At 39.5% G+C, this 288358-nt stretch overlaps 1 non-coding gene across 1 annotated transcript; it reads left to right on the top strand.

The window, feature by feature from the left end:
- Positions 1-43337: 43337 nt before the first annotated feature.
- On the top strand, positions 43338-43464 carry LOC123460494. The gene has a single exon (XR_006637044.1). It is a non-coding gene; the product is annotated as a small nucleolar RNA SNORD22 (small nucleolar RNA).
- The last annotated feature ends 244894 nt before the right edge of the window (positions 43465-288358 follow it).

Genomic DNA, 288358 nt, shown 5'->3' with positions numbered 1-288358 from the left:
GAGAGGTATGGGAAAGGTCTGTCAGTGGAGCAGGTGGGATGTTATCATTGGGCAGAAGGAATTGTCTCTGGGGCTCTCTTCACAGCAACATGAATATAACCTCTAACAATCAGCATACAGTTTATATCAAGTTCCAAGAGGAGAATTTCTCTATACTCATCATAAAGGAATTATCAAAGTTTAAGGTCACAGGTAGAGTGTACATAGGTACAGATAGTCTTGATCACTTCCCAGTGTGTACAGGAATCAGATCCTCACATTTTATCTTATGAATATTATGAATAATGAAAACTTAAAACTTCTAAAACTTCATGGAATTATGATGAAATCAACCAACTTGGAGTAAAAATAGATTATGTGTATATCATTTTTTATATTCATGTGATTTTTAAAAGATTTGCTAGGGCTGGAGGCATGGTTTAGCAGTTAAGGCATTGTTTGCCTGTGAAGTCAAAAGACCCAGGTTCGATTCCCCAGAACCCACATTAGCCAAATGCACAAGGGAGCACTTGCGTCTGGAGTTTGTTTGCCATGCCTGGATGCCCTGGCGCACCCAATTCTCTCACTCTCTCTCCCTCTTTCTCTGTCAAATAAATGAATAAATAAAAACATTTTAAAAAATTTCCTAAAACTTTATTTTTTTAAAGAAGTTCCAGATTCATAGAAAAATGGAATCAATGTGGCACTTTTCTATAAATTCTCTTTCTTCAACAATGTATGCTATTGACAGTAGCCTATATTGCTGTGATACTTGCCTTCCATTTGATAGTTAATTTCTGATAGATTATCATTTAAAATCCACCATTCATATCAAGGTGCTTATTTTGTATTTTATGTGTTTTGACAAATACGTAATGCCATGAATCCCATTACAGTATCTTGGAGAACGGTTTTGCTGCTCCGTAAGGCTCATGGGCTCTACCTACTCATTATCTTTCCAGAAATTCAGGCAACCACCCATCTTTCTCCTATGTCTATAGTTTTGACTCTCACAGAATGTTAAATCATTGAAGTAATACAGTGTTTGGGCTTTTGCATTGCCCTCTTTTATATAATCACGGGCATTGACAGTGTGACAGAACATTTCTAGTTAACTGTGAATAGTATTCTGTGGTGCAGTATGTTTACCCTTCCACCATTGAAAGGAGTTTGTTTCTAAGTTTTGGAAATTGTAAATAAAGCTATTGTAAAAATTCATGTACAGATTTTGTGTGGGCATAAATTTTCAATTCATTTGTGTAAAATACAAAGAATTGCAACTGGTTCAGCATATGGTGAAAAGTATATTTCATACTGTTAAGATGCTGCCAAACTATCTTCTAAGCCAGATGTGTCTTTACACCTTCCCACGAGCATCGTAGTTTCTGTTACACTTCATCCATGTCAGTATTTGGTGTTGTCAGTGTTTTTAATTTTAGATGGTTTATAGGCAGTGCCATAGTATCTCACTATTTTAATTTTTAATTCCTTAAAGACTTTTTATATGCACTTTATATAATTAGTTTCAGTGTGTATGTTTTGGTAAGGTGTAATCTTTCAGATCTTTTGCCTATTATTAACTGGGTTTGTTTTTTTGATTGTCAAGTTTAACAATTGATTTTATATCATTGTCTTAATAAATATGTGTTTCACAAAAATTTATGATTTGTGAGTTACTATGTATTTGCAACATTTTTATTTTTAAAAAAAATTTTTATTGTGCATGTACATGGTACCTGATACTATGTTACATAGGACATTTACACACAAATATATAAGGAGGATTAATATTTCAGTAAATATTTTGAGAATTTTTTTCTTTTAAGCATTTTTTTTCTTCGAGAGCAGTTCAAATTCAAAGGTAAATTGAGCAGGAGGTACAAAGAGTTTCCATAACTCCCTAAACCCATCATCATCCTCTAATTGCACCAACACCCTCTACCAGAGTGGTGCTTTGTTATAATTGCCAGTCTACATTGGCACATCATTTTTACCTAAACACCATATGCACTAGCACTGACTCCGTGTTTTCTTCATACATGTGTGTATGGCATCACGTCCATATGTGCATGGGCACACACGTGTGTGGGGCCATTGCTTGAGTCATGCATGTCTTCATCAGTCACTTTCCACATTACTTTTTTCTGTTGCTTTTTATTTACTTGAGAGAGAGAAACATGCAGAGGGAAAGAGACACAAAAAGAGAGAAAATCAGGGCCTCCAGCCACTTCAAACAAACTCCGGACGCATGCATCACCTTGTGCATCTGGCTTATGTGGGTTCTAGAGAATCAAACCTGGATCCTTAGGTTTCTTAATCATGCACCTTAACTGATAAGTCATTTCTCCAGCCCTCTACTTTATTTTATTTGAAAAGGGTCTTCCAGAAAGGATCCACATAAGTATCTCACAAGGATTCTGGAGAGCCAAACTGTGCTTGTGACATAAGCACCTCACTGACTGCAGCATCTCCCCAGCCCAACATTTAACTCTTGAAATTTCATGTTTATGGGTCTGGACAAGCTTAGAGTGATGTGTGCATGATATTATAGTACCATACAAGGTCATTTCATTGTCCTGACAGTCCCTTGTCATCTTCTTTTAATCACGTCCTTCCTCCTAGTCCTTCATTTGAATCTTTTAAAACCAGTTTACTGGCACAGTTTGAAAATGTTTGGAGGATGTAAAGTACTGGCATAAATGACAATAAATATTATTAATTAGTGGAAATAGCAATAGATATTTGCTAAATCTGATGATGATATTCTGTTTTCATACAATATGACCAATATAAATAATAATTCTTCACTTTGAAATAACAAGTAAGAATTCTGTTCTTTTATAGTTGTGAAAGATGTAACATATTTGAGATTGCAAAATTTCTAGAAATGAATGACAAGAGCACACCATACCAGAACTTATGGGACACAATGAAGGCAGTCCTCAGGGGAAAATTCATAGCATTAAATGCTTTCATTAAAAAAAAAAAATGGAGAGACCCCAAATCAATAACCTAACCATCCATTTAAAGGCACTGGAAAAAACAAGGAGAATCCAATCCCAAAAGCTCCACACAGAAAGAAATAATTAGGATCAGAGAAGAAATTAATGAATTGGAAACTAAGAAAATAATTAAGAGAATTAATGAAACAAAGAGATGGTTCTTTGAAAAAAGAAACAAGATTGATAAACCACTGGCCAATTTGATCAAGTGAGAAAAAGAGATGCTTCAAATTAACAAAATTAGAAATGAAAAAGGAGAAATTGCAACAAACATAAGTAAAATTGGGAGACTCATCAGGACATATTTCAAAAACCTCTACTCCACAAAACTGGATAATATGGAGGAATTGGATGAATTCCTGGACACAAACCATCTACCAAATCTAAACTCAGAGCAGATTAATCTCCTAAACAAACCTATCACACCCATTGAGATTGAAAAGGTAATCAAAAGATTCCCCCAAAAGAAGAGTCCAGGACCAGATGACTTCTCAGCTGAATTCTATCAAACTATCATGAAAGAACTGAAACTATTTTTCTCAAACTGCGCCACACAATCAGAGAACAGGTAAAGCTCCCCAATCCCTCCTATGAAGCTACTATCACCCTAACACCAAAACCAGGCAGAGATGCCACAAGAAAAGAAAACTGTTGGCCTATTTTCACTGATGAACTTAGATGCAAAGATCCTAAAGAAAAATCTTGCAAACTGATTTCAACAACATATCAAAAGCATTATCCACCTTGATGAAGTAGGTTTCATCCCAGGAACATAGGGGTGGTTCAACATATGGAAATCTGTCAATGTAATATACCACACAAATAAGCTTAAACACACAAAAAAAAACCCACATGATCATTTCTATAGATGCAGAAAAGGCCTTCAACAAGATACATTACTTCATGTTCAAAACATTGGAGATAATAGGCATAGATGGTTTACATCTCAACATAAAAAAAGGCTATATATAAAACTCCTAATGCCCAAATAATACTTAATGGGAAAGACTGAAGAAATCCCATTGAGTTCAGAAACCAGACAGGTGTGTCCAATCTCACCTCTGCTCTTCAGCATAGTACTGGAAGTCCTAGCTAAAGCAGTAAGACAGAAGAAAGAAATAAAAGGGAGCAACAGTTAACTGTGGATGCTAACCACATCCCAGTACTGGGAGTTACAGGCCAGCTTCAAGGGAAAAGAAGGAAGAAAAAGATATGTAATATAAAAGAGAAAGAGAGAAGAGGGAGAGAGGGAGGGAGGGAGGAAAAGAGGAAAGAGGGAGGGAGGGAGGGAGGGAGGGAGAGAGAGAGAGAGAGAGAGAGAGAGAGAGAGAGAGAGAGAGAGAGAGAGAGAGAGAGGCAGCAGCAGAAAGGTAAGGTTATTCTTCATCATGACCCCTCCAGGGCCCTGTGATTCTGATGTTCCCTCTAAAGACCTTTTGAAGGTTCAACCTTTTTGTATCTTTCCGAATATAGGATTTTATGGTACCATTTAGAATTGGGTCTAGTTTTGTGTGTCCCCCCTGCCAACCCTTACCCAAAATAAGACAGATTTCTCTCAGAGTACTTGATGACCTACCAAAGGTAAGACCCTACTGCTGAAGACACCATATGCTGTTGTACAGAACATGGAGCAACCTGGCTGGAATCTGGAAGAGAGTCAGGCCCTAGACAGTTTGCTTGTCCAGTGCCAAAAAGGTGTTTCATAAGCAACTGGGGGTAAATGACTAATATATGTTCCAGCAACTCATGGTCTAAGCTATGCAGCAGCAAACAACCTGACATGATGCTCATCTAAGTGCAATATTGGCACACAGCCATGGTGGGTAACCAACTGCTCTTGAGTTGGCTAATGGATCTACTCAGTGGAACAGATCTCATAGCTGGAACTGGGAAACAGGTCAGAACCATATCCAAAAATGAGCCTGCTCTCCATTATGAAGCTTCTACCAATCATGGGCTGCAAGAGGCTCTATACCTATTAAGTTTGCTCTAAAATAATGAATGGTTATCCCATTATTTGGTGCTGACTTCATTCTCCATTGGAGAATTTGCTTCTTTTTGTCTGCTGGACGTAGGACCCAAGGAGGGAATGAGCCCATCATACTTCACCAGGCCCCAGCTGAATCCATAGAGTAATTGGGGAAATGAGCAAGAGTGCTGCTGCTTTGGTGAACTTGGTATCAGCACAAGGGTGAAGCAGAAAGACACAGAGAACATTCAACTCCTACCAAAAGAGAGATCCAGAGACACAGAGGCTCCCAAGACCTCATATTAAAATAGACCTAAAACAAACCCAACATGGTTCAGGGAAATTCATGGAGGGGGTTGTGGATATTGTTAGAGCCACAAGTTGGGACATTATGTAGAGTGACATTGCCTCTTCCCCACAAATTATGGCTAACCCCACAATGCACAACCAACATTCCCCAATGAGGAGGGTCCCTTCAGAGGAGGAAGGACAGGGAAGAGGCTAATGATGGCTGTATACACACAGAGGGGATATGATGGAGAGTGGGGTTTCAATGAGGAAAGTGGGGGAAGGGAGGGAATTAACATGGGATGTTTTTTACAATCATGGAAGTTGCCAATTATTAAAAAAATTAAAAATAAAAATAATCAAAATAAAATAAAATATAAAAGAATGCACAGACAAATACAGTATACATGCACACATACCAACAATAACGGGACAGCAAACTGTTTGTGACCATTCTTATATGCTCTTTGAAGACTTGTAGACCTCCCTTAAAGGCCAGAAGTTCAATAGTAATTAGACCCCAAAGTCAGCAGTAAGAAAAGTTTAGAAACAAGAAGGAAAGAAGTGGTGATAATATGAGATTCTATTCATGTATTTTTACTTTCATATATTCAAGGAAGAAATATAAACTTCCTGGCAATATCATATAACAGACTATCATTTAAATTCTGAGTTAAAAAAAACTCCCATTATCCCAATATAAAATTATTTTTGGAGGACTATTATGAAATAGAACATACATAAACTATATAAACTTTATTAGGTGAATATATCAGACAAAACAATTGCAAAAGATCATTCACAGAAAAGATTATATAGACAATTTTAAAATCAAGATTAATGAGAATTATTTATCTTTCAGTATCTCCTGTCTATTACACCTACTAATTGCTCCTCTTCTTTCTATCCAGAACTATACCCTAATCTTTTTCTGATGTAACAGTTAATCTCTAATGCTGACTTGACTGGATGTAGAATAATTTAGGAAGTAAATTCCTGGGCATGTCCGTAAGAATGTTTCTAATTTGGGTTAAGTGAAGAAAGAAGAACCTTCCTAATTGTGAGAGATGCTATTTCAGTGACTTATACCATGGACCTGTTTATTGTGCCAAACAATCTTAAGTTGGTAAAGACTATGGGAACCTTTGAAACTGGACTGAATACAATTTACATTGTAAGATAGTCATGAGTCTATTGGGAGCTGGTGGGGGAATGTTGTAGTTTAAATGTATGTCTCCCAATAGACTCATGTTTTATTTAAGCTTGTAACATGGATTTCCAGGCAATTGACTGAAAAAGGTGTCACTGGTGGAGTACCCTAAGGTCCAGTCTAGTGGTATGCAGAGTACTCTGAGCATTGTCTAGGTCGCTGCTGCTGGCTGTTTGGTCTCTCTTCTTGGGTATGTGAAAGGGGGCCCACTTCTGCCAGCAATGGAACTTCCCCCAGATCTGTAAAATTCAAACAAATCCCTTTTTCCCATAAACTATGTCTGGATGGTAGACCTGTCATAACTGGGGGTGGCACCATTCTATGGGCGGGCGTCCTGAGCTTAACAAAAAGGACTAAGTGAGCTGAATGCGAACATTCATCTCTCCGCACCAAGGCTTTGTATTGCAAATGACCAGTAGCTTCATGCCGCTGCTACCATGTCTTCCCCACCTTTGTGGACTTTATTTCCTTCACTTGGAGGCTGAGATGAACTCTTCCATCTTTAAGTTGATTCTTGGCAGGTGTTTTGTCATATTCCTAAGGAAAGTAACTAATACAACATGATTCCATGTTTAGAAGTATGTCATTAATTATGGACTATACAATATAATGATAGCCCAAACATTAGGGTTAACTATAGGCATGAAACAGGTTGTTATGGATTCAGGAAGACCTTGAACCCCAAATCCTGGGTTCACATTTACATTTAACCAAAGAACTAGGCAGATCAAACTGAGAAGAATAATTATTAAATTATTATATCCACGGAGGAAAGAACCGAGTGAAGTAAATGAATAGAACAACATGGTCTGAAAGCCCACATGGTAGGCTGGGGTAAACCATAAAAATAAAGTTAGAGAGGAAATAAAAGAAAGCGGAAGGAGCTATTGCCATGTGAAGCTCAGGAGAAGATAAACAGTCTGTGTGGAAGTAGGGGTCAGGGGGATCTCCCCTCATCTCAGCCCATCTGGGAAACTCACTCTAACCTGTAGGTTCAGGAGTAGTCAGGCAGCCCAGAGAGCTTGCCCTCTCCTCATAAACTTAAGTATAACCATATGGTGGTGGGCCCTACCTGCCAGCTCAGGTGAGTCACAGAGAATGACAACTGGTCTGGGCGAGGGGCTGTGTCAGGAAGAGGCTAGCCACGATGCCAAGTTCAGGGGCTGATGTTGACCAGCCACAGTGTTAGGACTAGGTTTAAATGGCCAGAAAGACTTCCCTCCCAGGAGGGGCCCAGATTGTTTGCGGGGGAAAACAGATCTATGCAAGAGTTAGGAAGTCAGATCAAACGTTGATCGTTAGCAAGGTGGAGACTGCAAGGAAACTTTCATTACCACTCATCCTAGCTGCTTAACAAAGCTACCAGCTACTTGACTCTCTCAGGGAGCACACACAATAGTGTGTGTGTGTGTGTGTGTGTGTGTGTGTGTGTGTTTATAGTACAACAAAGCTTTATTAGGTTGGCTTATATGATGCCAGATTGGTAGTCCAACAATGGCTACTTGCATCCTGGAGGGGCTGGATGCTTCCGTGGTGCCAATCTTGTGCTAAAGGACCCCGATATTCCTGGAGACCCCAAGGTGTTAAGTCCACTTTGAAAGGCTAAAGAATCTGGGATTGAAGGCCAGCAAAGTATCAACATGGCAAATAAAACAGCAAAGAGAAAAAGGGGGCAGGCCAGAGCAGCGCTTCTTTTTCCTGGGCCCTTTACACGTTGGCTGCTGCCAGGAGGACGCTCCTCTCAGGAGGGCTTCCCTTCTTCAGTTCGTTCTTGTTGAAATGCCCTCACAGCCGGGCTCAGAGGTGTGTGTCTCTTAGTTGATTTTTTGTACAAGCCATCACAATATAAAATAAATATCACAGGCCAAATGCAGCACACATTGGATTATATTTGAGGTAGGAGTGTCAAAATGAACTTTGTCTCTATTTAACAATATTGTGAATGTTTCATGCACCTTTTCTTTTCTTTTCTTTTTTTTTTCCGAGGTAGTGTCTCACTCTAACTCAGGCTGACCTGGAATTCACTCTGTAGTCTCAGGCCGGCCTCAAACTCTCAGTGATCCTTCTACCTCTACCTCATGAGTGCTGGGATTAAAGGCATACACCGCCATGCCTGGCCCCATCCACCTATTTTTAATCTTTTCTGAACCTTAATTTAGTTCTCCAAGCCATGTTCAAATTAGAAATTTAGACATATGTGTGAAGCATTTTTTTTTTAATTCACAAGTTCTAAGATCAAATTCTGGGCTATTATGCTTTTCATATATTAAATACTGCCAACAGTTGCTGTGAAATGAATGGTAAAAATTAATGGCTACAAATAACTATTGTCAAAGTATCTTTCTTTTTATTAGCTTTTATTAACTGAAAAATATAGAGAAATGATATAGTTAGTAGGAGAATTTCTTTAGCGTGTGTAAAATCAATATATTATGGCTGGTATTTTGACTATAATAGAATTCATACCGAATCTTATAGAAAATTTCACATTTCTGGGAGAAACAAACTTAACTTAAAATTGTTACCTTCATGAAATCCTGCCTAACTTCCATACTTCTCTGTTCTGCATAACATTAAACTTTATTTTAAGCCATCATCCATTGTTCTTCCCTTAATGCCTCATTTACACTAAAAACACAGGTAAGAGATGACCCTACTGTGTTCCATCAGTATCACCAGGACATCATTACACCCAGGACGATAAGAAAATGAAAGCTGAAAAATTTGCAGGTTGATGAGTATGCAAAAGACACTGCTTGGCTAGTGGGTGGGTTTATACAATGCATTTTTGATGCTTTATCAAAGTCTTTTACTAGATTCCATTTGGTTATCTATGTCCTTGTTTTTTCACACATTTCTTTGCATTTGTTTCTTGGTTGGATTGTATTTTTTTTTTAATTTTATTTATTTATTTGAGAGTGACAGACACAGAGAGAAAGACAGATAGAGGGAGAGAGAGAGAATGGGCGCGCCAGGGCTTCCAGCCTCTGCAAACGAACTCCAGACGCATGCGCCCCCTTGTGCATCTGGCTAACGTGGGACCTGGGGAACCGAGCCTCGAACCGGGGTCTTTAGGCTTCACAGGCAAGCGCTTAACCGCTAAGCCATCTCTCCAGCCCAGTATTTTTAAGTGTCTAATTGTAGGGCCACCTGTTGTGGATGGTGATTTCTGTCTGCTATCATTGGCATTGAAATTCTGTCTGTTCCATTCCATTCTGGTATCATGCAATTTTACAGTCTTAATATTTTTATTTCCCACTGACAAATTAGTCTTTCATATACAGTAAAATGTATGCTATATCATACTTAAAAATCTCTGGGACTGGAGAGATGGCTCAGCTGTTAAGGTGATTGCTTGCAAAGCCTAATAACCTGAGTTTAATTCCCCAGTGCTCACATAAGCCAGATGCCCAGAGCGGTGCATGTGTCTGTAGCTTGTTTACGGTGGGTGGATGGAGAACCTGGTGCACCCATGCACTCTCGCCCACTCTCTTTCTCTCCATCTCTCTGCTTACAAACAATTTAATATAATATTGTTAAAATTTCTGGAAATAATAGCATGCAGTAATACAATGTTTTAGAAAAGAAAACTTGTATTTTTTTGTAGAAAGATATTAAGCCATGCTGACAGTTGATGCTCTCAGAATCTGCCTCATCTATTCATCTTGTTTGCCCTCATATTGCCCTCTAAATGGCAGTGCAAGCCCCCTCACCAAGTGCAGTATCTCTCATTATTTTTTGTCCATTTCTTCCTTTCTTTGCTTTAGGCAGTTTTAAATCCAGTCATCATTTCTTCACTTCCCTGACTACAGTTCACCACTAATATATGATGATTCTTTGGTGGCAGGATTAACACAGGAGTTGTAATAAATCAAGTACTTCTTTCATATCAACCTAGAGGAGAGATGTGTCATTGGTGCCATCACTCCTTCCCCCGTCAAGCCTGAATTACTCTCTATTCAGAGTATAAACTGCTTATTTACTCATTTTTAAAAACATTTTGTTTCTACTATGTCCTCATCTCTCTGTTATGTCTTAGGGATATGATAGGAAGGAAAAAGTAAGAATAATTCCTCACTCTCTTTAAGTATGACAATATAGTTTAAGAAAATGCACATCAAAAAAGAAGCATTCTCATACAAATGAAATTGCCCTATGGTAAGTTCTCCAGGGAGTATGGAATACTCTGAAGTGGCATAAACAGGCAGTATGAACCCTGTCCTAAAAATATAGTGGGAAGTGGCCATTGATCTGAATTGAAATTAGACTTGGAATTAGCAAAGCCGGAAGAGAGAAACAAGTAGAAAATACTGAAAAAATATCCACTCATAAAAAGTAAATTATCATGAACCTATGGAACTGTAGAATATGGTCTGTTTGGAAAATAGGATCTTTGTAAATATAACCAACAAAGGAAGAAGGCTCAATGTGTAGGAGAGAAACCTAATCAAAAATTGATGCCTTCATAAGGATAGGGAAATTGAAACACAAGAGTTACACAGAATATAACTCCTAGATATTAAGGGATAATGCTATGAGTAGTTTGAGACAGAGACTGGGATGATGTGTCAAGAAAAAACAATAACAATGACAGGAGGCAAACACCAGGGCCTGGCTATAAGGTATGGACTGCTTCTCCATCGGACCATCCAAAGGAATGGGCTCCGCTAGCTTCTTGTTTGCAGATGGCTAACCTCCAGCCCTGTGGGTTAATACATTAGTGTGGTTTCCAGCTACCAGTTTGTTGTACTTTACAATGGCATTGTTAAAGAACAACTGCAAGATAAGAAAGAATTAACTAAAAAAGAAAAGAAAAATAGCCACCAGGTTGATGGCCACTTGCCATCAATCCCAGCACTCTGGGAGCAGAGATGGAATGGCAGTGAGCTTGAGACCAGCCTGGGACTATGCTGTGGACAGCTCCACATTACAGAGATGAGCACCCAACCAAAGGCTACTGGAGGAACGGGTTTGTTTCAGCTTGCAAAGTCCAGGGGACTTGGGCGAGGGCAGAAGAAGCTGCTTATATCATCCATCCAGGCATCTAGCTTTACGTGGGTATTGATTGATTGAATTGATCCTGGGCCATCAGGCTTGCAGGAAAGCTCCTTGAACCACTGAGTCATATCTCTAACCCCCTCACAGATTTTATATAATTGCAGAAGTTGATCTTAATTGAACAAAATTTGAAAAAAAAAAAACTACTGTATTCATCACTTTTTTATCATTGATATGATAGAGTATTTCACAAAAGCAACTTAAGGGAGGAAGGATATATTTTGACCAGTGGTTTTAGGCAATCTCAGTATATCATAGCTAGGAAAACATGGCGGCAGCCTTGACTCTGTCCATTGTATTGGGAATATGTCACTGCTGCTTCTGGCTTGTGGCTGACCAAGAGGAGGGTATGACAGGACGAGACCAGGGATAATAAACTCCCAACCATTCACTCACGGTATTTCACTCAGGTTCCCATGGGTGGTGAAAAAACCATCCAACCAAGAGCAGCTTGTGGGGAAAAGAGGTTCATTTTGGCTTACAGGATCGAGGGGAAATCTCCATGATATCAGGGGAAATGATGGCATAAGCAGGGTGTGGACATCACCCCCTGGCCAACATCAGGTGGACCATAGTGACAGGAGAGTGTGCTAAACACTGGCAAGTGGAAACTGGCTGTAACACCCATAAGCCTGCCCTCACCGATAAACACATTCCAGGAGGCATTAATTCCCAAATCTACATCAGCTGGGAATCCAGCAGCCAGAAGCCCTAAGTTTATGGGGGACACCTGAATTAAACTCCCACACACAGTGACCTATGTCCTTCAACGAGATCCCACCTTCTCAGAGTTCCACAAGCTCCCAAAATAGCACCATCCATAAGATGGGCCAAAGCCTTCAAAACATGAACTTATGGGGATACTTTAAATTTTGAACAGATCAGACCCTGATAAATTTAAAGAATAGGGCGGGGGGGGGGGCTGGAGAGATGCCTTAGCAGTTATGGAGCATGCCTCAGAAGCCTAAGGAACCAGATTTGATTCCCTAGGACCCACAAAAGCCAGATGCACAAGATGGCACTTGCATCTGGAGTTTGTTTACAGTGGCTGGAGGCCCTGGCATGCCCATTCTCTTCCTCTTTTTCTCTCTCTCTTGCTTTCTGTCAAATATATATATTTGGTTTTTTGAGGTAGGGTCTCACTCTAGCTCAGGCTGACCTGGAAAATAATTTTTTTAAAGTTTTAAATAGCTTCTCCTAATCCTTTGATATTCAAGTCATTTTGTTTTGAAATGTAAGCCATATCCTTTTTCTTTATTTCCAGCTAACTTCTATCACCTCAAGGCATGAAAAGAAATGCATCCTTGACTTCAGATTTCCTGGAGTCCAGCTCATCCAACTTTGACATAAATGACAGACACAAATAAACAAATGTGAAATATATTTTTGTTTACAAGTGGGGATGAGCTACCATAAATTTATTGGCAGAACTAAATAGGTGTATATTTATAATAGAGTCTAACACACAGTGTACAGTCAGAGAATAAGCCTACTACCATAGTGCCATTTGACTATATTTTGTCCAAAATTTCAGGGCATCAAATTCCACGTTCTTGGTTTTTCTGAAACCATGCATTTATTGTAAACATTACACTTTCATTTTGCAAATCAATTGTATATTCTGTATAATTGTACTTTGTATGCTCAAGGTAAACAACTAGAAAGGCAGATAAATGAGAAATAACATGTAGATAAATGTTTATGCACATTAGCAAGAAATTTATTCCAATGTTGAGAAATTGGCATAATTGATCTAATCGGTGAGAATAAATTCTATGTTAAACAAATAGGAATGCCTGAGTGGGGACTAATTGACTAAGCAGCAGTTAATTTAGTGAATATTTTATGTATAACTATGTTTATAGGCTTTCCAATAAGGATTTATGGAAAATAGAATCACAGTTACATAATGTAAGACAGGTGGTAAAACAGGTCTTCCAGACCCAAGCTGGAGTTTTCTTTTCAGTTGACTTAGTTTATCTCAGTTACTGAATTGAAAAATGACTATTTTAGAATATGAAAATATTTTCATGTTTAAAGTTGGCCAAAAGTTCATAGAAACAACATATAATCAGATAAGCTGTTTTTTGGTTTTTTTGTTGATCATTATCATAAATACTGGTGAACACAACACAAAAATATTTTATGAAATTGCATGTAAAAATTTGTGTCTTAGAGAATTTCTCTTTTCCTCTCCATTCTCTCTCTACCTTTCTTCCTTTCTTTTCCTTGCTTTTACTATGTAATGCTGACAATAGGAAGAAAATTGAAAATTTCTCCCCATTTCTTGTAGCAGAATGACTAAAGGCCTTTCTATGTTTTAGAAAGTTATCCTTGGACTGAAAACATGGTTTAGCTGTTAAAGCACTTAACTGAGAAGTCTAAGGACCCAGGTTAAATTCTCCAGGACTCACATGACCCAGATGCATGAGGTTGCACAAATGTCTGGAGTTTGTTTGCAGTGGCTAGAGGCTCTGGCTTGTCCATTCTCTCTCGTTCTCTTAAATAAATAAATATATAAATAAGTTTTTTTTTCTTTTTTAAAGAAAGGCATCCTTGCCTTTCCATCTCTATCAAACACTCATTTTCCATAACAGAATCCTTGAAAGGATTTGCTATTCATTATGCTGTCTCTCTTACCACAGGGCCTTTGCGTATGCTAGTTTTTCCACATAGGTTACATATGTGATCTATTCCATAGATTTCCCACTCCCACCCTTGCATACAACTCTCATTAAATTCATACATTCAACTTACATGTAGTCTGGGCAGAGTTTCTGATAATCAAAAAAAAAAATTAGTACTGTCATAGAACAGGATGGTTCTTAATCATTACTGCGGGTATTTTATAAAAGCAGAAAATACATCTTCATTGTCACTGCCAATCTACAAGTACTTAGTAGAGTTCTAACCATCATATGGTCAGTGCTCAAAACATATTTATCATATAAAGAAACATTTTATATAGGTTAATTAATAGGCCTCACAGTCAATGAATCTAGTTACATTTTATGCAATTGTGAGTGTATTTCCAAAGAGCCAATAGCTTGCATAAAATAGATGCCAACTTCTTTGCCTCATGAGTGAGAACAATAATAATTCAGAAGTCATGATTCTTTTCGGTTATTGGGTCAATAAGCAGAAAAGATGTTCAACCAGTCTTTCAGCTTCCAACTGCAAGATTTAATCTATTATATTACCCTGCATATTTTTTAACATTTATTCAATACCAACATTTAAATAAATCATTGCATATACTATGCACAGTCCTAGGTTCTACAGATACTGGGAGAAAAGACACATATCATTGCCAGATATTAATCAAAGAGTGTTTACAAGGAATAAAGAATGCAATCCTTGTATACAAACTGTTACATAGAAAAATAGAAAATTTCTAGCTATAAATTGAGCAGCAATAGGGTTGGAGAAATATATCAGTAGTTAAGGTGCTTGTTTACAAAGCCCAGCAACCTGAATTTTATTTCCTTACCCATGTAAATCCAGATGCACAAGGGGGCACATGCATCTAGAGTTCATTTGCAGTGGCTGGAGGCCCTGGTACACTCATTCTCTGTGTCTCTTTTGTCTCCCTCTGCTTGCAAATAAATAAATGAAATATTTTCAAAAATTCACAGCCATAGAAAAATAAAATCATTTATATTTTCACACAGAACCATAGAATGGTATTTGAATGTTTTCCACCTTGTGAGTGGCTTATATAGTCTTATTTCCCTTACTTTTAAATAAGAAAACTGAAACATTAGTAAACTATTAAAAATTAAAAGTCTGCTTAAGACAAAGAGGAACTGTGATCAGAACTGCACCCTCTGGTACAGTCTGAAGGTGGGATCTCTTAGTAAAATTAACTCCATTAAAGTATTTATGTTTTATGATAATAAAAAAATTCAAGCTTCCAAACTGCTGAACTAAGGATATGTTTTTCATTATAGTAAAAAATAAATATAATGACCATGACATTATATACTTTATAATTACAAAGAATGCCCTTTCGAATTCAATAATGTAGGAACTATGGTGTTAATAGTGCATTTTAATAACAATGTGACTGAGTAATGGTGGCGTGTTCACATGTTTTCAATTACAGGTACTGGTTATAGAGAAAAAAATTGGACATATATTGAAAAGCTGTCAATTTTAAATAGGTAATAAAGATACTATCTGCATTTTTCTTAGAGAAGAAAAAGGAAAGGAGGAGGGAGAGACCATGAGGGAAAGGAATGAACAAATGGAAGGAACAAATGTAGGGAGAAAGAGAGGGAAGGAAAATGCCCCATCTTAGAATTAATGTAGATTACTATGATACTTGGTTCAAGTCATGTGATAATTCCTGGCTGAATCAAATTTGAAGCTCAGAATATACTCCTTTGTATTAATCCCTTGTCTATTGAAATTTCACATGCTTTTAAATTCTGGTCCAACTCTTTCTGTCTTTGATTCATATTGAGTGAAGTAATGCAGATCCATTCAGATTTGTTTCACCTCAAATTCCTTTCAGTATTTCTCAGTGAATTTTGGTTTATTTTAATATAGGAATTAAGTGACAGCATCATAGATCATCTATTCCCTAGGTATGCAAATCTTTTGTAAGGTTTAAAATTGGTTGTCACCCTGACAAGATCTAGAATCACCTATGGGACAAACCACTGGGCATGTCTGTGAGAGCATTTCTAGATTATGTCAATTAAGATGGGCAGACTCAGGATAGAGAGATGGTTTAGTGATTAAGGTGCTTGCCTGTGATACCTAAGGACACATGTTCGACTATACAGATCCCATGTAATCAGATGCACACAGGTGAGGCAAGTGCAAGGGTTGCACATGCCCAGTAGGTGGTGCAAGCATCTGGAGTTTGAAGGCAGTGGCGAGGCCCTGGCATGACAAATTTCTCTCCTCTTCTCTCCTCCTCCTCCTTCTTCTATTCTCTCTCTCTCTCTCTCTCTCTCTCTCTCTCTCTCTTTCTTGCTCTCTCTAAAACAAACAAACAAACAAATAAATAAATAAGGGAAGACTCACCCTGTGGGTAAAATCATTTCATGGGCTGTGGTCTTAGACTAAATAATAAAGAAGGATAAAAAGAAGAAAAGGCTGAGGACTGCATGTATCTTTCTCTGTTTCTTGATGTGACCAGTTGGCTCAAGATCTTGCTGCCATCCTTCCTTGCAATGATGTACTATACTCTCAAAGTGTGATCCAAAGTAAGTATTTCGTTCCTTATGCTTCATCTGTTAGACATTTTTATTCACTTAGAACAATAAATAATAAAATCAGAAGCAAGTGACCATAGATGTGAAAAGCCTTACTATGTGGTTCTTAGTCCTTTGAAATGGTTTGGGGGAAGAATGTGCAAGAGTTTCAAATTCTGTGGTAGCAAAACACTAACGTGCTTTTACTGGGACATTCTGATAAGAAACGGGGCTACCAGAATACTAAAAAAAAAAAAAAAAATGCAAACACTGTATGTCTGGCCCATGAGGGTTCAGAGGGGAGCAAGGATTCTATACAGAATGAGGAGAGGAAATTTTTTTAATTTAAATTTTATTTATTCATTAGAGATGGAGAGAAGGAGAGAGAGACAGAGAGAGAATGGGCACACCAGGGTCTTTAGCCACTGCAAACAAACTCCAGAAGCATGTTCTACCATGTACATCTGGCTTACAGGACACCTGTAGAATAGAACCTGGGTCCTTAGGCTTCGCAGGCATGTGCCTTAACCACTAAACCATCTCTCCAGACTGAGGAGAGGAAATTTTTGAGCAGTAATAGAATTATATAGATTATGGAGGCTTTTGAACATGGACATATTGCATTTTACATTATAAAATGGCCATGAGACTATGGGGACAAGATATTAAAAAGCTACATGTTAATGATTTTTGGTGTCAACTTGACAACGTGGTAGTTTATCTTGATTATCAGCTTGATGGGATTTCTGTTTGTCATGAACAAAAAAATTGGGGGGCATGTCTGTGAGCAAGTTACTAGATTAGATTAATTAAGATGAGAAGACCCATCCTAAATGTGGATGGCACCATTGCCTAGCCTGAGATATGGACTGACTGAAAAGGAGAAAGTGATCTGAGCACCAGTGTTTATCAGACTCTGCTTCTTCCTAACTGTGGCTGAAATGAGGCCAGCAGCTTCAAACTCTTGCCACATGACCATAAATATAAAAATTAGAAAATTATAAGTTATTTTACATTTTAAAATATGTATTTATTTATTTAAGATAGAAAGGAAGAGAGAGAAAAAGAGATGGTGGGGGAGAATAGGCTGCAAACCAACTCCAGATGCATGCACCCATCTTGTGCACCTGATTTACCTTGTTTCTGCAGAATCAAACCTGAGTCCTTCGGCTTTGCAGGCAAGTGCCTTAACCACTAAGCAATCTCTCCAGCCTAAGTTATTCTAACTTAAATAAATTAGAATCAATTCAAGTATGTGCTTAAATTATTTACCCATGACTTTAATGCATCAATGGTTTCTTATCATAGGTATCTTTTTTATGACAAGTAAAAAGTTTGGTTCAAATACTAGCTCTCTATCTTACTGTTGTGTGAATGTGGACGAGGCTCAGTTACCTTATTTTGGAAGATATCTTATTGTGAAACATAGAATAGATAATCTTTAAACCCAGATTGTCCTCATTTCTTTTTCCCCATATTCTCAGCTATTTTTAAGTCAAAACTCTATTTAATAATTATTTATTTATGTCATTATAGAAAGTAACAAGTAGGTCATATTGTCAGTTATATTCCTACTGTGGCCTGTTTCTATGCCTTGTCTTTTATCAGTTAGCTTTAGCTTGCTGTTTGATGGAAATATAATACTGTCATTAAATTTCAAGTAGAAACATACTGACTTTTCTATTAGAAAAAAAAATTCTAAACAAATATCCTCTGATGTTTCTTGACAGTTGTTTGAAGTGTTGTGCCATTTTTCTCTTTGAAGCAGTATCAGAAATTAAGGAAAAACACAAAATCTGGTAGAAATAATTTAGTCACCAAAGCTGTTCAATGCAAAAATCAGCTACCATTATTGTTTATTTTATTTGTAATTTTTTATCCTAGACTTAAGCATTAAATTTGAGTAAAACTAGCATAGAAAATGAGGGCACCTGAGCAAAGCTTCAGAGAAATTGATCAATTTAACCTACAAAGGTAATGATTCATTAGTTTTTTTCGGGAAAGAGGACAAAGGAAGCATCTTACTATATCAGTTATGAGAAATGGAAATTATTAAAGAGCTAAGACACCATATGGATGCAATTATGAGAATGGGAAAACCTACTGTATCAATAACTAGCCTTAATAAAATGGAAGCTGTGAAAGAGAGATTAAGAAGATTGGCTGACACTTGAACACCTGGAGAACACCTAATCTTTAAATCTAGCTAAGATCAAGATGGTCTACCACACTTCCCAGGAATGTATCAGCTGAGAGCAGAAGAAGGGAAGGGGAAGGAGAAAGGAACCGTGTAATTCAGGCTACATAAAGTCATTATGAATGTCTTGGAGAATTCATCTTTAATCAGTCTGTTTCAACAGGTAACTGTTAATTCTTCCTAGTACTATCTTTCCCTTAATCCATCTGTCCACAATGAAGTGCTGTTTTTCAGCACTCTATTGAATGGCTATAGTTTTTGCTAGATTCATTTAATCAAAATCACAGTAATGGCTTCAATTGTCTCACATATACCCACACGTACACACATATACACACATATTTTATATGTATGCAAAACACAGGTAAAGTCTGTAAATATTACACTTGGTATTTCTAGCAGTGAGCAATGGATAACTGTTTTGAAATGGTGTGACAATAAGTCCTTAACAGAAACACCCACTTCAGGAATGGTTGTACAGACATAGAGTAGAGACAAGTGATGGGTTAATTTAGTTGTATTAGCAACTGAAAGAAAAAAGACATAAAGCACAGAGCAAGTGCATGGATTGAGGGACTTTGCTGAAATACTTGTAGCGGGTAGGCAAGATGCCTCTGTGGTTAAGATTATTGCCGTGCAACCATGAAGACTCGAGTTTGATCTCCAGAACCCATGTAAAATACGGGTCAAGCCGGGCCATGCAACAAGACCAGCCACCCCAGCACTGAGGGAACGCTGAGACAGGAGTATTGCCAGAGTGTTCTGTTCACCCAGGATGGGCAAAGAATGGAAAACTGTAGGTGCAGTGAGTGACATTCTCTCAAGGAAATAAGGCACAAAAGATAGGACTCTGGTGTCCTGTATCTTCCAAATGCATGTACAGGACACCATACATCTATACACACACACACACACACACACATACACACACACACACTACATATATTACATATGCAACAGAAAGAGAAAGAGAGAGGATAGAATAGATCTTTAATTTTGGTAACAGTTATTGTAAGTTTTTTAAAATATATTTTTATTATTTATTTATTTGTTGGGGAGGGAGTTAGAGAGAGAAAGAGAAACAGAGAGAGACGATAGATATTCGCCAGGGCTTCCAGCCAGTGCAAACAAACTCAGATGCATGCACCATCATGTGCATCTGGCTTACGTGGGTCCTGGAGAACTAAACCTGGGTTCTTTGGCTCCACAGGCAAGCACTTTAACTGCTAAGCCATCTCTCCAGCCCATAAGTTAAGTTTTTAATCCAACCTCTAAACTCCTTTCTACTATGAAAAAAGACTGCAACAAAATCATCAGTCTTAATTGACTATATTATTCACTTCTAAAATTATTTTCTACTGTAACTCATAAAAAGTGGAGAGGACAATATAGTTTTAATTTTCCAATCTAACAGAAGAATAAACAGTACTTTCATTTCCTCTGTCTACATTAACAAAAAGGAATAAAGGTTATGATAATGGTATTTTGATTACTAGAATCTCTGCTAGTAAAAAGGAAACATTTGCCCCCGTAAAGTAAAAAAAAAAAAAAAAAAAAAATGAGGTGGAAAAGTACGAGAAAATTAGATGTTATTGCATCATACCAAGACAAGCCCTTTATAATGCAGGACCAAAGAGTTAAATCTATGGATAAGGTTGTAAGTAGCTTTCATGGAAAGATGTATTTCATAAATCCAAGAATGAAGATTGTCTAAAATATCTTACCCAGTCTGTTTTTTTTTTTTTTTTTAATCCTAACTATTAGTTTTAAAAGCCAGAACCTGGAGGCCTGGAATAAAACAGGCTTAGCGTTAGAATAGAAAGACCATGAAAACCCTCCTCTCTCAAGTCATCACACTGCATGATATATTTGTTATTTTCTGAAGAAACAGAATTGTGTAATGTACTAGCCTCCTTGTAACGTGACATTTCCTGAAGCCCTAGAAAGATTTGAATGACATTAAGAAACAAGAATCACAAAACTCACCAAAGCTATCGCAAATGTTCTTTGCTGGAGCTGAAAATGGGGTTTTTCATGGATTTCTTTTGAAGCTGTGTGAACAAAATTTTCAAAGTATGTGTTTAGCAAATATCCTGTTTAGTCTTTTAAAACTAGTGGAACAATGGGTTCATAAAATAGACGGAATTTCTCCATCTTCCACCAGTTCTAGGTGGAAGACCTTGTTTTTAAGTGATACTATATCCTCAGTTTTATGGATCTGTTAACATTTCTCTGCAAAATTAGAGATATGTTGATCCTAGGAAATCATTTCTTGTGTTCAGAAATGTGATGATTTCCTTTTGTTTCTTTCAGGAATATTGATTTGGCTGGTCGGGCCGACATTTAGATTTTGGATGTTACTAATTTCAACTTGAGTGTTAAAAATGACATACAACATCACCTATCTTGCCTGTGGCTTGTTTGTGATTTATTCATCAGTGGCCATGAACTCTAAAGGAATAATGGGTTATTATTTTTACTGTCTCCTGAGGTATCTACAATATTTCATCTTCATCCATCATTAACTGTTTACCAAATAATTGCCAACTGTCTCTTTCACATTACACAAATGCTCATCATTCAATTTATAGAAACACTGGCATTATTTCATTAGTGAAATTATTCTGTGTCATTACATCTCAAGAATGTTGAGGGGAAAAAAATCTCAAATGAAAAAAATCACTTATTTTAAAATAATTACTTATTGTCTAAAGTGAGTCACAGAATATTCTTTTAATTCCTTGGAAATTAAAAGGTAGAAATTCAGTCAATTTAGTTAATTACCACCAGTTTTGCCTGAGACAAGTGCTATAAACAGTCTTATTATTCAGCTCGCATGTTACCATTATATCAAGAAGCATTTATGATGCTGGAAAAAAAAAATGGAGAACACCGTGGCTGTCACAAAGACCTTAACAAGGCCAATTACTTATTGATTGAAAATTACAAGATGTTTAAAAATGAGATCCATTGTCTGGTGACAAACATGACTTCAGTCACTTAATGTGCTTTACACCCGTAATTAAATGCTTCCTGTCCTAATAAAGTCTGAAGATGGGATCAGATAATAAACATTTATTTGTGGGTTTATATGCATGTGAAGACCATTACAGGTGTGCTGCAAAAATAGAATCAAACAGAAAATCATGTTATGGTATGTATAGCTACAGGCATGTTCCTCATCCTCCCCTTCCCCACATACTCTGCTTCCCTCGTCAGGTCCCCCACTACACCATCCATCTGGGACAGCTGCCAGGTTGTTGGTGAAAGGGTTGTACAAGTCTGTAGTTTCCACCAGGGCCTACTCCTCGTGTTGTAGAGTCACAGGTGTGAACAGGAGCACCATGCTGTCTTCAACGCTGTCGTTATCAGACACTGACTGCCCTCAAATTTTTCTGTGATCAATCCATGAAATCTCTTCATAGCTCCCTCCAACCCTTGGAAATCTCAGCACTTTGTCTTCTCCATAGTTTTGTCTTCTCCAGAATATTGTATAGCTGCAACTAAACAGGTGGTAGCCATTCCACAAGGCTTTGTCTGTGTGTTAATTAACATGCAGTCAAGCTTCCTGCACGTCTTTTCATGACAACAGCTCATTTGTTTTTAGTGCTGAAAACCAACTAATTTATGGTTGCTGCACAGTTTATCCATTCACATACAAAGAACATCTTATTTTTGGAAGTATCTTATCTATTTATTTATGAGGAAGAGACAGAGAGAGAGAGAAAATGGGCATGCCAGGGCCTCCAACCATTGCAAATGAACTCCAGACACATGCATCACCTTGTACATCTGGCTTACATGGGTACTGGGTAATCAAATCTGGGTCCTTAGGCTTTGCAAACAAACAAATGCTGAGCTACCTCTCCAGCCCACAAAGAACATCTTAAAAATACTAGAAAAGCGGCTGCATATATTATTGTGCAGACTTTCATGTAAAGTAAAACAATAAGTCCTTGGGTAAATACTGAGAAGCACAGTTGCTGTTTAGTTTTTTAAGAAGACTTCGAAATACCTTTGAAAATGATTGCTACCTGTTGCATTCCCACCAGAAATGAAGGAGAGTTCCTGTGGCTCCACACTCTCATTACATTTATATCTCACTGTGAAATCAGGTGTTAGGTGTTTAGGAATATTTTTGAACCCCAAACCCTAGTTTGGTGTCTAGTGCTAACCGAAGGATTAGACAAAATAAGATTGAGGACAATTATTAAATTATTATATTTATCGAGAGAAGAACAGAACCAGGGGAAAGAAAATGAACACGTCCACGTGGTCTGAGAGCCCACATGGTGGGCCTGAAAGAAATAAAAAGAGAGTTAGTGAGGAAAGAAAGGAAAGTACAAAGAGCTTCTCCATGTGGACACGAGGAGGTAAAGGGCTTTGTTGGCTCAGGAAGAGGCTGAACTTGACCAACCATAAAGTCAGGATAAGTTTTAAATTCTAAGGGTACTTGTCTCTCAGTGAGAGGCCAGGTTATTTGTGGAAAAACAGATCTCCTTTAGGCAAGAGATAAGGAGTCAGATCATTCTTTGATCTCTGGCAAGTCCAGGTTGAAGAGGGCAGACATTTCTGCCTTTACTTTCAAAAGCCCAGTCACCCTAACTGCCTAGCAAAGCTACCGCACTCCCTCTCAATCAGGCCTTTGTTGATTTGCTTTTTCCTGAGGGAACATGATGTGAAGCAACTTTTATTATGCCTATTTTCCATCTGCATTCCTTATCTGATGAGCCACTTGCAAAGAAGTCTTTGGCCTATTTTTTTTAACCGACCTATTTTTCTTATTGTTGAGTTTTAAAAGTTATTTGTATATTTTAGATAAAAAGAGGAGCTAGGGAGATGAGTCAGTGGCCAAAGGCAGTTGCTTGCAAAGCCTGCCAGTCTGTGTTCAATTCACCAGTATCCACATAAAGTCAGATGAAATATGTGGTGAGTGCCACTGTCTGCAATGGCAAGAGGCTCTTACATAAGTAAAGGAATACTAAATAAATTATTTGATATGTTTGAAAACAAATCTAGTTCTATGGCTTATCACTAGCTTTGAGAATATAAAATGTTCTTACAAAGGAAAAGCAAGTGTGAGGAAAGCAATAACTTATTTTATGCAAACTCTCAACTGTGAGATAATTATTTTTCTCTGAACTATAGATAATTTGACTTTTACTGCTTAGGTGGCAATAATGTTTGACTAAGACTTCTTGGATTGTGAGAAGAAGCAATCTTTGTATTACTTTTTTTTTTTACTTTTCTGGTTTGATATTAACCAGAGAATGCCAAATTCTCACTATGTGAAATATGGAATTAAAATGTTATAGACAATCAAATATAGACTATTAAAAGATGCATTGTCACAGCTCAATCAAATTTAGCATAGATAATTTACTCATTTTATCGTACTTTTTCTAGGTCTTGTGACTATACTTTGGGGGATTATTTTAGAGATAACATCATTAAAATTAGGTAGGATATTATGGTTTCTAAGGTACTCTTTGTACCTGAGATACTTTAAACTTAAGAATAGCTATTTCCTAACAATGGCTTTTTTCCCCTAGTTAAAATGTCTGTCAAATATCAAATACTTTATTGATTTGAGAATCAAGAATAGTTTATAGCTTGAAATGCAATAATTTGAATTTCACTATTAATATTAAATTTTGCTAAAATTTGTTTTCTGGTTTCCAGAAATTGTTCACAATGAATGCTTTTAATGCTTTTTTCTGTACCATAGCAACAATATTTCAGAATAAGTTGTTCCCACCACAAGCCGGAGGTAAACTCTGAAAATTTACTTTTAATGCATTTTATGCATGATGATCACTAATGAAATTCTTTATGTCCATAAATGTAAGATACATCACAAGAAAAGAGAAAAATGTACATGAAATAGGAAAAGTCAGAATTCTTCATCTGGAAGGACACATTTGCCAAAATAATTCAATAATAATTAAGTAGAATCTTAACTTAGGAAACGAGTTGGGTTATTTTTAAATTCACTTATGTATTTACTTATTTGAAAGAAAGTGAGAGTGGGGGAGAGAGAAAGAATATGAGGAGGGGCATGCCAGGGCCTCTACGACTATAAATGAACTCCAGATACATGTACATTTGGCTTTATGAGAGTACTGGGAACTGAACCCAGGTCTTTAGGCTTTGCAGGCAAGTGCCTTAACTGATAAGCCATCTCTCCAGCCCTGAATTGAGTTTTGGCACCAATGTTAAGAAATTTGTAGTATTAACCCTGGCCATCACAATGACAATGGTGTCTTTTCCTTAAATAACTCTGGCAACAGACTGGTTAGATGGCTCAGTGGTGAAAGGCACCTTTCCACAAGCCAGCCAGCCGAAAGCCAGATCTCCAGCACCAGAGTCAAGCCAGATGCAAAGTGGTACACAAGTCTGCAATCCCAAATGCCTGCAACAGTGGGAGAAAGTACAAGGAGAATCGTCCCACATGAACTACCCTGGCCTTCCCAGGAACAAAACAGTGGGAGAGGCGCTGGCTGAAATAACATAGAAGGAGAAGGCCAACACATGGGCCCGTGTATACAGATATATATTGTCATACAAACACATGCACATGTATACACACCTAAAATTAAGAAAGAAAGGAACTTGGGCAAATAGATTCCATGGGTTGAAATACAATTTTAGTTCTGACCTTTTCCAGTTTTGAGATGACTTATGTTTAGAATTTCACTCACTTAAAAAGTATAAGCTAACATATGTCAGAATGACTTTGGGGTGTACAGTTAGGTATAGTTTAACATTTGTGGAGGTTCTTGTAACCACTGTAACGCAGAATACATACCAGTTCCAAAACCCCACAATTTCCCTTCACTGTGATTTGTAGTTATCCCTTCTCATTAACAGCCACCAGACCCACCACCATTGTTACAGTTTGGTGTTTTGATGAACGGTAAGTGACTAGGATAAGGTATTATGTAAGCATTCGGCAAGGCAAGCTGCTTTTGCACAGTATACTGTCTTTAAGAATTTCTTGGGCTGGAGGGATGGCTTAGTGGTTAAGGCGTTTGCCTGCAAAACCAAATGACCCAGGTTCAATTCCCCAGGACCCACGTTAGCCAGATGCACAAGATGGAGCACACATCTGGAGTTTGTTTGCAGTGGCTGGAGGCCCTGGGACACCCATTCTTTCATTTTCTCTCTCTCTTTCCCTCCTTGTCTCTGTCAAATAAATCAGTAAAAATAAAATATCTTTAAAAAATAATTTAAAAAAAGTGTTTCTTGTATTTCATGCCTCAGTTTCTCTATGGATTGACTCTAGTAATCCATTAAATTAATCCAAGGACCCTGGAATGTTTTTGGTTTTTATCAGTAAAGGCAAAATACACATGCATGTGCAGGATTTCTGTGGCCACAAGTCCCATTCCCTTAGTGTCAGTTTCTAGGGTTACTTAATGTTTTAATTGGTCTATGCTATGCTTTATAAGAAATTTCCATATACTTTCCTGAGTGGCCCTAACATCCTCATTCACAGACAGGTCCATTCGGGTGGTGTAAGGTCCTCAGCACCACTTCATACTGTGTGCTGGTTTGTGTTGTTTTTTTCATCCTAACAAGTATGCACCACTGTCAGGCTGGATTTCCACTTCACATACCTCTGGTGAGTAAAGCAGTGGAGCATTTTCTTTTCCGTTCCCATGTACTCCATAGTAAGAATCTGCACACATACACAAACATACGCACACACACATACACACACACATATACACACGCACATGCACACACACATACACATACACACATATACACATACATACATGCACATATACACACACATACACACACATATACACACACACACTTCATAGCTCCTGTCTCAATACCCTGGGCTTTGAAAAGCCCAGTGATTAAGAGTTATAATTTTAAATGAAGTCAACTTCATAAATGACGGTGTGAAAACTTACATGGACCCATTCTTCAGCCAGACCTGTGTAAAGTATAGAAAGAAAAGAGTTACATCAAGCACTTAAATGTCTAGGAGTTCTTCTATGAACATATCACCAATAAATGTATGCCTATTCAAGAAACTACTAAAATTCAATAATAAATTTGGTCAATTATGTTCAAGGTAGGGTTTCACTCTAGCCCAGACTGACCTGTCATTCACTATTACTCTCAGGCTGGCTTCAAACTCATAGGGATCCTCCCACTTCTGCCTCCCCAGTGCTGGGATTAAAAGTGTGCACCACAACTCCTTGCTAATTTGGTCAATTTCAAGTTCTTTATGCATTCTAGATATCAATCTTCCATCAGATATGTAGCTGGTAAGGATTTTCTTCCATTCTGCATTCTACTAAATATTTATTTTGCTATGTAGAAGTGGTGTGACTTCATACAACAGCATTTTCTAATTCTTGAAATTATTTGCTGAACTATTAGGATCCTTTTCAGAAATCCTTTGCTTAAAACTATATCTTGAAGTGTTTTCCATGTGTAATTTAAAGTGACACTTCTTTCTTCCCTCTGTAATATTAAGTCTCTATGACAGATTGCAAGGTCAAGTACAGTGTTCCTTTCCTCCCAGCCCCCAATCAGATGATTATATTTGAAAAATTGGCAGGAAAAAAAATTGCATTTTCATCTTGCCTCCAACTAAAATAGCTCATGTAAGGGCTGAAGAGATGGCTTAGCAGTTAGGCTCTTGCCTGCAAAGTCAAAGTACCCAGGTCTGATTCCCCAGGACCCACGTAAACCAGATGCACAAGGGAGCACACACATCTGAAGTTCATTTGCAGTGGCTACAGGCCCTGATATGCCCATTTCCCCCCCCCCTTCCTATTTCTGTATCAAATAAATAAATAAAAATAAATTATTTTTGAAAAGACCTCATGTAAATTCCAAAGTGCTTCATCTGAGCCCTGGTGGGGGTGGAGAGAATGAGACACACACACACACACACACACACACACACAGAGAGAGAGAGAGAGAGAGAGAGAGAGAGAGAGAGAGAGAGAGAAAATGGGCACGCCAGGACCTCCAGCCACTGCAAACAAAGTCTAGACACATGTACCCCCTTGTGCATCTGGCTAATGTGGGTCCTGGGGAATCAAACCTGGGTCCTTTGGCTTTGCAGGCAAATGCCTTAACTGCTAATCCATCCCTCCAGCCCCACCTTCACTTTTAAAATGAGGAGTGCACTTTGAGAGAGAGAGACCATTGTCCCAGCATCACCAAGTCATCATCCAGAGATTTTTGCTGGGCATCGGAGAAGACCAGCCTTGAATCAGAGTTCCGGTCTCTTCTTGAATAAACCAGTGTTCCTTTGAACAGCATATGGATAAATCCAAACTCAGAGAAGTCCTCACTAGCGGTGGAAATTTTGACACTCAGGGGCAGAAGCAGACTGACAGACTGTGGTTACAAGCCAAATTTTAATCTCATCTGTTTGCTTGAGAGCCAATAGGCTGAGATTAAATACAAAATGTCGATGAATTCCAGAGCTCTCTCTTCAAAGGAAAACATATTTGGTTGGTTAGTTTGTAAAGCCACTCATGCTTCCAGGACATTTCTTTGCATAGTAGAGGAAGAGTCAGCCAATCAGAGAAGATTTACAGTTGAGTCTGATCAAGAAAATTTGACATCAAATAAAATTTTTCTAAAACTACATTCTAGCCAGAGTGACTGTGTGCTGAGCTAAATGAAGCTGTGCCTCATGGGAAGCAAAACCAGTAGATTAACATATTGAGAAGTGTGTGTCTGTGAGGGTGGGTAAGAAATAAACCACAACAATGCAGTCAACGACAAAAACATGAACAGGCACATAACAGTAACAAGACCCAAAATTGGGAGGACAACACCTAGAGTTACTACCATATGCTATCAAAATTGTCTAGCAGCCAACAAAAATCTATTAGGCAGCCAAAGAATTAAGAAAATATAAGCCACCCACTAGGATAAAGAGATGTCAAAATAACCATTATAACTAGAGAAATTGGTGATTAAGAAGATGTGATAGCAATACCAATAGAAAATAACGGTAAAAAAAAAGAAACTATAAAGAAAAATTAAAATTGTAGAAATAAAAGTATAATAATTTAAAGAAATACATGGGAGGCACTGGTATGTTTGGGCTAGAAAAAAAAAACTGTGAAGTTGTAGACAGGATGGCAGAGATTATACAATTCAAAGAGCACACACGTGTGAATGCACACGTACGCAAATGCACAGACACACACAAGGAGGAAGGAAACCAATAGGCTCCAAGACAGTGGGACACTTTTAACCATCATAGCATATGTGTAACGGGAGTAGCCAAAAAAAGCAATAATTAAAGAACAAATGTAAGAAAACCAAGCTACACATCCAGAGAAGTCAACAAATTCCGAGGATATTTCCTAAGAGATGCTCCAGTTGTGCATAATTACAAAAAATATTAAAATCCAATATTAAGGAGAAAATTCGCCCTTATGTTAAATTCCCAGAAGAGGCAAGGCAGGAGAGAGATTAGAGTGGAATAATAGTTCCGTGTAGAGATGAAACCACAGTCGATGGAACAGGTTTCCTTTTTCAGAAGTGATTATTACAATTGTTTTCCCATCGCTGGGAGAAAATACCTGACCAGAAGCAGCTTATGGAAGCAAAGCATATATTTCAGCTTAAACTGCTACAGGGGAAGCTTCATGATGATGGGGGAAATGTGGAAATAGAGGAAACTCACTCACATTGTCAAATATGAGCCAGAAGGATGTGTCAAGGGTGAGCACACTATCAGCACCCAGTGGTCAGGTGTGACGAACCTCCAGGTCCTCAGTGACACACCTCCTCCAGCAAGGCTCCCCCACAAACCTCCACAGCTGGGGACTGAGCACGAAGCTCTTCCACAAACACATGAGGCTATGGGGGCATTTCACAATCAAACCACCACAGTGACGACATGTTCCGCAATGGCATATGATTTCACATATCTGTGAAGATCCTATATGCTACTGAATTATACATTTACACTGGGTAAATTGAGCATATTGTGAATTGTATCAGTAAATATCAGTAAAGTAATTAAATGAATGTATGTGTGCGCACACACACACACATATGTCATTACTCTTGAAAAGTGGAAACAACCTAGATAGTCTTTAATGGGTGAAAACATAAGCAGACTGTACTTCATTCATAAAATTGAACTGCTCTGCACACACAATAATATGGACAAATTTTATTTTATTTTTTGTGGTTTTTTTTTTTTTTTTTCTTTTTCAAAGTAGGGTCTCACTCTAGCCCAGGCTGACCTGGAATTCACTATGGAGTCTCAGGGTGGCCTCAAACTCACGTCGATCCTCCTACCTCTGCCTCCCGAGTGCTGGGATTAAAGGTGTGCGCCACCATGCCCAGCAATATGGACAAATTTTAAAGGTGTGTCATTAAGAGAAAGAAATCAAAGGGATATAGTATTACATTCTATTCTATAATATTCTTTTTTTTAAATTATTTATTTATTTATTTGAGAGCGACAGACACAGAGAGAAAGACAGATAGAGGGAGAGAGAGAGAATGGGCGCGCCAGGGCTTCCAGCCTCTGCAAACGAACTCCAGACGCGTGCGCCCCCCTGTGCATCTGGCTAACGTGGGACCTGGGGAACCGAGCCTCGAACCAGGGTCCTTAGGCTTCACAGGCAAGCACTTAACTGCTAAGCCATCTCTCCAGCCCTATTCTATAATATTCTTTACAATGCAAACTTACATGGACACAGCGCAGATCAGTGGTTCCAGGAGCTGGGAAGAGGCTCCAGTTGAATACAAAGAGGCCATGCAAGGGAGGTTGTAGGTGATGGGCTGACTGTGCAAGGCACTAGATTGGTGGAAACATGATTCTATAAATTTGTCAAAACCCATTTATGCATATTTAATTGTATGCATATTTGCATATTATGTGTATGTTGGGAAATATGAAGTTGAAATACAAAATATAACATATAAATTAAACCTCGTTGTTAAAGGGGCAGGATTAAAAAGGGGCTGGCTAATTTTCAAAGCTTTTTTGATGTGAGAATGTAAAGCTATAATTAGAAATAGTTATATGTAAGCACCAGATATCAATAGTTTTTCTTTCATAGAGATTACATATCAGCAATTCTGAAACTAATTTGCATGCATACTTCAGTGGTTCAACCAGTAATAAATCAAATAATATCAAACAGAAAATTTATCACAATGCGTTTTAGAGTTCTTATAGTCAGAATAAATTCTCATGTAAGATAAATAAATATATCTAAGCAGCATGATCCTATTTGAGTTGCCCAGGAATAAATAGTTCAAAAAAATAAAAAACAAATTAACTTTACTTAATACCGATTAACATTTTGGAAAAATAAATAGCAGTTGAGAATATTATCCTGGCTTCTGAGCCATAAGGTAAAGCCTGAACAGAAAAATATGAGCTAGTCTGGTGATACAGAAACTAGACTGAATGACAAAAAAGTGGTATCTGCAGCTGACTAACGTTATTACTCATCTTCAAAGACTTCTATTATGAAGTGAAAACACCCTGCACTCTTCAGTAGAGAATCCTGAAGGAACAGAAGTCCCTATGGACATGAACAAGGGAGTGGGCAGTGCAATTGTGAGGCACCAGTGGGCCACTTACCCTTTATGGAACTGTCAGCTCACACTAGAGACAGCTCTCTGACATGCTCCACTAGACATTAGAGTGTCTTGGAGATGCTGCCATGGCTCTTTTCCTCTCCAGGAGACCCCCTCAGAGAGGAGTAAAAGGTGTTTTAGTGCTGTCGCACCATGCAAGGAGTTCCAGAAGCTTTAGCCAAAGAGAGCTGGGCAGCCAGCACACTGTTCTGATCACACCAAGCAGTGGGAGGCTGCTCCTGCCTGTCAGAGGCCACCCTTGAGGGAAGTGCATTGTTAATCAAGTGGCCACCTGTTCGGATCAGTGAGTCATCATAAGGACATACTTGTGGATGAAAACATGTTAATTTTATAAGTGCTCATTGAAATTTACTAAGACATTTGCATCCTCCTGTGAACTAGCACAGTGTCTCTTGAAGTTGAAGGGCAAAGCAACCAGTTCATAACAGAAGGAAAGCAAAGCGCACTTACAAACCAGCGCTCCACATTCAAAGCACCGTAGTTCAATCCCCTCTTTCAGCCTAATTCTTGTGGAATTACAGATCTCTTGTGAGTATTAAAAGGACCATTCACTGTCTTTGAGGAGACATGGGCTTTGAGGAGAAAAAAAGCCCTAAGCCCTACACTTAGGGACAAAAATCAAAGCCTGTGGTGATTCAGCTTTTCCATCAAGAAACTAGAAATGGGTGCAAGAAGGGTCATCTATCAGTCTTATATGGAAAGTATAAAATTATTTGTCCATTCTGGACGAAATTACACACATTAGTGTATAAAGCAAAGGAAGACTAAGTACCCAGTTAGTGACCTATCCAGAACATAACCAATTTCATTAGCCTGAGTTAAATAAAACACTCTTGGAAGTTATTATGGGAGATCCAGAGCACATGTTACCAGGGTTTAAACACAAGTTTGTATAGTTAGATATTCAAAAAGACAGAATTTATTTCTATAAGCCCAGAGAGGTCAGGAAATGAATTTCATAGATGCTACCTAAACGGTTTTTTTTTTTTTTTTTTTTTGTACTTTCTAAATGCTATTGAACAACAACAACAAAAAACTCTCACTACACTTACACTGAGTGGTGGTGGGACTTTTCTAATGTCCAGACTATGACGATACATGTCACTAAAAGCTGTTTCTGGAATCCATCGCCCCAGAGGTAGAAGGCACAAAACAGACAAGACGGAAGAAGACAGGTCTAATAGTAGCAATCGTGAGCTTTGTGTCTCATGCCTGAAGCAGAGATTGTTGCTGATTATTGTAAGTGGCAGAGGTGTCTTTGGAAATGAATATGCACTGGCCCCAGCACAGAGGAGAAATCACCAGTGCCAGCAATGGGCAGTGTTAGACAGAAAGCATATTGAATGAACCCCTTGTGTAACAGCAGGTAAGACAGCAGCTGGGAAAAGCCTTGCTGGCACTGGACTATAACTGTATCTGAAATCAAGGAATCAAAGGGTACGAGGATGATATCAATCTGTCTGGGGAAACAGTTCCTGTTGCTTATTGGAGAATGGGGCCAGGTTGCGCACCAAGGGTCATCTTCCCAGCAAAAGGATTAGGATAAAAGAATGAGAGTACAATTTCTAAAGGACTTTGCCAGCCCCTTTCACAATGTACGCAAGCATGGAAAGAGGCCATCAGTCATGGCCAGTCCTGCCAGAAACGAAAGATCCAGGATTTCATGTGAAGCAGGACGGAGTCCCATTACTTGTCGTCCTAAATGGTTCTGTGAGTCTACTGTGTGGCTGTGTTACAAACAGAACCTCACATCTATTTGGGGCATTTGATTGTATGAAAAACACCTGTCAGATGGTGCCCTAGATAACAGAAATATGAAGGCTGATTATGGCGACATATAGAGCCTTGGCTGACAAGCACATTTATAACCAAGTACTCAGGAAAATTCAGAGCCTAAAGTAGAGCACTAAAGAATAGATGGTGTGGAATGCCATTTCTTACCGATCTATAACAAGTCTTTCTCCTTTGCCCCAGATACATCTCAAGTCTCTCAGTTCTTGTTTCTCCAATTTTCATTTAATTTTACTCCCTCGGCTGACCCAAATTGAAATCTTTGCATTATTTTTTTTATATTAGAATTTTATCCAATTGTACGGAACAACAGTGGCTTCACCAATTCTGATTTTACTTTGAAATCTGAAGGTAAACCCTGGTAGAGATGAGGAGCACTTCCATGTCCATGGTCTCAAAACTGCTCCAACCAGCTTCAGATTTCCCTTGTGTCATCCGTAGCAAAATGGCAGTCATCCTCATACCTCCAAAACAGCTGCTGTTTAGTATATCCATACATTACAGGGTGAGGGAGTGGTCTCCGAAGGAGCTGAGGGAGAGGAGAAATGAAAGAAATTTGCCAGAACAACTTGACAGCAGCTCACATCTCTTTACATGCATCAGCTGAAAATGGTTTGCGTAGCATCCGTGTGTGACGGCGCTGAGCGTTACTGGAATTCTTAGTAACGAGGAATTTATTTGGACCAAATTATGTTTAGCATACCTGCAAGTTAATATTTTCTTCCTTTTTAGTTATAATTGTACTGTTAATGTGTTGTATGTTTAACTTTGTTCATTGACTTCTATAGCCTATTTTCAAAAAAACCTTACCCTATGTAATTCTCACATAATCTTACAGAGATTTTTTCAAAATTTATCATGCATTGGGTATACAAAAGGCTTGTTAAAGCACAGATTTTAAAGATCTGTAACTCATTCCCAGAGGGTCTTGTCCAGGAAGTCTCGGATAAGTGGGTCTAAGAACTTGCATAAACAACAATTCTTAGATGACCTGACTTTGCTGGTCTCTGAACCATATCATAAAGGAAGCAGTTCTTGAAGTTTCTAAGCAAGATTGTAGGGCGCATGGCTAGATTCCCAATGACAATCTTTGGTGGGTCACACTTTCCACATCTGTACAGGTAATCATGTGTTAATTGCCTATTAAAAGATGATAGAAAAATTCCAAGTGGTACTTTTAAAAATATATTTAACAGGGGCTGGAGAAGTGGCTCAGCAGTTAAAGGCACTTGCTTATAAAGACTGTTAGCTTGAGTTTGATTCCCTAGTACCCAAGTAAAGCCAAATACACAAAGGGATGCAAACATCTAGAGTTTGTTTGCAGAGGTAAGAAGCCTTGGTGCACCAATTTCCTCTCTGCATCAAATAAAGAAATAAATATTAAATATATGTACAGATGCATATATTTAACAATAACTAGTCAATAAAGATGAAAAATAAGCAGTAAACAGTTGTCCTTGGTGCAAGTATTGACAAAAGCACAGAGAAAGCTGCCCAGTTGACTCCTTATCCAGGCCCTGTCCCACAGGCCTTGGCGTGGGGGAAGCCTTCATGGTGTTACTCCCATTTCTTTCCTATTTGAAAAACCAGGTGGGTTTTGTCCCCTCCCTTCTTATTCCCACCCAGAACCTTTTTGTTTTGCTTTGTTGGTTTTGAAGTTTGGGAGTGACTTATACATTTTTATATTAATTCTTACCACATACATGATTTGCAATTATTGCATCTTATTCTGTAGACTGCCTTCCCATTTGGTTCCTTTGATCTCCGCATGCTTTTAGTCTGATGGGCGCGTAGGGCTCTTTCTCCCTGGCTGGGAAGAGGGTGGAAATGTCTTGTTCGCTAAAGCATTTTTTGTGCTTGCTTTCTATGCTTATTTTTTTGTCTCTGGATGCATTTTTGTGTGATCTTTAAGCCGGGCCCTCCACTCTCCCTTTCACAGTCTTTTCTGACCCTCTGTGTGAGCGTGAAGGGCGTCAGTGCTTGCGTCCACGCGTGCACGTGCCCAGACATTTTCTCTGGAGATACGTGTGCGCAGAAGATTCACGCCATTCTCCCCTCCTCCTCGGCAGGCAGGAACAGGGGAAGTTCCTTCTGGGTTTGTGGCTTGAGTCTTTCAGTTATCTTTCCCTCATGGATCCTAATTCTCCCTAAAGTAAATATAATTCAGAACTTACCCATCTGGAGTGTGTTTTTCAATTCTTTGCTAATTTGGACAAGGACCCGAAAGTTGGGGTCTACAGGCCTAGGAGCTCCTGCATCTTCGTGGAATTTAATGCCTCCCTGGACCCCAAAATCTTGCATCCAAACTAATTACATAGTTGTCTCATTCATTTGTACTTATAGCTATTTAAATTTTTTGTGGTTTAGTCTACCTAACAATGTGTCGATTTTGTCTGTTCTTTCCTAATACACAACCTTACTTTTGTCAGTATTTTCTGTTGTCTCTCTAGTCTCTATTTCATTTTTTTTATTCCTACCTATTTTTTCTGCTATACTCTTTAATATGTCTTTCTTATAACTTTGGGCTGGTTTTTATTGTCCTTGAGTTTTTACAGTTATGAAGTTCCATTGATAATTTGAGTTCTTTTTATCCTTAATGTACATATTTATTAAAGTTTATTGCAATTCAGGAGTGTGTTCTTAATTTTCACACATTTATAATTTTTTAAAAATTCCTCCTGTATTGACTTTTAGTTTTTATACATTGTGGTTGGAAAAAAAATCAATATTATTTCAATGTTCTTAAATTTGTTAAGATTTGTTTTGTGTTATTTGACTTGTACTAAAAACTATTCTGTATAAGCTAGAGAAGAATGTATTATGCTCTTATCAATTGCATTCTTCTCTGTGTGTGTGTTAAGTCTATTTGATGTATAGTATCATTAATCTATTGATCGCTGATTCATTATAAGGTACCCTTCTTTTCAAATGACATATTATGACTGAAGTCTGTTTCATCTATTATGACCATGCGTATTCATTTTTCATTACTAGCGATGTGGAATATCACCATTCTCAACTTTCAGCCTTGGTTGTGTGCCCTCCAGGATAAGGTGAGTTATTTGGAGGCAATGTTGGATTTGGCCATTCTCTGCCTTTCCCTTGGAGAATTTAATCTGCTCAAGTTGAGACAGTGATTATTGACATTGGTTGTTTCCTGAGTATGTTATATTCTTAGTGCTTTCTTACTCTACAAATCCATTCCTTCCTAAATTGCCGGGGGGGGCTGGTGGTTTCTGTGTGTTTTATAATGCCTATTTCCCTTTTTCCCTATAATGGGGTCAATATCAGTGACTTATACATAGATACATTCCACTATAATCTGATGAGAGACTAACTGCAATGGCTATTTCAGTGCACATTTTCCTAAATTTGCTATGTTCTTTAGCTAAGTTATGCTTTGGGCTCTGGGGTCTTTTCTCAATGGTCATCTATTTTCCTCTGTCTCTTCTGGAATAGGCATTAGAAATATCCTTAGGGATGTGAACTAAAATGGTTCATTTTAATTTTTAATCACTATGAACTCTTTTAGTCCAGGTTAATGGAATTTTAATAGTACAAGAGTTCTAGTGCTTAGGTTTTTTTTTTTTAAGCCATTTGATTGCAGTCAGTCATGTGTCAGTAGCAAACCTACAGTTGTTAAGTGTTATGATTTCTTTCATTTATGCTTCCTTTTATCTTCTGTTCTCTTCCCTTCCCTTCTTTCTCTTCTCCTCTCTCCTCCTCCCCTCTGTTATCTTTCCTTTTCCTTCCCTTCATTTTCCTTCTCCTTCCTAGTTCCCTTCTTTCCATTCCTCTTCCTTTCCCTTTTATCTCTTCCCTCTCCTCCTTCCTTTCTGTTTGCTTCCTGTTCTTTCTCTTCACTTCATCCCCCTCTTTTCCTCTCCTTTCTATCTATTCTTCATCATAGACAACTTGGGATGTGACGTGTCCTTTCTAGAGCTCATCTGTTCAATGCGAATCTTTTCTGTAAAAGCTCATGTTTAGTTAAACACTTAATCACTGATACCATCAGGCATATGCAACCCACAGCCCTGGAACATATCTAGCCTAGGATAGCTATGAACATAGCCACAAGCCAGATAATAAACTTGCTTAAAACATGAGGTTGTTTTTTTTTTTCAAACAACTCAATTAAGCAGATGTGGAGTGTGATTTGAATAAAGAGAAATGACACATCTGTGCCACTCAACAATTTAAGTAAGTTGAGTTGCTTTTGTTATGAGAAACTACTATGGTTTGGCAGGTTTTGAGTTTCAATCAGGGTTCCATTGCGATTACAGAGTAACGTTATTTGGTGGTTGTGGAACTTTTCTGGGATATAAATGGAAATCCTTATGTCATTGGCAGAAGGGCCTCAGAAAGTAGCTCTAGTGGGGATTCTTAGCAGTTCAAATGAAAGGATTGTCATAGAAGCCTAGTTTGCTCCCCACTTGGTTCTTTCTGCTTGGCTCAAGATGTGGCCACTTGCTTCAATATTCACTCTTTCCATTATTATCCACATGCCTTCCAAGGTGACCCTCACCTATCCTGGGCCTTGTTCAGTTATTTCATTATGCTGAGCCAAAGATGATGAGCAAAAAGTCATTTTAATGTTTGGTAATCGATACTGACAATTTTTATCCTGACTCTTTCATTTCTAAATGCAAATCAGTTAACGCTTTCAGAGATCACATCTTTCCTACGATGACATTCCAACACATGGCATGAATCATGTCTTATAGATGTTTCTACCTGGGTTATAAGTTTATTAGTCACAGAAACTGGCTTTCAAATCTCTGTTGGCAATGCTTTACAAAATGGGTTTTCACTGTACAATTGTGTGATGGTTAAGTTTGTGTCCACTTGATTTGTGTAGGAATCCAGAGACATTCCTCATAAGTGGTTCTCTGAGGTGGCTTCCAGGAAGGATTAACTAAAGGAGGGATCTTTCCCCCAGAAAGAGCCCTTCCCCCACGGTAGGCGGCCCCTCTTGGACGGGAGGCTTTATCAAAAGAAGCTATGGGAAGGAAGGTATTCACCTCCCCTCCCAGCTGGCTGCCAGTGTTGCTTGTTGCTTTCCAGTGTGGACCGAAGACCAGGGAGGAGCAGCGTCTCTTCAGGATGCCTCCAGGCCTCCAGTGCCCGATGGGGACTGCTGAGGCATCCAGCCTCGTGGACTGAGCAGCTGCCAGGTTCCTTGACTCTCAGGCCTGTAATCTGCTGTTGTTGGACTGTCGTAAACTAATCCATTAAACTCCCCTTTAATGCAATTCATCCTATAGGTTCTGTTCCTCTAGAGAACCCTGACTAATACAAATTGTGTTTTCATTTATTCAGCTTACCATAGTGCTTTTGTTGTGTTGCTTACTGGCCAACTAGTCATTGAATCAGCAGCAGAAGCTAAGGTACTGGGAGTGAGGCATATGTTCAAGGAAGCACAGCTAGCTGGGGTTTAATATTGAACTAAAACTATAGGCCAACATTAGCCACAATGCTGAATCACTATATTTAAATTGCATTCCACACAGACATTTTATTCATTATTATTAATCCAGATCATGTACTGAGAAGCACAATCCTCCCTCCTGTTCATTGTTAAATGATAGTTCACACTTTTTCACACACTTCAAAACATACCCATGCCTCTAAACACTATCTTCTTTCCTTTATAAATCTGAACTTTACATTTTTATCAGCTTCATATTTATAAAGTAATTAAAAATACAGAACAAATAGCTCCTGAATCCTGTCTCCATAAAGTCTACATTTTATGACATCTTTGGCTATTTCCTAACATTCCCTTTAAGCTTCATGATCCTATAGAGGACATCACATTCCTTCCCCCCCCCCCCCACTTTTTGTTGTTTCTCCTTTTGGATATGAAAGATACTAAAAATTAGCATGTTTAAGGATCCAACATAATTTTGAGGCATATTATTCAGATGTTCACTGGGTATTTCCCTGTTGGTAGTTGTTTGATATTATTCTTGGGACTAGATGGGGGCTATGGATTTAGAGAGTAAGGCCATACAGTTACAAGTGGTATTTTTTTTAAATATTGATTTATTTGAGACAGAGAGAGAGAGAGAGAGAACGGGTGTTCCAGGGCTCCATCCACTGCAAACAAACTCCAGACATATGCACCACCTTGTGCATCTTGCTTACATGGGTCCTGCAGTATGGAAACTGGGTCCTTAGGGTTCACAGGCAAGTGCCTTAAACCCTAAGCCATAACTCCAGCCCTCAAGTGGTATTTTGAATCACATATTATATCTAGCATGAAGCCCATCCACATGAGATATCACCGCTGATATGAGTCTTAATCACCTGAATGAAGTCGTGGTATTCATGGTACAACAAATCCTCACTCTCCTCTTACCACACGCTGCCTTTGGGAAGGAAATCAGCATGCTTACCCAGCACTGAAAGACTAGGAAGATGGGAGGCATGTTCCATTTCTTGAGGGAAAAGTAAATATACTAACTATACAAGGCCTTGTAAATGAACAGAAATAGTGACTATTTTCTTATGTGCCCAATACGTTTAAGATATACAAAATATAATTTCCCCTCCTTTGTAACATAAATTTAACCTGTAGTCATTGAGAGGATTTATGAGTCATGAACTTCATGGAATAAAAATGCTTACAGCATGAGGTTTGGAGAGGGGAATGATGAATGAGCTGCACTCATCACCCATATTTATAGTCCTGGGTAGAGAACATTTCATGTTCACTTAGCAACATCTGAAGATAAATTATTTCAATAGGTGAATATTAAGACCAATAGATAGCAAGATGCATATTTTTAAAATCTCAAAATTTGAAAAAAAGTACGCTAATGATTTTCTTTCCTTGTCTAACTTGTATTTGGTTAAATAGCTAATAATAAATCTAGTATTTTTCTTTCCATGCGATAATGATGGCATAAAAGCAATGCATTAGATATCCTGCTCCAGAGGGTCTGCTCTTGGAGTGTGTAGACCAGAACTCCAGATTCCTTTCCCACCTCCCAGTACCCTGGTCCCATTACCCCTGCTGCTGGCTTGGGGTTTCCTGGATCCTGCTGGCTACTTGGGAAGCAGGCCCCTTGCTCCACCTTCCTGATTGAATGGACCCTGAGTCCCCAAATCCCAAATTCCCTGGTCCAGAGGGTTTGTGTTCAGAGTAGATAGGCCAGAGCTCCCCATTCCTTTCCCACTTCCCAGTTCCCTGGTCCTGGTGCCCCTGCTGCTGTCTTGGGGTGGCCTGGTCCTTGTGTGCAAACTGTTGGAAGCAGGCTTTTTGCTCGGGATTCCCTGGAGCCACAGGGTACAAGGACCACTGTGGGAACTGGCTCCCCAGCTTCCGGGCTCCTGGTTTCCCAACCCCTGGTTCCATGGTGCTGTAGAGTGTATGAAAGTGGAGTGAGTAGTCAGTCCAGAGCTCCCGTTTCCCCAAATCCCATTTCTCCAGGTACCTTTGATGTACTTGAAATCTCCACAATCTGTGCATCTTCAGTTATAACCCCATCCTACACAACCCAGTTCCCATTTAAAACAGAACACCCACCGAAGATCCTAAAAGGACAATACTTGCTTCCTTTTCAAAAAAGTAAGACTTTTCCCCAAGATAGGTAGACCACAATGCAAAAAAAAAAAAAAAAGAAAGTTAGAAAACAGAAAGATCACCAACCAGGATGCCAACTCCCACAATGGAAGCCTCCAGTTGAAATCAAAGAGAAAACAACAGAAATTGAATCCCAAAATGAAAAGACAGCAAGTTATAGGACCCTGCTCAAAAAAAAAAAAAAAATTGCTGAACTGGAAGCAAGGGATCAAAAACCAGCAATCACAGATATGAAATTGAACAATATTGTCTCTTAGAGCAAACAGCTTTTTATCACTAGGCTTAACTTAGATGAAGAAAACAGGAGAAACCTCAACAAGATATAAATTAATTGAAGGTAAGGCAACAAGTAGTGGATCTCAATTACCACCTAATTAAGCTTATTGAAGATATGATCAAATGCAAGAATGAATTCAAGGAAGCATCAAGAAAATCACACCTTAAACTAAAATTGTACCTCAAGGAACAGATAAATATGATGAAACTCTGAAAGCCAGAAGAATTCTCAGTGGATACAATGAAAGACATAGGGGCCTGGAGTGGAAAACTTCAAAGTCTAAAAAACTATGGCTTCCAACCCAAACTACTGTACCTTCTGGAAGTATCCCTCATAATAGTTGGCAAAAGGACAAAGGTTATTGGTAAGACCCTACTGCTGAGGACAACATATGCTCTTGGTACAGAACATGGAGAGAACTGGATGGAATCTGGAAGAGATCCAGTCCCTAGCCAATTAGCTCATCTAGTGCCAGAAGGTGCTACATGAGCAACTAGGGGAAAATGAGCAACATCTGTCCAAGCAACCTGTGGTCTAAGCTACTCAGCAGCAAATAACCCAAGGTGATGCTCACCCAAGTACAATAGTAGCACACAGCCATGGTGGGTAACCAACTGCTCTTGAGTTGGTAGTGGATATGTTCGGTGGAACAGAATTGATAGCTGGAACTGGAAAACCAGTCAGAATCATATCCAGAAAACAAGACCACTCTCCATTGTCAACCTCCCACCAATCTTGGGCTACAAGAGGACCTACACCTATTAAGTTATCTCTAAAATAATAATGGTTATCCCATTTATCTGGAGCTGATTTCACTCTCCATTGGAGAATCTGCTTCTCTTTTTCAGATGGACACAGAAACTGAGGAGATAATCAGCCCACTGCACCTCACCAGGGCCCCAGATGAAACCATAGAGGAATTAGAGAAATGAGCAAGAGTGCTGCTTTCTTGGTGATCCTGGTACCAGCACAAGGGTGAAGGAGACAGACACAGAGAACACTCAACTCCTACTGAACCAGATATCCAAAGACACAGAGGCTCCCAAGACCTCATCCCTGAAGTAGACCCAAAATGAACCCAGCAAGGCTCAGGGAAATTTGTGGAAGAGGGGGCAGAAAGATTGTTAGAGCCATACATTGGGACATGATGCATACAGACATTGCCTCTCCCCATAACTGATGGCTAACCCCAAAATGCATGACCCATATTCCCCAGTGAGGAGAGTCCCTGCAGAGGGAGAAGGACAGGGAGGAGGCTAACAATGGTACCCACATGACAGTATACACATTGAGTATGTACATAACTAATAAAGAAAAAATGGTTGTGAAAGGAACAATTTCATGAAAAACATAAGCTCTGTGATTATATGAACACAAACAAAACCTACAGAGAATATTTCAGGAACTATTCCACACAGAGGAGTCAAACAACCAATCTCAAGAGCCTACTAGAAGCAGCTCACAATAAATAAAACTGGAGCAGGCTCAAAATCACAATGCCCATAAAAGCACCTGTTGCAGTCAGGTTTGCATTCCTGGCAGAAATCACCCAACCAAGAGCAGCTTGTGGAAAAAAAGAGGTTTGATTTGGCTTACAGGCTTGAGGGGAAGCTCCACGATGGCAGGGGAAAACGATGGCATGAGCAGAGGGTGGACATCACCCCCTGGCCCACATCAGGTGAACAATAGCAACAGGAAAGTATGCCAAACACTGGCATGGGGAAACTGGCTATAACACCCATAAGCCTGCCCCCAACAATACACTGCCTCCAGGAAATGGTAGTTCCCAAATCCCCATCAGCTGGGAACCTAGCATTCAGAACACCTGAGTTTATGGGTGACACCTGAATCAAACCACCACAGCACCAAATTCCATAAAGCATCTCATAATGGCAGGGATTAAAGGAACCTCAAAGTTATAACCTTAAACATCAGCAGTCTTAACTCACTCATCAAAAGCTAACAGGGTGGCTCAGAAAAATGGACTCTCCTATTGGCTATCTTCAAGAGATCCAACTCACCACTACAGACAGATACTTCCTCAGGGTGAAAGGATAGAAAATGATATTCCAAGAAAATGGAAATAAGAAACAGGTGTTGCTATATTAATATCTGACAAAATAGACTTCAAACAAAAAGTAATCAACAAGGATTCCCAATGAAGAAACATCCACATGTCTTACTTCCTGTCCTAGTTCCAGAGCCTGAAAAGGTGAACCCACTGGAACTGGCTGGGGGAAAAGAGGAAAATTTTGTTCCAAAATGGACTGTCTGAGGGATAAACAGGGGGTTTTGTACAGAGCAAAGAAATTTACCACTTTAACAAAAGTGGCTGTTTGTCTTTTCTCCAGATCTGAGGCAAGAACAATATGCATGTAGATGGTACCATACTACTTGATAATCAACCAAATTAAGGTAATGGTTTAAAGGGAACTCCCTTTTTTAAGTTTTTAAACTCTCAAATGTTAAATTTCTCCTTTATGATAACTAATAACTCAACCTTACCTTTGTAGGAGTCAAATCATCCCAGCAAACAAAACAGGAATTTTGAGATGCTGCAACTAAGATATAGTGGTCATTTACTTTCCTAATAAAGTTACTGCTCTTTCTTAAAAAAAAAAAAAAAAAAAGTAATCAACAAGGATAAAGTAGACCACTTCTCACTCAGGGAATGACTCAATGTGAGGACAACACAATCACAAATCCGTATGCACCAAACACAGCTGCACCACAGTTTATAAAACAAAACCTACTTGACAACAAAACAGAAATAAACACCAACACCATCATAGTTAGTGACTTCATTACTCCACTATCATCCAAACAGAAAATCAACAGGGAAATAATAGAGCTCAACACCACAGATCAACTAGACCTAATGGACATCTATAGAACATTCCACCCCGATTCTACAGAATACTCATTCTTTTCAGCAGCCCACAGAGCCTTCTCCAAAATAGATCATTTATTAAGTCATAAAGCCTGCCTCCATAAAGTCAGGCAAAAGATCAAAACAAAAAATAATTCCATTCCATATCTGTGTTGTCATGAGTGAACCAGATGGAATCAGCAGGTAATGTGTGACTTTTCCAAGGGACACTGAATAAATGTCTATCCACCCCACATAGGGTACTGTTGATAGAACACAGAAACGATTCCACCCAAGACTAACTTTCTTGCAAGGGCATGGGGAACTCAAAGGTAGCTGGGTCATCACAAAGCACATCCCAGTATGAATGGTAACTCACAAGTTTTGCACCCCTAGATCTTCCTGCCTAACTGGGATAATTTTTATTTGATTTCCCTCATAAACTCAGGTTTTGAATGCTTGGTCCCCATCTGATGGAAGGTTTGGAGGGGGAGCCTTGCTGGAGGAGGTGTGCTATTGGTGGTGAGTTCAATTTTGTTATACCCAACACCCCTGCAAGAGTTCAGCTCACTCTCCTGCTGCAGTTTTCCATCTGCTGTGGCATAGGTGATGTACAGCTTCTATTGAGGCCATACTTTTTCACTGCCCCCATGAAGGTCCCCCTTGAGAGTATAAGGCAAAATAAAAATAAATAAAGTAATTAAATTTAAAAATAAGACAACTTTCCTTCTAACAGCTGCTTTTAGTCAGGTGCTTTATATCAGCAACAAAAGGTCACTATGGTTACTCATGAGCAGCTCCCACTGAAGGGTCTGTTTACTGTTTATATTTCTTTGGTGGGGGGCCAGGGACTCTTATCACATTGGGCTTCCTGAGCATGACACCTGTGTGAGTCTTGTGATCGTCCCTGCTCCCTCTGGGAGGGAGGAAAGAGCTGCACAGCCTTCAACCGCTTCTTCCAGCTCTTAGGTTACTTCTGTGGTATTTTATGCAATATTCATTAAACCTTGGAGGGAGTGGCATAAATCGTTTATCATAAACAGCCTTTTCTTGCATGGCTGAATGTTGGTCCATTGTACCACGATAGTCACTTGTCATGGGAGCTTGACTGCTTATGAGCCTCTGAAATAAACATTGCATATGCTAATAAAAAAAAGTAGTTTTCCTCCGTGAATTACCAACTGAGACTGTTACTAGCAGTTATTCTTGGGCATGAACATAATTTTTAGAAGGTATTATGACATCCTTCCAAGAGAACAATAACCTTTGCTTCTCTCCCAGGGCCTATGACTTTCCCAGCCACAGGCTTTTGTCTTGGCTTAGAGGAACAAATTATGAGTTAGCTTCTTGATGAGTGGTTGTTGAAGTTACCTTCTGATTTCTGGGACAAAATACCCAGCCACAAGCAGTATATGGAAGGAAAGGATTTATCATGGCTTACAGTTTGGAGGGGAGGTTGCATCATGGGAAGGAAAACATGGCAGGATCAGAAATCTGTCTCATCTGGTTCCACATCTGGGAAGAAGTAGAATAAAGCAGCCCAGAGGCAGAATCTTCCCTGACTGCCATGGCCCGGGTCTCCTTAACCAGACCCTCATCAAAACCACCACTTACATACTGAGTGGTGCCTTTCCCCCCCTCTATTAAATGTCAGGCACAAGAAGTATAGTCTATCTCTTTCACCCGTCTCTTTTTCTCGTAAGCCCACTTTGCTGACTGAAGCAGAGGCTAACGTGGCGGATGCTTGCCGAATGTCCTTTCCCCTTTGTAATTCCCTTTTTATACCAAGCGAGTTCCAGCCCGGCAGCACCGGTTCCTCCGCAGGCTGAGACGCAGTTTCTCTCTAAAGATTCTGGGAGCGTTTGCGTAACGCTGGCATCCCCAGTAGAGGAGGGATGCGCGAGGGATGGGCCCTTTTATGATGCTGCATAGCTTGTTGACTTGACGCTCTCCATGCTCCACATCAAGATGATTAAAGGATGATGCTATAAAAAATTTGCGATCCTTCTACATCAGAGTCAGCGCCTACTTTGTTTACCAGAGGGCTTGTGCGATGCTTCTCCGTATTAATGACGACAGAGTAGTAAAATTTCGACATTGAATATGAAACCCATTCTATTCAGGTTACAGTGTGGGGACATTTTCTTACCTGAATGATGACTTAACACTCTGTTCACCACTATTGAAACTATGTAATAAAACGTAGTCTCTATAAAGGAACTGTTCCGAGAGTTAGTTTCTTTCTTTCTCTCTTTCTCTCTCTCTCTCTCTCTTTCTCTCTCTCTCTCTCTCTTTCTTTCTTTCTTTCTTTCTTTCTTTCTTTCTTTCTTTCTTTCTTTCTTTCTTTCTCTCTGTCTCTCTCTCTCTCTCTCTCTCTCTCTCTCTCTCTCTCTCTCTCTTCCTTCCTTCCTTCCTTCCTTCCTTCCCTCCCTCCCTTCCTCCCTCCCTCCCTCCCTCCCTCCTTCCCTTCTTTCTTTCTTCCTTTCTTTCTTTCTTTCTTTCTTTCTTTCTTTCTTTCTTTCTTTCTTTCTTTCTTTCTTTCTTTCTTTCTCATTACAAAGCTGTTTTTGCTCTGAGAGTATCTTTGACCCTCTTTGGCTCTGTGTCCCTAATATTCTATGGTAAGGACATTCTGATCCAATTGTCTGCCTTAGGGGGAGATTTTGATTTGGGGCACTTACTCAATTTTTATACCACCCTACAGTTTTCAGTAGACTGTACCAATTAATTCATCCAGAAGATTTACTGCAATAAAACTATGAAATAGCACCTTTTGTTTACTTAGGAACTTTGAGTAGCCTTTGGGTTGATTTTTGGATAACTTAATCTACATTGGGGTTAGGCATTTGATGAGGAAGGGTGACAATGAAGGGATTCAAATTATTTTGACAAGAAAGGAAGTTTCTTAAATCAGAGTCTCAGCTGAGTCTGGGTTGACTTTTTGGCTACAGACATTTCTCACAGCAGCGCAGGAGAACACTTGTGTTTGTTTCATAAGTGCTCTGTCTTTTGATCTCAGTAAGCATACAGAGCAGAGATAAATTCTTACACAATCGTGTCCATATGCTGTTGTTATGACCAGACACCACAACGTCAGGCCCACCAAGAGCACGAAGCCACTGATCATATGATTTTCACCTAACAAAGTATTCACTGTGCTCATTCAAACTATCCAGGCATCTTCTCAGTCCCTTCATTCTTACCTAGAGAGATCAAAGAATTAACTGTGGAAAACAATACTCTAAAATTTGACAGAGTTCCTGATATATGGCTTATAGGCTTCTGTAACAAATAGGATATCAAAAGATGCAGAACTTTTTTTGTGTGTGTGTGTGTGTGGTATAGACATATCAAGATCTGAGGTTGGAGTATAGAAAAGCAACACAAATAAAATTCAAGTAACTGTAAAAAAAAAATGTAAGGTTCTACTGACAGTGAAAAAAAAAAAAGAAAAACAAGCAATTGTGATGGCTTCTGGTAAGTAGTTTGTTCAAAATCACTTTTTATTTGCCAATGAAACCCTAAAATATGACATGCAGCTCTGAAAGTATAGCCTTGAAACTCATTTTCAAGTGCATAATATACTGCCACAAAATCACATCATCTGTGGAATTTTATTATGTTTCACTCTAATATCCCTATCTCTGAGACTTCTCCAGCGCCTCACCTTTCCCTTACGTCCAGCTGTGGTGAACCATTATTGTTATATAAACATAATGTGTCGTATTCATTTTTTAACATATCTCTAACAATGTGATGTAATACACTTGCTGGAGGCAGGAATTCTTTTTTAACTTATCTTTTAAATCTTAATACTTAGCATAGAATGTGCCAGAGCATATTGGGATAGATGAAACGATTTCTTTTCCAGACATATTAAATATTACATTGTGGGCTGGAGAGATGGCTTAGCGGTTAAGCGCTTGCCTGTGAAGCCTAAGGACCCCGGTTCGAGGCTCGGTTCCCCAGGTCCCACGTTAGCCAGATGCACAAGGGGACGCACGCGTCTGGAGTTCGTTGGCAGAGGCTGGAAGCCCTGGCACACCCATTCTCTCTCTCTCCCTCTATCTGTCTTTCTCTGTCTGTCGCTCTCAAATAAATAAATAAATAAATAAATAAATAAATAATGCTTTAAATATTACATTGTGGTTCACAAATATCAATTGTGTTGGTCATAATTAAGTGCATACATTATTGTGCTCAGCTTAATGACAACATCTTGTTAAGAATTTAATGTGGGGGCTGGAGAGATGGCTTAGTGGTTAAGTGCTTGCCTGTGAAGCCTAAGGACCCTGGTTCAAGGCTCGATTCTCCAGGACCCATGTTAGCCAGATGCACAAGGGGGCGCACGCATCTGGAGTTCGTTTGCAGTGGCTGGAGGCCCTGGCGCTCCCATTCTCTCTCTCTCTCTATGTGCCTCTTTCTCTCTCTGTTGCTCACAAAATAAACGAGAAAAAAAAAATTTAAAAAAAGAATTTAATGTGGAACTGGATGTGGTGGGCACGCCTTTAATCCTAGCACTTGGGAGGCAGAGGTAGGTAGATCTCTGTGAGTTCCAGGTCAGCCTGGATTAGAATGAGACTCTACCTCAAAAAAACCAAAACAATTTTTTTTTATAGGAATGACTGAAATGCCTCCCATATTATGTTTTGTCTTAAAATGACTCTCACAGGTATTAGTCCTACAAACCCAAATTGATTCTGTGTATCCTTATTAGATTGTGTCTTGGAAAATACCTTCCTTTCCAGAGGCCACGTGCTTATTTGATCCCATGCATGAGAGTTCCAAATGGTGGAGCACACTCTGTCAGTGCTGCTGGCCCAGAACCTACTCCCTCTCCTCTCTCTTTCAATTGAGACAGCATTCTCCTAGAATGAACACTGGTCCTAGAGATCATCTTAGGAACATTTATGAAACTATAATAATTAAAGTAGTGTGGCAAGTCTGTTACAGGAAATAAGAGTATAGTAGGCTGCATATATATGCATTTGCTATTTAATAAAGGAGTCATCACAAACCAAAGGGAAAATTTTAAAAATTTAATAAATTAAGATATTAATTATGTACAAAACAAGTTAAGTATAGATCCCCATATCATATACTTATATGATACATTCCAAATTTATTAAAGAAATGGTCAAAGAAGCATTAACTAGAATTATAGAACTTTTATATGTAAAATGTTGAAACTACCCCTTTAATATTTGAAGTACAAATCAATGAATAATTTCAAAAATTGACTATATAGAGACATAGTTCCTGCTCAACACCAATATAAGGGGTGAATCTGAAATACAAAACCTAAAAGTACAAATCTAGGAAGTTATCTACCTGAAAACTACCCTAAGAAAAGTATTTATCTCTGTGATTTTAAAAGCACACTACTACATAGCATCTGATAATTCTCCTCTCTCCCAGGGCCCCATAAAATGGAGACACACAGATGTCTATGTACAGCACCCTCAATGTAGTTAGTGTAAAATTAATGTAGACTGTTTGGATAGTGACGGTCATTTACTGACACAGATTACTGCTGCTGTTACTCGATGAGAGTCCTAGAGAAAACAGGGGACACAAACATACTGTTTATAAAAGAATGTGTGAGAAAGACTAATGGGAGCATAAAACTATGATCTCAAGGGAGCATTTCATCACATAAGCAAAGATGAAAAATATAGTATTCAATTAAAAAATGAATAACATGGAAATCACATTATATAACAGTAAGTTCAAAGTTTATAGATTTTTTTTGAAGTGACTGTCTGCTGCCCTCCTCAACCCCAAAGTAATACCTAATATATAATGGATAATATGAATAATTAACATATAATGGATAAGTAATTTATAATGGATAATATGGACAAATAACATAATGGATAATATGGATAACTAACATATCATGGATAATATGAATAACTCACATATAATGAATAATATGGATAACTAACATATAATGGACAATATAGGTAACTAACATATAATGGATAATATGGATAACTAAGATATAATGGATAATATGGAAAATTAACATACAATGGATAATACGGATAACTAGCATTTAATAGATAATATGGGTAACTCACATATAATGAATAATATGGATAACTAAGATATAATGGATAATATGGAAAATTAACAAATAATGGATAATATGGATAAGTAGCATTTAATAGATAATATGGGTAACTCGCATATAATGAATAATATGGATAGCTAGCATACAATGGAAAATACAGATGACTAACATGGAATGGATAATTACTGGGAGGGGGAGATTTGTGGGTGTCAGTGCATTTAGGGAAACTGTGTGTATGGTGTCCACAGTGACGCTATTTCTCTGACAAGGGGAAAAACACTGTCTTTTTCCAACTCCCTGAGCACGGAAGGAAGACCACCACCTGCCCGCCAGGACAAGAGCCACTGCTGCAACCACAGTGGTCAGGCTCTTCGCCTCTGGCTGCCCAGTGTGCACAGCTGTGAAAAGTAAATGTCTTGTGTTGGAGCCAGCCAGTGTCAGCACTCGGTTACAGACTAAGAGGCATGCTTTTCTAGGAAAGACTTTCACATGAGGTTGTGTAAAGTTTTAAGCCATTAGTTCCTTTCAATGACTCTGTGAAATATATCCTAAAGATAGATCTTTTTCTTTTTTTTTAAGTGTGAGTGCATGTATGTATGCATATGTAAATACATATATGTGTATATCACCGCATTATCCTTTTAAGGACTACTCTCATCTATATGATTGTATTTAGAATAACCTTTTAAAAGTTAGAAACAAGGACACCATTTCAGAATGGCTGTCACACAGATATTTGTATTTTCTATTAATGTTTTCATTAAGCACATATTTACTATGGATACGTTACATGCTGGTACCATTTCCGTCCGTACTGCCCTCCTAAGTGGGGTTGGTGGTATTCCCCATGGGGTTGTGGTGAATGCATTGTGGGAACAGCAGTCAGTTATGGGGTGGGGGTGCAATGCCTCTGGGCATGTTGTCCCAACTTGTGGCTCTTGCAATCTTTCTATCACCTCTTCTTCAAAATTCCCTGAGGTAGAGTGGGTGTGTTTTAAGTCTGCTTCAGTGATGAACTCTCAGGAGCCTCTGGATCTCTACTTTGGTAAGTGTTGAGTGCCCTCAGCATCTGTCTCCTTCACTCTGAACTGATTGCTAGGTTCACCATGGAAGCAGCGCTCTTGCTCATCCCCCCAACTCCTCTGTGGTTTTGCCTGGGCCCTGACTAAGATGCGAGGGGTGGTTTCTCTCCTCAGGTCTAGCTAAGTTCTGAAAAAGAAAACCATCCTCCAATGGAGAGTGAAGTCAGCATAGGTTAAATGGGATCAGAATTATTTATTTAGGAAGAGTTTGATGGTTGTAACCCCTCTTTTAGCCAAAGACTGGTGGGGGCTTGTCATTAGAGACCATTATCTTGGCATCCATAAGATCCTGACCTGGTTTCAAGTCTCAGTTATGGGTTTCTTTCCACTGAGATCTCTTAGCCAATCAGAAAGCCATTGGTTAACCCGCCAGCGCTGTGTGTCACCATTGCGCTAATGTGTACATCTTGTCAGGCTGGTTGCTTCTGAGTAGCTTAGACCCCTGCTTGCTCACACTACTTATCATACAGATATTAATCAACCATAAAGGATGAAAATTTGTAAATGTAATAATTATGTGGGTAAATACCAGTGATAAGTATTATTTTAAATCAAAAGGCATCTTATGCCTACACAGTATACTATTTCATTGTATATATTCATCACATTTCCTTAATCCATTCACCTACTGATGGACTCTGGGTGTTTCCATTTTGTGGCCATTGTAAACAGCGCTGCGCTGAAGAAGGGGTTGAAAGGTCTCTTTGACCTACAGAAATTATTTCAGTTCTTAGGTGTATATATTCAATAGTGGCATTTCCAAACATACTTCTTTTGAGGAAACTGTACCTTTTTCCATAATCGTTATAGCAATTTAAGTTCTTAGTCTGTTTTGATGTACTGTAACAAAACCTGCAGGGCTAAGTATTTTCAAAGTGGAGTGTTGTTCAGCCCCCTGGAAACTCAAAGTCCAAGATGGTCCCATCTGTCTAGCCTTGGGTGAGGTCTTTCTAAGTACATTACAATGTGAATGACATCATTCTTTGGAGTAAGAAGTCACATTGTAAGGAAAGATGAAGGCCGTGGAGAGGGGCAAGATTACTCTTCCACAGCCACTCATGTTCACATAAGTGCGTCCTGCTCAGTGGGATCATCAGCACCTTCTCAGGACGCTGTTGCTATGGTGCAGTCACTCCTTAAGTTCATCACAGGGAGGCCAAGCTTCTAGCACTCAAATCACCTCCAAAGCTTATTATCATCTCTCCACATTTCCATTAATCACACATTCGTTACTATCTTAGTGTGACAGCCATCCGAATGCACATGAAAGATACCCGACCGTGGGCTTACTTTCTGTTCCTCTGACGATTAATGATGCTGTATACCTGCCTGTCATTATATTCATCTTCTTTAGAAAATTGTCTATCCCCGTCCCTTGACCATTTCTTTAATTGAGCCATTTTGTTGCTGTTTGGGGAGTTTCTTATATATTTGGACATTAGCTTCTATTCATCTCTGTTTCCTATTTTTGTGTCCCAGTCTGTAACATGCTTCTCACTTAAGATTGTACACCCCACCCCCCATGCACAGGCATTTTTAATCTTATGTCGTTTCGCTTTATTTTTACTTGTTTATATGTATGTAAGTGACGTGTTGTGTGTGTGTGTGTGTGTGTGTGTGTGTGTGTGTGTGTGTGTGTGCATGCATATGCGCAAGACCCCGCCATCACCGTGGGGCTCCCCATGCATTTGCCTGTGGTGGGGGAGACTCACCTGCATGGCCAGGGCAGAAAGGAAGGCGTCCCACACTCTACTGCTCTTCCAGTCCTTCTTGTCTGAGCAGAAGTCTCTTACGGAGACTAAAGTTCACTTCTTTTCCAGAGCCCGGGCGACTCCCTGGTCTCGCTTCCCCTTTGCAAGACTGGGGTCATGTGTGTGTGAGTGTGTGTGTGTGTGTGTGTGTGTGTGTGTGTGTGTGTGTGTGTGTGTTCCCAGCTGTTTATTCAGGTTCTGGAGATTCAAACTTAGATGGTTTCAGGACGCACTGAGGTCTCATGCTTGCACAGTAAGTGCATTTAACTGCTGAGCGATCTGTCCAGCCTCATACCTCGCCCCCCACCAACTTGGCTTTTTTTTAGTTTTTTTTATATATACGTTTTGTGTCATATGTTGGCAAAATGTCATTACCAAAACCACCAATGTCAACAATAGCTATTTTTTTAAATTCTGAATCTGACACTTAGTCCTTTAATCATGTTTATTTTCTCATGTTGATTTGTTTGTGTGTCATGAAGCAGAGTCCGGTTGTACTGTTTTGCCTGGCTATTACTCACTTCCAAAGCTCCTCACATTTTCTGCTGATTCATCTGTAAGGCTTGCAACAGTAGATTCCACTCCAGGATCCTGCAATGACTGTAAAGGGTTGGTCAGAGGGGCCAGAGGAAGAGAGAGGAGAGGGCCTTGTTATTTTGCTGGAGGGAATTAGCTATGTAGCCATGTAGTCCATAGACTCCTTGGATTTATGATTGTTCTCCTTCTGCCTCCTGAGCTCTGGGGTTATGGACATATGTTACCATGCCCAGTTTCATTTGAGTATTGTGAATTAAAGTGATATAAAATGCCAGGGAATTTTCCAAAGTATGAAAATGTGATGGCTGTGCAATTATAGCAGGAACTCTGAAATACAAAGTAATTTACAATAACACAATAAACATGCATTCATGATGATCAAGAGGAAGGAATAATTCTTCTTGATCTTATAATAATTATATTACAGTATAAGCAAAAATGATAGGTAGGTGGTAGGAATCATGCAAATACTTGACAATGCACATGTAATTATTGTAGAAAATAAAATAATTGATTTCAATAGACATTTCAGCATAGCAATAGTACTTATATGTGGTCAACAGGGTGATTTATAAGCTTTAGACTAATCTGACTAGAAATCCCATATTTGTTATTTCTATATTCATGCTCCACTTTTATAAATTTCATTTCTTTATTTCTTTATTTAAGAGAGAGAGAGAGAGAAAATATAGATGTGCTAGGGCTTTCAGGCATTGCAAATGAACTCCAGACACATGCACCACCTTGTGCATCTGGCTTACATGGGTCCTGGAGAATCGAACCTGAGTCCTTTGGCTTTGCAGGCAAGCACCCTAATCGTTAATCTATCTGTCCAGCCCTTATGTCTCATTCTTTAGACAACTCTTCCTACACTTCCATGTAGTTAGTTGTTAGAGATACATTTCCTGCTCTATTGTATCTAAAGCATCAGTCACCGAGATATGTCCTAACCTCGAAGTAATAGGACAATATAAAGTACCACTCTTTCCCGTGAGATTAGTGGCCCTGTCATTTATTATGGTATTTGGGTTATTTTGGCAGAACACTACCAAACCTGGAAGGAATACAATATGCAAATGGAGGAATTGACCCAGGTAGAGACTTACATCTTTTTTTTATTAATGATTTAATTAATTTTTATTAATTAATTAATTTTTATTAATAATTTAATTAATTTATTTGACAGAGAGATAGAGGGAGATAGGGAGAGAGAATGGGTGTGCCAGGGCCTCTATCCACTGCAAATGAACTCCAGATGCCTGCACCTCTTTGTGCATACAGCTAACATGGGTCCTGGGGAATTGAACCTGGGTCCTTTGGCTTTGCAGCCAAACGCCTTAACTGCTAAGCCATCCCTCCAGCCTGAGACTTACATCTTTGATCTTCACTGAAACCCACCAGTCTTCAGCACTCTTGGTCACCTGCCCACATCTTCCATGTAGACTACCCTCTGCCCTCCAGTGTTATCGAGTGACCCAGACAAGGCCAGCACGTGGTGCTTGTACCGTTTATTTTCTGGGGAATTCTTTCCTTTCATGTTTCCACGTGACAATTTGTGAGACGCAACCTACCTCTGCACACTTAATTTGCTGTAGTCTGAGATCAAAACAGTTTGGGAAGCTCTGCTTATTTCCTGCCCATAGGGAAATGCCACTTCTACAAGTCTTTCTGTGGCACTCATATACCCCAGCTTTGCCTCTCTCTGTAGTGGTTTTGCGTTTCCACTTGAAACTATGTCGTGCTTTCATAATTCCCTTTTGATGTGTGCGCTGGGGGGAGAGGTAAGTAAACAAAGGTAAAGGTGTTATGCATATTAAAAAGCACTAGAAAAGCTAAAGGATCTTGCTGTTCAGAGATCATTTGTTTAGTTTACATTTCATTATTATTCTAAGTATTTGCTATTTGTAGAGTCTAATCTCTTGTAAAACTTTTGGTACCTTAAAACCTAAATATTTTAAATTTAAAAAAAATCCAAAGGACGTAATTTACTACACTACTCCTACTTGGCAAATATCTTTTTTTTTTAATATGACTGCTTGATGGTGGGTACTCTGACAGGGAAAGAATTTGAAACCTTGTTCCACCAGAAACACTGGAACTAGCTTAGATAATCAATAACCAGCTTATACAGCAAAGCTACATGTAAATTTTGGGCTCACTTCCAAATAATTAAAAATCAGATAAATGCAATTATGCAACATGTTCTGATATACACTTTAAAATATAATTTTATAGTTCTTAATTTTGAGTTCAAGCACAGACTACCTAATTAAAAATTCAACTGTCAAAACCATGGAATGAAAATGCTGCTCTACCAAATGCAATAACGTGCAGTTTTAAGCTTACAAAAACTGTTTTAAAATATTGTTTGAATAAATAAGGATGTATATTCACAGTTGTATATTGTGCAACTGATTATAAAAAAGTCTTTGCAATTGTATCATATAATATAGCAGATATAAAACTAAAGTGAGCAAAGATGGAGGGCAGAATTATGGGAAACTGTCCTTTGTGTAGGAAGAGAGAAGCGACGCCGTGAATGAGACAGCGTTAGAACTTTGTGAATGTGAATTGTTTAAGTAGCTCAGTTTGAAAGATCTGTCACTTACATGATCATGCAATTGCACAATGATAAGAAGGAGATCTTTAAAAACTGAAAGCCAAACAAATCTGAATCTGTACATAGCTAATGGCTTGTCAGTACAGAAAAAGTCTATTACAAATGAATCAAAAGGAAATTGTAATTTGACTTACCTATCTCTAGTAAATGATAGCATAAGCATAAAAGAATATGAAGATGCTTATAATAGTTACATCATAGATTGGCATGAAATTAAGGGTATTTTTTTAAAGTTTTTATTTATTTATTTATTTGAGAGCGACAGACACAGAGAGAAAGACAGATAGAGGGAGAGAGAGAGAATGGGCGCGCCAGGGCTTCCAGCCTCTGCAAACGAACTCCAGACGCGTGCGCGCCCTTGTGCATCTGGCTAACGTGGGACCTGGGGAACCGAGCCTTGAACCGGGGTCCTTAGGCTTCACAGGCAAGCGCTTAACCGCTAAGCCATCTCTCCAGCCCGAAATTAAGGGTATTTTTTGATAGTGTTGCGGGCAATATAGTATTTCCCTGGTACACACCAGGGAAATCACCTTAATGTGAGTAGCAATACTGATAATAGGATTCATGCATACATGTTAATAAAATATTATTTTAAACGATCTTAGTGTTTCCCATATATATTACTTACCTTACCCATTGCCATCCATAGTAATGACAAGAGGCAGGTTAAGGAAAGATTTAGTTCAGCCTACATTTCCAAGGGACATATTCAGCATGGCTGAGAAGGCATGCAGGCACAAGCTGGCTGGTCACATTGCATCCTGAAGCAGGAAACAGAGAACAAACAGGAAGTAGGGCCAGGCTATGAAACCCTAAGGTTTGCCCCCAGAGATCTACTTTCTTCAGCAACCCTGTGCGGCCTAACATTTCACAACCCTCTCAAAGAGCACCATCAGCTTAGCATAAAGGGCTTAATCACATGAGCCTATGAGAGACATTTCACTTTCAGTACACACCAGAAAAAGAAGTTATTAAAAAATCATACTATTTTTAATTATTTCTTTTTTAAAACATTTATTTATTTGGCCAGAGAGAAAGAGGCAAAGAGAGAGAGAGGGAGAGAGGGCAAGCAGGGGCACGCCAGGGCCTCCTGCCACTACCAACAAACTGCAGATGCATATGCCGCTTTGTGCATCTGGCTTTATTTGGGTACTGGGAAGTAAACTCAGGTTTCCAGGCTTTGCAAGCAAGTAACTTAACTGTTGAGCCATCTCTCCAGCCTCATACTATTTTTCAGACAATTACTAAGGAAACCTTTAGCCTTTCCTCCATGTGTTGATGAATTTGCCACTGCAAAGGAAAGAATTTCTCTATTTATAAATACTTAAGCCAATATTATAACTATTTTCAGAATCAGAACTTTACTATTTTCCCCATTTTTAGTTTCACATTAAGTTAATTAATTAATTAAAGTGAATAGTTAACATAGATAGATAGATAGATAGATAGATAGATAGATAGATAGATAGATAGATGATAGATATATAGATAGATTTTGTTCCTTAATGAAGCACAAATATTACCTGTGAGGCATTCTTGCTAAAAAATTGAGTCTAAGCTGGGTGTGGTGACACATGCCTTCAATCTGATCACTCAGGAAGCTGAGGTAGGAGGATCGTTGTGACTTCAAAGCCAGCATAAGCATGCATAGTGAATTCCAGGTCAGCCTAGGCTAGAGTGAGAGCCTCCTCATGAAACCAAAAAGAATTTAAAATCAGCTAAAAGATGTACATCCAATTTAAGGGAAATAGAGACACTGATAAAACACATTATTGCAAAACACAATTGTTAAGGCAAAATATATTTATGTTATATTTGTTTCATTGTTTCATGTATATGAAATAATTGTATATTTAATGATGTTATAACTATTCAAAATTAAAATGGGCTGGAGATATGACTCAGCAGATAAGGCACTTGCCAGCAAAGCCTAAGGACCCAGGTTCAATTCCCCAGTACTCATGGAAGGCCAGATGCACAAGGTGGCACATGTGTCTGGAGTCATTTGCTGTGGCTAGAGGCCCTGGTGCACTCTCTCTCTCTCTCTCTCTTTCCTTGCAAATAAATAAATAAAATATCTTAAGAAACTAAAACATAAATAACATTAAGTATTTTATTATCATTGTACCTGAAACCAAACTAAGCATTTTCTTTTGAAATAGAAAAGAATATTTATATACAGTTTTACACACATTTTTTTTCTGGAAAATGCTCAAAGTAACATGCACAAGAATAAATAATAAACTATAGATAATTTTGGTGAGATTGGATGATGGGTATATGGAGATGCATCATATCATTATGTTATTTTGTTTATTTCTATATGTTACAAGTTTGAATCATAAACTAATGTTTCCTAAAATTGACACAAATTTTAAACTCTAAAAATGTAGGAATGCTAGCATCTATCAAGTGTTTTTTTTTTTTAATTTTTATTTATTTATTTGAGAGCAACAGACACAGAGAGAAAGACAGATAGAGGGAGAGAGAGAGAGAATGGGCGCGCCAGGGCTTCCAGCCTCTGCAAACGAACTCCAGACGCGTGCGCCCCTTGTGCATCTGGCTAACGTGGGACCTGGGGAACCGAGCCTCGAACCGGGGTCCTTAGGCTTCATAGGCAAGCGCTTAACCGCTAAACCATCTCTCCAGCCCTCAAGTGGTTTTTGTAATACAAGATTCCGCTCTTTTTTTCCTAGTGATATGTAGAATCAGACTATATAGTTTTTTAAACCTACTTTTCATAGGAAAGGGTGCTGAATTTATTATCTTAGAATTCATCATTATAAACTTATATCTTTTCTAGATTATTTGCTTAAATATTTGTTCAAAAATACTTTGTTTTAAAATGTACAGACCTGGGCTGGAGAGATGGCTTAGCGGTTAAGCGCTTGCCTGTGAAGCCTAAGGACCCCGGTTCAAGGCTCGGTTCCCCAGATCCCACGTTAGCCAGATGCACAAGGGGGCACCCGCGTCTGGAGTTCGTTGGCAGAGGCTGGAAGCCCTGGTGTGCCCATTCTCTCTCTCCCTCTATCTGTCTTTCTCTCTGTGTCTGTTGCTCTCAAATAAATTAAAAAAAAATTAAAATGTACAGACCAAATAAATTTGTTAATTTTATTTCTAAGCATTTTAATGATATAACACTATTATAAAGCCTTTCCTATTTTCAAACTTTTTCTCTGTAAAATATGAAAGGAAGCATTAATTCTAGTCTTGAACCTGTGCATCTCACTAAACTTTCTCAACATTTATAATAATATCCTAATCAGCTTTGCTTTTCCCCATTCAATAAACATGTTATCTTTAAATAACATTTTTTTTTCTTATTTACTAGTGCATGCCTCCTAATTTCTCTCTCCCTCCTTATTAAGGCACTCAGGCCTCCCCCTGCGATTCAAGGCAAAGCTTGTCATGATCACTACGCAGATGAGCCTGTTAAAGTTTTGAAGACAATTATCTACTTTCATATGGCCAGGTTCGGACAGACAACCCCTGACTGTAACTTGGGACTTTGGGAATGGCCATGGAAAATGCCTTTTATTAAGGTTTTGAGGAATTCCTGAGTGAGGGATATCAGTGGTACCCCTGAGAATCTCAGTGGCACATCACCTCTAGAGGCTCAACTTGACAGCAGCAGATGCTGCCATAGAATTGGATGCTCTAGTGGCAATAGGATGAAAAGATTTCACAGCAGCAGAAGCCTGGCTATAACGACCTTGTCAGGCACGCGTTAATGAGGCCATCTTGGCCACAGGGGCCTATGACAAAGGCTCTTAACCTTGGTGTTTCTCAGGCAAAACAGCCGATAACAACCTGTGCACACTTTACCTTTTATAATCAGAAAAAAAAAAAAAAGAATGAGAAGGAGTGGTGGGCAGAAGGCTGTCAGCTCCTCAAGAGCAAAAGTTCTGTCTGAAACTTCAGAAAAGACCAATATTGATTCTTTGCCCTATTCATGAGCAAGTACTGCTTTAGCCATTTAAAACCCAATTGATTGGTAAGCATTCTGCCTGGGATCCCATACCTAAATCCAAGAGACAGTACACTCTCCTCAAAGTCCACAGTGGCCAACAACAGGCTGCTAGAGCAGTTGTGTGTGCATGAATAAATTCCACACTTACCAAAACAGAATTAGAGCCATGTGCTTCCCCTGTCAGCTCTTCCTGATGGAGGAATGGCTTGGTTCATGTTTACATGTGTGTGCACAACGGGAGCAGGGAGGTTTTGCATATGCAGCAATGACAAAAGTCGAATCCCTCACTCAGTTTCCTAATATGCAATGTCCGTCATATACGGGGCTTATCAATGCAGGGAAGGAAAAGTCCTCTTAAGTGGGGACTTTGCAATGCCATCACAAGTTTATATGATTCATTTTCTCCAACAATGCCCCCAAAGAATGTTGAGCCATTTACTAGAATAGGTGGACATTGTAAAACAAAATATCTACATTCAGATCTATCAAGATCATCAATTACAGTTGGATTCAGGAAAATCATTCTAAATTGAGTCTTAGTCCAAATCTCCTTCCCAATCAATTGAGGGGGTTCATGGATGCACAGCAGCCATTTTTTTTTTTTTTTTTTTGGTCTTCTTGGACTTTTGGAGTGAGTCGTTATTATAGAAAATGCTTTGTGAGATTCTGGCCTCATGGAACATAATCACTATCAATATCATGCCATAGACACAGATTGGTATCCTTCCAAGAGAAAGCATGCACAGGTTAACATTCCCGGTTCCAAATATCTGCAATATTTTCTTTAAAATTAAAAAAAAAAAACTTAGAGCAAAATAAGTCAAGGTAAACTATAAACTTAATGAGTAGTGGAATCAATTGCAGTATCTATGAAATGTGATGGTTTTACTGGAGCCCATCAACACAACTCAGAAACGGTGTGTAGCTCCTGAAAGGGCAAATAAATACATCCTTCCCAATAATGGTAATTAAAAAGGAATGAAGGACTTTAATTTTATCAGGGAAAAAGTAGTTTAAGATTCACTTCCATGACCCAAGGTGCTGTCAGCTGTCTCCTCTGTGACACGTGACCTTCCTGGATTTCAGTTGACCTGCCACAGTGCAGAATATCACATTGGCCCATCACCTCAACTGCATGTTGACGCCACTTCAGGAACACAGGGTAGCAAGCATTTTGGATGCCCTAAAAAGATGTTACATGACAGATGGTTGAAAAAAAAAATCTAATGTGCAGTATCTGGCATACCAGTAAAATTTTAAGGTCTAAGGATCTTGAAGGATATCTATTTCAGGAAGCAGATTTTATTACAAAGTATAGCAGCTGCAACAAAAGCAGCAGCTATCGGGGTATACCCTGCTCTATTTTAAAGGTAGGATATGTTACTCCTGTGACCAGTGTTCTGCCCCTTTGATTTAGTGTGGTAGAGGATCATGCTTTTTGGTGGCAGCTAGAGCATGAAAAAGCTCTCCATTAAGTTCAGGTTTTGGTGGGGACTACATCACTGTGCAGGCTGTCCAATCCAGCAGAACTTACAGAGCTAGTTACACTGGTAGTTAGAGATGTCTTATGGAGTGCCTGCAGAAATCCAGCAGATTTGCAGAATAGATTCTAGGAATTTTGCTATAATTTTGTTTCTTTTATCACTGCTTGAAAATCAAGTAACAGAACTTGCTCTTAACAACAAAGTGCTTTTTGGACTTAGTGGAGCCTAAGTGCTAGACTGAGACATCAAATGACTGTGAACCTGGAGGTGTCTGTCCTACACTGATATTGTCACTTCTTTGAAATCATACTGAGGGCCAGGAGTAACATCGATTTATCACAGACTTAGAAATGAGACATTTGGCATGTGTAGCAGACAGCTTTGGGTTCGTTGGGATGAACTTCCAGACCAGGCACAGTTACGGAGGAAGGGATAATTATTGAAGCTTACAGATCCAGGGGAAGTTCCATAAAGGCAGAAGAAACTGGCCTGCATTCACAGGCCCAAGCAGAGAGAGAGAAGTACAAGCCTAAAGGCCAAAAGCCACAGCACACTTTAGGAACCCCAGCTAGGCACACTTTGCATATCTTTAGATCGAAATCTGGAACCCACCACCATAACTTAAAATCCACCCAGTGACATTGCCTCCAGCCAGATGGCTGCAGATGCAAACTACAAACAAACATCTGAATATATTGGGGGCCACCTATTCTATTCAAACCACCACAGCATGGAGCCTGTGTAGGTTCAGAAACCCAAAGCAAAATACATAAATAGCCCAGACCTGCTATGGCATCCACATGTGATGTAGCAGAAGCTGTCCTCAGCTCATGCCTAAAATGTAAAGGGATTGTAGGAAAGCATCTTCAGTCAATTGACAAAGAAAATTCTGAGCTGGTGTGGTGGCACACGCCTTTAATCCCAATACTTGGGAAGCAGAGGTAGAAGGATCATCGTGAGTTTGAGGCCAACCTGAGAATTCAGTGTGAATTCCAGGCCAGCCTAGACTAGAGTGAAACCGTACCTTGAACAAACAAACAAAAATAATAATAATAAAGAATAGAACGAAAGAATGAATGAATGAATTCTGGGATGGTTGTGAAATGCATTGTCTTTGTATGATGGTGTGTTAGACGTGTATTGCTGTGTCACTAAGCTTCGCTTGTGGAGATCACTTTGAGAGGAACCAAAAGGAAGCCTTCTCTCAGGCAGTGCTGAGAAGCACACCTTGTGATTTTTCAAACTTTTTACAGACAGACATAACCTTGAAGAAAAATCCTTTTTATCTAATCATATACATACACACATACACACACACATACACATACTCGATGCATCTTGATGGATAGATGATAGATGGATGGATGGATATATGTACAGATAGATAGATAGATGATAGAAAAATGATAGATGATACATGAATAAATAGATAGATAGATAGATAGATAGATAGATAGATAGATAGATAGATAGATAGATAAATAGACAAGATGATTGATGACAGGTAGACAGATACTATGTTTTGCATGAAAAGATTTTCTTTGGGGTCATGCAAAGACACATCTATTCACCTGATAGGGCACAAACAACAAATGAGAGCATGATAACACCAAAATCTAACCTGCTGAACCAATGAGTTTATTGAGGCTACATTCAGAGCACTGATGAGGGTTACTTCCGGATGCATGGATCACTCCAAAGGAACTGCATCATTCCCCATGCTGACTGTGCATGGAGACCTCAAGGGAGTTGCACCTCTGGTGACCTGTGCAACTTGTACGCAGCTGGCTGGTCAGTCTGTCCCCTAGCAGTTGTTTACTGATTCTGTAACCTTGCGGATGGGGTCTTGTGACCTTCTAAGTTTCACCATTCCCAAGTTGGTTTACCTCCTTGGTCTCCTGAACTTTCTCCCTCTCTGTCTCTCTCTTCTCTCCCAGAGAGGTTTTAGTTCAGAGAAAATTGCTACACAACACTGAGCGATTTGACTCAGACTGACAAATAGCAAGACTGGATGATTAAAAGCAAGATGGGGCCAAGAGTAAGATAGCTCAGTCCATAAAGTGTATCCTTTGAAAGCACAAGGACCTGAGTTTTACCCCAAGAACCCCAAGCAAAAGGTAGAATGGTGGTATGTGCCTGTAATCCCGGCATCAAGGAGATGGCGACAGAAGAACTCCTGGAGCCTGCTTGTCATCCAGTCTCGTTTATGTGGTGAGCTCTAGGACAGTGAGGAATACGTCTCAAAGGAGGTGGACTGTGCTCCTGAGGGTGTGAGCTGAGAGAGGTTGCCTTCCACAGTCAGCCCTGTGTGTTAATGACAGTAAAATTGTAATACTGTTTCACTTTGCATCACTTCCAGAGATAGACACATAGTAGAACAGTACGATTGCTTGTCAATTTTACATAAAGTACAAACATGCCCATATTAATATACACCCACATCAGAAAACAACAATTTCACATGTGGAAAAGGGCAAAATAAAATACCTCTTTTAGTCTTAGTACAGTAACTAGAAGAGAACTCACTGGACAAAGATTTCAACAGCCAGAAGGAGACAATCACTTGGCTGTAGATAGCCGCTGGCCTACCTTGTCCTGCCCTGGTTCAAGGAGCCCAAGCACATGCTAGCCCTATGGCCAGAAATAATCTAGACATGAACATAAATGGAATGGGACTCCTGTCACTGAGACCAGTCAATCCAGAACTAATAAATACCTTACCCGTTAGCAATAGAGTCACTGACCTTACAATATGGTGCAAACCAGCCAATCACTTGTTGACATGTCAGTAATATCAAACCTTTTCTATCCTAAAGGAAATCATATTTTTGTTCTTACTGGGACTGACTTCAATTCCAAAAAGGAATTTGTGCTTGAGACATCTTTGTCACCATGACCCAAGAATTTATGCAGTGTTGGAAAAGCCAACTCTGAGATTCCATACAATATAACCCACCGAGGCATTTGTTCTGTGATAGAAGAGCTGTGTGAATTATCAAAAGACCCATTGTTCCTGTTAAACCCTTATTATGTTATCTAGGAGAAGAGTATTTGATAAAATGTTAGAATGCAATTATAAAGGTCTGCCTGTGGATAGGCTAAGGTCTTCACTGATTAAAGTTTTCCACTGAGTGTAAGGCTGCAACTGTTATCTAACCATTGAGGTTACCCAGGCCAGTGGACAGTGGGCAAAGAAGTTAATATTGTTATGACCTCTTTATAGTCAAGGAAGAGTGTCTCTAGAAAGCAGTGAATTCATTCATGTGGTCTTTGGTGTTCTTTTGTTTCATAGAAATAAATAAGTTATTGGATTAATCACGTATTATAAGATCAAAGTAGTCAAAGATCAGCTCCATGGGGCAGAGGGTGGAGACTGGGCATCATAACCAGCTGACATGCTGGCCCTGTAAGGAGAAGAGAGGTGGGAAAGAATGACATGGTCAGTATAAAAATGTTAGTATGGGAATGGAGAGATGGCTCCGTGGTTGTGTGGCCTCCAGCAATGCCTAACGACCCAGGCACAGTTCCCCAGTCCCCACATACAGCCAGATGCACAGACATGGGGCATGCATCTGGAGTTTGTTGGCAGAAGCTGGGAACCCTGGCATGCCCATACTTTCTGTCTTTCTTCTCTCTCTGTATCTCTCTCTCTCTTCTTGCAAATAAATAAAAATATTTATAAAAATATTTTAGTTTGTCTCAAAAATTCTTTGACTTTTAGTCATTTTTTTTTTTGGTGACTATCAACCAAAATGACATATAGACATCTGATGTGACTGAGAGTTGACATTTACACACAGGCAAGAGATGCCACACACATCAGTATTGCCAACCAGATTTCGGCACAGGATTCGGTCATGGCCAGCATTGCACAGCAACGGTACAGATGCAGTGTGTAATACAATAATGTAATTCATTCATATTCTATTTCATACACACACACACACACACACACACACACACCTTATTTTGGAAACCCAGAGGTCCCTTAGGTAGACAAAGTCTTATCCAGAGGTTCAGACCAATCACAAGTAAACACTCAACAATGTTATCTTATTACTGGTATATTTTCAAAACAGAAATGGTTGAAACTGTAATACTATGTGAATTTTTGGGTTTCACAGATGGATTAGCAGTCAAGACACTTACCTGTGAAGTCTAAGGACCCAGGTTCAATTTCCCAGTAAGCATGTAAGTCAAATGCACATGGGGGCACATGCATCTGGACTATATTAGCAATGGCTATAGGCCCTGGCATGCCCATTTTCTCCCTATATCTGCCTCTCTCTCTCTCAAATAAATAAATAAATAAAAGCATTTATGTGAATTTTTATTACCATACGACACATTACTTTTCTTTTGGAACTTTTCATGTATTTCGAAAATAAACCAGTGTAATATCACTGAACTGTAGCTTCTCAAATACTAAGATAACATTTTTATATTAGAAAAAAATCAGAATATAGTACACACTATAGATAATTCTAGTCATCAAAGCAAGGAGAGGGTAAAATGTTTTTTCTTTTTTTTTTTCAAAATATTTCCAGTTTGCTTCTTGATGTATTTTTTGTTAATATGTTCTCCTCTGTTTCATTTTTAGGTAATATCTTTTCTCAGATATGTTTTGCAGAGGTGAAGAGCCAGTGTTAGAAACCACTACTCAGAGTGAGGCTTTCCTTTGATCTGCTTCGTCTCTTGAGGATGGTATGAAGCATCCTGCAGAAGATCCCACCAAGAGTATTTGCAGAAATCCTCATTTAGCCACCCAGGTGGGGCCCTAAGTGCCAATATCTGGCTGCCACTCTGCATTACATTTTGTGGTGTTGAATTTTAACGTTTCTTTTGCATTGTTTGTTGACATAATGCTAGACATTAGCGTCTTAGCATTAGCCTTCACATATTATCATTATTAGCTGGCTGTGGTGGTGACCCTAGAATCTGGGAGATGGAAGCAGGAAGACCAGAGTCCATGGCTATCCTCTGGCTACAAAGCAAGATTAAGGGGCTGGAGAGGTGGCTTAGCGGTTAAGCGCTTGCCTGTGAAGCCTAAGGACCCCGGTTCGAGGCTCGGTTCCCCAGGTCCCACGTTAGCCAGATGCACAAGGGGGCGCGTGTGTCTGGAGTTCATTTGCAGTGGCTGGAAGCCCTGGCATGCCCATTCTCTCTCTCCCTCTATCTGTCTTTCTCTCTGTGTCTATCGCTCTCAAATAAATAAATAAAAAAGAACAAAAAAAATTAAAAAAAAAAAAGATTAAGGCCAGCTAAGGCTACATGGAACCTTACCTAAAAAAAAAAAAAAAAAAGAGAGAGAATTAAATTAAATTAAATTAAAAGAGAATTTAAAAAGATTTAAAAAAAAAAGAGAATTATTGTATTGTGAACATTTGGGAGCCTTATGTGAAAAACCTCACAGAAGTTTAATGTGTTATCTTTGAAATTACAGACATATTACAGATATTAAATACTTTTTGTTATAGTCAAGGAAGACTAGAGATGACCCACTGTGCACACCTACATAGATTGCGGAACCAAATTGCCTGAAGGCATATCATATGAAGAGTGGATGACCTAACCCACACATTCTTGGAGCAAGTTTGAAAAAACTTAAAGTGGAAGACTAAAGCTGAGTCCATAATTATTCATCCTCTCTTTTTCTGCCTATCTCCTCTCATTTTTAATTTTGGGAGCACTTAAGCAGCTGACAGTGTAAATGAGGGCTTCATGTGAAGTGTTTCTCCTTAGATGTAGTTAATGATGTCCGTTACTGCTGATAGTGTTTCTACATTCTAAGAAGAGCACCATGAAAATTGGCTTCTTCCAATTTTATTATTGGCTAAAGTAAAGCTGGTAGTTTATAGTTTAGGTATAAAATAAAATCAACTGTCTTTTATTTAGTGACTCTGAATTTCTGAAATTTATATTAATGAATTTAAACACAAGAAATTGGGCTGGAGGGATGGCTTAGCAGTTAAAGCAATTGCCTGGAAAGCCAAAGGATCCAGGTTCACTTCTCTAGGACCCACGTTAGCCAGATGCACAAGGGGCACACACATCTGGCATTTGTTCGCAGAGGCTGGAGGCCCTGGCATGCCCATTCTCTCTCTCTCTCTCTCCCTCTTTCTCTGTCAAATAAATAAATTAATTAAATTAAAGAGAGTATTTCAATTTGGAGGAATCTGCTACATACCATTACACAGCTTTGAGCAAATGGCTTTATGTGGGTACCGGAGACCTGAACCCAGGCTGCAAGTCTTTGCAAGCAAGAACCTTAACCTCTGACCCATCTCTCCAACTCCTATTTTATTTGTAAATAATTTTATTTGTGAAAAGTAGAATGAGATTGCTGATTAAACATTAGCCCACTTAAACATATGTTGAGGGATTGGGGAGATGACTCAGGTTAAAAGAGCTTGCTTGAAAAGCTTGCCAACCTGAGTTCAGTTCCCCAGCACTCACATAAAGCAGGATGCAGAACGGCACAGGCATCTGTGGTCCCAGTGCAATTGAGACAACGTGAGTCAGAGCCAGGGCAATCCAACGATCACGCACCAGCTAGTCTTCTGCTCTTTTGCAGTAAGCTCCTTTGCAGTGGCAAGAGACCCTTTCTCAAGGTGGCACCCAAACACCTCAGGGTTGTCCTCTAAACTCCATACGTGAATGGTGGCATGTGCCTAAGTAAATGACTGCATAAAGACAGAAAATTTTGAGCTTGTTGTGGTGGTGCATGCCTTTAATCTCAGTACTCAAGAGGCAGAGGTAGGAGGGTTGCTATGAGTTCAAGGCCCGCCTGAGACTACGTATTGAGTTCCAGGTCAGCTTGGGCTAGCATGAGACCATACCTCCACAAACAAAACAAAACAAAAATAAAATAAAATAAAATTTTAAATGAAAGTAAGTTTATGAGGCTAAAGTAAAAACAAAAGGCAGAGGTAGAAGGATCTCCATGAGCTGAAGGCCATCCTGAGGCTACATATTGAATTCCAGGTCAGCCTGAGCTAGACTGAGATTCTACCTTGAAAAAAAAAAAAAAAGGTAGGACTGTTTTTGCTATATATGTATATAAATATATACATGTATACGTTTTATATATGCATATATATTATACACATATCATATATACCTACATATATAATATGCACCTATATAATTTGTACATAATGTATATAAAATAATATATATAAGTAATATATATATATATTTGTATGATATATATACATACATTGGTTGTTATTATATTAAAAGGTGGACAGAGTAAGGGAGTGGTAGTTTGAATATGAAGCGCAGCCTCATGAGTTTGTAATAAAGCCTCATGCTCAATTCCCAGCTGGTGGAGCCTTTGGGAGGTGGAGTCTTGCTGGAGGACGTGTGTTTCCGGGTGGCAGGCCTTGAGTCAGTCCAGGCTCACTTGCCAGGGCTACCATCTCATCCTTCCTACTTCTTTCCTGCTGTCGATATGGAGACATGCATTTGCCTTGCCATGCTTTCTCCACCATGGTGAAAGTTCTCTTTGAAACTGCAAGCTGAAACCAACCCTCCCTGGAAAATCAGCTGCTTCCTATTTGGTGTTTGTTCCAGCAATGATCAGGTAATGGCTGCAATGTGAAATAAAATCGATTCAAATGACCTATTTCTGGTCTCATTCCAAATATTCATGTCAGCAACTTTTTTGGGCAGTTTGGGCAATAAATCTGTGAATTCTTTATTTCCCTTTTCATTACATTACAAAGATAAAGTATTTCTGAATAATAATTTGCTTTAAGTAATTTTCATCACCATTGTAGAAATTCTTACATCATCTTGACAGCCAATGTATGGTAAAGACTGAGATATTTACAATTACTTTTTTCAAAAATTAAAAGCAATCACTGCTCATAGCTTTAAAATATGCATTTGATAATTATTGCCTGTCACACAGTAGAGGCACAATCTTGAATAAAGTGTCCAGTATCGTCCACTAATATGTCTGTTCTTATTGTTTCGTACAGCCTTCCAAATCACTTTAACTAAAGGCTGATACTGCAGTGTGACCTGCTAAGATCAAGCAACACTAATACTTGCAAAGATTTACCCATACTAATTTTAAAAATTGCATGAAACCAAACCTAAATACAGAGATAATTAGGTCAAGGCTAAAATGTTCACTGCGTGTGGTAGCATGGGAGCCTGAACTAGTGTTACTCAGGTGTGCTGATCCTTTGAGCATGTTTTCAACAGTACAGACCTAAAAATACCCAAGTATGGGTGTAGCTCTATGCTTACCTAATAATTGCAAAGCCTTTGGTTTGATCACACTATCACAAATTAATTAAAGAATTAATATAAAATCCAAGCACAGATAACTCTATCGCAATAAGGAAGTTGAGAGATTGAGTTGGCTTTTGGACAACTGCATTGTGTGGAGTGACAAGTCCTTTGAAGTGTTCATAAAGCATGACCCTGGGTTCCAGCTTAATCCCTGCTGATTATGCAGTGCACAACACTGCAAGTGCTGAAGTCCAGGGAGAGGAGGGAGACACTAAGAAATCCTTTCCAAGTACAGGCACAGGGCTGGAGAGATGGCTTAGTGGTTAAGGCACTTGCCTGCAAAGCCAAAGGACCTTGGTTCAATGCGCCAGGACCCACATAGGCCAGATGCACAAGGTGGCACGTGCATCTGGAGTTTGTTTGCAGTGGCTGGAGGCCTTGGAGCTCCCAGTCTTTCTCTCTCTGTCTTCCTCTGCTTTGTTCTCTCCCTCAAATAAATAAATAAAAATTTTTAAAAATATATAAAACACAAAGTAAAATGCCACAATGACTATGCTCCCAATATGACAGTTGATTTACATGTCAACTGAATTAATTTTATGCAACAACCTGTGAATGGGCCACAATAATACTTAGACATTTCATCAGATGTTTCTGGACTTTTATACAGCAGTATTTTATATTTTTGTGGGAGGGGGTGAGATTGACAGTGGTCTGTGTATACAAAAGACTGCCTTCTATAATGTGGATAAATGTAACCCACTCAAGCTTGCTGAGAACAATGCACTGGCCTCCATCTACCAGAAGGAAATCCTCCCACAGATGTCCTTCAGACATGAACCAAAGTTCCCTGGTCTTTAGCATACAAAGGTACCCTGCAGATTATGGATTTTCTAGCCTTCATAATTACATAATCTGTTTTCCTTAATAAATCTCTATACCAACATATACATCCTATATATTACATTTCTCTGGAGAGCTAATTGAAGAATTTGACTAGTTAAAACTTTCATTTCTAAGATGCAGAATAATTGAGCATGACTTCAAGGCATTAAATCACCCAGTTCACTTATTAGAAAAACATATGTCAATAAAAAAAAATAGACAGGGAAAGTAGACATTCATCAGCAGAAAGGGATAATTCATGCTGTTAATTGAGGGGTCAGACATTCTCCATGTTAACTAGTCAAATTCTTCAATTGGCTCCCCAGAGAAATGGAATATATACATATCATTTATGGTTCATATTAAGTACAGTATTTTTTTTTTCCTATTCCCCTGGTATCATTGATTCTTTTTACAGACATTTTAATCTATTGAAGTACTAGTTGATGGTAAAGAATGATAAGCACTTAATCCCAGCACTCGGGACGCAGAGGTAGGAAGAATATCATGAGTTTGAGGTCGTGCTGAGACTATATAATGAATTCCAGGTCAGCCTGGGCTAAAGTGAGACCCTACCTCAAAAAAAAAAAAAAAAAAAGGAAAGAAAGATAAATATTGTCAATTAAAAATCTAAAATTTGAGTGCCCATGTGTAATTTGAAGAAAGGTTATTCAGGAATGTTTTAACAGTCAAATTAATCCTTTAGACACTAACAGCTTGGTTCTTCAGGAATTCTAATGGTGGAACATTGAGTTAAGAAGCTTTAGCACAACCTCAGCACCTGAGCCCTCTGTGGTACATCTTGTTTATCTGAGCTGACAAATCACCACACTGTGGAAATCCATAACACCATAAAATCCAGTCCCTTTTCCCATTAATGCTCTTTTAATCTACACACACACACACACACACACACACACACACACACACCATACATATACATATTCTTTATTTTCAGGTGTCCAAATATTGAAAACAATCTGAAAAGTGTAAGGTGATATCAGGCAGCCCCCCCCCTTTTTTTTTTCCAGAGTTTCATTCTCTAAAGTTTTCTTTCATTCCTTCGGGATGGTGAGTTTTTTTCTCCCATGTAGCTTTTATAAGAATATAAGTCTATGTGTTTTTCTCTGATAGTAAAACATTAATTTGTTTGTAATATTGAGCAAGATGAAGAATACAAAACATTTGTTATTGTAACTTTGGATTTTGGTTAAGTTTCTCTGACAGGGAGGAGTGATAGATACATGACAAAATGCAGGAGAAAGGAAGGTACTGCTGAGAAATACGATTCACGGCAGTTCACACACAGAGGGCGTCTTTCTGCAAACTTGATTTTGAGAACAAATTTTGTCTAGTTAGAATCAGTTGCAAAATACCAAGAAGGTCAGTATCCTGTAGATACTTTTTGTTCAAAAGATAATGACTGCAATTGTATTTAATTGTAAATAAGTGTTACATCTGTTCTATAACCCAATTCACAATGAAACCATGCCACCTCCTTAAAGAGTGCCACCCCTTTTAAAATAAGCATGTGGGTCTTGTAAGTTTTCATTGTTAATGGGTTTGAATCCACCAACCCAAGTTAATTATACATGAGGAAATAGAATTAGAAATTCAATTAGACTATGTCTTTATATTACTTTGCTTGCTTGATCAGGGGTAAGCCTTATTTTGTTGTATTTATCCTGTGTGTTCATATTCTATATATCAAGTGTATTCATTTTCTTTGATACAAATATAACTAGACAGTAGCTGCAGCAGTCAAAAATAATGGTCGCCTTCATTTTTTTTCAACTGTGATTGAGTTGTCTCTACATTTACAAAAGAAGAGGAGATAAACGAGCAGATTACAGGCTACAGAATTACAGCAACATCCTGGAAAGCCCTCTGGGAACAACTAAACAAGCAGGAGAACATCTTCCCTCTTGTCCCTGCTAGACAGCCGTTCAATATCATATATACACGCCTGCAACATTTATGAAACAAGCTGCACTCCACCAATATGCAACAGATTGTCCCAAAAGTGATATGATCCAAAAAATAAATATGATCCATAAAAAGTTAGTGAGTTGAAAAATAAAAGGATACATTTGTTCTCTCTCCAAAGCTAATCTCTCTAATATAATCACGACTTTACCAGCTACATTATGTTAATCACATAAAAAACCAACAGCTGGGCACATTTAAGGAATAGAGAGGGAATAATGTTTAATGGGATTATTCAGGGGAAAACCATATCAAATTCTAAAGGTAATAACTTCAAGAGACAAGAGACAGGTGTGAGTAGTCAAAAAAAAAAAACAAACTGGTATTTCTATATTTATCCAATGGGACATTTATCCAATGGGACATCCATCCTACAAATAAAATTTTTCCCTTCTTTTCATTTATATGCTTTATAGTAAACAACTATGACTTTGCTTACTTTATAGATTAAATCACAATATCAATAGCTGGGAATAAATGAATATACACAAGGCATGAGGAAAGTTTTTGAATGCATAGGATAGCAACAATAATAACAACATAGTACCTTTCACACTTTCCCTCACCAACGAAAAATATTGCTTAGCGATTTTAAAATCAAAACAATAAAAGCTCAAGCTTCATTATCCATCTTTATGTAATGTGGTGAAATAGTTACAAGAGTAAGTTGGATTAAAAAGTACAGCTGACAGGCTGGAGAGATGGCTTTGTGGTTAAGACACTTGCCTACAAAGCCTAAGGACCCAGGTTCTATTCCCCAGTACCCACATAAGCCAGGTGCACAAGGTGGTACATGCATCTGGAGTTTCTTTGCATAGGCTAGAGGCCCTGGTGCACCTGTTCTCTCTCTCTATTTCTATCTCTTAAGTTACATAAATACATAAAATATGATTTTTTGTGTAGAGCTGCTTGTTGACCTAGAACTCACAGATTCAGTTAGACCAGCTAGCCAGTGAGCCCGAGGAATTTTGTCTCAGCTTCTCCAGTGCTGGGATTACAGGCTTGTTCCATAACACCTGGCATTTTATGTTTCGAGTTTGGAGTCCTCATCCATAACAAGGAGTCCTCACACATAACAAGCACTTTACAAACCTAGCCACATACCCAGCCTACCGCAACCAACATACCTATAATCTCCTCTGCTGAAGATAAGGAGGAAAATAATGTAGAACTGAACAATGGGCACTGTGCATCTCAGCTATGGAAGTAACACCTGGCAGAAGTTTTGCAAACCCAGAGCCCGCTCCGGCGTCTCACTGGCACTGCGCCGTCACACCAATGCTGACACTAAATGACAAGGGAGACCAGGGGACAAAATCACACTTCACGAACACAGTGTGCAAATTTTGACAGATATGTAAGTAGTTATAAATATTTTTATTTAAGTCATAAATGTAAAAATGACCATATTATCTGAAATTTTATTATTTTTGTGTTAATTGGGAAGTTGACAGAATGAAAGTGAGATTGGTATAGAGAAATCTTTCATAGAGGAGAGAACGGTGACGTGATTTGAAAGGAGGGGAAGATGCTCATGGTGATGTGTTTGAAGAACATTCTGGAAATGAAAGATTCAGTAGTGGGAAGAAGAAGGAAATAGAAGGAGGAAGGGAGACAAAAGAAAGAGGAAGAAAGCATGATAAGTAAAGGAACAAATGAATAAATAAAGGAGGAAAGAATAATCAGATGGGGATTAAACCGAATGATTAATTGAAAAAGAACAAAAAGTGAAAAAGAATAGAAATTAATATTTGCTGCATTCCTATCCTGTTCTAAAAATTATATGTGATCCCCTGTGTTATACAGTTTACTACAAAATTTTTAAGGTATAATTATTCCCCATTACGGTGAAGATAATTGTACAACAGTGAATTACTTAATATCCTCATTTTGCAGATAGAAAGCCAGTTTAGAGAATGGTCTTGTCTGACAGGAATTTTAAAAATGTATATACAATTATAGGATAAAACTAAAAAATTTAGAAACTTAATAATTGCAGTATTGGTTTTCTATGACTTTGTAACTATCACAAAATTGGTGATTTGAACAAAAGACACTTATATTTGCTATGTGTTGGGTGCCTAGGCACATCTTAACTGAACTTTCTACTTAAGGTCACACCCACTGAATATGAGGTTATCTGGTAGATTTCTGGTTTGGAATTTCAGTTGGGGCCCATCACTTTTGTGGTCAGAGATGTTGTTAGTGTTCAGGCACCTGCAGTGTTAGGGGCGGGTCCCAGATGACCTTTTTGATTGCTAGTGGAAGTCGCACACACCAGTTAACAGAAAAAGAGTCCCACCAGTTCTTGGCCATGTGAGCAGCCTTATTATGACTGCTTTCTTCATCAGGCACAAAGAAGATCCCTGAATGTCACGCCATCTCCTTACGATGTCCTGGGAGCAAGAGCCTATCCACTCTTCGTGAACAGTACTAATGCAGTAATGACTATTCCCGAGTCATTTGCCAATAAGGGGTACTCAGGAGCTGTCTACGGAATGCCTACTCTGATGTGAAGGATCAACTCTGCCTCCACCAGATGCATCCCAATGAGAATAAAAACCAAGGTTAAGCAAGAAAAGCAACAAGAGAAAATAGCAAGCTCTCTTGAGAGACTCCTGATTGTTAAGATGTGTGGTGCCTTGGGAATTTTGCATTGTTTGAATTTTGCACAGTGACTCTGCCTGCAAATTGGTCTGTAGGGTCAACCATACCACAAAGAAAATAACTTGCAGCAAAAATGACATAAAATCTAGGCAGGGAACAATGAGAAATAAAGTCTATGACTGGGGTCCCCAAGCAAGAGAATAAAGTGCTAGACTTTCCCAGAGGAAGACGCAGAGTGAAACCAGCCAAGGAACTGATTAACCTAATCATAAACCAACCATGTGGCAACTATGCTGATAATTGCACCCTAGTGAGTCACTCATGATGCCATTACACTGCACATTAGTCACCCTCCTGCCCTGCATGTCCAAAATGTACTGAAGAGTACCAGTGTAACAGCTGTTCTCCGCTTCACATGGGTTATAAATGTTGTGAAAACAAAGAAAAGTATATAGCTTCCTGCATCTGCCAGCCTGACTGGCAGGGGAACTGCAACATTCCTTCTGACAAATAAGTAAATATAAGGTCCATGGACAGCCTCATCAGTTTTATGGCAGCCTGGGATAGTCTTCACAGTGTTCCAAACACTATTATATGATTTTGGTTTCTGTTACCTAGTGTCAAAAAGTATTGCTATAATAACAGAAGTAGCTCCTTAATTTGGATCTTCTTGGGCATTAAAAAAGCCCTTTGAGGGGAAGATACTTCTTGGAGAAGTTGTTTCGTGAAAACAAGACAAGGATCTAGATTCCTCTGAATCATGATAGTGAGGCATATATGGTTTCACAGGAGGGTTTTAATAATTAGAAAAACGTAGTCTCCATTAGCAATGAAAAAAATAATTAATGTATTTAACAAATATGTCTTGTGGACACATCACAGTGTGGTAATACAAGTGGTAGTATGGGATGAAGTAAACATTGTGCTAAAAATTCGAACGATAATTCTAAGCATGCAAGTAAATAATGAAAAAATAATGATGCCTCAATGCAATGTGGTGTCATTGTTATCAGCAGCCTTGTTTTCCTTGATGTCACTCTTTTACTTTTCCTTTGATCTTCTTCATACTCACATTGCTAAAGTAACTTCTTAAACTAGAAAATATTCTTATTCCTACATAAATCAAAGCTAAGATAGAACTTAAAATACAGGCAACATAAATTTGCTTATAGTGATGGACAAAAAAACACCAGAAAGCTCAAACAGCTCTTTTCAAAAGTTTGGGGGAAACCATGAAGCCTACTCTAAGGCATTTACTCTAACAGCGAACCATTTTTCTGTTTTTGTTGTTAATATAACAGTCTTCATAACAGCATTTCGGGATCCATAGTATAATCATTATATTAGAAACAAAGTTTTTCAGATCACAACAGTTTAAACTAGCACCTCAACGATAGCTTTTCAGAGTCACAAGGTCCTTTCACATACACCATGCCACTTCAGTGCTGAGTCAAGCACAGAATGCACCAGATCTTCAGTTTTCAAAGGCTACAAATGGCATATTCTGGAAAGTTACTTGAAATCACATGTATAGAAGCATGAGGGCAGAACTTTTTCTGTCCTGCTCATACTTCCTTCAGAAACCTGGTTGGAAATGAAGACGCATCTCAGCCACGGCACAAGGTGAGCTGGAAACACCCCCTTATCTTCCAGTACAGCACGGCCCTGCAAGGTCATGTATTGGCCTTAGTCCTTCTCAGCGTCAGCGTGTTCTTACGACAAGGGAGCATGCCCGGCCTGGTGCTTCTGAATCTCTGGAATTTTGGATATCTCTCCTGAGCCAGCATTAACATTATACTCCTCAGAATAGCACAAGACAGCTTCTGAGTTAATCTTTCAAAGCCGAGCGTGTGCCTCTCAGTGGGTTGCCGCATCTTGCCCTCGAGTGCCTGTGGCCTGAGTTTAAATGCGATGGTTAAAGTCGGTTGCTCAGATGGCTGAGAGTCTACTTCCAACAGAACAAGCTGCAGCCTCTGGTTTGACGTCCTTCTTCCCGGCTTAGGGAATGACTTGCATGAACAAAGACCCCGTTGTCCAGAAGCTGCCAAGAACTGTTTCTCAAACAGTAAGTGCACTGGAATCACCTGGGCATCTCTGAAAGCAGGTTCTAGACCAGTCAGTCCGAGGCTGGGTGTTCCAGTCTGAACTGGGGATACCCTCTGCTGGCCCAGAGGTGATGCTTCCAAAGCAAGGTCCTCGCACTGGCAGAGAGAGAGTGCAGATCCGTGGCCACAGTGAGTTCATCGTAGCCTTGCTCGTGGTCTGTGCTCTGCATTCAGACGTCTGAGTGGAGGAGTAAGAAGAAACAAGCGGATGAAGGAAGAGAGTGGAGAATAGGAAGGGTGCTTCCAAAGCAACACCCCTGGGCACCGTGGGACTTTCTCAGGCCTGAGCAATCCAGAGAGCTGGGAGCACACTGTGCCCCACCGATATGGCACAGCCCAGGACAGTGACCCTGACCCTCTGCCATGCGTGCTGCTTGAGTGGCTGGGAGCCTGCTCAGCTGGCGAATCTCCTTCATTCCCTCTCGTCCACTTATGTTTTTAAGGAACACAGCCACCACAGGCGCCTGTCGCAAGTGAGCTGTTTATATTCCTTACCTAATAGTAGACTCACTCCGTTAGTTTTTATGCCCAAGGCAGAAACTTTGCTGCTTTTAAACTCCATTATGCAGAGGCTGGGATGCTTCTATTATTATTTTTTATTTATTTATTTGGCATGCCAGGGCCTCCGGCTGCAGCAAAAGAATTCCAGATACATGTGTCACCTTTGCATCTAGCTTATGTGGGTGGGTCCTGGGGAACCAAACCTGGGTCCTTTGGCTTTACAGGCAAGCACCTTAACTGCTAAGCCATTCCCCATCTCATTTCTATTATTAATTAAACATGTGGCCAGAATTTAATTTATTATGTAGAAAACTGGTTTACAACCAGTTCTCATGCATTCCCAAATAGTAATAATTTAGTGGCTGATAAATACTGGCATCTTATCACTGATATCATTCGGTAAAGGTTATATGAGCAGCCTTCATGTAGCTGCTACTGTGTCAAATGGGAAGTTGTGCCCTGTGAGGATGGTTTCATGTTTTGTTTTTGATTTTGGAATTACTCCACATGTGCAAAAGATTTTTGACCATCTTATAAAAATTTTTGGTTTTCCACATGTGTGAATCCAACTGACCACAAATCAAAGCTATTTGGGGAAAAAATAATTTGTATTGAATAATGCATAAGCTGTTTCCTTATTGATAACTTCATACATATAGCATTTACATTGTACTAAGTATAAGTAATTTAGATAATTCATTTAACTATATAAAATGGTATGGAGGTTATATACAAATATTATGACATTTGTGTAAAAGACTTGCACTTCTTCCAATTTTGATATTTGTGGGAGGTCTTGGAATTATTTAAAGACACTGTGGAATGACTGTACTTCGCAGGAAAGTAGAAATCCTTTAAGTGAATACTCTGCCCATGGGACATTCATTCTTAAGAAGATATCAATAGGACTTACTGTAAATGGATAGGCTTTTAATCCAGAATAAACTAGATATATCAGTAAATGTAACAACCTGAAAACAGTCTTCCATATTGACTCACCGTCCTGGTGCCTTCAAAAAATGTTTGCATTCAATATGGTCATTGCTGTCAGTATATTATTCTCTTCATACTAGACAGTCAAACTGAAACCATTCAAATACATTGAGAAAACATATTGGAACATCTTTGCTTGAATATGATTTTCTTTATTTATCTTAATAAAAATAAGTAAAGTAAACAAGTAGACAAGAAGAGCATAGAACGACAATGGCATTTCAGGTACAATAATGGCTATATTGCTATATTAGGAACTCTAGTCCCATACAATCCCTTTGTGTTTCTGCAATGACTTTTCACATGTCTCTCGTCATTTGTTAGGTGTTGGTATTTTACTATGACTTTCAGAGGACAAATTATTCTTTCAAGGTCAATCCTATTCTCTCGTTGGCAAATGCTTCCTGAGGGATTAGAATTAGGATCTGTTTAGTCACTAACGTTCACTGAGTCCCTTCTCTGTACCACTCACTGTCTCAGGTTTACATGTACTTTCCACTCACTGTCTCAGGTTTACATGTACTTTCCACTCACTGTCTCAGGTTTACATGTACTTTCCACTCACTGTCTCAGGTTTACATGTACTTTCCACTCACTGTCTCAGGTTTACATGTACTTTCCACTCACTGTCTCAGGTTTACATGTACTTTCCACTCACTGTCTCAGGTTTACATGTACTTTACTTTCCACTCACTGTCTCAGGTTTACATGTACTTTACTTTCCACTCACTGTCTCAGGTTTACATGTACTTTCCACTCACTGTCTCAGGTTTACATGTACTTTCCTTGTTTATGAGTCACTACAGGCTGATGCAGCCCCGACATGCACACCACTCAGACCTCAATTGTATATCCATACTGATGTGTCTATCTCTACAAGATATCTCACAGTATGTAGTGCCCCACAGGTTAGTCAGCTTAGAAAACTCAGTTATAAGTGTTATAAAGAATGATTTTACTACCCCTTAGTGACCCATAGATCACAATGACTTCATTCTCCTTCACTAAGTCTGAATGTGATTAATTCATCAACAAATTCCAAAGATTGTACTTATCAAAAAGGTCCTCCCACCTGTCCTTCAATCAGTCCCTGACTGTCTGTGGTGGTTTGATTCAGGTGTCCTCCATAAACTTAGGTGTTATGAATGCTAGCTCCCCAGCTGATGGATATTTGGGAATTAATGCCTCCTGGAGGGAGTGTATTGTTGGAGGCGGGCTTATGGGCTTTATAGCCAGTTTCCCCATGCCAGTGTTTGGCACACACTCCTGTTGCTGTGGTCCACCTTATGTTGGCCAGGGGGTGATGTCCACCCTCTGCTCATGCCATCGTTTTTCCCTGCCATCGTGGATCTTCCCCTTGAGCCTGTAAGCCAAAATAAATCTCTTTTTCCCAGAAGCAGCTCTTGGTTGGGTGATTTCTAACAGCAACCGGACTGCAACAGTAAAGTGGTACCGAGGAGTGGGGTTGCTGCTAGACATCTGACCATGTGGCTTTGGCCTTTTGGAGCTGATTTTCAAGAGGAAAGTAGAAGAAGTTGAAACCTTGGCCTAAGAGATGCCTTTCAGTGCTGTAAGTACAGCTTGATGGACTAATCTGGTCAGAGCTGAAAGACCCAAAGGCAGTAAGAACTATGGACTGTGAGGATTGGTTTATGAGGGTGAGAAAGAGCTGTGCTTGGACTGGGCTAGCAGTCTGTGTGAGAAGCTTGCTCTTATGCCCGTGTCCTGAGAAGCTGTGCAGGGTTGCTTTGCATAGAAATGAACTGGTGTGTGCAGAGGGATATGGCACAGAAAGAAAAATCTTTGGGTGAACTGCTGCCTGTTCAGCTGCAACTGAGAGATTACAACCTTTGAGACTGGGCCAGCTGACCTGCGCGGGGGCAACAAGAAGAATGTCAACTCTTTTGAAGGGGCCTGAGCGCTCAAGGAGTGTCCTGTTCTTCAAAGTCTGCTTTATTCCCCCCTGGATTAACAAATTGGCACCTACCTGGTATCGTGGAGTATAAGAAATGATGGAAAGAGGGTCATTGAGTTTGCAACATGGTCTTGAGTTTTGGAAATGGCCATGGGCAGTGTGAAGCGGGTTTGCTGGTTGCCTGCATAGAGACCCCATGGGGCCATGAGGATGAACCGTGCATTGTAGTGGAGACCCAGTGGAGATACCGGGACCACGAGATGGCTGTTGAGGAGCTGCCGGCCCCGATGAAGTTCCCAGGACTGTGAGTAGCCTAGCTGAAGGGGCGGAATTGGAATGCCAGAGACTTGTTGCTAGTTAGAATTATCGGACTTGAAGATTTGTCACTGGTTAGAGTTGCTGGACTTGAAGCTACAGAATTTGATATTTGCCCTGGTTGTTTTAAATCTTGCATTGGTTCAATGTTTCTTTGCTATGCCCAATGCCATCCATTGCAGTGTGAATATTTGTTCTGTGCCAATATGGGTTTTTTGAGGTTATTTTTTGGTATTATGGCTCAGTTAAAAGATCTTGGACTATGGGGCTGGAGAGATGGCTTAGCGGTTAAGCACTTGCCTGTGAAGCCTAAGGACCCCGGTTCGAGGCTCGGTTCCCCAGGTCCCACGTTAGCCAGATGCACAAGGGGGCACACGCGTCTGGAGTTCGTTTGCAGAGGCTGGAAGCCCTGGCGCGCCCATTCCCTCTCTCTCCCTCTATCTGTCTTTCTGTGTCTGTCGCTCTCAAATAAATAAATAAAAAATTTAAAAAAAATTTTTAAAAAAGATCGGACTATGGGGATGTATGAACATCATTGGGATTGATAAAAACTATGGGGACTTTTAAAGTCAGACTGAATGCATTGTATTTTACATCATGTATGGATATCAGTTTATGGGAGCCAGGGGCGGAATGTGGTGGTTTGATTCAGGTGTCCCCCATAAACGTAGGTGTTGTGAATGCTAGCTCCCCAGCTGATGGATATTTGGGAATTAATGCCTCCTGGAGGGAGTGTATTGTTGGGGGGGGAGGGCTTATGGGCTTTATAGCCAGTTTCCCCATGCCAGTGTTTGGCACACCCTCCTGTTGCTGTGGTCCACCTTATGTTGGCCAGGGGGTGATGTCCACCCTCTGCTCATGCCATCGTTTTCCCCTGCCATCATGGATCTTCCCCTCGAGCCTGTAAGCCAAAATAAATCTCTTTTTCCCAGAAGCTGCTCTTGGTTGGGTGATTCCTACCAGCAATGTGAACCGGACTGCAACACTATCATATTCATTTATTCAATCTGTGAAAGTTTCCTGAGTCCCATGGACTCCTTTCATAGACAGGTGTGTCACTCTGGCTTAAAAAGGTTTCATGGTTCTCCAATAGTATTATTTAGGCACTGAAAATACTAGCTGTATGTGAGGGTGTGTGTCAGCCTATGTCCGCCTGATGTTTCCAAGCATATGCAACTTGATTGGTTTGGTAAAAATATAGACAGTGCTGACAGATTGCCCTCCAATGCATACACAAAGGCTCTCCACCTCCTGTAGAATACAACAGGCTTCTGAAACAAGGAAATATCAACGACCTAGATGGGGCAGCCCAGCGAGTGACTCTCAGCTCCTACTGAAGGAAGACTAGAGTTACATTTGTTCACGTTTACTACACTTCGATCCTCTTTCAGAGTAGCGTGGATGTAGCAGAGATGTGGGTGGAAATCACAGTCTAGTATTTTACCTCACTCTAGTATTTTCCTTGATGACCCATCTCTCTCAAATTCTGGTCATCTAATCATTCTGCATGCTTTTTAACAACTGTTCTCCTGTTGTCAGCATGTAACTTCCCTGCACCATTTGAAGTTGAAATAAAATTTACTTTGGAAGCTACCTGAGCTCATGAGACAGAGAAGTTGAGATTATAAAACAAAGCACATGTTGTTTTCCTAATATGTAATAGGTAATGTATATGTAACTATAGATTAGGGTTAAGGAGTTGAGGGGAGCAAAACAAATGGATCTCAGTTTGGAATCAGCTTAGGTATATAAAGATGCTCTACTTGTTAGTTAGGAAGCAGGACCACAAATGAAATTGAGAACAATGTACTGTGGACTGGATACTAAGTAGATGTGTAATCCTTATGAATGACATATACTTTTATTTTCTCAATCATCATTGGGAGAATGGGGCTAGGATGTAGGGTGGAAATGCTGTAGAGTTTGCACCTGTTGGAGATGTTTGAGGTTGGGTAAACTAGTCGAGTAAAGAAAGGATATAAGGAAAGCATAAATGAGAATGGCTAACCTGGTTCCAATTCTAGAATGTGAAAGAAAATGGTCCATTTTTATCAAGTGAGATTAATTGTACCAATTGCTCATCAAAACATTTGTATTATTATCAGTGTTCCTTAATTAATAGTTTGCCAATGTTACCCAGTTGGGGCAATATCTGAAAACTGTCTTCTGTACTTGTGTTCCTAAATATAGAGCATAAATTTAAGCAAATACATGTACATTTAATAGCTTTTGCATTGTGCCTCAAGTATATGTGTACAGAGTATTACTAGAACCCATTTGTGACTTCCTTCATTGTCCAAACATCTGATAATTTTGATTCTTACTAAAACTGCTATAGTTATAACTCATAAAATGTTTATTAGTGATTGTAATAAACTATCAGTTAAATGTTTGCATGTATACTTCCATTTTTATCTTCACACAAACTCACTGGGGAGGATAAGCATTTTGTTTCCCTTTTACAGGAAAAGATCTGACATTAGGAAAGATAAATGACTCAGATATAGTTTTCCTGGCCAAATAGAAGCTTTGATAATACAATCAGTGACAATGACATAGCAGTAGTGTAGATTGTTTTGGAATTATAAAAGTAGAATATGAGCCAGTCTTTGAGTTTATAGCTGTGAGAGCTAGGTCAATAAAATAAAACCTGTGAAGCCAAGTTTTATTGACTGTAAAAGACAGATAAAAATAACTGCCTTGCAGAAATATTATAAATGTAGAAATAATATATGGCAGAGCAAACAGCAGGGGATTGACACCTACTAGGTGACGAATAAATTGTGGTCCATATAACTTTCACCTTTCTTTCCATACAACATATCATGTGTCATGTCTTGACGTTCAAAAAATATATTTATCAGCCTTCTCAAGATAGAAGTCATTTCTTCTCAATGCCGACAGTTTAGTCAGATTAGCTGTATTAGGCAGACTGTCTATTACAGTGACAGATATCAGACATAAACTTAACAACTGAGTAGATTTTGGGAAGGAGGTTCATGGTTTGGGAGACTTCAGTCTACCATGGCAGGACCACATGATGATGGCCAGGAAACATAGAGGAAAAATATCTGTGCAAACTGGCTTTTCAGTTTTCAACTTTTACTCCATGCATGCTCAAGACTGGAGTATGATTCAGCCTACGTTTAATGTGTTTATTCTGCCTTCATTAATCCTCTCTGAAAACCTCCTCACAGAAACATTTAGAGATATCTTCTAGGCACATGTCGACCCAATAAATTGAGAAAATCAAGATGTACCATCACAAGTTAATGCTCTGCAAACTTAACACTAAAGCAATCCCTTTAAAACATTTGATTCTACCCTCAAAAGATTTTGCCCTCAAAAGATCAATAGCAATTTTATGATAAAAATTCACTTAGTCTATTTCCAGAAGTTTGCATCCCCTAACAGTCACAATGCTGTTCAAAAGTCCAAATACAAAGATGCCACAAAGACTTAAGGCAAGCTTATCTGTGTTTTTGAAAGGTAAATAAATAAATTACCCATATCTCATAATGGCACAGAGTAAACTTACCTATTCAAAAAATGGAGGAATGATGGCATGCAGAGAAAGAATGGGACAAAAGTGCAACAAAAACCCAGCAGGGAAAGCATTATTATTCGTTAATCTGCATATTCCATATTCAGCTCCCAGAACCTGTGGTGGCATGATGTGAACTCCAAAGTAATTGGGCAACTAAATTCATCTTGCCTTGCAGATTGGAGCCCATGTTCCCCTGCTCTTGGGCTGGCTCTGTGTCCTGCTGATAGCTTACATGGGCAGGCATGAACTACTCCTGAGCTCCACACTGCACATCAGCCCCACTCTCAAAAGTGCCCGCCTCACCTTCTCATGGCCTGTAGTGCTGCCTCCCTTCCCAGACCATCCTGGAGAATCCTGGTGCAAGCCTTCATCACGCCGAAACTCTTGCATGGCCTCACCTCCTGCAAAGGCCACATCATATGGCCAACGCCAAAGTCTCCTGCCAACACAAGCTATAGCTGTCGTACCTGGATGGTGCTGAGCCCTGTGCATGCAGTGTAACCTGCCGCTGCTCGTTTCTCAAAGGAATCCTTCGGTGGATTGATGCCTTGATGTCACTGAGCCTGCCATGGGCTGTGGGAGATTTCTGAGTTCCCTTCAAGTCAGCTCTTCTATTATCCTGATACAAAGTACTTGGATCATTTTTAGTGGAGCTAGTCAGAAACTTAAAACAGCTTTAGTATTCCTAACGAAATATTAACTGCATTCTTGAGTTTATTTCCTTTCAGTAAATCCCAGTAGATATTTGTCCAAAATATTACAGAAGTGAGATATTTCCTTCTCCCTTGGCTTCTGAAAGAAGGAGTTTCACACGTTTCTGAAACTGATGGGGAAGTAACATGAAAACAATGGATTTGTTATTTTAATTCATCAAGTGATATTAAAAATTGAGCAAACAAGAAAAGTTGAAGTAAACAAAAACATGTGAAGACAAGGGAAAGAGCTATTAGTGAATCATACCACGTAAGTACAGTAAAAAATTCACACAGTCACAGCCCAGATAGTCACCCCAAACAGCAAAGCAATAATTCCAAAGCAGTATTGTTTAGATATTATGAAGTTTCCCAAGTAGAACTGGTAACCTTAGGATTAAAAACATTGGATCAGTTTTCTAAGACCTTAGGTTGCATTTAATTATTCTCAAAAGAAACAAAAATATGGGCTGGAGAGATGGCTTAGAGGTTAAGGTGCTTGCCTACAAAGCCAAAAGACCTAAATTCAGTTCTCCAGGATCCACCACATAAGCCAGATGCACAAGGTGGTGCATGCATCTAGAGTACCTTTGCAGTGGCTAGAAGCCCTGGTGTGCCCATTCTTTTTTTTTTTTTAATTTTTTGTTTATTTATTTGAGAGCGACAGACACAGAGAGAAAGACAGATAGAGGGAGAGAGAGAATGGGCGCGCCAGGGCTTCCAGCCTCTGCAAACGAACTCCAGATGCGTGCGCCCCCTTGTGCATCTGGCTAACGTGGGACCTGGGGAACCGAGCCTCGAACCAGGGTCCTTAGGCTTCACAGGCAAGCGCTTAACCGCTAAGCCATCTCTCCAGCCCTGGTGTGCCCATTCTATCTATCTCTCTCTCTCAATCCTTTCATGCTCTCAAATAAATAAATAAATATAAAATATTAAAAAAATAAACAAAAACACAAAAATAATGTACAAATCTAACTTTATTTCTCTATAGCATCATATTTCCTCATATATTCCCTATCTCTGGATACTCATAAGGTATTACCCTCTTATTATTCATTTGAGCATTGGGTCTCCTTTATATCTTCATTGGTATATTATCTTGTACCATTATTTAATTAAAGGATAATTATAGGACATTGACATAATCAAATATTCAGATGAATGGGCAATTCACATTCAGGTGAAAAACATTTGGACTCAGCTGTGCAGAGGAAGGTAATCTCTTTCAATAAAAGCACCAAAGCTTGTGGAACGATAGCGATCTTTAGAAATGACATAAACTTGTTTGACTTTGAAAGGTTAGAAACACTCATAACCTCTTTCTCATCTTATAGAAGGGCAAAAATTTCCAATTATAAAGATAATTTAGATATTCCCTGTTGACCTGGATAATAACATGTTTAAGCTCTTTTACATGTTTCAGGATGAGAAGCAGCCAATAGAAGTAGAAAACTAAAATTATGGAGAGAAATGTTCTGATTTAAGAATTATGCTGTCAGTACACATTTACTAGTTGTGGTGGTTTGATTCAGGTGTGTCCCATAAACTTAGGTGTTCTGGATGTTAGGCTCCCCAGCTCATGGCAGTTGGGAATTCAAGCCTCCTGGAAGTGGTGTATTGTTGGGGGTGGGCTTATGGGTTATAAGCCAGTTTCCTCTGGCCAGTGTTTGGCACACTCTCCCCTTGCTGTTGCCCACCTGATGTGGGGCAGGGGGTGATGTCCACCCTCTGCTCATGCCATCGTGTTCCCCTACTATCATGGAGCTTCCCCTTGAGCCTGTAAGCCAAAATAAACCTTTTTGTTCCACAAGCTTCTCTTAGCTGGGTGATTTCTAGCAGCAATGCAAACCTGACTGCAACATTAGTGATCAAAGATTTCCATTGGCTTCTTTGTTTACAAAGGTTGACAATTTTTATATCAGAATCAGATTTCATTTCAATGAGAGGGGCATTTTAAAAAGTATTAAATCATATTATACACCCTTCAAGTTTAAAGTAATACTATGTCTTTGGGATTGAAGATATAATGTTTTAAGGACATTACAAGCAAGGTTATCTCAGGACTTAAGTTGATTGTATTCTTTTTTTTAAATATATATATATTTTAAAGTTTTTATTTATTTATTTGAGAGCGACAGACACAGAGAGAAAGACAGGTAGAGGGAGAGAGAGAGAATGGGCGCGCCAGGGCTTCCAGCCTCTGCAAACGAACTCCAGACGTGTGCGCCCCCTTGTGCATCTGGCTAACGTGGGACCTGGGGAACCGAGCCTCGAACTGGGGTCCTTAGGCTTCACAGGCAAGCGCTTAACCGCTAAGCCATCTCTCCAGCCCTGATTGTATTCTTTGATGTTAATTAGGTGTTGTGTTAATTCCTCAAATTTTATGTGAAGTAGATCTTTTTTTAAAAAAAGATTTTTTTTTATTTATTTATTTGATTATTTGAGAGTGACAGAGAGAGAAAGAGGCAGATAGAGAGTGAGAGAGAGAATGGGCACGCCAGGGCTTCCAGCCACTGCAAATGAACTCCAGACACGAGTGCCCCCTTGTGCATCTGGCTAACGTGGGACCTGGGGAGCTGAGCCTCGAACCGGGGTCCATAGGCTTCACAGGCAAGCGCTTAACCGCTATGCCATCTCTCCAGCCCTGAAATAGATCTTTTTAAAGTTAAGTTGTAAATGGTCCCTCCATTCATTTCCTGTTGCTATAACAAAATGCTCAAAGCTATGTACTCTATAATACTATGTACTCTACAATAGAGAGGGATTTATTTGACTCACAGTTCTGAAAATTTAAGAACTTCACACCATTATCTGCTCAGCTCTAGCAAGAACTTTTTGACAAATAGCATCAAAATCACAATCCCTTTCCCACTTTCCTTGGAAGGCTTCCCACATGGGACTTTATGCCTCCTACCCTCTGCATGACTGGAGCTCTCTGTACTTTCTCCTCTCTTAATCCAAAAAAGTCTCTCTAAACCCTACAGTCTAGTCTGTGGGTTTTATTTCTTTAAAATTCATAGACAAGGATCTGGAGACACCCCGAATTTTTTGATTCGTTTGTGTATATTATTAATATATTGGCAAGGAACCCCAAGACTCCCCCATGATATAATGATATATTGGCCAGGAATAAAACCCTGAGTCAACTTCTTGGAAGGAAGCTAATGGTCACCACCATGCCATCTATGGAACAGTTCTCCCCAGGTACAGAGGCCTGTGATTGAAGAGTCTCAGATTTCTGAAATGGTCTCGGGCAGTCTGTCCCATGTTCCTGATACACAGCATTGGGCTCCACTTGCCTATGCGGATCTATATAATCCTCGGTTATGTGAGTTAGTCCTGGTTCTTTTCCTTGCCAGGCTGAGAATTATACAATTGTGGGGTTTGTTTGCCCTTTTTCTTCCCTTCTATTTAATAACTTCTACCTTTATTCTGTTCCTTTTTCCCCTGACTGATGTATAAGTAGCAGCCTTCTAAATGGTTTCCGGTCCAAAAATGTCTTCCATCAGTTTTTTCACTATTTCAGAATTTGGCCTCCTATCCAGCCCCAGGGCAGAAACGCAGTGCCACTGACGTCCGTGCAGTGACATGAGCAGGGTGGCCTTCCCTCCACTCTCTCGCAGGACAGTCCTCATTTCCCTCCGAGGCTGCATCCGGGCGGTTAGCTGTCTTCATGTCATTACCATTTAGCTCAGCACGGCTTTGCGACTCACTAGCAGTTCTAGCAGGTCCTCTTAGAAGTCCTGTCCTTCCAGGAATGCCCTGCCTCACAGTACTCTGAGTCTTGACCAGCGTGTTCCTGACAACTTTCTGGATTCTGGTCCTCTACAGTTCTAAAACAACGTCCACATCTTTAACATATCTCACTCCTCTCTATCAACTTCCTAAGTATATTTGCATTGCTATAATAAAATACTTGACACTGATAATCTATAGAGTAAGGAGGTTTATCGGATATGTTCTTTGGAGCCCTGGAGAGTCCCAAACACGGTAGTGACGGTGTAGGTCCCAAAGCTGTGTGAAAACAGGGCAGAGAAATAAAAGGGGACTGGCTGAGTGTAAAAAGGGTGCAATGGTATAGAGCTTCCTTTTTCTACAACAATACACTCTCGCAGAAACTGATCTTATTCCACAACACTTAACCCATGACAAAAGAGAGCATTAATTCATTAAGGGAAATGAATTGCTCATGTTCCAATAGGTTTCTCCTAGTCCCTGTCTCTCAAACCATCTCAATAACATGAACTTCTGAGAGATGAATCACGTTCAAGCCAGAGCCTATTATTTCTAAATACTTTTAAGATAAACTGTATGTTAAAATTCAATATGATCATAAATATGACAATGATTAATAATATTTTTGTAATACAACTGAATTTCTATGATGAGAAACTTATGATTTCCATGAAATGAATGTACCCAAAAGATCATATCCTGTAATAGGATTCAGGTAGAATAGTAGTGGTTTAACTAGCTATGGGTTAAAGCTATGAAACTTGTCTTTTGATTATTTCTAAGTAGACCTATCTGATTTCTATTATTAAACTAATGTGGAATAAATACTATATATATATATATATATATATATATATATATATATATATATATATATACATATATATATATGTATGTATGTATGTATGTGTGTGTTTAATATCAACTCCATCTTGATGTAGACTAAAATTTATGAGAGCATTTCATCAAACAAAACATAGTCACAGATAGAAAATTCTTTCATCTTCACTTAGGAACAAATTGCAAATGTTGAAATTAAAGTTTACCTGCCTTCAGCATATCTCAATTTATGCTTATTAAGTGTAAGCAATTATGGACAACCTGATTGACTGACACCCAGGTTGGGATGTCATCACTGTTGTAGTAACTTTAAGGAGATGTGGTTAGAAGGAATGGGTGGCCATAATATTGATAACCTTTAAAAGGTTTTGCTACAAGGATGAACAGTGCAGAATGCTCTTGTGACCAAGATGATTGTGTTTAAGAATTTATCAATATTGGTGGGTCTAAATGGTGACAGAAATGGCCTAAGAGAATCTTGTTGATATGGGAGAGATAAGGGAAACTGTTAGAGTAACATCACTGAGAGGGATTCCTTATGCACCTATCTGATTAAGAGAGGTTTTCAACATACCGAAGGTGTTTTGATTACTTGAATATTCCTGGCACTTCTGGAAGAGTATGCCTTGATAGTAATGTATAATGAAACATTTTGGGTTTTCTTATTATACATACCACAGTGTGTCAATGAGTTTGTTAATACACATGTTCCTTTAGGTCACTGTCTCCAGCTTCACTCCTCTTAGAATCTTCCTAAGTTACATGAATGCATTAGCTCATGGCAAATATACAATTTGGAAATCTTGCAACAGAGATGCCCAGGAATTCTGCAACTTAGCCCTAGGCTAAGAAACCCTTCAGTATCAGACTCTGTGTTTATTTTAACTGTAGTTATTGCCAACAGGGGTCCGAACTAGGGTGCCTAGCAATAGTTGCTGAAAGTAAGTGCCAAAAAGAAAGCAGAATGGCCTGGAGAGATGGCTCTGTGGTTAAAGCACTTGTCCACAGATCTAACAACCTGGGTTTAGTTCCCCAGTACATACATAAAGCCAAATACACAGTGGTACATGCAACTGGACTTCATTTGCAACTGCTGGAGGCCCTGATGCAGCCATTCTCATTCTCTCTTTATCTCTGTCTCTCTCTTCTCCCTGTCTTTTTTTTGCTTGCAAATAACTAAATAATTAAAATTTTAATGAAAGAAGAAAAATAACATTAGCAACACAGTATAACTCAAGAGGAAATGTTTCTTCAAAAAGACTTGCTCTTTCACTCCCCGCATTGTTCAAATTGGCAGAAATATCAGAAAATGATGTGATCTGCAATAAACCATGTACTGGGTAATTTATCACTTGTTTTTGTTGGTTTTTTTTTTTTTTTTTTTTTTTGGTGTTTCAAAGTAGGGTCTCACTCTGCCCTAGGCTGACCGGGAATTCACTATGGAGTCTCAGAGTGGCTTCAAAACTCACAGCGATCCTCCTACCTCTGCCTCCCGAGCGCTGGGATTAAAGGAGTGCGCCACCATGCCTGGCTCAATTTATCACATTTTTAACTGGATGGGATAACTTCCTCTCATACCAGAAGTCATTGCAACCAATAATGAAAATGATACGATTTTTAGCACCACTCAAGAAGTGAGAAAACAACTATTCTAAATTATTTCAAAGGCAAATGTAGTCATGAATTAATCAGAAATAACAGATAGAAATTAGTTTCCTTTATTTTTATAAAGGTTTTACTTACTGAGTAATTAACATACAGTGTGCAGGTTTTATCTTCAATTTAGGAAAAGTATGTCATTGGATTTTTTTTTTTTTTTGCTTGGCTTTTGTTTTTGGTTTTTTGGTTTTCTGAGGTGGGGTCTCACTCTAGCCCAGGCTGATCTGAAATTCATTATGTAGTCTCAGGGTGGCCTTAAAGTCATAGCGATCCTTCTATACTTACCTCCCAAATGCTGGGATTAAGGGTTGTGTGCCACCATGCCAGGCTTAAAAAGTATATTTTCTAAGATCTAGAATAGCCACTGTCTTAAAGAGAAGATTGAAATGTGTTCTACTGTGCATACTTTCTTTTCTTAATGTTCCTTAATATTTTGGGGGTGAAGGCTATTACCTGTATCCAAGACTCCTGCCACAACTCACCACTGCGCTCCATTTCTGCTAACACTTCTACCCAGGGAGAAAGTAGAGGTGCATTCCCATCACTGATAGCACACTGAAGTACCATTCACATTACACTTCTATCTGTGCCATTCATTACGCGTTACTAATAATTAATGGCCTAATAGAAGAAAAATGGGAAGTGCTTTTTATTCCAATGCTGTTCATTTTTGCCAGTTTTTTTTTAACTTGATTGCTGCACATAGATGTATATTTCTGGATATAAAATAACTATTAAATATGCTATTTATAATTGAAATGATTATTAATGAACAGAAAGGAGGAATTGGATTAACATTGGCATTGTACTCATCTTTAACTTTATAGTACTGACATATTTTATGTTCAAATATATAATAGGTAAAATTGAAATTCAGGTGGCATTTAAAAGAAATTTTATACTGCATGATTAAAGCAAATGAAGAAAAGTTTTCATAAATTTCCATAAAATCCCAATGAATCATGAAGATATTTTTTAAGAAAATGTTTTAAACATTTGCACTGAGACTTTTTAAGTTAAGCTAAGTCAAAGATAAGGATTGTAAGTACGTAATTTAAAGAATTTTAATTCTATTCTATTCAATACCAATCTTTCTCTATATTTTCCCTCATCTTGAAAACTTTGTCATTATTTCAACGTGCCATATCAATATATGGTTCTGCAGTCCAGGGCAAATTTTTCTTTGTCATGTTCTCCTTTCCGAGGCACTGACTGATTATGGTAGACATTTTATTATGCCTGTTGACTCTTAGCTTCTAGAAGGATTTAATCAAAAGAATAAATCCCAGGACTCAGGAGGCAGAGTTAAGAAGATCACCATGAGTTCAAGACCAGCCTGAGACTACATAATGAATTCCAGGTCAGCCTGGGCTAGAGTGAGAGCCTACATTGAAAAACCAAAAAGAAAAAGAAAAAAGAAAAGTGTAAATACAATGTCTTCAGTAGATCTCTTGGGAAGGATATGAGTAACATGGTGGTGAATCGGAAGCCTCGGACACTCCACTTATGAGTGCACAAAACACGCTTTCACATTGGGTTGATTCTCAGAGATAGAAAGTGAAAGACAAGCTAAAAGACTCCTTCCCATCAAGAAACTGAGAAAACCACATCAAATGGGTTGAAAGACTGACCACACGCAGGTAGGGCCCACTGTGGTAGCAGTGAGCTGTAAATCCAGAAAGGAGACCCCAGCATTCAGCTTCTCCCTGTGGAGGGAAGGGCTGACCCCTCGCATGTAGTGTGTGAACTCTAAGGTCCCCCCCCCCCCCCCGTGTGGTTTAGTTCACTGCTTCTGCACTAGGGGCGATCAGACGCATGGGAATCTGTAGACCAAAGTGATAAAGTGCCACCTGACGCTTTATCCCCTAGGAGCTGTGTAGGGACGGGGCATGAAAAACACAGATCCCTCAGGCTGCAGACATGGCTCAGCTGTTAAGGAACTCACCTTCAAAGCCTAAGAATTCACGTTTGGTTCCCCAGTACCCACATAAAGCCAGATGCACAAAGTGGTGCACACATCTGGAGTTTGTTTTCTCTCTCTCGCTCACTCCCTCTCCTTGAAAAACACACACAAACCCTTGTGTCTCCAAGGAGAAGGTTTATGATATGCTCTTCCTAAGGCTACTTGGTTGGCCTTCTTTCTCGCTCATTTGTGTCATGTGGTTGGAGGAGCAGATGGGCACTTCTCCTGCCTGAACCTATGGATTGGGATTGCTATGGAGAGGACTTGTCGTCAACGCCGTGAGGAGTGCAGCTTTCATTGCCTTCACCAGAGAAAGTGAACCCTACACCTCTCATATTCTGGGAGCAGAAGGAACAAGGTACAAGCAAGTCTGTCTGTCTAGACCATTGAAAAGAAGTCGTCTCTGTGTGGTAAGCCTTTCAGAGGTCTCAGCCTGCCTGGGTAGTGGAGAAAAAAAGGCCTTGAAATGTAGCATTAGGTGCTGAAGGTAGATAATGGCTAAGTAACATCATCTGGCACTTAGAGGTAATTTCCTCACAGATGGACCAAGTTGGAGAGCTATTTATATAGGTATCAAACATGACATTTTATAAAGTGAATACATAAAATTATTGTGAGTTAAACAAAAACTTCAGAACCCTCAAATTTTCTCTTGACATATCCTATCTAATCCTTCTAAATGTCCTTTATAAAGCAAGTATATTTTAATATATTGTAACCTTCACAGTTCTTTTATTCATCTTTAGCATTTCATAACTTTCCTGTTCAATTTTTTTTCTTGACAAACTATTCCCTTGTTTGACTTTCTGCCCCAAATTTAGTGATGGAAGGTACAGAGTGTCTTCAGCATGTCATCCCAATCTCTTAGTCATTTCTGTTCCTATGTTTTTCATGTAGGTTTTATGTTCTTGCTGTTGTCTTATGTTCCTTGTTCATAATCCTAACTTGATGCACAGCAGAAGTTACATGTTGAACTCATCAATCAACAAGACATCATAGCAGGTTCCTTATATTTATTGTGTAACATTATTTCATAATATATGTGACCTAAACAATAAAGATCATGGTTACTTGGGTGGGAAATGTCAATTTCAAACAGGTGATTTAAGTTATCATTTAATTAGTCAGTAGAAGGTAGTTCAGATCTAAGTTTCATGCTTGTCAGGTTGGCTTGTCTCCCTGTCACTCTTGTACCATCTGACCCTTCCCTGCCCTGTGAATTCCGCTGGGATCTCCCCTTGTAAGCATTGCTATTGCCAGACAACGGAGGTTTCCAGCCTCCAACTGACAAAGACTGGCCATATTTGGTCCAGTGGCAAACAAATGTTTCTCTCCATGTCATTTTACCTTCCTAAATGGATATGAAAACAATGAAACTCATTTTAAAACATATTATTTATTACAGACAGGGCCAGGGGGTGGGGAGAAAGAGAGAGAGAGAGAGAGAGTGTGTGTGTGTGTGAACAGGCATGCCAGGGCCTCTAGCCACTGCAAACAAATTCCAAATGCTTGCACCACCATGTACATCTGGCTTATGTGGGACCTGGAGAATTGAACTGGTATCCTTAGGTTTTGCAGGCATGTGCCTTAACTGCTAAGCCAACTCTCTAGCCCCCTAAAACAGATTTTATAATGAAACTTTTAGCGACTAAGACACATAGAGAGCTGGGCTTCAAAACAATTCTACTACACTGGAAACAGATTTGTAGGAGTCATGTTTGCTCGTGGGGTCCCCTCTTCTAACAGTACATTTTCACCTAACAGACATGCAGAGAGCTTGTGTTTCAAATAATACATGTATCTGGTGTCTCAATTAGAAGAAAGATGTTGATAACTTGTTAAGCAATATTCTATAATAACAATAGCTTTAAATCATAAGCTAGGGGCTATGGTTCTTAGCTATGTTGAATTTCTAATATTTGGTACATTTAGGAACAGGTCGTGTGTACTGAAACATGTTTTTCTTCTTGTTTTGCATGTGCATGTATATGAGAGAGTCAGCAAACAGGCCCTGGGATGCCAAGGGATTTACCCAGAGATTGCAGGCTTGCAAACAAGCTTGAGGCACAGGCTGCCTAGATATAACCAACCAGCTTCCCCTTCTACCTTAGGCAATGAAAAGCTGCTTGCTGACTGGCCACCCCAGAAAACTACAATAACTATCCAGACAGCTTGTGGCTTCTGTGTTCAGGTAGGAAGTGCATGTCTCTGTGTGGCATCTGTGAAGGCTAGAGGACAACCTAGGGTGTCTTTCCTCAGAAAAGTTATTCACCATTTTATTTTTATTTTTAGAGAGAGCAAGACAGAGAGAGAGAGAGAGAGAATGACAGAGGGAGAGAGAGAGAATTGGCGCACCGGGGCCTCAGCCACTGCAGTTGAACTTCAGAAGCTAGCGCCACCTAGTGGGCATGTGCGACCTTGCACTTGCCTCACCTTTGTGCCTCTGGCTTACGTGGGATCTGGAGAGTTGAACATGGGTCCTTAGGCTTCACAGGCAAGTGCCTTAACTGCTAAGCAGCCTCTTCTGCCCTATTCACCACGACCATCTTTACAAGTAGGCTAGAGTAACTGGTCAGCAAGACCCAGAGATCCTCCTCTCCTGCCCGTCACTGCCCATCACTGAAATTGCACGGACTCGGGCCCTCCTGCTCATAAGGCAAGTGCACCACTGACTTGCTATTTCTGTAGCCCCTTTAATACATCCCTAAGAGCCTTCAACCAGGGGCAATTCAGGAATAACTCCAGACACGTTCTGTGTAAGATATGCATGTTCTTCATTCTGAGGAAGAGATGTAGAAAGACCTTAAAATTACCTCAGGAAAAGACAAGTTTAAAGTGATCAATCAAATGTTAAAATGGTATGCAAGGAAGCCATAAAGGTGAGGCAATATGTGTGCCAACTAGCTTTAAGTATTAGGAAATATACATTTTTCTTTCTTAATTCATGATTCTAATTTCTGACAATGACACAGTGATTTATCTCTGCCCTAATCAAAGAGCAATTATGTCATCCTGTGCAGAAAATTGATTGCCATTATGAATAATATGCCATGTGGCATATTATCTATAAAGCTCAAGTTTAAGAATCATCAACATAATTAATAGAACTAATTTTTAAAACATTTTATTGGTTACCTTGAAAGAGAAAGAGGGGAATAAAAACAGGCATAAAGAGAGAGAAAGAGGGGGAGAGAATGGGCAGACACTGCAAAAGAACTACAGGTACATGTGCGACTTTGTGCATCTGGATTTGTATGGGTATGGGGAAAGAAACTGGGGCCACCAGGCTTTGCAAGCAACAGATTTTAACCTCTGAGCCATCTCTGTAGCCCCCAATAAAACTAATTCAAGTACAAATGTGAGTAAATAGATGTAACAATGGTTGGCAGCTGAGAGATCATGGGAGCAAAATACTACTTTTTTAAGTATTGTGACATTCATTATTTTCAATTTGGTATCTTCAAAAACTATAAATCATATAATTGGATATTGCATTTCTCTATACTTTTTTCATAGTTTCCTGCAAAGAAGGACTTTACATTCTGTTTGCAAATGAAAGGACATAGAGCCATTTAGAAGAAATTGGATATACCACTCTACACAGAGAATTAATTGTAACTGGCAGGAGAGATGGATAGATTGTATATGTTCAAAGAATTTAAAATATAACACTGTGCTAACATTGTGAAGTATTTCTCAGACATCTTCAGGCAACTGTTCAAGCAGCATCTTGTGAAATATGCCTCCTTGAAAATGATGCATCAGCATGACATCAAAATTAAAAGAAAGACTGATTGAGATTGGGAGGAGGTATGATGGAGAATGGAGTTTCAAAGAGGAAACTGGGGGGAAGGGAGGGTATTATCATGAGATATTTTCTTATAATTATGGAAGTTGTTAATAAAAATATGGAAGAAAAAAAAGAAAATGGTGCATCAGGCTTATGTTAGGAATGATTGCAACTACCTGGGACTATGAAGGAACAACTATTAAGACAGAGGAATTAACAAATAATGAAGATGAGACCAATACCAAGTAAAAACTTTGTTCATTAATTTTCATGATGAATTATTTTGGTAAATACAGAGCCATATAATTGTTCAAGTTGAAATCTTGAATTTTCCTTTATTCTTAAATGTGATTTAATGCTCTTCTCCATTTCTGTACATCAAACCACCAAGATTTTGCTGCTTAGGCTCTCATTTCAGAGGCTATAGAGAACGCACAGACTACCATTTCATCTCCTCTTCATGTGTCTGTATGCATAAGTGTAATATGATACACACATCAACATATAATGCAATATGTTTCATCAAAGACAACACCCTGATTAAAAATTGGCATAATTTCACAATGTACATAGTAAAAATAAAAGCTACAAAAATAGCTGCATAGCCTGAATGTATCATGTGAAACAACAAGCTTGTTCAAAAATGTAAATTTACATTCAATTTCCCTGGTCTTGTCATACCACGTTTGAACCATTTACATTGGCAAAACCCTAAGGTACTGCTGGAAAGAGAGCATGTTTGCTTGTTCTTGGGTGTTCTGCAAACAAATAGCAGAGCCCAAAGCAAAAGCCTGCTCCAGTGACGCCTCCTCTGCCATTGTACACCAAAGAATTGACTCTTCTGGGGGGAGTGGGGGTTGACATGTCAGGTTTCATGACAGTCATCTGGACCTCAGAGTACAGGGTGAGAACCAGAAGCTCCATTTAAGAAATCCACCATTCAAGTGAAATAGGAAAGCTGGAACAATAGGCAGGTCTGTAACCTGGGAACAAGGAGCTGGTTCAGACCCGTAAAGCTACAAGGGACTGAGTCGGGCGAGGGAAGAACAGCAGTCAGGTACTAACGTGTTACAGGCACCTAGTTTGGAAACACACCCCACTACCTTACGTCAGTGTGAAGGTGATACTAATTGACTTTTCTGTTTTGTTTTTGATTTTTTTTTCAAGGTACGGTCTCACTCTAGCCCAGGCTGACCTGGAATTCACTCTGTATTCTCAGGGTGGCCGCGAACTGATGGCCATCCTCCTACTCCCTAGTGCTGGGATCAATGGTGTGTGCTAAACCTTTGGTCCTTCAATGTCCATTCGGTATACTTTTCTGTTGCTACAACTGGGCACATCCTGTACACTTCGTTCATGGCCACCACCTTGAACATACCATGACCTTGCACCACAGCTAGGATCAAGACCGAATTACAGCCCAGTTGTCAAGCATAAGCTTCAGGTTCTCAAGGTGACTTTTGGATCCATCATGGTTGAGTCGACAATGCCAGAAACTGTGTCCCATCGCATTTCAGCCTTCCCTTCCTGCCCTCCCATGATTTCTTGCCTGAGAGGTGCTTTTGTTATTTATTTATTTAGTTAGTTAGTTAGTTAGTTAGTTATGTACGAGTGACAGGCAGAGAGAGAAAGAGGCACATAGAAGGAGAGAATGGGTGCGCCAGGGCCTCCAGCCACAGCAAGTGAACTCCAGACGTGTGCAGCCCCTTGTGCATCTGGTTAATGTGGGTCCTGGGGAATCAGGCCTCAAACTGGGGTCCTTAGGCTTTACAGGCAAGCATTTAACCATTAAGCCATCTCTTCAGCCCAGAGAGGCACTTTTAATTCCCACATTTGAAGCTGATGCTCCAACCCCACCAGGGGCTTATAATTACATGCACAGTCATACATATCTTGTCTGTCATTCCTACGAACAATCTTGAAGTTCATTTAAAAAATCAGAATATTCACATAATCTCATGCCATCCAACACAAGGAATCATAATCACAGCCCTTTACCAAAAATAAAACCAAACAAAATAAAATAGTCTTTAGGGCTTTTTTTGTTGTTCTTTTTGCTTCCACTTAAATTGCATATTTTCATTTTCCTAATCCCTATTTTGAGTCCTTCTTTACCTCATTTTTCCCCTATATTCAACAATATTATTGTTACTATTTTTGCAACATTGTCATATTCTGTATCTTCCCAACCCCACTATCATCACCCAGATTCAAATCCTGGTACCCCTAACCTGTGTTTCTACGGTGCCCTCTTCCCTAGTCATCTTGTAAAATGAATTTTATAGATGAATTTTAGATACAAAATCCAAATTTTACACCGTAATGAAGGTGCCATGTAATGTGTTCGTGACTGAATACACTATAATGCATGCATACACATATATACGACCTCCCGGCTTCAGTGTTTTCCCCCAGACATGCCACGCTTCTCCTACTGCAGGGATAGCTGGACAAAACTCCTCCTTAAAGTCCCACTTCACATACTGTTGTCTACCCAGAGGATCTTCAGCCATCACACATCGTTCTTATCTGCTCGTCACTCCCACTTCTCTCCCGCATACATATTTGTTAGTATATATTGGTCTCATTTTCCTTAATATTTCATATACCCACTGAGGTGGTTTGATTCAGGTGTCCCCCATAAACTTAGGTGTTCTGAACGCTAGTCTCCCAGCTCATGGAGATTTGGGAATTAACATCTCCTGGAGGCGGTGTATTGTTGGGATTTGGATTTATGGGTGTTACAGCCAGCTTCCCCTTACCAGTATGTGGCACACTCTCCTGTTCCTGTTGTCCACCTTATGTGGGCCAGGGTGTGATGTCCACCCTCTGCTCATGCCATCATTTTCCCCTGCCATTGTGGAGCTTCCCTTCAAGCCTGTAAGCCAAAATAAACCTCTCTTTTCCCCACAAGCTGCTCTTGGTTGGTAGTTTCTACCAGTAATGCGAACCTGACTGTAATACCCACATACATTACATCCCAAATATCCATTATCTATTACCATTTTATTTATCACTTTCTATGTGTTCTATCTTAGTCCTTAAAATAGAAACTGTCTTCTTATTTATGACCATATTCTAAAACTGACTTAAACATAATTCTAGGTATTACGGGTGTGGTGTACCTTTTGTTGACTGCATGTTTCTGTGGATGTCTCAAAATCTCAAATTCTTTGAAAGAGAGATATGATATTGAAATATTAGAACTCATTAGGATCCTAACAAAAATGTTAGATAACTGCTGAGTCAAATACCATATGGTTGCTTATTGGGTTAATATAAAGTGGCATGTATCAGTTATTCTCTCATTGCTAAGCATATGCACCTTACCAGAGGCAGCCTGTGGAAGAAAAAAGGTTCGTTTCTGGCTTACAGTTTCATCACGGTAGGGAAAGATGACAGAAGCAGATAGCAGAATATCACATCTTCGCACCAGCATGAAGGAAACTAGGTGTGTTTAGGTGGACTACAACACCCCAAGCCTTTCCTCCAGGGACACACTTACTTCTGACAGTGGGGATCTGCTTTGCTGTCTCCACAACCTTCCTAAACAGTGTTACCAGCTGGGGAGTAGGTATTCAAATAAAGGAGGCTATGAGAGACATTTCACATTTAAACCACCACAAGATGTAACATCATGCTAAGCCAAGTCACCATGAGCTACTTAATGTTTGTTGGGAGGTATAGAAAGATTCAGTTGCAATTGAAATTTGAAATATCACCTTGTGAATTCACAGCTGTATGTGATGGAAGTGGAGAAAGATAATGGTGACCAGGGAGAAATCAAGAGTAGCCAGACCTCTACTAGGGAGACAGGTTTAGAAGTTCTTGACTCCACCAGATGGAGGAACAGAAGAAAGGGCATTCCATCACCTTGTGATCTAAGGAAATAAGAAATACTAGCTATACAGAATAATTTATTCCTCAGCTACTTAAACTCCACTATGTGTTAATTATTATTCTATAATTTACATGTGGCTCATACCACAAGATACCATTCTTGCGAAGAATGACTGAACAGATTTGCTAGTATTTAATCTATGTTCCCTTTTCTCAAATGGCAAGTAACTATAGAGAAGACATCAAGATCTGTAAGAAATACACTATGCCATTTATCAATAGAAAAGCTTGTTTTCAACAAAAGAAAATTACAAATAATTTTTTACATATGCACACAAGGTTTAATGTAAGATTTGTATATGTTTTATTTGGGGCCTTCATTATTATATAGTTCTCCCTGGCTCATTTCTAAATTACAAACCATAATAATCAAGATGTACGTGAGCATGCATTATGTACCCATACAAAAAAATTGCTCATAGTAAGAAAAAATTGCTCTTGTCATTCTTGAGAAATATGAACTAGAACATAAAGAAGATTGAAGGCTTTTATGTCTCCCTTTCTGAGGTACTGTCCAAGCCCCCCACTTCTTAAAAAAAAAAGAAAATGAAAACAAAGAAAAGGAAAAAATCAAAATAAAACCCTCCCCTCTCGATATGTACTCTTGTACCTATGCACGTATTTCTGTAACCCGGTATTCTTGACATTCTTCAGGACTGGTGGTAATTTTGGTAAGGTGCTCTCGTTCAGAACACTTGCTCAGCAACTTAACCTCTAACATTGAACTGCTACCAATGCTTGCTTCAGATCTCCAAGACCAGTGAACTTTAATCCATTTTATAAATGTCTCCCTTTGGTCTTTGACAGCCTCTGCTTACCTCACCATCTCTGAACATGCCAGTGCTTGGTCACAGCATCCATGCTCCCCTTGAAATGTCTGAATGGTTCCAAGTAAACAGCATTAGTCTTTGGAGACTCTCTGTGTGTTACTGACGCAGACATAGAATTATTTGCCTTTCAGTTGGTCAGAATCAAAGAGAAAGAGAGAGTAAAAGGGAGAAAATTGATAGGTAGTTAAGGAAGGGACCTTGAGAGTCAGCACCCTTGCCCTATGCCCTTGGCAGCAGTTTTGCCTTGTGTCCTTTCCTTGAGAATGTAACAGTTAAAAAAGATGAATGTTAGGATGAAAGCAGTATGGTCAGAAACACAGAGTGTCAGTCACTTTTTCATTGCTGTGAAATAACCTGACCCAAAGCAGTTTAATGAAGGAGTTTACTTCACGTTATAATTCCATAGAATAGAGTCCATCAAGGCAGGGGATGTATGGCAGGACAGAATAAGAAGTCTGTCATATGATCACATCAGCAGAGAGAAGGACAAAGAGGAGCAACAGGAGAGGGACAGTAAGACAAGGCTTTCCCATAGTGACACACAGCCCCCACTGGGTCCCCACCGCTTAAAGGGCCTACAAACTCCCCGAACAGCACCCCCAACTGATGACTCAGGCATAGGAATCCACGGGGGATGTTTTGCATTTAAATCGTCGTCCTAGGGAAGAAGAGTGAGAGAGCTAGCAGCTGGGTATGAGATGACCAAGTTGAAGGGATGAGGGAAAGGATGGCGCTCTGGGAAAGGAAAACAGAGCCAGTTTCAGCAGGCCGTGGCTCACACTCAGAAACCTCACTTAAGAATTTAGCTTAAGCAATAAAGTTTATCCCAATGTGATGCTAAATTTCCACGCAGGAAAAGAAACAGCCTCATCCTCAGTCCATAAAAACCTCCATCCAGAGGGCTACGTGGCCAGCTGTTCAGGTCCCCCCTCCACTGATAAGGAGAACCTTGCTCTTTCATTCTCCCGTCTTCAGTAAGAGTTCACCTGCTTACCTGGCTTCTACTGTCCTCATTCATTATGCTTTGGAATCATGAAACAATGAACTTTAAAAAGCAGAACACAAGGGCAATCAAAACCAGCAAATGTCAAGTAAAAACACAAAAACAAAAACAAAAACAGACATTCTTTGGCCACCCAAATAGGTCAAGGCAATACTTCAGCACTCTGAATGTGCAAGCAGGTTACCAAGGAATCTTACTGAAATGCAGACTCCAGAGCTGAGTGTGGCGGGTCGTGCTTCTGACCTCAGCACTGGGAAGGCTGAGACAGGAGAAAATTGCTGTGAGCTTGGGGTGGGCCTGGACTACAGAGTGAGTTCCACAACAGCCTGGGATAACATGAGACCCAGCTTCAAAATAAAAAAAATACATAAATTAAAATAAAATTTTAAAAAAAAACAGGGGCTGGAAAAATGGCTCAGCAGCAGTTAAGGCATTTGTTCTGCTGATCTGGTAGTCATTTGCTTGCAATAGCAAGAGACCCCAGATCACCAACACACACACACACACACACACACACACACACACACACGTTTTCTAAAAAAGATGCCAATTCAGTATGTCTCAACTGAGCTCTAAGATTGACTTGGTTATAAGCTGGAAGATCATATCAGTGTTGCTGATTCAGGTATGGTATTTGGGTTACTAATAACTGATTTGAAAAACTGAGAAGTGTAAAAGTAGAATTTTTTTTTTGTTAATCTAAATAAAGGGGTTGGTACATCATTGAAAATGCAGTAAGACAGACTATAGGACAAAATGAATCAATAGGTGAATACACAATGGTGCAACAAAAATTTATCCACAACCTAAAGTTTTTGGAAATTAATCTTGTAAATTATTCAGGTGATTTCCTTGTAGGCACCATACCTTATATTTCTGTTTACATATGGACAGGTGGGTCATGAGTACAGAGGAAGAAAGCACCATGGTGATTCCAGCCAGCAAGGAGCTCCAGTCACAGTTCTTACTGAAGAGCTTCCTACAGAACTGAGGAACCATCCACTCTACCACACAGGTTAGTACATGTGGACATTCAGTTTTCCTACAAAGAAGGTTGGGAGAAAAGATCCTATTTGGTGTCAAATCTCCTGTGGTAGTGTAGAAAGGCCTGAGTGTTCCTATAGCAGTCTAAGAAATCAACCAGTGGGGAAGTTGGAGGCTTTTTTTTTTTTTTTTTTTACAGTAAGGAAATCTATTTCTATGAAATCATTGGGGGAAGTTTTTCTATCCGGAGTCAGTAACTGTTGCTACCTGTTGAACTGAAGCATAGAAAGATGGATATTCCTGAGACATGGGGAATGCTTTTATTCGATTTTGGAAGCAGCACGCGTACTGTGCTCTGAATGAACTCTGTCCATGCACTACAAAGCTAACTTCATTTAAAACGTTATTTGGCAGGGGATTCCTGTCTCTTGATTCTGTGTTTCTCTAGGATAATGATTTTCCTCCTTAGACATGGCAGCTCAGGAGATTCTGAATAAAATTAGGCACTTAGTAAAAACGTCTATCCCATGAAGGGCTTTTTTTCCATGTTCTCTAAACATCATTCTTGAATTCTAGCATTTCTCTTTTGTTAATGTTACTGAAAGAGAAAAGACCTTACAGGCATCTATGAGCTTACAGGTGCTATCATAGCATGAAGCCATTCAGTGTGCTTACTAAAGTGTTCAATTTGGTGATTTTACTTCTAATCCCTCGTATCAAAGATAAGAATTCTGAGCAGAAAATCCATACCTTTAGCTTCCATTATTTCATTTAGTATTTGATAAGACGAGATGTGGGGATATTATTGGTCCAGTTTACTAAGTTCAAGTGTTTTCAGACTCTTTTTCTTACCTAGTAAAGATTTTATTTCTAGTGGCCCAAAAGCAGAGCATACATCTTTTTGCTTTGCTTTGTTTTGTTTTCCAGCAAACCGAAAGGCTTCTTCATACTTAATTCAATGACTAAAAGACATACCTTCTTTCTTATAATGTAAAATGTCACTATGTCTTAACGATACATTTTCAGATTCCTATAATGCAAAACAATAATCGTGACAAGGACAATAATAATAGTGATAAGTATTAATAATAAAAGGGGTGATCTTACCTTGAGCAATGAGGGTCAAAGATAGTGAATTGCCAGAGGCTGCAGGAATGTGACAAAGCAGTGTAGGTATTCTTGGGGGCTGGAGAGATGGCTCAGCAGTTAAATGCCCGCTCTTGCTTGCAACACTCAAAGAGGCGCACGCATTAGGAGTTCGGTTGCAGGGGCAGGAGGCCCTCATGCTCTCGCCTGCTCTTTCTCTCTCTGCCTTTGCAAACAAGTAGTAAATAAGTAAGTAAAACATTTCATAAAGAACTAACCTTAAAAATGAATATTGCTTAGATTATTTGTAAACGGACTTGAACCCAGTCCATGCCTTGGTAGTCTTTTACATTTATCTGAGTCTCACTTAGGATGAAATTTATTTCCTGTATATCATTAGAGACTGGTATAGGAGATTCTGTGCCTCAGGCTGTCTCCTGCAGACTTTTCTTTCAGAAAGTCTTTCTCTCCATGTGAACTTTCATCTTAATCCACAGATTTATATATAGATTTAAGGGAATTGACTCTTTCTCACTATTTTCCCCCTCTAGTCATTGCAAGTCAGGGCTGTTAGGCTGTAATGGATTAGATGTGACTTTTTAAAAGATGGTATTTTAGCACTCAGTGGACCTTACCGCCCGGACTGGATACAGCTAGTAACTTATTCCTATGGGAATGCCTTATGTAAATTTTAATGTGAATTCTGTTGTCGATTAGATAGACTTGAGTGTCAAATTTCTAAAAATCAATTCAATTGAGTGATGAAATTCAACCCACAACTTGTTCTGAGATTCTGTTATGCCTAGGATACAATATCAAGATGTTAAGTTAGATCAGGTTTCTAGGTTTTCAAAATAACACAGAATTAAATACGAGCAAATTGCTTGAGCTGTTTACTACACTAGGAAATACTTATTTTGATTAAAATGCGGAGTGCTGTTGGGAAAAGAAAAATGTGGATCATGGTTCTGATAAAATATTTTCTACTGATCAGTTTAAGGAATTGTCAAAATGCATTAAACTTTTTAAATTGTTAAATTACATTTAGGTGCACAGAAATATTCCAAAAAATACCACAGAGAGTCTCTATACCACCTCTGTTGGTTATTTTACTCATTGTTAAGACCAAATGCCTGACAAGAGGCAATTTCAGGAAGGGCAGGACTCTGTTAGTTTCTAGCGGGAGGTGAAAGCCCATCATGGCTGGGCCGGCATGCTCATGGGAGCCTGGCCAACAGGGAGGAAGCAGACAGATGTGAATGTTCATGCTCATCGTGCTCTCTGCTAATCAATACAGCTGTCCGGCAATGGAGTGGTAACACCCGCAGCCAATGAAGGTGGGTCTTCCAATCTTAATTAACCCAATGACCATAATCCTTCCCAGGCATGCTCAAAGGCTAATCTGATTTAGATAGCCCCTTGCAGGATTGTTTCCTGAGTGAGTCTACATCCTGTCAAGTTTACAATCAAAATAAATCACCATACTTCCCAAGCCGGAAAGTTATGGGGAGGGGAAGCTATAGTATATAGGAAGGGTATTTGTTAAAAGGTAAAATGACACTTATAGTCAGTCAGGTAGCAAACTTTCAGCACATATGTACAATGTTGCTTATAGAAAACGCTCTCATGGGCAGTGAGAATGCTGCATGAGTGGTAAGCAGGCATTGGAGGATGAGGATGAGTTGATTATGTAGCCAGTTTACAAACTACATGCATCTTGATTTCAAAAGTGAATCTCTTATTTACTAATAATATGGGTAAAATTCAATGTTAGCTCTCACCCTGACAAAGCTGAGCACTTATTTAACCACCTAGTCCACTCAGTTTTCATAAAACCTTGAAATGAATACCACACTGTTGAGTACTTTTCCTCAGAGAGAGGAGTTTCTCAGAGGTACGCTACTTATACACAGAAAAGCTGATACTGACTGGAGTCAATCAACCTCCAGTGGCTTCTCATGGTTAGAATCATTACAGACAGACTTATTCACCAAGAAGGTGGATACCTGGGATTTGTCTAATCATGGCCATCCAAATTTATGAGTTTTTAAGCTTATTATATATTTTTTTTATCTTTAGGGTGATTGAGAGAAAATGATGAAAAATCAAGCATTTGTAATGTGATAAATGAAGAAATTAATTTTTTATGTTACAAAAAAATTACATCTGCAAATTTAGAATCGGAATCTTCCTTCAGCCTCACTGATTTGCACTGAGACAGGCTGATTCCGACTTAGCTGCTGAATTCTTTTTTTTTTTTAAATTTTATTTATTTATTTATTTATTTGAGAGTGACAGACACAGAGAGAAAGACAGATAGAGGGAGAGAAAGAGAGAATGGGTGCGCCAGGGCTTCCAGCCTCTGCAAACAAACTCCAGACGCGTGTGCCCCCTTGTGCATCTGGCTAACGTGGGACCTGGGGAACCGAGCCTCGAACCAGGGTCCTTAGGCTTCACAGGCAAGCGCTTAACCGCTAAGCCATCTCTCCAGCCCAGTTGCTGAATTCTTAGGAAGAACTCAGAGGAAAATTATTAAATTACATAATGATAATAAGTAGAGGCTAACCCAGTCATGAAAGGTTTATGCAATTTCCAAAACCACGAATTTACAGTTGCTTAAAATATCTTCTTTCTAGGAACTGTTCTTGTGGTTTAAAACAAAAGCAAAAATGACCAATTTCACAAGTCAGTAATCTCAAATTCAGAACATTCAAGGGGTTCTTGTTTATATTCATTGTTCAAAAGTCATGTCCGGGGTTGGAGAAAGGGCTTAGTGGTTAAGGCACTTGCCTGTGAAGCCTAAGGACCCATGTTCAACTTGGCAGATCCCATGTAAGCCAGACGCACAAAGGTGAGGCAAGTGCAAGGTCGCACATGCCCACTAGGTGGCCAAGTGTCTGGAGATCAATTGCAGTGGCTGAGGCCCTGGTGTGACAATTCTCTCTCTACCTCATTTTCTCTCTCTCGCTCCAAAGAAGAAAAAGTCAAGTCTGAAGCTGTGAAGGAGAAAGCCTTGAAGAGGTCTGAAATATGTCTATCTGATATACTACAGAAGGAATTGAGAATACCACATGGAACTGTTTTTTAATCAATGCCTACTTCAAGTGCTATGAGATAAAAAGCATCTTATTGAATATAGTCATCCAAGACTTAGTTTATTCATCTCATAGCATGAAGCTAAGATCCATCTGAGATGTGATGTTGAATTACAGGCCATGTTTAATTGTTGTAAGGTATTCTGTTTTATAAAAATTCAAAGAAACAGTTTATTCTTCCTCCTGTTTAAAGATGAATTCCATCATATATGTTTTCCACTACATATATGCTATAATTTCTCCAGGCTATGTATTCAGGAATTCTCTACTTTATAAGACAACACCAATTGTTTTCCAAAAATGGTTATATCATTTCATGTCCTCATTGGCAATGTATAAAAGATCCATGAGCTCTTCAAAACACAGTTCTACTAAAAGGTTGCTGCAGTTGGACTCATGAGTGGTAGAAAATGGTATCAATTACATATTCTTTACACTTGTAAAATTGGCTCAATTTTAATATGTTTATTGGCCATAGGTTTCTGGTAATGTATATAGTCATATTTTGCCTATTTGCCTATTTTATTGTTAATTTCCTGTCATTTTTATTCACAAGATTTCTTTATGTATATTTGATTATACTGTTTGCCTGACCGTAAGAGTTACAGCTGACTTCTGACACTCCATGCTCTTTAAAATGTCTCATTAGGAACAAATTGTTTCTAAATTTTACATCATCTAAGTGTTAGTTTTTAATTTTGCATTTTAAAAGTATTTTAATTAATCACTTTATTTATAATCACAAAGAGAGAGAAAGTGACAGGAAGAGAGGGAGGGAGGGAGGGAATGAAGGAGAGAGGATGCAAGACAGAGAGGGATAAAATAGGCAAAGCAGGGCCACTTGCTAGTGCAAATGAACTCCAGACACATGTGCTGTTTTGTGCATCTGGCTTATGTGGTGGGTACTGGGGAATTGAACGTGGGCTGTCAGGCTTTGTAAGAACGTGCCTTTAACCACTAAGCCATCTCTCCATCTCTGACTCAAGTTTGGAAAAACGTTTAAGTCCATTTTCTTCTAAAAGTTTCCAAGTTCAGCTTTAGCTTCTCAATGTCATTGATCCCCATAAAAGTGACTTTTAGAATTTCATATTTTGTGAAGTAGAAACCCAATATATTTTCATTATCAGTGATCAACATTTGTTCTACTTAGTAATACTTACCCTTTACTTTAGAGGTTTGTTTAGATACTCCAATCCCACACCAAATTTCTAAGCAAGCAGGAATCTTTCCTGTTTCTCTACTTTCTTCTTAGTGGATTTGGCCCTTTCCTTGAAGCAGTATCCCGTTGTGTTCCTATAAGCACAGCTACAGAATATGGTGTGTGTGTGGGGGGATTGTAGGAGAGGTTTAGCCTTTGTTCTGCCTGAGGGGAAGGATGAAGACACATGACAGAGGGTAGCAGGACAATCTGGAAGCAGAAAGAAACAAAGGGAAGGATGGGGACAAGTTACACCCTTCTGAAGCAAACACCCAGTGTCCCATTGTTCCAACCAGTTTCACCCATCTCCCAATAATGGCGCCATGTTATGAATCCATCAGTGGATGGATTGGTTACTTAGGTCGGAGCCCTCATGATCCCATCACTTTCCAAAGCCACACCCCCACCTTGGAACACTACACTGTGGGCCGAACTTTTGACAGACCAGTTTTAAGGGGAAATTTCACATCCAAAACCATAAAATGTCTTCATGAAAATGGGGCATGGGGCAACTTTTCCTTACCACCTAATCCTTTTTGATTTTTCATTTATTTTTTAAAATTTTTTTGTTTTATCTTTATTTATTTATTTGAGAGTGACAGAGAGAGAATGACAGAGAGGGAGAGAGAGAGAGAGAGAGAGAGAGAGAGGGAGAGAATGGGTGCACCAGGGCCTCCAGCCACTGCAAATGAACTCCAGATGTGTGCACCCTCTTATGCATCTGGCTAACGTGGGTCCTGGGGAATTGAGCCTCGAACCGGGGTCCTTAGGCTTCACAGGCAAGCGCTTAACCACTAAGCCATCTCTCCAGGCCCCCTTTTGATTTTTATTTATTTATTTTTTGCACTTAGCAGATAAGAATCTATTTTGCTCCAGGTATGTTCCACCCCATTTGTAAATATTTACTCGTGTAACGCTCAAAATGAATGTGTAAAGTAGTTCCTTTATATATCTCAATGTGTGGGGGAAGAAACTGAGGCATTCAGAGAAAGACTCAGTGACATTGGCAGGGATGGGCATTGAAGGGCGCAGGTGGGCTTGTAACTTGGGCAGCCTGGCTCCAGCAAGAGCCTGTGCTGTTTCTTTGTCTCCAGAAGTGATTTCGCTACCTTGGCTTTTGACTTCCGTATAAATTTATAATTTGCATGAATTATATATTTTGCTATTTATAATTTATAAACACTGTCCTAAGTGCTAAGAACAGTCCTTTTGTAATTTTTACTGAAGTTTTATTACCTACAAACAATAATTCGGGAATAATTCGGCACACTAATACTCCTGCCATTAATGTATGCCTGGGATATCACTGGCATCCCTGGGCGAGCTCACAATTGCAAATTACTTCCCACTAATTTAGCTTCAGTTTTGCTGTTGAATAAGTTTTGGAGCCAAACTGATGAAAAATCTGTTCAAATGGTTTTGAAATTTTAGAGTCATGTATTGTGTTTTCACTCAAACAAACACCTCCAAAGTTAAATAGAGGGAGGTAAATGGCATCATTAGTTGATGGACTGTCTGTCACTTGCTTTATCTCTTTTGTTAAAAACAATGTGCATTTTCAAGGAGAGGGAAAGAGTGAGAATGGATGTGCAGGGCCTCCTGATACTGCAAACCAATTCCAGACACATGAGCCATTTTGTGCACCAGGCTTTATGTGGGTACTGGGAAATCAAACCCAGGCAACCAGGTTTTGCAAGCAAGCACCCTTAACCACTGAGCCCTGCTTTAGCTCTTTTTAAAGAAAGGCTGTTCATTTTATATGAAATTTAAATTTAACAGTTCATGACTAATTTACCAGGCTGACTAGCCCTGCTCTGGCTGGTAATCTCTTCTTTTGTATTCATCTTTGTATCTACAAATTTTCTGCCAGCTATTCTGTCTGAAGCTGATGAAGCAAAATAATATAGCTGATAAATAATCTAATGATGAAAATCAACGTGAATCCTGCCTCCAGGAAATGAATTGACTAGATTTCACAGCTACTTTCAGGATGTTATTTTAAGCTACACTTAAAATTCTAGATTTTGTTGAGTTTTATTTTAGATATATAGCTTAACTTTCATATGTTAACATTTCCAAATACTTGTATTTTTTCCAGTGTAATTTTTTGCTTTTTATTTCATTTCCTGTCTTCTAATGCAATAGATTGTGTCAAATTATTAAAATATTGTCACATTTTAAGGTGATGAAGTAATAACTTATTTTTCTATTAAGTGCACTTTCTAGTTTCTTTCAGTATGTAAACTGCTGTGAGTTGCTATGTATTTTTCTAGTGCCAGATCTACAGTAGGTCTCAGAAAAAATGAACAAGATAAAATACCCTTTTACAGTTTCACTTCCCATCACTTCCAAATGGAAGTTTAATTTAATAACAGCTTGAGGATTACATATTTAAGATCTCAAAGAAAAGCAATAAATTCAAAGACTTGTTCTCCTGAAGCAGGCTGAAATATAGTTATGTTCTCATTGAACTTTAAATGAAATCCTACATACAAATTATGCAAGGACAGAAGTATGATGGGCCCAGCATAAGATTTATTTAAATTAATATTCAGAAGCATTTAACTTAAAAACCTTTAGCATCCATCCATAAAATTTCTATAACTGTAACCAATAAAGCTTAAGTATAATTATTACCATTTAGTTAGTTCTTGCTTATATCTTCTCATTTCAGTAATAAATTTGTGTCCCTTGCACCCATGTCTGATTGCAGTACTCAATGTAATGTAGCATATGGCCAATTACATCACCAGTGTCCAAACCATGCTGTATTTGGAGGAAAAAAAAAAAAAGTGAATTCCAAAGCCTTAAAACTGACTTATTGTAGCACAATTTTTGGGTATGGGGCCTTGTTCTCTGTAATTTCTGAAATGATTCCTATCTAGGTAAGAGGACATTGAGAAAAAAAAAAAAAAAACATAAGTAGATCTTTTTTGAAACTCATATTTGCAGCACCAGTGGTACCAGACCTCTGGGACCCTATTACATCCATCCCTCTTTTGTCATCTGACGTTATTTAACCTTCAGTGTCACGGTAAGCAAGACAAGCTCTCTACCTCTCCCTGTTGTATTTTCGTGAAGTCACAGCCTGTCCACGAGTCCCAAAGAGGTGCCTCCATACTTGCTTGCACATGCGTGACTGATAGCGACTCGCTCAGCTCTGCGGCAGGCAGGCAGGCAGGCAGCGGCCCCTTCTCTGAAACACCCCACGCTGTTTGGGCTGGAGCTGGCACCGGTCACCATAAGCAGAGAACACCCTGCGCCCTGAACTCAGTCCACTTTCCCTGTGATGGTTTTTAAATCCTGGAGCCATTGTTGCAATTAGAGAACAGATGTTCAAAATTGATAGAAACCACTGGGGAATTAAAAGAAAAAAGATTCAGATTGAAAGATACTTTCATTATACCCTTTCTTCTTATGATAGATCCATTTCATACAACGGTGACATTGAGTTGCTGAAATTACTGCCTTATATGATAAAAATGTATGTGACTGTTTGATGATAATCTCAGATATTCTCACTTAAGGTGCTCAAACAGATATTTATATTCTAAGATTGAGACATTCAGCATATGTACTCTGGGATTTGTAGGCATGCATGTGTGGCAATCATATGTCCCATCCGTTACACTGCATATGCTTAAAAATAATTCCTGCATTACCACTTACTAAGCCTTTTCACGTCTGTTACCATCAGCAATAAACATTACAACTGTGTTTGTGCAGGCATGCTTGAGCAGACAGGCAAAACGGGGATCGCTATTCCCATTTTATGTACAAGCAAAATGAGTCACAAGACTTGTGGTTTGCTTGCAGTCTTTGTGAAGGAAGAAACAAACCAATCAGTTAACTTTTATAATCTCCTTCTCCACTTACTAACTTCCTTCCAACTGTGATGATGCAGATTCACATGTGGATTCCTCTCTCTCCTCTTCAAATGCATAATGGTATTTTCTCAAAGCAACACATTCTCTTGGCTGTGTCTACCTTCCCTCAAACGCAGATGTTAACATTTAGACCTTTGTTAATTCCCTGTTCTCCTTTGCAGAGAATATGGCAAAGCCCCAGAGTGTCAGTGGGTTACTTGAAAATGTGATGTCAGTGGCATTAAGGAAGAAAGAATAAAGAAAACTTGGACGGAACAAGATGAGTTTAGTCATTGTTAAAAGAAAAAAAGTTATCTGTTAAGAAGCAGGAATCCTGGCTTTTTAATGGGAAAACTAAATGAAAATTTAGATTTTAATTATAGACTTCTTCAAAGTTCACCCTTTGTGTTAAGCCAATAGGAAACAGCCTTTTGTAGATACCAATTTATCCACTCTCTTCAACACTGCCCATTTAACAATCACTTTATGGATTTGTTTTTTTACTAAAGGAGGTTTTCTATTGAGCTGCTATGATCATAAATAAGGTAAAGTGTTAATTAAATTGATAGTTAAAGGACAATCTACCCCCGCCATTCAGAATTCCAGGGATGTAGCTGAATGAGAATAATGAGCGCCATGGTGATTTGGGGAAATAAAGGAAAGGGGGTGGGTAACCATGGAGTGCACACCACCGGCATTCCATTTGTCATGACCAGGTAGTGGGTATGTAATGGTTTGGAAGCTATCTACCCAGGTTCCACTCCCAGTCTTGCAAATCATAGTGTGACCTTTTCAGAGGCATGCTTTCCTCTGAGCCTTGGCTTTCCCCTCCTTAAAGTGAAAATTGATCTGCATGCACTCAAAGATTCCTGCAGTGTTAATATTCTATGATCTCAAATACCTAAAGCACAGAACAATGCCACAGAGGCTGGATGGGAGCACTCAATCTCATGAGAAGACATATATATCTATATTTCCTCTGGAGTAATGTGCTTCTTTTAAAGTGATATTTTTCAGACTCAAGGCATAATGTTACTTTGATTAAATGTGTGTAATGCTGCTACAAGCTGCAATGTTCTTTGCTCCTGATGTGATTGTTGGGATTTGGCTTCATTTTTTTCCTTATAGAAAAGTGTATCATGGGCTGGAGAGATTACTTAGTGGTTAAAGCACTTGCCTGTGAGGCCTAAGGACCCAGGTTCAATTCTCCAGGTCCCACATAAGCCAGATGTACAAGGTGCAGCACGTGGGCATGCGTCTGGAGTTTGTTTGCAGTGGTTACAGACCGTGGTGGATTCTCTCTCTCTCTCTCTCTCTCTCTCTCTCTCTCTCTCTCTCTCTCTCTCTCTGTGTGTGTGTGTGTGTGTGTGTATCAAATTAAAAAATAAAAAATAAGCCGGGCATGGTAGCACACACCTTTTATCCCAGCACTCGGGAGGCAGAAGTAGGATGTTCAAAGCCACCCTGAGACTACATAGTGAATTCCAGGTCAGCCTGGGCTAGAGTGAGACTCTACCTTGGAAAACAAAATTATATAAATAAATAAAAGAAAAGTGTATCATGATTGTATTTTAAAAGTTTTTTTTTTTTTTTGACAAACCACAGACATCTTATTTTTGACAGTTCAATACGTAGTCATTCTGATGTTACAAATCTATGAACCCAATTTGGTGGTTCAATTGATATAAGTCATAATTTGGGAGATGTTAAGTCATCGTCTGTAGGGTTCCTGTAAATATGGTTTAGTGATTATTCCTGAAGAATGTGCCATCAGATCTTGATTAAATATTGCATGCTATTCTCACCCTCCTAAAAGTCAGTGATTTTACCAGGTCCTTATCGCTAACTACAGAGATCAAAAGCAGCCAGGTTCTTTCCTCATCTCAAGCAAACTGGAGACAGCCAGGACAGACCCAAAGACCTTCCTCCTATTTTCTTTCTGGGCCCAGTCACCCTAACTGTTTCAGTACTTATAGCCCAAAACCCCATGCCAATGCATCATCACTGTAGTGCTTATGTATGGCATGCAATACACACATTGTGCAAATGATGCCCACACACGTGTGCGTGAGAAAAAAACTAAATGGAAGAAGCCTAAGTTAGTACGTTATCATAACTGAACTTATTATAGGAACTATAAAATAAGTTGCATATTAGATGGAAGGCTTTTTAATTAATACTCTTTCTTGAGTTTATTTTCACTTTGTGGTGAAAAGTCATGCCCCTGGATCCATGTGTATCATGGAAATATTATAGCACACAACAGAGAAAAGGGAAAATGAAGAATTATTGGTGTGATTTAATGTTGGATTGATTTTAGACAGAGTATAATGAAACTTACATATCAAATTGCAGGCAATTGTCTAGTGAAAATTCACAAATCAGACAAGTATAGCAGGGAAAAGAAACAAACATGAAATTTGTCTCTAAGTACAGAAGCTTGAGCTTCTCTAGAACAAAAAAGCTCTTTGGTGGCAGAGAAATCACGATAAATGTGGACTACATCACATAACTTTTTTTATAAAGGCAGGAATAAATGTAATGTAGATGCAGTATTTACATTGTTTCCTTTCAAGTGCAGGCAGTTAGTCACTTAGTAAAATATTTATGATTTGTAAAATATTCTACCTCAAGCACACAGCAGCTCTGTTTGTACATCCTAGTCTCCCGAGTGGGAATGCCTCCTCCAGCAGCATCAGCACCCCACATGGTTTTGGAAACACACATGGACTAAACCCAAAAGCTGGGGGAAGGTGGGCCTTCCAGGTGCCTCTCAGCCAACCAGACATGAGGAGACATTCACCTAGGGAAATAACAGAGAAGTTGCTTAATGTTTTCTGTCACCACAAAGCCACCACAAATTGCATGCCATGCTTATCTTCGTTAACAACCTTTAATGAGATTGTCTCACAAAGAAAATTCTTTAGATCCTCACTGGCCATTGAGTGAAATAGTGGAGTTAACAAATGATAAGCTTTTCATTGATAAATAATTGTCACTTTAAGAAAATAAAAACATACAGAGGGCATACCAACAATATCATGTATGACATCCTGTGTGTATGCCCTATTTATCAACTTCATAGTAAAGAATGAATTCTATTAAGGTGACCAGGGAAAGAACAAAAGATATGGACAAAAGAAAGTGTGAACTTATGTCTATTTCTCTTTTTATGTTTTAAATTTATTTATTTGAGAGAGAAATACAGACATAGACAGGTAAAGAGAGAGAGAATGGGCACACCAGGGCCTGCAACCACTGCAAATGAACTCCATATGCCAGCAACCCCTTGTGCATCTGGCTTACATGGGTCCCAGGGAGTCAAACCTAGGTCCTTTGGCTTTGCAGGCAAGCACCTTAACTGCTAAGCCATTTCTCCAGCCCCTTAAGTCTATTTCAATTTATTTTCTTCATTTTTGAGAGAGAGAGAGAAATTGGTGCACCAGGGTCTTAGCCACTGCAATCAAACCCCAGATGTTTGCACCACCTAATGACACGCACAACCTTGTGCTTGCAACACCTTTCTGCATCTGGCATATGTGGGATCTGGAGAGAGATCAAACATGTGTCCTTAGGCTTTGCTGTCAAGCGCCTTAACCACTAAGACATCTCCTCAACTATCAATTTATTTTCTTTGGCATATGAAATGAAATTGCCACATAGAGGATAGTCAGAAGACAAGAAAGTTTTTTTTTTTCCAGAGTAGAGGAAAGCATATGCATAAGAGTGGACATTTGCCACGCTGGGCATTGTGTTGGGAACACTCAAGTGGTATGTGACTGGACAGTGGCCAAAAGGAACATGGCTCTCTTCTATATTTTGGATAGGATTTATAAAGTTTCTTCAACACACAGCTTTCCTGAGGGGTGTTCTCCTGCCCAGGTGATTGACAAACCCATTTTGGTTGATTTACAGAGGATGAAATGATGTGCTTTGTTCTTTATCAGAAAACCTTCTGTTAGACATCAATCTTAAAAGGTTCAGGGCTCTTAACACCTGGTTCAGATAATTATCAGTTAATGACTTTCTGGGAAGTTTAGGATATCATGTCTCCTCTGCCAAGAACTAAAGATATGATTCAGGAACCATTCCTCTGGCTTGTAATTAGAACTCTGAAATTCTAGTGCTTAGTTTTCATAAGCTGTTGATGAAAGGGGATAGCTCAAACCATAACATCTTCTAATCTTGCTAGTGTTAAACTAGCTGCCCAGAAAAGTTTAGGTTGCCGTAAGCTTTCTTTAGATGTCGATATGTATGTGTTAAGTATAATGTAGTACAGAAATAATTATATCAAGAATTTGATGAATCTAAAATTTAAAAAGTAACATTGTGGGACTGGGAAGATAGCTGAGTGGTTAAGGTACTTGCCTATGAAACCTAAGAACCAGAACCCACATAAGCCAGATGCACATGGTAGCACATTAGGCTCTGGCATGTCCATTCCCTCTCCCTCTCTAATAAATAAAATAAAATAAAATAAAATAAAATAAAATAAAATAAAATAAAATAGCATTCTGAAAGTTGTCTCACTTAAATGAAGTTTTCACTAAGTATCCTATCTTTGCATAAATGATTATGTGGTGTCAATATCAAATAATGACTTCTTTAAGTAAATAAGCAAACAGATTGAATCAATATGAATGGTCATAGTCAGGGACATGAATTTCCCTGATTGTAATATTCCACTGTGGAAGAGGTGCCATTATATTTTATAGTCACACAAAAAAGTCATTTTCCAATTATATTGGTGGACCATCTGGCAAACCACCTACAGCAAAGTGGAGAAATATCTATAGGTTTTCTTTGTTATTTTGCAGCATTTTTACCTTTAAAATTGTTGGATGGTAAAACTAAGCTTAAGGATACAAGATGAGCAGTCATTTATGATTAAAAGAATGTTAATCTATATATAAAAGTTAAGGGAAGGCTGAAGAGATGGCTTAGGAGTTAAAGCACTTGCTTGCAATCTGTATGGCCCAGGTTTGAATCCCCAGTACCTATGTAAAGCCAGATGCACACGGTGGTTCATGCATCTGAAGTTTGTTAGCTGTGGTAGGGGCCCTGGCACACCTACCCTTGCTCTCTTCCTGCCTGCAAATAATAACAAATACTTTTTAAAAGAAAATGGGTGGCAGAGAAGCTGAAATAGGCCTAGATCATGTTGAGTTTCATTTGACAACACTTCATCTTTCCACAATCACAGTGTTCTAGTCAGGCGAAGAAGTCTGTGTGGGCCATGAGTTTGCAATGCTATATGGAAAAATCTGCAGATCCAGAAACACTAAAAGCCATGATAAACAATTAGTGTTATTATTCAAAGGAAATATGGTTTATATCTTTGAGAAATAAAAGGTGTTGCCTATAAGAGTAATTGTGGCAGATAATTGTATGGAGGAAATTGAATGAGTGTATTTTAAAAGAAAAGTTTGTCTTTTGAAGATTTGCTTGATTCCATATACTTTACCATATTTCAATATATATGATAGTTTATTTTTTAGCACAAAGATTGCATAGGATTATGAATGAATGCATTTAGTCAATTACAAGGCTAAGCTAAGGATTAGTATGGATTTTTAAATTTTCCTTATGGGATTGTGTTTTATGTGTTCACCAATGATTCTGAGGTCCCATATGTTCCAGTTATACTTACTCCTGAATACCATATTCTGAAACTCTACTTTTGACTGAAAAAGAAAAAAAGTCTGAACTGAGAGCTCTAAGGAGAACTAGGTAGTGCTTGCATAAACTTGATGAATTTGCTGAATTTATAAAAGAATTTCTTAGGGTTTCAAAGATTTGGGATTTTATTTAATAAAATGAAATCAATAACGAAGTATGGGGCTGTACATTTGTCATTCAATATTTATCTCCAAGCTGACCTGCCAGTCACGACGTAACTGCCACGTGTGTCCTGATGGCGTGGCTGCCTTTGACTTGCCTCTTCCACAGGAGCAGCAGCATGTAGAATGAGATCGATAAAGCCACCGTGGATACCTTTCACAACAGGCAGTACCTGACAGTAGTCTCAGAATGAAGAAACTCATTAAATGAGTCCAGTGTTCACCCAGACATTCTGTCTGAGAATAATTTTTCATATGAAGACCATGGTGAGGAAATGAACACGGAGTATGGTGGCCTGCCATGAACACAGAGACTGCTTAGAAGGACAAAGAGCACCTTGTCATAGTGTCCTCATGAGGGATTCTGAAATTAACTAAATAAAAAGAAAGATACAAAAAAATGTCTTCAGTAGGTATGCAGAATGGAGTGCTATAGAGGAGAGATCATCACAGAGCAGAACTTCCAGATAGTATAGGAGAATCTGTCAGAGCAATCATTTAAGTGCAGACACAGTTCATAGGCACACTAAGTGGACCAAACATCCAAGCATAAAACAAAATGGTATGTCTGGACTCATCAAAACTGCCAGCTCCTGTTCTTACAAAAGCACCTTAAAAAGTAAGCAAATCAATAGGCTGGGAGGAAACATGTGCAGTAAGAATATTTGAAGAAAGTGTAGCCCCAATATGTAACATCTGTTACAAATCAATGAGGAGAAAAGAACAGCGTTATTTAAATTGAACAGAACATTTGAATAGCGACTTCTCAAATGAAGATACATGATTAACAAATAAGTGCACACAATAATGATTAGTTATTTTGGAAGCACACATTAAACCCATAACCATATGGCTCTACAAGCTTACTAGAGTGTTTAAACTTATTATATGTAATAGTGTCAATCAGTGATGAGGAGGTGACTAATGGGAAATAGTCAATGGCATGGACACTTTGGAAAATGGTTGGGCAGTTTATTATAAATTTAAACTTACATTAATCATGAGACTCATACATTCTATATAAAAACATTTGACTAAAAGAAATATAATAGTAGCTCTGCTTCCTCATCCACTGAGATATCTTATGCTCTTGCGGCCACAGCTGGAAGCTGTTCCTACCACCATGCCTTCCCCACCATGACAGACTGTACTCTCAAACCATGAGCCAAAATTGCTCACTCCCCCCATACCTATTTTTTGTAAGGTAGTTGGGCACAGCAATGAGAAAAGTACTTACAACAGAACATTCTTACAGAGAAGTGGGCCACTGCTGTGACCAAGCCTGACCATGTGGACCCTATGCCTATGGAACTGGTGAAGTCTGGAAGAATTTAGAACTACAGGTTGAGAAGGCTGTATACACATGATTAATGACCCATTCTGCAGGGTGTATGGAATATAAGAATGCCAAAAAAAAAATGGGTACAATAATTCTAGGCTAGTAAGGTTTCAAAGAAGAACAAGGGCTCTCTCAGAAACTGGGAGAGAGCCCATTTGTGTAATATTCTGGCAAAAGCTCTACCTTGCATTCTGCTGTTGTCCTGAACACTTGAGTGAAGTTTGAGTTCCATTGTAATGGGTTAGGTTGTGTGGTGGGGAAAATTCCAAGGCAGCATAAAACTCAGTCTTTGGCATGGTTACTGATCACTGTATTTGCCTATATTTACAGTGAGTAAGAGTAAAAAGTGGAGTAGGAAGATGTGAAAAAATGTGCAGTTTGAAGAAGGAACAAGAGACTGTAGCTGGTTAAAGTCAAGAGCAGGGCAATGTGGACAAAGTGGCCATATTTGTTATAGATATTATCTTCATTAAGGAATATGCAAGTCTACCCAGAAAACAGGAAGGCACAAAATGGAGAGATGTGAGAGAGATCATTTGGCTTGGAGACAGTCGTGGGTCCCAAATGTCAGCCATGGTCCTTCAAATTTTGGTGTTTAACCTACTACATTTTACTCTGGATTTGATTTTATCTGTCTTTGCTTTGCCCCATTCCTATCTTGCAGGATGAGAATATTCACTCTGCATCATTATATGTTGAAAGTTTGTAGCCTGTGTTTTTTCTTCTTTTTTTTTTTTTTTTTTTTTAATTTTCAGGGCTCCACAATTGAATGATTGCCCTGACTCTAAGAAGAGACTTTTAATTTTTGAAGAGAATCAACACTTAACAACATGGGGCCGGGGGGGGGGGGGGCTTTGAAGTTGTATTGCATGAGTTTTTCATTATGAGATGGACATGATATAAAGGCTAGGGGTAGAATTTTATAGTTTCAGTGTGAAACATCCCAGACAGGTTCTTGTTATTGGCTACTTGGTCCCTAGCTGGTGGAGTTGCTTTGTGATACTGTAGAACTTTAGGAAGTGGGGCTTATCTGGAAGAAGTAGATCAAAGGAAGTTGTTGTGTAAATAGCCAGGCCATGTTTTCTGTCCCATATGACTTCTTTCTTGTCTTCCGAAATATGTGCAAACAGTTAATTCATGCTCCTGCCCATATAGCTACAAACTGCTCATGCACACATTCCTTCCTCACCATAGTGATTTACACTGTTAAGGTAAGAGCTAATGTAGGTAAGTACTTCCTCCCCTAAGTAAATAACAGAGGCTGAGAAAATGTCTCGGCAGTTAGGGGTGCTTGTTTGCAAAACCTGCCAGCCAAGATCTCATTTGAAAGCCACCAGCGTAAGAAGATGACTCAAAAAATGGCATCTTGGTCTGGTGTTAATTTGCACCAGCAAAATGCCCTGGTACTCCCATATATACACTAGAAGTACTAACCCAAGCAATAATACATGAGAAAGAAATAAAAGGGCTTCACATTGGAAAGGAAGTAGTCAAGTTTCTTTTCTCTCTTTCTTTCTTTCTTTCTTTCTTTCTTTCTTTCTTTCTTTCTTTCTTTCTTTCTTTCTTTCTTTTTGCAGACATGATCCTATATATAAGTGACCCAAAAGTCTCCATCTCAAAAGATTTAAAGGTGATAAATTCCTCCAGCAAAGTGGAAGGATACAAAATCAATGCCCCCAAATCAGAAGCTTTCTATTTACAAAGGACAAATATACAGAGAAAGAAATGAAGGATGCTATTCTATTTTTGGTAGCAACAAAAAAATTAAATACCTTGGAATAACACTAGCCAAGGATGTGAAAGACCTATATAATGAAAACAAAGTACTCAAGAAAGAAATAGAGGAGGACGAAGAAGATGGAAAGACCTCCCATGCTCTTGGATAGGTAGAATTAATATTGTGAAAATGTCAATTCTACCAAAAGCAATGTACAGATTTAAAACAATACCAATTAAAATATCATCATCAAGCTGGGTGTGGTGGTATATGCCTTCAACCCCAGTATTTGGGAGGCAGAGGCAGAGGTAGGACGATCGCCGTGAGTTCGAGGCCACCCTGAGATTACATAGTGAATTTCAGGTCAGCCTGAACTAGAGTGAGACCCTACCTTGAAAAACAATATATATATATGTGTATATATATATATATATATATATATATATATATATATATATATATATGTATATATCAGCATCATTCTTCACAGATTGTAAAAATGATCTCAAAATTCATATGGAATGGCAGAAGGCCTTGGATTTCCAAACATCCTCAGCAAAATGGAGATGGTAAAGTATGAGAAGAAGCTAATTTAGAAAAATCACTATTTGAAATATTCTTTGAAATAATTAATTCATCCAGGGAACATCAGCAGATGTTAAGGCTGCAAGATAAATGATGAGCAGCGTGATATTTATGTAGTTTTACATTCTTCCCAGTGAAATACTTATTGGATATAAAGGAGAGATTTATTGTGGATAAACATGAAAAACACCACATTAATCAAGCCATCAACTTTAACATGTTGTATAATAACTTCAAGGTGAAAACAAAAAATAACTTCTCAAATATTCCTGCCAGAAGAAAATACCCCAAATCTAACTGTAGGGAGAGATGAACATCCTATAAAATGATTATGCAGCTCTAAAATTAAGTCACAGATAAATGTAATAAGTGGCCATTGATTGGACACTATTGCTATAAAGGACATTATTGGAACAACTAATGCAATTTAAGTGAGTTTTTACTAGATAATGGCATGCATCAATAGTCATTTCTTGATTTTAATGGATTCAGTGTAGTTATTTCACAGAATATTCTGCTTGTAGGAAATATATTCAGGTGCTCCCAGATAATAAGGACCCTTCATGGTGATTCAAACATTTAAAAGAAAGAAAATCCTCTCACTGCTATTTTTGGTAATTTCAACCACATTCTCAGAGACTTAATGAAGTAATAAAAAGTGTGATTCTTCAGTTTGAGAAAAATATTCTATTTTTCCTAGGAAGGAAATAAACATATCCTTGCCAAAGTTGCATAGAAGGTCAGTTCTGTTGTCAACTAAAACCAATTCATCAAAGGGGATTAGAAAAATAATTCATTCTATTCCACAGTGCAATTAAGCTTTTCTGCCCCCACTCTCCTAAGCCACTTAATAGGGTTATTTTCCCGATAATAGAATGAGAAAACCACCGAACTAATCTCATGAGATTGGGTGCTTATCTTGGAATATTCTTGCCCTTTTCTGTCTGTGTTGCCATGGTCTCCCACTCATTCTTTATTCTTGCTACCATCTAGATCTAATTCAAGTCCAGACATTACATTTTATGGCATAATCTTACTATTAGGACAATGTGCTAATCAAAGTGATTTAGGAGACATGTGTCTATAAACTTTTCCACACAATCAAATACAGTTGAAACTGAGCTTCAATCCTCCATCCTGGCTGGTGTTTAAGTGCTGGGATTTCCACCAACTTTTATTTAGCTGGAGCTCTAAACCACTCAAGTGTCTCACCTTTTGATTGTGTTCTTGCTTTCATCACTGTATGCTTAGGTAGAATTTTTACCCTCAATTTCTATGAATTATGGAAGAAGTGATGCCTGGAACCTTGGAGCTTCTCCAGATCTCCTCCAGCATCAAGGCCAGTGCCCACACAGACTTGTGAATATGACCCTTAAGAATGCCCATTTTTCAGGACTGAAGAGGTGACTCAGAGGTTAAAGCCTTTGCTTGCAAAGTCTGACGTCATGGGTTCAATTTGGCAGCACACACAAAAGCCAGATGCACAAAGTGGCACATGTGTCCGTTCCTTTTCAGGGCAAGAAGCCCTGGAGTACACACCCTCCCCTTTCTGCCTCTCTCTTTTCTTCTAGCAAATATATAACCAATAAAACACTTAAAAAAAGAATGTCCACTTCCTACATAAAATTGTTCGTTGTCTTACCACTTACAACAAACTTCCTCACATTTTTATAGCAATTTTCTCCTAAATACCTGTATATAGTTATTGATCTGAATATGCTTTCTTAGGAATGAGATTATTTAACTTGTAGACAAATATTTTATGTAAATTAGAAACATGTTGAACACTGTTTTGACTTTTCTTTAATTTTTTGAGGTAGGGTTTTTCTATAGTCCAGGCTGACCTGGAAATCACAAAGTAGACTCTGGGTGGCCTTGAACTCATGGCAGTCCTCCTACTTCTGCCTCCCAAGTGCTGAAATTAAAGGCATGCACCACCACAGCCGGGTTTAAATTTTTAAAAATATTTTATTTATTTATTTACTTATTTATTTATTTCTGAGAGAGAGAGAGTGAGGGACATGGAGAAAGGGGGAATGTATGGGCTTGCCAGGACCTCTAGCCACTGCAAATGAATTCTAGAGGCATACACTACCTGTGCATCTGTCTTGTACAGGTCCTGAGGAATTGAACCTGGGCCCTTTGGCTTTGCAGACAAGTGCCTAAACAGCTAAGCCATCTCCCCAGCCCTCAGTTTTTTTTAGTAAGCTAATTTTGGCCATTTTATAATAATTACTAAATGTTGAAATTTGTAGTGAGGACCAGAAATGACCCAATGTAAGTTTCACCATTCTTATTTTTGCAACAAAATGTATTGAGAAAAATGATATTTTACATTACCTAAGTGGTGATAACAAAAGTAATGAAAAATAAAATGGGAAACATTGCCACATCTCTTATTCTTACCCTTTTTATGCTGTGATTCTCTGTTATTTTCTTTATGAATTTCATAGTCCCATATCCATCGCTAGCTTGCTGTGCTATGTCTTGGTACCAAATTCCTATTCTCACTGTTTCAACTTCTAAACAATCTCCAGTGAATTTGTCTTCTGATGATGCCAATGTGTGATTTAAATCATCCTGGCATGATGAATGTATCCAGTTTTATAATAAGGAGATGTAGTTCCGGGGAGAAGAACAAGTGAGCTTGTGACACTTGTAATCCCTCGGCTCAACAAATGAACAGAGAATTTCCAATTATATCCTGAAAAAATCCTCTCTTGTGTGCTCTTCAACTTTGAACTGCCTACTGAGTCAATCCTACTTGTTTCTTACATGGCTATTCAAAGGGAGCAAGGGCTACTTAACATTGAAGAATTATGCAAAAAAAACTCACTATGCAGAAGCTTTTAAATTTATATAAACTCCAAAACACTCATAAATATATGCAGGAAAACAAACATGTAGGCATTGTTTTCCCACGAACTTCTAAACTAATGTTTTGTGTCTATTCTTGAGACATTTAATATAAAAAAAATTTAAGTGGGAATCTATGATCTCTCTCCTTATACATGTGTATATATTAATTGTATGTCTATATATTATTTTGGAGATGAGTGCTATACTAACCTTTTATTGTTCCTAAATATAAACCCTGGCTAGGGATTTTATGAAGTTGACTGTTAGTTTAAAAGAAAAGTTTGTTGAAGAAATTTTTAGAGGAGATGAAAATGAAAAATTTTAAATGATCACATAACATCATTTTTTTTTTTAAAGATGCCGGGTGTGGTGGCACATGCCTTTTAAAATTATTTATTTATTTATTTATTTGAGAGCGACAGACACAGAGAGAAAGACAGATAGAGGGAGAGAGAGAGAATGGGCGCACCAGGGCTTCCAGCCTCTGCAAACGAACTCCAGACGCGTGCGCCCCCTTGTGCATCTGGCTAACGTGGGACCTGGGGAGCCGAGCCTCGAACCGGGGTCCTTAGGCTTCACAGGCAAGCGCTTAACCGCTAAGCCATCTCTCCAGCCCCAACTTAACATCATTTTGAAGGACATGCTTTATTTACATAGAGAAAACTTGCTCTTTACATGTGACGAGATGAACACAGAAAAGGGAGACTTGAGAAACTCCAGTGGGTGGTCATTTAGAGTCATGCTTGGTTCCTTCATCACAAATGGCCATCCAGGGGAGGCAGTGGATTGTATCGACTTAGACCCCACCCTCTGTGTTGGAGTCCTGGATCTGACACTTGTGTGGTTTGAGAAAATTAGCATATTTTATTTCTGCCCTAATTTTCTCTTCTTTAAAATACAAATAAAAACATATACATTGTAAATTTATTTCAAAGAATCAAGTTAAATTTCTGATAGCTTCAATGTATAACTACATGAATTAATGGATTCATAAGTCTGAATATTCCTAGATCTCTACTGCTTACAACTATAAATGAGAACTCTAAAATCCCTACATACCAAGTGCTCTAGTTAGAAAATTGCTTATCTGTAGCCTTAAACCATGAGTTTCTTTATTCTACAACTACAAAAATCTTCTTTAGGAAATTTGTTCTTTCAAGAAATAAAACATAATATTTTCATTATCCTTATGATTATTCTCACTCCAGCAGTAAGATAAATAAGCCTTAATTGGAATCCTTCACCAGGCTATCTCTATCTGAACGGGTGATGCATGGCTCGAATCCTAACAGTGCCCATCTCAGTGTCATACTTTATCCTCCATATTAAATTAAAGACAAAAATGTGATTGTACATTTACTTACTAAAATCAGCAGCAAATGTTTGGTAGCCACCCATCTGGGCATTTCCATTAGATGTAGATGTGTAAAATAGAGAGAAATTTCAAATGGAAACCATACGCAGTCCTTCTTTATGTTTATAAGAAGGCAATGAAATAAATGAAGGCAAGATTCTGTGTGATCTTAGAACAAGCTACTTTCTGGCCCAGCCATATTCACTTTAGTTCTCTTGGTAGGACAGGGTCTCAGTGCTTTCTTTCTCAATGAATACTAGGGGAAGAGAGAGAGAGAGAGAGAGAGAGAGAGAGAGAGAGAGAGAGAGAGGGAGAGAGAGAGAGAGAGAGAGAGGAGAGTATGGTTAAAACTCCATTATCCAGTCCTCTGTTATCAGCTGCGCAGGCTGATTCCATAACCTGCTTATCATGACTGGGGCTGCAGCAAACGTCTCATGCACTGACTATGATTCCCTTAGTTACAAACCAGGAGGGGAACATCAGCATAAAATGGTAGTTCTATCTTGAATTTTTATAGGAAATTAGTACTTTTAGGCCTATATGGGTTTTTGGTTTTTATATTGGACACATACCCTTTGGCTCAACATAACATATAGAGCAATATCCAAATAGTTCTATGGAGTAATTCATACAACAGTGAAAATATGAATAGGGAAATATTTCTGATGTGTAACAGAGAATAAACAATATTCTCCAGAGAGAGATTACATACCAATCTATAGAGAGTAGAAACATTTTCACTGGGCAAATGTAAAAACACATTCCAAAGTATAACTTCATATGTGAAGAAAAAAAAAAAACTTAGATACCAGAGAAATACAAATCAAAACTACATTGAGATTCCTTCTCACCTCAGGCAGAAGGGCCATCACCAAGGAAACAAGTAACAACAAGTTCTGGAGAAGGCAGGGAAAATAACCTGCACATAGCATGGATGGGAATTTAATCATTTCACTTTATGTTTTCCTGAAAGCATATCCTTAGAAAGGCAGGATGTTTCAAATGGCATTTTTAAGTTTACAGTGGACAGTAGGAGGCTTTTGGAACTACATTTTGCATGAAAAAAATAAAACACTTGTATTTATAAACTGAACATGCTTCTATTAAAGTCCAAGTACCTAAGTGCATTTTTTTTCCACTTCGCATCTACTTGAATAGACTAGAAAAGTATCTGAAAGATCCTAGTACTCTACAGCTAAAGCCATTTCTTATGGGAATAGCTTCTTCTAGTCCATATTATCAAAATCCTGATTGAACTGAGTCTTGGATCAGTTAGGAGGTGAACAACCATATCTAAAGCGTGGGTGGATACTTTGTTACTCTCTGGAGTGTGGTTACACGCATATTCTATTTAGGGTTATTACTTTACCACTTATTTGTCAGATATGTAGACACTGACATGTGGAACAATGGAAAATATATTATGATCTGGGCATGGTGGTTTGACAAAAAAAAAAATAGAAGAGACTAGTTGTAAGGAAGGAATGGAATTTTCAGGGGGAAAAACAGAGCTGTGGGTGAGTATTATGATCATGGCATATTGTCTGTATGTATAGAGTTTGTCAATGAAAAAATTTAAGAAAACCCTCAGTTTTGTGATTTCATCTGCAGAGCTGTGAGGTTTTACCAGCTTACTGAGTCTGAGAAGGAATCACAAGGACTCTAAATGAGTGTGAGAAGAATAGTAAGGCTTTAAATATTTTTGCTGTTTGAAAAGTATTTGTAACTCAATAGGGCATGTGTCTTTTCAGATAACATTGATTGTTTTCTGTTTATTCATTGACTAGTCTTTAGCACAGAATCTGTCATTCGCATTTTCACTTCTAACAGAACCTTCAAAGAACTCTAATAGACCAAAAACATTCTATAAATAAAGGACTTATTTATTCATACTGTTACAGTTGTTTTCACGTTACTGGTATAAATATCCATCCACAAGTATCTTTTTAGAAGGAAGGTTTGCATATTCCAAGAGAAACATCACCACCATTGGTGGAGGAAGCCGGCTCACTTCCACAGTTATGTAGCACAGAGATACCACCACACAACCAGCTCATGAACATCCAGGGTACAAATTCACTCTGAACACACATATATGTATTTGAAATTGACTGGCACTTCCAAGTTCTTACTCAGAACACAATACCAAGGACTTGTTTACTCAGTGACCAGAACATATTCCTTCTTAATAAATTTACCAAATTTTTAACTTAGAAGAAATAAAATTCTTATTTATGTGTATGTGTTCTTTTATGAATAAAAGACATTCCACATGATTCTTTGAGAACTTTTTGGTGTAAATAATATAAAGCATCTATAATTCTACAATATATTTACAAAGATCCTTCAAATGCATCCCCTCTGAGTGTCAGCACCCAGTCCATCGGCTAGCTCATTCTCCAAATAACAATGATGAATGAATTTAGGCTGCATTTCGACAGTAGCATGGCTTCTTCCTAAGATCTGGATTCTCTGAGTCATTCTGATCACAGTTCAATTATTTCCCAAACCCTGTACATGATCAACTACAGAGAGATTATGGTTTCCATAATGCAACTGCTTGGAACACACACCAACAGGTGGAAACTATTAAAGACAGTCATCGTTGTTTAACTTTTTGTTTTTGTATATTTTGTTCATTCATTCATTTAAGAAAAAGAGAGAGAGAGAAATACATATATATGTATAGAGAGAATAGGCATGCCAGGGCCTCAAACTATTGCAAACAAACTCCAGATACATGTGCTATCTTGTGCATCTGACTTATGTGGGTACTGGGAAATTGAACTTGGGTCCTCAGGCTTTGCAGACACTCACGTTAATTGCTAAGCCATCTCTTCAGTCCTTGTTTAACTTTCCTATTTTATAAGAGTCAATGAATTGCAATAGCAGGTCCAACTTCCTTGGCCCCAAGTCTTATCATATACTTTGTGTAGGGGTGGTCCATGTGCATGTGTGTGTGAACACTTGGAAATGCTTGGACAGTACAGTGAGCAAGGCACTTGGAGTCAGAACTAGCAAGAGTACATTTTTAACTAAAAGAAGCCTCCTTGAATAATGAATTTCCTCAGGTATTAAAGCAGACAACAACACCTAGTATTAAATTAAAGAAATCAAATGATACACGGTAACCAGAGGGCAAATGTGAGGTGCTTCCCGAGATGTTTCTTTTACGGACAACAAAGATGAATAATATGGTCTTATGACAATGAGTGAACAGAGTTAGAGAGGGGGAAGGAAACTCTGTAGACATGGCCACTAAAGAATAACCCCCCTAAGAAATCTAGGTTTAGAGCTGGAGAGATTGCTCAGTGGTTAAGGTGCTTGCCTGAAAAGCCTAACAACAGGAAATAGATCCCCCAGTACCAATGTAAAGCCAGATGTACCTGGAGTTCATCTGCAGTGGCTGAAGACTCTGGTGTGCCCATTCTCTCTCTTTCTCTCTATCTCTCTCATCTATTTATCTCGGATTGAAAATCAATCAATAAATTTATTTTTAAATTCTAGTTTGGGGCTGGGAAGATGGCTTAGCAGTTAAGTCCTTGCCTTTAAAGCCTAAGGAGCCAAGTTCAATTCCTCAGTACCCACATAAGCCATTTGCACATGGGGGAACATGCATCTGGAGTTTGTCTGCAGTGGCGGGAGCTCCTGGCGCACCATTCTCTCTGAAATAGAAACACAAGTGTCTTAATATATTGCAAAACTTTACCTCTTCAATTGTTTTTTAGCATTAAACAAATCAGATTTACTCTATAGTTACATGCACATCCCCACATACACACACACATACACATACATATATGTATATATACATATATGTATATGTGTGCATACATGTATACATGTGTATATATATGTATATGTGTGTATACATGTGTATATATATGTATGTGTGTGTGTGTATGTATATCTAATATCTTCTCACTAGTGCATTAAGATAAGTATTTAATGAAGTGTGATGAAAATTAGTGTGGCTAATGTTGTGTAAGTAGGGGTGATTTGAATTGACACATTTAATGTACTGGGGAATATGTGTAAAATGAATTTCACAGACACAAGTGTCACTGGAAATAAAATGGTCTTGATCAAGATGCTCTTTGAATTCTGTTGTATACTCAAGAAAGAATATCGCTTGTCTGCAAACAGGACCTTGTGAGGAAAACTAGTAAATTCTCAGTAGTGAAGACATTCAGAGAGCAGTACTGTCTCACATCAAAAGGTAATTCCTCAACAAAGATGAATCCTGTAGATTTAGAACCCAATATGACACCTACCACTTTAAGGTTCTAAAATTGGTCCTTAAAATAAAGCATAATCCTTAAAATACTGTGAACATTACAATTGGTCATGGTTCTTTTGTGAAACTAATGACAGTGAAAGTTGATACTACAGTAGACTCACACTTTATTCCCAAGAGAATGTAACAGTGTCTCTGTTCATGATTGAATTAAATTTCAGGAACCTACCTACATGTACAAAAACCATCACGTTAATTTTTAAAGAGCAAATTTTCCTCACTCTGAGTGTGTGAATTGAATTTGAGTACATGTGTTCACCTACTCATTTTGTCATAAACTTTGGTTGAATTCCTATGACTTCAGTATTATGAAGGACCCGAGCCGAGGTCCATTGTGTTAAGTTCACATTGGGAGAAGCATAAATCACCAAAGAAGCCAGCGGGTAGTGCCAGCTCTGAACTGCTGCAGCTCTGCTGGGCAATAGAACATGAAAAATTCATTATGCTAGTTAATTGTTAGTGACTAGTATGTAAAATATATAAAATGATAGATTATATAAAATTGATTTGAACTTAAAACATATATGACTTCATGTAAAAGGTGCTTGTAAAGGAGTGATCATATCACATAAATTAAGAAATTTGGTGTATTCATAATTATACTTTAACTGTAGCTCAATTCCCAAGCAAGGAAAAGTGGCCTAGTTTTCATCTTTGTGGGAGAAGCAGCAATAAGGCCTTTTCTGGATATAGGAGACCAGTGGACTTGATGGATCTTGACATACACTTGGAGATACGTAATACTGAGTTTAACATCCACTTTGAAGAATGGTATGCAAACAAAGCATGGCAATCTTAGATTATGTATGTTGGTTAAACTTTGAATTCTGGAAAAGCATTGAATGTATGAATCAAAACACAAACAACCCAGGTGTGGCAATGCATGGCTTTAGTCCCAGCACTTCAGAGGCTGTGGTAGAAGGATCGGTAAGATCAAGGTCTACAAACTATTGACTGAGTTCTAGGTCATCCTGGGCTAATGGGAGATGTTGACTTGGAAACAAAACAAAAGAAAAACCAATAATGACAGACAACATTTTGATACCAGTATCTTCTTCCTCCCTATCACTCTCTCTCTTTCTCCTTTGCTCTCCTCCCCCACCCCATTAAGGTCCTTAGTATCTTGCTCACCAACACTGGAAAAGGTTCACACAAGTAGTTATGCCACAAGAAACTTTAGTAAGAGCAAAGTGATAGGAAAGGCTGAATACCCTACCAGTGCAGCATCTGGTCACTCAAGTGGAAAGCACTGAAGGGCACTGGTGAGTGCGTTGTCTGGGGTTTCTCAATACAAGAGAGATTGGGTGGACAACTTGTTAGGGCTGTATTTTAGGCAGTCCTCTGGCTCATTTGGCAAGTTTGGATTATATATCATTTTCTCTATTGTACCCTTTCCTTCCCATGATGCATGTGATTTTTATCATATTTACTCTGAGTTGTACAAGACAAAAGATGGTAAACAGGCTTCTTCCTAAAATTTCGCAGTTTGTTTTGCCGCACGTGCACCCAAAATGAGTCCAGGCTGGATGCCCCCCACCCCCTGCCTCAGTCTTCAATGGGCACATCAGGGCCTCCAATCAATGCAAATGAAGTACAGATGCATCCGCCACTGTGCATTGCCCTTTAGTGGGTACTGGAGATTTGAACCTGGGTCGTTAGGTTTTGTTGACAAGCACCTTAAACAGGGAGCCATCTCTCCAGCCTCCTATTGTTTTACTCTTTTGTTGTGGTAGTTTTTTTTTGTTGTTGTTGTTTATTTTTTATTTTTTTTTATCTTTTCACAATTTTTATTAACATTTTACATGATTATAAAAAGTATCCCATGGTAATTCCCTACCCCCCAAACTTTCCCTTTGAAATTCCATTCTCCATCATATTACCTCCCCATCTCAATCATTCTACTTACATATATACAATACCAACCTATTAAGTACCCTCCTCCCTTCCTTTCTCTTCCCTTTATATCATCTTTTTAACTAACTGGCCTCTGCTACTAAGTATTTTCATTCTCACGCAGAAGCCAAATCATCTGTAGCTAGGATCCACATATGAAGGAGAACATGTGGCTCTTGGTCTTCTGGGCCTGGGTTACCTCACTTAGTATAATCCTTTCCAGATCCATCCATTTTTCTGCAATTTTCATAACTTCATTTTTCTTTACTGCTGAGTAGAACTCCATTGCATAAATGTGCCACATCTTCATTATACACTCATTAGTTGAGAGACATCTAGGCTGGTTCCATTTCCTAGCTATTATAAATTGAGCAGCAATAAACATGGTTGAGCACATACTTCTAAGGAAATGAGATGAGTCCTTTGGATATATGCCTAGGAGTGCTATAGCTGGGTCATATGGTAGATCAATCTTTAGCTGTTTTAGAAACCTCCACACTGATTTCCACAATGGCTGGACCAGATTGCATTCCCACCAGCAGTGCAGAAGGGTTCCTCTTTTTCCACAGCCCTGCCAACATTTATGATCATTTGTTTTCATGATGGTAGCCAATCTGACAGGAATGAGATGGAATCTCAATGTGGTTTTAATCTGCATTTCCCTGATGACTAGTGATGTAGAACAATTTTTTAGATGCTTATATGCCATTTGTATTTCTTCCTTTGAGAATGCTCTATTTAGCTCCATAGCCCATTTTTTGATTGGCTTATTTGATTGCTTATTATTTAGCTTTTTGAGTTCTTTGTATATCCTAGATATTAATCCTCTATCAGATGTATAGCTGGCAAAAATTTTTTCCCATTCTATAGGTTGCCTCTTTGCTTTTTTCACTGTGTCCTTTGCAGTGCAAAATCTTTGTAATTTCATGAGGTTCCAGTGATTAATTTGTGGTTTTATTGCCTGAGCAATTGGGGTTGTATTCAGAAAGTCTTTGCCAAGACCAATATGTTGAAGGGTTTCCCCTACTTTTTCCTCTACTAGTTTCAGAGTTTCAGGTCTGATGTTAAGGTCTTTAATCCATTTGGACTTAATTCTTGGGCATGGAGAGACAGAAAAACCTATTTTCATCCTTCTACAGATATATCTGCAGTTTTCCCAACACCATTTGCTGAAGAGGCTGTCTTTTTTCCAATGAGTATTTTTGGCATTTTTATCGAATATCAAGTGGCTATAGCTACCTGGACTTACATTTGGGTCCTGTATTCTGTTACATTGATCTACATGTCTGTTTTTGTGCCAGTACCATGCTGTTTTTGTCACTATGGCTCTGTAGTATAGGTTAAAATGAGGTATGGTAATACCACCAGCCTTATTTTTGTTGCTCAGTATTATTTTAGATATTCGAGATTTTTTGTGATTCCAAATGAATTTTTGGATTGTTTTTTCTATTTCCATGAAGAATGTCTTTGGAATTTTGATGGGGATTGCCTTACATGTGTAGATTGTTTTTGGTAAGATTGCCATTTTCACAATATTTATTCTTCCAATCCAGGAACAAGGGATGTTTTCCCACTTTCTAGTGTCTTCTGCAATTTCTCACTTAGGAGATTTAAAGTTCTCATTGTAGAGATTCTTTACTTCCTTGGTTAGGTTTATTCCAAGTTACTTTAATTTTTTTGATACAATTGTGAATAGAAGTGATTATCTGGTTTCATCCTCTGTGTGTTTGTTGTTAGCATATATGAAGACAACTGATTTCTGTGTATTTATTTTGTATCATGCTAAATGGCTGTAGGGTTTTATCAGCTCTAACAGTTTGCTAGTAGAGTCTTTAGGTTCCTTTATGTATAGAATCATGTCATTTGCAAATAATGATAACTTTATCTCTTCCTTTCCAATTTGTATCCCTTTTATGTGTGACTCTTGCCTTATTGCTATGGCTAAGACTTTCAGAACTATATTAAATAAAAGTGGGGACAGTAGACACCCTTGTCTTGTTCCTGATTTTAATGGAAAAGCTTCCAGTTTTCCCCATTTAGTAATATGCTGGTTGTAGGCTTGTCATAAATAGCCTTTATAATATTGATATATGTTCTTCTATTTCCAGTCTCTGTAAGACTTTTATCATGAAGGGATGTTGGATTTTGTTGAATGCTTTCTCTGTGTCTAATTAGATGATCATGTGACTTTTGTCCTTCAACCCATTTATATAAAGTGTTACATTTATAGATTTGCATATATTGAACCATCCCTGCATGTCTGGGATAAAGCCTACTTGGTGAGGGTGAATGATCTTTCTGATATACTATTGAATTCTGTTTGCCAATATTTTGTTGAGAATTTTTGCATTTATGTTCATGAGGGAGATTGGTCTGTAATTTTCTTATTTTTTGTTCTATCTTTGCCTGGTTTTGGTATCAAGGTGATGCTGGCTTCATAAAAGGAATTTGGTAGAATTCTTTCTTTTTCTATTTCTTGGAAAAGCTTAAGAAGCAATGGTGTTAGCTCTTCCTTGAAGGTCTGGTAAAATTCAGCAGTGAATCCATCTGGGCCTGGGCTTTTTTTAGTTGGGAGATTATTGATAACTGTTCGGATCTCCATGCTTGTTATAGGTCTATTTAATTGATTAGTCTCATCTTGATTTAATTTAGGTAGGTCATATAAATCAAGGAAATCATAAATTTCTTTCAGATTTTCATACTTTTTGGAGTAATGCTTTTATAATATGTCCCTATGATTTTTTGAATTTCTCTGAGATCTGTTGTGTTGTTACCATTTTTATCTCTAATTTTATTAATTTGTGTCTCTCCTCTCTTTCTTTTGGTCAGAATTGCTGAGGGTTTATCAATATTGTTTATCCTTTCAAAGAACCAACTTTTTGTTTCATTAATTTTTTTGGATTTTTTTGTTTCTATTTTATTAATTTCTGCCCTAATCTTTATTATTACTTCCCATCTACAGATTTTTGGTTTGCCTTGTTCTTCTTTTTCCAAGGCTTTAAGGTTAAGCATTAGGTCATTTACTTGTGACCTTTCTAATTTCTTAATATAGGTAAAAGAAAAAGCTATAAATTTACCTCTTAGGACTGCCTTCATTGTGTCCCAGAGATTTTGGTATGTTGTGTTCTCATTATCATTTGACTCTATAATTTTTTTGATTTCCTTCTTGATTTCTTCATTGACCCATTCATCATTTAGTAGGGTATTGTTTAGTTTCCATGATTTTGTGTATGCTCTATAGCCTTTCTTGCTATTGATTTGTAGTTTAATTCCATTGTGGTCAGATAGAATGCAAGGAATTATTTCAATTTTCCTGAATTTGTTAAGATTTGCTTTGTGTCCTAATATATGGTCTATTTTAGAGAATGTTCCATGTGCTGCTGAAAAGAATGTATATTCTGCAGCATTTGGATGAAATGTCCTGTATATATCTGTTAGGTCCATTCCTTCTATGACCTCATTTAGTCCAGATGACTCTCTGTTTATTTTTTCCTGTGATGACCTGTCAATTGATGAGAGTGGGGTGTTAAAGTCACCCACCACCACTTTGTTTTGTGTTATCTGTGACCTTAGTTCTAATAGTGTTTGTTTGATGAATTTGGGAGCCCCCATGTTAGGTGCATCTACGTTTAGGATTGTAATGTCCTCCTGTTGGAGTGTGCCTTTAATCAATATAAAGTGACCTTCCTTATCTTTCTTGACTAACATTGGACTGAGGTCTACCTTGTCAGATATTAGGATAGCAACTCATGCTTGTTTTCTAGGCCCATTTGCTTGAAACACCATTTTCCCACCTTTCACCCTAAGATAATGTCTATCCTTTGTAGAAAAGTAAGTTTGGGCTGGAGAGATGGCTTAGCAGTTAAGCGCTTGCCTGTGAAGCCTAAGGACCCCAGTTCGAGGCTCGGTTCCCCAGGTCCGGCATTAGCCAGATGCACAAGGGGGCACACGCGTCTGGAGTTCGTTTGCAGAGGCTGGAAGCCCTGGCGCGCCCATTCTCTCTCTCTCCCTCTATCTGTCTTTCTCTCTGTGTCTGTCGCTCTCAAATAAAATTAAAAGAAAAAAAAGGGCTGGGTGTGGTGGCGCAAGCCTTTAAAAAAAAAAAAGAAAGGTAAGTTTCTTGGAGACAACAAATTGTAGGATCCTTCTTTTAACCCAGTCTGCAAACCTATGTCTTTTGGTTGGGGCATTGAGGCCGTTGATATTAAGAGATATTATTGAAAGGTGTATATTTATGGTTGCCAGGGTTTTTTTGTGGGTTTTTTTTTGTGTGTGTGTGTGGTTCTGGTTCTATTTTTGCTCTCTTGTGTACACTAGTATTTGAGGATTGCTTGTTTTTTCCAGGTTCCTTATTTGTGTGATTTTCCTTTTCTTCAGCATGGAGGTCATTAGGTTTTGTTGACAAGCACCTTAAACAGGGAGCCATTTCTCCAGCCTCTTATTGTTTTACTCTTAATAAGGTCTCATAATGCCTAACTACTTGTATTTACCTTTCTTCAATTCTCTGAGTAATATGCCTAGAACCTTGAAAGCACCAGGAAAGAGACAGACATTGGTAATGTGATGTCTATATTCAGAAAGAAAACAAATCGAAAAAGCCAGCAAGTCTCACAGACTTTCTACTAGAAAGAAGAGGGTTAGCACAAACCTGTTTTTCAGAGAGCTGTAGAATAGGGAAAGCCATTAAAAAGGGGTGCAGTGGGCTGGAGAGATGGCTTGGTGGTTAACCGCTTGCCTGTGAAGCCTAAGGACCCTGGTTCGAGGCTCGATTCCCCAGGACCCACGTTAGCCAGATGCACAAGGGGGTGCATGCATCTGGAGTTCGTTTGCAGTGGCTAGAAGCCCTGGTGCACCCATTCTCTCTGTCTCTATCTGCCTCTTCCTCTCTCTGTCTGTCACTCTTAAATAAATAAATAAAAATAGCAAAAACTTAAAAAAAAGGGGGGGGTGTGAGCAGTAGTAGTGGAGAACTGCTGATAAATAGATTAAAGAACTGGAAAAATGCAGATTGATTTAAACCACTTTGTGACAGAAACAAACAGGTGACCAAGATCATGGTCATTTATCAAGGTTTATGTCAATTTGCATAAGTGTTTAATTAAAATAAAATGACATATCTGAAGAGCCTACTCATGCACTCATTTTATCTTTTCAGGAACCCTGACATGTGATAAAGGGTCAGAAATAGAAAACTAGCAAAATGTGAGAAATGTTTTAGATTCCTGTGTATCAGTGCTCCATCCTTCTACCACTAATATAACTGTATGTGGGGAAAGCCAGGAATGAAAAATACCACCACTGCTGAGCTGGAGTTTCGTTTAAGAGACGGGTAGTAAGGAGAGATCGCTGACTGCAGAACCCTATTCCTCACAGCTGGTAGAAACATGTAGTTCTGATAAGGATCTATTCCAGCTCATCTCCTCTTGTGTGACACAGGTAGAAGTGGAGCCCGGGAATGTCTTGTAGGTTCTGTCAAGACTCTGTGAGCTTGCATACAGCTAATCTTAAATAGTCCTTTGTATTGGTTGATGAAGTTGCAAAGGAAAAATGAAGAAATTGAGTTAAGAATGGTAATGTGAAATACCCCAAGAACTACATTCCAATGCAGGCTGAAATACAAACTTGAATCTCCTTGTCTTATTAAGTGTACATCGTTTTATAGCCTTATCTGTGTAGATTTGAATTTCTGAAACTCTTCTAAGTACAAGCTACTATTAATAGCAAAAGAGGATTAGCCATTTCTAAATTTGAATATTTAATAGTTACTTGTCTGTCTCCCTGAAATATGTTTAGTTCTAGAACTTGGTTAACTATAATATTAGATATCATAGCCTTTCTTCCTTTCTCATTTAAAAATCCATAGTCCTTATGAAATATTCTTTCCCCAATAAGATAAAATTATTTTTTCTAAGTATAAGCTAGAGTGACTTCACAAATCAAAATCTTTGTGCATCTCTAGAAGATGTGAGATAATACCTCTGTTGTGGGGGAGGGTTCTAATGTCATGCTAGCAACCAAAATTTTAATGCATACCAATCTATCTCAGGAAGCATTTAAAGAAGTCAAAACTTGTGCTGGAGGGATGGCTTATCAGTTAAGGCATTTGCCCACAAAGCCAAAGGACCCAGGTTTGATTCCCTGGGACCCATGTCAAATAAACAAATAAAAATAAAAAAAAATTAAAAATCCAATCCTATATGGTCATCCCAAGATACAAAGACATCAAATTTCCAAGTTGTCCTTGTATTTTGAGCATTTTTCCAGACAAATTAACATTGTAACATAAAGCCAAGGATAACTAGATTTTGAACTCAGGTGTAAATAGAGACACAAATTATATTGTTAGGATAAATGAAGCTGACCTCATGGCAATAAATGATTAGGTATCTAGTAGCTACTTGGATGCTCGTGGTTAGTAAATAAGCCAAGTACATTCTGAAACAATGGAGAGATGACATCCCAGTGACTGAACCCTGAAGAAGCCGTACCTCGCTCCCGTCCTGCACACCAGCTGACTCCCCAGAACACTGGTAGAGCGATGGAACGCTGCAGATGAAGACCCCAATTACTCTCTGGGCCGTCTTTAATCCCTTAGTAACCATCTACTACCAGTCTGTGCATCTGACTGAATATCCTTGTGACTGCTAGGTAAAACTTCAGGAATGTATTATTAAACTTAGTAGTCTTCTAGCATCCAAAAACTCTAAAACGAACAATATTATAACATAAGAAACCTATAGTAAGGATGATGATCCCACTGTTATGGTTTGGTAAATGATTTATGTAACTTACAATTTTCTTTCCCACAGTGGAATACATTATTTGGGAGTAATCAGAATTCACGTTCCAAGGCCATAGTCACTTATTTGACTCAGAATAATAAAGATCTCATATTCCCTGTGGTACAAGAGCTGTGTTTTGCATTGACAATAGGATCCTACTAGGGAAGATTAGAGCTCAACCAACAACTTGACAACGTGTCAGCGTTTCAAACTGAAGGAAAAGTGGTGTCGCATAAGTGGAAAGCAATAAATTCCTATCGGCTGATGATTGAGCATTTGGACAAGGAGAGTGTGTTAGCTAGCACCCTCTGCTTTTTCTCTTATTCCTCTATCTGTCCCTCTACCCCTCTGCCTCTCTTCCTTCCTTGTTCCTTTCTAATTCTACTTTTGAAAGTTGCATTTAAAATTCTACATTTTAGAATTATTCAAGTGACCAATGACACAGTTCACTGCTTTGGATCTTGAACAGGTCAAAGTGACAGTGAAAACATAGAACATGAACATTGAACATTCTTATCTTATAGAGAACCATGTAAATCTAAGTAGTATTAATGAGTTTGTAGTTGAAAACTTGTAGCCTGGCATAAAGGAGCAAAAACTGTACTCTTTACATAGACAAGTAAGGGATTGTGAATATTTATCCAAGAGTGCAAAACAGGCAATCCTTTTCAGAGATCTGCTTATTGTCATTCTTCAAATAAATTAATTTTTCAGTTATCTCTTAGATAAATCATTTTATGTAACTAACAGATTTCAAAATCTAAACTAAAAAGTATCTCAGAAATTCTATAGATATTTGAAACATGGTTACTATTTCCCTGCATTTGTAGACAACTGTTTTTTTCTCAGAATTTGAATTATGTTTTCTCTTTTTCCCTTTGAAATAAGAAATTTGATGATAGATCTAGGAAACATTTTATATGTAATTTTACCTTTCTCATATCCAATTATTAACATAATTCCTCCAGAGAAGTGATGGATATTTTAAATAATCAGAGGAGTTATGAATAGTTTTGAGGTTAGCATAGAACTGAAAATTCGCAGGAAAAGAGTAAAACTACCACAGAAGTAAACAAAACACCAAAGACAGGTCACTTCTTAATCTCCACAGACAGGTCACTTAAACTCCACAGACAGGTCACTTCTTAATCTCTAAGGACAGGTCACTTCTTAAACTCCACAGACAGGTCACTTCTTAATCTCCAAGGACAGGTCACTTCTTAAACTCCACGGACAGGTCACTTCTTAAACTCCACAGACAGGTCACTTCTTAAACTCCACAGACAGGTCACTTCTTAATTTCCACAGACAGGTCACTTCTTAAACTCCATGGACAGGTCACTACTTAAACCCCACAGACAGGTCACTACTGAAAACAGCCTCTTGGTCCCTTGATAAAGAAAAAGCACACGGGGAATTTTTTGTTTTGTTTGGTTTGGGGCGGGGTTTTTTTTTTTTTGTTTGCTTGTTTTGTTGTTGAGTTAGGGTCTCACTGTAGCTCATGCTGTTCTGGAGTTCACTATGCAGTCTCAGGCTGGCCTCAAACTCCTGGCCATCCTCCTTCCTCTGCTTCCCATGTGCTGGATTAAAAGGCATGTGCCTCCACACCTGGCTGGGAAATTTTTTACCATAGCATTTTCATTGAGATTTCACTCACATACCACACAGCTAACTGTTTGAAAGCGTACACTTCATCACGTCGCATACATTCACAGCGCTGTGCTACCATAAACCACCCTCAACACGTTCACTGCAGAAAGTCACGCTGGCTGCAGGCCACAGTCAGGCTCCGTTTCCCCAGGCCCAGTCTTCCATTCTGTGAATCTATCCATTAGTCCTCCAAATTTCATAGTTATGCAGACTTCTCAGTATTTACTATGTAGAAGATCATTTCTCTGTAAATATAGTTTTACTTCTTCCTTTCCAATCTGGATACCTTTGTTTTTATTCCTTGCCTAATCCTTTAGCTAGAACTCCCAGTGAGCCATTTAACAGAAACAGCAAGAATTATCGTTCTTATCTAGGTCCTGATCTTCAAGAAAAGCAGTCAGAAGTTGCCCTCAGTTAAGCTCAGTATAAGCTGTGGATTGCAATGGAAAACTAGTGAGTTTTGTTAATTTTTTTGGTTTTTCGAGGTAGAGTCTTGCTCTAGTCCAGGCTGGTAACCCCAAACTCATGACGATGCTTCTATTTCTGCCTCCTGAGTGCTCGGATTAAAGATAAGCACCATTATACCTGGCTTGAATATATTTTTTTTAATTATTAGGGGCTTTTGGATTCTGTCAAATGCTTCTTTGATCTGATTCAAATGCACATGCACATATGTTGCGTTAGGGTAGTACCATGCACTAATTGAATTTAGGATAATAAAATTACTCATGGGGCATTTTTGAATGTACAAAAGAAAATAAGTAATATGGTAATTCCAATAGTAGTAAATATAGAAGTAAAAAAAACACCTTCTAAGGAGCAAATTCTGGAATATTTTAAGTCAGTCACATCTACCCAGTACATGTTTTATATAATGCGCAGTCTTGCCTTCAGTAAAGGCACTTATAGGCACACAGTTATGATTTTTCATACTCTATCATTTTTGTTCTTATGGAAAATAAATTTACTACTGTATGCTCTAATTAAGTTCTTTATCAACTTTGCACTTTGGAACCTTGTTCAAATTTAAATTTTGATTCAATAGGTATAGAAAGGACCCAAGGTTTTGTCCTTCTAAGAAATTTTCAGGAAATGCTCTCAAGAACTCTATTCAAGGGCTCTAATCAGTTCCTAACATTTCCTTCTTTCTTGGCCTCCTCAGCTGCAAAAGAGAATGCTAAAATACTACTTTTTATGTATGGATTTCTCTTCATGTTCATATTAACTGATTCCATTAGGTCAGAGAGCAGGAGCTCAGAATATGACTTTGCAAATATCACTTTTCCTAAAATCAAATGAATTAATGAATATGAAAATATTCATACCCTGGAAACTGCTATATGTAGCTTGCTATTTTAAATATTGATACATATTTGAATAATATAATCATTATTTGCAAAATTTGTTTTCATACAGGCTTCATTTACACTAACATACTGAGTTGATACAAAGCTCCTGGAGTCAGCTCTCACTCTGTTCTGACATTACTTTGCTTGGGCAAACATAATAGACTATCTCAGACTGATGGTTTCACAAATAAGTCTTGTCACAGTCTGGAGGCTGGAAGCCCAATATTCCAGCACAGTTGAGTTCTGGTGAGGTCTCTGCCTTGACAGCTACTCATGGCTTCCTGTGGACTTCCCTCTTTGCATGCTTTTATCTCACTTCTTCCGAATATTAAGTGGACATCAATACTGCTAGACTGAGACCTCACTCTTACAGTATAACTTAAACTTAATTATCTCACAAATTTAAATATCCCCTTTTCAAAACACTTTCATATTGGGGGTTAACACAAATTTAGGGAAGGAAAAAATCCAGTTCCTATAGAACCCCTTCTGAGAAGTCAATGACAACTATTAAAATATTTTCCACTGCCTCATGCATTCCTCTTAATTGTAAAGCCAAAAGCAGATGCGGACAATCATAGTGGTATAAACGAGAACATAAGAAAAATATACTTTTCTCTATTAGCCACTTTACCTTTTGTCAATGACACATTAATCTCACTTTCCATCCTTTTATTATATAATGAGCTAATCATTATTTACTGATTCATGGCTTCTACACATAACCAAAACCTATAATTTTGAAGTCTGTTTTTAGACAGGTTTGAAAGGAAGCATGACCCTTTGTACAGAAAGAAACATTTTAAATCATATTAAATCAAAAGTAAAAAGATTAATAAGCAATGATAGGACACGCAACAATCACAAACAATTTTGCTTAATTATAAGCTGCTGTAGTATTCAACAGAAGATGCAGATGAGTCATCTAATGCTTTTATAAATAAAATCAAGTTTGAATATTCGCACTCCACCCGCCAGTTGTGTTTACTATTGGCTTTTTGTTTGAGTCTTACTTCTGTCCTTGCTTTTGGCTAAATCTCATTACTGGGATAGACATGCTGGTTTCAGGCTTTCTAATCCTAAAAAATAATCAAGATAAAATCTTGATTATTCGATTATTCATCAGTGCAATATGCATTTGTGACTTGCAAACCTAGCTTCATGTTATTAGCAACAGGGTATAAGAGTTTTGTTTCAACATGAATAACTTTTCTTATACTAAGTTTGCAGTTAATCATTTGCACATTGTTATTCATGAAATAAAACCACAGGAGACATTGTTTTTTATTAAAAATAAAAGTATATTATCATATGGACTCTGTTCCTTAAGTGCATCCTTTGGAAGAGTTGGATGAAAAGCCAGTGCATGGATATTACATAGGCTCTCTGTTGTCCAAGGGTCACAAATATTTGAACAGAAGATAGACACCTTAAAACTACAGATACAGCCGGGCGTGGTGGCACACGCCTTTAATCCCAGCACTCGGGAGGCAGAGGTAGGAGGATCGCTGAGAGTTCAAGGCCACCCTGAGGCTATAGAGTTAATTCCAGGTCAGCCTGGACCAGAGTGAGACCCTACCTCAAAAAACCAAAAAACAAAAAACAACAACAACAACAAAAAACTACAGATACAGAGAGAGAGAGAGATGAGAATTTCATCGACATATGCTCTTATACTTTGTTTTAGTTTAATTCCAAAATACTATTTTTTTTTTTTTTTTTTTTTTTTGGTTTTCTGAGGTAGGGTCTCACTCTAGCTCAGAGCTGACCATGGAATTCACTCTGTAGTTGCAGGGTGGCCTAGAACTCATGGCGCTCCTCCTACCTCTGCCTCCCCACTGCTGGGATTAAAGGCATGTGCCACCACGCCCAGCTCCAAAATACTATTCTTCTTGACATGGGTTTGTTACTCTTATTTTTTTTAATCTGAAAAGTATATGACTTTGAAAAAAATTCCTGTATTACTAACAAAAATTTTTCATTAAAACTAAGTAGATCAACTGAGTTATAATATCATATTAAACATAGTTTATTAATTTCATTATGCCAATTACATTCTTGGGAACATTAAATGATAAAAGGACAAGAAAAAACATGTTTAACTTGCTTTGACAGTCTTGGTAAATCAGCCAGAAAATTCACTACTACTTTATTTGTTGCTACTGTTCTCTATCAGAATAAGATTAAACGGTATGAGCTGGGGCTATAGTGCGGGGTTTAAGTGCCTGCCTACTATGCACAAGGCCTATGTTCACGCCCTCGCACCAAAACACAGCACAACAGAATGAATGAATGAGATAAAGGACAATCTTAATAAAAATTCAAAAGTTCTGCTCTCCCCAAGACACCATTAAGAAATAACAAGCAAACTATCAATTGAAAGAAAACATCCATGGCATAAATACCTACAATTGGCGATTGTTTAGAATACGCACAGAATGCAGCTGGGAATTAATTATGTAGCTAGAAATAATCTCCAAATAAATGGAAAAGAGCTGAGGCTCTTTGTAAAACAACACAGGTGGTAATTGTAAGCACACAAGTTCTTCCTAGAATTGGGCTAAGAGAAATGCTAATTAAACCTATAACTAGTTACTGATACATAGCCATCAAAATGTCTCCAATAAAAAAAAAAAAAAAGATGAGCATCTGAAATGTTGAGGGAAGTAAATGGAATTGGCAGATTGAAGACACTAGGGTGAAAAGGTAACCCTATTGCTAATAGTAAGGACTGGAGAGGTCATACAGCGAAAATGATGGCAGGTAGACAGATCTCTACCTGTGGTTTTTCGGGTGATTGTCATGAGCAGAAAATGAATTTGGAGATAAGGCATGATAAGGAGCAAGTACTGTCATAAGGTAAAAACACACACTCGGGGGTGAGTATGAGCTTCTCAGAAAGTCACCCCCACTGAAGTCTGGAAGCTCATCCTAAGGCCCAGTTTCATGCAAGGGAAGACTATTCATGACAGAGGTTGAGGAAAAGTAGGGATTTTTCCAGAACAGGGATGTCTCCCCTTTTCTGTCTCTCCTAAGATGTTTTCAAATGTGTCGTGCCATCAGATTCATGATGGGAACAGCCATCTCTCAAAGGATGATGCCACAGTGATGAAGCAAAATCATCTCAGCTGGTCCTGCTGGTCTCAACCAGCTCTAGCAAGGTCTGTGTCTCCCTGTGTGAACAGTCACAGGACGTCCCGCTGGCACACAACTCTTAGCAATGTTCCAGCTCCTAGCTGCTACGTAGTTGCTATCCAGCCTGCCCCATTTTCCACTTCAGGGAGTTCTAGCTCCCAGATGTTACTCTGAAATGCAGGTAGCTGGTCTTGACTCCATTAGGAGCAATCTCTGGAAACTCAAGCAGGCAACCCGGAAGCACTGTGTGTGACTTTGAAGTTGAGATGGGTTTAAACTTTTGAGGGATCTCATCTCATCCTGAAACACAATTCTGGCAGACAGAACTTTTACAAGAACAGTAAAATGATAGGAACCAAATGTGATACACAGAATAATGGGTGGCAAGGACCCTAAAAGTATAAGAACTAGTTTAGACTAAGTAAGGCCATTTTTGTTGCTGCTCAAGTGATGCTTAGGCTAGAATATTACCTTAAAAAAAAAGGCAATCCGGGCTGAAAAGATGACTCAGTGAGTAAAATATTTGCTGTGCAAATATGAGGACGTGTGTTTGGATGCCCAGCACCCATGTAAACACCAGTGGGGCATGGTGGGCACCTCTCATGCCGGCACTCAGGTGATGGGCAGCACAGCGCTGAGGCAGTACAGCTGTCTGGACAAGCTGAACCTGTGAGCTCTCCATTCAAGTGACAGACTTTGTCTCAACGAATAAGGCGAACATGTCAAACCTCTGTTCTCTACATGAATGCATGCACTTACACACACATGCAAAATACATATACCACATACACATGCACATGCACAAAACCCCAACCATTTTAACCTTAGAATTAAAAAAAAAAAGTCATTATAACTCAAAAGTCGGGGCACAGAATAGAATCAGCCTGACAGGAAGAGAAATGAAAATACATAAACTCTATTGGTTCACTAGGATATTATACAGTAGCTGGGTATAACTTACTATAGGGGCTAGGTTCTGGAATCTGCTTTCTAAGGTGGAGCCATAAAGAACCATGCAGTTACTAACTATGAATACTCCAATCATACCAAAACTAACATAGGCAGGATTAGTTATGGTTATAGGTTAAGATGCTGCAGGTATGGCTGGAGACATCTAAAATCCATCTCCTTTCCTTCAACATTGTGGTCACTTGTGTCTTGTATAAGTAGATCTTATAATAGATAGGTCTCTGCACTTTGAGCCACTTTTCAGGTCAGTTCAGTTTTGCTCTGTATTGTTACTCATTTCCCTACTTCTTTATATACTTTTTAAAAATTTATGCGGAAGAAGAGAGGGAGAGAACATGAGACCTGGGTCATTAGGCTTTTCAAGCAAATTCTATATATTTATTTTGTGAAATAACCTATAATAAAATAACTCAAAACTAATAGTTATTAATTTAATTAGCTACAAATTGGTCATTTGAAAGACTTTAACACAAACTGATTATAACATGCGCTTTTTCCAGAAAGAAACGAAACACATCTTTCCCCCATGCCAAAGAAACAGCTCTGTGCAAGTCTAGCTTGTGAAACGGTGAGCTAGACGTGGGTTAGTTATCAGAGGATGGGAGAAGGGTTACCTATAGAACCATGGACAGTGTATGGGTGGCATACCACCAAAGAGAAAGCCCATTCCAGCAGCCTTTCCCTGTTTATATGTCTTTAAAGAGGGACAAGGCATCATGCATGTAGTGGGCTACCTCATGAGCATTCCCTCACTTCCAAGAAGGCATGTTAACAAGCCCAGTTTTGTGAGGGTACCTGGTAGGTCATCAGACATTCTGAATTCAAGCTGATGGTGCCTCTGTCACAGGGGAAAGATGCTTTAATGAACCTTAGACTTTGTTAAGACTTTCCTAAGTAGTCAAAAGAAGCCTGACAAAAAAATAAAAGCAATTATTTTCTAAAACATAAAATATTTGCTGTTTTTGCCAATTTTCATAATCGTGATGAAAAGTAGATCAACATCATTTTTAAATCCTTATTGTTTTAAATGTAGAAAGTTAAGTTTTAGTTTAACATGTACACTTTTAAACAAAATTTGTTTCTCATACTTTTATGTTTGCATGTTCAAAGTCAAGGCACTGATGACTTGATATCCTGGAGGATCTTAGTGCATTAGTTTAACCTCAGAAAATCCTTTAAATAATCCGGGCATGGTGGCGCATGCCTTTAATCCCAGCACTCAGGAGGCAGAGGTAGGAGGATTGCTGTGAGTTTGAGGCCATCCTGAAACTAACTAGTGAATTCCAGGTCAGCCTGGGCTAGAGCAAGACCCTATCTAGAGAAACAAAGACAAAAATCAAAAAAGAAAATCCTTTAAATAACTCTTTGAAAAATATAAGCAACATATTTGTAAGTATAAATATTTTAAACAGAAGCGGTCCAGCACAGATCTTTTTGTGATGCAATTTAGCCTTATGATTGTACACTGGCTTGCTTCCATTTTGACACAGTCTGTGAAGATAAAACTATAAGTTAACATACAGAACCTTTTTTCAGGTAAAAGCACTTGTTTCCTTTTTAACTTTCCTCATCAACTCTAATCCACCCCTTAAGTCTTCAGTGGTTCTTTTCCAATGTGCTTTTTTTCCTATTTGGTCATGTTTTCTTCTTTAAATATATCGTTTGAAGCTATTGTTGCAAAATTCTTAAGTTTAGCTCAATTATTTCAATAAAATAAAATAATCATTAGAAATAAGTTATTATAATGAAAAACCGAAAGGATGTGTTCAAAAAATAAGATGATGTACATTATTATCTCGAACATCTAACAGTAACAGATGTAAATATAAATATAAGTAGAATATATGACAACAGTCCTGAAGAAGGCATTTCTACTTTATAGCAACAAATATTTATATTAACTTTATTTGCCAAAAAATATATTTGAGTCTGATAAAGTCAAAATAATTTAGATAATTTTAACAGGTGAAATTTTATACCAACACTCACGTATTGATAAGCCAAGTTTCAATACAATTCTTTTGGAGGAATTTTATCATGTAAGCACTTCATATGATATATACCCAATGGTAGCACATAGCAACACAAATCATGAAAATATAACCTTTCCATCGAAGCTTTTGCCATATGACAACGTAACACAGAAGAACAAATCTGCCACTTTGAAATGAATGTTGAATCTAAATCATATTTATTATGGGATGAAACAAATTAATATCCCCTGTTCATATGCCCAAACCACTTTTCATTTCTTTGTGTTATATACATCATTAAGTAAGCCTTATTGGTATTTATATTTTAAACCCTGTATTTTGCTCCTTTTTTTTCTTAAGTGAGGGTGATAATTAACTTTGAATGTCTCCATTGCAGCTAGTACTGTCGAGATAATATTCTTAAATAAAGTTTTCATAGAAGAAACAGCAGCAGAAGATAAAACAGACTGAAAGGTAAAATTCCTCTTCATTGTGGGCTAAATGATAATTATACACACATTGTAATCAGCTTCACATTGTTGAATGAACAACCAAACCAGGCACAGTTTAGGGGAATTTATTTAAAGCTTACAGATCCACAGGAAGTCCCACCATGGACCTGAGTCTATGGGGGATATTCATTCAAACTACCACAACACACATACAAACTCACAGGTAAGACAAGACTCTCAACCTGAGAACAGGCAGGTAAGATGGCCTAAGAGAACACGTACAAATGGGGTAGTCACAAGTCCCACTTTAGGATTCACTATGTTAGAGGCTCATCTTGGTACCAAAGCAAGCATCGATGCTCTAGGAGAGTTTTTCATCGGCAATGTGTTCTGCTTTACAGAGGTCTGTCCTGGGCTCACCACTGGGCAACTTCGGTGATGTGAACATAAGAGTCTCCCCTACACTCATGGGTTTGAATACTTGATTCCCAGTGAATCATGTTGTTCAGCAAGGTTGCAGAGCCTTTAGGAAGTAGAGCCTTGCTGGAGGAAGTGTGTCGCCAGAGGTGTGCCTTGATATTTAGTATCAGAATCTCGCTTGCTGGTCTTGTTGCCTCTGGTCTTCCAGGGTCATTATGGTTTCTTGCTACAGCCTGCCATGCTTCCTTACCTGAATGAATTCTGTCCAACAGAATGGTAACTCAAATTAAACAGCCTTTTTTTCCCCCCTTCATAAGATCCTTTTGTTTGGGTTTTTTTGTTTTGTTTTGTTTTGCTTGCTTGCTTGTTTTTGTTTTTTTTTTTAATTTTTTATTAATTAGTTTTGTATTCAGCAAATACAGTCAGTTTGGTACCATTATTAGGCTCATCCGTGACCTACCCCCTCCCCTTGGCTCCTTCTAGTTGAGGAATATGGGTCATGCGTTGTGGAGTTGCTGGCTTGCTTGCTTGTTTTTGTCCCAGAAATAAGGAAGTAACTGATGCAGCCCGATATCACACTTTATGTGATTTTTGCAATCACAACACAAAGGCATGTGGTACAATTCAAGGCACAGGAAGACTACACCCTTCAGTGAATCTTCTGAAAAAAGGCTGGAATTCCTGACGACCCAGCATTTAGGGTGTTGCTTTAGTGGGATTCTCTGTGAGATTGCTCACATATGTCCACCAGCACCACAGTCTCTGGTGGGCTGATGAGAACATGCTTCCCTGCCCTTTGGAGCCCATGGATACTCATGTAGATAAATATTTAACAAGACTATTGTTGCAGCCATTTTCAAGTACAATTTTTCAGGCTAGAGAGATTGCTTAGTGGTGAAGGCACTTGTCTGCACTCACTAAGGACCCAGGTTTGATTCCCCAGCACCCATGTCAGCCAGATGGACAAGATGGCACATGCATATGCGTCTGGAGTTCATGTCTCTCTTGCTCTCATTCTCAATTAACTAAACAAACAAAGTACATTTTTAGCAGCTTTTTCAAGCTCTTTTTCTTTTTTAATCATTTATTTTTATTTATTTATTTGAGAGAGAAAGAAATAAAGAAAGAGGGAGAGAGAGAGAGAGTAAGAGGGAGAGAGAAAGAGAGGTAATAGACAGGCCAGGGCCGCTAGTCACTGCAAATGAACTCCAGTGGCATGCACCACCTTGTGTATCTAGCTTACATGGGTCCCGGGGAATTGAACCTGGGTACTTTGGCTTTGCAGGCAAGTGCTTTAACTGATAAGCCATCTCTCTATCCCTAAAGCTCTTTCTCAAGCCAATCATTTTAGATACAGATGAACAGTCAATCCAATAGGTGTGCCAGCACATAGTTAAATTAAATCAACACTTATGATGAACACAAACTAATAAGAACTCAAAAGAACGCACTACGCCGTTAAACTGAATTAAAGAGTAATCTTAGATCTTTAAGCTGAGCTATTTTTTTGTGTTGCTTGTTATCAAGCTGTTTTTATTAAATATAGATCATTCATTTAGTTATAGATCTTATTACAAATAGCCTACTCAGTTGGATTTTTCCTTAAGAGGCACCATGATAGAGCCAACACTCAATTTTATAAAAATCACAGCAGGGACTTTGAAACCCATGGCTTCTCGGTGTGTTCCCCGCTTTCCCACTGGTTAATGCTCCAAAGAAACAGAATCCAAACACTACTATCAACAAATGGTGGAAGGCCAAATTAATTAAATGATATAAAGCAGGCTTTCTTTCGTACAGCTAGAGGATGAGGAGCAATGCAAATCAGCGTGCGTGAGGAAAGAGAGATTGCAGGAAGCCCGAACTTAATCAGGGCGCTGGCATCTCTGCTGCACGGAGACTGGGTTTACTAGGGTCTGACAAGAGGAAGATAAAACTAGCAATAGCTCCAAGAGGGTGCAGGTCACCAAGGGAGGGTTTCTGAGACCGCAGAATGACCAAGGCTCCCTTCTTAGAGACAGGTTGTGAGTCCAAGTGGGGGAGATAGCCAGCGATAGTAAACAGACACGTACCTCATGACCTGCTCTTATACGTCCCTGTCCCATGGGGCAGTCTGGGTGTGCCCAATGCTAAAGAGCTGTGGTTACAAGCCTGCAATCATGAAATGCCTTTTTATCTATCCGGGACGTTGGAATGGTGACAGTGTACCCAGGGCATCAAAGGGCCTTTTCCCCTGGTTGGGGTTTTGGAATAGTAAGGTTGTTCCTTGGGGCTAGCAGGGAATTAGTAAAAACTTCTGGGCATACATCTTGTGATAAAGTTATTAAATGCTTTATGGTTAAGAAGAGGAGGTGCTGGAAGTGAAGAACAGTATTCCCTGTAGGCAACCCTGGGAAAAGGGAAGACGACAGAGTGATAAAGGTTTCAAGGGCTCCACCTTCAGAGACAGACAGAACGTGCAGTTAAATCCACTTCCTGGTCTGCCAAAACACAGAATTTTAAGGAGAGTTTATCCCAACAACTAATCGGATGGCTGATAAATCGCCAGGGAGCAAGGACAAAGGGTGTCAGAGTAGACTCATGCTCAGGTTCACAAGGAAGGCAGCGTAGGAGCTGCAGACTCAGAGGCCTAAGAAGAGTTGGTGTACATGAGAACCCCTCTACTTTGCCCAGTGGTTGGAAATAAATGCAAGCGTTCTGGGGGTGTGTCCCCTTGGAAGGGTGTGTGGCTATAGCTTGGGAGCTGTAAACAGCACATAGTGTTTTCAGAATCATTTCGCTGGGTTCTGAGGCAAAAGCACCCAATGGGGCAGAACCAACAGGCCTCTGAAACTGTGATCAATACTAGGATGCGGTGTGGAGCCTGCAGGCTGAGGCTAGAGCACGTTTTGGTGAGGCCAAACATGGGCCCATCCAAGGATTAGAATCTTCCACAACTGGGAGCCAGAGCTAGTAGGAGGGGGTGTCCTATCCTCTGTTCTATTGCTGCCCTACCCTGAGTACCCAGCCTCTGTTGTGGTGTCCTGGGTGACAGCATCCTCGGCCGTTTGTCCTTCTGTCCTATGGGCTCCTATGTCAAGCATGGGAGCGCAGGTGCTTAGGGTTAGAGAATATGCTTTCAGTTTGAAAGGGATATACCTAGGTAATTGTATGAGACGATTTTTTTTCTTATTAGGCAGGACAACTTTATGTCATCCTGTACTTTCTGTGTTACTACTATTATTTCCTGGATCTTTACATAGTGAGTTCTGAAAACAGCTCTTTGTTACTTGACCCATGCCCACAAAGCTGAGGAACATTGTCTTCAGTCTTAGAAAGACCCGACTTGTAGACTTACAAATGGCCACTGGTCCTTTGTAATCTCATGCCAATGATGTCACTGGGGTTAAGGACTGGGCCTGTCTAAAAGAGAGAGAGAGAGAGAGAGAGAGAAATTGGGAAGACAGACCTTGACCAGTCATCTCCAGGTTCTTGTCACCATCAATGAAAGAATTCAGAGATGAGGCAAAGGGAGAACTGAAGATAAACAATGATATATTTCTTCAAACAAATGAAAATTGAGAAAAAAATATCCAGAACTATGGAACATAAGTCAGAAGGAAGCTTATAGTAATAAGTGACTACATTGAAAAAGCAGAAATATATCAAATAACCCATTTTTCTTCCTTAAGAATTTAGAAAAATAAGAAGAAACTACATTATAAATTAGTTTAATAAAAAATTAAAGAAAAGATACAAAGGATTAACTGAATGAAATGATATTCCTTCAAAGATAAACAAAATTGACAACCCTTAACTGAACTAAGAAAATAGAGATGATTCAAAAAAATAAATCTGAGCTGAAAAAGGAGACACTATAGGTGATACCAAAGAAATAAAAAGAGTCACTAGAAATTATGAACAACTATACACCAATGAATCTGATAACATAGAAACAACAGGAAAGCTTTTGGGCATCTACACTATAAAACTCTTAAATGGAAAAAAAAAATAGATTGAGAACAGACCAATCACAAATAATGAGATAATTCTTAATAAAACCCTCACATCAGCCGAGTGTGGTGGCACACACCTTTAATCCCAGCACTCAGGAAGTAGAGATAGGAAGATCACCATGAGTTCAAGGCTGTCCTGAGAATACAAAGTGAATTCCAGGTCAGCCTGGACTAGAGTGAAACCCTATCTCAAAAAGAAAAAAAAAAAAGCCTTACATCAAAGGTAAGCCCAGAGTGAGACAGCTTCCCCTCACATGTGAATTCTAAAGCATATAAAAATAATATCTCTTTTTCTTAAATTATTTCTTAACCCCAGAGGAGGGGACAGAGGGATATTTCTGCCAAATTCATCCTAGGTCACCAAGGTTATCCTGATATAAAAGTCAGAAAAGGACATAAAATAAATATACACTGCAACACACTAGGATAATACAGATGCAAAGATTTTTTCAACAAAATAGTAGCAAATTGAATCCAACAGCCCACTGAAAAGATTATAGCCTCTGACCACCTGGGATTCACCCCAGAGACAACAATAGCTCAACACATGCAATTAAATAAATATAACCATCCCACTGAACACGGAAACCAAAGAGAATGTGATCGCTTCAAAACATGCAGTAAAATAATTCAATAAAATTCAACAATCCCTCATAATAAACATTTTTTACATATTAACTATAAAAGTACTTCACTGGGCTGCAGAGATGTCTTAGCAGTTAAGGCACTTGCCAGTAAAGCCTAAGAACTCAGGCTCATATCTCCAGGTCCCCTGTAAGCCAAAGGCAGTGATACAAGCACGCAATGTCACCACATGCACACAAAGGGGTGCATGCGTCTGGAGATCGTTTGCAGTGACTAAAGGTCATGGTACACCCATCCTCTCTCTCTCAAAATAAATTTTAAAAAGTAATTTACTGTATGACAATCATATATAAGCCATATGTAAACACCATTTTGAAAAGAAGCTAATTGCTCTGGATCTAAATGTATTAAAAAGCTCAGGATACCTCCTTTAGTTATTTTGGTTAACATTGCACCAAAAGTAATAGCCAGAACAGTTAAGAAGAAGAAATAAAAAGAGGACATGAAGGTGGGAAGGAAGAAGTAAAATTGTCATTCTTTGTAGATAACATGTTATGAAAATTTTATGCATAGGAAATTTCAAACATACTGCTAATAATATATTAGAATTAATAAATGAACTCAGTAAAGTTTTAGCATACAAAATCAAAACAATACAGTATCATTAAAATTTGGCAATATTAAATTATATGCAAATTTAATCAAGAAAACAATTCCATGTGCACTCATTTCCATTCACAATAGCCACAACAATAAAAACTATGAATGGACTTAACCAAATATGTGAAATATCCCTATAATTAAACCTATAAGATATTGATGAGTGAAATGGAAGGGGCTCACACAAATACGGAGACATCTTGTGTTCATAGACTGAAAGAACCAATATTGTTTTACCAACTGCTCTTGATTTGGCTAATGGATCCACTCAGTGGAATGGAACCCATACCTGGTACTGAGAAACAAGTCAGAACCATATCCAAAAATGAGCCTGCTCTCTAATATCAAGCTCCCACCAATAGTGGGCTACAAGAGGGCCTATTCCTATTAAGTTCTCTATAAAATAATAATGGGTATCCATGTATCTTGCACTGATCTCACTCTCTGTTGGAGAATTTGCTTCTTTTTTTCAAATGGACACAGAACCTGAGGAGAGAATCAGCCTATTGCACCACACCAGGGCATCAGCTGAAGTCATACAGATAGTGGGGGAATGAAGAAGAGTCCTGCTTTCTCGATGAACCTGGTACAGGCACAAGGGTGAAGGAGATCTACACAGAGAACAATCAACTCCTACCAAACCAGAGATCTAGAGAGACAGAGGCTCCCAAGACCTCATCACTGAAGCAGACCTAAAATTAACCCAACATGGCTCAGGGAAATTCACAGAAGAGAGGGTAGAAACATTGTTAGATCTGCAAGTTGAGATGTTATGCACAGAGACATTGCCTCTCCCCCATAACTGATGGCTACCCCCACATTGCAACACCCGCAATCCTCATGAGGGGTGGCAAAGAAAAGGCTAACAATGATGCCATCGTGGCTGAATACACACTCTATACATAACTAACTTAAAACAATCCTCATACTATCAAAACATTGTAACCATTTAGCACACTGCCAGCCAATATAAAAATGACATTCTTCACAGGACTATGATAATCACCTCATGGGATGTGTGGAACCATAAAAGGTGCAGAAAAGCTAAAATCATCTTAGGCAAGAGAATAAAATAGGCTATATCACAATATCTAATTTCAGAGTATACTAGCAAGCCATGGAAACTGGAGCAGAGTGACAACATGCCAATAAGCTCCTATGTGACAGAGTAAAATACAGAGCCTAGAGGACAAATCACACACATATAGCCAAGTGTTTTTTGACAAATGTGGTTAAAAACAAACATTGAATAAAGAACAGGTTTTTTTTAAAAAAAAAAATTAATAACTGGGACAAGGAAAGTCAGGTATGTACATGGAAATGAAACTATACCATATATTTTACCACTTACAAAAAAAAACACAAAAGAGACACAAAAATATTAAGGAGAAGATCTGAAACTATGAATTTTTCTGGAAAAGAAACAGACTTTAAGACAATAAAATGGACAAATATTTTCCAATAGTACTCGGATAGCACAGTAAATAAATGCACAAGCAGTTAAATGAAATTAAATCAAGCCAGAAACTTCTGCTAATTGGAAACAATCAATTGTAAGAAGGCACAGCCTTCAGGTGAGGAAAGTAATTTTTGCAAACTATAATACATTTGATAAGAGGTTAATATACAAATTACGCAAGGCAATCCCAATGCTCAATAGCAACAAATAAGCAACCTGATTAAAACATGGGCATGGGGCTGGAGAGATGGCTTAGTGGTGAAGGCATTTGCCTGCAAAGCCAAAGGACCTCAGTTCAATTCCCCAGGACCCACATAAGCCAGATGCACAAGGTGGCACATGCATCTGGAGTTCATTTGCAGTGGATGAAGGCCTTGGCATGTCCTTTCTCTCTCTCTCTCTCTCTCTCTCTCTCTCTCTCTGTCATATTCCCTATCTCAAATAAATAAATAAAAATATGTTTTAGTGGGCATGCAATGACCAGAAGGTGAATGAAGTAACAGTTCATCATCATCTCTATAATCTAAACATGCAAATAAAAATCACAGTGAGATATCACCACACTTCAGTTCAAACGGTTGTAATAAAAATAAAAAAGCGGTAACACATGTTGGAAATGATACTGAAAGCTGCACACAGTGTGGAAATATAAATTTGTAAAGCCACTGGAAAAATGCATGGAGGCTTGTGTAGAATTAAACTACTCCATCTTCCACCATTCTAACTACTGGATATATGAACAAAGAAAATAGAATTAGTATGCAAAAATAAGATCAGTTGTTGAATGTTCTCTGTGTCTATCTCCTTCATGCGTGTGCTGGTACCAGGTTCACCAAGAAAGCAGCACTCTTGCTCATTTCCCAATTCCTCTATGGTTTCAACTGGGGCCCTGGTGAGTTGTGATGGGCTGATTCTCTCCTCAGGTTCTGCTGGGACATTATGCACAGAGACATTGCCTCTTCCCCATAACTAATGGCTAACCCCCAATGCACAACCCACATTCCCCAACGAGGAGGGTCCCTGCAGAGGGGGGAAGATAGGGAGTAGGCTAACAATGATACCAACATGGCTGTACACGCACGATGTACATAACCAATAATAATCAATAAAACTAATAATAAACTAAATAAATAAGAGAAAGTATAGGATCAGTTGGTAAGTGTTAGCCTTGCAGGCATGGCACCCTGAGCTTGAGCCCTAGAATTCATGCTAAAAGCAAAATCAAAGCAACAAAAGACGTGTCTGGTGGTGAGGACTTGTTATATAAGAACGAGTGTGGGGGAGACAGGTGGATTCCTAGGGCTCACTGGCCCGTCCGTTACTCAACATAGACCCAGGCTCAGGCAAAGGAAGGAAGGAAGCTAGATGACCCCTGAGGAGAAACCTCCAGGCTGCCCTTTACCCTTCACATATGTGTACACTCGTGCATACATGTGCACACATACGCAGGCAGAAGGTGATATATGGAAGAGGCAATTGATTGTGAATTGATTGTGTTCATCACATCACTGCTCACAACATCCGTGTAATGGACGTCACCTTTGTTTTCCCTAAATGGGAGAAAATATCGTGCTAGACAGCCATGCAGGGATGAAACCCTGGGATGGACAATGACGTGGATGGAACAGGAGGTCATGATGTCGCATGAGCTTTAAAAGGAGTGGAAGACACGTATCTTAGGCTCTCATTCTCACGTGGAAGGAAGATGCTTGTTGTCACAGAAGCTGAGCGTGACATGGTGGCTGCCAGGGGGCGGGGGGGGAGGGGTAGGAGAGGTTGATTGCGGAGTGTCCATTCCAGCGAGGAGAGGAGAGTTACAGAGTGCTATGGCAAGGAGATGATGGGCCATAGATGATGATAATGCCATGTATAGTTCAGAAAAGACAATGTTTACTTCCAGAAGCCTAGCAGCAGAGGTTTAACATTTTTACCATAAAGAAATGGTAAGGGTTCGAGAAAATAGATACTTTTACTCGGCTGTGAATGTGGTACAGTATGTTCTTGCATTAAAATATCCACATGATGCCCGATAAATATGTACAATTTCTGTGCATGAGTTAAAGTATAACATACACATACCCTATATACACACATGCATAAATACATAGACACACACACATACACGTATGTATATACATGCACATACACATATATAATTGCATAACATGGTGTCCAAGGAGGAATTAGAAAAAAAATCTAGGATAAAAACACTAAAATCATATAAAATTAAAAATCTTCAATGAACTTCCTGCCAGTATCATATTTAAAATAATATAGTCTCAAATGTGAAGGAAAACATGTATAAATAGCTCCCTCATTAAATCTAAATATATGATGACCGTGAGTTGATAAAAGTCAAGTAAGACAACATTTTCTTGTTCTTGAAAGCACATGTGCTAACAGATATAGGTCTTGAGGTAAGGGGCAGCATTGACTGGGGACTTACTATCCTCAGAGTTCTTCTATATGCCGGCCAGCCTTTATTTCTGAGTGTGCACTAACCACACCTCAGGTGAGCCTTGTAGTATCACGTTCTAGATAATGCACTCAAAACACAAAAGCCTTTGATAATGAACATAAACTCTCTAAGCGAATCTATTCCAAGGTGGGGTCCATCCGAAGACAAGCGGCTTAGCTTAAAGCTTTTCTATTAAATCCCACAAGATAGCTGTAAGACATGTGCCTATTCCCTCCCTCTCTCCTTTGCCCTAGTAAATGAATAAAAATTAAAAATAAAAGATTTCTCTTTTCCTCTGTCTCCAATTTAAATATCAGAGATTTGTCTGTTTGGGTAAAACTCCTTTTAAAAATTTTTATTTGGGCTGAGGAAATGGCTTAGTGGTTAAGGTGTTTCCCTGTGAAGCCCCAACCCTGGCATGCCCATTCTCTCTTTCTTTCTGCCTCTTCCTCCCTCTCTCTCTCTAACAAATAAATAAATAAATAAATAATCTTTAATTATTTATTTGTGAGCAGAGAGAGGGGAGGGAGGGAAGAAAGGAGAAAGAGAGAGAATGGAAATACCAGGACTTTTTTCCTGCTATGAACAAACTCTAGACACAAGTGCCACTTTGTTCATCTGGCTTTATATGGGCACTGGGGAATCAAACCTGTGGTGGAAGGCTTTGCAAGCAATTGCCCTTAAGTGCTGAACTGTCTTCCTGGCTCCCTCACTTAAAAAAAGAGAAAGGTAGGATCTTAATCTAGCCCAGGCTGAGCTGGAACTAATTCTGTAGCTCCAGATTGGTCTTTGACTCACAGTGCAGGAATTAAAGATGAATACCTCCATGCCCAGATGAAGCACACCTTTTAAATCTCTTTTTTTTTTTAAATGAGAATTAGGATGGATGGGCAATATAGTAACTATCTCAAAACCATGTTTATAATAATAACCTTTCATTATCTTCCAAGTCTATGTAGGTCAAAAACACAGAAAAGAATACTGAGGGATTGCTTGCCAAAGGCTGAACAAAAATTTGTAAATATTTCCAAAGATTCATTCACACACATGTGATAGTTGTTGATGGGCTCAGTAGATTAAAACAACTTTATTTAAAAATTTTACTTTACTTGTTTTTTCAAGGCTAAGGATTGAATGAGCTACCTTGCAAAGCAAATGCTAGGCATGTCTTGCACTCCCGTTGACCTACTGACTCCTACTAGCCTCTTGTTTTTGAGATATATGACCATATACCTCAGCTGGCCTTGAACTCATGACCCTTCTTGCCTCAATCTTCTGAGTTCTGGGATTAAAATCATATGCCACCATGCCTGGCAGTAAGCAATTTCAAATTTGTATGCTTTAAGAATCTGGTCAGATATTCACTAAACTATCTCTAAAAGTTCAGGCAGAGAAGCAAATCCAGCAGGAAATACTAGCAAGATTTACTTAGGGGCTGGAGAGATGGCTTAGCGGTTAAGCGCTTGCCTGTGAAGCCTAAGGACCCCAGTACAAAGCTCGGTTCCCCAGGTCCCACATTAGCCAGATGCACAAGGGGGAGCATGTGTCTGGAGTTTGTTTGCAGTGGCTGGAAGCCCTGGCGCGCCCATTCTCTCTCTCCCTATATCTGTCTTTCTCTCTATGTCTGTCGCTCTCAAATAAATAAATAAATAAAATGAACAAAAAAAAAAGTTAAAAAAAAAAAAGATTTACTTAGGAAACTGTGTATGTTAGCTCAGTAACTCCACAGTCTGTGTGAGAGGACATCCAACGGAAGATCACAGAGGCTTAGACCCGATGGTCATGGGCTGATGTTCCAGAAGCCAAACACATTGACACACCAGGATGCATCCAACTAGCATGTTTTCTCCAGCTCCGCACAGTGTTGATTGGGATCACCCATTGACACTCAGCTGGGTGTTAACTGGTGTGCCCAGTCAACTTCACAGAAATGCCTAGCATCCTAGTAGGACCAGTCTACTGCATGCTTATAGCTTGCTCTTTTTTCCTCACCATGTAGTTTTTTAAGATCTTACCAGCTAACCACTCCATCAGGGTAGTGAGACGACTTTTCTGGTGACACAAAGAAAGACCCTTCAAAAAGCCCTGAAAACTCCACATATTCACAAGTCTAATCCAGGATGCCAATTTATTTGGTCAGAGCAATCACAGCAGCACAGCTGCCAGTGGAGAAAAACAGAATCTTCTGTCAGATAGAAACATGTTAAAACAAGTGCTGCCTTCTTTTCAATTTACCACAGATACCTTGCCTCATTCTATGTAGCATGGGAGAAAAGAGAGTGTGGTATCTGCATAGAGGTAGGAAGTGAGTCAAGTCACACATAAGTTCATAAATAGACAAACATATAACATGATGCACAGTAAGGATGACACTGCAGATCATTAGCCAGAGCTGTGGAAAAGCATAAACAACTCTGGATAATGGTGCAAAACTGGAAATTGGATCTCTCCTTCACAATGCACACAGAAATCTATTCCAGATGAGTTAAAGACTTTAATGTGAAATAAAGAAGAGAAAAACTTTTAGGAAGCTTTTAGCAAAAGGTCAGAGAAAGATAGTATAAACTAGGGAGAACTAAGAAGGCTATAATCCTTACTGAAAAAATAGATCTATTAGATTGTATTAAAATGAGAATTTCAGTTCATTGAGATTCTAAGACTATGAAAAGACAAGCCATAAGCTGAAAAGGCATTTGCAATATACCCATAATGGGCACAAAAAAAAAATCTGGAAAACAATAAAAAGTCAGATATTCCAGTAGAGAAAGGAACAAAAAGGTATGCATTGCTATTACACAGAACAGAGTTATGGAAGCCAAATAAATATTAAGAAAAAGTTCAACCTCATCAGAAAAATCTTTGACTGTGAAAGTACTTATATTACCAAGCAACATTATTTTATATCTATTAGAATATACCAAAATAATAAGTCTGACAATAGTTATTCATCAAAAAAAATTATACATCATGATTAAAGTAAAGAAGCCAAGTAAGAGACCGTGCTACTGGTTTTTAGCAGAGTAATAAGTAAGGGAACTTTGAAGAAAGACGAAGGAACAAAGGAAAGATTGTCCGTCTCACTTCTGGTCTAATTCCAAGGAACTTGGAGGTGTGTCCTACTTGGGGGAAGAAGAGGAAATGGACTGCTGACCTTAGACTTAAAACCCAGTACCAGCACTCTCATGGTGACGCCCAGTGCTGAGGAAAAGCCCCATGTCCCTTACCCAGTCCTGCACAGTATAGATTGAGCTGCTAGAACTGTGTCAGCCAGGTGACCGAGAGAATTCCACCACCACTTCTTCAGACTCAGACAGAAGAAGGGAGACCAGGGCATGGAAGCCAACCTGGAATTCTGAGTCAGAGTTCAGTGCTATGCCTCCTGTGGCAAGACATTGTACCAGACAGAGAACTAAAGTTCCTGCACTGAGGTGTAAGTTCATAGCACTTCTAAGCCTGCCTCAGAATCAAAAGCCTGTATGTCAATGGGACAGACTTAACTTATGACTTTTGTCTTTGCCAGCCTTGGAACAGGACTGAGGCACCACTCACGAAAAGAGCATGTTGGTCTCTGTGGCTGTGAGAATCAGGTGGGAAGTATCTTCTCAGCTGTGGTTGTCAAGGGCTAGAAATGACACGCCTGATCCCATTAGGTAGTGGCTGCGTCCCCACGGTCATGCCCACTGACCTGCCTGTGCACAGAAGCAGACCCACATGCAGACAACTTGAGGCATCATAGTGATGACACAGGACTGTGCTTTCACCTGAGTCTCTGTCATTTGAAGTGGGCACAGCTCTGAGACTATGCAGTTGAGACACAGCCCATATCACTGTAAGCCCATATAGACAGGTGACTACCATTCCAGCACTATTCCAAACTGGCCAAGGAAGGCACCCGTGGAGGATCCAGGCAGTAAACACATTACTTTGCCTTGGAACCCTGTATTACGCTGGTTAAAAATAAAATTTTAGATTTTCTCAAAACCTCTCCTCCAGATGAGTCAAAACCCCTCCCAGAACGTAACTGAAGGCTTTGAAGCCACGTTGTCAGGTGCAGTATCTGCAATGACACCTCTGCCGAGTACCAATTTTCTGTGATCTTCAGCTTTCTGTCACTGTGAAAAAAAAAATCAATGAGGACCACATTGGAAGGAGTCGAAGTTACTATTTGTCCTAGGTTAAGAGGTTTCAGTGTCTAGTCACTTCTTCCTGCTGCTTGAATGATGGTGACATAACAGACCTCACCAGGAGCATCTGGTGGAGGATATTTGTTAACCTACAGGTAGCTAGAAAGGATGGGGCGGGGGGGGAGAATTCTCATCCAGGACATTGCTCCAATGTCTTACCTCCTGCTAATTGTGCTCCAGCCTATACTGCTTCCTTTTCTTGCAAACACTGGCACAGGCTGTACCCCAAGACATTTTTTTTTTCTTTTTTAGCTAAATGGTCTTTTCTTTTTGGAGAGGGGTATTTTTTTATTAGTTATGAATGTATACAGTGTGTACACAGTCATTCTGGTAGCATCATTAGCCTCCTCCCTGTCTTTCCCCTCTTCAGGGACCCTCCTTGTTGGGAAATGTGGAATGTACACTGTGGGGTTAGACCTCAGCTATCGGGGAGAGGCAATGTCTCTGCACACCATGTCCCCACATGTTGTTCTAACAGTCTTTCCACCCCCTCTTCTGTGAACTTCCCTGAGCCATGCTGGGTCAATTTTAGGTCTGCTTCAGTGATGAACCAAGACTTTTAATATACGGATTTCTGTGGAGTATTCTAGACCCACTACCGTGTGTTCTAGCAAACCTTCTACAGGAATATCCAAAGTAATGGAATCAGAATATTCAAGAAACATAAATGCTCCCATGTTTTGTGCAATGATATACACCAAAAGATGGAAACAGACTATGTAGGTCCATAATTGATAAATAGAGAAAAAAACTATGGCACAAATATGCCACAGAATAGTTTTAAGCCACAAAGTGGGAGATCTTCTCATTCAATATGAGCTGTAGGACATAATATTGAGTGAAATAGGCTAAGAACTTAAAGACAGGTACTCATGGTCTCACTATTGTGTTTGAATTTGAGAGTATAATGGTGGCTCCCAGAATCAGGGTGCAGTGGGGAAGACATTAAGGAGGCTGATCAATGAGTTAGAATGAAACTAGAAAATACTGACCCACTGTTGCAGAGTAGCATGACTATGGATAACATTGACATACTGTCCACTTCAAGAAACTAGAAGTGGGCTGGAGGGATGGCTTAGCACTTAAGGCATTTGCCTTCAAAGCCAAAGGACCCTGGCCCAATTCCCCAGGACCCATATTAGCCAGATGTACGAGGGGACACATGCATCTAGAGTTTGTTTGCATTGGCTGGAGGCCCTGGGGTGCCCATTCTCTCTCCCCCTCATTCTATGTCAAATAAATAAGTAAAAATAAAATATTTTTAAAAGGAATTTGAATTTTTCACCATACATAAAGAAAATTACAGATATGGTGATACATATATTTAACTTGTATAAATATTAAACAATGTATACATGTATAAAAGAGAACCTCAAACACATCTACAATTATTTTTATGTTATCAATGAAATCTTAAATTTTAAAAATTCATAAAACTATACAACTACAAGGGATTCAAAATATGTTTGGGACAGAATTCTATAATAATTATAATATATAATAGCATCAAGCTTTTTTATGCTTTTATGGTCTGCTAATCGTGTGTGTGTGTGTGTGTGTGTGTGTGTGTGTGTGTGTGTGTTTTCTTACTAAAGACAAAATGGGCATTAGCAATACTCCACACAGACACACATTTTATCATTTTAGAATACAGTGAGCTTATTTCTTTTACAGAGTCCAATGTTGTGAGTGGTGAAAATCTCCTTCCATGGCCTCACTGTTCTATCCTTTATGGTTAAGAAGGCACTATGAAATGATGACATCCAAGCACAAAATAAAGTGTGAAAGTAAAAGTGATGAGAAACAGTGACATAAAGAAATAAAGAAAGGCGAAAAAAAACAGTAACATAGACAACATGTTCTATCAATCATTAAATTAAAATCCTCAGAATGTATAGCACTGAGCCTTTGAACTAAAGCAAGATGTTCCCAATCTCATGTCCTAACCTTGTCTGGTATTTTGTCTCCATTGTATACATTTCACAATTAAAAAGATGCAATGCTTATGTTTAATTCTGACAATCAGTGTTGAGAAAAATGGAATGTATATTGGAAATAAGAAATGGTGATGGGAAGATGGCTCAGCAGTTAAGAAGTTTGCCTACAACACTTAATGACGTAGGTTTGATTCCCCAGTACCAATGTAGTGCCAGATGCACAACATGGCATATGCATATGGATTTTGTTTGCAGTGGCTAGAGACCCTAGCATACCCATTCTCTTCCTTTCTCTCTCTCTCTCTCTCTCTCTCTCTCTCTCTCTCTCTCTCTCTCTCTCTCTGTGTGTGTGTGTGGGTGTGTCAAATAAATAAAATAAAACATTTTTAAATGAAGTATTTATATTTTTGACAGTTATTATTTAGAGTAAAATATTTCCTTGCATTTTGTTTCCAAAATCATTGGGCATTTAAAAATATGACAAGCAGGGCTGGAGAGATGGCTTAGAGGTTAAGGCATTTGCCTGCAAAGCCTAAGGATCCAGGTTTGATTCCCAAGTACCCATGTAAGCCAGATGCACAAGGAGTAGCATGTGTCTGGAGTTCATTTGCGGTGAATTGAGGCCCTGATGCACTCATTCTCTCTCTGTCTCTCTCTGTCTCTCTCTCTCTCTCTCTCTTCCTCTCTTCCTCTCTCTCATCCTCTCTCTCTCATACATAAAATATTTTTAAAAATATGATAAACAACTCAAGGGACAGACAACAGGGGTGAAGGGCTTTGGGAGGAAGTGAATGGGAGGGTGGGAGAGATACACACAAAACTAAATCCAAAATTAATTGCTACCATGGAAACCTTCCTTCTGAAGCTACATTCATCTAAGTCTCTCCAAATTAACAATGTTTATCCCATTTAACCTATGTTAACCTATGCTGACCGCATTTTCCAACAGAGAATCTGTTTTTTCTTTTTTAGAAGTTAGTAAGGAAGGAAGAGAGAACTGATGTGCCTCCTAGCCCATCAGCCAGGGCCCCAGTGAAACTGCAGAGGAATTGGTGAGATGAGCAAACGAGAGCTGCTCCGTGGCAAGCCACCCACCTGTGCCAGGGTGAAGGAGACAGACACCAAGAATGCACAACATATACCAAAGCAGAAATCCAGAAACTCCTGAGAGCTCATTACTGAAGTAGACTTAAAGCACACCCACCACAGCTTAGGCAGAGAGGGCAGAAGACCGTAAGAGCCCCAAGTTGGAAGAACCCATGCCTCATAATCACTGACCATAGTTCTCACAATGTATAGCCCACAACCCAGTGGGGAATACCAGCAACCCCATTGAGAAGGTCCCTCACCAGAATGGGGGCAGTGAGGAGGGAATTGATGGTACCAACACGTGATGCATCCAAACAAACTACATGCTTAATAGATTTTTTTTTTTAAAAAAAAAGGAGAAGCCTTTCTCTTGGATAGTAGACAAAAAGATCTAACCCTCAATAAGAATATGGGGGAGGGGGGTCATTTGGTAAGAAGGGCCCTGAAAAGGGTAGGATGAAGCCTAACTCTAAAACATTTGTCTCTGGCCTATAACTCCCAGTCTGAGAAATCGGCTGCTACCCACATTGACCTGCAGATTGGATAGAACCATGAGGTTCCCACAAGCAGACAGGGACTGTCAAAGCACTTGATTAAAGGCTAGAGAGATGGGTTAGTGGTTAAGACATTTGCCTACAAAACCAAAGTATCCTGGTTCGATTCTCCAGGACCCAGAGTTCATTTGTAGTGGCTGGAGGCTCTGGCTGGCTCATTCTCTCTCTCTCCCTCTCCCCCCTCTCTCTCTCTTTTCTCTTTATAAATAAAGAAAAAACTTGGCACTTGATTACCCACCTGAGGTGAATGGTAAGACTATTGCTGCAGATACCTCGTGCTGCTAACACAGAACATCAAGAAATCTTTCTGGAATCTGGAAGGAAACCAGTTCCCAGATGATTAGTCTACATAGTGCTCAAAAGCATGATCTGAGCTGCTGAGGGAAAATGGTCAACAATGCTGTGAGCAAGCAAGAGACATTACTATGTGGAAACAACCAGCATGACAGGATGAACACATCTATGCAATGGCTCCCTAAGTGGTAGGAGATCTGCTCAGAGAAAAGGAATGAAGAGAACCTATAGCTAGAAGTGGGAACCAAGTCAGAATCCTATACGGATCAAGACTGTGGACCCAGTGAGAAGCTCTCACTAGTTTTGGGCCAAAGGGAGGCTACACCCATCAAAATCTACACCCATCAAAATCATTTCACTAAAATGTTTAAGAACTAGAGGTAAGGTTTTTGTTGTTATTATTGTTTAGAAAGATTTTATTATGGAGATTATAAAATTTAAGAAAAAGGAAGAAGACAGAAGTCCTACCCAGAAGAGACGAGTGGAGTTCCTGGAAATGGGAAAGCTCAGGAGACATGTTTTAGTCTTAGAAATTAGTCAGCTGATTCACTGAGATCATTCTTATGCTATCAACAATAGGGTTCTCTTTATTCCAGTAATTACTGTTTATCTAAGCCAATATATTTGAATGTAAAAAAAAAATTACCAATTTCCCAGAATCATGTATATTGATCCCTGTGTTAGTGACAGTCTTTTTAAGACAGAGTAACACAGAAGCTCAGTCTCTACCTTGCGTGGTCCAGGACAAGAGCATCACTGGGATGATTCTGAGTAATGAACTTGCTGAGTCACACCTTGTTTAAGAATATTATCTTGGGGCTGGAGAGATAGCTTAGCAGTTAAGGTGCTTGCCTGAGATCTCAGGTTCAATTCCCCAGTACCAACTTAAGTCAGATACACAATGTGTCATATGCATCTGGAGTTTGTTTGCAGTGGCGTAGGGCCCTGGCTTACCCATATTCATCCATCCATCCATCCATCCATCCATCCATCCATCCATCCATCCATCCATCCATTCATTCATTCTCTCTCTGTCTCTCAAATAAAGAAAGGAAGCACCAGGCGTGGTGGAGCACGCCTTTAATCCCAGCACTTGGGAGGCGGACGTAGGAGGATCGCCATGAGCTCAAGGCCACCTGGAGACTATATAGTGAATTCCAGGTCAGCCTGAGCTAGAGTGAGACCCTACCTCTAAAACAACCAAATAAGTAAATAAATAATAATAATAATAATAAATAAAATAAAGAAAGGAAGAAAATATTATCTTGATTGGTCTCTAAATATGTGGTTTCAATTGCGTGCTTTCTTGTTTCTTTCCTTGTAAATGATAATTGCATTTCTAAACAGAAAAATCAAACAGATGCTAGCATCATAGTTGTCAAAGGAGCAAGAATGTACTCTGATAGGACTTAGGATTGAGAGAACGGAATACAAGAAGTATTTTTAAATTTTTTTGTTTATTTTTATTTATCTGAGAGCGACAGACAGAAAGAGAGAGGCAGGAAGAGAGAGAGATAGATAGAGAATGGGCACACCAGGGCTTCCAGCCACTGCAAACGAACTCCAGACGCGTGCGCCCCCTTGTGCATCTGGCTAACGTGGGTCCTGGAGAATCGAGCCTCAAACCAGGGTTCTTAGGCTTCACAGGCAAGCGCTTAACTGCTAAGCCATCTTCCAGCCCAATAAGAACTATTATTAAATGAGAAAGGAATGAAATCAAAATATTTTAAAGAAGCTTCACAAATTCTTCAACACCATGTACACTTTTGCCCTGAGTTTTGCTTTTACTATTGAGAAAAACAAATGAACAAACCAAGTAGCCTGAGACGACCGAGGAGAAAGAACATCCTTCAGTTTTCTTTGCGGCTTCACTCCCCCAAGGGGAGGGCCTGCAAACATTAGCGCCAAAGCCCTGTAAATGCATCAGTGTTAACATAAGAGGAAGTATCCATACCTAAAAATTTCAATGCAAATCCATGTACTATAAAGCGAATGCTTAAATAAGGTGAAAACATCGTTCTGTCTTGCTTGGAGAGGACACAGGACATTCAGAGCCTTGTGCGATTGTCCAGTTTGTCCCTTGGCCCTGTGTAGAATGGGCTAACAAACATCTACAGGGCGAGGTGAGAGTTGACCATGTCTTTCTTAACAGTAAGAGAAAGATTACAGGTGTTTCCTACAAAGATCAGGCTGTTTAGCTGCAGTCTGAGTGCTGTGGTTCTCCAGTTGAACAATTGGTTTGCTTCACGGTGACTTGACAGTTGACCACTATGCATAAAGTATGGGAATCTCCTCAGACAGGCAGGAGACCTGGACTGTATTTCCCACCTACACGGCCCTTTACTTTGGGTCCTTGTAAGGAAAGGGCATGATTATTAATTTCATCATCACTTTTCTTCATGGCCAAAGAGCTTCTTAGAAAGTCTTCATGAAGAGCTTGTGGAGTGACCGGTAGATTTGATTTGTTTAGACTGGGAAGATGAAAGAGGTCAACTAATGGTTTTCTAATAAGAACAGAGAGAAAGAAAGCCAGGTGCTTGGATACTTTGGCCAAAGAATTTTTTTTTTTTTTTTTTTTTTGCCATGAATGATAGGTGGGGATGTTGTAGTACAGCCATGCTATGTGCAGAAAGAAACCTGGATCATGACTATGGAGCAGGATATGACATTCTTCAGACGTTTAGAGCCAGTCTCCTACTGAGGAACCTTTGTTTTGCATGTGCTTCACGAAAGAGCATCCATCACTGCTGACTGTTCTCTCAGTCATCAGTTAATGAAAATAGAATTATATATGTGTGTGTGTGTGTGTGTGTGTGTGTGTGTGTGTGTGTGTGTTTGGCATGTTCTAGATATTGATTCTCTGTGTTAAATTTGAAGAAAAAAAAAACCTTAAAGTAATGAGTTGTGTTTTTTTCCCCATTTCTGAAAATGGAAAACAAAATCTCTATAGGAGGGAGCTGTTTTTTCCTGAATCCATACAGGCCATGTGAAACTGGCTATGCCATTCACCAACTCCCTGCCAAGGCCAAAGTAGGCAAACTGGAAATCCATCCTTTGTGTAGAAATGGGGAGTGGCATAGAATTGTTTTTTAATAAGCCATAGGGAGGAACACTGTCTGTTTTGAGAAGACAGAGTGAAGTGGGAACAGATTTTGCCTATTTTTAATAACACAGAGTGGAGTGGGGATGGACTTTACTTTAGACCAATTTTCCATATGAGAATCTTGTGACATATTGATGTGAATATTTTTATTGTCTTTTTAGCACAACTGCAAAACTTCCTCCCCAGTTCTTTCCTTTCTGTCTTTAGTTTCACTAAGAGAATCCAAACAAAGAACTATTTGGTACACGCTTACCAAGTCTCAGTCACGTAGCTGTGCATACAGGTGTTGACGGCACAGATGCAGTGTGGTAGTCCTCATGAGTAAGTGAGGACACTACCGTTCACCGTGCGAGGAAAGTGTCGGCATCCTTCTACATCCCTCACAACTCCCTTTGGAAAACGCCTTTCTGATAAAGTATTGAATGTCTCTCGTTAAAATGTTAACATTAGTGTTAATGCATTTATGGTTTTCCATTCAAACCAGAAAAGAATATTCTATAATAATCCTGAACTAGGTTAAAAAGAAGTGTGCTATAACATACAGTCCTTAGAAAATTATGAGCATCACTTTTTTTTTTTACAATTAAAACTGCTTAAAAATTGTCTTAAGAATATGTAGTTAAACATACAGAAGATTTAAGTATTTTAGTTTAAAAATAAAATCTGGCTTTATTTAAAATCTGATCTAAAATATAGCCATAGAGCTGGAGAGATGGTTTAGCAGTTAAGTGCTTGCCTGTGAAGCCTAAGGACCCCGGTTTGAGGCTCAATTCCCCAGAATCCATGTTAGCCAGATGCACAAAGGGGCGCACACATCTGGAGTTCGTTTGCAGTGTCTGGAAGCCCTGGTGCGCTCATTCTCCCCCCCCCCCCGCCCTCTCTCTCTCTCTCTCTCTCTCTCTCTCTCTCTCTCTCTCTCCCTCTATTTCTCGCTATGTTGCTCTCAAATAAATAAATAAAAGTAAAACAAAAAATTTAAAATATAGCCATAATTAAAGCCAAATAAATAAAAAGAATAGAAATGAGAGTTCAGGACTTCTATTGCAAAAAGACACTCTTTAAAAGCAAATTTACTGGGCTGGAGAGATGGATTAGTGGTTAAGCGCTTGCCTGTGAAGTCCAAGGACCCTGGTTTGAGGCTCAATTCCCCATGACCCCCATTAGCCAGATGCACAAGGGGGCGCACATGTCTGGAGTTCGTTTGCAGTGGCTGGAGGCCCTGGCGCGCCCATTCTCTCTCTCTCCCTCTATCTGTCTCTGTCACTCTCAAATAAATAAATGAAAATTAACAAAAAATTTTAATAGTTCTCATTGTGTCCTAATTATATTAATTTCGGCTCAACCAATAACAAAATAATGTCCAAGACCATACTATCTTCATTGAAACCTTAATTGAAAATAACTTTCGTTTTAATATCTAATTATTTTATAGTATTATCATCCATTAGCATAATTTCTCAACTCCTACATCTTACAAAAAAAAAAACCATTTTATTTATTTGTTTGAGAGAGAGAGACAGACAGAGAGAGAATGAGTATGCCAGGGCCTCCAGCCACTGCTAACGAACTATAAATGAACTCCAAATGCAAGCATTACCTTGCACATCTGGTGTGACATGGGTACTGGGGAATTAAACTTGGTCCTTGGGCTTTGCAGGCAAGTGCCTTAACTGTAGAGCCATCACTCCAGCCCATGAACTCCTAATTCTTTTTTTTTAATGTTTATTATTATTATTAACAACATATTTTGTACGAATACATCATGTGTTGGTGCCCTATTTTCCTTCCTCCCTGCCCCCATTCCATTGGGGATGCTCCTCAGTGGGATTTTGGGTATTTCCCATGGGGTTGTGGTTTATGCAATATGGAGCAGCAGTTATTTTGTGGAGTGAAGGAATGCCTCTCAATCTGTGGCTCTTAAAACTTCATGCCCCTCTTCTACAAAATTCCTTGAGCCATGGTAGGTGAGTTTTAAGTCTACTTCAGTGATGAGCTTAGAAGCCCCTGGGTCTCTGCTTTGGTAGGTGTTGAGTGTCCTCAGGGTCTGTCTCCTTCACCCTGGCACTGATTATCAGGTTCAGCACGGAAGCAGCCCTCTTGCTCATCTCCCCAATTCCTCTGTGGTTTTAGCTGTTAATCATATGCTTAAGGTATCTTTCAGTCTTGTATCCCATTCCTGCAAATACAGTGGTTTATTTAAATTTCACTACTTGGTCTAGTTTTTAGTGGTATAACACATGTGATATTAAAACACAAATATGAGCATAAAGTTCAAATATTAAAAGGCATAAAGATACATATCCCTTAGACAAGGCACGAGATAGATCTCAAGAGGCCATTCCTGAAGAACAATATCACTTCTTAGGACCTGACACTGACATTCTGTTTGGGGCCCTTAGAGTTCAGAAGCATTTGTGAAACCAAAAGTGGAAGCCGTCTACCTTATGGGGGCTGTGGAATGGAAGGAAGCACACTAGATAAAGTACATGCCAATCCTAAAAGTGGGTCATGTTCTTATGACTGGTCAGCTCTGATGCACCTTCCCACTCAGTTGACCGTTCTTGTAGATGTAAAACAAGGCCCCAAGTGGGGAATATGTTTCTTCCAAATACACAAAAGAAATTAAAAGTGAAATAAACAAAGACTTTTATCTCAGAAAATGATCACAATGCTGCTTTAGAATGTCACAGCCACATGTTGGGTCATGATATGCAGAGACATTTTTTGTACCAATAACTGTGGGCTAACTCCACACGGCATGACCCATATACCTCAACAAGAGGGGCCGATGGGGAGAGGGTAGGTCATGGATGAGCCTAATAATGGTACCAAACTGCCTGTATTTGCTGAATAGAAAACTAATAAAAAAATAAATTAAAAAAATAAAAAATAAATAAAAATAAATAAATAAGGGCCAGGTGTGGTTGTGCACGCCTTGAATCCCAGCACTCAGGAAGCATAGGTAGGAGGATCACCATGAGTTCGGGGCCACCTTGAGTGAATTCCAGGTCAGCCTGAGCTACAGTGAAACACTATCTCAAAAACAAACAAACAACAAAAACAACAAAAAAATCACTACCATTCCACAAACACACAAATAGGTAATTTTCTGGCCTATTTTCCATGCCTATCTAAGATTTTTTGTTTTTGTTTTTTTTTTTGTATCTTCTGTGTTCTTATAATTTTAAAGTATCACTGTATTTTCCCAGTGTTTCCTTTTTATAGAATAACATGTCATTTATGGAAAGAATAATGGTGCTGAGTTTCACTTCTCAACAGGAGGTTTATCAGAATTACAATAAAGATAGTTCAAGCAACATATTTTTCACACAGGATATGCTCTAGTGGGAAGGGAATCAGTTGAGAGGGGTGGGGTGGCTGGCTGAGCATTGGTACTGCAATTCTCAAGCTTCTCATGCCGTCTCATTACTCACAAGCATGATGGAAAGTGCCTCAGTGACTGAGTCAGGAAATGCTAAATTTCATTCAGAGTTTATCTGCTCAGTGATTACTGAGAGTTTTCTCCTGGCTAGAAGTATGCGGAATGTTGAAAATGATGGACACCTTCTATGACCTCATGGAGCTTAAAGTTTAGTTGACTAAAAGGTATTAAACAGATAACCATCTTAAATTAAATTTCAGAACAACAAACAAACAAACAAAAAATACAGTACACTTTGAAAGTCTTGGCTATGTGGCCCTTGAGATATAAACTAACATCTATGTTTCAATTTCTTCACTTGAAAATTGGTATGAACCAGACATGGTAAATGACTCTATTAAACAGGGTGACAATTTTCTTGTGCTAAATATATATATAAATAATTACCTTTAGTTAACAATGTTTGGGTTTTTTTTTTTAAGTATTCAAGTAATGTACATGCTCCTTGTTAGCTAGTGTATATGTATTTTTGTTTATCAGGTAGAGGAAAGGCATGATGTGTTCAACCAGCCCCACTGATTACTATATTAGATGTAGAACGCACCAAAACAATCATGAATTGATGACTAGATACAAACTGCTCCAACTACCTGTTACTTGTTAAACAACTCCATAGATTACTACAGGATGACAATTATGAACGACCCATGGGAAAGATTGTTATATACCTACCAGTGCAGTCACTCACTGGGATTCAGTTGGTGTCTGGGCTTGCCTGGGTGAGGGTGGGTGGGTGTGTGCATTTGAATATACAGCTAGGTTATGCTCCGTGAGCCCTTCCGTCCCTCCGTGTAGTTATGTATCCCCTACACAATCATGGTGCTGGGCTTCCTACCTGCTAGGTTAGGCTCTGAGACTGAGAGTGCCAAAAAACAGAAAAATAGCCACTGCAAACATCAGTGTGGTAGCCCTCGTGCTGTATATACCAAAGCAACCACTGAATCCTCCTGAATTCAATAGAAAGAGAAATAAACCTCATTTGTCGGTGAGAGGGATGTTAAGAATTTGCAGGCATCTGTAATCCGCAGCAAAAACGCTTGGAAAAACCAGCTGTAACTGATCTCTTTTCTCCATTTGCCTTAGCCAGTACTCATCCATCCTTGTTTCTACAATATACATATAGTGTCAAATAATCTCCAGAATTCATATAAAATTTATAACAGGGAGAGGAAACAAGGAGGACAGAAAAAATCATTCCCCAAAGGCCTCTGTTAGAGGAGTGATTGAAGAGAGAAGGTTGGAACAACCCCGTACATCAGCCCCCGTGAGCCCCACATCCACAGGCCTGGAAATAAACCTGGGCCAACCACTCTCATTCTCCTATTGGGATGAAACGTTATCTTGTTTTCCATCTAATGACTGATTAGCAACTAGAAAAAAATAAAACCCTAAAAGCTGGTTTTCTGACATTTACGTACTGAATGTGATCAAATGGTAGGTAAATTTAGACGTCTTGAGGATTTTATTAAGATCAAGTTTAAGTTCTAGCATTTTTTTTGTTTGCTATGCAAGATGGACAAAATTCTGATTTATCCTAGAGGAAAAATATGTTCATATGATCATAGTATGAATTCTGGAAAGCCATGGTTCTAAATCTGAGAAACATTTATGTGACATGGGAAGAATTAGAAGGGCAACATCACCCTGGATTCCATTTCTTCACCACGACTGTTAAAGAAATTGACAATGAAACATGCCAGTGTGTGAACCAACGCATAGTAGGTCCACAGTAAATGCTTATTAAGGGAATAAAAGAAATCAGCTTCCTTCAAGTAATCATCTGAAAAATAAGGTTTGATCAAAAAGGAGGTAATTTCTGGGGAAATAGCAGGCCCACATTTATTAAAGACCTACTATGTGGTAGTGGCAGGTAAGTTACTGAGGTTAAAAAAAAAAAAAAGACTTTAGTCTTAGAGAAAATTGTGTCACCCAGGGGTTACAGAAGAGGAAAATTCAATACTTTATGTAAATCCAGAACATGGATGAATTTTTGGAGAATGAGTTCATGTAAATCAAGTGAAAATATGAAAGAAAGGAGGAAATCGTGTGCACATATTATGTTTGGAACAGGCAGGAAGGCTCACTTGAACTCACTTGTGATTTGGTCTAAGAAATGAATAAAAGTGATCCTGCAGTCAACCTTTCTAGGTCACCGTCAGATCCATGAAAAGGAGCCTCAGTTTAGCTGTAGAAGAATCACTCGGAAAATACTCCCTGAAGATGGAGAAAATTTTGGGGTAACTGAGAATTTTGTTATTTTGTTTGCTCTAGTCCAATGACATGCTGCTGCTCACAAACCCGCAGGGTTATGTCTGGGGATAGTTAAGATAGGCAATGTAATCAAATTGTCTTCAAACCATTTGTCTGGTCATACTCTGAAAATCAGAATGAATCAAATGCAGGTGGGAGAACATTTGGGCATTGATCACAGCCATCTTCCTGTGGTGAGTTGCCAAACTTTTGAAATGATTAAGCCGGGTATAATATTCTTTGACTGTTTCACCTAAACCAGGGACTCTCAAAAGTGTTTCTATAGCTGCCTTGAGAATGGAATTTAGACGTGGGTCATGGTACCAGTCAACACAGTATATATTTCTATTGACCTGTCTGGTCAGTTTCCTTGCTAGCAAAACTCTCTCTCTCTCTCTCTCTCTCTCTCTCTCTCTCTCTTCCTTTCTCTCTTCCCCCTTCTCCTCTTTCACTCAAGTGAAAATGTGGCTTCTAAGCATATCTTTACTGAGAGAATGCATGTGAAGGCACAGGCCAATAGAAAATGTCAAGTTTTGTGGGACCTATTTTTCCCATATCTTTCCAGGTTCTTTTTTCTGGGTTTTTCTCTAAGCTCTGTCTATCAGAAACCTCTCACACTCAAGTGTTCAATAAAAAATATGTATATATTTAAAAAAAGGCTAGTTTGTATATGACTCTCATCAGACAAAATGGCATTATCTGCTTGAAGCTGTAAGACTGAAGATAAGAGTGGTATCTATGTGTTAAGGGAGAGAAAATGGCTTACAAGCCTCCCTTACAAAGTCAAATATGTATCCAAAGGCGATCAGAATGTACAGCTGACCCACACTGTCCACATGCTTAGATCTGCGTTTGCTCTTTCAGCAGTTATGTCTCGAGAACCTGTCTAAGCAAAGGCCCTGTATTTGTTGTGAGAAATAAAATGGTGATCTGGATAAGCAGATTCCTGTTTCTCATGTGTTGACTTTAGGCAACTTAGAGTTAGAACAATTCTGAGCTGCACTCTAATGGAGTCCCACTTTCACATTTGGTCTATGCTTTCAATGTAAGGTTAAATATTTTTATCTGTCAAGGATTTAATTTTAATCTATTTCAGCTCTGAGTCTATCTTATTAGTTTGGCTCTAAGTGATTTTTTTTTTATATTTTACAAATTTGAATCATATACACTGATGCATCAATATCACAAAATGACATGATTGTGGCAAATATCCATTTATACCCTAGATAAAGATGTATGTTTACAGTTGATAATGTTTTTTGAAAATTTTCTCAGTTTAAGTGAATCCCAGCTGATTCATATGAATTTCATAAACAAAGGACTAAAAGTGATTTCTTTGTGTTTCAGGTCAGTAGGCATTTAGGAAGTATGACTAAATATGTCCCCAATTCATTGAGAGATAATGTTAGTGCCTGGTGTGACAAGTGATATTTTTCAACTGTGATTTTTTAAAAGTTGGCAATATGAAGAAATGACAAAAAGAGAAGGGAAAAAATCGACTGTTCATTCATCCTCTAAAGAACATATAAATCTGTCAGAAGAGAGCAACAGAACTCTTCCCTACCCTCCAGCTGAAATATTCCAGAAAGAGATTGACATTTTATTAAATCTTCAGTGTGATGCCTGGGAGAAAGTACTCTGTGGACTTTATGAAGAATTTTCCAGCAGGGTCAGGTTTAAAGAAGAGTTTCAGAACCTTATCCAGAATTATTACCAATAAAATTCTAAGCACAAAGTTGGAGTGAAGGGATAGAAGGACCTGGAAGGCACACTAAATATTGAGATTTTTTACAATGCAAAAATATTCACTTGCTCATCACAATGACCCATCCACTACAGGAACCCACAAGCCCCCAGAAAAAAAAAAAAAAAGACATAAAAGTTTTCTTCACTATTTACAGGCCAAGATGTTTTCAATCTCTTTTCCTTTTATGCACAAATATCAAAGGAACTGATGTCTTTCCACACTGTGCTATCTCACAAACACTCAAAAAGAACAAAACAAAAAAGAATTCTATTTTCTTTAAAGTGGTGAACTCACCTCAGTCCTTTAATATTTGAGCAGAGAACATGCTTGGTTTTAATCCAAAGGTCAAATACTATTGAACATATAGCAAAGTAAAGGTTTATAAAAATTTCATTTATCCAAACATTGTTCATCATAAAACTGTTTTCCACATCTATCAATCAATTCAATTGAATATTTTATACTTTATCTCCATCTCTGGAAATTGCAACAAATCAGTATTATTTTTTAGTATAACTTTATGAATTTACATGTTAAATGCCTCTTCAAATGCCTCTTAGTATTTGTATTGACTAATTACAGAAAGTTATCTAAATTTATAAGTTATGTACTTGAACTATTAGAATGTGGCATTGGCTAATAGTTTCACTCCAGCTGCATGAGAGCTGAAATTGTTCTTCGACCACATTTGGTCCCCATCTCCCATGGCTTTCATGCTGAAAAGCTTAAGAGCACTTCGGAGTAAGCTTCAGTTCTAGCCTTACCTTCCATTACCTTCGCCTTCTTAGGAAACCAAATCTGTGAGTCCTCCTTGCCAGAATCAAAAGTACGGAATTTTCTGACATGGTTTAAACTGGGTTTCCAATGAAAGAATGCAGTAGTAAAAATGTACCAAACACAGCCTAACCTAAGGAAGCCATGAACATTTTACTGAGTACTGTCCATGTGTCTGGCTGGTAGATTTGGTTCTCTTTAAGAAAAAGGCAAATATTACCTCCCTAATGTTTTTAAAAGCAACATTTCATTCTTCAGGAATACCGTCAAATGAAAATACACTTATTGCTATACCTGGTTGAAAAGACTCACCATCTATTTTAAAAGGAAAATAGATTTGTAAAAATTCCAAGAACTCACAATGTACATTTCTGTTCCTGTTGGCTTTGCCTTGTTCATTCTCTTTTCATCCCATCAACATTCACTAGTGCTAAAATGCAATCTTTGCTACCCTACCACCAAGTCTCAATTTCTTTAGGAAACTTTTAGTCCAATCCTATTTTCTAACTTTACAGTTTTCATATAATATACAGTTAATTTTGAGTGCTGCAGTATATAAATTGCAAGTATTACACACACACACACACACACACACACACACACACATATATATATATATATACATGTCTAAACTGTCTTCAACCTAAAGAATAGGAGAGTCACTCCCAGTCTACAGTTATGTGGATAAATAATCATCATAAATCTCATCCACTGACACCGATAATTACAAGGGTCTCTGTGTGCCCGCCAGTGGCTCGCGTGCCTGGATCTTAGTTCTCTTTGCAGGAGTGGCAGACACCTTAAAACCTTGGGATGAGTATGGCGCAAAGAGGCCATCAGGACCATTGGCCACAAAACACATTAATGCAGTTGTTGTGAGATCATGCTTAGTTCCTAAAAAAAGTAGGTTGTTATAAAAAGAATAAGACCACCTTAAGTTCCCTGGATTTCTGCTTTATAATGTAATCTCTCCCTTTCACAGGTGTTCAGCCATGATGCCATCTGCAGCAGTATGATGCAGTCAGGTCTGCACTAAAGGCTGAACCAGTGGGAAACCATCTCCAAGACTGAGCCAGGAAACCCTCCTATCTCTATACATTATACACTTGAAGTTATTTTAACAATGTAAAATGGCCTAATGCAATGTTGAAGATTGAAGGTTAGGGAAAACTAATACTCCTGAGCATCACTCTTATTCTATTAAACTGAAGTGGGCCTAATGAATCAAAATGAGCTAGTTTGAATTTTTTTTTAATTTTTTATTTATTTATTTGAGAGCGACAGACACAGAGAGAAAGACAGATAGAGGGAGAGAGAGAGAATGGGTGAGCCAGGGCTTCCGGCCTCTGCAAATGAACTCCAGATGCGTGCGCCCCCTTGTGCATCTGGCTAACGTGGGACCTGGGGAACAGAGCCTCGAACCAGGGTCCTTAGGCTTCACAGGCAAGCGCTTAACTGCTAAGACATCTCTCCAGCCCACTAGTTTGACTTTTGGTGTTAATTAATTCAACAAGTATTTATAATATACTAGGCACTGGGATGTATGTGTCTGTCCTACGGATGGTGCAGGTGGCTTCTGCTTTTTTTTTCTTCTCCTGATAAATAAGACAAGCTGGATAGTGGCTACATGCATATTTCAGGAAATTTCAGTGACTGTTGACAGCAGTTGTTTCTTTTGGTAGTTTGAATCATATGTCCCTTATAAGTCATGCATTTTGAATGTCTGGTCCCCAGTTGGTGACAATTTGGGAGGCAAAGCTTCTCGGGAGGAGGTGTGCTCCTGGAGGTAGGCTATAGGATGTTAGAGCCAGCTCCTGCACGACAGAGTTTGGTTCACTTTCTTGCTTCTATTTTATGCCTGCTGTTGCAGAAAATGATGTCCAGCTCTATGCTACAATTCTTTTTCCTGTCATCATGAACCTACCCTCAAGATGTTAAGCCAAAATAAACACTTCCTCCCGTCAACTACTTTTGGTCAGGAGTTATGGTCCAGCAATGCAAGTGCAAGACTTTACTACCAAATTTTCAGGGTCATTTCAAATTCTGGGCATCTTTGTCCGATGCTCTACATTGTGGGGAGAAAGTTGAGAGATCTTCTTAAGTCTTTTACTAGATATCTTTGAAATGGAAAGTTCATGTAATATTGTAATTCAAAGCATTATTTCCATTACTACGTTTTCATGGATTTGCTGAATGATGAACTCTTCAAGCAGCACAAGTCAGATTTTGGAAATATTTCCAAAGAAAAGGAAGGAAGAAAGAAAGAGAAAAAGAAAGGAAGAGAGAGAGGGAGAAAGAAAGAAAGGAAGGAGGATCACTCTTGTGAGTTTTCTAAAGAACAAACAATACTTCATGATAGTTTAGAAAGAAGAGAAAGAGAACTGATGAAAATGAGTTTATATAAACATATATACACACATATGTATTGATGCACTGGGAGATAGATACTCCTTTAAAAGAAATATATAGGCCCTGTACATGGGGAGAGAATCTGTTTTTCTTTTTTAGAAGGTAGTGAGATCCGAGTAGATAAATCACCTCTCTCATTTCAGTCAAGGCCCAGGAAAAACCACAGAGGAATTGGGGAGATGAGCAAGAGTGCTGCTTCCATGGTGAGCCTGACAATCAGTGCCAGTGTGAAGGAGGCAGACATTGAGGATACTCAACACCTACCAAAGCAGAGATTCTTAAGAGCTCATCACTGAAGTGGATTGAAAGCACACCCACAATGGCTCAGGGAATTTTGCAGAAGAGGAGGTAGAAAGACTATAAGTGCCACAAGTTGGGACATCATACCCAGAGACATTACCTCCCCCCCACACCCCAATAACTAGCTGATGCTCCCACAAGGGATATAACCCACAACCTCATGGGAACTACCTGCAACCCCACTGAGGAGGGACCCCTGCAGAATAGGGGCAGGAATGAGAGAAAAGATGGAAACAACACATTGTGTATCCATACAAAGTATGATTTTAATAAGAAAAAAAATGAAACCAAAGAAAAAAGAGATAAATAAGCAAAAGCAATGTTACAATGACCTTAAAATTAAAATAAAACTGAACTTAGCAATCAAATATGCAAGTACACAAAGCCAAGTAAATCTCTCACAAAGGAAAACATATTATAGTTTGATGAGAAATGTGGAAGAGCTAGAAGTCTTACAATTCTATAATTTTACCACAATGTTAAATTATGCATCTGAAATTTCTCAGAATGACTGAACTAACAATTAAATAATAATAATAATAAAAGCTAAGAAATCCAAGCACAATAAGAAACTCTAAAAGCTTCCAGAAAATAAGACAAAATCAAATACAAAAACACTTAGGAAAGAAAGAAGGAAGGAAAGAAGGAAATCACAATAACATTTAGAACTCTTGTCCACTATATCAGATGCTAAATGATAAAGAATTCTGACTTCCAACTTCTCAAAGAAAATTATTTCCAACCTAGCATAATATTCTCACTTAAATGGTCAATCATATGGAAAGATAGAATAGTGATGTTTTTTCAGAAATACGACTAGGACTGGAATGTTGCTTGATGGTGCAGAACTTGCTTAGCATGCCATAAGGCTTTTGGGTTCAACCTCCCGAAAGAAAGAGCAAGATGCAGGGAGGGAGATAAAGAGGGAGAAAGAGTAAAAGGAAAGAAGGAAGGAAGGAAAAGAAGAAAGTGAAAGAGAACAACAGGGAGAAAAGAGAAAAGAGAGAAAGAAGGAAGGAAGGAAGAAGAGAAAGGGACAAAGGAAGGGTCTGAAAAGGAAAATTTAAAAAAGGCATACAGTGATTTGAAAGTTCGTTATTCATTTTCTCCTTCCATGATGACATATTTCAATGAAATACATGGAGGAACATTAGGCAGCACAGGCTTCATGGGAGGCTTTATTTTTAAGAAGTCAAGGCAGCAGGAGAGAGGACAGTTTCCTCAAGAATACTAAGTGAGGGCTGGAGAGATGGCTTAGCGGTTAAGCGCTTGCCTGTGAAGCCTAAGGACCCCGGTTCGAGGCTCGGTTCCCCAGGTCCCACGTTAGCCAGATGCACAAGGAGGCGCACGCGTCTGGAGTTCGTTTGCAGAGGCTGGAAGCCCTGGCGTGCCCTTTCTCAATCTCTCTCTCTTTGTCTCTTTCTCTCTCTCTCTGTCACTCTCAAATAAATTAATAAAAAATGAACAAAAAAAAATTTAAAAAAAAGAATACTAACTGAAACTGGAGATTATTTGATGTCTTAGAATATATGATGGAAATTAATATTAGATATTTGACAAGTCTACTGTAGCATTTATGCAAGATTCTTTATAGAGGTAAGGATATCATTCAGTGACAGAATACTTCTCCAGCATACCAGAGGCCAGCTGCTTGATCCCCAGTGGCAAACACACACACACACACACACACACACACACACACGCACACACACACACACACACACACACACACACACACATATATATGGAAAACTAAGCAAATAGAAAAGTAACAACCAGCTCTAGAACAACAAACTGCAGGTATAATATTAACATAACAGTATTATAGTCTAATCTTTGTCTCAATTATGACCAAAATTTATATAATCCCAATGTAAACAAGGACTTTTGATTTCACCCAAAGATGTAAACAGCAGTTTTTGAAAGAAAAATAATTATAGCAGCCCAAAATTCAACCATAATAGTTAAATAGTCTGGTACTTAAACAGTAGTGTATGAATATTTAACATATAGAAATAAGTGACAGAATTTAGAAAATGTTAACCATGAATAGAGCTGTGTGCAGGGAGGCATAAAGAGAGCTGGAAAGGGGCAAGGAAGCATTGATGGAAAATGTCCTTTGGCTTTACTGAATTTGAAATTGTCTACTTGTACCAATTTAATTATTTCATTCAATATAAAATATGCTTAGATGTCTTAAGAAGTGAGCATAATTGAGGTAGAATAAAAGATACAATCAAGGGCTGGAGGGATGGCTCAGCAATTAAGCCGCTTGTCCTCAAAGCCAAAGCAACCAGGTTTGATTCCCCAGGACCCACAAAAGCCAGATACACAAGGTGGCACATGTATCTAGAGCTCTGGTGTGCCCATTCTCTCTGCTTTTTTTCTTTCTTTCTTCCTTTCTTTCCTTCTTTTTTTCTTTCTTTCTTTCTTTCTTTCTTTCTTTCTTTCTTTCTTTCTTTCTTTCTTTCTCTCTCTCTCTCTCTCTCTCTCTCTCTCTCTCTCTCTCTCTGTCTCTCTCTTTCTCATAAATAAATAAAAATAAAATATATTAAGAAGGATATAAGGATACAATCAAAAACACAATTGTAAGAGCCACAGGTTGGGATTTCGTTCCCAGAGGCATTGCCTGCCCCCAACAATTGACTGCTCCTCCCACAAGGTATAACCCACAATCCATGGGGAATACCTGCAACCCCACTGAAGAAGGCCCCCAGCGGAATGGGGGCAGGGATGAGGGAAAGAATGGTACCAACACATGATGTATCCTTACTAAGTTTATCTATAATTAATAAATAAAAATTAAAAAAGAATAAACAACAATTTAAAAAGAAATTTTATGCATATAAATATAGAGAACAAGGAAAATTCTTTAAAATTCAGCCTTAAGTAAATTATGATTTTTGTTTTAATTAACAAGTTTCTTTCAACATAAAATCTCATGTAACTAGGCCCAAACAAGACATGATCCCTTATGGACCTTTCAAGGCAAGGGCTCTGGTTTGGCATTTTAAAATTCAAATATATTCATGTTTTAGATCTGAAAGCAAATGAAATATATTCTCAGTCACACTTGAAAGTGTTCAATGCTAAAATATAAGCTTGAATTGTTCTGGCAGTCCAAAGATGACTCCGGATTAAAAGGGACAGAATAAGCCATAATTATGTTCAGTGATCAACTGTATTCTGGATCCCTGTGGGGAAGTCGATAGGCAGAAGGAGAAATTAGCTATAACATTTCTGAAGAGGGTAAACAAATAAACAAATATTGCAGTAAAACTGAAAGAATGGGAAGAAGTTTGCATGATCTTCCCCTGAGACATTTGGCTAAAAAAATATAATAAAAACAAAGAATGTCTTATAATTTCTTAGTAATAGGAAGAGTCCTGTGTTTAGCCTAAGAAACCTGCAGGAAGATATTCTATTTCCAACTAAAAAGATTTTCAACCTTTTACACAAAACTAATTTTTAAAAAGCTATGAGATGTTGCATAATTTTCCTTTGTTATTTTGCCCATATTCTCTATATTCATTAGCAATATGTAATATGAATTGGTTTTGTTTTTACCATGAATTAAATATAAATTACACAGAAAAATCCAGAAACAGACAAGAATATACTGAGAAAAGACTGGGATTTTACTCCACTATCAAAGCCTTATTATTATTCAATTGTGACATTTTTTGTGGTATTTGAACATTTATTGAATGATGAAAAAGTATCTCCCAGATACCCATGATGGAGAAATACAGGTGTTAATACAGAATCATAAAAATTACAAAAGTAAGCCTGACGTGGTGGTGCACGCCTTTAATCCCAGCACTCGGGAGGCAGAGGTAGGAGGATCGCTGTGAGTTCAAGGCCACCCTGAGACTACAGAGTGAATTCCAGGTCAGCCTGGGCTAGAGTGAGACCCTGCCTTGAAAAACCAAAAAAAAAAAAAAAGAAAAAAAGAAAAAGAAAAATTACAAAAGTACAGCTTGAGGGATGGCTTAGCTGTTAAGGCATGTGCCTACAAAGCCAAAGGACCCAGGTTCGATTCTCCAGGATCCACATTAGCTAGATGCACAAGGGGGCACATGCATCTAGAGTTCATTAGCAGTATCTGGAGGCCCTGGCACATGCATTCTCTCTTTCTCTTTCTTTTTCTCCCTCTTTCTCTGTCAAATAAATAAATAAATAAAAATAATTAAAAAAAAAAAAAGAATGAAGTAAACTGGGCTTGGTGGTGCATACCTTTAATCCCAGTTCTTGGGAGGTAGAGGTAGGAAGATTGCTATGAGTTTGATGCCACCCTGAGACTACATAGTGAATGCCAGGTCAGTCTGAGCTAGAGTGAAACCCAGCCTCAAAAAAGCAAAAAATAAATAAATAAATTACAAAAACTATCACTGGGCATAGTGGCACACACCTTTAAGCCCAGCACTCAGGAGGCAGAGGTAGGAGGATTACTGTGAGTTTGAGTTTAGCCTAGGCTAGAATAAGACTCTACCTCAAAATAAACAAACAAAGCCAGGCATGGTGGTGCACATCTTTACTCCTAGCACTCAGGAGGCAGCAGTAGAAGGATCTTGGTAAATCCAATGTCACCCTGAAACTACAGAGTGAATTCCAAGTCAACTGGAGCTAGAAGAGACCCTACCTTGAAAACCCAAAACAAACAAACAAAACAAAAATTACAAAAGTTTAAAAATTGATTACAGCTAGTCATTCACTTATTTCTGCTCTATCATGATAAAAATTGCTTCTAGGAGGTGGTAGTCTTTGTTCTTTCATTTGCTTCTTGGACCAGTGGCGCAGCAGCTATGAAAGATAAACATTATATCTCTTCCAAAGGTGACAGCAGGATGGATTTGAAATGCTGGAGAAATGTCAGTTTCCAAAGTTCATTTACTCTCATAAATAAGAGGTTGTTTGGCCTTCTAAGCTATTCTTACTTCGCATAAGAATGTGAGAAACTCAACCAAGCAGCCTGCATTACAGATCAGGCAACAGAGTGGCATCTCCCTCTTTCTCACAATGCTGAAGTGAGGGTTAAATGGTCACAGTTGATGCAGCACATTGGAAACTGTAGCATATATCACTCAGTCCTTATCACAACTCATGACGTAATGAGCCCCATTTTATGGTGAGAAAAGCGGGGTCTAGAATGTCTAAAAATCCTTGTCAGAGGCGAGTGTGAGCATGTGGAAGTAATCCTGATTCCTGGTTTCATTCTCTCTCTATTCAAAGTTACGTTATCTCAAGGCTATTCATGTTTTACAAATAATATCTTTGGAGATGGTACATCGCCCAAGCGTGGAGGTGATGTTGCTTAAATAGCCAGGGCTGTGGTTAAGCCAGTGGATGCCTGGAGTCAGTAGAACTCTGCTTGCAAGCAGGAAGGAAAGTGGCTGTTTCCCCAAAGTATTTCAGCCCTGTAACCCTAACCCTAACCTATACCAATAGCTTTTCTTTAACTCTTAATTTTTGTAGAAATAACCTCTTATTTTCCCTTTAACAGTGAAACCCACAAGATACTGTCCAAAATCAAAACCAGCAGCTTTTGCCAAGAAAATGTCTTGTGTTTGCATCTAATGCAGGTGGGTCGAGGCTTCAGTGCTGCAGAAATGAAAAGTGATTCCTGTGTGGGAAAGCTCCCGTTTCTGTCAAAATATGTTAGGCGTTGCATCACTAGCAAGCTGCTTCAATTATCACAGTAAGTCCTTAGCTATTTGCAAATGCTTTGGAAGTGTCAAGTAGAGAAGCCGACATGATTTGGGAAAATTACTATACTATTTCAGTATCTTGAAATATAGCTGCTTTTTATTTCAGCTTGAGTTTTTTTAAATTATTATTATTATTAAGGCACAGAAATATGTTATTGTAGCTGGGTGAGATAGATGGACGTAACCAATTCAATGAATTCTCAAAAAAAAAAAAAAGTGGTCATCATGTTGTCATGAAGGAACTCTGTCCCCCTGAGCAGTTTATCTTTGATTTGACTCACAAAATAGATAACAGTACATACCAGTTTACACTCAAAATGAATTTCCTCTTACATACTTCCTATCCAACCAGCTCTGCCAGACATACAGTTGGGGTGCTCATCTCCTCCCTTGCCCAGTGCAGTGACTTTGCTCCTGTGACTATGTGAATGTGTTAAAAAAAAAAACTCTGCAAAGCGAATAAGCCCATTAGGAGCAAAGAGCACTAGCAGAGGTGTGTTCTGTAAACGGTCTGTCGTTGCCTCCAGTGTCGATCCTGTCCTTTTGAAGTCACTCCAGAGTTTAATGCTTCAATTTCTCTGCCTCTAATGGTGATTGTGTGTGTGTGTGTGTGTGTGTGTATATATGTATGTATATATATATATATATATATATATATATATATATATATGTGTGTGTGTGTGTGTGTGTGTGTGTGTGTGTGTGTGTGTGTATACATGTTCTTTCTAAAAGTTACACAGAAGCAGAAAAACAAACTATATAATATGTTCCCTAAATCCCTCTAGGAGAAAATAATATTTTTTGCAAATCATTAACCAAAAAAAACACAATAAGCTTCATTTGCTTCAATTCAATATTCACAGCTTAGATTTAAATGGACTAAAATTAAATGTAGGGAGAACTATTAATGATCAAATGTCAGGTGCCCATCAAGTCACGGTGTGTTTTAACTCTGAGGGGCCCTAAGAACTGAAGCCCTTTGGCAAATATCCACATAGCATTATACTCCTTGTAATTCTTTCCACTGGGTTGTTGTTCCCGCCTATCTGTCCACCTTATGCCGCCCTGCCGCCCTGTAAACCGAGCTTGTTGTATGCAGTGTCTGCATTCGGAAGTGTCTCCAGGCATGTCCTGTGAGGCTTGCTTCTAATCTAGATGGCTGAATGAATGCCTAGTTCTCTGGGATGTAGCGGGGGTTTTAAGGTAGTGAAAGCAGATGCTAGTTTTTATATTCTTCTTGTATCCCCTTCCAACACCTCACACAATGCTTGGCACTCAATCACTTGCTTGCTGAAAGGAAATTAAATACTAAAAAGAGATGAGATTGTGAGTATAGAGGGGACAGACACAGTTTCAGTGTGTTTGAGACACAGGATCCAAACCAAGAAAATTGCTCTTGTGTGCATCCAATTTCTGTGTGTGAAACTACAGATTGACTTATAGACAACTTAGACACAAAATGCAACTCCAAAAGAGATTGTTTTGGCTTGTTTTCCGTTAGGCTGGGGAAAAAAAAAAAAAAGAGCAAACCGCTAAGTCTCCTATGACAGTTCCTGGCTATAGAGATTTCAGGAAGAAAAAAAAAGAAAAGGCTGTGACACTGTCTTCCTGTGAGTCCTAAATCCCCGTGTGCCATAGCTGCACCTTCAAAGGCCCTTCCACCTCTGCTGCTGTGACTTCCTTTTAGTGCTAATCATACTATCATCCATCCAAAAAATTAAAAAGAAAAAGAAAAGCAGACACAGAGTCCAGGGTTGCTAATCTATATAACTTTCCTAAACAAAGCAAAAAACAGTTAATACCATTTCATGTATTTCATGTTAAATTGAACCCTCCCTCATGGGAGTGATAAAAGGTGATAAGATCTATAACAGTGAATCCATTTAATACACCACTATTCACACTAATCTTTCCTGTGGTTCCTGGAACAAAGAACTCTGGCATGGGGAATACAGGGGTCCTGCTTTTTATTCCCTAAATCTCCTGCATTTACTGGGCAAAGTGAAAGCTGTTAATCTAATCTGCTGCCCCCGTATTCAGAGCTATGGCATCTTAAAGCAATTGGTGGTCTGACCAATGAGCTATTAAAGAACAAATCGTCTGTCTTTGGAGCTTTAGAATCTCCTCACATGGACAGAGCAACCACAAAGAAGGCATCAGCAAAAAAAGGTGGCCTGGGCGGACTTCTATTTTAAACCTGAAACCAAGACTTGAATCTAAATATATCTTTAAGTAGTTGTAATACATTTAAATGAGAATGTTATCTCATCAAACTATATCAATTAACATGCCTTTAAAACATTTTTAAAAATTGGCAAGAAACTATTTTACTAAATTGGAGTCAAAGCTGCTCCTCTAAAATTGAATATTAACTAATATATACAAAATAATTTAGTTACAATATGTGTGAGTTTTCTATGCAGAAAACATCAGCTATTCTGACTGCCAGCTTTATAATGACATAACTTCATTATGTGTGCCTTTAAAGTTCTCAGAAAAACATTGCACCTACTTTGAACAGTGCTGAATGGACTGATAAAACTCCTATGAGCACAGAGAGATGGGATGTTACACAATTTACCTTGGTCTGCCTTTCGCCCCTACATAGTCATTTATTGCCCATCTAACATCCCTGTGACTATCATTTGATCAGGTATGACCTTTGTGGAATGTTCAAACAGACACCCCAGCTTCTACCAAGCCAAGAGATAAGAACGTCTCAGATATCATCTGAAACCTATGGCGGGGACTGCCCTGCTTTGCTATAACCCGCCTACCTGATGGCGAGCCAGTGTATTTTAAAAGTGCCTTGATTTGTGACTTCCTTTTGTTCTGTAAGTATAAAGCCTTCATGAACCTGTTAACACATTAGAATATGGAGTTGGGGTAACCTAAACATGTGTGCCTGAGCCATAGTCATTCGTGTCTCTTACGCCTTTGAGGTGAGAGCAGTGTCTTTTGTTTTGACAGGTTCCTGGGCATGAATAACAGAAAGACCTTGAAAATCACAGGAGCAGAAAGAAGAGAGAGAGAAAGCAATGATATTGCATCCATTATCTAGTGAAAAACACTCTCAGAAAATACAGCTTTACACAGCTTCATAACAGACTGTCCTGTCTGAGGTAATAACATTCATTTATTAGAAAAATAAAAAGAAAATAAAACTAAATAAAGTAAATTAGGCTAAGGTATATAATGACTACTAATAGACTACGGCTTAAGAAGGCTATAAAGATTTACAGTGGACTGATCACATAACTTAAAGGGATAACTTTGTTGGGTTTTTCTTGTTGCTGTTTTGTTTTGTTTTGTTTAAAGTAGGGTTTCACTCTAGCCCAGGCTGACCTGGGATTCACTGTGTAGTCTCAGGCTGGCCTTGAGCTCACAGTGATCCTACCTCTGCCTCCCAAGAGCTGGGATTAAAGACATGCACTACCATGCCCAGCCAAAAGGGATAACTTTTTTAAAAACCTACAAACATTTTTTTTTCAGGTTTTGTAGTTGATTTGATGGTAGGAAGAACTAAAGATAACCCAGACCTGTGGGCATGAAGTTTCAGGATGCAAAGATGGAGATGCCCTTTTTTAGAATACCAAATAACACACGTGCTAATGTCTAGAGTGTAAGTAGATGTTGAAGGAGGATCACATCTCCAAGAAAAACAACTGAGGAAGCAAAGAGAGAAAAAATATGAGAAAAAGAAGAGGATAAAGGAAAAGAGATAAAAATTAAAACCGTATCTGCAAACTTGGATATTGCTCACCTGGACATAACAACATTAAGACAGGAATTTTAAGGTATAGAGGAGGGCAGAGCTAAAGATCTGGAGTCCACACATGACTAATTTCCCTCTTCCTTCCTCAGCACTTACACTTGCACCCCTTGATAGTCACTGCTCAAAAGTACCATGTTTCTACGGAACCCTGGAAACACAGTAGTGAGATAGGTCGAGGGCTGAAAAATTGCTCAGTGGTTAAAGGTGCGTGATTGCAAAGCTGGACCAGCTGGGTCTGATTCCCCAGGACCCTCGCAAAGGCAGATGCACACAGTGGTGTGTGCATCTGGAGTTCCTTTGCAGTGGCAAGAGACCCTGATGTGTCCATTCTCTCCTTCTCTTTCTCCCCTTTCCTCCTTCCCACACTCTCTCTCTCTGCTTCCCTCTCTTCCTCCATCCTTCTCAGCTTGCAAATAAATAAAACATTTCTTTCTTTCTTTTTAAAAAGAGACTTTTTCTGGACTTAGAGAGTGACCCTAGGCACCTTCCTCTTCTAACTCCTGTTCCTTATATATCCCTAATCAAAACACATGCATATACTTCAAAACAGAGAGAGAGAGAGGGAGAGACAGAGAGAGAGGGAGAGAAAGAGAGATCTGAATGTTCACAGCCTCAAAGAACTTTTAGACATAAGCAGAACATTGCTATTAGACCCCAGACGCATGATCTAGCAGGAGAGGGTTGGGAACATTACCTGGAAGAAATGAATGTGAATTAAATGTAAAGGTTGAGTAAGATCTCCAGTCACGAGGAGTCGTTATGGGGCTCATGTGGGCAGCCCTGCCCTGGAAGAGAAGTACCATAGTAACGGATCCAAGCACAGAACACTGAAAGAGCTTCTTGGGTGAGTAGGTATGCAGTGCAGAGAAGCCTGGGAGCCGTTTATTATTACCAGAGCTTTAAGTCAGAAAGTCAAAGCATAGATGAGACATCAGGCAATAACGACAGACAGCTTCCTATCACCTGTCAAATTTACAGTGTATTTGCTGAAATAATTCTATCACTTGAGCGTGGCCCAGGATGAATCAGGGGAAGCAAGGGGCTTTGTTAACCCACCTGGGCTTCTTGTTCAGTTCAGGAGAGCAGCTGTGGGAAAGCAAAGCACAAGTCTTTTGCTGCTCAGCTCATTTTGCTGTTGCTGCCTCATTCTGGGGTCACCAGCTCTTCCAAGGATTCATTTGCTTAACTCTGGACAGAAATCACAAAGGAAACAAGACCTTCTGAACAAGGTATTCTTGGGTCCTGTGCTGGAGCGCAAGGGAGAGAGCACAGGGGACAGAAATGTGTGTGGTGCATACAGGGTGCATATGGCAAAAAGCTGGGCCGGGCTTGCAGGCTTAGCCATCACTCCCGGCATCTGCTTGCTTCTTGTCAGTTCTCTGCCCTGAGCTCAAAGGTATCTTCTCCTGAATGTCTGGAGGCGCTCACTACCGCCACCTGGAGATGAGTATATTTCATATCAAATTCAGATATATTGCAAGTGCAGGGCCTGTGGGAAAATTCCCCCTGGGAAGGGGGGTGTCAGTAGTTGTCCCTGGTGGAGACTCCCGAAGCAGCTTGTATTGTAGAGATCGAGACTTTGTCTGATCTGTCATGAAAAGAAAGAAAATCAGGGAAAAGATGAGGTTTTTAGGTTGACCTAAAATAGTGGCTGTGACAACCAGGGTCAAGTGTACAAAGATAGTCAGGGAATATCTGATGTCACAATTTAGGAAAACTGATGCAAGCCTTACATGTGGCTACAGATTCTGGGGGACGGATAAGTAAACACCCATCTCACTGTGTTAGAGGAGAGAAACCGCTCTCGTTGGAGCTTTGATAGGATGGTGAGGGCGAAAGCCCAAAGGAGCCAATCTGACTGTGACATAACCTGTTGGAAATTCTGTCTTGCAAGATTTTTAAAATATTTTTGATTATTTATTTACAAGGAGAAAAAGAGCAAGAGATTGGGAAAATGGGCCTATCGCCACTGTAAATGAACTCCAGATGTGCGCCCACACTGTGTACTAGGGGTTGAGCCCAGGCCATTAGTCTTTGCAGGCAAGCACCTTCAACCACTGAGGCATCTCTCCAGCCCCAAAGCAAATTTCATTTTACCTTTATTTATTTATTTGACATAAAGAAAGAGGGAGAATGAGAGACCGAGAGATAATGGGTGCACTAGGTTCTCCATCCCCTGCAAACAAACCCCAGATGCATGCGCCATCTTGTGTATCTGGCTTAGGTAGGTCCTGGGGAATCGAACTTGGGTCCTTTTGTTTTGTAGACAAGTGCCTTAACTGCTAAGCCATCTCTCAAGTCTGCAATTGTAACAAATGACTTAAACTCGGAAAGACAACAGAACTGGATTTGTAAACCAATTCAAAAACATTACATCTGAATGATCAATTTTCAGAGAGAATTTAATTTTCCACATTGCATATGAAATCATCTGTTTTATTCATGAACCCTAATTGCTTTGGTCCTTAAGGGGATAGAAAAATAGATGTATATTTATTTTATTAAAATTATAGAAAACCATAAACTTCTACAAGTGACTATGTGACGTGAAAAGAGACATACAAGACAATGGGATACCAGTGTTTACAGGGCACACAGCAGAAGAACAAAGTTGAAGCCGGGGAGGTGGCTTAGCACATAAGCCTCATGCCTGCAAAGCCAAAGGACCCAGGTTCGATTCCCCAGGAACCATGCAAGCCAGATGCAGAAGGTGGAGCATGTGTCTGGAGTTAATTTGCAATGGCTAGAGGACTTGGCACACCCATTCTCTCTCTCTCTTTCTGCCTCTTTTTCTCTCTCTCTCTCTTTCAAATAAATAAATATTTACAAAAGAATACACTTGAGAGAGACAAAAGAGCAACTCCAGACAGAAGCAGTTTTATATTTTATTTCCACATTATCACAATGATTCATGATGCTTTCTTCATCTTACTTCCACTTCACCTCCAGACTGATATGTGAATATGCTTTTTTTAAGAAAAATTTTATTTATTTACTTGAGAGCGACAGAGAGAAAGAAAAAGGCATACATATATATACAGAGAGAGAGGATGGGTGCATCAGGGCCTCCAGTCATTGCAAACAAACTCCAGACGTGTGCGCCCCCTTGTGCACCTGGTTAACGTGGGTCCTGGGGGATGGAGCCTCGAACTGGGGTCCACAGACTTCACAGGCAAACACTTAACCACTAAGCCATCTCTCCAGCCCATGAATATGTCTTTAAATGAGGAGCATTGTCCTGTGCTATAAGACCTGAATTTAAGAAAGGCTGGGAAGCCAAAGTGGAATGCTGACACAGACATGCCTATAAGGAGCTGAGTCCCAGGGCCCTGCTCCCCACTGAGCCCAGCAGCGAGTTTTTAATTCTTCAATTCCTGTTTTGTTGTTTTTTTGTTTTTTTGTTTTTTTTTCCTCTGTGCCTCCTGTGACCTCCGCATCATTCTTTGGCACGGCAGTCATTACACCAACTGTGCAGATGACTCTTCCATTGATGGCTGAGCTTATCAAATATTTATCAAGATCTCAGACAAGTGCTGATCCCACCTCACCACATTCCACTACCCTGCAGAAAATCAGTCTGAGAAAGGTCTGTGCCGTCTCCTAAAAGAGGCCTGGAGATGAAATTACAAAGTCATGGATTTCTGTGGGAGAGAAGGAGAGAGTGATACTGCAGATAAAACTTACATGTTTGCATGAAGATTCTCATCAAAACATATTTGAATACTTTGCATATAAATGCTGGAAAGAGGAAAACAGACTGTTTGAAAGAATTTATGACTTCTATTATATGCTCTCCTCAACTTACTGAGTTAGATTGTTGACTAGATTCCAAGCTCATCTTTTATTTATTGTGTTTCCTCCACTTTGTGTCTGGTGTAATGTCTTATAAATGGCAGGCCCTCTACCAGGCTTTACGTTGAAGTTACAGAATTATTTTCAAGCTTAATATCACATATGTGTGCTTATTGTGTGCTTAGAAGATCTAAGTTATGTATCTTATAACTACCACTGTAATTGTGAGTGAGGGTTGACTGGCTGTCTCCTGGGCTTTTAAGCCATGGTGTCCACCAGCAACCTTGAGTTGGTAATATGCAGTCTTAGAAACAAAGAACCTACTACTAACCTAACAGGTTTTTAATATTTAAGATTTTTCTCTATTAACTAGTTATATTTTGTGGGGTTTTTTGACATTTACACACACACATACATCTAGCATCTAGATCATATATATCCCACATTGTCCTCCTCTTCTCTAGCCACCGGACCCACTGTGTATCACAGAAGAGAATGATGCCTTTTCCCCCTGGTAACAATTAACTGTCATGAGGTCCTTAGGGAGAAGAGTGACCTGTTAAGCCCCTCTACCATCCAGAACAGAATACTGACTTGCTCCATCAAACACAGGTCTTATGCAGGGAACCACAGCTGCTGTGAGTTCCTGAACTCAGCAGCCTTGTGACCTCTGGCTGACAGGACTCCACAGAGCTCCACCCTGTTCTCCAGCTCTTTCATTCTTTCTGTTCAGTGTTCTCTGAGCTCCCAAAGGGATGTTATCTGTGCTCTATGTGGATGTACCCTAGACCAATAGACTATAAAACAATGGTGTCCGTGCCAGCCATAAGAAACCATACTACGAGTTATTGATCAGGAAGTCTTCAGAAGCCACCACCCCCCTTCCCAAACAATATAGGCTATTGCCCTAGCTCTGGGCTGTCTAACAGAATGGAATGACAAGACTGTATTGCAGAAGATAGAACTGTTGGTTGCAGGACATAAGAAAAATCACACTGGAGCTGAGACAGAAGCTTTCTTCCCAAGGACTAGTTTTTGTAGTGCTAAAAGGTGGCACTGGCAGAGAAGAGTCATCAGTGATATCACCTAGCAGAGAATCCTGCCTTCTAGAATACTGACTCATCAAGCAATGATTGGATTTGAAGCCTGCTTCGCAGAAATGAATTCATGGCTGCTACTGAAAACAGGAGTTGAAAGCATGTGTTTGGGGAGACAATGGACCCTTAAAGGAGAACCAACTATTGTTTTGCTAAACAGATGTGCTGTCAAGCTGACTCCTAAACATTTGCCCTTATACATAAAGATTAAGTCTGCTTTCAGCTCTAGTCAGATAACTTACCAATTTGATTAGTTAAAAAATATTGTTTTAAATTTCCTCCCCAGCTGTAATAATTCTTTCTGCTCCATGTTATTGTTGTAACCATTGTTCTTTCTCACACTTACTTATCCACAGGTCATTGGACACAATAATTTTTGTAACTAAGATTTTCTGATGTTGTAGTTTTACAAAAATATTTTATAGGTTAATGTTTTACCTTTTAATCGACAACTTTCATACACATACACAACATGATCATAATCCCCTCTTACCACCCTCCCTTTCCCCTTCCCAAACTCCTACACTGAACCCCTTCTTTTTTTTTTGCAATTTTTTTTTACAATTTTTTAAAATTTATTTATTTATTTGAGAGCAACAGACACAGAGAGAAAGACAGATAGAGGGCGAGAGAGAGAATGGGCGCGCCAGGGCTTCCAGCCTCTGCAAACGAACTCCAGACGCGTGCGCCCCCTTGTGCATCTGGCTAACATGGGACCTGGGGAAGCGAGCCCCGAACTGGGGTCCTTAGGCTTCACAGGCAAGCGCTTAACTGCTAAGCCATCTCTCCAGCCCTGAACCCCTTCTTTTTAACAACATTTTATTTATTTATTTGAGAAAGAGGCAGATAAAGAGGGAGAATGGGCACGCAAAGCCTACAGCCAAGGTGAACAAACTCTAGACTCATGCGCCACCATGTGCATCTGGCTTATGTGGGTACTGGGGAATAGAACCTGGGTCATTAGGCTTGGCAGGCAAGCACCTCAACCACTAAGCCATCTCTCCGGCCTCTCTTCTTTCTAATTAGTTTCTCTTCTAGCTTGATGTTATCAATTTTCCCTCCTTTATACATGCCTTGTGTAGTTAGTGTCATCCACCGTGAGGTCATGAATATTAGTGCCACTCTGTCTGGAAGACAGATCAGACAGAAATCCCCCCCTTCCTTTGATTCTCGCATTCTTCCTACCACATCTTCTGCAATAGTTCCTTGGAAGGTGTGAGAGATATCTCACTTAGTGCTGAATACACCACTGCCCTTTCTTCTCAGCACTGTGGTAAGTTTTGAGTCACTCCAGTGGTCACTGCCATCCGCAAAGAGAAGCTTCTTTAACAAAGAGTGAGATTAGCATTAATATGTGGGCATAAATATAAGTATTTAGAGTGCAAATTTGTGGGCATAATATACTAGTTCATCAGACAACAGTAGTAATTTCCACCATAGGGTTTGTTACCACCCCAGCTGTAGGCTTTTGATTAGATTTCTAGTACCAGGTAGAAATTCCTCCCCATGGAATGAGTGCCAAATCCAATCATGGAGCAGTTGGTTTCTCCTTAATGGACATGCCACCATTGAACCAGTCAGTACATTCGTCCTGGCTGACTAGCCATCGAACGTGCAGGGCCCATTGCTGGTTAAAACTGTTGATAAAAATTCCCTTCCCCCATTATGCTGTGGAGCTCTTTCCATTATCCTGGCAGCCAGTAGGGAGCAGGCTTCCAGCTCAGCTCCCACTTGATTTCTCAGTGACCTGCAGACCGAGCATGTAGCGTCTTCCGCAATAAGGATGTAAGTTACTTTTTAAGTAATAGCAATTTTTAGCTTATTAATATTATTTTTACTGATTATAAACTTTGTATGGGCATATCTTATGTGGGTACCATCATTTCTCTCCTTCCTGCCCCGCTCCACTGAGCACCCTCCTGACTGGGATTGGTGGTTGTGGGTTACGAGCTGTGACAGCAGCAGTCTGTCACTGTGGGGAGGGCTGTGTCTCTGGCCATCCCCCTGTGGGGCTCTTACATTCTGTGCGTAACTTAGGCTTGTGCTTCTCTCTGTTTGGGCCTGTGAAGGCAGGCCAGCTTCTTCTGCCATTATGGAACTTCCCCTGGATCTGTAAGCTTCAATAAATCCCTTCTCCATAACTGTGCCTGGTCTGGAAGTTCATCTCAGTGAAAATGAATCTGTCTGCTACAGAGACCTACTTTGTCATTAACTGATTAAAAGTATAATTTAAAATGGTAGAATTTTGGCAGAAGTACTTTGCTGAGGTGGAGAATGCTACAACAAAAGCTTTAGGTTGTTATGGCAAAATGCTAGTTCCAGATGGATGGGGAAACTCAAAGCTCATCAAATTTCTGAGATTAAGAGGCTGTTAAGAGTTTACGTGTAAAGGACACATTTCTATCATACCCTCTAAGGCCCAGAAAACATCATAAAATAGGTGGGTGGAGAGAATGTAAGAGCCTGAGAGTGGGAAGGTATAAATTGGGACACTTGTCTTTCATACATGAAGTGACAAAAGAGTGTAACAGAAGGGTTTATTATCAAATCACAGTATGCTTACTTATTACAGTTCTTACTACAGGGCTGGAGAGATGGCATAGAGATCAAGGTGCTTGCCTGAGAAGCCTAAGGACCTATGTTTGACTCTCCCAATCCTACGTTAGCTAAACATACAAAGGTGGAGCAAGCACACCTGCCTACTAGGTGGCACAAGCATCTGGAGCTCACCTGAAGTGGCTCTGGCCCTGGCATGCCATTTTCTCTTTCTCTTTCTCTCTCTTCTCTCTCTCTCTCTCTCTCTCTCTCTCTCTCTCTCTCTCTCTCTCTCTCTCTGTGTGTGTGTGTGTGCATGCTCTCTAAAATAAAAAAAATTCTCAGTACAAACAAAAATAGAACAATAGATGATTGTTTACTTAAGACATAAAACTGGTATAAACTGGTGAAGGTTGTCATCGTGACCCTTTAAGTAAATGCCAGCTTTGTCTTTGCTTTTGACTAGCAGCTGTTTGTGAGTACTTGAAACCAAATGATGAAATGAGAGAAAGCAAGGCAAATAGTATTTGGAGTTTTGATGCAATACAGCCAACAAGATTTTTCAAAATTGTCAGAAATTTGTTTTGAGCTCTATTAAAAAAATATTTATTTGAAGATAAATAATTATTGAAAGAGAAAATCTAAAATTAATATGTTTTCATAAAACAGTTGAAAGAAATACTTGGAATGTGGGAAAACCATGCTGAAATAAGGATGTAGAGCTAGCCATGCTGAATGAAGACATATTTAGAACTGTAAAGAAATGAATTCTTTCTGGAAGTATTCCACTACATATCAAAGTATAATCTTGGCAGAAATTTCCTCCTGAAAACATGGCCTGAGATGACTCTGTTTATGAACCATATTGTCCCTTATAGATGTGATATTTTCAGGTAGTGTTCAGCAGTATCCAGGCACTTTATGCATATTGTCTCCTAGAAATGTGGCATCTTCGGTTCAGTACGCAGGTACTTTGTGCCCAAGCACTTACAGGCAAACTAAACAAAAAATCATTTATATATATATATTTTTTTTTTAATTTTATTTATTTATTTGAGAGCGACAGACACAGAGAGAAAGACAGATAGAGGGAGAGAGAGAGAATGGGCGCGCCAGGGCTTCCAGCCTCTGCAAACGAACTCCAGACGCGTGCGCCCCCCTGTGCATCTGGCTAATGTGGGACCTGGGGAACCAAGCCTCGAACCGGGGTCCTTAGGCTTCACAGGCAAGCGCTTAACCGCTACGCCATCTCTCCAGCCCCATTTTTATATTTTTATATAAGTAGTGAAACTCAAATTTACAAGTTAACTTATGGTGGCAGCCACATAACCAACTGTTGATAGGATCCAGAAATTTAATGTACCAACCTTTTATATATTTTTTCCCCTTGGGAAATTTACTAGCAACATATTTCTTCAGCCACATGGAGGATTTTTAAAAACCATTGAATTCCAGCAAAATCTTTGAAACAGGCACTTAGGAACTATTTTTGCTACAAAACATTGACTGCTCCTGTGAGCCCACAAGGTAACTAAAAGCAGGATGGAAGCTGGCATCTCTACCCTTGTTTGGCATCTGTACTTTGGCTGAGGGCAGAGAAAAGTTATAGTTCTTAACCTTTCCTATTGAATTACCTTCAATTCCAAGTAGAGCAAAGCCTTTCATACAGACGCTCTCACCCAGAAGAGAGTGCTTGTGCATGAAGCAAAGACTTCGCCCTCACGATCCTCTAATAATACAGGGTAACCGCTTAAACATGCATGAACCACCGTGCAGGACTTAGAGCAGAGACAACCATGCTTGGATCACACCTTGACTAGAACTGCTTAATTATGCAACCAATTTGACCTGTACTGTGAACAAAAGCTCAAGTAAGTTCTACAAAGACAGATTTGTGGTCACGGGAGCAGTCTTCTGTTCCCCTGTTCAATGTCACTGCGTTGAATAAGTCTCCTGAATCTCTTTTCACTCTTACTCATCATCTCCTTAATGGGACTAATGGAAGTGTCCAGCCTGCTGGTGTGGCCAGAGGCTCTGATAACAATTGATAACAATTTCGCTAAACAGAGTTATCTGTAAAAAGAATGTTTACTGCGTATATTGAAAAATACATTTGGGGGGGCTAGAGAGATGGCTCAGCAGTTAAGGCGCTTGCCTGCAAAGTCTAAGGACCAAGGTTCTGTTCCTCAGTACCCACATAAAGCCAGATGCTCTAGGTGGAACATGCATCTGCAGTTTGTCACAGTGGGTAGAGACCCTGGTGCACACATTCTTTCTCTCAAATAATTAAAACTAAAATAAAACATATAATGCATCCCTTTTTAAAATTTTGCCACTTAGGAAAATAATTGCCTGTAGTTTCTCCTAAAAGATGACCAAGATGACAGCTCATTGAAGAGCTAAGCTCAGAAACAGAGGTGAAAATGGGATTGAAATGGGAAGAAACCCAGTGAAATGTGGGTTAATGTATTGGTGACCACTGCAGACAAATTACTTAGCTGCACTGAGGACCATCTGAGGACTTGCGTGGAAAGCTCTTTGGTAATATCCACGGAAAGGGTGCAGTCTGTCACTTTCATCTTCCCCGGTCTTGGCAAGGAGCTGTCCTTCAGAAGTTCACAAATGCTCCCACACACTCATGGCAGCACTTTCAGACTTCTCTGAGGGTATGCTGAACAACCTACCAGGATACGTGGGTCCTGATTAAAGCAAAGAAGTGAGAACAGCAAGCAGAGACAAGGGACCTGATGCTGGCTGTGTGCAAGGAGCTGCCCACCGGAGACCCAGGTCCTTCCTGTCATAGCTGGACCCAGGGTGAGGTTCTGAAGTTTAACCTAAAAAAGGGTACGGGAGGGTGTGATAGAGATGCTTCAGTGCTGGACACTCCTCTGTCACTTCTTCTCAGCACTATGTTGCCTTTTGGATCATCCCAGTGGTCACTGCCATCTGAAAAGTGAAGCTTCTCTAACCAAAAGTGAGAGTAGCATTAATATATGAGTATGAACATTAAGTGTTCTTTAGGGGCAGTTTGGTGAGAATAATACATGTATTTAGCCAGACAAGAGCAGGCTTTATACCCCTAAGGCACATGACCTCCCCTGCAATAGGCTTTTGGTTAGGTTTTCAGTGCCTGACATATATTCCTTCCCATAGAGTGGGCCTTCAGTCCAATTAGAGAGAAGTTGGTTTCCCCCAGAGCAGACATGCCACTATTGCACTTGTTTGGTTATTTGGCCTGTCTGGCCAAAATTGAGGCTTCCAGTGTCCACTGTTTGCACTGCTGATGACTTCTGTCTCCCATAGGGCTGCATGCAGTGCAGGTTTTTCCAGCTTTCAGTTGGCTGGTCTACAGGGAGAAGGTTCTCAGATCATCATCACCTTGATGTCTCAGTGACCTTGCTGCCCACACATGTGAAGTCTTCAGTAATAGGGTCTTACTATCCATTACTCCTGGGAAACCAACAGCCTTGGCAAAAGCCTGTAATGTTTTGAAGGCAGCAGAGACCTCCCTGGCCCACAACTCACTGGTGTGTATCCCATCCCTGGTACTGAAAAATTTGTAGTAGCAGTCTATGGCTTCTGGATGTGCCATTATCCCAAGAAGTAGACCTTCATATGTCTTGTTCAGAAAATCTTGAATTTTGAATGGCCCTCTCTCCACCTTTCTCTTACTCAGTCTCTTCCCCTGGTCTCACTTGGGCCATTCCACTCCCTGTAATCTGTTCTTCTACTTTTCAGATGGCAGTGACCACTGGGATGACCCAAAAGGCAACATAGTGGTGAAAAGAAGGGATAGAGGAGTGTCCAGCACTGAAACATCTCTATCACACCCTCTGAGGCTCAGGGTCCATTACAGAAGAGGTGGCGGAAAGAATGTAAGAGCCAAAGGAAGGGCACCACTCCTTACAATGCAACTGCCCAGACAGAAATTGGCCTTGATATCCACAACCTCACAATGCCTAGCAACACCTTCATAAGACCATCATAATAGGAGAAAAAAAGTGATGACATCAAAATGAAAGAGAGACTAATGGAGAGAGGGAAGGGATATGGAAGAGAATGGAGTTGTGAAGGGGAAATTGGGGGAGGGGAGGGAAATACCATAGTTTATTGTCTACATGTATAGAAGTTGTCAATTAAAATTTTTTAAAAAAAATAAAAGGGAGGGTTGAAGGGCTGGCTTAGCATTAAGGCATTTGCCTGCAAAACCAAAGGACCAGGTTTGATTCCCCAGGACCCACGTTAGCCAGATGCACAAGGGGGCACATGCGTCTGGAGTTAGTTTGCAGTGGCTGGAGACCCTGGCACACCCATTCTCTCTCTCTCTCCCTCCCTCCCTCCCTCTCTGTCAAATAAATAAATAAAAATATTTTTAAGGGCTGGAGAGATGGCTTAGCAGTTAAGCGCTTGCCTGTGAAGCCTAAGGACCCCAGTTCGAGGCTCGGTTCCCCAGGTCCCACATTAGCCAGATGCACAAGGGGGCGCACGCGTCTGGAGTTCGTTTGCAGAGGCTGGAAGCTCTGGCATGCCCATTCTCTCTCTCTCCCTCTATCTGTCTTTCTCTCTGTGTCTGTCACTCTCAAATAAATAAATAAATAATTTAAAAAATATATATATATATATATATTTAAAAGTATATGGAGCCTCAGCTCCTTCCCTTCAGTTGTGGGAGTGCTTAACAGTACTTACCTTCTACCTGTCACACATGGAAGGGAACAGAACTCACTGAGTTGCTGTCAATAGGAAACAAGCGACTCCCTCAGGCATTATTTCCTGAACACTGTCCTACAAGGTGGTTGTTATACTGAGTCAGAGTCCTTGATCAAATACACTTTTCAAATGTTGGCTTAGACCTATTAGACATATATCTTTATATGTTTCTACAACAGATATTCAAGAGGATATATATTTCTCTCTCTCTGTGTGTGTGTGTGTGTGTGTGTGTGTGTGTTTGATGCTTTCTAAATGTATTAAAATGCTGGTTGTTTTCTCGTGATACACAACTACTGACATTTTCCATGACATTTTGTAGCACTTTCTGGAGGAAATATTCAATAGGAACATAAAAATATGAGTGGATGATAAAAGACATCATTTCCTTTGTATTGTAAGAATAAGGAAATTTGGTGAGATATCTAACAAACTATTAGGCTTGAGAAAGGTAGCCTCTAAAGCTCTATGACAAGGTCGGGAGAAGACAGCTAAGTTAGACTTCACTTAGGTACCAGGTGAGCACGGAAGGTCTATGGAGGTGCCCTGCTGTTCCCTTACCCAGACTTTTCTCTCATTTCTGACTTTACCTTAACTCCAAATTTTGGCCTTGCCAGAATCTCTTGAAGTGTGTGGGAATTAGAATGACTTTACATGCAGGAACCCAATTTTCTTTACAGCAATTCTTAAATAAATTTAATCATCTTGAAATGATATAAAACAGAAAGTGAGGCAAAACTATAAGAGACAGGAAGTTTCCAACATAGTCTAAGGAGGATTTGAAGACATGAATCAGCTTGGGAAATTGAGAATTAATACAATAAGGAGAAAGCAGAGCAAAATGCTAAGTTTCAAATGTCAGGAGAACCTTAGAGATGAGCCAAATTAAAGAATAGTGTGTATGAAGCAGAAGGAACACAGAAAGAGTTGAGAACAAGATAGGAAAGTCTGTGTCCAGGTTACTTTGACCACTGTACAAGGAACGACGAAATGAGAAACAATTTTGCAACTGGGAACTTTGCTTTAATGATCAAAGAATCTTCTTCACACAAAGAAAACTATGCAGAACAGTTGGATGTCTCAAGCCCGTGGGTCACTAGAACACATTTGCCAATCATGTCAGTTCGGGTGCCCAGACCACTTCTAATTCTAATTCAAGATGAGCAACAGAAGTTAGCAAGCTACAGCCCAGCCAGGAGGAGCGCAAGCACAGCAACGCACGTTCTCTGAAACAGTAGTGATGAGTCAAGAGAGAGCAGAGAACATCTAAACCCGGAAAACTTCTGGAAGTCTCTCTGGAAGAATAAAGATATTCCAGTGTTCTTTGCCTTGTGAGAACTACTTCCCACACATCCCATCGGCATGCCTCCCTCCATCCACTTGATGTTTCTCCCTGGGTTCACCAAAAGATGGGCATCTTTTTGCATCGGTGCCATTTTCTCTCTGAATACTCCATGGCACTGTAGATGGAAGTGAGCATCATTTCTTCAGCTCTCCAGGAAGGTTCTCCTGCGTGGGTACTCCACCGGATGCACACGTGGCCGCTCCCTAGGCGAGGCAGAGTTAATGGTAGGGTCTGAGGGCTTCCCCCAAAGGCTCATGCGTGCAAAGCTTGCACATGAGCACAGCATCTCCCACAGAGCCTTCAGTGACCCAGCGTGTGTTGGAAGGCAAGTCACAGAAACCCTGCACTCGTGAATGGATTAGCACTTTCTGGAGAAGTGCACAGAGCATTGGGAGACTGCCTCAACTCTCAGGGTGATGGGCTATGATAAATGAATGCGGTTTCTCAGCCTTCCTGAAACTTTTTGACCTCTTATATAATCTATACTTTGGGGAGTGCAGTGGTCTTTCCGTGATACCCTCGCCATTGCTCTTCAGCCTGCAGAGGTACAAGCTAAGCGCACTGGCTCCGTCCTGTGCTCCGGGTCAGGCATTTCGTCAAGAACACAGAAAAGCGGAGGCAATGACTTCACTTTAGCACACCTGAACATCACCAGGGAGGTGAGGTTCCTAGAAGGCAGTTCCCAGAGGGTTAGTGATCAAGCAAAAGGATGCCAGGGGTTGCTGGCATTAAAATTGGAAAACATGTGAAAAATAATAACTTTTAAAATAAAATTCAATGAGACAAACCAGAGTCAAAACTTTGGTTTTGACCCAGGCAGCTGGAATGATTGAATGATTCTTAGTTATTTCACTTGAAAAATCACAAAATATTTAAAATTAAGTACGGATTTAAAAATACTATTTATTATCTTTTCTTTTTTTTTCGGTTGTTTGTTTGTTTGTCGAGGTAGGGTCTCACTCTAGCCCAGGCTGACCTGGAATTCACTATGTAGTCTCGGGGTGGCCTTGAACTCGTAGTGATCCTCCTACCTCTGTCTCCCAAGTGCTGGGATTAAAGGTGTGCACCACCACACCCAGCAAAACCCTTAGGAACAGTAACATTTAGTGTGAGGCAAGAAATGTCTTTTTTTTTCATGGTAGGGTCTTGCTCTAGCCCAGACTGGCCTGGAATTCACTATGTAGTCTCAGCGTGGCCTTGAACTCGCAGTGATCCTCCTACCTCTGCCTCCCGAGTGCTGGAGTTAAAGGCGTGCGCCCCCACACCGAGCACTATTTGTTATCTTCATTGTTTTGTACACGGCATGTTTTATCTTGCTATGTTACACAAATTTACAGTATTTGAAAAAGTCTTATGTGAAAATGCTTACATATTTGAAAATCTGTTATTTTGGCTTTTATTTAAGCTTCTGTTTCTTTTGTAGCCTATGGTATAACTAATGAAGTGATGAATCTGAGGAGAGATCTTACAAAGCAGGAAGTAATACCTCGTAGTTCTGTACATGGCTTTTGAAGCCATGGTTTCAAACAGGCTATTCAACCTAATAGCTACTGAAGTTTTACTTAATTCCATAATCTCTTTATCCTAGCAGTTATTTTATTGTATTATTTTTGAGATAGGATCTCACGATTTTCCCTAGGCTGGTCTGGAAGTCCTGGGCTTATTCACAGCCTGCCAAATAGATAAGAGTATGTGGTACTTTCAGCCTTCACTTTTTTCTATCTGTAAGCAAAAATAATGATATTTTATACACAGAGATTATGTGAGAATTAAGTGAGATATGCATGAGAAACAGTTCTGTTTTTGCCCTATGGTGTTGTTCTGTCTTGTTTTGTTGAGATAAGGTCTCATGTAGTCCAGGTTAACATCATATTCCAAAGCCTACTGTTTAGCCTCTCAAGTGCTGAGATTATAGTTGTAGCACCGTGCTCAGCTTCTGTGCCTGACATAGTTTTTAAAAACTTAATAAGTATTGCTGGGCATGGTGGCGTACGCCTTTAATCCCAGTACTCGGGAGGCAGAGGTAGGAGGATCACCGTGAGATAAAGACCACCCTGAGACTACATAGTAAATTCCAGGTCAGCCTGGGCTAGAATGAGACCTACCTCAGGAAAAAAAAAAAAAAAAAGGAAAACTTTAATAAGTATCAGTACTAATCAATTATCATTATAACTAGGAAATATCCACCACAAGGTAGGCATATGTTACATTTATTACCAGAAAAACTCAAAATCTGAAATACACTAAATTTTTACTTAACCATCTTCTTTCTCGCAGCCTAGTCCTGGTTCCACTTTGGCCATCATCCATAAGACCTCCACATTGTGGTCCTGCTCTGTATGTTTCAAAGCATCGGGAAATATTTTTCCTCCATCTGAGTCAAACTTCATTATTGGACACAAACCACAATTAATTCATGTTATCTAACTCTTGCAGTGCTGCTGAAGAAATTATTATCTACCGTTTTTTCCTGTCTTTTCTCAGTCTTTAGATGCCACAAATAAGGAGAATTTTGGTCATAATGTTATCCACCGGCTGCCTGGAGTCTTTTTGCTCCATAGGGCATAGAGCCTGTGAGTAGGCAAAGAGAATCTCTTGACGGGCTGGAAGCTTGGCAGCATTTGCATGCCTCAGCATTTGATAGCAGCAAGAGATAGACACCTGCAGTTGGTGTCGTCTAGGGTGAGAAGTCTCCTGGAGGACCAGGTAGCAGGGCCCTTAGCTCTACAAGTATTACAACTTTTGCACAGGTCTAAGATGATAGGAACCCTCAGTTACTCAAGTACTACACCTCTTGTGCAGGACAAGAGATTGAGGGTTCTACAGGCAATAGTTTCAAGATGGCGTTGCAGCTTCCAGATAGACACAGATATTCCATGCCCCCAGCCCTTGGCAATGCCCAGTGTTGCAGCTCCTGAACCCGTGATGCTTGAAGCCCTTAGCTCCGAAGGCTAGGCAGATGTCTGGAACTCGTTCAGCGGTAAGAGCCGGCAGTTTCTCTTCTCTGGCTTTTTGCAGCCTTCTAGTTTCCTCATAGTCAGCTCTCTCTCTGCTCTTGAAGTCTGCTGCCCTCCATTCTTGTGCGGGCTGCCGTCTCAGGTGGGTCGTCTGTCCTTTGTGGCCGTGGCTGCTTTCCAGCTGCTGCCATCTGCGTGGCCGTGGCTACTACTAATTCTCTCCTGCGGCCACGTGCTGCCAGTCTTATTGCCCTCTCTTCTTCAGCCCTGCCTACAGCAGGCCGCCTCACCATCAGCAGGCATAGGAAATTAGAGTTAGAACCAATCCAGACATCAAGGTGTGCTATTGGCCCTTACACCTCACCCCATCCTAAAATCCCCGCCTTCATTCTCAACATTATATAAACAACCACCTGTAGCAATAAAGTGAGTTCCTGCTTTGAAGAGACTCCTGGCTCGGTGGATTTGCTCCTGGCCGTAGACACCCACCCTCCTCCTCAACCCCTTGGGAGGAACCAGCGGGCCTCATCCTCCCCCTGCACTACCTGCCAGGGGGAGCCCGGCAGGGTGGGAGAGAGAGAGAGAACGGGCATGCCAGGGCCTCCAGCCGCTGCAAATAGACTCCAGACTCATGCACCACCTTGTGCATCTTGCTTAAATGGGTCCTGGGAAGTTGAACCTAGGTCCTTAGGCATCTCAGGCAAGCACCTTAACCACTAAGCCATCTCTCCAGCCCGCAACCCGCATTTTTGAAATTTTTGTTTGATCTCAATGTGGCAACACCGAGGGAGGTAGCACAGGAGCGCATCTCCGGCTGACTGAACACCTGACCCACAGGGTTTGCATTGTCCTAGCGAGGAGCTTGTTTCAGTCACAACGCTGGCTCTCTGGCACAAGTCACAGCTGTCCCTCTGCTGTCCCACCAGGGGAAGTGCTTCTCTTCTGGCCTAGGTGGAAATGTTTGTTGGATCATACAGGTTTCAGCAACACGTATAATAGCAAAACACCCAGCATAGCCTGTGTGTAAAGAGTTCTAGTCTTACGCGTCAGCAGCTGGTTTAACAGCTATGATTTCTGCACAGTTTCCTCAGAGCCTCCATGGAGTGTTCAAAGCAACTGGCGCTGGTGCCATGGCATGGAGAACTGACACTGATTCTCTGGACTCTGTATGGGTTTAGACTTCCCCAAGACAGTAGCTCTCCAAGTCTCAAGTTTTAGCCTGCAATTAGCAACAAATCAAAAGGTGTAAACACAAAGAAGAATAAGAACTAATTAAGAAGAAAAGGATAGCTTAGAGTAGACATAAGAGAGAAGAAAAGTTCTAAAGCTAAGAGAGAGGTTTCCCCTTCCTAGCTGGGAGGGGTCCTGAGTGCCAAAAAACTGGGAACTTTACATGGCAACTTAAATCAGTTATTTTTGTTGTTGTTGTTTAATAAAACTTAGGCAGCCAATCGGGATGAGCCTCATTGCCAAATCCAAATGCATATGGAGGATCTTGATTGGTTGATGGACCCATGAAGACAGTAGACTGAGCGAGGGCCTATCGGAGTAAAAGGCCATAAAGAGTTGAGGAAGAGTCAGGCCGCTCCTCCTCCTCACCACGGTCATTCAGACTGGAGTTTTGCCAGTTCAGGGTGGCATCCATGTTCTGTAGGGCCCATGGCCCCAACGGAACACCTGCAAAAGAAACTCGCCTTGCTCTTAATATCTATTATTGGCACAAGGGAGTCTGGCTGACTATCATTTACAGCAATCAGGGCAGTACGGGCAGGCCAAGGAGCTACTACTTAGAGTATTGCTCTCTATCCAATATCTTTGCTTATTTACAGGAGTGCTTAAAAGAAGAAAACTTAAGGGCTGCAGAGGTGGTTTTGTGGTGAAGCCTGAGGGCTCATGTTGCGCTCTCCAGATCCCACGTAAGCCAGACGCACAAAGGGCGACACATGCCCACAAGGGGGTTTGAGTGCAGTGGCTGGAGATGCTGCTGTGCCAATACTCATGCCCCCCCCCCTCTCTCTCTCTCTCTCTCTCTCTCTCTCTCTCTCTCTCTCTCCCTTGTTCTCACTCTCTCACATGAAAAGGAAAAGAAAAAGAAGTTCTAAGGTTTTAAGGGCTGGAAAGATGGCTTAGCTATTAAGGCACTTGTCTAAAATGCCAAAGGATCCAAGTTCAATTCCCAGGACCCACACAAGCCAGATGCACAAGATGATGCATGCATCTGGGATTCATTTGCAATGGCTGGAAGCCCTGGCACATCCACTCGCTCTTTCTCTATCTGCCTCTTTCTCTCTCTCTCTGTAATGAATAAATAAAAATGAAATATTCTTTTAAAATAAGAACTTAAAGTTGGAGAGTTGTCTCAGTTGTTAAAGGTGTTTGCTTACCCAGCCTAGTGGCCTGAGTTCAATTCCCCAGTACTCAGGTAAAGCCAGATGCCAAAAGGGGCCCTGCATCTGGAGCGCGTGTGCAGTGACGAGGCCCTCGTGTGCCCTTCGTGCCCGTATTCTCTCTCTCTCGTTCTCTCTGCTTACCAGTATAAATACATAAACATTTGCAAGGTAAGAGTTCAGCACGTCACTGACACTCGGGGAACTTTTGACAGACTTTAGCAATGCCTTACTACTGCTTCACATTTGCCCAGCCTCAAAGGCAAAGATGCTTCTCCTCCGAGTCCTCTTCTTATTCACAAGCTGCCTTCCTGGCGCTTAACTTGCTTCTCTCAGAGCGTCCTGAAGTGTACCTGGGAAAAGTCAGAGGCCAGCATTTCCAAGCACTGACTAGCGATGATGGCACAGAGACCACCTAATCAAGGTCAGTCTAACATGAGGCATAAGGATCTCTCTGACAAACAACCCCAGGGGCCACTCCCCAAAACGCCCTGAATATGCATGTGTTCTCATGAGCACATAGCTTAGACCAGACTCTGAGTTCTCTCTCTCTGCAGCTTGCCCTCTGTCCTTATGCCCATAGAAGCCAAACAGGACAGAGAAAACCAGCCCTTCAGAATTCGAAATTTAAAGTTAAATTAGAAAAAAAAAAAAAAATACCACTGTCACAAGTGAGAAACAGAACTTCACTTTATGTTTTGCCATTATCAGACTTGTCTTTCAAATGAGGATATCCACTCCGTTAGAACATTCTATGTGGTTGTTACAGAAGTCAGGTGAGAGGATTTAAAGCGCAATGTTTTGAAAACTTGGGAATTTGGAATGGAAGGGTGGCACACCCACCCAACTTCAAATCCAAAGGGGTGGGTTTGCAGTGCCACTTTGCCCTGGGTAAGAGCCATGCAACTGGATCTGGGCAAGGCGAAGCCATGTGAATGAAGGTCATCTGTAAAATGGGGCTCAGGGGGCTCCCTCTTGGGGTGTCATAATGACTGAATGCACACTACAATAGTTGGGCAAATTCCTGGAACACAGATCCCCTGCATTAGTTGCTAATTGGAGCTTTGTATTTTCCTCCAGAACAGATAAAAAGTTACATCAAAAACAGACAGAGGTTTTCCTTATATAACTATGTCAAGAGTACAAATGCACGGCCTTCTGCTCCTGTGCTGTGTTTGTTATGATGTAGGGTCTGAATTCTCCTTGAGAGTATTTGGCTCCCACTAACAACTTACTTGCCACAATTTCTAGGCAATGCCAGAAAGGAAATCTATTTTTTTTTTTTTACTGTTTTTTTTTTTTGTAAACATGTCTTAAATCATTCCTCCTATTACAACTTTTCAGTTTCTATATTACCTTCAATTTCAGTATTTTCCTTTGACCCATAAAACAAAGCCTTCTACACAGTGCTTTCTAGACTGTGCCCGTAAATTCCCGAAGACCTCTTGATTCCTAGTTTGCTAAAACATTCCTCTCTTAGTTGCAAAGAGCATTGCTTTTCATTTTGTTGCTGCCTTCCTGAGATTTTTAATCTTAATGTTATTTAAAAATTCTTGATTACAGTGATAGTTTCAAGGGAGGTGAAATTTCATATATGGTTGAATAAGCCTCTCTGAACTTGACATGTGAAATTATTTTTGAGAAATGCATTGCGTTTTTATCCAAGGAAAGATAATCAAGGTAGGGGTCATGTTCTATACTTCATGAAATAAGGAGCTGGATTTCGAAAAAAAGAATTTCAGGTTCAAAATAATAACATTGACACTTGCTGGGTTCTGTAAAAAGGAATCATGGCATGAATATAATTTATGCTGCGGGTCTTGAAAATAAATAGATTTGAAGAACTTTATCACAATGTATGTGATTATGTATTCAATACATACAATATACATTTCACACCATCACCTTTGTTTTGTAGCTAACCTTGTTGCTGTCACGTGTGTTACACTAGGAATACTGTTCTGCCTCTCCATATGAACCTTTTCTGATAAGCTTCAATAGCTAGGCACAGTGAGGAGGTAAAGCACCTTGAAAATAAGCTCTTTAGTAGAAGGTCGCATGTCTTTCTATTCTGCAACTCGGGCTCTTTGGAAAGTTTCATTTAAATGACTATATTATTGTTGTTTGTGTGTAGGCGGCTTTTTTTTCCATTTCAGAGCAGCCGAATGAAGCTAGTGAAAGGTACAAAAACTCACGAGTTAAGGACATCTGTAAGTACAATATGAACAGACCTTATGAAAAGGTTTGCACCTAGGAGTGGCTTGAAAATTGTAGTTTGATGAAGGATGTTTTGCCACGACTACATCTCCCTGGATAGAAGACGCGCCAAGTCTGTCTTCCTACTCTGAAATAAGCAGATGCCATTTTATGTAAACTCGCATCTATTACATATGTGTTTCGTTAATGCGTAAAGGGGTCATATATAATTATCACCTAATGTGAAATGATTTTTTATTTGCATGTCAGATTCCCAAGTCTCATTTTAGTTACTGGTATTAAGCAGGTATGTTTCAAATTACCTAAGATTATGCTTTGAGAATATGCTGATTGACTTTGCACAGATAATCTCATGATTAAAAAAGGAACAAAAGCTATGTCTTTGTGCCAAACTTTTATGTAATGTCATTGCAATCTATGTAAGAGCGACCTATGTTTCCCTGCTTTGTGGAGTCCAGGGCCTATCACATCATGAACTGGAGGTTAGCCTAAATTATATGCTAACAATATGCCATGTGAAAGGAAAATAGGGGAACCCAAAGATAGGGAACCAAATAAAATGCTCTAAATGCATTAACATTGCTCTACTTTTACATAAAAATTAGCTCTGAAGAATACCAGAGAGGGTCTCTAGGTCCAAACAGAGCATTTTATTCCAGGTGAACGGTGTGGTAGCTGGCTTTCTTGCCGCTTCTGCGTTGCATTGATCATAAACTATTGGCAGTACTATGAAGAATCTCCATGGTACAAACACAATCAGAGAGACAAGAGTGACTAATTAACAAAATGAATCAAAAATGCTATGTTTTTTGTTAACAAAGCTCTGCGATTTGTTAACAAGAAGGTCAATATTTTTTGCGAGGAAGCCAGGTCTCTTGCATGGAAGCCAGAAGGTGAACATTTAAAAAAAAAAAATTAGAGAGAGAATTGGCCCACCAGGGCCCCAGCCACTGTAATCAAACTCCAGATGCTTGCACCACCTAGTGGGCATATGCAGCCTTGCACTTACCTCACCTTTGTGCGTCTGGCTAAGTGGGATCTGAAGAGTTGAACATGGGTCCTTAAGCTTTGCAAGTAAGCACCTTAACTGCTAAGCCATCTCTCCAGCCTTACATTTTTTTTTTAACACAATAAGATAATAACCACTTATGTGCTGAGTCACCACTGTGTGTAGCTCCTCCGCATCACTTTGGGTGTTGGTATTGAGCACCTGCCTAAAAGAAGATCATCCTTTCCAGTTGCATTTGGCATCTGTCAAGGGAAAACTGTGAGACGTTTGTCATTTTTACCTTTAATGATGTTTACTGTTTTTATTATGATGCACTAAAATGGTGTTACTAAATAAATGGCCTCTTCAGTCAGAATTAGCATAGTTAGTGTGCCTTGTCTAAAGTACAAATATAAACAAAAACCAGTGACATTGTTGTGTGGCAGATTGGCTCAGTTGAGCAGCACAAAGTCAAAGATCCAAGTCTGCAGTTGTCTATTAATTTCTCATCCTTGCCTGCAATGTGCATCCCACAAGATGAAGCGTCAGTGATTATAGTGGACCAATCAAGCAAGAACAGATAGATCTCTTCTGAAAAGTTTCCCATAAACACATTAGTGTGAGCATATGCACACATACATACATAATATATACATACATGCATACATGCATACACACATACATACATACACATGCACTCACATATTCTGCAAGACGAGGTGTCAATGATTATAGTGGACCAATCAACCAAGAACAGGTAGATCTCTTCTGAAATGTTTCCCATAAATACCTCAAGCACATGAGTGCATCCATATACACACATACATAATACACACACACACACACACACACACAGATCAATAGTGTTCCTAATTTTTCTCTGACTTCATGTCTATAGAAAATCACTGATCTTAGCTAATGAAAGTCTGCACATTAGAGTGTCAGCAGCTGCAGAACATTGATGTATCATCTAACACCTGTGAAGATAGAGTTAACTCAAGTTAATGATGTTGTCACACTTGTGTTAAGCTGTCCCTCCTGTTGGTTAGTAAGTGCATGCATTCTGTATGTGTCAGTTGGTTTGCCTCACTTTGTAATAATTTTTGAGCCAATAAACAGGCTGGCTATCATTTTTGTAGTTGAGTATAATTACAAAACGTGAAAACAATTTAACTGCAACAAAATAATAGCTGGGGACTGGAGAGATAAATTAGTGGGTAACGTATTTGCCACACACGAATGAGGGCTTGAGTGGGACATCCAGTACCATGTAGAAATGCCATGCACTGTGGTTCATACGTGCAACCCCAGGAAAGGGGAGGCAAAGAGATAAAGCTTGCTGGGAGTCCCTGTACAGCCAGTCTAGCCGAACTGGTGGAGCTCCAAGATAGCAAGAGGATGTATACGGCTTTCCTGAGGATGTCCTCTGGCCTCTGCACATATATGTACCATGTCTATGTGAACCTGCACACACACACACACATACACACACACACTCATGCACACATGCACCTATACACATATGGAGATTTTGGATTTAGAAACTTTATACTTTTTATGTTAATCCTACTCCATGTATCAAAATCAGGTTTTTTTCTTCTTTTTTTAATATAAAAAGTTTTAAGTAGAAGCTAATATAAGCTAAAAAGTATATGATACTTTCTGAAAAACTAATAAGGTATCAGGTGAATTAGACTGAATGAATATCAGACTTAAGTCTTGGCTTTCTGAGATGGAAAGGATGTAGTATTCATTTCAGGCCTTCAACTTAATTAGAACCTGCATTTTAGGGCAAAAACCCCAATTCCAGTACACCCAAAAGGGCTAGATGCAGCTAATTGTGCCAGCCCTTCAATTAAAGAAACAAGTATTGATGGAAAGCAGACAAAAGATAATTCATCAATTTATTAGAGAAAGAGACCTGGTGCCACCAAGTTTACCAAACTCAGCTTCGGGGCACTCACATGAGCTTTAGGGTTAAGAAGAGGAAGAATGGGGGAAAGAGGCAAGAGGTCAAGGTCTGCTTCTCCTGTTACTATCTGAGCTTCTACTCTGCAAGATGCCCTGTAAGTTGATAAATATGTCAATCTCTAGCCTTGCTTGAGGGGGCCGATCTCTTTCTCACCTGCTCTGGGGCATGGACTCTCCATCAGAAGTCATCATTTCATCTCGGCAGTGGTCTGCCTGTGTTCAAGGCTCTGGTGTTCCAGGAACTCATGGTGGCCGTAGCCTTTGGAGGAGGAGGTGGGAGAAGCAGGCTAGGTAGTGATTCTCATGCCTACATAGAATCGAGCTGGAGCTGCACCCAAAGTCAAGGGGACAGGCACAAAGTTAGGGCAGAGAAGCCAGGCCCCCGTCTCGTTTTTCTGTGCTTTGGGTCCAGACAAGGAGTCACTGCTGTTTTGCAAAGCAGCTGCCAAGACCCATCATAGTGTATTGTAGGAGCTCATCAGGATTTTTCTCTCAGCCTTTCTTTGCGAAGGACAGACAACATCACCGCACCCCGTTGACTTTCAGACTCAATCACTACAAGATATCTAACCAGAACAAAACTGAGTGCTGAGTATTTTCAAACCCATTTGCTGTTACTAACTTTTCTCACTCTCCCCATCCAGAAGGCAGTATTCCGCATCACATATATTTCATATAGTTTTTAAAAATTCCTTTGGTTTCTCAAACACTCTTCAGTGAGCTATGAAGCACTCTACTGCACACTGACTATGCTTTCCATAGGGTGGTGTCCATTCTTCATAATTGTTATGTTCTTGGAATTGTTTCTGACATTCTTGGTCTTCATGGTTTCCTTTAGCAAACATCTGAGATAAAAGTAGGAACTTCGTGTAGCAAATCAAATGCTTTTAATTTTTTTGTTTATTTTTATTTATTTGAGAGCGGCAGACAGAGAAAGAGGCAGACAGAATGGGCTCACCAGGGCCTCCAGCCACTGCAAACGACCTCCAGATGCATGTGCCACCTTGTGCATCTGGCTTACGTGGGTCCTGGGGAGTCGAACCTTGAACCAGTGTCCTTAAGCTTCACAAGAAAATGCATAACCGCTAAGCCATCTCTCAAGACCCCTCAAATGTTTTTATTTATAGAAGGATATTTATCAAAGTAATAGATCAAATATAGCCACCAAGTCAAAACAGCTTTTTGATAAAAATGAATTATCAGAGTTTCATTTAAACTGTAGTTGGGAAAAAAAAAATAAGGATTAAGCACATGTATTTAGTAGTAGCCACTAGAAAATGAATCTACAGGACAGAATGTGCCAGGGTTTAGAAAACCACCTGTTTCCAGTTGGACTACCAGTGAAATACTAGCGCAGGTCAGTTTTCTTTTTCTAACGTGACTTGTAGCATCATCAAACCCGTCCCCTACAGGTATCCATGGAGAAGATGAATTGCCCTCACTTTCTGTTAGCCAGCACCCTTCCTCAACCCTCGTTCGAAGAAAAGCAATCTGTTACAGTGACATCAACACAGCCAGAGAAAACTCCCACTAACTCTAATGCAGGCTAGAACACGCAGGGAGAGAGGTCACAAAAGGAACTGCATGGTGGTGACAACTTGATGCAACCACAAAGCTGCCTTAGAACAGAGAATCATGACCTTTCAAACCCACTGGGGCCGAGGGGCTCTACAGAGATGATCGCTAACTGGCCTTTCCTCAGTGCAGGGGCATCTCCATGCCCGAGCATGTGCAGCCATGGGGTACCTGACTCCATGACATGGTCGAGACTTAGTGATCGACTCTATTCATGCAACATCCCAAAATCCATTCAGCAGACCCCCCCACACACACACTTTTTTTTAAAATCATAAGTAGTCTTCTCCTACAATAATGTCCATATGATGAGATGTCCAACTCTTGGGGTGTAAATCCCTTCAATGAGCTAACATCCCTCCTCTCCAGTGAATACCTTCACTTTCACTTTGTAATAAACACTTTCGCCCCATTCTTGGAAACTTATCTCTTGATTCTCTCTGGTAGTGATAGGTTCCTTAAGCACAGGGTAGAGGTGGTCCACAGCTGGTCTATTTCTCCATGAAAATATTCAGCCGTTCTTTGAGGACAGCAATTATAGGCCTTATGGTTTCTGTTTTCTTTCAGTTTTCTTCTTATTTCTTTTTCTTTCCCTTGTTAATGTGAAATAGCTTCTCTTTATAGTCCACACTGACCTTAAATTCATAATTTTCCTGCCTTAGCCTCCCCATTCTTACAGGCATGCACCACTATGTTTAGCATTTCAGGATTTTTGTCATCATAAATAAACATAAGAAAGAATGTCTCCAAATATGGGTTAGAAAAATATCTATATATTGAAATTAGCTCAGAAAGGGTTGGGAAAGGAAGTCAAGTAGATTTGGTATTTTATGCTTTAGATATTTTATTTATTTATTTATGAGGAAGAAAAAGAAAGAGAGAGAGAGACAGAATGGGTGCATCAGGACCTCTAGCCACCGAAAACTAACTCCAGATGCATGCACAACTCTGTGCATCTAGCTTGCATGAGTTCTGAGGAATTGAACTTTGGTCTTTAGGCTTTGCAGACAAGTGTCTTAACCACTAAGCCATCTCTCCAGCCCTTGGTATTTTGTTTAATCTACTAAGTTGTCTGTTTTTGAAACCAAGGGTCATGATTGAGATATAATTTGTTCTCCATGTGTTGAAGGTTTGGTCCCCAGGTATTGCGTAGCTACCAGTTGATGGTTTTGAAGAAGTGATGGATCTGGGAGGGCACTAGGCACACTGATGGTTCATCCATTCATGAGCTTACAGCTGAATGGACTGTTGGGAAGCAGGGCCTGCCTAGCTGGAGGAAATTGATCATTGGCAGTGTGCTCCAGAGTATTTTCGCTACTTGGTCTTTCCTGGGGTAAGCAAGTTTGCTCTGGCATCCCATTCCACCATGAACATGCATGAAAAAGCAATGGAGCTAGTTTATGGTGGCCAGAAATGGCTGAACCCTAAAACCATGAACACAAGTAAATATACCCTTCCTCTTTGTAAGCTTATCCCCCTCTGGTATTTTATTATAACCATAGAAATCTAACATACCAAGCAAACACATTGACTTTATTTAAAAAAAAAAAAAGTTCAGTGAAAAATGCAAGATAAAATATTCTTTCTGAAAGTATGTAAAGTTCAAAAAGTATTATTTGGCTTAGTCATTGAAGAAGCCAAATATCCAAATATACTAGAACACAGCCAATTCTCTGGCTCACTAAAGAAACTTTTATGTATTACACTTAGATGGATCTTGAGATAACTTTATACATGGCTACTAAAATGTGGGGGATGTTTTTTTCTCTTTTTTACTATTAGTGAATGTATGAACTTAATATTTTTGAAATATATTCGTCCTTGATATTTGATTAACTTGTTGGAAAGGATAGTGAGGAACACTTAAATTTAGTCAACTACAATACTAGAAATAAAACAGATATTATATTGCATGTATATTGCAGGATATATGCATGTATATTGCAGGATATATGCATGTATATTGCAAGATAGTAGTGAATGTATAAATCCATTTAAAACAAGGTTCAAATGAATCCAGAAATGGTTGAAGTGTCCTACCCCGTGAGCTTATTTTGAGATGCCTGTTGTGATGCCCATATTTGGATACTGTGATTAAGCAGGACATGTGATATTATACCTCTGTGTATGTAGTGAGTGCCAGTGCTAAAGGAAAAAAAAATTAATCCTTGTCAGAGGGTAAATTCCAATTTTGCAAAATAGCCATCCTGGCTGGTGTTGAATAGCTGAATGCTAGCATGTGCATAAGTAGAATTTGTAAAGAAAAAGGAATATGTGTGTTGAGTATGGATTTCAAGTTTATCTCTTACTGAATTTTATTTACTTGTTTATTTGTTTATTTATTTTTGGAATTCTGAGAAGGAAACCCAGGGCCTTGTTTATGCTAAGCCAATACTCAACCCATCCAGCAACATACCCACCAAAAAACTGAGATATCTTAAATAAGAAAACAGATCAAGATAACACTGCTTCTGATCCAGTTTCTTTCATCTATGAATATAGGTAACAATAGCAACTTCTCAGAGTTCTGTTAGTTTGAAATTAGTATGCTATCATCAAGGAACTCCCCAAGTTCTTTTATTACTTAGATTGAGTAAATGAAAGAAATAATTAGCATGAACACTTTCACTGTCCTTTCTAAGCTCAGAAAACAATTTAAGGCACCATTGAAAAGCAAGAGCAATACATTTCTCCTTTTTCTTTTCTTTTTTTTTTTGTTTATTTTTTATATGAGAGTGACAGACAGAGAGAGAAAGAGGCAGAGAGAGAGAGAGAGAGAGAGAGAGAGAGAGAGAGAGAGAGAGAGAGAATGGGTATCCCAGGGCCTCCAACCACTGCAAGCAAACACCAGAAGCATGTGCCACCTTGTGCATCTGGCTTATGTGGGTCTTGGGGAATCAAGCCTTGAACCGGGTCCTGGGGCTTCTCAAGCAAGCTGTTAACTGCTAAGCCATCTCTCCAGCCCAGCAATACCTTTCTGGAAGAAATATTTTAAAATATTAGTGCTAGAGATTCATGAGCAACTATTCATCATAGGTCAAGTTTTAGAGAATCACATGAAAGGGATTTTTAAAAGCTCTCAGTTTAGTTTGTCATCTAGATGCTTCTGACTTAGTGAAAATTTTCTGATTTCCTGCTACCGTCACTCAGTGGCTTGGTGTCAGGCACTCTAGCAGTTTGTCTCTTCTCTCTCCTCTGCATGAAGACCCAATGACTCTGTTAACTTTCATGTCATATTTTTTTCAGATGCTGAAGGCTTTAAGAAGTCATTTTGTTACACATATAACTGCCCTGAGTACCTAAGAAGATGTGCAATCCAAGCCTCACTGGAATAATTCATACTTCTTACATTCTTTTGTTATTATCAACCAATCCTCTTTTATGTCCATTTATATCAAGAGACTGTTATACAAATCTATTCCACTAGTGACTTGGCTCCAGGAAAAAGATCACACTTTATATAAAATATGAATCAGCATTTTGTCAAAAACAATCTGAGACATAAACTTTAACTTGTTTTTATGTTCACAGTGAGCAGAATAATGTACACAATGAGGTTTTCCTTGATAGGCTGGCTTTCCCACTGAACACCGAAGTGGTTTGTTGGAGGTATGTTGAAAGATATGTAAAATTAAACACGGCTTGCTCTGTAGCCCACATTATCTTATGGCAAGTTCAGTGAGGCTCATACAGAACTCTGTTCTTGTCCCCTCCAACTCCCTGTAATTCCATATATATTTATGAATCACCTTGCTGAATTCAATGAGAGTACGGTGAAGAACGTTAAAGTCATTCATTTACCAGAAGGTCTAAGTTAAAGAAATTGGTACCTTGTTTTTTTGTTGTTTTTTTTTTCTAAAAGGAATGGTAAAATTATCCTTCTAAGTACATGTCTTCATAGTACCTCACAGAGACCATTATGTTATTCAGTTTCTCTTCCCAGAACCTCCGTCAGCAATGAATGCCTTTCCAAGTCAGTGTTTTAAATTATTTATAATAAGTGTTTCTAAGTAGGATTAATATATTAGAACTCAGCCAATTCTCTAGCTCACTAAAGAAACTTTTATGTATTACACTTAGATGGATCTTGAGATAACTTTATTCATGGCTACTAAATTGTGGGGAATGTTTTTTCTCCTTTTTACTATTAGTGAATGTATGAACTTAATATTTCTGAAATATATTTGTCCTTGATATGTGATTGACTTGTTGGAAAGGATAGTGAGGAACACTTAATTTAGTTGACTACAATACTAGAAATAAAACAGATATTATATACAATGAACTTGCCATTTTAAAAATCTTAATTAACTTTTTGTATTCTGCCTACTGTTTCCAAAATGGACAACTTATGAATTCAGTGTGAAATGAAAATGAGCTGTCTTGATTTTATTTGATATATTCTAGACAGAAGTTATCTTAGGGATGCTAAAATCTAAACAAGTGTCAAAATAGGAACCCCTCCTTTCCTATTTACAATGTTCTACTTTTTCCAGCTTTCAAACACAACTTGAGAATTCACTGACACCTTTCACTTGAACCAGAACAGGAGCAAACACCACATAATTTAGGTTTTTCTTTAATCATAAACCCACCTCTGGTACCACATTTCTTTCCTGTAGCTATTAAGATACAAAAATTTATCCCCAAATATAAGGGTTAACAAATCCTTTTTCATCTCTCACCTACGCTGCTGTATTCTGCCAGGAGCTATGCTGCACAGGCTTGAGGGTTAGACTAAACCATCTGAAGGCTAAGATATCTTTGGTAGATTTTCTTTTTACATAGCTACTAGTTGATAAGGGTTATTATCTTACTGAAATTATCCACCAGAATGTCTGTATAATACTGCTATGGTGGCTTAGTTCTTTCATAGCATGGTGGCTGCTTTTCAGAAGAAGGTATATCTAGACACTTCCAGTGTATGCAAAGTTTCCAGTATTCTGAAAGGATACACACCAAACGTGCGTCGCTTCTACTATTTTCTCAGCAAAAGGTTATGTATAGGCAACAGGGAAATAAACTTCCTCACTTTGCTGTGAAACAGTCCAAAATGGAGGGAAATGGCTCTGTGTTCCACTGTAGACCACATGCAGAGAAGGGAGCCAAGATAATAGCAATGCTATTTGAATAGCAACTAAAACATTAGAGGGTCTGAAGAGAAGAAGCAACATGATTTGACTTAAGGCTTAGTATGGTTAGTCTGGGTGCATTGGACCATGGTACTTAGTAGGTGTGGTGGCTTCAGTGTAAACACACCCCCACAGCCTCTTGTGATAAGCCTCGTACCTAACCCCCAGTCTTCAGGAAGTTGAGCCCTTGGGAGCCGATCTTAAGGTTTACTAGCCGAGTCCACCTGCATGTTCAATGCTAACTCTTGCTGCTTTCTTCCTGCGTATATGACAAGATGTGATATCAACTGTCTGCTCTGGTTTTGTTTTCCCCACAAGGATGATATTCCCCCCTGAAAATTTTAAGTGGAAATACACCCTTTCTTTCCATAAGCTGCTTCTAGTTGGGTGTTTTGTCCCTGCAACAAGACAGTATCTGCAATTGAAAATTAGTACTACCAATAGGATTGTTGCTTCTGTAAACCTGGCCATGTGGTTTTCCCTCTGTCTGGATAGGTTTGCAGGAGAAATATGGACAGATTCAGAACTTTGCACCAGATAGGTTTGGTAATGCTACAAACAGAGCTTACCAGAGCATTCACGTGACACTTTGAAAGAACAGTGGAGGCTTGGATGTGGAAGTTCAGGAGGGAAATATAGGACTTTTCTAGGAATCAGGTTAGAGGCAGTTCATTTGATATTCTGACAAAGAGGCTGGCTATGTTCTGATGTCCTGAGAACTTGAGCAAAGTTGAATTTTTAAAAGTAATGGACTTGTGTGTGTTACAGAGTAAAATATGAAGTGGAAAGATATGACAGATACAAAGTCTGGAGCAGAGGGAAATAAGAACAAGCAGCTTCAGGGCTGATAGTCTAAGGCCACCTCAGCTGCAATTGTTAAAGAGTTGTCACCATTCAGAATGATCCAGCTGCCTGGCACTGGGTCAGTAGAAAATCTGCCTTGAGTGTGCAAACCAACCCACTGGAGGCTTCCGATAAGAGGAACCATGAAAGTGGAGGGCCTAAAGGAAGAATGCCAAAGATGTTTGCAACATACATATATATTCCGTGCAGAGACCTTGAGGATGGCTCACAGCTCCAGGCTCAGATGCTCTCAGAACCATGGTCACACTCCAGAACACTTTCTTCCCTGATTTTTTCATATTTCCAAAAACTACAGTCAGGTGACTGAAACTGCTAAATTCTTTATCCACTTGGGTGGTGGTGAAGGAAGCAAGGCTTTGCAATGTTGCAAACCCCTTTAGCATATATACATATATATGGAAAGAGAGAGGGAGTGCCAGCCTCCAAGACAGCCTGTAAGGACCTGCATTTCTCATAAGCTTATCTCTGTGTGTCCACTCCAACAATACAGCAGACCTCAGCCCATGTTACCAACGTGACAGAAGCTTGCAAACATATATGGCTTCCATAAGAAGACCACAGACAGGCATTATAGCTTCTGTCTTCATATCTTGAATTGGTTCATGTGGTGGTTTAGATGCAATGCCTCCCCCCACCATAAATTATGCATTCGCAATGCTTGGTTCCCAGTGGTGGACATTTGAAAAGTAGAGTCTTGCTGGAGGAGGTGTGTTGTTGGGGGTAGGCTTCGGTGCATTATAGCAAGCTTCCCCTTGCTAGACTCTTGCCATTTTCTCTCTGCTGTGGTAGAGGTGATGTCCCCTAACACCATCCCCTCAAGACTGTCAGCTAAAATAAAAACTTTTCTCCCATCAGCTGCTTTTGGTCAGGTGCTTTGCCCCAGCAGTGAGAATGGAACTAAACAGTTGGTCTGAGGGAAGCTATCCTCCGTGCCATGAGAATACCTGGTCAGCCCCGTGGAAAGGCCAAGACAGAGAGGAAGAAAGGACTCTGGAAAATAGCCAGCATCAATTTGATAAGTACCTGATACCTGAATTGCTCAATCCTGCTAAGCTTTTGTATAAACGCAGACATACCCATTATCCAATAAAACACGTTCAGAACTATGAAATCCAGGAACTCTTGAATTATAAGGCCTTAAAACATTTAAAAATATATATATTCCTTTTTGTTTTTCAAGAAAGTAAATTTTGGGCTTAGTAGCTCAACCCAGGGAAATCAAAAGTGCACATGCATGGTTATGAGGCATAGGATTATCCTGTAATCAAGCTGAGGCCTCATCACCTTGGATTTCATAGCAGACAGTCAACGAGATCTCAAAGGGATTAATAACGATAGCCTACAGATCTGGAAGGAGAAATGCTTTCCAAAACCCAAAATAATGGCTCTCTAAAAGAAACTGGAGAAACATTTTTGGAAGGTGGAGAAAAGGAAACTATTGTTATGTAGTGACAGGAAGTTTAGCACCATTATCACCTGCAATAAAATGGGAAGTCTGAAATATAGTTAACAAGCAGGATTATTAGCTAAAGACATTTCCAGGCAGAGGGTATAAAAGTGATCATATGGCTGTTTGTGCCTATAGTAAAATGAGGTTGACAAAGTGATGCTAAGACAACAGTGACTGTGTCAGTTATCCAGGTGCTCAAAATAGAGCTATCTAACTTCTGTCTCTCCAAACAGCAAACAACATTAAATATTTTTTAAAACTAGTTGATAAACAGACAAATACCAAGGAATTGTCTAAAAAAAACCCCATTGTCCAAAATGAAGGGTATTAGTATAAAGACTTTGTAAATATGTCTTTGCAAAGATAGAAATATTTAGTCATAAATCAAACATACAAATAGCTCTCTGAGAATCTTAGAAGTATACCTCATAGCCCCTCCCTCCCTCCCTCCCTCCCTCCCTCCCTCCCTCTCTCTCTCTCTCTCTCTCTCTCTCTCTCTCCCCTTCTCCATTAAATAACAAGATTTCTAAGACTATTGGACATCTCCTAGCTACTTCTCAGGACACACAAGGTACATAAAAACGTATTGTAACAAGGCTTGTTAATTAATGAGGCTCTTTCTAACTGTGTAACATTATCCACCCACACATACCAATAAAAGTTATATGAAGGCTGGAGGGATGCTTAGCACTTAAGAAATTTGCCTGCAAAGCCAAAGGACCCAGGTTCAATTCCCCAGGACCCTCGTTAGTCAGATGCACAAGGGGGTGCACATGTCTGGAGTTCGTTTGCAGTGGCTGGAGGCCCTGGAGTGCCTGTCCTCTCCCTCCCTCCCTCTCTCTCTGTCTTTCTTCATCTCTGTCAAATGAAATTAAAATTTTTTTTAAAGGTTATATGAAACCCAAAAAGTTTTCTAAATGCATTGACCTTACAGCAATATTACTAGTTTGTATTAAAAGAAGAGATAACACAAAAGAAAATAATTGTATACTTTGAAATGACTATGGGCAAGAAATGGGCTGAAAATCTACTCAATTACAGATGAGTCATCTCTTATGGAGCAGAAAGGATGGTGGGGGCAGTGAAATCCGGATTTCGCAAGGTGGAGGTTACTGTCGGCTCTAAGTAAAGCCAGCCTTAATCAAGAACCATCAACATTTGCCCAGACAGACTTCAGAATTGCATTAGGGTAAGTGCCCCTGTGGTATCTTCTGATCCCCTTTTAAAATGGAGAGATTTGGATGAGAATTGAGCCTGAGATGCAGCAATGCAGATTCCATCCATTTCTTTGATCAGAACTGCCTGGGAAAGCCTGACTTAAGTGACTTTAAAATGCAGAGGAGTGACTGGGGTCAGCAAGTACAGAACAGTGAAAGGACTGTCACAGGAAGCAAATAGAAGGCAGTGGCGTGGACACATATTTACCTCTCTCAAAAAGACGCTGACTCAGGAATAAATAAGCATCACTCGACCTTCTCGAGCAAATTCACAGGTGAAGAAATAACACAGAAAAGCAAGTGCTATGGTACGTACGCATACTCCAGATTCAGAATTTTAGGTGTCTAGCAATGACAAGAACATTGAACATAAAGAGCAGCAGATGCATTTGCAGTGGCTGGAGGCCGTGGCACACACATTCTTTCCTTCATCTGTCTCTCTGTCTCTCTCTTCTGTCTCTCTCTCTCTCTCTCTCTCTCTCTCTGCATATGAATAAATAAGATAGTTCTTAAAAAAAAAAGCTGCAGAGCATCCACAATGAATCCCTGAAAGGTATACCTGACTGTTCCACCTGCCAAGGATTTAAATCACCACACATTCCCCGCGGCAGACATGAAGAGAACCCAAGCACCTCGGTCATGGTATGAAGAATGCGGCGTCAGACAACCACTTCTCGGTATCAACAGGAAATTGAGCACTGAGTGCAGACCGTCCTTAGAGCCCGGGAAAGTGCCTCTTTCCCATGGCTCCTGAAATCAGTACATCAAGGATACGCTATTGTCAGGCATCTTGATTGAATGTTGTAACAACAACGGCAGATTATTTGTCATTATGCTGATAAGTAATGAGATAAAAAGAAGAGGTTCAAGGAGTGGCAAGATGGCTTAGTGATTAAGGTGTTTGCCTGCAAAGCCAAAGGACTCAGGTTCAATTCCCGAGGATCCACATAAGCCAGACACACAAGGGGGTGCATGTGGCTGTAGTTTTCAGTGGCTGGAAGCTCTCGTGCACCCATTGTCTCTCCTCTCTCTGTCTCTCTCTCTCTCTCTCTCTCTCTCTCTCTCTCTCTCTGTCTCTCTCTCTCTCTCTCTCTCTCTGTCTCTTTCTCTCCCTCTGTCACTCAAATAAATAAATAGAAATTAGAAATAAATAAAAAAATAAGGGATTCAAGAATATAGAGTACAGGGCTGGAGAGATGCTTAGTGGTTAAGCACTTGCCTGTGAAGCCTAAGGACCCCTGTTCGAGGCTCAATTCCCCAGGACCCCCATTAGCCAGATGTACAAAGGGGCGAATGCATCTGGAGTTTGTTGCAGTGGCTTGAGGCCCTGGCATGCCCATTCTCTCTCTGTCTGCCTCTTTCTCTCTATGCCTGCCACTCTCAAATAAATACAAATAGACAAAAAAAAAAAAAAAATGTAAAATGTAAAAAAAAAAAAAAAGAATATCATCTGAATAACATCTGAGGCGAATAGCCATTACGAGAACAAAGATGTATACATTTATGACATGAGGAGATGTCCTTCATTGATGGATATAACAGGGAAATAGGCTTAAATTCTGACTTGCTACTTACTACAGTGTCTGAGACTTAAGCTCCCAAACTCAGTTTACTTACCTATACAATGAAGACAAGGAAAGTCACCTTGCAAGTGAGTGTGAAGAAAAGTGAAAAGAATATACCAGTACAGGGCCTGCCATCACCTATGCATGCCACTCAGCTTAAGATGACATAGATTGTGTGGTTTAAACAAAGAAATTTATCTTCTCCAAGTCTGGATGTCTGAGGTGACGGTGCCATTATTATCAGGTTCTGCCCAGGGCTCTTTTCCTAGTGGGCGGAAGTCCATCTTCCTGCTGAGTGAGTACTTTCATATGCAAACCTATCCTAAGTGCTCACCCTGATGACCTCATTTAATTTCAGTTACTTCCCTAAATCCCACCACTAAAAGCCATTACCTCCAGAGATAGGATTGAAACATATAAATTTTGATGGGACATAAACATTTATTCCATAACAAGGAATCTAACATGATAAAAAAAAAAGGAATTATAGCAAATGTTCTTATAGAAACTATTATTATAGTTAAATCTCCCCATTAATGACAAAATAAATTCAGATTTTATTTGTGTGGATTTTTCATTTGCTCATTTCTTTCTTAATTTTTTTCCCCCTTTGGACAGAGTGCAAGTGAGAATAAGAGAGCGAGAATTGGCATGCCAGATCTTCAGCCACTGTAAATAAACTCCAGACCCGTGCACCACCTTGTGTACTTGTATCACTTTGTGCATCTGCTTGCATGGGACCTGGAAAGTTGACCATGGGTCCTTAAGCTTCTCAGCCAAGTTCCTTAACTACTAAGCCATCTCTCCAGTCTTGTTCATTCTTTATAAGCACAATACTAAAAGAGATTTTGGTTTCCCCTTACAGATTTTTTTTTTAAATAATCAACACCCTCTAGGTTCAAGGTGAAACTTGGATTGTAAGTATTTTGAGGATAACAGATGTGTCGCTTTCATTTTTATAGGCAGGATGCCTAACACAATGTCTGGAACATAAAAAAAGTCTCATAGATGTTTCATTAATGGATGACTGCAATCACACCCTGTATATTCATTCTTTTAATTTTTATGTGTCAGTGAAAATCTAAATCAGAAAAGACAGAGTAGAGTAACTCGTGATAAAGAAAGGCATATGACAAAAATTGTAAGAAGGCCATTTTAAAAATTGCATTTTGAATATTAGAATATTAAATTTCTTATGCTATCTCTTTGTACTCTGAAAAGTGGTTCTTTTCCACAGCATACGGGCCACATTGAAAAATCTAACTGATACTGGCAAGGAAATTAGCAGCCTGACTTGGCTCTGGTCTTTAATAGAAATGTGATCAGCAGTCTGCCTTTGTAAGGGTAAGTGTTCTCACCAGCTACCCACTTAGGTAGTGAGGCCCAGGCTGCGGCTGCAGTCCAAGAGCATTAACATCCCCCAGGTGACCATAAAAGGATACAAGTCCTCATGGGGAGAAGGATCTGTTTCGCATCTCCTAGTATTTTAAATCAAAAGGGGAACTTGGTCATTTTATATAGATTTAGTCTGCTGAGGTTCTCTAATTTACCAATAAAAGACTTCACTGCCACCTTGCCAATAAGAACTCACAATGCATTTGTTAGCTGAAGAATGGATTCTCCTTGAGGTCATGCAAAATGGGCCAATTAGCTCCCAGTAAGAGCTTTCAGAATCGGTCTAGATCCTTCCCATGAAACAAAACACCCCACTGTTCCTAGCTCTGTTTCCAGGAGAATTACCTCTTCTGGCATAATTCTACTCAGAATGTATCTTAAGCAATGTTACAGTAGGCGGCTGGAGAAATGTCTTAGCAGTTGGGGTGCTTGTCCACAAAGCCTACAAACCTGGGTGCCCACGTAAAGTGGTAGATGCATCTGGAGTTCATTTGCAGTGTCTGAGGTCATGGTGCCCCCATTCTCTCTCTCTCTCTCTCTCTCTCTCACTCTCTGTCTCTGCATGCAAATTAATAATAAAATGCTTTAAAAAAGAGATGTTACAGTAGTATGCACCTTCTAATTATGCATACAAATAGATGCTTTTGTATCTTTACATATTCTTCTGCTCATTCTGAAATTCCTTCCTGATTAACAAAGAAATTCCCTCGAATCACACCACATTACAGTCAGGTGTCACTTCAAACACAGATATGAATCACCCAAGGAGACCCAGTAGAAAACACTCTCATTTAATTTTCTCCCTGGAATTCCTGCTTTTGACTAGGATGTATTTCTTTATGTATATGCTGAATTTTAAGTACTCACTAAAAATGCCTATCTTTGGGGGTTGGAGAGATGGCATAGCGGTTTAGGCATTTGCCTGCAAAGCCAATGGATCCCGGTTCAATTCTCCAGGATCCATATAAGCCAGATACACAAGGGGGTACATGTGTCTGGAGTTCATTTGCAATGGCTGGAGGCCCTGGTGTGCTCACTCTCTCTTTCTCTCTCCTCTTTCTCTCTCTCAAATGAATAAATAAAATAGGTTTTTAAATGTCTACCTTTTACCCAAGTTCCTGACCTCCAATGACTAAGATCTGTACCTTGTTCCTAAGACAGTGTCAGATACAAGCATTTTGAAATTATATGCTCAAATGAGTTTGGCTTCTCACTACATGGTTAAAGCATCCAAAGGTATTTTAAGAGGTAGGTAAAACATTTCCAACATAGCTATAAATTACATTAAAATATCCACACTTAGAATAACACTGCATATTTTGATCAAATTATATAAACCATATAAACATTTTGCGAGATTCTCTGATCTAGTATATATATATTTTTATTTTTTGAGGTAGGGTTTCACTCTTTACCAGGCTGGCCTGGAATTTACTATGTAGTCTTAAGGTGGCCTTGAACTCCTGGCAATCTTCCTACCTCTGCTTCCCAAGTGCTGGGGTTAAAGGCATGCACCACCATGCCTGGATTGATCTAGTCTAATTTTGATCATTAAATGTTTCAAGTAGGGCTGGAGAGATGGATTAGCAGTTAAGGCATGGGCTCACATAGTCTAAGGACCCAGGTTCCATTCTCCAGGTCCCACATAAGCCAGATGTACATGGTGGCATATGCTTCTGGAGTTCATTTGCAGTGGCTAGGGGCCCTAGTGTGCCCATTCTCTCTCTCTCTCTCTCTCTCTCTCTCTCTCTCCTCAGTAAATAAAAATAAATCTTTGAAAAAAATGTTTCAAATATTTCTTTATACCAACTGTGAATCAAACAAAATTCCGAGTTCTATAATTTCGGTGACAAATGAACCCATGACTTCTAAGAACCTGATATCTACTGGGGAAAAAAAAAATAGACATGTAAAAAAATCTGATATATGTAATACAGTTTGCTAAATGTTTTGCTATAAATTGAAAGAAAAATAACTTCCTAAGTAAAAGTAGATGAGCTAACTCCATAGGGCATTGAACAAAGCCCGTCAGAAAACATGCCCTTCAAAGATGAGCTTGGTGAATGAGCTATCATTTATTTGAAGAGGAGGGAGCAGATGCAGAACACTGCAGGTGGAAAAGAAAAGTGGGTCACACAGAAAAGGTTCACATTCACCAGCTACTGCCCAGCTTTGTTTCTTGTAAAGCTTTCGTTGAGCCCTTTTAGATCAGTCCTTACAAGGAGGCAAGGTTTCTCTTTGAACAATGGGTGGGTTATGTTGTTTATCTCACTCTGACAAGGGATGAGCAATGGCATGAGATAAAGTCTAACCCGTGGCTCAGAAGGACACTTCTTACTACTTCCAAAAAAGTTGGAAGGTACCTGAGATAGAATGAGCCTTCTGTGCTGCCTGTAGATGCTTTTGTTTGGGCATGCAATTCACAGAGCTGGGTCAGTCATCTTAGGACCACAAAGAGGACAAAAACAATAATGAAAATGGCAGAGAGGAAAAAGAAAAGAACCTGCATTTTTGATGTAGCATTATGTCACCAAAGCAGTCAGAAATAAATTTTTAACATGCAATAGTAAGTATTTGCTTACTGTAGCCACTCAAAGCTTGTTTTCTAGAAACATTCTAACTGACTTAGTATAAAGATGAATGATATATATATATATGTAATATGTATATATATATTTTTAATTTTAGAGAAAGAGAATGTGTGTGCCAGGGTCTTCAGCTGCTGCAAACAAACTCCAGGTGCATGTGCCCCCTGGTGCGTATGAGTGATCTTGCTCACTTGCATCACTGCGTTGTGCCTGGCTTATGTGGGACCTGGAGACTCAAACATGAGTTTTTAGGCTTTGAAGACAAGCACCTTCAGTGAGAAGCCATCTCTCTAGCCCTTATTTTTTTTTAGTTTTTATTCATTTATTTGAGAAAGAGGAAGGGCAGGGGAGAGGGAGAATGGGCACGCCAGGGCCTCCAGCTGCTGCAAACAAACTCTACACATGTGTACCACCATGTGCATGGCTTACATGGGTACTGGGGAACTGAACATGGGTCCTCAGGTTCACAGGCAAGTACCTTCACTGGTAAGACATCTTTCCAGCCCCCTAATAACATAGTTTTGAGATAGCCAAAGTGTCATTTGTAACATATTAGAAGGAGAAACTTTGAATGGTAAAGTAAAAGAAACATATGTCTGGAAATAAAAGTTAAACTGAGACCAGAAAGGGCCTTCTTTCTGTGATAAGGAATTCTTTATCCTTTTGTCTCAAGAATCATGGACCAAAAATGAAAGCGAAAAAGGAACCTATGAAACACCACCAGAAGCTCATGTGAGAAACAAGAGCATTTTCAAAATATGATAAAGGAAAAAAGAAAAATTTTAATTGAATTATAGAGATATTTTGAATCTGGGAAAATATGTAGAAATTATTTGATTTATTTGAGAAAAAGAGGGAGAAAGAGGCAGATAGACAGGGAGAAAGGATGCACCAGGGCTTTCACCCACTGTAAACAAATTCAGACACATCCACCACCCTGTGCATCTAGGTAATGTGGGTCCTGGGGAATCAAACTGGGCCCTTAGGCTTGGCAGACAAACACCTTAACCAGTAAGCCATCTCTTCAGCCCTAGAAGTTGTTTCTTTTAACATATCACATGAATAGATATCCTCCCTGCCACAAAAAATGTTTGTACCATTATTCTTATGCAAAAGCAAGTCAATGTACTCAGAAGTATTTTCAGAGAAAAAGTTGCCAGAGGAGTTAGGCAACAGAAATAAAAGAAAGGATTCAAAGTTAGAAATGAAAAATTAAATTGGAAAATAAGAATCAAGATGTCTGTGTTCGCAGTTGATATGTGTAGACACACACACACACACACTATATATGCACATATACACATACATTTATATATATGTGTGTCTTCAAAAAATTCACCAAAATAATTGTTACACCTGAAAGAATAATTTGAGTAACACTTTACAGGATATGGTACAAACTTCTGCAAAGAAAAAACAGCAGTTCCATATACTAACAGTGAGTTATCAAAAGAGAAATTAAGAAACACACTTATTTCTAATAGTTACAAAATTGACTAAATTCTTTTAACTAAATTTATGAAAATGAAAGATTTACAGAGAAAGATTTATAACACATTAACAACAATTTAAATGCTCACATGTTAAAATAATTGGTTTGTTAAAATATCTACACTGTCTAAATATACCCTATCAAAACACCAATGATACTTTTCTACAAAAAGTCCTAAGATCCACATGAGGCCATGTACATATGCATATAACTGGAGCAACTTTGAGACAAAAGGAGAAAGCTGGAAACATCAGGACTGAAAAACTATAGTAATCAGCACAACATGACAGAGTCATAAAATGGCACACATACTAATGAAGCAAAATTGAGATCCCAGAAATAATTCATGAATTTATAGCCAATTGATTTTTGCCACAAGAGCTAAGAATACATAGTGCACAAAGGATAGTCGCTTTGTCAAATAATGTTGGGAAGACTGAATACCCATCTGCACAAAAAAAAAAAAAAAATGAAATTAGACATTTATTTTACAATGGACAAAATTAATTCAAAACATATGACAGATTGAAACATAACACATGAAACTATAAAATTATAGGAAAGAAATCTAGGGGGAAGGATCTATGACATCAATTCAGATCTCAAGAAAATAACTCAGGTAAGAAAGTGAGAAAGGGCCTTGCAGCGGTTAAGCTCTGTTGTCCACTGGATCTGCTTAGGAGTCCACAGATGTTATTCTTGAGTGGGTCTCTGCATTGCTTCTGGAAGAGGTAACTGAAGGAGGAAGTCCTTGACCCAGAGTGGACCCTTGCCCAGGTGTGGGATTTATGAAAGGAAGCTGTGGAAGAGAAGAGCTCCTTCCTCCCACTTGGCTGCTGAGTGTGCCTTGCCTTGCCTTGAATGTGCCTTACTCCTGTTAGGTGATCCTTTCTCTGCACTGGAGCCAATTTTCCTCAGCCTTCCAGCCTGAACCTAAGACCAGCGTGTCTCTGGGAAGCTTCAGGCCTTAAGTGTTGGACTGGGACTACTGAGCCCTCCGGCCAGGTGGCCTGAGCATCTACCGCTTCCATGACTCTCACGCCTGCAGACAGCTATCGTTGCACTGGCTTCGGCTAATCCAGTGAATCCCCTTTTCGATACAATTTAGTCTATCAGTTCTGTTCCTCTAGAGAATACTAATATAGACCTAAGTAGACATTTATCAAACCAAGAAAAACAGAGGCCAATAGCTACCAAAAAAATAAAAAGGACATCATACCTGCAGGCATTGCCTCCCCCCCCCAAATAACTGATTACTGCTCCCACAAGGCATAAACCACAACCCCATGGGGAATGCCTGCAACCCCACTGAGGACGTCCCCAATGGAATGGAGGCAGGGACAGGGGCAAAGAGGGTACCAACACATGATGTAGCCATACAAAATATGTTGTTAATAATAATAATAAACATTAAAAAAAGAAAGAAAATGTACAACCTTACCACTTACTACTAATCAGGTTAATGCAAATAAAAACCACAATGAAATACTATTTCATGTTAGAGTGCGATTATAAAAAGGACAAAAATATTGAAGACATTTAGGAAAATATGGATAAAACAGAATGTAAATTAATGTGCACAACATCGAAAACGGTATGGAGGTCCTTAAAACATTTAAAGTTTTGACTACAATATGATCTAGCAGTCTCACCACTGATATATGCAATTAACAAAGGCAGAATGGTAGAGTTGTCTGCATTCTCCCATTTTTTTTTTGTACTATCATTCTCAATAGCTGAGACATAGATTCAACTTAAGTCCCTGCCAGAAAATGAATAAAGAAATGTGGCACACGCACGCGCACACACACGCAGTAATGTAAAGGAAATTCTATCATTTGTGACAGCATAGGTTAACCTGGAAGACATCAGATTAAGTAAATCACCCTAGACACACAGAGACAACTCCTGCGTGATTCCACTTACGTGTAGACGCTAACATTGCTGAACTCATGCAAGTAGACAATAGAATGGTGGTTATCTAGGGGCAAGCCAGGAGGAGCTCTGGCAATGTTGGTCTCAGGAGACAAAACTCTAGCTGAATAGAATGAATACGTTCATAAATCAATTGGGCAACATATAACCACAGCTAATAACTTAATATGTTATTCTTGGAAATTACGATGGAACAAGCTTCAAAGGTTTTTATACTAAAAGAGTGACAGGAGTGTAAGGTCGTATTAATTACTCCATCCATCCTACAATGTGTTCATCCTTCAGGATACCATACTGTACGTAATAAACACATACGCTTTTTTAATTTAATTAATGTTTAAAGAATAAAATCTGACAAGAGGTAAGGAATTATGAGTTAAACCAAAGGAGTACTAAGTGTATTATTGTAGTGGTCATTACATTTAATTATCCTTATAAAGTGCTGGTTAATTATAGCTCTCTCAAGACAGATGTAACTGCCCTGTGAAAACTCAAGCACATAAATGAACAGTGGGTCATACTTGAATCCTATTACCTGCTGTATCTTGGCTTTCAGACAGAGGAGGAATGCTGTTCTGCCTAATTACTTAATTGCATTCATCAGTACAAAAATAACTGACACATCTCCCAAGACTGTCCGCGTAATGTGGAAGAGATGCTTACATTGGCTTTGACTCCTTTTGGTGTTGTAAATACACTCCACACATTGAAGCCCTTGTTGGCATCTATTTATGCAGTGCCTTACATTTCAGGTAGGTTCATTCTGTCAAAACCATTTCTTCTGCAAATGTTTATTGTGTACCTCATAAGTGGTAGCAATTCGACTGGACTCTGAAGCAAAGCTGGTGCGCAGCACCAGACGTGGTTCTTGCTTCACTTATAGCAAAGGTTTCATTTCTAGGGTGGTGTTCAGGTCCGTGATTTAGTTCCTACCTTCAAATCTGAGTTAAACTAGAACAGTCTGCTAATATGTCCCTATTCAAAGTAGCATGTTAACGACGCTAGAGTTCTTGACCAACTATGAGATCTTTGTAATTTGACAGGTGCCCCTCTCTTTTGTGGCCTGACTTCATATTAGAAATAGAGGAAATGGGCTGGAGGAATGGCTTAGTGATTAAGGCATTTGCCTGCAAAGCCAAAGGAGCCAGGTTCAATTCCACAGGACCCACGTTAGCCAGATGCACAAGGGGGCATACTCATCTGGAGTTCCTTTACAGTGGCTGAAGGCCCTGGCAAGCCCATATTCTCTCTCTTTCTCTCTCATAAATGAATAAATAAAAATAAGATAGAAATAGAGGAAGATAATTTCTCAGCATGAGGCTACTGCCCTCTCTCAACCTTGGCAACTGCCTTTGACTTAGCAGACACTTTTTGCAATGGTTTCTTTTCTAATTCTTTCCCTACCAGTGTTAGCATACTAAAATGTTTTTGCTATAGTTCTATCAAGCTGTGCATGTAGCTCTCAATGACAGAGAGCTTGTCTAGCTTACTTCAGGTCATAGTTTCAAACCCTCACACTGAAAAAGCAAAAACTTAACTATAGATACAGGATAGTTTTATTTTGAAAACTATAATCTTCTTCCCAGTTTAATAACATTTAAAATGTCTTATGACTGAAACATAGTTTTGAAACAATGGGTAGAAGATTGTTTGCCTGTTTGTATGTTTGTTTTAGAATACAATTGTAAGGAAAATTCTCAAAGGCTAAATGCTTAATTATAGATTGCATATTTCTCAAATTCTACTAACAATGGTACTAGCTTTCATTATATTTGTCTGATGATTATGTGTTCTCATCCTTAGTTTCCCAGTATATTTTGCTTTGTGAACATGCTCTACAAACTTTATTCTTAACTACTTTGTGTCTAATCCAAAAGAAAGATTTCTCCACCTCCTTACTCACTTGAAATTAGAGAGACCAGATGACACGTTGTGGATAATGGTTTTCCACATGCACATGTTCTATTCTGAGCATTTTAACTGCTGGTGACTCTCCTGGGCTATATACATATATAGCTTGGTTAGTTGGTAGAGTGCATGCTTAGCATGGCGGAAGCCTTATTTTTTCTCCAGTCCAGTATAAACTGGGCATGCTGGTGCTCACCTGTAACCTAAGCATGCAGAAAGTTGAGGCAGGAAAATTGGAAGTTCAAGACCATCCTCAGCTACATAGCAAGTTCAGGATTAGCCTTAGATCCATGAGACCCTGTATCAAAAAAAAAAAAAAAAAAAGACAAAGAAACAGAACAGAGGAAGAGAACTAAAGGGAGGAAAAAGAAAGAAGAAAGAGAAAGCAAGGAAGAGAGAAAAAGAAAGAAAGGAGAGAGAGAGAGAGAGAGAGAGAGAGAAAGAAAAAAAAATTATCTTGTGCTTTTCCCTCCTTTCCCCCTTCTGGCTACACTTCCTGAGAAACTTGCCAATCATACATTCCAGGTGGGGTGCCTATAAACTAAATAGTGTGTTCTTCACCAATCAGGGTTCCCTGGGTCTCTGGGTCCCTGAGGACTGTAGACAGAAGAATCTTAACCACTCAGAAGAAACAGAGATTAGTGATTTGTTACAACAGTGGCATCATCTAGCCTGACTGATACAACCTGCTGTCGTCATACCATAATACTGGCAGAGGTATAAACCAGATAATTCACTCTATTATTTTTCTTTTCTCAATGAATAGTGGGTTCCACTGGCCTCCTCAATTCTGGAGGTTATATATTTAGACATAATCACCTATCATTGTTCATCTTTTTGTTAGATAGAGCAAGATCAAGAGAGAGAAAGAAAGAATTGAGGGCCAAGGCCTCAGCCACTGTAATTTAAATCTAAATGCTTTCTCCACCTAGTGGGCATGTGTGACCTTGCTCTTGTCTCACCTTTGTGCATCAGGCTTATGTGGGATCTGGAGAGTTAAACGTGGTTCCTTAGGCTTTGCAGGCAAGTGCCTTAAGTAATAAGCATCTCTCCAGCCCCACTGTTTATCTTTTAAATTCTTTCCCAAAAGACAACTTGGAAGGTAATTAATTTCAAAGACATCATGGTAGCAAATTCATATCTACTATTTTTTTCTTAATTCTGTGTTTCTTTTACTGTTTCTAAACGTTCTCCTGACTCTTCTTATTTGGAACCAATCCATAACTCCTTGGCATTGTCTGACGAGAGTAATGAATGATCCACACTCGAGGGATAAACTGGGTGGGAAAAGCCTCCAGAGCCATGGATTAGCAACCATAACTGTAGACATCACAATTATTCATGAAGTTTACACTCCCAAAGAAGGAAACTGGCTTTACTTCTGCTGAGCCATTCCATTTACAGCTGTAATTCAACCTACTGAAAATGTTTTCTCTTTGTGTTCAAAGATCGTGAAGATCATGTCAAAGAGTGATGGAACTCTTGTACAAGATGGGAGACAAATTGTGTGCCAATTTATGCCAAGTATCAATAAGAATAATTGCAAAGTTAATTCCATTGTACTTAGAACATTTTGAGTTTAGATTTCATTTTTCCTAAGGTAGAAATGAAACTGTCTATTTCAAAGAACATACTGTGCCAAACCAAACAAATAAATCTTCCTATCTATAATTAACCCCTTGGCTATAGTATGAAAATATTTCATTACGACTCTAATAGGCAAGCATTTTTTGTGTGTGTGAGGTATGGTCTTGCTCTAGCATAGGCTGACCTGGAATTCACTATGTAGTCTCAGGGTGGCCTCGAACTCATGGCTATCTTCCTACCTCTGCCTCCCAGCAAGCTTTTTTTTTTTTTAATTTTTTTTTAAATTTTTATTTATTTATTTATTTGAGAGCGACAGACACAGAGAGAAAGACAGATAGAGGAAGAGAGAGAGAATGGGCGCGCCAGGGCTTCCAGCCTCTGCAAACGAACTCCAGACGCGTGCGCCCCCTTGTGCATCTGGCTAACATGGGACCTGGGGAACCGAGCCTCGAACCGGGGTCCTTAGGCTTCACAGGCAAGCGCTTAACCGCTAAGCCATCTCTCCAGCCCTTTTTTTTTTTTTTTAAAGAGAGCACAGTATATAGTATTTTAGGTAAAATTTAATAGTAAATTCCCATTCTCTTAGACATGGCTCACTGGAAGACTGCTCTCCTACAGTCAGGGCAATGTTCTAGATCCAGAGCCCCAATTTAAGACAGTAGGCAGTCTGGAGGACATCCAAACTCTTGGACTGTAGACCATCTCAGGACTTCAGATCTGTGCTGGAGTGGTATCATCCCATCTTCATTGGGCATTTAGACATCCTCACATCATCTATTGCATTTTATTTTATTTTATTTTAATTTTTTTTTGTTTTTCAAGGTAGGGTCCCACACTGGTCCAGGTTGACCTGGAATTCACTCTGTAGTCTCAGGGTGGCCTCGAACTCACAGTGATCTTCCTACCTCTGCCTCCCAAGTGCTGGGATTAAAGGGGTGTGCCACCACACCTGGCCATTTATTACATTTTAGCACAGTTTTGTGCACTTGATTTGAATTCCAACTCTTAACACTCACAAACCATATTCAGAAAATTGCACACCACCTAAGAACTCTGAATAAGAAATCCCAGGCTTTAGAGTCCTTTAAAATGCCCTCATCTTGGGCATGGAGCAATGGCTTAGCCATTTGCTGGCCAAGCCAAAGGACCCAGGGTTCTATTACCCAGGACCCACTTAAGCCAGATATACAAGGTAGCTCATGTGCCAGGAGTTTGTTTACAGTGGCTAAAGGCCTTGGTGTGCCTATTCTCTCTCCCTCTCTCTCTTATAAATATAAATATATTGTTTTAGAAAAAGAAAACAGAGGCTGGAGAGATGGCTTAGCAGTTAAGTGCTTGCCTGTGAATCCCAAGAACCCCGGTTTGAAACTCAATTCCCCAGGACCCACGATAGCCAGATGCACAAGGTAGCATATGCATCTGGGGTTTGTTTGCAGTGGCTAGAGACCATGACACACCCATTCTCTCTCTCTGTCTCTCTCTCTCTGTCTCTCTCTCTCTCTCTCTCTCTCCCTCTTTCTCTCTATGTCTGTCTGTTGCTCTCAAATAAATAAATGAAAAGAAAAGAATAGAAATTATAAAAGAAAACATCCTTATCTTAACATTGAAAGCACTAAGTTCTTGCCGTGATCAACATCTTAGAAGACTGGATCCAGACCACTCAGAACCTATGCCCTTTCTGCTCTTCCCCAAGTATACTTATTTCCTTAGCCTATTTATTTATTTATTTGTTTGTTTGTTTATTTGTTTTTGTTTTTGAAAAAAAGGCTTTATTGTTTGGTGATATAATACATGCAAATATTTGTAAGAATTTTAAAAAAGCATTCTATAGGGCTGGAGAGATGCGTTAGCAGTTAAGCACTTGCCTATGAAGCCTAAGGACCCTGGTTCGAGGCTCCATTCCCCAGGACCCACATTAGCCAGATGCACAAGGAGGCACATGCATCTGGAGTTCATTTGCAAAGGCTGGAGGCCCTGGCGTGCCCATTCTCCCTCTCTCTCTATCTGCCTCTTTCTCTCTCTGTCACTCTCAAATGCATAAATAAATAATTAAACAAAACACTTTATTTATAGCTTCCATAAATATAAACAATATACAGTGTTCATAACCCTCTCCCAGCACACTCCCTCTGAAATCCCACTTCATTGAAGTTTTGGTTTTTTTTTTATTAGTTACGTACACAGGGTGTATACAGCCATGCTGGTTCCATCGTTGGCCTCCTCCCTATCCTCCCTTGGCCTCTTTTGACAGCACAAACCTCACTGGAAGAATAAAAACAAGGGCAATTAACAGCCCCTCGCATGGCTCACCATGCCAATACTTCCACAGTATTCATGAATCTTAAACTGCATGGGGCTCTAGTCGGCCATGTGACAACTTCCACCTTAGCTGACTTCCACAGCATCCCACGGTTTCCTGCTTATCAAGTAGCAGTAGCCATGCATGTTCTCTTGCAGGTGGTGGAGGCAGTAGTTATGTAGAATGAACTCATTTCGTCTTGTACTACGGGGTGCTGAGGAGGAAAACAAATCATTTATGGAGAGGGGATATTTTTTGCTGAAGTCCTGCAGTAAGGAAATAGTCAGATTGAGACTTGAATGCAGGCCATGTGACTCAAGAGCCCAGCCCTTCAGAGCTCCACTTTCCTGACTCTTTCCTTCTTTTCCATGTGTTGATCTAAATTCTTGGCTCTCCCTATATTATGACAAAAACTCTGTCAAGCTTCTTATAAAGAAAAATTGCATTAATAGAAAAAATATATGAGACCACTCATTTATTTCTCTTTATCTTCATTTTATGACAGTATTAGATACAAAATCCAAATCAGAAAGCAAAATAAAACCAAAAATTTTGGGCTGAATGATTAATGTGCTTTTAAAAAAATGTTCTTTTCTTTAATGCAAATTAGTATGTGAAACCCTTTTTAATGTGTACTCATAAATCTAATTTCATTTTATTACAAATATAGTTGATCTTTAAAATTTCTTTTGAGATGATCTGTTTTCAAGGCACCTGGAGTCATTACGGTGATGGATGTTAAATAGATATTGTTGTCTTCACATGTATTATTATAAGATTAATTTATGACTATTAAAACTTCAGAATTTATTTGCAGGACCAAATTCATGACTTGGCCAACTCCAGACCTCAGATGGTTGAGCTCCACTGAGAACTGTTTGAGAAGAAATTTTTATAAAGGATTTGAGGAAGTAAAATAGTAATAATAATAATTGACTGGCTAAGCTGAAAAGTCCCTAGTTAGAAGTCAGTCATCTGTTTCTGATTGGGGAAGTCTCCAGTTAGAGGCTAAATGCTAGTTTCTGAATGATGGAGCTTAATTCATTTTACTATTTACACTTTAGTTTCAGATAAGAACTGAAAGTGTTGAATTGTCTTACCTAGTTATCACCCATTTATTTGGTGGTTTTCTTTTTTTTTGGGCTTATGTATTTGTGATGTGTATGTATGTATGCATGCTTCCATGTCTACAGGGGTATATATTGTACATGTGGATGTGGAGGCCAGAGGTGGATAGCTAATGTCTTCCCTCAATCACTTGCCACCTTATTTATTGAGATAGCATCTCTCACTGGAACACAAGTATTGTCAAATCAGCTGGTCTAACTAGCCAGCCTGTCTTGAGGACCACCTGGCATTTCTGTTGGTCTGGGAATCAGAACCCAAGTCCTTCCTCACACTTGCATGGGAAGTACTTTACTAACGGAGCCACAGCCCAGCCCCAATTAAACCTGTAAACACTCTACAAAATATCTCCTATTCTTTCCATTTCTTGCTCCTATTTTTCCTATTCTTTGCATATTCTTTGGCAATTATTGTTATTATTTATGACTTTTCCTGGATTATATTCAAATTCCTGAGCAAACAAAAGGATTTTTAGCACTTATTTCAGGCAATGTAGAGGACAAGTTGAGAATATTACAGGAATATCTATGTGGTCATAAAGCAGAGTTCCTAACAAAATGGGGATTGTTCTGGCATTGTGCAACTAAAATTGTAATGATTTTGAAATACAATATTCAGTTTGAAGTACTGACTTTATGAATGATTCATTACATTAGAAAGAATTTCTTTTGGGGCTGGGAAAAGGGTTCAGTGGATAAAGTCTCCAGCAGACAGCCTCAGGTCCCTGGGATGAACTTCCAGCCCAGGCACAGGTATCGAGGAAGGGATATCTATTGAAGCTCACAGATCCGGGGGAAGTTCTAGAATGGTAGAAGAAACTGGCCTGCTTTCACAGGTCTGAACAGAGGGAGAGAGAGAGAAGCCACAAGCCAGGCAGAGCTCAGGTACTCTAACTGGAATTTCAGTTCCACCCCTCACCTGAGAGCTGCACCACCCACAGGGACACCTCCCCCAGCCGGCGGCCTGCAGACCTCAACTGCAAACTGCAATAAAACCCCGAATCTATCGGGAGCCATCCATTCCAATGACCACAAAGCCTTCTCCGAATTAGCCTAGGTACCCTAGTTTGATCCCTCAGTGCGGATAGAGACCTGCGGTGGGTTTGTGAAGTAGTAGAAGCTCGGTGACAGTGAGCTGGGAGGCCAGGAAGGAGGGTTTCCTGGAGCGCTGTGATGAGCGCGGTAAAGAAAAGCAGAAGAGTGAGAACCCAGAGGGCAAAACTGCCTCAAACAAGGTAGAAAAGCAATGAACACCCCGAAAATTGTCCTCTGACCTCCACATGCTGCATGCTGTGGTATGTGCTCACCTGCACCACACACATGACACCCAGCAATAAATAAGTAGAAAACAAACTTTGAAAATGATTAAGAATTTTTAAATTGTACTTCAAGGATGTATCTGATCATCTTCCTCATGTTAATATTCCTGTACCGCGTGACACAAGGTAGCACTTCCATAATAGGAAGAATAGGTAACAACATGATCCGATGTTTGTGTATTGATAGCAGATATATTGTAACAGATATTGTAAGATCTTAGTGCCAATTCCATGCTCACAAAACCAAAAGGTGGTTATGTTACTGGAGTAACCAGGGCTTCGACTCCATCTAGTATGGTTTTGTACTAATGGAGAGCTCCTTACCGGTTTCATCTTGGGAGCAATCTGTATCTGAGGCCAGGTGACCAGGCTGATATTGTGGGGTCTAGAAGCACTAGAATCTTTCACTTAGGTAGGCATTGCTATTCACAGGTGTCCCCGTACTGATTTACAGTATTGTTTTGTGTAGCTCTTGTCCCTCTATCAAGAGCTGAAGTTATCATTGAAGTTACGGTTCTAAACCTTCCTGCAAGTTACATGTGTGTGTGTGTGTGTGTGTGTGTGTGTGCGTGTGTGTGTGTGTGCGTGTGTGTGTGTGTAATACTAGAGAGATGTCTCAACTCTTGCTTACAAAGCCTACTGGCCCTGTTTGGATTCCTCAGTATCCACATAAAGCTAGATGCACAACATGGCACATGCATCTGTAGTTTGTTGGCAGCTGCAAGAGACCCTAGTATGCCCCCCTCTCCCAAATGAATAAATAAAAGTAAAAATTTTTTTAAGGAGAATCTTTTTTGTTTGTTTCATTTTTATTTATTTGAGAGTGACAGAGAGAGAGACAGAGAGAGAGAGAGAGAGAGAGAGAGAGAGAGAGAGAGAATGGGCACGCTAGGGCTTCCAGCCACTGCAAACGAACTCCAGACGTGTATCCCCCCTTGTGCATCTGGCTAACTTGGGTCCTGGGGAATCGAGCCTCGAACCGGGGTCCTTAGGCTTCACAGGCAAGCGCTTAACCACTAAGCCATCTCTCCAGCCCAGTAAAAATATTTATGAAAATGTTTTAGACCTCCTGAAAATTTCTGCCTTAACATTCTACTCCATTCCTTTCTTTTCTCCTCTGTATTTGTTAACATATTCCATATACAAAGTTAAAACAGTGAAGGGTAAAAATCTGAATCTATGTATGCTGAAATTATTTTGACAGCTTAATTAAAGACATTTGATGAATTTCAAAAATCAACACTTAGTTGCAAACTTGTTGTATTTTTAACTACATGAAGTGACATAGAAACAAGGTTATTGGTTTAATCTGTCACCTTGTTAGTTATTTGTATGTACTGTATTGACAACTAAGTATTCGTTTCTATGAGTCAAAGGTAACTGATTTTACAGTAAATACATTCGCTCAAAAGTAACATGTTTGCTTCTTTAATGTGGGCAAATTGTATTTACAGCTATGGTTTCAGTTTGTTTCTATGACATTTCCATGACATATTCTGTGACCAGGAAAATTGTAATATATGTTACAGGTATTTCATGAACATTACTCGGTAGTACTGTTACAGGAAGAAAGACTGGCTTATTACATTATGAATAAGTTCCTCATTATGAAAAACTTTGATCCTGTTACTTTAGGAACCCGATTTCTCTGATAATTGTATCCTCTTTAAGGTTCTTTTCTGTATGCAAAAGAGACGTTCACAGACTCTTTAACTCATATTGGAGCAAAAACTGAGTAAAGCAAGTTGGGTATACTACACTGGGGACAGGGGCCAGTGAACACTGGGGAGAGGGTGAAAGAACATTCTCTCATTAAGAAAAAAAATACCAGTGATTCTCAGGCACAAGAGTGTGTTGCTAACAAAAAAAAAAAAAAAAAGAGGATTTTTATAGATCAAACCTCATGAGTTTTAAAAGTAATCCTCCAAACAAAGAAAATAACTGAAACATTGTCCATACTGTACACAGCAATTTTGTAAACCAAATGTGGTTCCAAGAAAATGTGCTTGCAACCTTTGATGTATGTTACCTTCCTTGTGGTAAATTCCCCCCTTTAAAAAAAATAAAAAATCATTGCCCTCACAGGATTAATCTTCTCCAAACATTTTTGATGGCATATGGAAAAAAAATGTGAAAAAAGTTCTGAGATTCTTAGTATGTGTGCATACTGCCCATATCTTATGTACTGAGCATGTGTGAACCTGGAAGAACACACAGATTTCTTTATTTCTAATTTTTTTGTCCATTTTTATTTATTTATTTGAGAGCCACAGAGAGAGAAAGAGGCAGAGAGAGAAAGAAAGAGAAAGAGAGACAGACAGAGAATGGGTGCACTGTGGCCTCCAGCCACTACAAACTCCAGACACTCGTGCATCTGGCTAACGTGGGTACTGGGGAACCAAGCCTCGAACCAGGCTTCTTAGGCTTCACAGGCAAGCACCTAACTGCTAAGCCATCTCTCCAGCCCACAAGATTTCTTTATAATACCACAAGAATTGCAATATCACAAGGCACAAGGGCATCTAGCATGACGTTTGTGGATACTGATGTGAGGTCAAAGCCAGCCTACAATGATTGTCTTCATTAATTTCATTTTTAAAGGGAACTTCATGATGGGTAATCATTTTCTACCTCTTCATATATGTGGCCTTATTTTCTGCATTGTGCCTCTAGTTTTGTTTATCATCCATGCATATCACACAGGCATTATCTTCAGCACTTTCTTAGTATTGACAATGTATTTCATGTTGTTAAAGCATTATTTTACCATTGATCAGATGAAAAACTAACATAAGGTTTCAATTTTTAAAAAACATAATATTTTTATTTATTTATTTGAGAGACAGAATGAGGCAGAGAAAGAGAGACAGGGAGAGAGAGAGAGAGTGAGGGAGAAAGAATGGGCACAACAGGGCCTCCAACCACTGCAAAGGAGCTCCAGATGCATGTGCCACCTTGTGCATCTGGCTTACATGGGTCCTGGGGAACTGAAATGAGGTCCTTTGGCTTTGCAGGCAAGCACCTTAACCACTAAGCCATCTCTCCAGCCCTATTTTTTTCTTTGTACTGTTTGTTTTATGTGTACCTTATGATGAACGTGTTGTACTTTGAGTGTATCCTCTAACCTCTCAACTAGATAACATTCAGAATACAGTCTGGAATACCGTAGTTCACATTTGTTTATAGTTCTGTGTCAGTTACTAAGGTACTTACAAAGTATGTATCCCTTCTTGAAAGACCATACTTTCATTTGGCTTGTGGCTCCCTAGTAAGCACTTACTTCCTAGATAGAAATGTGCTACTGTTATTTGAAGGTCAAGTAGAAACTTATTAATTGTATCACCAAGAGCATTTTTTTGGTAATTAGAATAGCAAAATGCTAGTTTGTGTAAAATAAGATTTAGAGGGTTTCAGATGGGCTAAATCAAAGTGCAGTAATGGAAATAGTGACTGGAGCTGTGTCTCATGAAATTTGGGTATAAAACAACAGAGAGAGAGATTCCACGCTGGGTTTCATGAGAGTTATGACTATGAGTCTTCTTCATGCATAAAAATGAGCATCTGTCCTGAAGGGAATTTTTACATCAAATAAATACATATTTTTTAAAGCTGGCAATTAGTACATGGTCAATCCAATTAGGCAAAAGTAGAGACGTCTGTACCATACCAAAAAAGAAATATAATGTGTCATTGTCCTTATAAATAAGTGAATGAAAATGTAAATTATCAAATTTCTGAGGCACATTATATTTTTTTGACAAGTTATTTCTTTTCTACTAGAGATTTTCTTTGATATTAGAAATGAATAGGGAATGTAACCGGAACTTTGATCTCTTACATTCTGGAACTTAACAGCACCTATGCCTCAGAAAGGGAAGCCCATCAAATGCATAATGAGCCAAACTCCTAACATCAGGGAGTGTATTACAACCATTACGATATTTACTTGATACTGTATCCAGTAAGGTGCAAATCAAGCAACAGTAAGGAAGGCGTTGTTTCACTTCACATATTTTTGTATGCTTTAATTTGCTATATTATTATATATTTTCCTCTAAGTCTTTTCAAAGATTCATAAATTTCAACACTAAATTTTGGCTATTTTTATTCATTTTTGTCTACATATCATCTATCCATTTATCTATCACCTCCTCTATTACAAGAATTTCTGTGAGGTTTTTTTATTTTTTGGGGTTTTCCAAGATAAGTTCTCACTCCAGCCCAGGCTGCCCTGGAATTGACTATGTAGTCTCACAGTGACCTCAAACTAATGGCAATCCTCCCACCTCTGCCTCCCCAGTGCTGGGATTAAAGGCGTGCACAACCACGCTCAGCTCTATATTTTTTATTCTTTAAATCAAATGTTGTGGCACTATTCTGAAATAATAATCACTTTTTGGGTGGTGGTCATGTTAGGGTCTCACTCTAGCCAAGGCTGACTTAAAATTCATTCTGTACTCTCACAGTAGCCTTGAATTCACAGTGATCCTCCTTCCTTTGCCTTCCAAGTGCTAGGATTAAATGTGTACATCACAATGTCTGACTAATAATCACTTCTTAAGCCAAAAAAAAAAAAAAAATCAGGATTCAAAAGACTTCAATAAAAAGGTCATAAAAGTCGTTATTTCTCCAGGTTGATACTGAGTGGTCCTTGTGTCTTTCCTTGAAATTCATTATCCAAAACCAAAATTATCACCCAGGTTATATGCATATTATATGCACAAAAGGCATACATAATTAATGGATTTTATTTAAAAGTTCCAGATTTTAACTTAGTGAAATGTAACTTTTGTGAAAAAGCAAAAATATTTGTGTGTGTACATAACGAAGAGAAGTAATGGTATTTAAATGGGTAAAATAAGACAAAAAACTAGGGGGCAATAGAAGTTCAAATGTTAAATATTAAAGTTAAATTTTAGAGAAATCTTCAGAGTCTGAAACAAAAAAAAAAGATATTGATCACTTACTCTTCTCTACTAAGAAACTTTCCTTGTGGCTTTTATATCTCTTATAGATAGATTCAGTGAGGTTAATATTTATATTCTTTGGATTTCTGGATTCAGTTTTCAGTTTTATCTGTATAGCTTTCTTGCTGTTACTAATCATCAATTGAGGAACTTTATACAATTTACATGTTACACATGCCTTTAAAAATCATTCCTTGAATTTTAGTCTCTGTATATATTTTTCTGACTTTTGTTTTACTGTCGCCTTCTGTTTCTTGACGGAGATGAGCCAGACCTCACATCACCATATCTGTCACAGTCCTTGGTGACAAACCATAGTAGCTGACCCTGACAGTCCTGAGCATAGGGAGATACATTGGAAGGTTGTGCACTTGACGGAATCAAAAGGAGTTTCAAAAGCCAGGCTTGAGTACTGATCAGAAATGAAGGGCTCTTTGCAGGATTACGGAGGCAATGGACATTAGTAAGAGCAGCCTGACCTGAGGCCCACTGTGAGCAATGAGCTGCCAACTATTATGGGCATCAGACTCCCAGGATTCAAATCTTGGAGGAAGTTTTCAACTTTCTAATCCCAAGTATGTTCCAGAATGACTTCTTCCTCTACCATTAAAGAACAGCAATGGGATCTGTATCTTTTCCCAACACTGTATACAAGGTACCCTCTGCAGTGATCTTGGCATACTATTAACGTTATGAAATTGAATTCTCTTCCATCAAAAATTACAAATTCCTAGCACAATCTGAGTAATCCCAAGTTGCTTTAGGTTTAGACATATCTGAGCAGAAGATACTTTTCCCTGACAGTACAATGAGCGCTCACAGATGTTGAGCAATTGGTCAGGGCCAAATGTTATCTTCCTTGTGTGCTGGATATGAGACCTTGTGGGAAGACTTTCACCTCTAACACTGTTTCTTCAGCTATAAATGTTTCTGAGGATTAACGCCAACCCAAGACAAGAGACAATAAATGATAACAACACAGACATGAGAAGTTTCCTCTCCCATCTTCTTACCCTTTAGGGTCACATCTATCATATCAGTCCTAAGTTCCTCTACACTAATACACTAAGAGGCTATTCTCCAAAGGTGAAAAGTGTACCTTTCACACTTATCTGATAATACCACAAACTGATATTTATTTATCAAATTTTCTCCTCTCAACCAGTTAAAAAAATCATATCCTTTTTTTTTAATTAACATAATATACTATTACCAGGCTGGGGAGAGAACTTGCCTACTATGAACAAGGCCCTGAGTTTAACTGTTAGTACCACAAAAGCAAACAGCAGCCAAATTATGGCCATCCCATATATTTCCCATTTACTCTCAACAGGCCACCAGAACATATTGTTTGAAAAGCTGGTGTCTTCAGAGCAGTGATAATTTATCCCATCATTAATTCACCACCTTCACGTTGTAAGATTTTGCTCTTTTATCTTGACCAGTGCACAAGTGGATTCTTCAAGGGCTGTTCAATGCTAAGTCTCTAGTTGCAGGGAAAATGACTGACAAGCTAATTCTGCCAGTGGGTGTCATAACCAGCCCTGGTGAATTGAGTATAAAGGGAAAAATACTCACAACTAATCACGAATTTCAGAGTCAAGGTGGACGTGCATGAGGTTGCCGCCATTAGTTTGTCCAGCCTTCTCGCTCAGGACTGCGTCCATGCTTGTTTCCCTTGGAGTCACTGGCCCTCCGACTCCTTTGGCTGGACCTTGCAGTGCTCTGGTGTCCACTCTGCTTTCTGCTTGTCCCAGCCCAGTAGCTAGGGCCAGTGCTTAGTGGAAGATTTGCTGGACTTAGCAAGCTAGACCAGCCAGGGAGTTCATGCTTACAAAGCAAACATTTGTATTGAGGAATGTAGGCATTTTTCAAAAAATTAATTTATCCCATGGATTAATATCCCAATTATAGATAATTAGCAGATATATATATGCACATAAACTCAAGTTATCATTAATTGAAGGTGATAATTATAGTTTGCATAATCTTTTGTAATCCTTATGATCCCTTGAATAGATGTCAATTATCTCCACTTTACATAAACATGAGGTAGGTTAATGCAGGTGACTTTACTTTTTATTTATAAGATTAACAGTAACATTTGTCTTACAACCACTTAGCAAATTAAGCTGAGTGGCACGTCTTTTGCTTTCATTTACAGAATTGTTTTGTGTGTTAATATTATGATTTGTGTTATATGTAAGTATCACTCAATTTCAAAAGCAAGCAACAGACTCTACACTGATTAGTTTATAATGTAGAAATATTGTGGTAAAAAGATTGAATGAACGTAAATTGCATTTAGCAGTATATGATGAGACATATTACCTGGCCTCTTTTTCATTTTGAAAGCATCGTATTAAAGCAGATGATAATATTAGTTTTGCTTTCTGCATAATAAGAACATGTTAGCTGACAAAAAGAAAAACTATACTAGTTGCATACTTCTTGGGAAAGCTACATACTTATTGTGGAAACCTCCTGATACTACATCCTACTTCAAAAACACAGCCTTGTGTGTGTGTGTCTGTGTATGTATGCATGTATGTATGACATGGAAGCAAATGGAAAAAAGGTTATTATCTGGGGACAACTAAGGAGACCTGAAAGAGGGAGGGTAGTTGGGGAAAAAGAGAGTGGATGAATAACAGCAAGAACAATGTATATACACATGAAAATATAATGAAACCTATTGTGTTGTATAGTATCAAAAAATGCAATTTAACAAAGAAAAACTGCTTTGCAACTATCTTTTTCTGAATTAAACTTCAAGATTTAATGTAATGTTCCAAGAAAATAAAGACCATGAAATATTCTTGGAATTTCACAAAGGGGCAAGGACACAGTAAGTAACATTTATTAAGAGAAGAATGTCCATAGCATTGTATAACTTTCCGAGGTCATTTTCCATACTGTCATCATCACTCTACCTTATCAGATCTTTTCTTCGCATCCTCTTAGGGTGTTAGAATTGATACAATTCCAATTATAACGTTCTTCCATACCACGTTCAGTCTTCCCTATTGGTTTGGAAACAACTGTTTTAATACACTAAGAGAGACCCTCAATGCACAGAGCAGGAGGACATCAATGCTGAGAGCACTTGTACGTCGAAATTGATGATATTACAGAGATCCAAAAAGATAGCATGATGAATGTGAACAGAGCGTAAGCAATAGTCCCTCTGTGAGTGTGTATGTGTACAACTCTGGATATATGTAAGATGTCTTTATGTGTTCTTAGGACATACTAAAAAATGAAGCCATGTGCACAAACACTTTGTATCAGACATTCATTACAATCGTACCTAAGGGATCTCACTTGTCACTGTTTGCTAGCTTTTCTTCCAACTCGTTTGACACACTAGTCATTCTCCCCTTCGCCTGTGGTCTGTGACACAGTTTCAGAAAGGAGAGATAATTGCCTCTATTTACTCAGAAACCACTGTTAAAATCTAGAAGCAGTTCGTGTTTTATAAGTCTCAGGGTGTTCCTGAGGCTGATGGTTAGAGGCCAGGGACACTGCTAAATGTCCCACAACAAAGAATTCTTCATCCCAGCACAACCAACGCTGAGACCCTTCCCAGTACGGCGAGAGTTCACATTAGGACGTTAGGTGCTTCCCTGACTCCATAATGCGTTGATAAAATCCGTGCTATGCTAAATTGTGGCCAGAGCTCTAAAAACCATGAGCTTAGGGCCATTCCAAAGGCTGTGATGTTGTGGGTGTATCTGGATTTTAGAGACTGATCAAGGGTAACTTCAGCAACACTAAGAAGATGCTGGAAGATGAACATTTCTGTTTCCAGTGTACCCTATCCTCAAGAAGAAGCATTTTTGTCTGGAAAAAGCAAATGACAGTAACCTTTTCTTGACTGGTTGTTTAGGGAATGTGAATGCACTCAACTCTTTCCCAAGATTTCCATTTGTAACAAATCTTTGTTTTACCCCAGCTCCTTTAGCACTTTGGTTGGATGAAATGGTCATCAAGCCACGATGTCCATGCTGGACACAAAGATATCATCACCTGACATGAGAAAATAACCTTTGCTTGACTCTGACAATAGAATCCTAACAGGACTATATGTAGCCATCAAATATATGATGCAAAATGTCATCATGCTTGGAGTGAGCCAATTAACTAGAGAAGTATTACAAAACCCTTGCAGGAGCTGGTATGTTAAACGTGCCCTATGGATTTAAGATTTAGAAAGAAAAATTGGACACCTAGGCAAAATTAATTTGAACACGAATCAATACTTAGAAATAAAGATAAAGAAGATGAGCAGGAAGAGGACAAGGAGGCAACATTGTATAATACCAAACCTAAGTCAGGCAGCTTTCACTGGTACAAAGTAAGTTCTCCCAAAGAAAGAACTTACATTAAATTTAGATCTCTGCTCTCAAGTAAAACAAAGGCAGATTTCTGAGACAGAAGCATGAAGCAGATTGATGGGGGTTGGCATGGATGGGTACTTGGGTTTCTTTGTGGACTGGAGTTAATTAATATTTTCATGCCTAGGACCAACTGCTTACAGACACCTGGTCAAGTTGTTGGCAAGGGACAAATAACAAAAAAAAAACTTTCTTAAGTTTTTTAAACAAAAACAAGGAAAGAAAATCCCGTGCCTACCACAGGGAGAAAATAAAGTGCTATCTCTGGCCAGGAAAGCTATTGTAGGAGTCATTAGATAGGAGAAAAAATGAAGGAACTGTGAGACCCAAAGTGTGTCTCCTTATTTTTCCTTTGTCATAGAAATTAGTTTGAGGGAGGCAGCATTAAGTATTTCTAGGAAATGGTAAAGCACCTTCACAGCCAGTGGCGGGCCTTAGTAATTGAAAATTTCCAAAACTCAGAAGCATATGTGAGGCATTAAATGCTTCCATAACTGCGTGTGGCCAGAGCCACTCTTGTAGGCAGAAAGCGTGCGGGTACAGACAAAGGCCCTGGAACTACATAAACCCAGCACTGTGCCCCTGGTGTGGAGGGAAGCCGACCATTTTCAGGAAATTATATGGAGTATTTCAGTAAATGAGCTTGACATTTTTCTGGATATCTAAGCAAGTAGCATCTAACAATTTTGAAGGTCACAGAACAGGCAAGCATGACTCAGTTTTGAGAGCATATTTCCAAAGAACTTGAAGAAAGATGTTCCTAAGCCTTAGAACACAGCAGCAAAAACAACCAAAAAAAAAAAAAAAAAACCAAATGGACACTAAATTAGTTTTAACATTCTCATAGTAAAGGCAAAAGAGAAGTCTGGACTTTCTAAAAAGAAAATGTATGCATATTCATTCCCAGACTTGTTTTTTTATCCTTAGCATATAATTCAAATAGACATCTACAAAATAAAGAACTTTTGAGTAGCATAATGAAGGCAACTTAAAACTTATGATTGTTTAAAAGGAAGTTCATTTTAATATTTTTCAAAATAAAACAGCTTCTTTTATGTAAAATGTTTAAAGTTTTCAGATGCAAAGTGAATCCTATGCTCAATCTTTATAAAGTTTACTGAGGTAAAAGACTGTCCTACATCTTCTACTTTCCGATGTCAATACTCACACTTGGGCTGGAGAGATGGCTTAGCAGTTAAGCGCTTACCTGTGAAGCCTAAAGACCTCAGTTCAAGGCTTGAGTCCCCAGGACCCACGTTAGCCAGATGCGCAAGGGGGCACACCCGTCTGGAGTTCATTTTCAGTGGCTGGAGGCCCTGGAGCACCCATTCTCTCTCTCTCTCTAACTGCCTCTTTCTCCCTGTCTGTCACTCTCAAATAAATAAATAAAAATAAACAAAAGTTTAATACTCACACTTACTTGGACAAAAGAGTAATATGAGAGTCACACAGAATCTTCACTTGAATAGCAAAATACCTCTTTTACCTTTGGAGTTTTTCAAAGACTATAACATTTAACAACTCATTTAAGCAATGTTGCTTTTCTTCTGGAATACAGCTTTGGATAAGATAAGTCTATGGCTCATCTTAATATTTGTGCTCATTTAATGAACCTAAGTCCAGAAATACTAGATGAAGCCACTTCAGACAGTACAGCATGGGAATGCAGACTCCATGAGGGAGAGTCAGGTAAGCACTGTGCATGAACTGTTGGCATCATTGGAGCTTCAGTGAAGTCAGCATTGTTTACCTGATGCCCCCCGCCCACTTAAGGTTGATATAAAGAAGGAACATTTTGCTCTGCTTATAAATTTACCTACTTTATAGAACCCTGAGGGTCCTTTGGCTAACTAACTCAAGCTCATTTTATAGATAAGAGACACAAATCCCAAGTTAAGGAACTTAGTCTAAATAACACCACTAGGTGAGTAGCGTAAATAGGGAAATTATAATCCTTTCTATTAGTCAAAGCCTGGCACCTCTCAACACGACCAACTCTCGGTTACTACTGCTGCCTACCCATCAGAACTATTTGTCAAGTTATAGGATGGTATGACCTAAATTTCATGGTGTCATTTTGTGTCACGGAAGGCAAGAATCCAAAGGTGACACGGTAGGTTTGTGTACCCGTGTAGGATTTTCCCTCTTCACCAGTTCTCCCTTGCCTTCTTGGTCCTGACTTCCCTTCTCACTGTTGGTGGCGTGCCCATTTCACAACTGGATCATATCACTGGAAACAGACACATGGCCTCACATGTGCTTCCTTTATGTGACTTGAGAAATTAACTCATATTCTAGAAAAACGGACTCGTTACAGCAGCCTTAATTCTCATCTACATGCCCCTGTCTCAGGAGCAGGAAACCCAGCCTCCACCCGCACTAATGGGCGCTCGGTGTCTCAAAGGGTTCACCTGACGACATTCATGCCATTCCGGCGACTTCACCTGAGACACAGTAAACTCGTGCTTTCTGAAAACAAAATTCCAAACAGCAAATTCTAAGTTGTGACTTCATAGTTAGCTGTCCTTTGCTTGTCAAACTAAAAATTGAAAAAAAGACTTCAAAGTTGTGAAATAACATTGTTTCCCTTTCCACAATGTAAGTATTCATAAAATCCCAGTAATTTCACAGGTTAAACCTGCTTGCTTTTCAATGCCTCTTGTAACCAATGTGTGAAGCCAAATTATGGAACAACAATGTCGCCAAAATACCAAAGAAAGCTGGCTTGTGTAATCTTTTGCCTTTTGCCCTAATTCCATAATTATGATGGCTGACATTGTCATTTGCTTGGCATTTTTCTGAAACCACTGACTATTTCTGTTCTTGTACTTACTTGGAAAGGTTATAAATAATTGAATTCCTTTGTGTTTATGTTTTTAATGATCTGGATGGTCAATTATGCACGGATCCATCTTTTGAGTCTTGGTTGTCATCTACTGGTGGTCAGTCCTTTTTTATCATGATGTTCTTTCATCAAAGAAGGGCACAATGTGATGAGAATAAATTTTGATACATTAAGTTCCATTTGATTGATGTAGAGATGAGAACATCATTCCAAACGGAAAAATATAGGCCAAGTTTATACCGGAAAACAAACACAAATTAGTGAGTGAGTATTTGCATGCATTAATGGAATCAGTATTTATTTTTATTGCCTGCCTGTTATGTAACTGGCACGCTGGTCATCTCAGAGGCTACAGAAAAGATGGTGTACGGTTACTGAAGGCTGAAGGGTGGAGGAAGCTTGTGTCTGGGAATAGGAGATATTTCCACCAGTAAAGAGGTTGCCCCACGAGCTGGGCTCGATGCCCAGTATCTATTTAAATGCTGGATACGGTGCTGCACACCTGCAATTCCACCTGGTGAGGTGACAGGAGGGTTCCCCGTGCTCTCTGGCCATCCAGATTTAGCTCACCTAGTGAGAGCTAAGCCCATGAGAGACCTTGTCTTGAAGAAGATGGACTGAATTCCTAAGGATGACAGCTAGGGTTGTCCTCTGGCCTCCACACATATGCAAACACACACATGCATGCACTTCCTCACACACATGCACCCCACCCTCACCAACACGCTCCCACACATTCCAGGGAGAAGAGGTTAGCGATGAATCAGCACAGCTTCACTAAGGAGATAATGAAGCCCCGGTCGAGAGGGGCAGGTGGCGGTTGCACAAGGTCAAGAGAGTCACTGCCTCAGAACTGGGAACTTACAGTGGCTAAGACTGTGAGCTATACGTTATGTTTATTCTACAGCAATAGCACAAGTAGATTAGAGAAAGTCCTGAAGGAGCTCATAACCTACATAATGGGAGTCACTGAGAAGGAAGTAATCGTTGCTGATTATCACGTAAAGAGCTCGACAACAAGGCCACCTTTGACTGTCAAGTGAACAGAGGTGAGAGACAGACCAGATCAGGAGGACATAGAAGTGACATTGGGAGGGAGGAGCAGCAATGATATTGGTGAGTGCAAAGTGTGATCACAGGTGGAACTGTAGCTGTGCAAATGAGCCCAGTGTGAGAAAAGTGCAAGAGTTCTCCCACCTGCCGAAGCTGACTAGGCCTCAGTCTTCTGGATGCTTCTTCACTCACAGGGAGACTTTCCAATGGCTCGCCAACCTCCCTCCTATGCCTTCAGGCTTTCCTCCCTTACTGAATAACCCCCGTTGACCTTCAACTATGTTCCCGCACTCGTCTCTTAAAAAGACAACCCCGTCCTTCCCTGTTTAGGCTCCTGTATAGTTCTGCAAGAGAAAACATGTGCTCAGAGATACTTTTGTGGTTCAAGTGCTGGAAACCACACTTTGGATGCTATCCAGTCATATTCTTTAAGAGATCTAGAAGGACAATATGAAGTTCAAGGGCTATTCAGCTTGACTACAATTGGTTTCCCATTTGCCTGTATAATGACCACTTTCTAAGAATAATCAGAATCATATGGGAGAAATTTGCGAGAGAGAAGTTCTATAATCAGATGGATATAAGAAGCAAGAGTAATATTTTTGTGATGGATTCTATTACTCTATTTTACCACATTACTAATGTGGTTCAATATAGTAAAGATTAAATGTGTTTGAGGACACATTATGTTGTTAAAAGTTAAAAATAAATATATCTTGCCTAATTAAGATATAGTTCTAGAAGATCACAAGGAATTCTTTACAATAACAACCTAAATTTAAACACTAACTATGGTTAAATATTAACATTGCTTTCAATTAATAACACATGCCATTATAGGAACTAAAGATTTTTAATCTTTGGTTTCCTGGTAAGATTTATCATTATTCATAATATTTTTATAAGGTTCACTAAGCCCCTAGGTGGGGTAACCATTTTTCACTTGAATCAAAGCTAGGATCAACTGCACATTTGTTCTGTGATATAAAACCACATGAAAAGGCACCCATGCTTTTCCTTAAATCAATCACTTTATCTCATATAGCAGTCTTAAAATCAGTGCCCTGAAGCATTTTAAATATTCATGTGGACATGTTAAGATGCCTTTAAGTTTTAAGATAAGTGGATTATCTATGTAACCTAAAGGAATTATTCCAGTTCTACAAAGAAAACATAAATCATTGAACAAGTCATAAATCTTTCCTTTATAACATTTCCCCATTCTATAGCAGAGAAACACTTTTTACTATTCTTATGAGACTAACATAATAATAACATAATCTTCTGGGCTTATATACCACTTTTCTAATAATTACCCACTCATTGAGCTTCCTGACAGTGGTTAGTAATAAAGGGGGAAGCAATGTGATTTCTACATCATAATGAGGAAATGGAGGTAAAGGACTCATCAGAAATTTGCCAAAGGTCAGAGTTTATCTACAACAAAGTTAAATGGGGAAAAGACAGGTAAGTAAAGAAACTTAAGGCAAATTAATCAGATTCTCTTTTTTTTTTTTTTTTTTTTTAGTAAAAGGTAACAGATTTATATACTCTGAAGAGAAACTAGAGTATATAATCAGATTCTTTAACAAAGTCAAGGAAAAGAGGAGAGATTAATGACAATTGTCTATAAGAAACAAATTTGTGTTAATACTCCAATTTGTCATAAGCTCTATAGGTCAAAGAGCCTATATTACAGTAATGAAGACTCCCTAAAATTGCAGTGGTATATCACAACAAACTTAGTTTTTCCACATGTCAAACACAGGCAAAGCTAGTTGAGTCTCCTTGGCTCTTCTTCCAATCATGGCCGTGATACCACAAAGCTAACCTTTCTGGAGACACTGGTTTCCAATTCTCCAGAGAAGAAAAAAAGGGGCATGAAGAATGGGATTCTGTAGGAACCCCTAACCTGAAATCAGCTTATTTGAATTCTGACTATATGCCACCGAAAGAAGGTTAATAACATGTCTCATATGTTAGCACATTCAGGTGACTACAGCAAATGCTACAGAGTGGGTGAGGTGATGAAACAAATTTCGTTTTCAGTGTGAATGTTGGGAATTCAAAAATGAAAGTATTTAGGCAGATCTGATGTCTGATAATTGTCTGCTTTTCTAATTTATAAAGCACACCTTCCTTCTATACCATCTCTTGGTAGAAAGGATAAAGGAAATGGGTCTCTCTTGGACCACTTTTATGAGCAACAATTGCAATCACAAGGGTTCTACCTTCATGCCCCAATTTATGTCTCAAAGACTCCATCTTCTAATGCTGTCACTTAAGAGGTTAGGATTTTAACATGAGATATAGAGAGAGACAAAAATCCAAAGCATGTAATCCCCAAGCTAGAGAGGTAGGAAAATGTAGTCTTAGGTGCACAGGCAGAGGGGAAAGAGACAGGATCTGGTGAACATCATGGTGTATTCTTTCTCTACCAAAGGTCAGGACAACCAAAAGGATAATAGATGTATTCTGAAAAGCATCAGATTAACTTCAATAGAACATATATTTAATTTGATTTTTTTAAATAATTTTTTAAATTTTTATTTATTTATTTGAGAGTGACAGAGAGAGAAAGAAGAAGAAGAAGAAGAGAGAGAGAGAAAGAGAGAGAGAGAGAGAGAGAGGGAGAGAGAATGGGCGTGCCAGGGCCTCCAGCCACTGCAAACGAACTCCAGACGCGTATGCCCCCTGCGCATCTGGCTTACATGGGTCCTAGAGAATTGAGCCTTGAACCGGGGTCCTTAGGCTTCACAGGCAAGCACTTAACTGCTAAGCCATCTCTCCAGCCCTTTAATTTGATTTTTAAAAGTACATCTTAAATTTATTTTGTGCAACATCCTTTAATTCACAAGACATAATATTCTCATCTGTGAGATATATGAGAATAATATGATGTGGTCATTGTGATGATACTAAGGATGGTGTATTAATAACTTTTCTTAATTCTATGACAAAATGTCTAATAAAACCAACTTCTGTTTGAGGGTATAATCTATCAGGGTAGGAAAGGCATGGCAGCAAGGACCTACCTGAGGTGGTGGTTACTTTGCATCTGCAGTCAGAAAACAGAGAGAAAGCAAGATAGAGACATAAAGATGATAGGTGATAAATCGATACTAAATAATACATAGTTAGTAGATAAATAGGTAGATAATAGACAGAGAGATGTTTGTGCTCAACTCAGCTTCTTCTTTTAATTCAGACCCAGATCCTAGCCCATGAGATAGTGACACCCACATTCAGAGTGAGTCTTCCCTCTTTACTTAAACCTTTTTGGAAACACATTCATAGATAAGGGTATGCTTCCATGGGAATTCTAAATCTAGTCAAGTTTATAATGAGTGTTAACAATCACTGATATAATTAATTGCTGAGTATATACATTAGTATAAAATAGTATGTAGAAACACTAGGAAACAGAAGTAGAACTTGTTATGTTACAAAAGTGGTATATCTCTTGTTAAAGAGAGTGAGCAAGAGAGAGAGAGAAAGAGAAAGAGGGAGAGAGTTTGCACCCCAGGGTCCCAGCCACGTATAGACTTCCAGACATTGGTGCCACCTAGTGCCCTTGTGCCACCTTCCACTTGCATCAACTTTGTGCATCTGGCTTATGTGGGATCTGGAGAGAGATAGAAAATGGTTCCTTGGGCTTGGCAGGCAAGTGCTTTAGCCTCTAAGCTATCTGTTCAGCCCCAAAACTGATGTATCTTAAGAAAACTGGATACCCCTTAGCAGAAGAAGAAATAATGGTAGCAGATTATTAAAATCCCTGGGTGGTAATCACAATATTTCCCTTTATTTTGGCAAATCATAGTTTCTCTTCTCTCTTCAATGAACTCATTGCTGGACACCTGTACTCGTTCACGATGGTGTAGAGGTTTAGGTGCTGGCAATCTGGAACACAGGCCAAAAACAAAATAAATCTCAAGTTTCCTTTAGGATATTAGAAACTGAGAGTGTAGAAAATATAGCTTATTTAAGAAAGAAAGAAAATAATAGCGAAATTTATACAGTGTCCTTAGAGATTTACATCAGATATAGTAACATCAGTGCTACAGAAGAAGGAGAGGAGGAATTCCTGTAACACGCTTTACTGATTCTCTTGTAAAATACATAGAGCTTGACTCATAATTATCTGTGAACTAAAAATTTTCTGATAGGAGCATTGCACCTTCAGCAAAGGGACTATTAACGGTTCTAATGCACATACTTGCCAAACCATGGAGAGAGTATTAACCACTGACCATCACAGTTCTCCTCAGTGTAAGCTAATATATACTTTTCTCTTAATATTTCCTTTCCTCAGAACTGCCAAGATGACAGGACATGGAGAAATGAAGTTGGAACTAAGATAGAATCCAGCTCCCTGCTAGCTAGCTCTAATGGTGTTGAAAAATGCTATGTGAGTTGCTGGGGGATAAAGGTCACCAAAATCATGAACAACCAGGAGATTCTGCAAGCTATGAAATCAACCATCCAGGCAACACATTCATGCCTGTGCAATAGAGGCACACAGCCTATAAAGGTAATCAACTGCTCTCTGATTGGATATCAAGGTGCACTCTGTGGGAAGGAATTCATATGTGTGTTTTTGAGGGTGTCATCTCTTTTTTTTTCTTTATTAGTTATATACACAGTGTGTATACAGTCAGGTTGATACCCTTAGTAGCCTCCTCTCTGTCCTCCTCCCTCTGCAAGGACCCTCTTCATAGGTGAATGTGGGTCAGGCATTGAGTTTAGCCATCAGTTATAGGTAAAAGGCAATGTCTCTGTGCATGATGTCACAAAATGTGCTCTAACAATTTTTCTGCCCCCTCTTCTGCAAATTTCCCTGAGTCATATTGGGTTCATTTTAGGTCTACTTCAGTGATAAGGTCTTGGGAGCCTCTGTGTTTCTGGATTTCTGGTTTGGTAGGAATTGAGTGTTCTCTGTGCCTATCTCCTTCATTCTTGTGCTGGTACCATGTTTACCAAGAAAGCACCACTCTTGCTCATTTCCCAAATTACTCTTGGTTTCAGGTAGGGCCCTTTTGAGGTGTGATAGGCTGATTCTCTACCCAGGATCTGTGTCCATCTGAAACAGAGAAGCACATTCTCCAGTGGAGAGTGAAGTCAGCACAAGATAAATAGGATAACCACTATTATTTTAGAGGAAATTTAATAGGTGTAGACCCTCTTATAGCCCATGATTGGTAGGCATTTGATAGTGGAGAGAAAGCTCATTTTTTGGGTATGGTTCTGACTTGTTTCACAGCTCTAGCTATGGGTTCTGTTCTACTGAGTGTATCTGTTAGCCAAATCAAGAGCAGTTGGTTTCCCACCATGGCTATGAGCCACTATTGCACTTGTATGAGCATCACATCAGGTAGTTTGCTGCTGAGTAGCTTAGACCACAAATTACTTGGACAGATATCGGTCATTTTCCCCAGTCACTCTTGTAGCACCTTCTGGTACTAGATGAGTTAACTGTCTGGGGACTGACTCTCTTCCAGCCAGGTCATTCCATGTTCCATACCAACAGCATATGATGTCCTCAGCAGTAAGGTCTTACTACTAACCTTTGGTGGGTCATCCAATACTCTGACAGAAGTCTCTTTTCTTTTGGGAAACCTTGTAGGTCTCTCTGATCAACAGCTCATTGTGGATGTTAACCACATGCTGGTAATGGGAGTTATAAGCCAGTGCCAAGGAAAAGAAGGAAGAAAAAGATTAAGGTTAGTGTTCATCATACCTTCTCCAGGGCTCTGTGATTCAGGTGATCTCTCTAAGGACCTGATGAAGGTTCAAACATTTAGTTTGTCATTTAGGATATAGAATTTCATAGTAATATTGCCATTTGTGGGGAAATTTACATCTTGTACTGAGAATCAAGTCAGAAGCCTAGGGCTTGGAAGATCATATACCCTAGAGGGAAGCTTCCATTGTCCTCTGAGTAAAGGAGAGGTTATGCCAGTCAAAAGTCTCTAAATGTGTGATCTATGTTTATCTCCTTTAATCTATGCTGCTTTCACTCTTGGCTAGAGAATCTGCTTTTTGTTGATCACAGTGAATGTTGTGGAGACTAAGACCCATCAGAATGAAAAAGAAAAGAAAGCTGCCAGCCTAGCAAAAGAGTGACCTCTCTCACATCTGCCAGAGCTCAAGAGACATTACAGAAGAAGAGGCAGATTAGCTGTGCATGCTGCTCTCACTGCTAGCCTGAGAACCTCCTCCAGGAAAATGCTGGTAGACACTGAGGAGACTCAAAACTCATCACAGCAGAAAACTCTGTGGCTGCTTAGAGCACAGCACCAAAGGAGACTGATAACATGCCCTCTGAGGCTCAGAAAACGTTGTGGAGGAGGGGCAGACAGATTGTAAAGACACAGGGTGTGAAGATGTGCTATGAGGTACTGCCTATCCTCACACAGAGACTGACTGGTATATTTGACAACCCACAGTGGTTCCCAATAAAATCATTGAGGGGGACCCTCAGTGGAATAAGGACAAAAGAGGGAACATAAGAGAAGAACACAATGGGAATATAACTGAAATATGTTCATATTTTAAAGTTTCCAATTTTTAAAAATGGTATTAAAAATATAGGACTAGGGAAAAGACCCTGTAGTTAAAAGCACTTGCTTACAAATCCTGAAGGTCCAGGTTCAATTCCCCTGTACCGACATAAAGCCAGATGTACAAAGTGGCCCATATATACATTTTTTTAATTTTTTGTTTATTTTTATTTATTTATTTGAAAGTGATAGAGAAAGAGGCAGAGACAGAGAAAGAGAAAGAGGGGGGGAGAATGGGCATGCCAGGGCCTTCAGCCACTGCAAACGAACTCCAGACGTGTGTGCCCCTTTGTGCATCTGGCTAACGTGGGTCCTGGGGAATCGAGCCTTGAACCAGGGTCCTTAGGCTTCACAGTCAAGCACTTAACTGCTAAGCCATCTCTCCAGCCCCCCATATATTTGGGGTTTGTTTGTAGTAGCAAGAGTTCCTGGTACTTCCATATCTACTCTTTCTCCATCTGCCTCTCTCTCTTTCTCTCAAATAGAGAAATAAAATATTCTTTTAAAGAAAAAATAGTATAGGGCTGGGGACATGATTCAGTGGTTAAAGTGCTGGCTTGCAAAAACTAATGGACCAGGTTCAATTCCCTCGAACCCACGTCAAGCCAGATACACAAAGTGTTGCATGCCTCTGGAGTGTGCTTGCAGTGGCAGGAGGCCCTGGCCTATCCTTTCTCTCCCTCTCCCCCCCCCCCCCTCTCTCTCTCTCTCTCTCTCTCTCTCTCTCTCTCACACACACACACACACACACACACACACACACACACCACTCACTTTCTTTCCAAATAAATAATAAAAACAGAACATTCTTCACACATCAGCCAGGGCCCAGGTGAAATTACAGAGGAATTGGGGAACAAGAGTGCTGCTTCAAGCCTGGCGTGGTGGCACACACCTTTAATCCCAGCACTCAGGAGGCAGAGGTAGGGGGATTGCTGAAAGTTCAAGGCCACCCTGAGAATACAGAGTGAACTCCAGGTCATCCTGAGCTAGAGTGAGACCCTGACTCAGAAAACCAGAACAAAGAGTGCTGCTTCAATAGTGAATCTGTCAACCAGCGTGAGGGTCATGGAGGCAGACGCCAGGACACTCAAAGCACACCAAAGCAGAAGTCCAGAACCCACTGAGAGCTCAACACCAAAAGAGACTTAAGACAGTCCCACCATGGCTCAGGGAATTTTGCGGAAAACAGAGCAGAAAGATTATAAGAGGCACAGAGTGGAAGAGAATGTCCAGAGGCATTGGCCTCTCTTACAATGACTGACTGCTCTTTTCACGTCTCATAACCCACAAGCCTAGGGGGAGTACCAGCAAGCCCGCTGAGGAGGGCCCTCAGCAGAATGGGAGCATGGAGGAGGGGAATAATGGTATGAACCCATGATATATTCATACAACTTTCTACTTAATCAAAAAGAAAAGAAAATATGGCTGGGATAGAACCAGAATCCTGACAGAAAAAGCCACCTTAAAATGTGTTGCCTTTGCAACCTTATGTCTTATTAGAAAAATGAATATATAAAATATTCATGTTTTTCCTATTCAGATGAGCACATTTAAATGGTCTCACCATTAGAGCTTTCAGTTACTAATGAAGTGAATTTGTCCTTCACGTTTGTGGATACCCAGCAGTGGTAAATAATTGCATCAAAGCCATTTCCTGATCTCAGTTCCAATACACTTCACTGAACTCACAGACTGCTTGGAGTATCAAAACAATCTCCCCTTGTCTCTGACGTAAAGCAGGTTTGATTCTCAGCAACGCTGGTATTCTTAATTAACCGTAATAAATCTAGTCAAATCTTCGTCAGCATTCAGCTGTTATCGTCTGTCAGAAATTATTGTCTCTTTTCTAAAGGAAACAAACATTGCTTTGTATTGTAGAAATACTGCTGCTCTTCCTAAGTGCCTGCAGGAAGGCATTTCTCATTCAAAGCATTAACTGTGTGAGCTGTAGGAGTTTTGCATTTTTAAAGATATCATGCAATATAGTAGGCACACAGTTCTGGACCTCTATAAACTTCATGTACTAACAATTTAAACTTAGCCATCAAACCGTATTTTTAGATGCATTCAATCAAATATTCAGTCTCTTTATTCAAGTATTTGTAAGGCTTAGGCATTTTGAACAATTATGATGTGGGTCACTTAGAGTTTGCAGAATATGTTTATATCAGAAACATATGCTTTGAAAGCCTTGTGCCACGAAGGCCCCTTACCCTCAGTGAAATGATTCAAAGTGCTTCTCACCAAGTGGGCCTCAACCTGTACTGCTGCATGGAAATTCCTCAGGGAGACTTGTAAAAACCAAGATATGTAGATCACACTCCAAACCAAACAAAGCAGAGTATATCTGCGTGGGATGGAGACAGCAGTATTTTTACTCCCCGCCCCACAAGGAGACCCCAAAGTGCCCACACACCTGAGAAGTGCTTTCCCAGGAGGTGACCAGTTATTGAAGAACACTGGACTCTTGGGCAGGTGCAGTTGCTTCCCGGGGTGCCAAGGGGGCCTTTATCGGATATGTGAAAGTCTTTTCTGTTTCCTCCCCTTGGAGCCCTTTGAGAGCCCTTAGGTTTACCTTTGCTCTAAGGAGGCAAAATGCCTTAGACACGTGTTCCACTGCTGGCTCTGCAGACTTAACGATGGGATTTACGAGGTGTGTGCTCGCCGGTGAGTCTCCAGCGCTCAGGTTCACTCATCCCTAGTGGTAAATTGGATCTCTCGGTGCTATTTTAATCTGAACAGACCCAATCACACAGCTCACAAATGGCACGTCCAAAGTGATGCGAGGATGTAGCTTCTGTCAGAGAATGCTGCTATTAGCCACGACTGAAAAGACACAAATCCTGCTTAAAAGACATGAAGCACTTTTATGATTACTGAGTTGTGAAGGGAAGAAATATCTAAAAGGTAAAATTCGAATCCTTCTGGGAATCCCAACCTGAGACAACCTCCAAATAATGATTTAGAAAAGTAATCCATTTTACATTCTAATAAGCAAAGGCTGCTAGAGTTCCAGTGACTGCCCAAGATGAGTCCAGTCATTTGGACCTGGAGGGAGCCCTGACACATAGACCAGGTATGTCCTGATATTTCGTTCTTCTACGCAGACACTGATGTGATATCCCCCATGTAAAGGGAAACACAAGGGGATATTAACTCACCACCCTCCATATTAGAGTTCCAACTAAAAGCCTGGATTTGCACCTAACAAACAAACAACAGAGAAAATAAATTAAACAGAAACAAGTCCTATTACCAGGATTTTGCTCTTTGGAGCTCACTGTAGTGGTGAATACCAATGACCCCACGGAAGCAGACCCTCAGCAGACTTGGGTGGGTTGGGGGAGAAGGGGTCTAAAGGGTACAACCATTTTATTTAAAAAATGATAATTAATTAAAAAGAAAAACCAGCAGCTGGCAATAATTGGCTTCAACACCAGGAGCTGCTCCTGTTGCCCTTCCAAGTGTAAGTTCCAAGCTTCACTTCCCAAGTGTGCAGCCAACCTGCCCAGTCTTAGATTTTATGGGCTGAAAAAGGGGTTTGCTGTCGGGATGCATTCAGAGGGTTTAGCTCTGCAGACAGGCTATACCATTTAGTGAGTCAGTGGTCAGTATCTCAATGACTGGTTATCATTTCTGAGTCCCAGCAAATGGGTTTTGTAGGACTGGAATGTAACTCAATGACAGAACGCTTGTCTAGCATGCACGCATCCCTCAGTCTGATTAGCAGCACTGGAAAAAAGAATGCTAAATTTATTTATTTATTTATTTATTTATTTATTTATTTATTTTGCTGTTGTTATTAGGTGCTAACCCAGGCTCTTAGCTGGATCTCTGGTAAGGAGGGAGGTGAATCAATAATACTGGTTTTTGTTTTTGTTTTTTCATTTTATACTGGGAATATCAGCCCAGTGTCTGCATAGATGAGCAAACTACAAGGATTGCCTGGTCTATGGGTCAGGGCTCCCTCTGGGTCTATGTGATTGAACTCATCCAGCACAGGGATTGATGTACAATTCTTGCATTGACCTACTGATCAGGAAAGGAGTTATATTTGGCCTTCGTGCATGGTGGTTTTTGTCTTGGTCATTCTGTTATTTACCTCTTGTTCCTTATTAAAATAACCAGGATTAATAAATGAGGGCAGAGTGCCCAAGGAGGAAAGGTAGTTGAAAGAGACAAAGAGAAAAACCGGTGTCCTAGACAATCATTCCAATTACACAAACAATCCTTCCCTCCCCAACGACCTTTCCTAATATTCCAGGCTTACGAAGGATTTGCAGCCACAGGTTTCTGCCACTCACAATCAGCTCCTCCATTTATCAATTTTACTTTGCACAGTAGTCAGCAGAATACAAATGCAACGAAACAGGAATAATGATAATCTGAGCACAGCCTCCCTAGGGTAGTAATGACTGCTGGCTGGAGCAGGTGCTGAAATGTAATAAAATTCATGTTAAGCAGCATTCCTATTCTGTAGTCTATCAGATGTGCTCTCTAAGGTATCTCATGGTGGCATGTGGCAAATCATCAGTCAATTCTATTTGGCTGTTCCAAGAGCAGAGAGGGAAGTGTGCTTCTGCCACAAGGAAAAAGCCAGTCCTGGGCCAATTCGACTTGATGCATGAGGTTAAGCCAACTTCATGGCATCAAGATTGAGTTGTGAAATGTCTGAGTCCCACAGCTATCTCATCGTGATTTCTGCATCCTTTATGACATTAACCTTTATTCGATCCAATTGTAAAATGCTCTTTTTTTATTTGGTCTTAGACTGCAGTTAATACATATTGCCAGATAGGTGGTCAGGAAGACTGAAGTGTGTAGCCTCTGGCCAATGCTACCCTTCAACACACTCAGACAGACGGTATTCCTAATGGCATTGCCACACAGACACTAGGAAGCTCCCCCTACCTTGTTTTAGAAAAGCTGATCCCTTTTAATGTATCTTCAGTGCTCACATGAATGACTCTGACAGTTAACATTCAAACAAACCTCATGAAACTGGGCAAAGGGCAAAACCTCTCCCAAGGGAATCTTCTGTAAATCGAGGCATTCCCATAGGATAGGAACATTAATGATGCAAAGATCAGTGGGCTTGAGGGAGGAGCAGAGTTGGATGGGTGACGTAAAAGTAAAAACTGTTGTCTAACACATTTCTGTTAAAATGGCCTCTAATAAAAGAACATGTCTACTTCCTGCCGTCCCACACCTAGACTAAACCTCTTTCATCTGGAGTTCCCATCCCAGGAGAACCAGCAAGCAAGGCATCGGGCACAGGAGGCTTCTTGCCTTGTACGTGCATTCTCTCTTTCTGCCCCAGTAAGTAGTATGGCATGCTGCTTTCTAGAATGAAGGATTTTATTTGTCCTGGCTTCCTTCAAGCTGTTCACGCCCACATGAGTCTGACTATGGAAATGTGTGTAGGACTCCATACACACCACAGAAGCTGAGCCTTCAAAGGAGGTTGACGCTTTTGTTGTTCCCCCCAACCGCCCCCTTTCCTGTTACTATTCTGGTCCTAACAGTTTGAGTGATCAGTTTGAATCCACACTCAGTCACTAAAATTCATTCCTTTTTATACTCTTAATTCCTTGACCCCCTTTTCAAAGGGACGTATAACCTTGCAGACCTTGCAAAAGTCTCAACTTCACTGTCTCTATATTTGTACCCACAGAGTTAAATGAACTAGACACAAAACCTGAAATGACCTCACCCTTCGTTCATGACAACTAACTCCTTTTCCAATTGTTTTGTTTAAGTTGGAGTCAGAGAGGCAGGGAGGGTGGGTGGTTTAAGCTCATCTGTATCTTGTGATTTTGTGCCCTGTTTGCCAGGCCCTGGGGACACACTGTTTTGAAGAAAGACGGGGTGGAGGGGATGGAGTTCCCGGTGTTAAGGCAAACAGGAATTTTTACTCTGGCCTGGATTGGGCCGCCATGCCCAGCCCTTCCTTGGTACTTTAAAATGCATGCACTGATCGGGGTGAGATAGAAATGCAGGAAAAAACTGTGGGAACAAAGGACAGGAAATAATGGAACCCCTTATCCTGGACTTTAGTTGGCAACTCTTGCAAGCTGAGAATCAAGACACTCAGCACAGTGAATGCCCTTTGCCATGAAGGCTGACAGTTTTTAATTCATGTGGAGGGATTTTTAAATGCCAATATTAAAGTAGGAAATAAAAGCAGAACAAAATGAAATCACCTCAAGCCACGAGTGCCCAATGGCTTCTCTCCTTTATCATCCATAGGACAGTAGTTTCCTAGGAATCTCACTAGAAACCCCATTTACAATAAAATGCTTGCCTTCCTGCCTTTGTTTAATCCTTGTGACCGGTGGCTTTGTCTTACTGGATCCTAACCCAGCCCAAGGCACTTTGGAAGTTTCTCTCTCTAGCCTCATTCACCAAGAAGAAGAGGGAAGGTGTCCAGCCAGCCCCGGGGGAGGAGAGAGGACTGTGTGTACTGGAAATCCCTCCATCACGCAGCCAATGCTTATTAGCCAAAGACAAGTCACAGAGTTGACGAAATTTCTGAGGGCCTGGGTTCTGCCTCCCATACAAGAGGAAAAGCAGCAACAGTAAGATAAATAGGTAAAAGTATAGTAAAGTATCTGAGCATGAAATATGCCATTTAACCACCTTTGGGTGTAAATTTCATTGGAATGAGGTAACACTACATTAGAGGTCAATTATTAAACCTGATCCATCTACAGAATGATTTTCAACTTGTACCCACTCAAGAGTCATTCTCACTTCCCTTTGGCCACCAGAAACAGCCCACTCTACTTTGTCTTTGGGATTTCCATGAAGATATTTAATGCCATAAAGTTATAACACTCTAATTTGTGATTATACATGCCTCACTTTAACTATACAAAAAAAAAAAAAAAAGAAGCTCTGTTTTAGGCCAGGCATGGTGGCGCACACCTTTAATCCCAGCACTCAGGAGGCAGAGGTAGGAGGATTGCTGAGAGTTCGAGGCCACCCTAAGACTACATAGTGAATCCCAGGTCTGCCTGAGCTAGAGAGAGACCCTACCTTGAAAAACCAAAAAAAAAAATAAAAATAAAAAAATAAAATAAAATCTCTGTTATTATTCAACTTTGTTTTTGTAAGGATGAAGCTCCAAGGGGCCAGAGACCCAGAGAGAAAAGGGATAAAAAAGGTCCAGATCTTGACTTGAGCTGAGGAGCTCCTTCAAACATCCTCGCACTCATACTGCTGCTGCTCAGGGCTCTGCCAGAAACGGTAAGGATATCTGTACCCCCCCCCCTGCTTAACACACCCCACCCTGCTGCTAGCACAGTCTCCTGAAAGATTTTAATATTGTCACTGCTTAAAGGAGAAATCCATTGTTTGTCACAAAGTATATGTGTGCGGTAAGAAGAAATAAAATGAAAACACTTCCAGGGATTTTCAAACTTGACGATATGTCCAAACTGAACTCTTGGTTCCAACCCAAATTCCTCTTGCAGTCCTCATTCCAGTAACAGAAAATTGTATTTTCCCAATTTATCAGTGCAAAGCCTTTGAAGTCAAGCAGAATTCTTTGTGTTCTCATGCTAGATTCTTTTAAAAAAGACTCCATGTTTGTTTATTTATCTATTTGATGAGAGAGAGAGAATGGGTGTGCCAGAGCTTCTGGCCACTGCAAACGAACTCCAGATGCATAAGCCATCCTGCGTATCTGACCTATGTGGGAACTGGGGAATTTTACCTGGATCCTTGGGCTCCATAAGCAAGCACCTTAACCACTAAGCAATCTCTTCGACCCTCATGCCAGAGTCTTATGAAATTTAAAGTCAGTATACTTCTTGTCTCCTGTGTAGCTATGTCCTAGTCTAAACTACCAACATTTTACTCTCCAGGAATGACACTAGCCTGTTAATGGGTCTTCCATTTCACCTTTTGCATTAGTGAGCTGGCAATTTAACACTGCAGCCAAAATGATACTGATGAATACAAAGCAGAAATCAGATCACAACACTTCTTTGTCAGCATCCATGACTCCTGCACTTCAGAGGGTAAATAAACCCAGTCTTCATGGGAAGCTAAAATGCCTCCTCACTTGAGACCCACCTCTTGCGAATCCTTCTGCTTAACACTTAACTCAGTAATGATAGCTACATTGCTATCTTTTCTTTCATGCTAGAACTTCAGACTTTTTCTTGCCTGAGAAATTTTTATAATTCTTTTCCTTGCTTGATAAATTCTTACCACACACACACACACACACACACACACACACACACACACACAGTAAGAATTTATATATATAGTTTTTTCATTCATTCATTCTATATGACTAATTTCTTTACCATGCTTAGGTCTGTGAAAATTTATTGTTAATTTTTTGAGGGTTTTTTTTTTAACTAAATAATCACCTCAGTGAGTCATTCTATAAGCCACTCCATTTAGAATGGAATTAGAGGCTAACACAGGTATCACAATCTAGACGCCTACTAGACTGGCTGAATAAATCATCTTGCTATGAGATGACCTTGTTGATGAATGTCACAAGATCAGAAAGAAATGATGCCTCTCTGTGCACCTGACAATATTCTAGTGCTGTACTAAACCTGTGTTGCCTGCCTTCAAAATTATTTTAATTGGGAGAGGTAAACATCTCTCTTAATAAAGCTACTACTATCAAAGAGTTTTATTTATTTCCACCAAGTAGCAGATAAATCCTGATGCTTTTCCTGTAGTTCATTAGCCCTCAACCATAGATTTATGAAACTTATGTCAGTATGTCCTAAAAAAGACTTCAAAAGCTACAAATACTTGGACCTAACATTGAAGCCTCTTGATTTCATTTACCTTCTGAGAGCTGGTATTCATACTCAGGAGTCTGCAGTCCCACTGTGTAGCCAACACTGAGATGAGTTGCAATAATCATGGTTGTTAAATATTTTTGTACCCTTACTCCAAATAAATCTGCCTTATTTAGTGACTGTTACACCATTCACCATTGGGTTACTCCAAAAATAATAGAATAATAATATCAGTAATAGACACTTATAACTTCCAGAGCTTGGGGGTTTGGTTACCCACGTGAGGTCTTCCCTTTCTCATGCATCACTGGCAATGAGTAAGCAGTCTGCTGTGACCCCTGAGGAATCTCTCCAGTGATCCCTCTATACTCCATTACAACTACTGGTGGAAACTCTTAGCGTGAGAATGACTCTTTTCCTTAATTTCACTCATGAGCCATTCTCTCCTATCCCTCTATGTCAATTACCACAGTGGAAACTGAACATTTAGGATACAAGTGCAATTTCATTGTGTTCAAACCCATTTTTTTTTAGATGAAGGACAGAGCACAGATACCTTCTCAAATGGAGAATATAAATATGAAATTCAGGAGAATATTGAAAGTGTGTTTTTCTTCCTCTCCCTTTTACCTGACATTTTATCTAACTTGTTTGTTTATTTATAAAACATGACTGTATAACCAAGCCAAATAGATATATATTTATAACTGGGCTCCTCACCTTTGGCCAATTTTTTTTTTTTTTTCTGTCTAGGAAACAGAAACCGTACTAGTTACAATTCTTATTTGCAAACAAGAGAAACCAATCATGAGCTGATTAAGTGGAGTAAAAGGCATATTTATAACACTGTTGCTTTCTAAAAACACGACAGCTGGACCATCTTGCTCAGAACTGTGTGTCTTGAAACATTTCCTCCAATGAGGGTACAAAATGAGCTGATGAGGAATATTGTTTTGGCCTAGCCATTCCTGTCATTGGTATGGCAGAAATGTTGCTTGCTTTACCAGAGAATGAGTCACTTTCCATGATTTTCCATCACTAACTTTGTTCTGCTAAATTAGTGTGGGAGCTCCCACTTGCAAGAGAGTGGGCTATTTCGTTCATCTTACTTTTAAAACAAGGCTAAGAAGGTGAGGGCATTATTTTGCTATTACTCAGTATATAATTAATGTTTCTATTAAAGTTGACCCACCACCAAGACTCACTTCTTATAGGAAGCAGGTTCAAATGCAGACAAAAAGACTGAAGAAATTTTGGCAAGAAAGAGTTTTAGGAAGCAGTTGGAAAACAAGAGAAGACTTCATGGTTAGCAATGCTTTGGGCTATAAAAAAATATATATATTGTCTAGAAGGGATTTAAACAATAAATGCATTAATGTCACAATACAAAACAAGGCAGCTAAAGGTTACTTTCATTCTCTCAGTAGCTCAGGAAATTTAAGTCAAATCTTTTGCCGTTTTCCTTCTGTATCTAACATGGCTATTTCAGCTTCAGAGCAGGATGAAGAAAGAGGGAGGCGTGCTGGAATGTAAGCCAGAGCGCTAGTTCCTTATTGCAAAGTAACGAGAGCTTGCAAAGGAGAGCCTAATTCCTAACAAAATTTCTTCCCATCTTGCTGCCAACAGCACAGACGTCCTAACACCCCGTCATCAATTTCATGAGTCACAATTTTCACATTCCCTAAATGTGCCCATTAAGTGTGCATGGATGGACCCACGCAGAATGGGAAATGTAAGTGAGCACACATTATGTTATCAAACAGATTGTGGAACTCGAGGCAGGGTCACCTAATTTCTATATGACTGCCTTCCATATTAACCACGCACCTGCGGAGTAGAGTGGCTAGACCTCTCAGCTGCTCTGCTTTCCTTTTCCGTCCGATATGTAGTTCACAGGAGCAAGTCCACTTACCGTAACTGTTGTGAGAGTGTTCGTAGTTCCATACCTTTCCATCTCTCTGGGTTTCTGTGTGTGAGTTTGTGGGTATTGGGGGAGTTTCTGGAATTACTTAGCAGCCTGTTTTCCACAATCTTGTTTGGAGTCACCTGAAGTACTTCTTGTTCCGTCCCCCAGTGTCTTCTCAGTTGTGTTTAATTGTCTCTACTGGGGCTCAGCTTCAGACTTGCATCTGGACACAAGCTCATCTTACCTCCACGTTGCTCTTTGTGTATAAGGTGGTAAAGTTGAAGTCCATCTCACATGTCTCCACAAAACGGGGGCGTTAAGATTAAAAAGGAACAAAAATGAAAGGGTGGGCTGGAGAGATGGCTTAGAAGTTAAGTGCTTGCCTGCGAAGCCTAAGGACCCTGGTTCAAAGCTCATATATCCCAGGAGCCATGTAAGCCTGATGCATAAGGTGGCGCATGCATCTAAAGTTCATTTGCAGTAGCTGGAGGCCCTGACATGCCCATTCTCTATCTGCCTCTTTCTCTCTCTGTCTGTCACTCTCAAATAAATAAATAAAAATAAACAAAAAATAAAAATAAAGAGATTCTGACTGGGACTTCTGTTCAAAAAAAAAAAAAAAAACTGAAAAGGCTACGGGGGAGATGTCCCATAGGACACCCTAGATAAGAATTCATCTAGGCTGTGTACAAGGGGGCACACACATCTGGAGTTCGTTTGCAGTGGCTGGAGGCCCTGGCACGCCCATTCTCTCTCTCTCTCTCTCTCTCTCTCTCTCTCTCTCTCTCTCTCTCTCTCTCTTTCTTTCTGCCTCTTTCTCTCTGTGTCTGTCACTCTCAAATAAATAAATAAATAAATATAAATAAATAAATAAGAATTCATCTAGGCTGTTCACTCTTCAGGTATCTTGATCACATCGTCTGTCTCTAAGGGCTCTACTTCTTTTTATGTCCTTTGTTCCTGTAGACATGCTTGGGAAGAATCTCATAAAGATTTCAAGCCCAGACCACTGAACAGGAAGGGAGACTAGCAAGGGCCGCACGGTAGTGTGGGAAGTGCTCTCGGCCTCCCCTTGACAACGTGTCAACACGCACTGCCGCCTTTACGCCCCCGCTGCCCGCACCGCTCTGCCCTCGTTCTGGGCCCTCAACATGCCTCATTTTAGCCAATGCTCTTGCTCAACAAGGGACATAATTAACATAAACCAATAAGGTGGCTTTTGTCAAATCTGCTCAGGACAAGCTGAAGAGACTAATTTGGATTTTGTAACCTTATTCTCTTTGCAGAGACCCCAAGATTCGACTCTAGTCTCTATAAGCTGTCAAGAACAATCATTTATTTCATACTATTTAAACAGTGAGGACTGATTAGTCTCCTCTGTCGCATTTGAGACCAGCTCCTGACTACTCTAAACCAGCTGGATGGACTAGGGGCTACCTGTATGACAACAGAATTTAAGTTTATTTTTATGGTAACTCTTACTGCATAATACTTACATATTCATTATTTTATTTTAGTGTTACTTATAATTATTTTATGTATAATGATCATATCAAGGTAGTTATATTTTTATGTCCTTAAATGATCATTTTGTCAGGAAATTTTGAAGCTTTCTACTTCTTTATAAAACAGATAATACATCGCTGTGAACTATCATCAGCCTAATGAGCTTTAGAACTCTAGAACTGAGTCCGCCTGTGCATCTGTACTTGAACTGCTGTTACACAAACTCCTTCTAAACCTGTTTCTATACTTCCCTTCCTCTACTTTTATTCCTCATTTTGTTATTGGTTTGTTTAACTCTTACTGTTCTCCAGTTTCATTCATATTGCCTCTAATGAAAGTCTTTCATTTTTTTATGGCTGAGTAATATTGCATCTTGCATATTCACCTCTTTTTAGTCCATTTACCTGTAAATGAATGGCATGGTTGAGTCTATATCTTTAATATTGTGAATAGTACTATAGTAAACATGAGCATGTGAGTCTATCTTTAACATAATTAATTTATTTTCTTTGAATATATGACCCAGTGGTAGTATGGATGGATTATATGGTTAGCTCTAATTTTAGTTTTTAATACCATAATTCTTGTTATTTCTATCTTAGTACATAGGTATGATACTCATCCTGTTTTCTCCATGAAGGAATGGTAAAAAAATTAAAATGATGCTTACCTACTTAAGATAAAAGATAAGACCCTGTTACTGAAGACGCCACATACCACCAACACAGAACATCAGCGATCCAGATGGGGTATGGAAGGAAGTCAGTTCCCAGATGGTCTGCCTGTATATCGTGCTGGAAAACACTACATGAGCTGCTAGAGGATGAATGATGGAAAACTGCATGAGCAAGCAGAAAACACTGCTGTACAAAAGCATCCAACCTGGGCTAGGGAGATGGTATAGTGCTTAAGGCACTTGCCTACAAAGCTTAAGGACCCAAGTTCAAGTTCAATTCCCCAGGACCTATATAAGCCTGATGCACAAAGTGGTGCATGCATATGCAGTTGTTTTTTTTTTTTTGTTTGTTTGTTTGTTTGTTTGTTTTCGGTGGTGCTGGAGGCCCTGATGTGCTTATTCTCTGTCTCTGTCTCTCTCTCTGTCTCTCTGTCTCTCTCTCTCTATAAGTAGATAAAATATTTTTTACATTTTTTTTAAATTTATTTATTTATTTATTTGAGAGCAACAGACACAGAGAGAAAGAGAGAGAGAGAGAGAGAGAGAGAGAGAATGGGCGTGCCAGGGCTTCCAGCCTCTGCAAACGAACTCCAGACGCGTGCGCCCCCTTGTGCATCTGGCTAACGTGGGACCTGGGGAACCGAGCCTCGAACTGGGGTCCTTAGGCTTCACAGGCAAGCGCTTAACCGCTAAGCCATCTCTCCAGCCCAGATAAAATATTTTTTAAAGTAACCAACTTGAAAATATTTTTTAAAGTAACATACACCTTGAAATGGTGGCACCCAGCCTGTGTGGGTAACCAATGGCTTTCTGACTGGTTAAGAGATTTGCTCAGTGGAAAAGAACCCATAACTAGAACCAGGAGCCAAGTCAGAATCCTATGGAGACCAAGATTATGGACTCCAATGACAAGCTCCCATTAGCTTTTGGCCAAAAGAGAGGCTATGCCCATCAAAATCTCTCTAAATTAACAATGCTTATCCCCTCCAAACTATGCTGATGTCACTCTCCACTAGCAAATCTGGCTTTCTTTTTCAGAAGGCAGTGAAACCTGAAGACCACTGAAATCTATCAAAAAGACAAGAAAAGACAGCTGACTCCCTGGCAGAAAATAAGCCACACCTCACGCAGCAGCCTGGGCCCAGTTGAAATCACAGAGGAACTGTCAAGATGATCAATGGTGCTGCATCCATAAGGAGCCTGCACCAGGCTCAGCACCAGGGTGATGGAGACAGACACTGAGGTTGCTCAAAACACACCATAGCAGAAATCCAGAAGCTGCCGAGAGCTCAACACTAAAGTACACTTAAAACATACCCATCATGGCTCCAGGAATTTTGCAGAAGAGGGATGGAAAGATTATAAGAGCCACAGGATGGAAAGGAATATCCGGAGACATTCTCCACCCACAATGACTGGCTGCTGCTCTCACTACTCATAACCCACAACCCCGTGATGAATATCAGTAATCCACAGGAGGGAAATGATGGTACTAACACATGATGTGCCCATACAAGTTGCAGTGTGTGTGTGTGTGTGTGTGTGTGTGTGTGTGTGTGTATTTTAAAAGTAAGACTTACAGGTAACTTATTACCAGAATAAATTATTAATTGTACATGTTTATGATTAATATTCTAAGAAGCTAAAGTTATTTTGCATTATTTTTCCATAGGTGAGGAATCCCTATGCTTGACCCTAGTGTACAGCCAAGTGATAAGAGAGGCTTAGTTCTTAAGCTAATCCAAATGTTGTCTAAGTTGAGAAGGCAGTGCACAGGACCAACATGCAGTTGTTACCCATCTTCCTTCTTTTACTCTCCTTTAGACTCCTTTTATATGAGCACTGGTGATAACTCACCTTCCTATACGTGTGCAGAAAGTTCATTACCCACTGATCTCTCTATCTCCTTGGCACTTTTTTAAAGATGCTTCTTTCTTTCAGGAGACTCCCCATTGACAAGTATACTGTCTCCCTGATTTTTCAAGATGCTTACTGCATGCATGAGGGATGCATTTTTCCAATCTCGTGTGCTGCAAACATTTTACTTTCAGTGTAAATATGTCAGTCATGGTGGACTCTACTCTTTTTCCTGAACAAATAGATAAAGCCATTTTTTTCCTTATAGAGACCATCACTTCTGAATGCAGTAAGTGAAAAATTGAAAAATATGTTCCAACTTCTCCTCTTCTCCATAAAGAACATGTGAAGGCATGTAATCCTGAGTTCAGAGACTGACTCCAGCCAATATAAGAGTTCAGTACCTCTTTCCAAAAAGGCTGGTCCCACCAGAGAGGCAACCAGACACAAAAAGGTGGCAAGGCACAAGAACCTGGATCACCAAAGAAGTATTTCTTTCAGGGCTGGAGAAATGATTTGGTAGTTAAGGTGCTTGTTTACAAAGCCAAAGGACCTAGGTTCGATTCCCAGGACCCATGCAAGTCAGATGCACAAGGTGGCACATGTGTCTGGAGTTCATTTGCAGTGGCTAGAGGCTCTGGTGCACCTGTTCTCTCACTCTCTCAAATAAAAATAATTTTAAAAATATTTCATTTAGATGAGAAAACATAGGAGCTATCACTTCTCCAGTTGTCAGGAGATAATATACCAAAGGGGGGGGGAACAATTTCTTTTTTAACATCACACTAGAAACAAAGATGGTGTTTGCCAACCAAAGCCTGAGGGGCTGAGGTTAACAGATTTGTCCTAAAACTCTGTTCTTTTTTGAAATCTTTCTGTATGTATGCATGTGCTTGTACGTGTAAGCATGGGTGTACACATACCACAGAGAGCATGTGGAGGTCAGGCAATAACCTCAGGTGTCTATCCATGACTTCCACCCTGTTTTGAGGCAGGGTCACTTGTCCACAGCTGCGCCTGCAAGGCTAGGTGGCCCAGAGTTATGTTGGAATTAAAGACACGTGTGCCCATGTCTGACTTTGCAGGGGGCTCTGGGGACTAAACTCTGGTTTCCTCCCTTGTTCATCAATTACTCTTCCCCACCAAGCCATCTCCCCAGCTGTTGGCATCATTCTCTTAATGATAACACCACAGTGATTCCCTCTTTTCCTGGGACTGTACTCATTGATTTCTTCAACAAGAATTTACAAGGTATTCTTTGAGAAAAACCAGACTAGCCAATGTGGGGGCATTTGCCTAGAGAAAAAGAAAGTCCTCGTGGGTCACTGTGTAAAGGAAAGCAGACGTCCTAGAGGACACAGGGGGCTGGGGATTAAAGGGGAGCTTATGAATGTCACGTGTTGCATAGAAGCATAAAAAGTAAAGCTAAAAAGTGAAGGACTCAGGTCACATGAGCTTACATGAAGATGAATTACATTTGACACACAACCAGAAGGTTGCTGGGGTGCCCGTTGTTTACAAGGAAAGATGCAAAGCCAGGCCTGAGAGTAGGAGCTGGAATGCAGAAGTGTTTTTCTCCTGCACCCCCCAAGCATCTTCTTCGATCTGCATGGCTCACTCTTCCTCGTACCCCTCAGGGAATGTGACTGCCAGCTGAGATTCTACTTAATCATAGGTGCGCTTTCCCCTACATAAATCTCTCTCTCTCTCCCTCTCTCTCTCTGTAACTCTTCAAAGAAAACAAGAAAGGTATAGAGGAGAAAAGGGGAGAGGAGGTAGATCTGGTCCTCCTTTAAACGGTGGCCTGTTTTAGCAAACAGGAATAACACATAACCTGCAACTGCATGGTTAATACCAGCAATCACACTAAGGACGACCCCCAGTGGAGTGGGGACAAGGAAGAAGGAAATCATGTTAACAACACATGATGTGTCCATATACAGTTTCTGCTTCATAAAAATAAATAAATAAATAAAAGATGCCCATTTAAAATTGACTTTTAGATAATCAATATTATCTTAGTAGGACTCTATATCAATATGTCCTATAAAATATTTGACAAGATTTCTATACAGTTAAAAATTGCAATAAACTTGATCTCTATTCCTTATACACCTGGGCATTCAAATTCAAGTGGTAATCCTGAATATCAGCAAACAACCCCAAATCCTCATCACAGTACAGTGTAGGGAGATGGATCCACTCTGCTGGGTCAAACTGAAGGGTGGTGAAGACCTGTTCCCCATTCAATCTCTGCAGAGGTGAAGTCACCATGCACGTGTAGTGGTGGAAACATTGTGTAATCTAGGAGCTACAACCTTCATGACAGGGATGGCTGAGGAGACACCAGTCAAATCTGTTCATCATCTGCACAGAACATGGCCACAAAAGAAAATGCTGATCAGATTTGTTTTACCCTGTTGACAATCCACGTTATTACACACTACCATTGATTATAGGACTAAGTCATGAAAAACTCTTCTCTGATGGGTTTGGAAAGCAGAATGATTCCTATGTAATTGGTACATTGCTACAAAAAGCAAGTCATTGGGATGGGCTAAATGACTGTATTTTAGACTGGGGTCTTGCCAGGATGGTAGGCAGTCTATTTTATGATTTTCCTGAGATTCAGAAAAAAACTTCCTTGAGCTTCTCTAAGTGGTGATTATAAAATAATAAGCAACAAAAAATATGTTGGTGCTGGCATCAGGAGGGATGACAGAAACTTAGGCTCGTCTGAGTTTGGCAGCAGTACACTTAATTACATTGACAACGTGTGGCTCTGTCATTTCCTGGGAACTAATTATTCTATTCTTTTTGGAAAGAAAATGTCCCAAAAGACATAGATTTTGAAATCAAAGACTTTAGAGACACTGTAGCAAATGATGATGATCCCGCAGTGTAGGTGACTTGAAACATTAAAACGAGAACAGCCATTTTAAACACTGCTTTCCAGAGGTGATGTAAGTAGATATTTTAAGATTATTAAAGGAAGGATTCTTGTGGCGGTTCGACTGTGAGATGCTGAGAAGGATTTCTTTTATGAGAGGAGGCTTGTCAGGGGTTAGCATCTCTTGAAAGAACATGGCAAAAGAAAGAAAGGCTTCCATTCCCAGGAACACAGTAAGGTGTCGTTTCTTATGAGGTTCTAGTAGGGAAATGTTTGGCTGGGCATACAATATGGAAAGGAGTCCCAGAGGCAATGCTGGATAGATCAGGGAATAAAGAAGGCCTCTGTCCTTCCAGGCTTCTTACAGCTTGGGTCAGGACTGGAGCTGGGGAAATAGGCAAGAAGGCATTAGAGAGATTAAATAATGATTCAAGGTTTTCTCTGCCCAGGTGGCATCTGGCCCCTTAATAGTGACCACATCTGTCTTCTAACAGATATGCCCATGAAATAACCACAGAATATTCTCCTCATAACATTTCAAAGCTTAAATGTAATTCTTCCAAGAAGGACAAGGTTTTAAAATTAAATGGCTCTATGTGAAATGTAAATGAATATGAAGTTTCTTAACTCACATCAATTTAAGTAGCAACAACCTCCTGTGTAAGTAAATAGTCCTTTCAGCAACAACTATTTCTCTCTAATGAGCTGAGAAATCTGGCAATGAAACTAGCAGAGTCTCAAATAGGAATGTGCATGTGTGAGATACACACAGGGAGATGAGACAATGTATGTGTGTGTTAGAGAGAGAAATGCAGAGAAAGAGAGAGAGAGAGAGAAGAGTGGGAAAGAAAGAATGAGCATATTTATATGTGACAGCTGGAGAGATTACATTGGGAAGAAAGGAAGGATCCCAAACCACTGAATGAAACAGTCACAAAGTCTGTTTTAGCTATGATATAGGAAGACACACGGTCTGAGATAATTGGGCCAGAACATGCTTCTCTGACTGCTCCCTTTGTTCATTTTCTGTTTGTTTTGGATCTCTGATGTAGGGTCTCACTCTAACTCAGGCTGTCCTGGAATTCACTATGGAATCTCAGGGTGGCCTTGAACTCACAGCAATCCTTCTACATCTGCCTCCCGAGTGCTGGGATTAAAGGTGTGCATCACCAAGCCCGGCCTCTCTGTTCATTTCTGGCTTTCTATCCTGCCCCTTCTCTCTATTAAATCTTGACGTTTCTCACTGTTGCACCTCCCACAGTCAATGCCATGATCAAACCATTCCTTCTTTGTCACTCAGCCCCTGTTTAAATAACAGTGTTGGTACCCAACTCAGAGGACAAGTTCATATTGTAGACTACACATGTGGCAAACCTATTCATTCAAGTTCATGGGTAACACCAGCCTCCCTCTTTTTGTTCCTTGTGATTTCATTATACATTCTGGATGCTTTTCCTATGGTTTCTTTTAATTGAAAAAAATGCCAATTTTACTTATACTCTAAAAACAGAAGGAAACAAAAATTGTATGGAACCATCCTATTGGTTGGCTACCTTAAAAACAAATAAAAGGTTTAGCGTTCTTATTTGCACATATGTCCCTTCATACAGTGGAAATACAGTGCCAGGAGAGCTTCTCAAAGGACTGAACTGTAAGAAGGCTACTGCTGGGCAGTAGGGAAGGGCAGCTCCGTGGACAACTGTCTAAACACCGCACTGCTGTGACACTATTTCTGCTCAGCAGCAGTTCCGGAGTCTTGCGAAACCTCGAAGGTAAGAGAAGAGACTAGGAAAAGGTGTGGCCAGCTGAGATGGGGAGGGGAGTAGAAGCAACATCTGTCACCTCCCAGTGGGCTCTGAGATACATTACAGCTTCTGCCGAAGAACACCAGTGTAAGCTAATGAAGCTAAAACACCCAGTTCTCAGCCCATTCACATGCTTGCGCCACCCAGCTTGCCAGCTCATCCTTGCTCCTGAAAGCAATCTGGACTTGTCAGATGCAACTTGAAGATCTGAATTCTGGGCTTTCTTCTTTGGCCTATTTCCTCTCTACATGTAAATATAGACCACACACACACACACACACACACACACACACACACACACACGCACACAAGCACACACACAGAATCAATCAATAAATAAATTTAGACTAAGAAAAAAGAACTGATCAATTTCCTAGACCCAGTGCTGTACACCTGAGCATCTTCTCAAGGACTTAAAAAGTGCCTTCATTTCACTTCTCTGTGAGAGAGCTGACCAAGGCCCCCAGGGTTTCCCTTATAATCAAAACCCTCTGAGGACCCTCAAGGAAGTTTCAATAACATCTTGCTTTCAATGACACCAAGGTTATGGTCACTGTAATAGCTAATAAAAATTATGAAAAGAAAAAATTTCCAACAAACTGTTTTGCACAAAATTAGAATCTTATAATGATGGTATTCAATGCTCAAAACTTTCAGTGACTTTCCATCACACAATTCACCAAGAAGAAGAAGGAAATGATTGCAAGGAATGGCTACACTGCAGCCAGATTTAACTGTGCTCCTGACTGGAGTTTACATTCCTTTCTCAAATACCTCCCGCAGCACACCAGGCTGATCCTTACTTCCCTGCCATCTGCTTGGAATTCGACCCTGGGTGCCTAGTTCTTTTTGTTCTGTGAGACTCTTACTTGTAAAGCTAGCAAACGGAGACGGGTCTGTGACTCCTGGACCTCCGGCCTAGCCTCCTGAGTGCTGTGATGACAGACATGTGTCACCATGCCTGACACAAATGCTACTCGCAATTCCAAAAGAAATGGATTACCTCTAAGGTGAATAATTAACATAGGAATTCGGCCAAGTACCTTGCCAAAAAGACCTCTTTTGAAGCTCAAATGTGTGGAAGTCCATTCTTACCACTTAGCTGTACAGAAAGTGGTTTAACACCGTGATCCTCATTTTCCCCCGATTTAAAATGATGATTTCCTCATATATAATTGCAAAACAGTATGATTTTTACCTTCAAGGATAATTGTAATATAAATCATAAAGAGAGGGATGACACATACTGTGTGTTAAATTAGTAATATGTATTTTATTTTCTCTATCTTTGTTAAAAGAATTGCAGCTAAAAATCAGGAAACTTAAGCAATTCATCTAGAGGACAAAATGGGGCAAATTTATAAGTTTTCACTGATATCTGAAACCAGTTAAAAGTAGGGAAGTGTTCATAATTATCCCTCACAGTGCTGTTCAGACTGAATTGTACTGAGTGCTTGCTATGCATGTGATGCTGCTGTTACCAAAGAATTGACCACTGTCAATGAAGTTTCTGACCTCATTTTCAACACACGTTTGTCATTCATTACTTAATTATCTGATTGATTATCATTTTGCCTGCCATGCTCTAAACATCTACTTAATCTATGACTCGTCTCCTCATTTTTATTTTCAACTTCCTGGGGAGAACTATGTCTTTTCTCCTAGCTCTTTATCCATCTTTCAGAGACCTATAGGTAGTAAAGACTATCAGGGTTCAAGAAGGTAGTTGAAGCTGGGTGTGGTGGCGCACGTCTTTCATCCCAGCACTCAGGAGGCAGGGGTAGGAGGATGGCTGAGAGTTTGAGGCCACCCTGAGACTACATAGTGAATTCCAGGTCACCCTGAGCTAGAGTAAGACCCTACTATGAGAAAAAAAAAAAAAAAAAAAAAAGGAGTTAGGGGCTGAAGAGATGGCTTAGTGGTTAAAACACTTGCCTGCAAAGCCTAGGGACCCAGTTCAAGTACCCAGTACCCACTTAAGCCAGATGCACAAGGTGGAGCATGCATCTGGAATTCATCTGCAGTGGCTGGAGGCCCTGGCACACCCATTCTCTTCCTCTTCCTCTCCTTCCCTCCCTCCCTCTCTCTCTCTCTCTCTCTCTCTCCCTTTCCCTCTTAATTTTTCACTCTCAAATACGTAACTAAATACAATATTTAAAAATATATATTAAAAAGGAGTTGGTGATTTGAGCTTAATTGCATGAAAGAAAATGTCATTGACAAGAATACATGCAGTATTGATATCTCTGTATGTAATATCAATATACATTAATATTTAAGCAAGATAATTGCAAACATCATTGAACTAGTGACCAAAAAGTATTGTATAAGCTGGAGCAGGCTCCCCAGAACTTATGCCCATTTTCTTTCCTGCTGTTTGAGCTAAGACAACAAGATGGGAGAGTAGCCCAAGAGCCTCACCAAGAGTTGAGAGGTGCCCTTTACATATATAGCTACGAGCATTGAAAGGGAAGGAAGCACAGTAAGTCCCTCTCTTTTGGTTACAATGGATTGAATTTTAAGTTAATGGCTCCTTAAATCCAGAAGCTAGAGCATCAAATTACATTTTTTAGTTATTAAATATTGTTTCAGTATCTGTTGTATTCATACCTTTTCCTATAGGCTGTTAAAGAATATAAAAGGATAGGCTGGAGAGATATGGCTTAGTGGTTAAAGCATTTTCCTGCAAAGCCAAAGGACCATAGTTCAATTCCCCAGGACCCACGTAAGCCAGATGCACATGGTGGCGCATGTGTCTGGAGTTTGTTTGCAGTCTGCCTATCTGTCTGCCTCTCTCTGTCTCTCTTAAATAAATAAAATAAATAAATAAAATTTTTTAATAAAAAGGAATATTTGACAACTCGGTGATAAAAATGGATGTGTGAAAATGCTCAATTAAACACAAAAGTTAATTATAAGGCCAGTAGAGAAGGACAGAGAAGCAGGAACAGTGCATCCAATGTAGGGTTATTCAGCATTGCTGTTAGAGGAGATAACTGATGCTTTCAAGCCACAGTTTTGGATCACATTTGATTTCTTCCGAGGCATTAATAATACCTGAATACAGGCCATTCTGTTCTCTCCTGTCCCGTAACACTGCTGGCTACAATCCATTCATCACGCACCAGCTGTCACTGTTGACGTCTCAGATCTGGGGTCTTCTGATCCTTCTAGCTCTGTCCTCCTTCTCCACTTTTACCAATAACCCCAGCAGAAGAACAAGAGTAAGCGTACTCACTCATGCCACCCTATCATTTGAAAGGATATATAGTTTCCCGGCTTCACCTCAGGCCACAGTCAGCTATGTGTCCACAGAGGGGCTGCCAAATCTGCAGGGCCGTGGTTTTCTGCACGTCTCTGTTCCCACAATTCAGCTCTGGCAGACCCGTGCTTCTGTACCCCCTCCTTTGGCTCTTTTCACTCAGAAATGCACTAATCCACATGCAGGTCCTCTCGCGGTCCTTCCGTAATGCCTCCTCCCCGTCTTCCCAAAATAAATCCCATAGAAGACATTTACTGCTATAATAAGTGTAAGCTGCCATTTGTGTCCTAAAAAAGAATTACGTCACAAAATGCAAATATAATAGTTTGTTGGGCTGCCGTAAAAAGAAAATTTACTTTCTTACCATTGTGTTAGCAAGACTTTGGAATCACATTTGTTTCCTCTGAGCCTTGGCTTGCAGAGATCCATCGTCTGGGTACATCTTGACACCACCTTTTCTTCAGGCACACACACACCCCCGTCATGCCCAGATCGCATCTAAAAGCAGCAGGCAGATTGGCCTAAGGCTCATCTTACTACTTATTTTAACTTTTAACTTCATTATCTCCCATGACAGTCACAGTCTGAGGTAGGGCTAGAACATCAACATGAAGTTTTGAGCAACCCAATTCAGTGTATAACCTCATCTTCTTAGGCCTTGAAATGTTTATCAATACTCTACCACCAGGAATTTCTTTCATGGGTAAGAAATTTTTCTTCATAAGTCCCAGAATTACAGGGAATATTGACCTTTGCCCTCCTAGAAAAGTGCTTCATGGAAAGGCAAAGAAATATGCATCAGGATTGAGGAAGGCACAGCAGTCACTGCAAGGGATGATCTACCCCATAGACTTGGGTTTGCTCCCTGGTAGCTGTTCTGCTCTGCTCTTGGCTAGGGTGTCTTCTCTCTGCCTCCTGGTTGGGGGGCTGAAGTATATACTCAAACTCCCCCATTGGCCGTGCGCTTCCTCTGGAGACTCAAGGTCTCTTGGCTAACATCCTGTTTCGTTCTGTTCCACTGCCCAGCTTCACGGAAGGAAGGTTAAAAACTGAAGTTTATTATAATCATGGAAAATGCTAATAAAAAATTAAAAATAAAATAAAAAAAACCTGGTTTATGCTCTTCAGATTTGTGTGAAATCCAAAGTATCTGTATCAGTTGCCAGCCATCACATGTAAGAGGCCCTACTACACTGAGCACCAAGGGCTCGTCAATCAGTCGTAGGGTCTGCACACAGCAGAGGTCGGTTCAGAGCTGAAGACGTGTTCCGCCTTGAGATTCAGACTACCTGGGGATACCTGGATTGCTGAACAGTTTGGGGTGAATGTGCATAAAGAAGGGCACACTTTGTTGGTGTATCAGAGGTCAGTGAAGAAATGGGAAAAACTCTGTAAGGAGTGTAAACATAGGGGGAGAAATGTAGGAAAGTATCTAGTCAGTTAAGTAAAAAACAGGAGCCTTCTTCATCATCTTTTTTTAAATATTTTTTTAATATTTTTGTTCATTTTTATTTGGTTATTTGAGAGTGACAGAGAGAGTGTGTGTGTGTGTGAAAGAGGCACATAGAGAGATACAGAGAGAATGGGCACGCCAGGGCCTCCAGCCACTGCAAATGAACCCCAGACGCGTGCGCCCCCTTGTGCATCTGGCTAATGTGGGTCCTGGGGAGCCAAGCCTCGAACCAGGGTCCTTAGGCTTCACAGGCAAGCGCTTAACCGCTAAGCCATCTCTCCAGCCCCCCCCCCCCATAGCAAATAATTTTTAAAAAATAAATATATTTGCCGGGTGTGGTGGCACACGCCTTTAATCCCAGCAATTGGGAGGCAGAGGTAGGATGATCACCGTGAGTTCGAGGCCACCCTGAGACTCCATAGTGACTTCCACGTCAGCCTGGGCTAGAGTGAGACCCCACCTCGAAAAAACAAAAAACAAAACAAAATAAATAAATATATTCAAGTTTATTAGATTACACACCGAAAGGATTCATGCCTGAAGGAATGGTGCCTGGTCCCCGAGAGGACCAGAGGCACTTACAATCATGATAAAAGAAGCTAAACATACCTCACACTGTACATTCTCAACTGGCACATGCCATTGAGAATGTAGCCAGTTCATTGAGCCCCCAAAGATGCCAATGTCCTAATCTTCAGACTAAGTGAATATGAAAAGAAATGAAGATATAAGGGTGGAAGATGGTCCTGGATTTTCCAAGAGGACCTAAGCCTAATCTAATCGCATGACTTCTTAAAAGCAGGGAACCTTCCCTAGCAGAAGTTAGGCAGACGTGAGTGTGAAGAGGGCGGGAGGCACGCACCGAGGAGCCGAGCTGCCCTCGAGCTGCAGGGAAGCACGTGCACGCGACGCCGGCTCTCCCGATGTGCGCTGCATCTCCTCCAGCGAGGCCCGAGTTGGAGTCTTAATTTACAAGTCTGTAAGAGAGGACGTTTGTGCTGCTGTTCGTTACCACCACAGTAAGACACAAGTAACAGGGGCAGCAGCTCTGCTGAGTTTCAATACTCAGGTTTAGCTCAATGACCAGCTAGAATCCAATGTGGTGGGAGCACACTCTTTTAATCCCACTCTTCGAGAGACCAAGGGAAGCAAACTGTGAGGAGGGCCTGGGCTACATAGAAGCCCGGAGAAAGGGAGGGGAGGGGAGAGAAGCGGGAAGAGTAGAGGGAGGGGGAGGGGAGGTAAAAGAAGGGGAAAGGAAAGAAGAAGGGAGAGAAGGGGAGCAGAGGGGACAGGAAAAAGATGAAAAGAAGAAATAGGTAGGAGATAAAGGAATACCCCAACCTCCACTGGGCGCTACACATAAGGCAAGCTGGTGCTGCCACACTGTGGTCCCAAAGGAGTCAGTGCCCGTACAGTGATCCCATGGGAGATGCTCACCGCATCTGGTGGGAGAAGGTGGGACCCTGGAAGAGACCAGTTGACCACACGGGAGGTGCCGGGAGCCCACTAAGCCCTGTGAAAGGACTTAGCCAGTGCCAGAGGGTGGTAGACAGGAAACCTCTGTGGGTTCAGTTGGATGGCACCGGAAAGAATTTTGATGGCACACTTTCATCCACACTCCCTAGAATATCTGGATTGGGGGTAGCTAGAAAAAGTCTTGTGTGGAAGTCCCAGGTGATAAACTGTGAGATAACTTTGTCTTTGAAACACAGTTTTGAACAATGAAAATCAGAAGTAAGTTTGTTGCTAATAAAGAAATTAAAAAGTTACTAATTACTATTCATTACTCTTAGAATTTGAGAATAAGTCAAAAGTCATAATAACTTATGCTAGAATGAGGTTAACAGACTTTAAGTTCATCCTGAGAGTGACTTGTGACTGTTTCTTTAATGATATGATATTTAGGCTGGAGAGATGGCTCAACAGTTAAAGGTACTTTTTTTAAATTTATGTATTTATATTTTTTATTTATTAGTTTTGTACTCAGTAAATACAGTCAAGTTGGTACCATTGTTAGCCTCCTCCCTCCTCCACAGGGATCTGCCTCACTGGGGAATATGGGTCATGCATTGTGGGGTTAGCCATCAGTAATGGGTAGGAGGTAATGTCTCTGTGTATCATGACCCAACATGTAGCTCTGACATTCTTTCTACCCCCTCTTCTGCAAATTTCCCTGAGCCATGTTGGGTTCATTTTAGGCCTGCTTCAGTGACGAAGTCTTGGGAGCCTCTATGTCTCTGGATATCTGGTTTGGTAGGAGTTGATTGTTCTCTGTGTAGATCTCCTTCACTCATGTGCTGGTA

Source organism: Jaculus jaculus, chromosome 4, assembly GCF_020740685.1.
Source record: "Jaculus jaculus isolate mJacJac1 chromosome 4, mJacJac1.mat.Y.cur, whole genome shotgun sequence".
NCBI classification, from domain to species: Eukaryota; Metazoa; Chordata; class Mammalia; order Rodentia; family Dipodidae; genus Jaculus; species Jaculus jaculus.
This window is presented reverse-complemented; position numbering and strand designations above follow the sequence as displayed.